The following is a 288,358-nucleotide window of genomic DNA, read 5'->3' as shown; positions in this document are numbered from 1 at the left end:
CTGCCCCCCACTAGCTGTTGACTTTGGACAAACACTCCATTTCCAATTTGAGGTTGAAATGAGATAATGCATGTAAAGTGTTTAGCACAGCACCTGGCATGTACAAAGATGATGAAGGGTTATGGTTTAACGGATGGTATTCTTCAGTCCCAGTTTTTCTTATTGTTTCAAGATCCTCTCCACCCATAAAACTCAGGCAGCTGTTATCATAGGTCTGCAGGAAGCGATGACACAGCGAAAAAAGAGAGCTAAAACAGTCCTTGCTTTTGAATTTTGAAAGCCTAGGAAGTCAGGGAAACAGAATGGACAAGTGTGTGCAGACAACAGAATAGCTTGAGGGGAGGGGCGGGGGGACAACCAAAATACTGGACTAGCAAGGCTTCCTGCCTCTTAAGACAAAAATAAAGCTTCCCAGAGCAGGAGGAAGGCGAGTCTGAAAGCAAGCAAGAGAAACGGAGAATAAGGGCCCTGGGCTGTGTCCCATGGTGTCTCTTTCCCTGTGGAGCCAGGAAGGGCAGTGGAACCTTAGACAGAATAGTAGGCTTTATCTGGCAGATATATCTGAGTTCCATAATGTTTCTCTGCACCAGAAAGGGCAGGAGAAAAATCATCCCAGGGGACCCAAAAGTGGCAGAAGTATGGAAGAGTTCGGGTTGCCATCTTAAGTGTTTACACGGACCGGCAGTTTTTATAAATGAGTGAATCCAGAGTGGATGCATAATTGGAAATCTGCAGTGAATCACATGCCCGGTCTAAAGCGGCAGCCGTGACACAGTTCCAAGATTGTTGCCATATTGGGACCAGTGCTCAGAGCCCTCAGCTTCAGATAGCTAGATCCTTATATGAAAACTCCTAAATTTTCAAAGACTGGCAACTAATTTTTTTGTAAAAAAAAATTTTGAAAATGTGCTATTTCTTTCTTAATTTTTTTTCCCCTTCCACTTGTATTGAGATACAATTGACAGGGACTTCCACGGTTGTCCAGGGGTTAAGACTTTGCCTTCTAATGTAAGGAGTGTGGAAGCTAAGATCCCACATGACTTGGGGCCAAAACATCAAAATATAAAGCAGAAGCAATACTGTAACAAATTCAATAAAGATTTTTAAAATGATCCACATCAAAAAAACAAAAAACTTTAAGAAAAGTTTTTAAAAAGATAAAACTGACATACATACAATTGACATACATTGCAATGGATAAGTTTAAGGTGTACAGCATAATGATTTGACTTACATAATCATGAAATGATGCCCACAATAAGTTTAGGGAACATCCATCATCTCATATAGACACAAGGAAACTAATTTAAAAAAAATACTATATGGGCCAAATCAAGCTGTGGACTACATATGAATCAGAAGATGTCAGGTAGGGGCTGGTCTCCCTGCCAGGTTTTCCCTGGGCCCAGCATGGGGTGGGAGCTGGGATGAGGAATGGCTCAGCGGGGATTTGCAGGGACCAATAGCCAGCAGCCAGTCTAGGTGGAAACCATTGGCCCCCATATGCTCCTAGAGTGGGGTGAGGGGGGCAGCGCTACACAAGGCTCTCAGAACCTAGAAGCAACCCCAGCAAAGAGGGGAGGTGAACATGTCTGCACCTGCAGAACATTTCTGCACCTGGATCCTAATTTATTGGATCATAAATTAGGCTGAGTCATGATAAAATAGTTACATTTCCTGCCAGCTTGAGTTTGTGGTCTGAGTCTCATCTCCTCTGGTGATTTGGATCAGCCAATCAGTGGTATAGATTGGTATAGAATTTAAAGACTCAAGAGACAGTTTTCTATAACAGGTTAACCTGGGGTATCCTCTAAGGCACATTAATAAAGTTTCCTTTATGTTCATTTGGGAAGGTCCCCTGGAGGAGGAAATGGCAACCCCCTCCAGTATTTTTGCCTAGAGAATCCATGGATAGAGGAGTCTGGTGGGCTATAGTCCATGAGGTCTCAGAAAGTCAGACACTACTGACCAACTAATACTAATACTATGCTGTGTATGGGTTTTGGGGTTGTTTTTTTTTTGAGAATTCTTTTATCCCTTATGTCTCTGTGTATTCATTTATTTTATTTATATATTATTTGGGTTAAAATCTTTATTTCAAAATAATTAGATTCACAGAAATTTTTTTTTTTAATATTTGTATTTAATTAATTATTTATTTACTTGTCTGCTCCGGGTCTCAGTTGTGGGATTTTTAGTTGCAACATGTGGGATCTAGTTCCCTGACCAGGGATTGATCCTGGAACCCCTGCTTTAGGAGCATGGAGTCTTAGCCACTGGACTGCCAGGGAAGTCCCAGGAAGTTTTGTTGTGGTTTTTTTCTGTACAGGAGGATCTTATGTGTTCTTCACCCAGATTTCCCCAGTGCTAACCTTTTGCATAATTATGGTATAATAGCACAGTCAGGAAGTTGACATTAGTACAATCCATGGAGCTTATTCAGATTTCATGTTTTACATGTATTTGTGTGTGTGTGTGATTCCATGCAGTTTTATCACACATGTAAATAAGTATGATCACATGTGATCAGTCAAGATCTAGAAGTCTTTCATCACCAGAAGCTCCTTTACACAACCATTCCCTCATCCTCTCCCCTCAGTTCAGTTCAGTTGCTCAGTCATGTCCGACTCTTTGCGACCTCATGGACTGCAGCATGCCAGGCTTCTCTGTCCATCAGCAACTCCCAGAGCTTGCTCAAATTCATGTCCATTGAGTTAGTGATGCCATCCAACCACCTCATCCTCTGTCATCCCCTCCTCCCCCTTCTCCACTCCCCTATCCCCTGCCAATGAGCTTCATCTGTAATTTAATTATTTTAAGAATATTATATCAATGAAATCATATACTAAGTAACCTTTTGAGACTGGCTCTTTCTACTCAGCATGATTCCTTCAGCTCTGTCCAAATTGTTGCATATATTGACAATTTGTTCATTTTGATTGCTGCATGGTATTCTGTGGTATGGCTATACTACAGTTTAACCATTCCCCTATTGAAAGACATTTAGATTGTCTCCAATTTGGGGTTACTATGGATCCTTAGTGAATATAAAGCTAGTTTAGGAACTGTCAGCCAGGGAAGCTGTGTTCTGAGTTTAGACAGAGTACAATGTTTTCTCTGGCCCCTTAGTCATAGAATTTTGCACAGGCTTTTTCATTGGAAGCCCTAGGAGGAAGGCAGGGCAGAGATTCATTCAATAGACACAATTTTCTTGAACACTTACTATGCACCATGCATCATTCTAGATATTGGAGTTACAGTAGTGAATGAAACCAGTTAAAACCCCTCTCCTTATTTATTATTCCCACTACACATAGATGAAAACTGTGATCTGTTCATGGTCACACAGGTAAGAAATGTCCCTACTGGACTTGAACCCAGGTCTTCTGGTTTCTGGGCCACTGATTTTCTGATTCTATTTCTCTGGCTATCATTATCAGACATCAATATCAGAGCAAAAAGCACATGCTGGAAATCTTGTATGTAACGTTCTAAGCAGCAGCCCTTAACTGGGGCTGACCGACCCGCAGGGACATTTGACGCTGGAGTCATGATCGGTTATCCCAGCGTGACAGAGGGCAGCCACTCACGTCTAGTGGGTAGGGTCTCAGGGAGGCAGTTAAACATCCTGCAGTGCCCAGCACAGTGCAGAACTCTGGGCTGAAGAGCCAGAAGAGTCACGGACAACGGTAACAGTCACCCGGGCAACAGTGTCATATCGAATTTCCACCCAAACAGACACAATTATGTACTTGGCAAGTATGGTTAGAGCAGGTTGGAGGCTGATGGGGGGAGGTCCTTATCAAGTAGCTTCAAAGAACCATCACCTCCACTATCTCAGTACTAGGAGGCTTTTCTGCAGGAAACGAGGGTGCAGTGAGAGCTGAAATGGTGGAAGACAGGGACGTCTAGGCGGGCTGCCTAAAAGAGGAAGCAGAAGGACTGCCCTGGTGGTCCAGTAGCTAAGACCCCACAGTCCTAATGCAGGGGCCCAGGTTTGATCCCTGGTCAGAGAACTAGACCTCGAATGCCACAACTAAGAGTTCACATGCCACAGTTAAAGATTCCATGCGCTGCAACTAAGACCCAGCGCAGCCAAATAAAGAAATTAATAAATACATATATATTTTTAATATAAATTTATTTATGTTAATTGGAGGCTAATTACTTTACAATATTGTATTGGTTTTGCCATACATTGACATGAATCCGCCACAGGTGTACATGTGTTCCCCATCCTGAACCCCCCTCCCGCCTCCCTCCTCATACCATCCCTCTGGGTCATCCCAGTGCACCAGCCCCGACCACGCTGTATCATGCATCAAACCTGGACTGGCGATTCATTTCACATATGATAATATATATGTTTCAATGCCATTCTCCCAAATCATCCCACCCTCGCCCTCTCCCACAGAGTCCAAAAGACTGTTCTATACATCTGTGTCTCTTTTGCTGTCTTGCATACAGGGTTATCATTACCATCTTTCTAAATTCCATATATATGTGTTAGTATAGTGTATTGGTGTTTTTCTTTCTGGCTTACTTCACTCTGAATAGTAGGCTCCAGTTTCATCCACCTCATTAGAACTGATTCAAATGGATTCTTTTTAACGGCTGAGTAATATTCCATTGTATACCACAGCTTTCTTATCCATTCATCTGCTGATGGACATCTAGGTTGCTTCCATGTCCTGGCTATCATAAACAGTGCTGCGATGAACACTGGGGTGCACGTATCTCTTTCAACTCTGGATTCCTCAGTGTGTATGCCCAGAAGTGGGATTGCTGGGTCATATGGCAGTTCTATTTCCAGTTTTTTAAGGAATCTCCACACTGTTCTCCATAGTGGCTGTACTAGTTTGCATTCCCACCAACAGTGTAAGAGTGTTCCCTTTTCTCCACACCCTCTCCAGCATTTATTGCTTGTAGACTTTTGGATAGCAGCCATTCTAACGGGCGTGAAATGGTACCTCATTGTGGTTTTGACTTGCATTTCTCTGATAATGAGTGACATTGAGCATCTTTTCATGTGTTTGTTATCCATCTGTATGTCTTCTTTGGAGAAATGTCTGTTTAGTTCTTTGGCCCATTTTTTGATTGGGTCGTTTATTAATTAAATACATATATTTTTTTAAAAAAGATGGACTTCCTTGATGGTCCAGTGGTTAAGAATCTGCCCTCCAATGCAGGGACACATGTTCGATCCCTGGTCTGGGGACATCCCACATGCTGCAGGGCAGCTAAGCCCTGCACCACAATGAAACCCGAGGACCTAGAGCCCATGCTCTTCAGTAAGAGAAACCACCACAATGAGAAGCCCTCGAACCCCAACTAGAGAGTACCCTCTACTCACTGAACTAGAGAAAGCCTGTGAGTAGCCATGAATACCCAGCACAGTCAAAAATAAATAAATAAAAAAGAGGATACAGAAGGGGCAGGAGTATTATTTCTCTGCTCCACACTCTGCCTCCTCTATGTCTCCTGAAGACCCTTGTTATCCTCCTTCATGTAGAAATATACAGAAGGGCAGAGCTGAACCAGACAGCCCTGTGAGGAACAGCAGCTCTCACGAAGGACCAGACCTGGGCAGGGGGCAGCGGCGATCTCATCTCTGGCACCTGCTGAGGTCGCCTTGTTTCTGTCTCTCAGAAGACAGTTGTTCCCTCCTAGGCCTGGAAGCGCTCTCTGGGCCCAGCTTCTCTCTCTTCTCTCTGCTTCTTCTGCCCTCTTGGGCACACTGGAGGCATAGGCAGGGCCTGGCAACCCCCTGCAAGGCTGTCTTGGCCCCTCTGCCAATCACTCCATGTGACCACCCCCCTGCTCCCTTGCCATGTAGGGTAAGCAGAGACATTCTCCCAGGTTTGCCCCCAACCCACACTCTCTCACCCAGATGGCACAGGGTCGCTGTTTCAGCCACCACTCACTTCTCTGGAGACCCAGATAGAGCTCTGTCCCTCTACCTGACCCCCCAACCCACGGACCCTTGACCTTATCTGGGCTGGGGGAAATGGCTCTGGGGTCTCTCAATCTCTAAACCTTTTGTTAATAACATAAACATTATACCCAGGGGCCTCTAGGACTTCTGTTTTGGAAACTCAAAAACTCAAAAACTTCACATTCTTGCAACTCAGACTCCTGACTCTCGAAATTCACAAGTGTTTCTGCTGAACTAAGCTTTTCCCAAAGTAAAAGGCACCAAGATCTGGAAAGAGCAAAAGGGAGAAAAACCAATGTCACTAAGCATTAGCCCACTGCAGCAGCCTGGGCGAGATGAATGGGCCACCAGGACCCTGGCAGGTGTGGAAGACTTGACTCTGCCCCTCCTGGGGTCCACCTCCTCTAGGGAAGCTGAATCTCTGTCCCCAGGTTCATCTTTCATCTTCTAAACCTGAATCAAGGAGTCCCTCAGGGTATCATAAACACCACTTACATGAGAGCCAGGGTGGAGAAGTAGGTGAGAGCATGGGCTCCAGGTATGTTGGGGTCATAGGCAGACCCCATCACTTACCAGCTGAATGAGCTTGATCAAGTCATTTAACTTCTCTGCATCTCAATTTCCTCATCTGTAAAATGGGGGAACTATAGCATCTTCCTTATGTAGTTATGAGGATGATTAAATGAGGCAGTTTCAAACTGGAAAAGGAATACATCAAGGCTGTATATTGTCACCCTTCCTATTTAACTTATATGCAGAGTATATCATGTGAAATGCTGGGCTGGATGAAGCACAAGCTGGAATCAAGATTGCCACGAGAAATATCAATAACCTCAGATATGCAGATGACACCACCCTTATGGCAGAAAATGAAGAGGAACTAAAGAGCCTCTTGATGAAAGTGAAAGAGGAGAGTGAAAAGCTGGCTTAAAACTCAACATTCAAAAAACAAAGATCATGGCATCTGGTCCCATCACTTCATGGCAAATAGATGGGGAAACAATGGAAACAGTGACAGACTTTATTTTCTTGGGCTCCAAAATCACTGCAGATGGTGACTGCAGCCATGAAATTAATAGACACTTGCTCCTTGGAAGAGAAGCCACGATAAACCTAGACAGCATATTAAAAAGCAGAGACATTACTTTCCCAAAAAATGTCCGTCTAGTCAAAGCTATGGTTTTACCAGTAGTCATGTATGGATGTGAGAGTTGGACCATAAAGAAAGCCGTGTGCTGAAGAATTTATGCCTTTGAACTATGGTTTGGAGAAGACTCTTGAAAGTCAATCATAAAGGAAATCAGTCCTGAATATTTGTTGGAAGGACTGATGCTGAAGCTGAAATTTCAATACTTTGGCACCTGATGCGAAGAGCTGACTCACTGGAAAAGACCCTGATGCTGGGAAAGATTGAAGGCAGGAGGAGAAGGGGACGACAGAGGATGAGATGGTTGGATGGCACCACCGACTTGATGGACATGAGTTTGAGCAAGCTCTGGGAGTTGGTGGTGGACAGGGAAGCCCAGCATGCTGCAGTCCATGGGGTTGCAAAGAGTCAGACACGATTGAGCAACTGAACTGAACTGAACTGAAATGAGACAGTACTTGCAAGTTGGGTAGAATAGTGCCTGGCATATAGTCAGTGTTCTGTGGCTGCTATTATTATTTACTTATCCTAGAGGTGAATGTTTTTCCTTGAAATCCAAGTCCCACAGGGCCCTTGTGTTTGCTGCTCATGGTTTCAAAGCAGTTAGTTAATAGGAATAGGATTAGGACATCTGTGCTTGGTCTCTGGCCCTCTTCCAGGCTGCTTGCAAAATCTTCAAAAGGATTCTCTTAGGGTCCTTTTGTTGTAAGAAACGGAAACTCATCGGACTAGTTTAAGCAAAAAGGAAACTTGGTGAAACAGGAATACTGCTCAGCCTTAAGAACTGGAAGGCCAGCAGGAATCCCAGAAGCATCTCTCTCCCTCTTTCTCTGCAGAGGGTTTTCCTGCTTTGGCAAGTGCCAGCCCAACACAGAGACCTTCCTGTACTGACGGTGGCTGCTATAGTGCCTGCTGGGGGTACCAACCACCACTGACTTCCTCCTGTTCGCAGAGTCTTCATTTGGTTCAGGCGTCTGCACCAGCCCCAACCGACTCCAGGTACATTCTGAACATCTGCTCCAGTCTGGAGGGTCCTCACTGTGATGGATTTAGGAGCGGGCATGTGACTCATCTGGGCTTCCCAAGTGGCACTAGTGGTAAAGAACCTGCCTGCCAAGGCAGGAGACTTAAGAGACAAGGGTTTGATCCCTGGGTTGGGAAGATCCCCTGGAGGAGGGCATGGCAGCTCACTCCAGTATACTTGCCTGGAGAATCCCATGAACAGAGGAGCCTGGTGGGCTACAGTCCACAGGGCCACAAAGAGTTGAACATAACTGAAGTGACTTAGCACACACGCACGCACGCATGTGACCCAGCTCCAGGAAGGGAGTGATCAAGGAAGTTTGCTGGGAGCTTCTGGGAAAGGTTTCATCATTGTTGGAAAGGGGACCCACCAGAAGAGAATGACAGAGCAGGGAGCCTGAGGCAGCATGAGTAACGAGGCTGAGCGCATCAGAAGGGCCCGCATGATGATGAAGTCCGTGTGTGTCCTTGTCAAGGAGCCTGGACTTAATGCCAACGGCAGAGGGGAACCAGTGCACCTCTCTGTGTTTCACACTGCTGACCCTTCAACAGGGAGAATGGATCCAAGGGGAGAGTTGGGAACAGGACCCCAGTTAGGAAGTAGCTGGATGAACTGACTGGTTATGAGATCTGGAGAAAGCTTTTCTGCAGGTGGGGGCACAGAAGAATACGGGGTGAAGAGGAAAAAGAATTGCTGGTTCTCTGTGTTCAGAGGTCACAAGAACCTGCACTCCAAGACATATCTTCAACAGCTCCATTCTGGGCCATCTGACCTGTCTACACAGACCTCATTAAATAGGTAACTCAGGGAGATGTGTATTTCTCAAACGAAAAAATTTCAGGAAGTGGGATGAAATGGTTTTAATTAAACAAACGGTCCAAGGATCCAATTTCACTTTGTACTATATGAGCACAATTCCTCACTACACAGACCTGATTCAGCCTTCAGAGAGGTTGGGCTGGTATGTCATAGATGATACATGCACACAAGACACATCCTTTCCTGGTGGGTGTGAGCCACTCTAGGCGAAGACCAGGTTACAAGGACCGACGTGTGATTTACTGCTGACTATGGTAAGAGTCACAAGGTGAAGACATTGCTTAGATTCTCAGAGTTTATAAATGAGTAAAAAGGTGAGGTGAGGGGGTCACGGTGGGGAAAGACCATGGCAAGAAAGAGAAGACACAGGGGCAGACTAAGGTGGGTGTGTTCTTGGCGAACCATACAGGCGGTTCCTGGACCCTCTATTTTTCTAAGTTTTATTATTAAATATGTTGTCACTGAAAAAGTAATAATTACCTCCCCATCACACACACACACACACACACACACACATACACAGGTACACACATATACCTCTCCTAAATTTCTAAGGATAATTATGTTTTGCTTTGGGTTGATCCCTCCTGAACACTTTTTATGCTTAATCAAATATATATGTCTCCATCTCTTTTATTTTTAAAAAAAGATTTATTTATTTATCTATTTTATTTTTTTACTGTGATGGGCCTTTGTTGCTGCACGCAGGCTTCCTCTAGTTGCAGCAGGTGGGAGCAAGCAGGGGCTACTCTTTGTTGCAGCATGTGGGCTCCTCATTGCGGTGGCTTCTCTTGTTGCAGAGCCCAGGCTCTAGGCATATGAGCTTCAGCACCTGCAGTATGCAGGCTCAGTAGCTGCGCACCTTGGGCTCTAGAGCAAGGGCTCAGGAATTGTGCTGCATCGGCTTAATTGCTCCGTGGTTTATGGAATCTTCCTGGACCAGGGACTGAACCGGTGTCCCTTGCATTGCAAAGCAGATTCTTAACCATTGGACTACCAGGGAAGCCCTCTCCATCTCTTTCAAAAGCCACTTGTGTGGCATCAAAATGCTTAGTCTCTTGCTTTTCTCAGTTAATGATACATCTTAGATATTCGTCTCTGTGAGATAACTCTAGCTCCTTCTCTCTTCATGACTGCATAGCATTCCAGTATGAGCCTGGGCTGTAATTAATTTAGCATATCTCCTTTTGGTGGCATTTAGGTTGGTAGCAATTTTTCATCATTATAAATAATCATGAATGAAAATCTTTGAACACACCTTCTTAAGCACACATGTGAGTTTTTCTACAAGATGATCGCTTCCTCTAGGTGGATTTTTCAGCTTACTTTATAACCGACTGAGATCTAGTCACCAATTAGAGATAGTCTAATACTTTAAATTGTTCATTTAGGCAGAGCAAGTCAAAATGAATGCCAGGAATGCTCAGAACAGTATGCAATCCTCCTAGAATCCAGACTTCCAGAGCTGAGCAGGCTAATGCCCCAAATGACTCATGTTCAGATGCCACTGGACCATTTATAAGGCACTTTCTCACATTTTGGTTCACCTGATCCTCATATTGGTCCTGAAAAATCTGGCATCACTCTGTTTATAGACAAAGAAACTGAGGCTCAGAGAGAATGAGATATTTGCCCAAGGTCACACAGCTCATAAGTGGCAGAGGATTCAGAAACCAGAGAGGTTTGATGTAATCCTGCCTTCTTTCTAAATCCATGATACAGGTTGTATCACGGTGCCTCGTATGAGAAGAGTTTTACAGTGAACAGTTAGCTGAAGAGATGCATGAAATAAGCATGGCTGAGTTTGCAGGATTATTAGATTCCACTGCTACTGTAATAAATAACCACAAACTTTATGGCATAGGACAACATGAGGTTCAGTTCAGTTCAGTTCAGTCACTCAGTCATGTTCAACTTTTTGTGACCCTATGGACTGCAGCATGCCAGGCTTCCCTGTCCATCACCAACTCCCAGAGCTCAAACTCATGTCCATTGAGTCAGTGATGTCATCTAACCATCTCATCCTCTGTTGTCCCCTTCTCCTCCTTTCCTAAATCTTTTCCAGCATCAGGGTCTTTTCCAATGAGTCAGCTCTTCCCATCAAGTAGCCAAAGTATTGGAATTTCAGCTTCAGCATCAGTCCTTCCAATGAATATTCAGGACGGATTTTCTTTGCAATTGACTGGTTTCATTTTCTTGCAGTCCAAGAGACTCTCAAGCATCTTCTCCAACACCACAGTTCAAAAGCATCAATTCTTCAGCATCCGGCTTTCTTTATGGTCCAACTCTCACATCCATACATGACTACTGCAAAAACCACAGCTTTGACTAGGCAGACCTTTGTTGGCAAAGTAATGTCTCTGCTTTTTAATATGCTGTCTAGGTTTGTCATAGCTTTAGTTCCAAGGAGCAAGCGTCTTTTAATTTCATGGCTACAATCACTATCTGCAGTGATTTTGGAGCCCAAGAAAATAAAGTCTGTCACTGTTTCCATTGTTTCTCCATCTATTTGCCATGAAGTGATGGGACCAAATGCCATGATCTTCGTTTTTTTAATGTTGAGTTTTAAGCCAGCTTTTTCACTCCTCTCTTCCACTTTTATCAATAGCCTCTTTAGTTCTTCTTCACTTTCTGCCATAAGGGTGATGTCATCTGCATAACTGAGGTTATTGATATTTCTCACGGCAATCTTGATACCAGCTTATGCTTCATCCAGCCCAGCGTTTCGCATGATGTACTCTGCACAGAAGTTAAATAAGCAGGGTGACAATATACAGCCCTGATGTACTCCTTTCCCAATTTGGAACTCGTCCATTTTTCCATGTCTGTTTCTCACTGTTGCTTCTTGACCTGCATACAGATTTCTCAGGAGGCAGGTAAGGTGGTCTGGTATTCCCATCTCTTTAAGAATTTTCCATAGTTTGTTGTGATCCACACAGTCAAAGGCTTTAGCATAGTCAATGAAGCAGATGTTTTTCTGGAACTTTCTTGCTTTTTCTATGATTCAACAGATGTTGGCAATTTGATCTCTGAACATGAGGTTATTATCTGACAGTTCCAGAGGTCAGAAGTCCAAAATTGGTCTCAGTAGGCTAAAATTTAGGTGTCAGCAGAGCTGTGCTTCTGCTTGGAGGTCTAGGGGAGAATCCATTCCTGGCCCTTCTCAGCTTCTAGAGACTTCCCACATGCCTTGGCTCATGGTCCCCTCCAGCAAGAGGGGGCATTGCATTACTCTGACCTATGCTTTCAGCGTCACATCTTCTCTGACCCTCTTGCCTCCCTTATAAGAAGCCTTGTGGACTTCCCTGGTGGTCCAGTGGTTAAGGAACCACCTATCAACTTAGGGGACATGGTTCAATCCCCGACTGGAGAAGATTCCACATGCTGCAGGTCAACTAAACTGGTGTGCCACAACCACTAAAGCCCACGTGCCCTAGAGCCCTTGCTCCATAACAAGAGAAACCACTGCAAGGAGAAGCCCGTGCATGACAACTAGAGAGTAGCCCCGGCTCACTGCAACTAGAGAAAGCCCAAGAGCAACAGTGATGACCCTTGTGATCTTGTGAGGTCCACCAGGATAATTCAGGACAGTCTCCCCATCTCGGGATCCTTAACTCAATCACATATGCGAGGTCTCTTTTGCCATGTAAGGTAACATATTCACAGTTCTGGAGATCAGGCTATAACATCTTTGGGCAGTCATTGCTCTGCCTACCACACAGGGCTCCTAGCATAGCGGTTAAGAGCAAATACATACCTTGGTTCAATTCTTGGCTCAACCACTTGCTAATGGATCCAAGTATGTAACTTTTCTGAGTCTTAGCCTCACCTGAAAAACAGGAGCAATAAAATTCTCCTTCTAAGGCTGTTGTAGGGATTGAATAACACAGTGCTTGTAGAGCACTTGAAACATAGGGCTCAGTATATGGTGCAACTGTCATCGTCCCCTCTGCCTATTATGGTAACAGTAACAGAAACTCCACCGTTTGAGATTTATTTTTCTGGCTCTTTCCCCAAAGGCATTTCTCAGGCCCTTGTCAGTTGACAGGGGGATCAGGTGGTGGTTACATTGTCAGGCTCCTCGGTGGGATACAGAGAACCTGGGAAGATTCAGAGACACTCACCACCTAGAGGGAAAAGGCTTGGAGGGGAGGATGGCAAGGAGAAATACACTTCCTTTGCCAGCTTCTGGGTTTTGCCTGTGGTTCAGCTTTGAGAATTTCTCCAGCCTCTCCCCAGATTAGCCAGGCTGAGCCTGACTAAAAGGAACACTCTGAAGATGATATTCTCAGATAAATGAGACCTGCCCAGTTGGGTGTGCAGCAGAGCAGGGCGGACCCAGAGTTGGATCCTGGCATGGAAAAGTACTGAGGCCCTTTGCCTCTGGGTAGAAGCTAGAGCAGCTGTCTGAAATGATCACCCCCAGCCCAGGCCTCTCCAAAGTTAATCTTGCAGAGTGAAATGAAAACCAGATCCCTGGTCTTATCTGAGGACTATGTGACTGTTTCTCATCACTTCTTTGGAGCCTGGAAGGTTCCCAAATTCATTGTCTAAACTTTGCAATGGACACACACAGCTTTCAAACAGGAACCTGTTGTACAGGTCCCTTCTCCACATATGTTCTCCCCATTTGCTAAAATAATATTATTTGGAGTCTTCAATCATCCAGTAAATATTTATTAAGCACCTGCAGGGAGTCAAGCAAAGACTGTTGGGAGCACAGCGGTCGCTGTCCTCAGAAGAGGAGACTGACTTGTAAAGAATTACATCACTATGCAGAGTGTGACAATCATGTCTTCTTCCTGAGTGACAGACTGGAGACACAGGGGAACTTGTCTTAGGGCCCAGAGCCTGATGGGTGATTTTTCTATAGTAGGGAGAGGAGAGGCTCTGGAGGGGACGAATTTGGGTCAAGTTCCCGATACTCCTCATTTGCCTAAAGTGTGACTTTGGGCAAATGACCTCATCCCCTTAAGCTTCAGCTTTCTGTTCTATAAAGTGAGCATAACCTATAACCATCTGCAGGGTTGTTTTAAGGATTAAATAAGATGGTGCAAGGGAAGCAGTTGGTAACTGGGTTCTTGGTCCACAGTAAGGAAATGAAGAATACCAGTTATTGATATACTCAGGGAGACTCATTACTGTTTCCCTAAATGCCTTTCCCTCCTCAAAATCACAAGAGAGCCCCAAACTGACCTCTTCATAGACACTAAGGTCCTATCGAACTATTATCATGCACGTTAAGACCTGGAGAAGGGAACTGTGACCCACTCCAGTGTTCTTGCCTGGAGAATCCCAGGGACGGAGGAGCCTGGTGGGCTACAGTCCCTGGGGTCGCAAAGAGTCGGACAGGACTAAAGGACTGACACACACACACATGCATGTGAAGAAGCAGCAATGGGAAAAAATACCCACGTGTAACCACTCTGTAGGTATACACACATGCAAATCTTGTGTACTTACGAAGCTGGCAGTTTGAAAGTGAACCTGATTGCAATTTCCACCAGGGTATCTGTTTTCCATCCTGGACAGGGCAGATTCCCAGTAGGAGGCGCCTTTTGTCCTCAGCTAGATTCTCTGACACCTGGCCTATCAGCTTTTCTCAGGATTTGAACTTCAAAGGGCTGGACACTCGGAGAAAGGGACCCTGACCTGACCTCTCTTGGAAAGCAAAACAATTTAAGATTGAAGGAGGAGGAAGACGGCTACCTGCGTGTTTAGAATCGGGCTGGGTCCCAGAAGCGCAGTTCTAGGCCAAACCTCCAGGTAGGGGGCAGAGGTGCCCTCCGAGCTGTGGTTCACCCCGCCCAGAACCAGGCCTCGGGCAGCAGCTCTGAAGATCTAAGCAGAGGCGGTCCACCCGCCTGCCACCTGGTCGGCAAGACACCAACCGGAGCTTCCATGCTCAAGTTCTCGGCAAAGCTGCAGACAAGACGCCAGCTGGGAAGGCACGAGCCAGGGCGCCCCCATCCCGGGCCCGGGCGCAGGCTCCTGGTGGGCTCCACCCCGACCAAGGCTTAAGTGTGCGACCCGGAGGGCGCTCAGGGGACCCGGGGTGGGGGGTGGGGGCAGGTCGAGGGCCTGAGATGACTCGCTTTTCAAAAACTCGCTTCCTCCTTTCCTACCTCCGCCCGTCAGTCACCTTGCAGGGCCCAGCCCTGGGAGGTGCGGGCGGGGCCCAGCGCCCAGACCCTGCCCGAGGGTGAAGAGGGACGGGCAGCCTCCCCAGGAGGGGGCGGAGGAAGAGGGGAGGCGGGGAGGCCGGCGCACCGGCTGGCCAGGTGAGCGCCCCACCTGGAAAGGCGCGGCGGGCGGGCCGGCGGAGCTGAACCTCTGCACTCGCACCGGGTCTGGTAGGGACTCTCTGGTCTCCTTAACACTTAAAACCCGGACTCCCGGACGACACGCCCTTCCCACCCGGCGCCACTTGAACTGTGCCCGGGGGGGCAGGCGCAGGCTGCTCTCTCCCCCACATCCCGGGTTAGCCAACTTCGTGGGTTCCAACTCCCCCGGCCCCCACTCCCCCAGCCGATCCGGGGAGTGGGTGTCTCCGCTTCGCAGCTGGGGCTCGGTGCCCTGGGGCTCCAGGTGGCCCGGAGGACCGAGGGGGAGGGTCGACTGGTGGGCGGTGCCTCCCGGGGCCGGAGGCCACTCGGGGCCGGCACCGCCCTCCGCCTCTCTCGGTCCCTCCCTCCCGCACGCCGCCGCTCGGGGGCCGCGCTTCCTGCGTCCCCATCCGAGTCCGAGAGCTGGCGGCGCGCTCTCCGCCACCGTGCTCCTTCGACCGAGCCTCCCCTGATCCCCCAGCCCCGGGATCGCGGCACCCTAAGCAGGCAGCCTAGGGAAGGGGGCCGGGGTCGTGGAGCCCCCAGCCCCCGGTCGCCCGACGGAGACCAAGCTGGAACCGCCGCCGCACCGGTGAGTCTGCGCCTTCCGCCCCGCCGCGCCGGGCGGAGGGACTGTTCCCCACGGGGCCCCAGAGGGAGTCGACGGCTGTGCGGGTCTGTCTGTAGGATCGTCTGAGAGCTTCCTGCCCCGGGTCTGCGGCGGAGGAACTCCGTACTCGCATCCTCTGGACCACCCAGCTCCCGGTCATCGCGCTGGGGCCAGCTGGCTTCGGCTGAGGAGACAGCCGGCCTCCGGGCTCCTGTTGGGGGGGACAGGTGCCATCCGCCTGTCAGTTCCGAACCCGTAGCCAAAGAGGCATCTTCCCCCGGTGCTTAGGGCAGAACTTCTCACTATGTCCCAGGAAACTACCATGGCGCTGCCCGAACGAGGCCCTTTCCCCCATCCCTTAATCCTTTTTGGAAATGGAGACTTTTAAGGGATTTAGGTTCGTGAGTGTGTGTGTTTTAGGTACTAGAGGCAAAGGGTGACGAATGGGGTGTGAGCAGAGTAGGTGTGACCGGGTTTCTTCATCTACAAATGGGGTGAGGTGGGGCATTCGTGCCTGCCGCAGAGCAAGTACTGCTCAGATTCAAATCACATCTCTGGTCTGCGCCCTGAAGGGAGCCCTGTGGCCCCGAACTCCGGGTCTGATTAACTTTCAGAAAGAAAGCTTTCCTAGCCGATGGATAGGATAGTCACTTTCAGAAAGAAAGCTTTCCTAGCCGAAGGACGAGGGTGCAGGAGACCTGCACGTCCCTGCGGTTTCCCGGTCCCGCCCGGGACTTTCCAGGCGGGTAGCGGCCCCGGGCACCTGTGCTGCGCCCAGAGACGCCTGTATGGTCCCGGGTCGGGTCCCTCCTGTCTTTGCCGGTGGTCCAGAAGCGCAGAACCGAGGCGTGGCCCGAGCGCGGTGGGCGGGACCGGAGCCAGCCTGCTGGGCCGCTGGAGAGGGATTGGCGTCTGATATTGCTGGCTTCTGGCTTTCGTTTTGAGCGGATCACTTGAAGATGGCTTTCCTAGTCGGCTCTGGGACCTGTGAAAGGCCTTCGCACTTTGCAGACGTCACACGGGGATCTTGACCTAGGTTGATGGGGCCAAATGGAGTTGGCAAGGAGCCCCTTTCCCTCCAAATGTGTCCCTCCCCAACTTGCCAGAAGTACCGCCCAGACCAGGAGGAAACACGGAAGACAGAAGAAGGGGAGGGGGCTGACTGTGATCTGTTCCTCTAGGTGTCCTGAACTGACAGTGTTTCAATGATTAGGGCTTCTTGAGCATGACAAAGGCCCAGGCCTGCCCCGAGGGTACAAGGTCAAGGGGCCTCAGAGGGCTACCCGTCTAGTGAATAGTAAATGGCAAGTGTATTAAAGAGGTAGCAATATAGTCAGACCCCACCATTTCCTGGCAGTGTGACCCACAGTGGGCTGTCACAGCCTCTGTGAGCCTCAGTTTCTTCACCTGTATAATGGGAATGATAACCTAGGGTGTGGGACATTCATGCCTAGCACATGGCAAGTACTGTGTAGGAAGCTGTGGTGCCAGGTTAGGGAGGAAGAGAGGAAAGAAAGAAACTCAGGGTGAGGCATGCCAGGAGATCCTGCTAAGATAAGAATGTTGGGATATTAAATAGTGAAGTGGAGTCTCCTGGAGGGACGGGGTAGGAAGGGTGTCTGGGCAGACGGAACAGCACAGGCAAAGGCATGGAGGTATGAAGGTGCATGGGATGTTCTGGGAGGTGCTCATGTCATGGCAGGTTTGTGGGAAGATGGGGGGAAGTAAAGGGAGTGGAGGATCTGGGATGAACTGGACTGGAGAGGCAGGGCCAGGTCATCACAGGTGGGACTTTGTTCAGTAGACATCTTGGAACCACAGATGTCGACTGCATGCCTGTGTGGGCCAAGCAGTGTCTGGGTGCTCAGCATACATCACTGGACAGGAAAGACAAAGAAAGATGCAAATTCCGTTCAAGTTCTTTAAGCAGAAGAGTGATTCCGCCCTGTTGATGCGTTCAGAAGATAAACCTAGCTGCATAGAAGTTAGGTGGGAGTTTGGAGAAGGTTGATAGGAGAGAGGAAGGAGGCTGGCCTGCAGGTTGGTTGGGGCAGAGAGGATGATAAAGGAGGCTGATATGGAGCCCCAGTCAGGAGGCAGAGATTAACATGTGCTCTTAACATGTGACCACTGGTCAAGGGTTAGATTTGTGGATGTACGGTGAGGCTCAGGCTGCCAGCCTGTCTCCTGCCAGAGTGAGGTGGTGGGATCTTGGCAGGGTCCAAGCCAGTCCAGCTGTGGCTTTCCAGCCCTCCACCTCCAGAAGTCATGGGGCCCAGGAGTTTCTGTGTGCAAGGAATGGCAACGCTGGAAGCAGAGCCAGCAGGCCATCTCCTGTTGACATTTACACTGGACAGCCTGCCCCTTTGGGGGGCTTCTGGGTCATGGTTCTGGTAAATGTTCTTCCCTTCTTCTATAGGGCTGGTAGTAAAGCCCTCTGAGCCCTGGGACTGGAGGAGATCGGAGCTCCAGGGCCTTTGACTCTGGGCTTCTCACTTGAGGCACTGAGAAGACTTTTCTCCCTCAGTGCTGGGGAAGTTCCCAAACTTCAGATGCCTCTGACTGGGGACGAGGTGAAGGGTCCGCTTCTGGCTACTGGCTTTTGCTTTCACTTTTGTCGTCCGCTCTGAATCTTAGAGGAGTTCTTTTTGCAGTTGACAGATGTAAGAGTATCCTTCTTCCGATTGTAAGTTTCCTTTCCTTGGAAGTGGACCACGCATGGTCTTTGACCTGCCACAGGAGGACCTAGGCATGTCCTCTCATTTGAGGAGAGGAGAAGGAACTCACCCAAGCGCACACAGCAAGTCAGCAGCGGAACCTGTTATCCCAGGAGATTGGCCACAGTCAGGTCAAAGGCTTGTTCCAGGCCCTGGGTTAGTCCAGCGAGGAGGTTGTCTCAACATCTGTCTCGCGCCTCCCCAGTTTGGACAGGTGGCCCTGTTTAGCCTTGTGGTGCTTTTTCCTCCCTCTGGATTGAGCATTTGGTGCACTGGCCGCCCTTGCTGGGAGCTCCGGCTCCACAAAGAAATGGGTCACTTGTTTGGCTTTGCCTACTCCGGGCCAGACTGCCCTACCCTTTGGAGACAACCCCAAGACACTGACCAGAGGCCATGCTCTGGGGCCAGGGGGCTTGCTAAGAACCTCGAGCTGATTCTCAACTCCTCCCTCCTCTCGGCCCCAAGCCCTGTGTCAGGACGCTAGGATGGGCCCTCGTTTCTACTCTGAGTCGTTTACTCAGCCTGAGCAGCCAAAAGTTCCCTTATTCTCTCTTGCCCTAGATTCATCAGGCTAAGCAACCTTTAAATCTGAGTGCTGGTTCCTTTAGCTCTTAGAATATTAGAGCCAAAAGGGACCTTAAAAATGGGGAAATTGAGGCCCAAGGAAGGGAAGGGACAGGCCTGAGATCAGAGCTAGGGCTAGAGCTCAAGTTTCCTGATTTTGCCTTGAATGATTTTAAGGATGTTTCTTGAAGGAAAAAAAAGAAAAGCAGAGCACACACCCTCTCCAAGAACCCCTCTCTCTGTATACTCCACACTGCCAGGAATTTAGAGGGACACCCCCAGTCACATGTCCAGAAGGAGTAAATGCTGAGCCCCCCCCCCCCCCAAACAAGGAATATATATATCTTGACATTTTCAGTACCTATCTCTTCAAACTGACATTCACGCCAGGGACTAAGCTAGTGATTAAACTTACTTGCTGCTCCCTGAACCATACTTTATCGTGTGCCCCTGGAGAGACAGACTCTTAAAGTTATTTTCGCCCCCAGATTACAAAGGAGGTACATGCTTATTGTAGAAAACTTGGAAGGAATATATCACGAGGTGCTGACACCCACTGTCCATACGATGGTGTCTTATTCAGACTTTTTTTTTTTAGCTTGCTTGCTCTATTTCATACTCTGGTTTTTCAACTCATAATCATAATGTGTACTTTCCTGTGACAACTTTTTCACACTGGTTCTAACCTGCCAGTCTCATGTGCTCCTACTATCTGATGGCTGGAGGTACTTAGGAGGCCAGAATTTTGAGTTGGCTCTGACAGAATACTCCAGGAGCCTGAATCCTGTGCACACATGCGTGCTCATTTGCTGAGTTGTGGCCAACTCTTTGCGACACTATGGACTGTAGCCTGCCAGATTCTTCTGTCCATGGGATCCTCTAGGCAAGAATACTGGAATAGGTTGCTATGCCTTCCTCCAGGGGATCTTCTCGACCCATGTCTCCTGCGTCGCCTGCTTTGTAGGCAGATTCTTTACCACTGAGCCCAAATTCTGTAACCCCATGCAAATTACTCACCACTGTAGGACTTCCAGGGGCCATTTCTCTGCATCACCGTGGGTGTTGGGGAAAGGGTCGTGTTTACCAGATCTAAAGCAAACATTGATTGTCAGCAACCTCTTAGAAATGGAGGATATCAGTTATCGGGGTGGGGTAGGGTGGATGTGATCCGCAGATTATAGGGGGGAGGGGGAGAGCTTTGTTTCTTCCGATCCTTGGCTGTGTTGGTTTTAACCTAGCCTGGTGCTCCCACCCTGTTGTCATCACGCCTCCCCCAGATCTCCCCAGGACGAGGCACCAGGGTGGCAAGTGCGGGTCCCTAGAAAAGTCAGTATTTGGTTTGCTCGTCTCCAAGCCCTGCGTCTTGGAGAGTAGGTGTTTCAGTGGCAAAGATGTGCAGAAAATGTGTTACTCAGGTGATAAGGTCAGGCACTCCACCCTGGGGACAGGATTTTCTGGCATCTCTCATCCTCTAATAGGATCACAGCTTTACTGCATGCCGGCTACATGCTCAGTTGCTCAGTCATATCTGACTCTTTGTGGCCCCATGGACTGTAGCCCACCAGGCTCCTCTGTTCATGGTATTTTCCAGGCAAGAATACTGGAATGGGTTGCCATTTCCTACTCCTCAGGATCTTACCAATCCAGGGATCAAACCTGCATCTCCTGCATTGACACTTTACCACTTAGCCACCTGGGAAGTCTAAGAGTTTTACTAATGCCAATACTAGAAGTGATCTCAATACTAAAGATCATCAATACTAGACGTGTTCTCAGAGGTTCCTTAGGCTGTGCTTACAGACTACAGGCAGCGACTTACTTGTGGGTTTGAAAATCAGTGAAACGGTTTTCCACTGGCTCTTTTGAAGTGAAATAGAAGAAAGTAAACTAGTAAGCAATGCATCTCCTGCCGTGAGAAGTATTCTTCAGTGAAACTTTCATCTCAATTATTTGTAGGCAGCTAGGCAGCAGGGTAAGAACCTTGGGCAGCAGTGCTCTGGTTCACTGGTTTTTATACTGTGATCCTGGAAAACTTGGGATTCCTTGGACGGATTCCCAGAAGCAACTCAGGGGTTTATGAGGGGCCAGCTGGAAAGAAACTCTGCTTGCAAATATTCCAGATGTCACTGTGCGAAAATCCCTTTAAAGAGATTCTGCAACTTTAAATAAGGAAAACTGCTGTTGGTCAAGCTGCCTTGATTCTTTTTTTTAAATTAATTAATTTATTTATTTTACTTTACAGTATTGTATTGGTTTTGCCATACATTGACTTGAATCCGTGTACATGTGTTCCCTATCCTGAACGCCCCTCCCACCTGCCTCCCCATCCCATCCCTCTGGGTCATCCCATGGCACCAGCCCCAAGCACCCTGTATCATACATCAAACCTGGACTGATTCTTAGAAGAAGAAACGGAGGCCAGAAAACAGAGTGGCCTTTGCGGGTGAGGTGGGCTCTCAGGCTCCCTTGACAAGGGTCTCCATGAGGTGCTGAAGTCAATACAAGTCAGACCTCCTGGCTGAAGACACAGGTTGGCCCTGCAGCCTGACTGTCCTCTGAGCCACACTGGTATGTTCACTAGGAACTCATGTTTATCATAAAGCCTGTAACTGTCAGGCCAATGGTCTAGCTTAAATTGTCACAGTGCACAAAACAGGCACTTGTTCAATACCAGCGTTTAAAACACATCACAGGGTTGGCTAGCTAGCATTACCAGACATAATTTGAGTAAACTCTGGGAGATTGTGAAAACAGGGAAGCCTAGCGTGTTGCAGTCCATGGGGTTGCAAAGAGTCAGACACAACTTAGTGACTGAACCAGGGTTCGTTAAGCCTTTTGGCATTTCTTTTTTTGATGTCCCCAGAGCTTCCCTAATGGGAACATCCTATAGGCAGTGGGCCCAAGGTCACTCAGCAAATCTTGGCAGAACCAGGATGAGAATTCACTGGGTGAGTGAGATCCTTTTTAAAGATCGTGATCCTTTTTAAAGGCGTGGGTCAACAGTGGCCTACTGTGGGGTCAGAGACACTGACTGTAGCAGTCCCAGGAGGCGTGGCTTGCTGGCATAAGTCCTTTTGGAGGAGCTCGCCATTATCCCACTCCAGTATTCTTGCCTGGGAAATCCCATGAACAGAGAAGCCTGGTGGACTATTGTCCATGGGGTGACAAAAGAGGACACAACTTAGTGACTAAACAACTTATGTGATGTATTGTTCTGGATGTCTGCAAAAGGTTCTGCTGTTTCTTCTATTCAAGACCTAGAACCACGTGGCTCTAATGCTTGGTGGATTTTATGTCTTTGCCACTTTTTCTTTTTCACAGCTGGTCTGAAAGAGACAGAGTTTACTTACCTTACTCTTGGTCCACATTTTCCCCATGCCCCGCTGGGCTTGTGTTGGTTAAGGTGTGGGCATGGTTTCTTAAAACTTGGGAATGGGGGGAATATGATAAAAAAAAAAAAAAAAAAAAAAAACCACTCACACCTTGACTCCAAATATTCAGCTTCATTATCTGCAGTGTGGTGGGGAGGGATATGTATGGGAGTTGTCCTTGGGTAATTGTTTTCAAACACTGACAGATGCAAATTCTACTATGTGGGGTGGAGAGGAAGTTGTCTTTGGCTGCCACCGGCTGTTATGTAAAGAAATGTTTTGTTAGTACTGTCAAAGTACTGAGAGTCATGTCAAAGCTATGGTTTTTCCAATAGTCATGTATGGATGTGAGAGTTGGAGTATAAAGAAAGCTGAGCACCATAGAATTGATGCTTTTGAACTGTGGTGTTGATGAAGACTCTTGAGAGTCCCTTGGACTGCAAGGAGATCCAACCAGTCCATCCTAAAGGAAATCAACTCTGAATATTCAATGGAATGACTGATGCTGAAACTGAAACTTCAATACTTTGGCCACCTGATGCAAAGAACTGACTCATTTGAAAAGACCCTGATGCTGGGAAAGATTAAAGGCAGGAGGAGAAGGGGATGACAGAGGATGAGATGGTTGGATGGCATCACCAACTCAATGAACATGAGTTTGAGTAAACTCCAGGAGTTAGTAATGGACAGGGAGACCTGGCGTGCTGCAGTCCATGGGGTCGCAAAGAGTTGGACACGACTTAGCAACTGAACTGAACTGAGTACTGTGTCTTGATCACAGAACTGGTGGAGAACTGAAGAGGCCAGCTCTGCCCCCATAGGTAGGCCAGTCTTCCCAGGAGTCACCATTACAATACAGCTGACCAGTGATGAGGAAACCCAAGAGCCTGAAGGAGGCAGTTTAACCCAAACTTGGAGAGTCAAGTAAGGATTTTCAGAAAGAGCTGAGTCTAAGCTGAAGCCTAGAGGGGGAACAGAAGGTTAGCTGCTATGCCTGGCGGAGGCACAGCCTGTGCAAAGGCCCAGTGGTATAAAACAGTTTAATTCACATGGGCTGGCACTAAATTCACATCTAGTGAATGGGGAGGGGTGGGGAAAACCATTTACTTGATTTCTTTCATTCAACCAGTATTCACTGAGTTCTCTCTATAGGCCACATGTTCAGGGTTTTGGGGTAAAGTGTTCCATAAGTGAGACTCACTTCCTGCTCTCCTGGAGCTTACACTTTATTGGGTGAGGGGAGGGGTCAGTAAGTTAGGAAACAGACAAATGAAATAAACCAATAATCATATCAGGCAGGGAACTAAAATCTTTGCCATTTCGCTACTGTCTGGTCTTCCCTCTTGGCTCAGATGGTAAAGAATTGTCTGCAATGAAGGAGACCTTGTTTTGATCCCTGGGTTGGGAAGATCCCCTGGAGAAGAAAATGGCTACCCACTCCAGTATTTTTGCCTGGAGAATCCCATGGACAGAGGAGCCTGGTGGGCTACCATCCATGGGATCATAGAGAGTGAGACAAGACTGAGCGACTAACACTTTCACTTTCACTTTACTGTCTGCAAGATGAAGTCTGGGCTAGGCCTCTTCGCTGTCAAAGCTCTGAAGACTCCACAGCCCCAGTGTTTTGGTCAGAAGGAACCAGGAACCACTCCCTAACTCACTTTCCTCCCCCACCTCCACCCATAGCCCAGACTTCAGTGGCTTTTCTTGCCTGGACTGCTCTCTGTCCCAATCAAAGCTAAAAGAAAAACTGGAGGGTGTGGGGCATTGTACATAACCGAAGTGCACATTTCAAAACTAAGAAATTAATGTTACTACTGACTAAATGACTTTATTTGGCTCTCACCAGTGCTCCCACTGTCTCATTTCTGTATCGGGATCTAGTCCAAGATACCACCTTGTACTCAGTTCTCACATCCCCTTCTTTTCTACTGATCTGTGACCATTTCTCAGTCTTTCCTTGAATTTCATGACCTTGAAAACTTTGAGGAGGCTGATCAGTGCTTTGTAGGATGTTCTTCACTTTGGATTTGCCTGATATCTTTTCATGATTAGACTGGGGTTTGAGGTTTGCAGAAAGATTACTGCAGAGATGAAGTGTTCTCATGACATCATGCCAGGATTTCCACAGTATCAGCATGACTTTTGGGGAATGTTAACCATGATCATTTGGTCAAAGTGATGCATACAAGATTTCTCCACTGTAAAGTTACTCAGGCCCCTTTTAGGAAAAGGCTTTTAAAGCATTGTAGTGAAAGGTCAAATTATAAAAGGAATTCTAGAAAGTGATTGATAGATTGGGCTCCTAAAATTAAAAAACTTTGATACAGCAAATATTAAGCTACAGCAATATTTGCAACACAACCAGACAAGAGGCTGTTTTCTGGACACAGACAGGATCTTTTCTATTTAGAAAGAAAAGAGTATGGGCTTCCCCGGTGGCTCAGCAGTAAAGCATCTGCCTGAAATGCAGGAGGTGCAGGTTCCATCCCTGGGTCAGAAAGATCCCCAGGAGTAGCAAATGGCAACCCACTCCAGTATTCTTGCCTGGAAAATTCCATGGACATAGGAGACTTGTGGGCCACCAGCCAATAGGTCTCAAAGAGTTGGACACGACTAAATGGCTGAGCACATCCCACGCAAGGAAAGGCTAAATGCCCTAGTCAAGAAATGGAATAAAGAAGAATTGCCATTGGCCCATAAGCACATAGGAGGAAAAAAGAGGAGGAATAAGAAAGAAACACATTCAACCTCATCATATTAAGAAAAGGCTGGGACTTGCCTAGTGGCCCAGTGGTTAAGAATCCACCTTCCAATACAGGGGACGCAGGTTCGATCCCTGGTTGAGGAACTAAACTCTCATATGCCACGGGACAACTAGGCCTGTGCACCACAGCTAGAGAAGCCCACTCACTGCAGCAAAGACCCAGCACAGCCAAAATTTTTTTAAAAAAGAAAGAAAATTGCTAACTAAAACAATGCTATCTTTCACATGTGAAATTTTACATGTTTTTAAAATTAAAAAAATTTAAACTAAAAAGGGAATGCTAATATGGGGAGGTGGTGCTTTCAGGAGCTGAGGGGGAAATATAAATTGGAGGACATTCTGAAAACGCATATCAAAGCTTGAAGAAGCATAGCAGTTTCAATACCAGGAATTTATCTAGAGGAAACATGATTGTATAAGAAGTTAGTGTCAACAGTTATTTTTTTATAATAGCAGTAAAATTAGAAACCAACTGTATGGCAGTAGACCCCTATAAATTAGGGGTCTGCCATGTACTGGAATAGTCCTCAACCACTAAAAATTACAGTTTAGAGGAATACTGATGATGTGCAAAAATTATTCATTATACATAAAAAAAAATTTTCAAGGTCACAAAAGCATATTGCATTAAGATCTCATCTTTGTAAAAGAAATAAGTCTATTTGCAAAGAACTCAGAGTCCAGCACCATCATAGATAGTATCAGTAGTTAACAGAATAACATCCATTACTCAATGGATGATTTTAATAGATTTATTCGTTTTTGTTTAATAAACAAGCAGTGTTTTATGACAAGAGAAAATATTTAACTTGTACACGTCTCATAGGGTTTTTGCAGATTCCCTGAGGGTCACTCCTAGGTAAAGTACTTTGTGAGCTGTAGAAAGTGAAAGTGAAAGTCGCTCGGTCATGCCTGACTCTTTGTGACCCAATGGACTATACAGTCCATGGAATTCTCCAGGCCAGAATGCTGGAGTGGGTAGCCTTTCCCTTCTCCAGGGGATCTTTCCAACCCAGGGATCAAACCTAGGTCTCCCACATTGTAGGCAAATTCTTTACCAGCTGAGCCACAAGGGGGATTTGCAAATATTAGCCCTTATTCCAGGTGATTCCTTTCCCATTTTTAACTTTGAGCATCTGGGTCTCCTTTCCTAGGCTTCAGTTCAGTTCAGTTCAGCCACTCAATCGTGTCTGACTGTTTGCGACCCCAGGGACTGCAGCATGCCAGGCTTCCCTGTCACCAACTCCCAGAGCTTGCTCAAACCCCTGTCCATCAAGTTGGTAATGCCATCCAACCATCTCCTCCTGCCTTCAATCTTTCCTAGCATCAGGGTCTTTTCCAGTGAGTCAGTTCTTCACATGAGGTGGCCAAAGTATTGAAGTTTCAGCTTCAGCATTAATCCTTTCAGTGAATATTCAGGACTGATTTCCTTTAGGATTTACTGGTTTGATTTCCTTGCGGCCCAAGGGACTCTCAAGCATCTTCTCCAACACCACAGTTCAAAAGTGTCAATTCTTCGGCACTCAGCTTTCTTTATAGTCCAACTCTCACATCCATACATGACTAAAGTCTCTCACTGTTTCCACTGTTTCCCCATCTATTTGCCTTGAAGCGATAGGACCAGATGCCATGATCTTTGTTTTTTGAATGTTGAGTTTTAAGCCAGCTTTTTCACTCTCCTCTTTCACTTTCATCAATAGCCTCTTTAGTTCTTCACTTTCTGCCATAAGTGTGGTGTCATCTCCGTATCTGAGGTTATTAAATATTTCTCCCGGCAATCTTGATTCCATCTTATGCTTCATCCAGCCCGGCATTTTGCATGATGTACTCTGTATATAAGTTAAATAAGCAGGGTGACAATATACAGCCTTGACGTACTCCTTTCCTGATTTGGAACCAGTCTGTTGTTCCATGTCCAGTTCTAACTGTTGCTTCTTGACCTCCATACAGATTTCTCAAGAGGCGGGTAAGGTGGTCTGGTATTCCCATCTCTTGAAGAATTTTCCAGTTTGTTGTGATCCGCACAGTCAAAGGCTTTGGCATAGTCAATAAAGCATAAGTAGATGTTTTTCTGGAACTCTCTTGCTTTTGCTATGATCCAACGGATGTTGGCAATTTGATCTCTGGTTCCTCTACCTTTTCTAAATCCAGCTTGAACATCTGGAAGTTCATGATTCACATACTGTTGGAGCTTGGCTTGGAGAATTTTGAGCATTACTTCGCTAGCGTGTGAGATGAGTGCAATTGTGCGGGAAGCTTAGGAAGCTGAGGTAGGAGTTAGGCAGGAACCACCACAGCTCACTCATCTGTGACTATGAAAGCTGTCTGTTCTAGGTTGAATGTCTGTGTTCCCCCCAAATTCACATGTTGAAGTCTTAACCCCCAATATGATGGTGTTAGAAAACAGGGCCTATGGGGGATGATTAGGTTTTGATTAGGTCATGAGTGAGACTGTCCTCCTGGGATTAGTGTCCTTATATGAAGAAAAAGAGAGAGATCTCCTGGAAAGGCCATATGAGGACACAGTGAGAAGGCTGCCATCCACAAGCCAGGAAGTGGGGCCTCAGCAGACATCAAATCTGCTGACACCTAATGAAATATTAATAGCACCCTCCTCTGCAATGTGGAACATTAATGACCAGGGTTGAATACCCAGTAGAAACAATTTGCCATCTCTCCTTGACTGATATTTTGCATATTCCCCCAACTGATGTGGATTCAACTCTGCCAGGAAGTAAGTTGACTTTTCCCTGCTGACCACCTCCCCCTTCCCTGTGTGTCACAGAAGAGGAAGTAACAATGGCTTATGTATATAGTTCCTAACTTAAATAACTTTTTACTAACTTTTTAATTAGCATTTAATTAGAAAATATTTTTATACATGATTAAAAAAAATTGAACAGTATAGAACCATAGCCAATGAAAAAATGTAAATCTCCCTCTCTTCCCAGACCCCGATCCCTTTTCCCAAAAAGAACCATGGTTCATAATTTCTTGAATATGGTTCCAGAAATTTTCTATGCATATAATGATGCTTGTAAAGGCAGTTTTTGGATATTCTCCTGGAAATCAAACAATAAAACATTATAATTGTCTGGATCACTTTGAAATTGTTGGGTAATGTTAGACTTGTAATAACTCACATCATGATCCTCAGAAGAGGTTTAAAGACTCAGTAACCACCTGAAATTTCCTGTCAGACCTTCCGTCTCTGCATTTTTTGTGGAAGGTCAGTAGCTTCGATAAGATTTTTTTTTAAAGGAGTCTATGTACCAAAATCAGGGAAGGAAATGGCAACCCACTCCAGTACTCTTGCCTGGAAAATCCCATGGATGGAGGAGCCTAGTAGGCTGCAGTCCATGGGCTTGTGAAGAGTCAGACACGACTGAGCGACTTCACTTTCACTTTTCACTTTCATGCATTGGAGAAGGAAATGGCAACCCACTCCAGTGTTCTTGCCTGGAGAATCCCAGGGACGGGGGAGCCTGGTGGGCTGCTGTCTATGGGGTCGCACAGAGTCGGACACGACTGACGCGACTTAGCAGCAGCAGCAGCAGCAGCATGTACCAAAATAGGGAGGTGGGGAGAAGCATGGCCAGTGGTATAAGAGAAACAACCTTTTACAGATAAACAGAAGATAATGGGGGACACAAGTTCTGAATTTATGCATCATTGGTGATTAACTTTGTGGTTGGAAGCTGATGGAGCCATAGGTTGAACAGGGAAGTGTGCCTGGCTGAGCCACCAGGGATGAAATTCTTGGAGTTCTCCAGCCCTGGGTGTTACTGCTAACTCATCGCATGTGGGGAAGTTAATGTCTGAGGCTTTAGAGCACTTGTATGCTCTTGCCTAGTTAGTCGGAACTGGAATGAAGTTGTCCAGTTACTGGGAAATCCTCACAGACAGGAGCAAGACAACTTGTTTCCTAACAGAGAGTTTCAGGCTGAAAAATAGTTCAAAATGAGTTTAGGGAAATTCCTGGGAGGCAGAGCCATATCCGGTGGGTCATGAAAGTCCCAAATGTTTGGGGAAATATCCTTCATGGGATCGATATCCTTGATGGAGTTTTGGGGGTGAGGGATGGTAGGGAAGGTAACCAAGTTTTACATTACCCCCATTTTGGGTTGGCAGTCTGGCTGGCCAGAAGGTCTGACCTTATAAGGTATTTCTAATATTAGTTTAAATGTTTGTAGCAATTGTGCCAGACACTCTTGCAAGCATTTTGCATATATTAACCCCTAACTCCTTGATCCTTGTAATAGTTCTACAACACGGGGAAACTGAGGTTGGAGTATGCCAGCTACTGTGCAAACAACCCCACATCTCACCAGCTTAAGAGAATTAGTAGGTCAGGACCTAATGTGTTGGGCGAGTGACTTAAGATCCACCGAGTCATTCAAGGCTGCCCAGGACTCCCCATCTTGCTGGGTTGCCACTTTGACAGTCTCAGCAGAAATGTCGCTGTTTCTGAGAGATCTTCCTACATCACTTTGCCTGAAGCACCATGTTCTTCCTTTACTGAGTGACTGAACTGAACTCAACTGAACCACAAAAGACAGAAAGTAGAGGTGAAAATGACGTCCTCAAGACATGTGTGTGTGGCCAGTTGTAGTTGGCTGAGACCAGTGCCTCCCATCAGTGGCTCAGAGGGGAGCTGCTTCCTGCTGGCTGTGGGGGAGGGGAATCAGCTGGATGTGGAAAGAGGCATAGCCTTCCTGGTTAGCTGCAGGGAGGGGAGGAAGCCAAGGCCCAGAGTCTCCGTGTGCAGAGGCTGGGAGACAGACCCACGTGACCTGAAGGCTGACATCAGGACTGTTTCTCTCCCTTGGATGTGTCCCTGACGTTGCTCTGATCTTGCTCTTGCTAGAGAGCAGGTTTTCAATTCATGCCGGTACCGCTGGTGCCTGGTACAGAGCCCTGCACCCAAGGCTCATTCATTCAGGAACACCAGGAGTAAGGTTGAGTAAGCATGGGGCAGTCCACACCCTCCCAGGAGCTTGGACTTTGTTCTGTAGGCTATGAGGGACTCCTTTGATGTTTTGACCTACACGATAGCTGGAGGACTGTGTGGCTGTGCTTATAGGCTGAGAAAGCCTTAGAGAAGCAGGTTTTTAGTCATTCTTGAAATCCACCAACCCTGAGAAATAGGAGGGGGAGCTGGGTGGGGCAGGAAGAATCACTGCAAAGAGAGACTTTGAGAAGAAAAAAGAAACAAGTTTGGAGACCAATGGAATGTGGAAGTAGGCAGCGGCTACAAACGCACTTGTCTGAAAGGATGAAGCAGCCGGCCTTGAGAGTGTCTGGCCAGAGGTGAGGCGGCAGGGAGTGGTGGGGATTGTGGCAAAGCACACGGCAGGCCCCTTGCATAGGAGACAGCTGCAACTCAGCACCAGCTGCCTGTTACATGTGAGAATCAGGCCCAGGGTTGCCAGGTTTTCAAGTTTTATGTATGAGATCACCATGGTTTCAATATTGACAGCTGCTCTATAATATATAAAATAAATAAAACTTCACGGGCCAAATAGGATATATCAGTAGGCCAGATACAGCCCCCCACCCCCACCCCCAGGGTTGCAGGTTTGAGACCTGGGTATGTGTGTGGGTTGGGAATGGGGTGAGGAGGGGAGAGAAGGCTCAAGGACACTGAGACTTCCAGGCCAAGTCACTGGGAGAATGATGGCCTTTCACACTGGAATTAGGAAGTCTGGCGGTGAAGTCTGTGGGGAAGGACTGAAACAGGAGGGAAGCAGGCAGGGTACAACCTTTGAAAGAATGATATAGGCTGAGGATGCAGCATAAACTGATTATAATTGAATGGGTCCATGATGGCAGAGAAGTCAACTCCTCAGGATACGCTCACTGAAACACATCAGTAAGCTAAATGACATACCCAGAGGCGCCATGACAGTTCTAAGACCAACCATCAAAGACCAAAAAGTGAACAGTGGCCCAATTCCTGGAAATCTCCACCCCCTTCCCCAAAACAGTTGGAATAATCCTTCCACTCATTAGCTTGTGAAATTACCCAGCCGATAGAAGCTAACTTACCTCATTTTGCAGCTGCATTCACTCTCTGGGACAGCCCTCACTCTTGTCCGTGAAGTGTGTTTCTCCCCGTGAAAAGGCAAAAAGATATGACACTGAAAGATGAGCCCCCCCAGGTTGGCAGGTATCCAATGTGCTACTGGGGAAGAGCAGAGAAATTCCAGAAGTGAAGAGGCTTGGCCAAAGCAGAAACGATGCCCAGTTGAAGATGTGTCTGGTGGTAAAAGTAAAGTCCAGAGCTGTAAAGAACAGTATTGCATAGGAATCTGGAATGTTAGGTCCATGAATCAGGGTAAATTGGATGTGGTCAAACAGGAGATGGCAAGAGTGAACATTGACATTTTAAGAATCAGTGAACTGAAATGGACGGGAACGGGCACATTGAATCCAGATGACCATTATATCTACTATTGTGAGCAAGAATCTCTTAGAAGGAATGGAGTAGCCTTCATAGTCAACAAAAGAGTCGAAAATGCAGTACTTGGGTGCAGTCTCAAAAACGACAGAATGATCTCATTTGTTTCCAAGGCAAACCATTCAACATCACAGTAATACAAGTCTATGCCGCAAGAAGCTGAAACTTAACAGTTCTATGAAGATCTACAAGACCTTATAGAACTAACACCAAATGAAGATGTCCTTTTCATCACAGGGGACTAGAATGCAAAAGTAGGAAGTCAAGAGATACCTGGAGTAATAGGCAAGTTTGACCTTGGAGAACAAAATGAAGCAAAGCGAACGCTAACAGAGTTCTGCCAGAGAATGCACTGGTCGTAGCAAACACCCTCTTCCAACAACAGGAGAGACGACTCTATATGTGGACATCACCAGATAGTCAATATCGAAATCAGATTGATTATATTCTCTGCAACCAAAGATGGAGAAGCTCTATGTAGTCAGGAAAAGCAAGACCAGGAGCTGACTATGGCTCAGATCATGAAAACCTTATTGCAAAATTCAGACTTAAAGTGAAGAAAATGGGCTTCCCTGGTAGCTCATCTGGTTAAGAATCCACCTGCAATGCAAGAGGCCCTGGTTCAGTTCCTGGGTCAGGAAGATCCCCTGGAGAAGGGATAGGCTACCCACTCCAGTATTCTTGGGCTTCCCTGGTAACTCAGATGGTAAAGAATTCACCTGCAATGTGGGAAACCTGGGTTCAGTCCCTGAGTCGGGAAGATCCCGGGAGGGGGGCATGGCAACCCACTCTAGTATTCTTGCTTAGAGAATCCCATGGACAGAGGAGCCTGGCAGGCTGTAGTCCATGGGGTCACAAAGAGTCGGACACGACTGAGTGACTAAGCACAGCACAGGGAAAACCACTTGGCCGTCCAGGTATGACCTAAGTCAAATCCCTTATGATTATACAGTGGAAGCGACAAATAGATTCAAGGGATTAGATCTGATAGAGTGCTTGAAGGATTATGAGAGTTTCATAACATTGTACAGGAGATGGTGACCGAAACCATCCCCAGGAAAAAGAAATGCAAGGCAAAACTGTTGTCTGAGGAGGCCTTACAAATAGCTGAGAAAAGAAGAGAAGCGAAAAGCAAAGGAAAAAGGGAAAGATATACCCAACTGAATGAGGAGTTCCAGAGAATAGCAAGGAGAAATAAGAAAGCCTTCTTAAGTGAACAATGCAGAGAAATAGAGGAAAACAACAGAATGGGAAGACTAGAAATCTCTTCAAGAGAATTAGAGACACCAAGGGAACATTTCATGCAAAGATGGCACAATAAAGGACAGAAACAATAAAGACCTAATAGAAGCAGAAGAGAATAAGAAGACGTGGCAAGAATACACAGAAGAACTGTACAAAAATGGTCTTAATGACCCAGATAACCATGATATTGTGGTCACTCACCTAGACCAAGACATTCTAGAGTGTGAAGTCAAGTGGGCCTTAGGGCACATTATTGTGAACAAAGCTATTGGAGGTGATGGAATTCCAGCTGAGCTATTTCAAATCCTAAAAGATGATGCTGTTAAAGTGTTGCACTCAATATACCAGCAAATTTGGAAAACCCAGCAGTGGCCACAGGACTGGAAAAGTCCAGTCTTATTCTAATCCCAAAGAAAGGCAATGCCAAAGAATGTTCAAGCTACTGCACAATTGCACTCATTTCACATGCTTGCAAAGTAATCCTCAACATCCTCCAAGCTAGGCTTCACTAGTACATGAATCAAGAACTTCCAGATGTTCAAGCTGGATTTAGAAAAGGCATAAGAACCAGAGATCAAACTGCCAACATCTGTTAGATCATAGGAAAAGCAAAAGAATTCCAGAAAAACTTCTACTTCTTTGACTACACTAAAACCTTTGTGTAGGTCACAACAAACTGTGGAAAATTCTTAAAGAGATGGGAATACCAGACCACCTGACCTGCCTCCTAAGAAATTGTATACAGAAAAAGAAAAAGAGACACAGAAGTACAGAACAGACTTTTGAACTCTGTGGGAGAAGGTGAGGGTGGGATGTTTTGAAAGAACAGCATGTATATTATCTATGGTGAAACAGATCACCAGCCCAGGTGGGATGCATGAGACAAGTGCTCGGGCCTGGTGCACTGGGAGGACCCAGAGGAGTCGGGTGGAGAGGGAGGTGGGAGGGGGGATCGGGATGGGGAATACGTGTAACTCTATGGCTGATTCGTGTCAATGTATGACAAAGCCCACTGAAATGTTGTGAAGTAATTAGCCTCCAACTAATAAAAAAAGAAAGAAAGAAAGAAAGAAATTGTATGCAGGTCAAGAAGCAACTGTTAGAACTGGACATGGAAAAATGGACTGGTTCAAAAATTGGGAAAGGAGTACGTCAAAGTTATGTATTGTCACCCTGCTTATTTAACTTACATGGAGAGTACATCATAAGAAATGCTGGGTGAATCACAACCTGGAATCAAGATTGCCAGGAGAAATATCAGTAACCTCAGATATGCAGATGATACCACTCTAATGGCCGAAAGTGAATAGGAACTAAAGAGCCTCTTGATGAAGGTGAAAAAGGAGAGTGAAAAAGCTGGTTTAAAACTCAACGTTCAGAAAGCTAAGGTCATGGCATCCGGTCCCATCACTTCATGGCAAATAGATGGGAAAACAATGGAAACAATGACAGACTTTATTTTCTTGAGCTCCAAAATTACTGTGGATGGTGACTGCTGCCATGAAATTAGAAGACACTTGCTCCTTGGAAGAAAAGCTATAACAAACCTAGACGCATATTAAAAAGCAGAGACATCACTTTGCCTACAAAGGTCTGTATAGTCAAAGTTATGGTTTTTCCAGTAGTCATGTATGGATATGAAATTTGGACCATAAAGAAGGCTGAGTGCCTCAGAATTGATACTTTGGAACTGTGGTGCTGGAGAAGACTCTTGAGAGTCCTTTGTACTGCAGGGAGATTAAATCGGTCAATCCTAAAGGAAATCAACCCTAGATATTCATTGGAAGGACTGATGCTGAAGCTCCAATACTTTGGCTACCTGATGCAAAGGACAAACTTACTGGAAAAGACCCTGATACTGGAAAAGATTGAAGGCAGGAGGTGAAGGGAATGACAGAGGATGAGATGATTGGATGACATCATAGACTCAGTGGACATGAGTTTGAGCAAACTCCGGGAGCTGGTGATGGACCAGGAATCCTGGCATGTTACAGTCATGGTGTCACAAAGAACTGGAGTTAGTGACTCCAGTGACTAAGAACACGGCTTAGTGACTGAACAACAGCAATAACACATCAGCAAGATAAATCACACACCCAGAGGCACCATTACAGTTCTAAGACCAAAAAGTGGGTGGTGGCCCAGTTCCTGGAAATCTTCACTCCTTGCCCCAAACAGCTGGAATAATCCTTCCACTCATTAGCCTATGAAATTACCCAGCACATAAAAGCTGACCCCACCACATTTTGAGGCTGCACTCACCCTCTGGGATGGCCTGCACTCTTGTCTGTGAAATGTGTTTCTCTCTAAATAAATCCACTTCTTACCTATCACTTTATCTCTCACTGAATACTTTCTGCAGTGAGACATCAAGAATTGAACTTCATTAGATACTGAAACCAGGTCTGTGATCTTAGTTGAAAGATCATGGGTTTTGGCTGGATTCGAGTCCTGGCCACATGGGTTCAAATACCAGTCTGAGGCCAACGTTTTCAAGATGATGGTGAAGTGCTGTGGATGTCAAATGACACAGGAGGACTCAGACTGGCAAAAGGAGTTTTTACATGGAAACAGCTGGATCACCCGGGTCATTGGTTAGAGACTGGAGGGAGGACCTGTGAGTGTGGTTATTTGGTGATGGGTATGGCAGTGATCTCTCTGGGACCTTCTATAAGAGGATCATTCTGTTTTGGATTTGGCAGAAGGTTTATTTATGATTTACACCCTGCTATGCGTTCATTGGAGGGACTGATGCTGAGGCTGAAACTCCAGTACTTTGGCCACCTCATGCGAAGAGTTGACTCATTGGAAAAGACCCTGATGCTGGGAGGGCTTGGGGGCAGGAGGAGAAGGGGATGACAGAGGATGAGATCGTTGGATGGCATCACCGACTCGATGGGCATGAGTTTGGGTAAACTCCGGGAGTTGGTGATGGTCAGGGAGGCCTGGCATGCTGCAGTTCATGGGGTCGCAGAGTCAGACACGACTGAGCGACTGAACTAAACTGAACTGAGAAGTCTAAGGGGGCTTCCTGGGTGGCTCAGTGGTAAAGAATCTGCTTCCCAATGCAGGAAATGTGAGTTTGATCCCTGGGTGGGGAAGATCCCCTGGAGAAGGAAATGGCAACTCACTCCAGTGTTCTTGCCTGGCAAATCCCATGGGCAGAGGAGCCTAGCCGGCTAGAGTCCGTGGGGTCGCAGAGTTAGATACGACTTAGCAACTAAACAACAACGAGGTGAACGTAAGAATGCTATGTTACAGCCTTTGAGACACAGATTCAAATCCTGGCTCAGCCCCTGGCTGTCCAGTACCTTGGGTGGAGCCTCTCCAGGGGCCCCCCTTTCCAGGATCTCCATCCCATGTGGTTGATAATATTGGCCTTGACAGGTTGGGAGGAGGTGTCCCCAGCTCCCTCCCCAGGTCCCCCTGCCCCACATAGAGTACTAAAATAGTTGTTTTCTGGCAACCCTCATTCCCCAGGACCCCGGCGTCCTCTCCTGGAACAAGGGGCTCGGATGGGGTGCACACAGGGTCCTTCCTGGTTCCCTTCATCCCGTCTGGGCCTCATGAATTTCCCCCTCCCCCAGTGGGGCTGCCCCCTCAGCCACCTAGAGCCGTGGCTCACCCTCAACATCCAGAAGAAACTCCTTTTACTGCTGGGGACTCAGCGCCCCCGGGAGGGGTCCTGAGGAACAGTGAGTGGCCTCCTCCTGGTTCAAGGTAGCTGCAGAACATCCTGAGGCTGTGGACACCGATTCCGAGTTAGTTTTGTGTGACAAGGGCCCTGTCTTCATGGAGCTTCTAGCCTCTGGCAGGATGGAAGCTGCCACAGGCTACTCAGGACTATCACCAGATGACAGTGTTTGTGGTAACATTTATTGAGTACTTATTGGGTTGGCCAAAAGGTTCATTTGCTTTTTTTTCTGGAAGATGGCTCTAGTAGTGTTTAGTTCTCTTTGACTTCATTTGAAACAATTCTGTTAGACTGCATTGTGACCACTCTCATATCAACGTGCATTAAAAAAAAAAAAAGCTTATCAAAACTGGTGAACATTTGCTTAGATGTTTTAATATTGAAAACGGAGGGGGGAGCAACATTTTTGGCATACTTTGCTTTATTATTTCAGAAAAGGTAAAAACAAAACTGAAAAGCAAAGGAAGTTTTTGTGCAATGTATGGAGGAGTTGCTGTGACGGACTGAACATGCCAAAAGTGGTTTGTGAAGTTTCATGTTGGCGATTTCTCACTAGGTGATGCTTCATGGTTGGGTAGACCAGATGAAGTTGACAGCGATCAAATCGAGACATTAATTGAAAACAATCAATGTTACACCACATAGGAAATAGCTGACATACTCAAAATATCCAAAGCAAGCCTTGAAAATCATTTGCACTGAGCTTAGTTATATTAATCAATTTGATGTTTGGGTTCCACATAAGTTAAGTAAAAAAACCCTTTTTGACCATATTTACGCATGCAGTTCTCTACTTATTAATAATGTACCAAAGATGTTCCATTTTTAAGACGAATTTTGACAGGCAATGAAAAGTGGATACTGTACAATAATGTGGAAAGGAAGAGATCGAGGGGCAAGTAATATGAACCCCCATCCACATCAAAGGTCGGTCTTCTTCCAGAGGAGGTGATCTTGTATGTAGGTGGGACTGGAAGGGAGTCCTCTATTATGAGCTCCTTCCAGGAAACCAAATGATTAACTCAAATAAGTACTGCTTCCAATTAGACCAACTGAAAGCAGAACTCAACGAAAAGCATCTGGAATCAGTCAACAGAAAACACATAATTCTCCACCATGTTTCTTTGATGACCAGGCAAACACTTACAGCTTGACTGGGAAGTTCTGATTCATCACACTGTAATTTCCCAGACATTGCACTTTCAGATTTCCATTCATTGTGGTCTTTACAAAATTCTCTTACTGGAAAAAAAATTTTAATTCCTTGGAAGACTGTAAAAGGCACCAGGAACAGTTCTTTGTTCAAAAAGAAAGTTTTAGAAAGATGGAATTGTGAAGTCGCCTGAAAAATGGCAGAAGGTAGTCAATACTTTTGAACTGTGGTATTGGAGAAGACTCTTGAAGGAGATCAAACCAGTAAGTCCTAAAGGAAATCAGTCCTGAATATTCATCGAAAGGACTGATGCTGAAGCTGAAGCTCCAATACTTTGGCCACCGGATATGAAGAACTGACTCATTGGAAAAGACCCTGATGCTGGGAAAGATTGAAGGCAGGAGGAGAAGGGAACAACAGAGGATGAGATGGTTGGATGGCATCACCCCCTTGATGGACATGAGCTTGAACAAGCTTCGGAATTTGGTGATGGACAGGGAAGCCTGGTGTGCTGCAGTCCATGGGGTTGCAAAGAGTTGGACATGACTGAGCAACTGAACTGAGTGGATACTGAAGTCCCACGACAATACACTAATGATTGTTCTCTTATGATGCCACTTCACAGATGAGTAAACTGAGACTCAGTTAAGTAGCTTGCTCCCCTTCCTTCTTGGGTTGCAGAAGCTGGGCCCCCCTGACTCTCAGGATACCTCAGTTTAGCTCTAGAGAGCTAACTAAGCACATGGCTTATTAGGAGCATTGTGGACAAAGTGGATTCAAGCTGAGATCCAGTGGAGGGAGAAAATACTTGAAAGGAACAGCCAGGTGCACAAGAGAGCCTTGTCTTCTGTGCCCACATTCTGTGCACTGGGGAGTATTTCTCAGCTGTCAGCAGTCACCCACTGCATCCCTGAACCCAAGATAAAGTCCTAGTGCTGCATCAGTACCGGGTGATGGTGGTAAATACCCTACACACTTGAGCTCATGACTTCCTCTGGCAGCTCCAGTAGACAGACACACTTTTATTATTCCCCTTTTATGACTTTGAGCTTCCCAGCTGGCTCAGACAGTAAAGAATCTGCCTGCAATGCAGGAGACCCGGGTTCAATCCCTGGGTCAGGAAGATCACCTGGAGAAGGAAATGGCAACCCATGCCAGTCTTCTTGCCTGGGAAATCCTATGAACAGAGGAGCCTGGCCAGCTACAGTCCAAAAAGTTGGACATGACTTAGCAACTAAACAGCAGCAACCACACGATGGACTTCTGAGTCAAAGAAAGGAACCAAGTGAACTACAGACACAGGCAACACTGCGGATGAACAAAAGAAGCAGACACACACTCTCTTGGTTCATTTATGTAAATTTCTAGTCCAGGCAGAACTAACCTATAGTGACAGAATGCAGATCAGTGATTACCTGGGCCAGGGGTTGACTGGAGGAAAGCGCACACAGGGAACTTTCTGGGAATGGCTTGTGTCTTAATCCCAGCGGTAGTTACAGGACAGATATTGTTAAAACTTATCAAACCGTACACTAAGACCTATGCCATCTACGAGATGCAAGTTACACCGTAAGTAATCAAGTAAGTGAGCAGATGTCTCCACCCCAGCCCTGGCAACTCAGAGTCAGCAGTCTTGGGTGGGGTCCAGGGGTACCTGCCACAGACAGCCTCAGCCCTGGGTGGGCACCCCAGACTCTCAATGCTAAAGTCTCTTCTGGCCAGGACAGTTGAGTCTTAGAAGATGTCGAGCATTTACTGTTGGTCTGTTTCTAAGCATAAACCCGACTCGGGTCAAAGTCTGGTCCTGGGGCTGGCTCCTGATAGTTGGCAAGACCGGCTCTAAGCCGTGCACAAAGCACCCTCAGTCGCCGGACTGATCCTGGCTGTGTGCCAGGCATCACAGGGTCTGCCGTGTGGGGGCAAGAGGGCGGGACTCCTGCACAGGGCTGCAGACATCTGCCTGGTGCTGGACATCAGGCAGAACTCGACAGGCCCTCTCTGGGTTCTGTCTCCCTGCCCGCCAGAAAAATCATGACTTTGACTGTGCGTTGAGGAGCTGTTGTGTTATACTGTTTTGTGTACTCGTTGAATTTTGTAAGAAGATGCTCTTAGGATGTTTCTTAGGTGCCTCAGCTCAGAGGCAGCCTGGCTTAGGTCCCCCATCTCCACAGTTAGCTATGTCTTTGTGCAAGTGACTTAACTCTCTCTGCTCCTCATCTGTGAAATGAAGAAGATGGCAATGCTTCACAGTGCCTTGAGCAGGGGAAGCATAGTGAATGTTGACTGTTAACAATGATTAATACCTAACTTAATGCTTATAATAACCTGTAGGTGCTATTCGTATGCCCGTTTTACAGAGCCAAAACTGAGGCTTAGAGAGGTCAAGTCAGTCTGCCATCAGACTTGTAAGGATCGGTGCAGAAGCACCCCCCTTCCCCATCCTGGAATGAGAATCCATCGCTGGTTAAACTAGAGATGTGTCCTCCTTCAGGAAGGCTGTGTGTACTGGTTCTGAAAGGGGGTTCACATCGTGGTTCGGAGGGCTGTAGAATGCTGGGCAAGCTGCTTAACCGCCTCAGTTTCCTCATCTCTAGAATGGGAGTGCTCATCCTGACCTTAGCAGGCTGCTGTGAGGATGAAATGAGTCAGCATGTGTGTGTCTCCCAGAAGGGCACCCTGCACGTGGTCAGCCCATCAGCCCGGTCAGCTTTATTTACCGCCACTGTGAGAGCACGCACGTCTCTGCAGGGCGGCCTGTGGCAACAGGAGGAGTCAAAAGCCACGTGCAGGGCATCTGAGGTTCTGTGGTTGAACCCTCTCGTGGACTCTCTCATTTTACATACTCAAAGCCTTGTTCCCAGCCTTGTCCCGTGGGTCCTAACCGTCATGTTTACCCCACTGGAAGAGATTCAGGGCTGACAGTCACCTTCATGTCTAAATGGGCGGTGACAGGCTTCTCGCCTCACTGACGCTGGTTCTCAGATTGGGGGATGGGGCGATAGCAGGTGCCGGACAGGGCTGAGCTCAAGGTGAACAGACAACCCTTTTGTTCATTGACTTTGTGGATTTTTTTTTTTTTGCCTGCATCTTGGGAACCACGGTGTGGGTTTCTCAAGCTGTTCTGTTTCCTTTGGGTTGAAAACAAAATAAAAGGCAGACCATCAAACCGGAACATCCTGATGCCTGCACGAGACTCCGAGAGGACTGGTTTATATTGAAAAATGTGTGACCCCACTAAGCCGAGAGCAGAGGGGCCACACAGCATGGTACATCTCTTCTGAATTCTAACCCCTGTGCTCTTCATGGCCTGAGGAGGAGCCAGTCTGCCTCTCAGAGCCTCAGTTTCCTCATCTATTAAGTGGGTACAGCTGTGGCACCACATCCTGGGGCTGCTGTGAGATCAGGCTGTCAAGGTCTTAGCACAGTGCCTAGCACACAGTACAGACTCAACAAGCATGAGCCAAAGGGATTATCGATTTGCCTGCCCCACTCTGGGTTGAACTGTTCAAGTTCTGGATATCTCACTAACTGGCTGTGTGATCTTGGGCTAATTACTTCACCTCTCTGAACTTCAGGTTCTTAGCAAAAGTGAGACCCCATGACACCTATGTAAAAGCTTGTCCTGAGGACTAAATTAAGGAAGATAACTCCTAAAGGCAGCCTGGCACTGTCCTCAGGATATTCAAGTGATTGTGCTGACCATGCAGTGCTGGGGGTACATGGCATTGACTTTTAGGGAGGTCGAACAAAGTCATAAGCATCCCCCAGTGATGCTGGGGTGCCTGGTCCAGCCTCAAGTGAGAAGGAACTGGGTTGGTGCTTCTTAGAGTGAGGGAGAGGCTAGGCACAAAGGGCCTGAGAAAAGCACTAATCTCCAGGGATGAACATCGGGTACTTACCAGGTGGTGGTGAGAGGTAAAGGAGTGCCAGACGACAGAGGGACGGAAATAGCAACCGTTCCTTAACTTGGGTGGCCACTGGGACTTCTGTGTTGGGCTTGTTTCTGGACTCATGTCTGGAAGTAAAATGTTTTATAGCAGCAGTCTTTGGGAACATATGGATAGACAGAACTTGCTTACATGGATTCTGAATACAAAGATGTCATTTATCCAAAAAGCACATGAAGGGATTAGGAGTCCCCAAAAGCAGAATTCTTTACTTTATAGAAGCACTCAAGGAAATTCTTCTCCATGTCAAGCGCCTCTCATGCATGTAAAATGTGGTTTGATTTATGAATAAGAGGGCAAGATTGTGCAGTGGTAGTGGGTATAGTCATGGGGTCAGATTTCCCAGGTGGAACCCCTACTCTGCCTATTACCACCCACGAGACCATGTGTCATATGCCTCTGTTTCCTCATCTGCAAGATGGGGATTATCATAAACAATACCTATTCCACCTCATAAGTTTCATGAGAAATAAATCAGATAACCCATGTGAAGAAAAGTTAATGCCACATACTAGGAGCACAATACTTGTGGCTATTATTAATTCCAAAAGTATTTACCGAGCATCTTCTATGTGCCTGGTGCTCTCTGCCCTGTGTCTGCCCTTGTGAAGCTTATTCTAGGATGTGGGATGTGGTTGGGGTGGGGCAAAAGTCAGGCAAAACAGAACCTAAACAAACAAGGTGAATTCAGGTTGCCATCACAGCTATTTCCCAAACCAGCAGGAAGCTAAGATGCAGGATCATGTAGGGCAACTACTTGCAAACATTCGACTTTGAACACCTCAGTGTGATAGCGATGTTAAAGTGACAGATGAGAAGGAGCCAGGGTTGAGGGGCAGAGTGGTTGGAACATGGGGTGGGGGCGAGGGGCAGACTGGAACAGCTCTTCACAGATGCAGCTTACATCACCTGTGGACATGCAGGTGCTGCTCCAGCGGGCCCAGGTGGACCTGAGGTTCAGCTTCGCTAACCAACCCCAGGGCTTCCAAGACCGCTGGTCCACGGACCACACTGTGGCCAGGACCGGAAGACAGAGGAAGCCAGGGTCCAGGTGGCAGAGCACCTGGAAGGCCTGTGGGGAGCTGGATTTTATTCCTGAAGACAGTAGGAAGGCAGGCAGGAGAGTGACATGGCCGAAGGACACTTCTGGAATCTCATCTTGGCTGCTGTGTGGAGAAGACTTGCTGGGGTCAGGGTGGCGGCAGGGAGACCCAGCAGGAGGTGATACAGTCCTGAGGTGACATCGGAAGAGGCAGGAAATAGGTTTATTTGAGCACTTTGGACGAGTAGATTGACAACACTTGAATGAATACAGATATTCATTCTATATTCAGTGTTGAATATAGATATCCTTAATAATCTTTTTTTCCTTAATAATCTTAATAAATATTCTTAATGTGTGCTTTATTTTAAAATATTTTCCATCAATAGTCTAGAGCAGTGGTTCTCAGCCAAGGGTGTTCTGCCACCCTCCCCCCACCCCTAATCCAAGGAACATTTGACAATGTCCCAGCTGGGATCAGGTGGTTTTCACAGGACTTCCTTGGCAGTCCAGCAGTTAAGACTCCCAAAGCAGGGGCCCGGGGTCCGATCCCTGGTCAAGGAACTAGATCCCTCAACTTAAAAGCCTGCATGCTGCAACTAAAGATCCCTCATGCCACAACTAAGACCTGGTGCAGCCAAGTAAATAAATAAAGATAAATATTCTTTTTAAAAAGATGCTCCTGGTATCTAGTGGGTGGAGACCAGAGATGCTGCTAAAAGGCCTACGATGCACAGGACAGCACCCCAGCAAAGAATTATTGGGCAGTTGGGCAAAGAATTATTGGATCCAACATGTCGATGGTGCTGAGGGGGGAAACCCTTATGTAGAGGCATAGAAAATCAGACGTGCACAGCCCCCTCCTCTCACCCCAGCCCCGCACCCCAAAGAGAACCACCGTTACCAGTTTGCTGCACAACTGCCCAGGCAGTATTCTGTGCATACACAGTACACAGATTTCCTGTAAATGGTCTCACCCCAGAAGGGATGCTAGGGAAATGCTTAGAACCCACGGGCACGGAGGAGGGCATCTGTTTGTTTTGCTAAATCTATTCTATTCTCACCTGCCAAAGGTCACACCAGCCAGGGGAGGGGTGGGGAAGTGACCGAAAGCCTTAGTCAGTCAGTCAGTTCAGTCGCTCAGTCATGTCCGACTCTTTGCGACCCCATGGACTGCAGCAAGCAGGCCTCCCTGTCCATCATCAACTCCCAGTTTACTCAAACTCATGTCCATTAAGTCAGTGATGCCATCCAACCATCTCATCCTCTGTCGTTCCCTTCTCCTGCCTTCAATCTTTCCCAGCATCAGGGTCTTTTCCAGTGAGTCAGTTCTTCACATAAAGTGGCCAAAGTATTGGAGTTTCAGCTTCAGCATCAGCCCTTCCAATGAATATTCAGGGTTGATTTTCTTTAGGATGGACTGGTTGGATCTCCTAGCTGTCCAAGGGACTCTCAAGTTTTCTCCAACACCACAGTTCAAAAGCATCAATTCTTTGGTGCTCAGACTTCTTTATAATCCAACTCTCACATCCATACATGACTACTGGAAAAGCTATAGCTTTGAATAGACGGACCTTTATTGGCAAAGTCATATCTCTGCTTTTTAATATGCTGTCTAAGTTGGTCATGGCTTTTCTTCCAAGGAGCAAGCATCTTTTAATTTCATGGCTGCAGTCACCATCTGCAGTCACCCAAAAAACTAAAGTCTGTCACTATTTCCTTTGTTTCCCCATCTATTTGCCATGAAGTGATGGGACCGGATGCCATGATCTTCATTTTCTGAATGCTGGGTGTTTTTTTTTTTTTCTTTTTTTTTTCATTTATTTTTATTAGTTGGAGGTTAATTACTTTACAATATTGTAGTGAGTTTTGTCATACAGTGACATGTTCATTGAAGCACTGAATGTTGAGTTTTAAGCCAACTTTTTCACTCTCCTCTTTCACTTTCATCAAGAGGCTCTTTAGTTCCTCTTCACTTTCTGCCATAAGGGTGGTGTCATCTACATATCTAAGGTTATTAATATTTTTCCTGGCAGTCTTGATTCCAGCTTGTGCTTCTTCCAGCCCAGCATTTCTCATGATGTACTCTGCATATAAGTTAAATAAGCAGGGTGACAATATACAGCCTTGACATACTCCTTTCCTGATTTGGAACCAGTCTGTTGTTCCATGTCCAGTTCTAACTGTTGCTTCTTGACCTCCATACAGATTTCTCAGGAGGCAGGTCAGGTGGTCTGGTATTCCCATCTCTTTCAGAATTTTCCACAGTTTGTTGTGATCAACACAGTCAAAGGCTTTGGCATAGTCAATAAAGCATAAGTAGATGTTTTTCTGGAACTCTCTTGCTTTTGCTGTGATTCAACGAATGTTGGCAATTTGATCTCTGGTTCCTCTGTCTTTTCTAAATCCAGCTTGAACATCTGGAAGTTCATGGTTCACATATTGTTGAAGCCTGGCTTGGAGAATTTTGAGCATTACTTTGCTAGTGTGTGAGATGAGTGCAATTGTGCAGTAGTTTGAGCATTCTTTGGCATTTCCTTTCTTTGGGATTGGAATGAAAACTAACCTTTTCCAGTCCTGTGGCCACTGCTGAGTTTTTCAAATTTGCTGGCATATTGAGTGTAGCACTTTCACAGCATCATCTTTTAGGATTTGAAATAGCTCAACTGGAATTCCTAAAGCCTTATGCCTCTATAAACTGTGATATTCTTTCTTTCCTCCAAAGAGAACTCTGAAAACTGCACATTGTAATGCAGGCAACCTCTCTAACTCACTCATGGGACTAACTCATGGAGCCCAGGATTTCAGCACAGGATGCAACGTTGAGATAATCTAGTCCCACCCAACCTCTTATTTCACAGATGGGAAAACTGAGACCCAGGACTTTTTGTAAATAGAAAAATCCTTTTATCAGTCTCTGCTTCATTTACTGGGACTTTTAATCTCAGACTTCCACTGTAATGCACAGTGACAACTTATGTTCCTGATTTTTTTTCGTGGACGTGTGCGTATGTGAGGTTGGTTACAGTGGCTGACAAAGGGGATGTAGTTTAGCAAAGTTGGAAAGCTAAGGACAATGTCCCCTTTGTGGATCACAGCCTTGTCATGGCAAAGGGGCTTGCGTAATTCAGTGAAGCTATGAGCCATGCTGTGGAGGGCCACCCAAGATGGATGGGTCATAGTGAAAAGTTCTGGCAAACAGATCAAACTAGTCAGTCCTAAAGGAAATCAACCCTGAATATTTTTTGGAAGAACTGATGCTGAAGCTGAAGCTTCAGTGGCTTTGACCTCCTGATGCAAAGAGCCGACTCGTTGGAAAGGACCCTAGTGCTGTGAAAGACTGAAGACAAAAGGAGAAGGGGGCAGCAAGGGATGAGATGGTTGGATGGCATCACCAACTCAATGGACATGAATTTGAGCAACTTCTGGAAGATAGTGAAGGACAGAGGAGCCTGGCATGCCACAGTCCATGGGGTCACAACGAGTTGGACACAAACTTAGTGACTGAACAACAACAGTGTATTAAATTTCCCTGAAATCAGAATTATTTTTGAGTGTGCCCTATACTCCAAGATTATCTCCTACCTTTTTTTTTTTTTTTGACTGTGCCATGTGACATGCAAGGTATTAGCTCCCCAACCAGGGTTCATACCCATGCCTCCCATTTCAGGAGTGTGGATTCTTTACTGCTGGATCACCAGGAAAGTCCCTCTCTGCTTTTAAAGGATGGCCATAGCAAAGGGGAGGAGTTTTTCTGTTCAGATTTGTTTGGTTTCAGTGCCCTTACGAGGTGGAAAAGAAAGGTTGCAACCCAATGACAGTCTTCTTGAAAGAGCAGGAGGGATTTTACCGGTCTGTGAACTCCCAAGGTCTAGGAAGTACTGGTTTAATCCCTTCACTGGCTGAATTGAGGGCAGGGCTTGCTGTCATTTTCCAACACCCACTGAGGAGCCTCATAACTTTGGGTAGGTCAGGTTTTAATGCAGTCTCAGGTATGGAGTGTTCCCCCCAGGGGTCATCCTCCCATCACCAAGCTCCTGTCCTTTACAAGGCTCCAAGGAGCCCCCAAGTAGAAAGTGTGATCACCGCCCATGCAGGACACCAAGTGAGGACCCCATAGAATCGGAGGTCAGTTCTGGCAGCAGTGAGGGTACCCACACCTGGAATCTAGCTGTGGTCTCCATCGGCCAGCCCTCTCCCCACCCCCATACCCAAAGGATTTGACCCCCTGCCTGGCCAACTCTTGGAAGAAAAGTGATGACACTTTTCTAATACACCTAGACAGTGTATTAAAAAACAGAGACATCACTTTGCTGACAAAGGTCCATATAGTCAAAGCTGTGATCTTTCCAGTAGTCATATGTGGCTGTGAGAAGTGAAGTGAATGTCACTCAGTTGTGTCCAGCTCTTTGTGATGCCATTAACTATACAGTCCATGAAATTCTCCAAGCCCAAATACTGGAGTGGGTAGCCTTTCCCTTCTCCAGGGGATCTTCCCAATCCAGGGATTGAACCCAGGTCTCCCGCATTGCAGGCGGATTCTTTACCAGCTGAGTTGTGAGGAAAGCCTGGATGTGAGAGTTGGACCATAAAGAAGGCTGAGCACCGAAGAATTGATGCTTTTGGAGTGTGGTGCTGGAGAGGACTCTTGAGTCCCTTGGACAGTAAGAAGGTCAAAGCAGTCAATCCTAAATGAAATTAACCTGAATATTCATTGGAAGGACTGTTGCTGAAGCTGATGGTCCAATACTTTGACCACTTGATGGGAAGAGCTGACTCACTGGAACAGACTCTGATGCTGGGAAAGATGGAAGGCAAAAGGAGAGGGGGCAGCAGAGAATGAGATGGTTGGATGGCATCATCGACTCAATGGGCATGAATTTGAGTAAACTCTGGGAGACAGTGGAGGACAGAGGGGTCTGACGTGCTGCAGTCCACTGAGTCACAGAGTCGGACATGAGTGAGCAACTGAACTGGCTACAGCAACTGGCTAGTGAGAGAGGTGGGAACCTTAGTGAGGAGGGGCCGCGTTAGGAGCACTCCCTGGGCATCCTCCTTACCTGTTTTCCCAGATCCCTCAGCTGGAGGAGAGCCTGAACTCTGAGCTAAGGGGTTTGGCTTAGACTCTTTGGCACTGGGGAGCCCCTGAAGCTTCTGAGCGGGTGAGAAACAGAATTAAAAAAAACTGTTTCCTGGAGCTCAAAATGGCAGCAGCCAATTCCAGGAATTTGACTGGAAGGCTGGGCTGGGACAGGAAGCCAGATGGGTGCAGGCAAATGTGAGGGCTGCCTCTGGAGTGGCAGCCGTGGGAACTGAAGAGGAGGAAGAAGAGGAGTGGGCGAACTCAGGCCTGGATGAGGGAGAGCCCCGGCCTGGATGAACAGGGTTTCCAGCGCTGATGGGGAGGATGGTGGCTTTGCCAGTGGGGGAGACCGCAGAGGTCACAGAGCCTGTCCCAGCCTCAGTAACATTATCTGCAGAGATCGGGTCATGGAGTCGGGTGGGAGGCGGGGAGACAGGTGTGCAGTGAAGGTGTGCCTGGAAACCACCCAGGCCACAGGGGAGCCGCAGACAGGTGCCCCAGGGAGCTGTGAGCAGGGCTTTGTCCTTAGGGCCATGGGGGTCCATGGAATGCTCTTGACAGCCAGTGATATGATCATATTTGCTTTGGGAACCAGCCCCCGAGGCCAATGGAGAGAGGGCAGGCTGGGTGGCAGGGGGGCAGTGCAGGAAGCCTCTGTGGCCAGTTGTCAGGTGAGGTGTGAGGTCGGCCTGAGCTAAGTGGGAGGTGATGGGCCCTCCTGGAACATGGCCACCCCCACCCCAGGACCCAGCTTGCTTTCTGTCCCCTTTGTGCACAGGCAACCAGTGCGGTGAATGGAGGGTGGCAGGCATGGGTCCCAGCAACCCCACTCTGGGGCTCTCTGTGACCGTGTCTATGCACACAAACCATGCCCTGGGCTGGCTGCTGCGACAGTTGCCGAGACAGCAGAGGCCTGGCCGTTTGACCAGAGAGGCAGCAGCTGCCTGATGGGAACATGAGGTCCAGCACCAGATCTAACTTTTCTTCCAAAGAACTTACCCCCACCCCCCACCTCCCAGCTCCCCATCCACCCCGCAGCCCCCAGCAGTCTCCCCTCCACTGGCCTGCCTCACTGGGGACCCGATCTTTATTTCTCCTGCCTCTCCTCTCTCGTCTTCCTCTTCCTGTGATTTCACGGTGTGTACGTCATTTTTTTGCTCACTTCTCTCTCCCTTTGGATTATTAATGCCTCTTTGTTCCTTCCTGTCTCCTTCCCCAATGTGTCAGCTCTCCTAGTTTTTCTTCTCTTTTGCCTCCTCTTGCTGCTGATGGCTATCTCAGTGCCCGGCACAGCGCCTGGCCCACAGGGCACAGATGGTGTCCCCTCGGGCATGGCGGCCTGTTCCCTGTCCCCACATGCCCTTCCAGTGCATTCCCTTCCTCCTTCCTTTTCTCCCGTGTGTTTATCCATTTGCACGATGGACCTTATAACCTTGACAGTGACATTTTCGAAGCGGGCTTGGTTTTCCTGCCCTCTATTTCCTGCTGACTACCTAGAGGCATTCCCAGCCCAGTGATTTATGACAGTATCTACCAGGTAGCATGTCCTACAGCCGTGTCCGGGGACAGACTTGTCAACTTTTCACCCCTGTGATGATGTCTTTCCTTGGTCACACCCAGAGTCACAGGACTCTCTTAGTGACTGACTCTGACAAGCATCATCAAGACATTCCAGCCGAGGAAACAGGCCCAGTAACCCTGGAGTCAGGCCTTGTCCCTCCCCCCAAGCTCCAGAACTCCCACTTGTGGCCTGACACTGCTATCTGAGGGGACATGGGTCGGGGATGTCCAAGAGGTGGGTGGCTCTGTCAGCACCAGCTTGCCTGGGAAAAAGGGAAGGTTGGGGCAACTGGCTAGTTTTATTTTTTTTAGTCATTATTTATTTAAAGAAATTTTTTTTATCAGGCAAAAAGGATGTGCATTGGTTCATGTAGCAGAAACATTGGTAGGGAGGTGTGAGGGCTCACCCTGGAAGGGCAGTGGAAACAGAAAAGGAGGAAGAGGAGTGGGTGGTACTCGGTCCTGGCTTCCCCAGCCCAGTGTGGTCCTTCCTCCAGACCTCCAGTGACCCTCTTCAGGAGTGACCAATGCAACAGGCTCTGGATCACTATTCGAAGGGTCCCTGTAGAGATTTCTGGAATAGCAATAGGCACCACTCATGTTACCTGTTTGGGATTTTCCTATTTGATATTGGAGTTTTATAAAGGCAGGGCATCCCTATGCAATGCCTTTCACTGGCTGGTTTCTCTAATATGCCTGTTGCCATGTCCCCACGAACCTGGACTACTGCTCAGTGTGTTGTGGATGTGCAGTTAGTGTTTGCAGAGTCAGTGACTGGAGGGGGACCGCAGGCCTTGCTCCTGCCCCTCAGGGCCCACCCCCACCAGGCAGCACCATCCCTCCATCCCTGCCCAGCTTTCAGAGCCACTCAGCTATCTTATCATCATTATAATTATTGGTGGTGGTGGTTACTTGTGACAGCGTCAATTCAGTTCAGTTGCTCATGTCCGACTCTTTGCAATCCCAGGGACTATAGCACACCAGGCTTCCCTGTCCATCACCAACTCCTGGAGCATGCTCAAACTCATGTCCATCGAGTCGGTGATGCCATTCAACCGTCTCATCCTCTGTCATCCCCTTCTCCTGCCCTCAATCTTTCCCAGCATCAGGGTCTTTTCCAATGCGCCAGTTCTTCACACCAGGTGGCCAAAGTATTGGAGCTTCAGCTTCAGCATCAATCCTTCCAATGAACATTCAGGACTGATTTCCTTTAGGACTGACTTGTTTGATCTCCTTGCAGTTCAAGGGACTCTCAAGAGTCTTCTCTAATACCACAGTTCAAAAGCATCAATTTTTCAATGCTAAGCTTTCTTTATGGTTCAACTCTCACATCCATGCATGACTACTGGAAAAACCATAGCTTTGACTAGATGGACCTTTGTCGGCAAAGTAATGTCTCTGTGACTGCATGGCCATTGTTATTGTTCAGCCTAGAAGTATCTCCCAATTCAGGGAGCAATCTTTTGGTTTGTTTTGTTTTGTTTTAAAAAAAAAAAAAACTCTTTATTTTCTATTGGAAAGGAAAGTGAAATCACTCAGTTGTGTCTGACTCTTTGTGACCCCATGGACCAGGCTCCTCAATCCATGGAATTTTCCAGGCAAGAGTACTGGAGTGGGTTGCCATTTCCTTCTCCAATTTTCTATTGGGGTGTAGCCAATTAACAACATTGTGATAGTTTTCAGTTCCTAGGAGACTTTAAAACCTGGGGAGGGGGAGGGGCTTCCCTGGTTGCTCAGTGGTAAAGAATCCGCCTGCCAAATGCAGGAGACACAAGTTCGATCCCTGATCCAGGAAGATCCCGCATGCCACTAAGCAACGAATCCCATGCACCACAACTATGGAGCCTGTGCCCTAGAGCTCTGGAGCCTCAACTACTGAGCCCACACACCACACCTACTGAAGCCCGTATACCCTAGAGCCCGTGCTCCACAGTAAAGAGAAGCCACTCCAATGAGAGGCCTGCACGCACTGCAACAAAGAGTAGCCCCTGCTCACAGCAACTAGAGAAAGCCTCCTCAGCCATGAAGACCCAGCGCAGCCAAAAAGAAATAAAAAGCCTGGGGGAGTGGGTGGCGGTAAGTGTAGGCTAGTAACAGGCTGGGGAAATTCAAATGTCATCCTTCTCTCTCTGCACCATGTCTTGACACTTACTGTATACGCAGCATACTTAACATGAATGAGACATTCACTCCTCAACCCTGTGAGGTTAATTCTGTCTGTTCTGATCACCTCTTTTTAGAAAGAGATGGCTTTCACCCTGACCCTTGCACTGATTATGCCTTGACCTCTCTGCAGAGTGGGGGAGGCAGCCCAGCCCTCACTGGGAGAAGACATTAGAAAGCATGAGCTATGTCGTGAAGGTACTAAGCTCTTGGCGAGGGGTAGTTCTTGTTTTGTCTCCCAACGTGCAAGAGGTGTCAAGGCCCCAAAGCAAGCCCCCTTCCCCAGGCTGTTTTTCTCCTTCCCCTCTCCTGCAGGCTGCCCTGTTTTAACCTCTATTCCAGTTTTATGATTAAACATCAGTGTCAATTATTTACAGTCTGTCCAGATGAGTATCAGGGTTGCAGGGGACTGAGTGACTCACACGGGGGGAGTTGGTTCTTATGGAGGGGAAATGAGAGGAAGGAAAACAAGAAATTCTACCTCCTGACCACAGAGGCTGAGGTTTGCCTAGGCAGGGCTTCCGGTGAACGGGGTATAGGGATGGGGTTCTCTGTTGGAATGTGGGGATTGAGAAACTGTGGGTGGTGGGGCATGCTAGCTCTGGAGTCAGATATAGCAAGTCTGAATCATTACTGTGCCATTCGCTGTGTGTCCTGGAGTAGGTACCTTAACTTCTCTGAACTTCAGTTTCTTCATCTCTGAAATGGGGGTTATTCTAGATACTTTCTCATTAGAGTTTGGGGGGGGGGGGAAGCAGGATAGTAAATAATAAATTAAAATGTAGTTATATTAAATAGCAATGATAAATTATCAATATTAATGTCAAATATTCTAAATTTTATAAATAAAATATTACATGAAATTAATTTGTGCTGTTGTTTAGTCACTAAGACATGTCTGACTCTTGCGACTCCATGGACTATAGCCTGCCAGGCTACTCTGTCCATGGGGATCTTCCTGACCCAGGATTCTCCTGCATTGCACGTTGATTCTTTTTTTTTTTTTTTTTTTCCGCTTCCCCCCGCACGTTGATTCTTTACCACTGAGCCACCAGGGAAGCCCAACCTGAAATTAATCATAATGGTAATAAATGCATGAAGAGCAGCCAGCACAGTGCCTGGCACTTGGCGCTTGTGTGTGTTGATTGCTCAGGCCTATCTGACTCTGAGTCCCAGGCTCCTCTGTCCATGGGATTTTCCAGGCAAGAATACTGAGAGAGTCAATTCCTAGGCAGATTGATAAATTCAGGGTCCCCAGGGAGGAGAAAGGGGTCTGGGACTCTGGAAGTGGAGATTGGGGGTCTGAAATTCTCAAGAAGGAGAAAAGGACAAACGTTTTTTCTCTCTGCATTCCTTAGTCTTAGTCAATTACACAACTCAGTTTAAACTCTGTGCTAGGGATTATACAACAACAGTGTATCCGGCTGGAAGACAGTTTCTCCTTCCTGGAAACCTTCAGGGAGTAAAGCTGATATTTTAGAATGTATATTATGGGAGTGGGTCTGGAGGATCTTTCTATTGTTATATTCTAATCTTGTTATCCTAAAATGTAAATTGCTGGAGTAGGTTTGGTAACATTTTCACAAACTTGAGACATTCTTTTGATTCACTATAATAACTAATTAAAAGGTATATAACTCCATTGCTAACACTAGCGAGGGGGTACTCTTTCTGCCCCCTTCTGATGTCTATGTCAGAAGCTTTCTCTATCCCTTTTATACTTTAATAAAACTCTATTGCACAAAAGCTCTGAGTGATCAAGCCTCGTCACTGGCCCTGGATTGAATTACTTTCTTCCGGAGGCCAAGAATCCCGGCATCTTTTCGTGGGTCAGCAACGACCTTTCAATCCTGCACTGGGTTACCATGCCCGCCTCCAGGGAATCTTCCAAACCCAGGGATTGAACCCAGGTCTCCCACATTGCGAGTGGATTCTTTACCATCTGAGCCACCAGGGAAACCCAAGAATAGTGGAATGGTAGCCTATCCCTTCTCCAGGGGATCTTCCCAACCTAGGAATCGAACCAGGGTCTTCTTCATTGCAGGCAGATTCTTTACCAACTGAGGTACTGGCACTTGGTAAGTGCTTAGGAAATATTCAAGGGTGTTGCGACAATTCCAAAATGTAACTGTTGGAGAAAGAATTGAGTGTGACAGGTTATTTCCTAAAAATCAGAAGCAGGCAGAGACAGGGCTGAAAATGGCAGCTCTGGCTAAAATGCTTCCAGTGGGAATCACTGGTGAAAAGTGGAGAGGAGAGGGTAGGGAGGGGGTTGGAAAGCTCAACTATGTTCCCAAAGGGCTCTTGGCAGAAGGTTTGGGAACCACTCCTATGGAGGCAACATTGCTGTAGCTAAAAAAGAAAATGTCCAGATATGGGCAGGATAAACTTTCTCAAGCTGTGTCCTAATCTCCAGAATCAGGGCCAGTCTGATAAAGGCCTGGGAACAGGGAGGGTTTGGATCTGCAGGATTCATCGACCCTCAGAGGTCTGTCTGTCTCCTCCACACACCTCTGTTTGGTTGTTAAAACCCCCTCATAGAAATACCACGTAAAATAAATATCTGCCTTGTTTTGGCCTCACAGTTTAGGCACTTTAGCTTTGAGCCACCAGGAGAGCCTGCTGATACAAGCCTGAGAGTGTTTGCCTTTTATCACACTTTCTGCCAAGCAGAGTTAGAAGAGGTGCTGACTTGGCTCATGAGCAGAATCGCGGGTTATCCTGTAAACCAGGTCAAAGAGTGCCAGGATGCCCAGCCTCCCTCCAACCCAGTCCCACAGGGAATGGGTGCAAAATTCACCAAGTGATTGGTTTGGTCAAGAGTAAGGAACTGTGCCTGATTAAACCAACTGTTAGGTAAGTAAACAGCCCCAGTGTTTGCAGGTGCCATAGAACACGAATGCTGCTTGTATTCATTTCCTGTGGCTGCTATAAGGAACTACCCCAAACCTGGGGACGGAAAACAACACAGATTTATTCTCTTGCTAAAGTCAGAGGGGCTAGTTGCTTCTAGGGGCTCAGGGGAGAATCCCAGTCCTTGTCTTTCCCACTGTAACAGCCCAGGGAGGGAGATCCCAGTGTGGTGGTGGCATCGGTAGTTCAGTTGCTAAGTCGTGTCCGACTCTTGCAACCCCATGGACTATAGCCTGCCAGGCTCCTCTGTCCAAGGGATTCTCCAGGCAAGAATACTGCAGTGGGTTGCCATTCCTTCTTCAGGGGATCTTCCTGACCCAGGGATCGAAACTGCATCTACTGCATTACAAGTGGATTCCTTACTTCTGAGCCAGAAGTAAGGCTTAGAGGAGGATGGATCTGTCCCTCCATCCTCTCAGGATGAGAGGAGTGAGAATTTACCTTTCTAGGTGATGATTCAGTAGCAGAGCTGAGATGCAGATGCATTCTTTGGCTCGGAGCCCACTCTGGGAATCCCACCACGTGGAGGGTGGAGCTGACCCTTGCAGTCGCCCTCCATAGTCCCAGATTTTAGAAGTTCTCCCCTCTGCCCTCCTCTACTATGTGCTGCAAAATGACTCTTGGGAAGGAAGAACCAAAGGACTCAAGCTGGTGCCCAAAACAGCCTGCTACACAAGGACAAACGGTGTGTCCAGACCGTGCCCAGGTTCACACGAGCCTGTCTGGCAGCCGGGGGTGGGGGGCAGTGAGGTGAGATGAGCTCCGTGCTTTAGTCTATCCCCCTAGTCCTCCCACCTTCCCAGACTCAGAGCTGCACCTTGGATGCCTGTGGTTCTGGTCCCCGAAAGGTCTGCCGTGACGTCTCACTTAACTTCCTCCTTGTGCCCAGAGGACAGTCTCAGTGGTGGGACCATAAACCCAGCCCTTAAGGGTAGCACTGCTGCCCTGCCTTACGTGGAGTTCAACAGCCTTGGCTGAAAGGCTGCTTTTCCATCACTACACAGATGAGGAAGATCTCAACAAGAAGCTGTGCTCAGGGCCATCACCTCTAAGCTGTGAGACCTGGGACAAGTTTCTCAACCTCTCTGTGCCTCAGTGTGTTCAGTGATGATGTGGACAAAGGTGGGGACCGCCTCATCTGGTCGTGGGGCAGGATAAATGAGCTCACTTGTGCAGAGCGCTTAGTGTGAGACTGGCATGCAATCAGTGTCCAGGAAGCAGCAGCAGATATTTTATAGTTGCTGATGGTGGTCAGGGAGGCCAGGTAGGGTGGTCAGTGCCTGTGTTCAGCCCTGCTTGCCAGAGCAGGAGGCCGTTGTTGGCTCATTCCCAGAGCCTGGAGAAAGAATCAGGCTCGCTTTGATGGTGACAAGAGCTCTCAGACTCCATCCTGGCAGGGAAACACATGGAGATGTCACATTTCCCGAGAAATATTGAGTGTGGCGGGAGCCCTGGAGATCAGGTCCCAGTGCCAGCCCTGTAAGTAGGATCACATTCCAGCTGCCTGCTTAGTTTCTCTAAGTTTCTTGAGAAACTTAGACAAAAACTTAGTTTCTTGACACCAAGTCAAGGTCCCGAAGAAAAGATACCCGGTTTGTTAACTTGCTCCTTCTGTTTATGGCTCCTGGAGTCTTCAGAATGAGTTAGTCTTCCTTGATTTCCTTCCTTAATTTCACCAACACTTAGTGGATTAGCAATGAGACTGAGGACATCAGACCTTATAAAAATCACTGATGTCTTATGTGGGGGAGGGGAAGCTGCCTCTTTTCAAGAAGTGGTGCATCCTGGGAGGTGTCTGCACCCCCTTATATATATCTACTCCATATATATGTGTGTGTATGTGTGTGTGTGTGTGTGTGTGTGTATATATATATATATATATATACATATATATGCTTAACTCATTCATGTCCAACTCTTTGTGACCCTATGAACTGTAGCCTGCCAAGTTCCTCCTCCATGGGATTCTCTGGGCAAGAATATGGGAGTGAGTAGCCATTCTCTTCCCTAAGAGATCTTCCTGACCCAGGGATCGAACTCCGGTCTCCTGCATTGCAGGTAGATTCTTTACCATCTGAGCCACCAGGAAAGCCCATCTCCTTCCCCATCTCTGTGCATTTTTCCAGACTCAGCCCTTCCCACAGGACACTTTACCTCCTCCTGTCCCTAGACTTTGCCCCAGTAAAGTTTACAGATGCCTCCAGGCCCTGCAGAACTGCTGCTTTATCCTCCTCCTTCCAGCCCCCTTCAAGGTGAATCGGTGACTCTTTCTGTAGGCTCTTTGGATATGCCCTGTTTTAGCAGTGCTGAGTAGTGATGAAAAGCATGGGCTTTAGAATCAGACATAATCTACTCCTACCTTGTACTAGCTGTGTGGCGTCTGACCAGTTATGTTCCCTCTCTGAACCTCACTGTCCTAAATGGAGCTAATAACTAACTATTAAATGATTGGGCACAGAAAGATCTCAACAGAGGGCCTGGCACAGAGTCGGCATTCAACACACGTTCCCTCTCACCTGATGCTGACTTCCCTTCTAAGAAGAAGAATAACCTGTCTTTCTGCTGGACTGTGAAAGTAGTCTCACCCATCTGTGTGTCCTCCAAAGCCCCCGGCGCACAGTAGGGACCCACGAGTTGTTGGGACTAGATTCTTTAAAAAGCCATTTTAAAAGAAATGCACACCTGTTACCCCTGATGCTTTGGTGATGAAGTATCTCCAGGGGTCAACTGTACATTGCCTATTTCTGGCCTATGTGTACCCCCTCCCTCCCTCCCCGGGAGTGGCCCACAGGGACTAGGCCTTGTGGGAACTGATGTGATACAAGGGGAAAGAAGTGGGCTTCAGAGTCAGATTTGATTGTGCATCTTGACTCTGCAGCTTACAGCTGTGTGACCCAGGGCAAAATGCTTAACCTCTCTGAGACTCAGAGGTCCTGGGGCTAATCCTCTTTGAAGGGCACCTCTGAGGCTTGGATGCCTTTAGAAAGGGTACCTGTCTCCTTCTTGAACTGTTCCTATTATTATCCTTATTCTGTCTCTCAATTCACTCAATACCCTTTCTTTTTCATTATCTTTTCAGCTCTCTCTGGCTCAGGCAGCCCTCCCCTCTCCTCTGCCTTTATGACTCATTTGCACAGTGCTCTTCATTTTTTCCCGAGTGCACAGTCTACAAGAACCTGTCCTAAAAGAACAGGAACCTGATACTCTTTGACCTTAGGGGAGATGGCCTGAAACTCACAGGAGGGACAGAGCCAGCGGCAGAGGTTGCTCAGAGCCTTTCTTCCAGCCCCCACCCCCTCCCTACGGCAGGGGACTGGAGCTTGGTGACAAAAGTGATTGTGAGCTGCAACTTGGCAGAAAGGGCTTCACTGAATTCTTTCTTTGTGACGGAAATGTAGCACAGCCTGGTCCCTGCGAATGGAGCCGGGGATCCCTTTCCCAATTATGCAGCTTGGCAGAGAGAGCTTGGGGCGCAGGGAGAATGGTCAAGGAGCCTCTTTGTCACGGGGGCTGGTTATGCTGCCAGACACCTCCGACTGCCGAGATCTCCTCCCCCTAAAGCCAACCGGGCGGGCTGGACACTTCTGGAACTATGCCTTCCGGGGCCTGAGAGCAGAGCTGAGAGGCCACATGAGGGTCTAGATCACAGCCTAGGTTTCTAAACTGTGTTCCAGAGAATTGCTGGGATTCAGTGGCAGAGGGTCAAGGGAAGGCTCGCCCATCAACACTTGGGACATTGTGCTGTTTCAGCCAGAGCAGTGCTGTTTTCTGTTGTTCAATTTTATTTAAATTGTTATCTTTATACTGTCTCTAGGACTTCTCTGGTGGCTCAGCTGGTAAAAAATGCAGCAGACCTCCTGCCATCAGGAGACCCGGGTTCAATCCCTAGGTCAGGAAAATTCCCTGGAGAAGGAAATGGCAACCCACTCCAGTATGCTTGCCTGGGAAAATCCCATGGATGCAGGAGTCTGGCAGGTCCAGGCTCACAAGAGTCAGACACGACTTAATAACTACACCACCACCACCTACTGTCTCTTTGTCTATATACTGAAAAGTGAAAGTGAAAGTCGCTCAGTCATGTCCGGCTCTTTGCGACCCCATGAACTATACATTCCATGGAATGCTCCAGGCCAGAATACTGGAGTGGGTAGCCTTTTCCTTCTCCAGGGAATCTTCCCAAACCAGGGATCAAACTCAGGTCTCCCACATTGCAATCAGATTCTTTACCAACTGAGCCACCAGGGAAGCCCGTGTCTGTATAGAAAGAGATTCTAAGTGTGGACTGGTGATAAGTATCCACCCCCCTCCACAACTCGGATCTCAGCCAGATGAGCACTCAGATGTCACAGCCATGGTGGGGCTCAGCCCTCTCATCCCCTCAACTCTCCAGGGAAATCCCTTTTTCTGGCTGTAGTTAGTTGACCAAGGACGTGTGTGGAATAAAGCCAGCAGATGCCCAACTTGGAGGAACAAGGCTCAGGGTGCTCACCTACCTGCTGGGAAGACCAGGGACCAGCTGAAACCTCAAACCCCACCAGGAAATACTGACAGAGTCACCGTCTTGGGTCAGAATGGAAGTCACATTTAACCTGGGTGACTTTCCCGTGTTGTTGGGAAATCATTTGCATAAGGACACAAGACTTGGATATCCTGAAAATTAGTTTTAATAATCCTGCCCCTTCGCTGCCAACCTTGGACTAGGCCTTTTCCCTAATGGATACAGGGCATCAGTTAAACTTTTTAACTTGCTAGGTAGTCATTCATTCATTCCACAATAGTTGTTAACCACCTGTTACAGTCTTGACACAAGATGCTGAGTGCTGGGTATACAGAAATGAACAAGGCGGATGGGACTTTGCTGTCAAGGCGTTTACACTCCAATGGGGAGACAAGGAGGCAATAGGAAAGCAAAGCGAGGCTGCTGTAGACTGAGGTGACATCATCCATCCATAGGAAGGAATGTCATAAGGACCAAAGCATGGGGCTTGAGAGTAGCTGGGTAAAGGAGGGGAGGGGACATTATTTACAGTGTGATCAAGGAAATCCTCGCTGAAGAGGTGGCATTTGAGCTAAGAGACAGAAGTGGTAAGGAAGTGGATAAACAAAAAAGGCAGGTAGATGGGAGGGAGGTTCAAGAGGGAGGAAACATATGTATACCTGTGGCTGATTCATGTTGATATATGGCAGAAACCAACACATTATTATAAAGCAAATATCTTGCAATAAAAACTTTTTTAAAAAGAGGTTTTTTTAAAAGGGGTGGGGGAGGAAGTTTATAAAAGGAAGACTAGAAAAATAAATAACATCATGCTCAAATCCAGAAAAAAAATACATCATGTTCAAATCCAGAAAATAAAAAAGCAAGAGACAGGTGGAAGAGTTGACTAGAAACAGACAGGAAGCCCCCTGAGAGCTGGTGAGTCAAGAGATAAGATATGAGAGAGGCAAGAGCACAGTCCAATCTGGAGGGATTTGAAGCCCACAGCAAAGGAGTTTGAATTTTATGCTAAGAATAATGGAACGATATCAACTCTTAGAATCTCCTACTGTAAAATATTCCAGCCAATCAAAAGAGTATATATAGGTGTACATATATGTGATATTTGATGAATAATTTAATGAATACCCAGGTACCCTTCACTATTCTTCCTTGACACCATTTCTCACTCTTCCAGGGAGATACCTGTTGTCCTCAATTTTAATTCATAATTTTGCCTTTCTTCCTAATAATTACAGAGATAAAGGAATACATTGCTTGGTTTTGAACTACATATAAATAGAATCATGCTATGTGTGTTCTTCTGCAATTTCCTTTCCTGTTCAACCTCACATGTTGTCGGAATGGTCCATGCTGGTGTGTGTAGCTGTGGTTTATTCCTTTTCTCTGTTGCATTGTACTCCACTGGACCATAACTGCATAGTCAGCTACTGTCAGGGTTTATTTTTTCTCCTGGGACATGACATTATTTGATTATCTAATGTTGAATCAACTATGCATTATTGGGATAAATCTTTTTGAAAAATGTGGTTGGATTCCATTTGCTGATATTTTGTTTAGGATTTTTGTTTCTGCGCTGGCAGATCAGCTTGACCTGTCGTTTTTCTATCCTGCCTTTTTGCTTTTGGGGTCAAGATTGCACATTCCCCATAAAGTGACCTGGGGAGTGTTTCTCCTTTTACTTGCCAGAGCACTTGTGTAAGATGGAGAAAACCATGGAAAGATTTCATCAGTGTGACTGCCATATCATCATCCTTTTGCAGCCCCACTCTTTGTTTCAGAGTCTTGGCTTCTTTTGATACAACTTTTCTTGCATGTGCCTTCTCCCCCAAAAGCAAAGAAAACATGTGCCTCCCCCATGAGTACCTCAACTTGACATGCTCACAGCCTACTTAGAAAGCTACATTTCTGGTTTTTTACAGATGGGTCCTTAACACAAGATTTTAGCATGAAGAGTTGTTGTCAGACCTGTCTCCCCAGCTAACCACAGGTAGGTGCCTCTCTCAACTGGTTCACAGCTTTCTTGAAAACCTAAATATAGGACCATTCATTCATCTCTTAGGGCTGCCTCGAACCTGAGCTGTGACAGATCCAATTCCTGGGTCCCGAGGTGAGTCTAGGCCAGCTGGGACCGCAGGCTGTTCACCAAGGCTGCTCTGTTTTAAGGACATCTTGGAAACTATGTGGCCCAAATCCTCTAAGCACAAAATTAGCTTCTTTCCATTATTTTTGAAAGGGAAAGAACACCATGCTAAATATAACGTGGATCAACAAGCTAGAAACAAGATAAATAGCCACCAGCTGCACATTGGGGAGCTGGGTCTCCACGCCCCCCGGTGAACCTTCGAGGTCTTGGTTTCCAGAGGGTGGGAGGAACCAGCAAACGATTTGAAGCTACCATTGGACACAAAACCCTGCCGCAAACCCAAAAAACAAATGCCTTCATTTTGTTTTCTTATTTGAAAAACAACACATTTCTGTGTTTTCCAGTTATTACCCTTCCAAGAAGAAAAAGAAAAGAAAAACCATTCTGATCCCAGCACCCAGAGAAAATAACTATAAACATTGTGGTGTTTTAAAATTTAATATAACACATTCAGTGGTGTCTCTCCCAACCTTTTATTCCCCACTATCGTTCTTTCTTTTCAGATGTTCTTTTTGTAATGCTCCCCCACCCTTCCACTCCATAAAGCTTTAATACCAGATAGGCTGAGTATCTATGTTCCATGGAGGACCACAAACTTTTGTAACAACTAAGATTATTTTACACCATCCCCAAGAGCTAATCCCCCCCCCCCAAAAAAAAGAGAATGCAGGCTTTAAATAATATTAAATAACAAATCTTCCTGTAAGAACTCACTGTGTGCTGGTCATATACTGTTCTGGGTACTTTATGTACATTTACTTGTTGACTTATCATAACTCTCCTATGAGGTTGAGTCCTAGAGAACTTTTATCTGCATCTTAACAGTTGTAGAAACTGAGGCACAGAGAGGTTAAGTCATTTGTCCAAGGTCACTCAGCTGGGAAGGTGCAGAGAGCCCAGGCAACCTGGTTCCACAGCTCACACTTAACCACCAAGCTGTGTTGCCTTAAGACAACACATGCTAACTGTAAAAAAATTCAAACTACAGAAATGGAGTGTGCCAGTCTTTTGTCTCTAAAAAAATACAGAAATAGAGTAAAAGTTACACTTCCTAGGCCCCCTTCATCCCCAGAAACAATCTTTGGCACAAGTTTGGAATGTGTCTCTCATCTGGGATTTTACATATATGTTTACATATATGAAAATATATTGCCTCTTTATTTTACCATAAGTAAAATCATTCAGCCTTTCCCCCTATATATTCATATGAATAATACATGCCCATGTATAGAGCTTTATAAAAATTAGGATCATACTGAACATATTCTTACTTGATTTTAAAATGTATCATTAGCTGCTTTGAGACCATAATTCAGTAAGTGCATATTTTATTTAACCAGATCCAGACTACTTGCTGTCTAAATAGTTTCTAGTTTTTCACTACTATCAAGTTATGATGAATATCCTTGCCCTGTACATAATTCTTAGAAGTTGGAATGACAGAGCCTGAGGGTACATTTTTGAAACTTTTGATCCCTAAACGCCAAAACTTGCCACCCAGAAAAACCCATCCCAATACCCTCACCCACAATGAGTGTTAGTGCCTGTTTTCAGACATTGACAACAGGCCAAAAATGTGTTCATTCTGACCTTGTCATCTCTGCCCGTGTCCCTCATCAGGGGCCTGTTTTACTCATGTGACAGCACAAGGCAGACCTTGAATTGAGAATGAATGAGAGCAAGGAGCCAGTTTGGGTAACGTGGCCACAACACTGCTTTAATAAACAGGTTGTCAGCCTCCCGGTTAAGAGGCCTGGCTGTCCAGCCCTGAGCAGGTGCTAAGTAAATAGTTTCTTCATCTCCCCTGCTTCCAGGACAAGGCTCAGGATGCACCTCTCTATCACTGAGACCCCCAGGTCTGACCTTTGTCTCCAATCCATTTGGCAGCACTAAGGCATTCCTCAGGCTGCGAAACCCCTCATCCTTCCCTTCACTGGTCGTGAGTGATGTGAGAAGCACACAGCCTTGTGTGTACAGTAGGCTGTTAGCAACTGGCCTCACTGCAAGTGTCTCCAACAAGATTCTTGTTCAGTGTTCTGCATGCACACACGTGCATGGTCATACACCAACACACGGACATGTGTGTGCATGTACGTAGGCACTTGTGTCCACCCATATAGTATAGCACATTCAGGAGGCAGACCCTAATGTGTGAAGTGGGGCTTCTTTCTCTCACGTGATTCTCCATATGTCCTCCAGTCTGAGTTAGGACCCCCGGCTACCTAGTGCCACAGTGCCTGTACTTTCTTCTCATTATTTTTTTAATTTTTTAAAATTTTATTACTTTATTTTATTTTTAGCTGTGAGTCTTCATTGGTTTTATTTTGTGGGTCTTCAATGCTGCAGGGACTTTAGTTGCAGGGCTACTCTAGTTAATGTGGCAGGCTTCTCACTGCAGTAGCTTCTCTTGTTGCAGAGCCAGGCTCTAGGGCACATGGGCTCAGTAGTTGTGACTCTTGGACTCTAGAGCATAGGCTCAGGACTTGTGGCCCACGGGCTTCGTTGCCCCATGACATGTGGGGTCTTCCTGGATCAGGGCTCGAACCCTGTCTCCAGCATTGGCAGGCAGATTCTTGACCATTGAGCCATCAGGGAAGGCCTTTTTAATATTTTTTAATGTGATAAAAGTCACATAAAACATACGGTTGTAACCATACTTAACTATGCAGTTCAGTGGCACTAAGTACTTTCACATTGTTGTGCAGTTCTCACCATCATCACCATCACCCATCTCCCGAACTTTTCATCTTCCGAAACTGAAACCCTGTCCCCATTAAACACTAAGTCCCCATTCCCCCTCCCCACCCCCACCCCTTGGCCCCTGGCATCTACCAATGTACTTTCTGACTCTATGAATTTGACTCTTGTGGCGCTAGTGGTAAAGAATCTGCCTGCCAATGCAAAGATGTAAGAAATATGGGTTTGATCCCCTGGAGGAGGGCATGGCAACCCACTCCAGTATTCTTGCCTGGAGAATCCCAACAGAGGAGCCTGATGGGCTACAGTCTATGTCCCAAAGAGTCAGACATGACTGAAACAACTTAGCACCCAATGTATACTGGAATGCCTTAAGATTAACTTAATATAGGTCCTAAAAACAGATTATGCCTTATTTTTTTCTCTTTCTTCCTACTTTATTGTATTCCCTGTGGACTGTTTTCCTGCTAGCCTGAAACCTCCCCACTAATCTTTAACTTGTTCATCAGTATTTCTCTAGTACTGAACACTGCTTAGCAGGTACATGTGAAATATTTGTTGAGTGGGAGAAAAAAAAAGAAGGAATGGACTTCAAGCCGATAGAGGATGTTATCCCAATTATTTTTAGAGTATTTTTGAACAAAGTGGCCAGTTTCAGATGGAGCCCAGTGCTTGATGAGAAAATATCTCGGCAGCATCAGATTTCACGTGGCCTGGTTAGCTGTCTTTTTGCAAGGAGCGGAAAGAATGTGGAATGGCAAATAGGACCCTGGCCATCTAAACAGCTGTAAAGTTATACTATTCTGCAAAGATTGCTGTAGCAGGGATAATGTATTGAGGAATAATTAGCCAGGAGCCTCACTCGCTGGTCCTCCAGCTCCCTGAAAGTGTTCTAATCTCAAACCTTCAAGTCACTGGCTTATCAGGCTTCCTCTCCCTGCCAGCAAATGGTTATGGACTCCCAGCTGGCTGATCCCATGAGCCAAAGGTCTCGGAGCTGCTTCACAGGAGAGGGTTTTTCATCCAGCTGGGCACAACAGCTAAGATAATGGATGTGCAGGTTTCTGCCCCTTTAAGAAAAGAAAAACTCAGAACTTCCCTGGCAGTGCAATGGTTAAGACGCCCTGCTCCGCATACAGGGGGCACAGATTCCATTCCTTGGTTGGGGAACTAAGATCCACATGCCACACATGCTGTGCCAGACAAAAATAAACAGAAAAGCACCCTTTAAGAGAGAAGAAAAAAAAAGAAGGTAAAACTCCATGTGGCTGAAAAGAAGCATGCCTTGCGGGACAGCTTCATCTGACTATTTCATTCATTTGATTCAGCAGGCATTGGGGGAGGGAGGGTGCTGCTATGTTCCAGAAGCAGAGTGAAAAAGATGTGGTGCCAGAAAGAAAGAGATTTGCCACAGAAGATGCTGGGGGCTTGCAGGAGACACAGAAGGGTAGCTGAGCAGGGTTGATCAGAGAAGGGCAGAAACGCTGGAGGGAGTTTGTGAAGGGGGACAAGGTGCAAGATGAGTGGGAGAGGCAGGGCCAGGTTGAGCATGCCACGAGCAGGATTCCAAGGAGCCTGGATTTTGTGCTGCCAACAATGGGAAGCCACTGAGGGTGGTGAACACATCACAGAAGGCCCCTTAGACTGGGTCCTATCATGACTGATGCCAGTCAGCCAGGCAATATTGACATGGCTCAGGCAGGCCATGGTTCACTCTCACCGTAGCTGGTGAGAGGGTAAGATTGTACTGCACTTTTTTCACAAAATATCTGGATGACCTGCAACTCTGACTTTTCTGGCCTCCTGCAGGGAAAGGTCTGGCTTCTCCTTTTCTGGTGGAGGAGGCAGATCACTGAAGGAGCAGGAGCACGTAAGACGTCTGGAATGCATCAGAGGCGAGCCCAGCCCGGACCGTGACTCAGTCCTGCCTCCCCCTACCCACCCCCCCCCCGCAACACCCCCCCCCGCCCCTATTCAGGAGCACAGCCACCGCATTCAGCAGACTGCCTTGAATCAGAAATGACTTTGCTCTCTCCTCTCTGTTTTCCTCGCAGGCCTCCCGGACACAGCCTTCCACACAGGATGCCTCACATTGGCTTGCAACCATCCCTCGAGAGTCCAGCCGCTGTTTTTTTAGTGTGGCACTAGGGCTTTCGTTCAGGGCGTTTTGTTGCGGCTGCTGCTTTTTATTTATTTATTTTCTCTCTTTGAACCTGGACTTTGCCCCACTCCTGCTGGCATGATGGCCCAGTCCAAAGCCAACGGCTCGCACTATGCGCTGACTGCCATCGGCCTGGGGATGCTGGTCCTTGGGGTCATCATGGCCATGTGGAACCTGGTCCCTGGGTTCAGCACTGCAGAAAAGCCGGCTGCTCAGGGGAACAAGACAGAGGTAGGAAGCGGCATACTTAAGAGCAAGACCTTCTCTGTGGCCTATGTGCTAGTCGGGGCCGGCGTGATGCTGCTCCTGCTCTCCATCTGCCTGAGCATCCGGGACAAGAGGAAGCAGCGGCAGGGCGAGGAGCTGGCACACATCCAGCACCCGGGGGTCGAACCACACGCCCACGAGGAGGACAGGTGAGGATGGCCAACCAGACCCAGATAGGGGATGGACACACACACCCACATGCATACCCACGGGCTCAAGGCTCAACGATGGTGAGAACATTTTAATCTAAGGGGCTGTCTCCCATGACCGCTTCTGTGAAACAGTTCATTGTTTTACAAATGACTTTATCTTTTGATCCCAGAGTTTTCCAAATAATACGGTTTGAATGGATGATTACAGTTGTGTCAAGATTTTGACACTCCCCGCCCCGCAGGGGACCTGCATGGCACCTGGGGTGGCCAGAGCCTCCCCACTGGAAGCTTGTCCATTTATCTAGTGCCCTGGATGTTTATGCTTTGAGTTGAAAGGTTGGGAAGCTAAGTTCTATTTGACCAAAAATGCTACGAACACATTTAAAAAGCAATTGCTAAATTGGGGGCATAAGATAAAAGTTGATACCCCAAGTATAAAAAGAGCACTACTGTGTATAAAATGGATAACTGATGAGAACCTACTGTATAGCATGGGGTGGGGTCGGGGGAAGGAGGTACAGTCTGTTTGTAGGACAGATATTAAGTTAACCTTAAAAACGCATTCCAATATACAGCAAATGCAGACAAATACTGTTTGATTCCACTTATACAAGGTACCTAGAATAGTACCTCACATTCATAGAATTAGAAAGTACATTGGTAGATGCCAGGGCCCAGAGGTTGGGGAGGTGGGGGATAGGGGTAGGGATGGGGAATGGAGACTTAGTGTTTAATGGGGAGAGTTTCAGTTTAGAGAGGTGGAAAATTGGGGAAATGGATGATGGTGAGACATGCACAACACTGTGAATGTACTAGTGCCACTGAAATATACAGTTAAAATATGGTTAAAATAGTATGCTTTATATTATGTGACTTTTATCACAATAAAAAAAAATTTTTTTAAAGGTCCCTTACAAATGAATCTTAATAAACACACCTTTGGAAAATGGACCAAGAACACAAACAAGCATTTCATCGACATTCAAATGATAGTTGTTCAGTCTCTTTAGTCTAGAAATACAAACAACCAACAAAAAGCATTGTAATTCTTTGCCTACCTACTGGCCAAGATAGACTGTCCTCCGGGTTAAAGATTTGTAAGGAAGTGAGTTGCTAATGAGGGGTTGATTGACATAACCTTACTGAAGGGGAATTCACTGTAACTGGCCGTTTTAAAGATGTGTGCACCTATGAATTCTCTTCCTAAGAGCTTATCTGTGAGACACAGTCACAAAAGTGCAAAGGGGTCTGTACTCATAGATTTATCAGAGCCCTGCTGAAAATAGCATAGACAGATGTGACAACTAAATATCCATCAGTCAAGCTAAATTATAACATGCCCATTCAGTAGACTTCTCTGCAGCCACTGCCAATCTATATTTGCTAATGTGGATCTGTATCTCTGAGAAAAGGAGGTTTATAACACAGCATGTTAAGGTCTTCATCACATCAGACATTGTGGCTATGGGACTAGAGAAGGATCTGGAAAGGTATATAGCAGAATGTTGTTATTGTTCAGGCACTAAGTCGTGTCCAACTCCTTGCAGCCGTGGACTGCAGCACACCAGGGTTCCCTGTCCTTCACTGTCTCCCAGAACTTGCTCAAACTCATGTCCATTGACTCAGTGATGTCACCAACCATCTCATCCTCTGTTGCCCCCTTCTCCTCCTGCCATCAATCTTTCCCAGCAATCAGGGTCTTTTCCAATGAGTCAGCTCTTCGCATCAGGTGGCCAAAGTATTAGAACTTCACCATCAGTTCTTCCAATGAATATTCAGGGCTGATTTCCTGTAGGATTAACTGGTTTGATCTCCTTGCTGTCCAGGGGACTCTCAAGAGTCTTCTCCAACACCACAACTCAAAAGCATAAATTCTTCGGTGCTCAGCCTTCTTTATGGTCCAACTCTCACATCCATACATGACTACTGGAAAGATCATAGCTTTGACTATATGGACCTTTGTTGGCAAAGTGATGTCTCTGCTTTTTAATATGCTGTCTAGGTTTGTCATAGCTTTTCTTTCAAGGAGCAAGCGTCTTTTAATTTTGTGACTACAGTCACCATCCACAGTGATTTTGGAGTCCAAGAAAATAAAATCTGTCACTGTTTCCACTTTTTCTCCATCTATTTGCCATGAAGTGATAGGACCAGATACTATGATCTTAGTTTTTTGAATGTTGAGTTTTAAACCAGTTTTTTTACTCTCCTCTTTCACCCTCATCAAGAGGTTGTTTGGTTCCTCTTCACTTTCTGCCATTAGGTATCATCTGCATATCTGAGGTTGTTGATATTTCTCCCAGCAATCTAGAAAGTTGTTTTTATTTTGGAAAAATTAAACAAATTTTCTGAAAGTAAAAGATAATCAGGCATATTCTAGAAAACTTGGGAAATACAAAAAAGAACAAAGGAAAACTAGTCACCCATCGTTAAAGGTATGACCAAGTCACTTGACCTCAATGTATCTGTTTTCCCATCCATAAAATGAAAAGTGTTAACCTCCCTGCCTTCTAGCCTCATATGTTAACAGCATGCCAGGTGGGCTATTCTGATGCCCAGATGGACGTCCTTTGACCATAGACAACATAAACATACATGAAACAGGTGCCAATTTGAAGCAAAGTGGTTGTTCCTGGATAGAGAAAGAATATCTGGAATATAAAATTTACATGTATCTCAAATTATTCTGTAATTTCCCATCCATAAAATGTGTATACCAATATTGGGTTGGCCGAAAAGTTCATTTGGATTTTCCATATTATCCAATGGAAAAAACCCAAATAAAGTTTTTGACCAACCCAACAGTACCTAACTCATAGTGTCTTTAGGAAGATGACATTAGTTTATACGTACTTAGAATAGTGTCTGGCTTGTAGCCAACAGGTGAAGTGATAGCTCTTCTTCCTCCTTAGATACACCTGTTTTTAACAAGGCTGGTATACCGGGTCCCAGCAGCAACATGTGGTCTGGGATCCATCTCTTTGTGATTGTAAGTGTCTCAAACACATGCTAACCCTCCCATGTCTGTGCTTGCTGTCTTGCAGCCAGGAGGAGGAGGAGGAGGCCTCCTCACGGTACTATGTCCCCAGCTACGAGGAAGTGATGAACGCAAACTACTCGGAAGCAAGGGACACGGACCAGAACCCCCGGATGAGCATCTCTCTCCCCTCCTACGAGTCCTTGACGGGGCTGGATGAGACGAGCCCCACCACAACCAGGGCCGACATGGAGACCAGCCCAGGGAACCCCCCCGACAGGCAGAACTCCAAGTTGTCCAAACGCCTGAAGCCGCTGAAAGTGAGAAGGATAAAATCCGAAAAGCTTCACCTCAAAGACTTTAGGATCAACCTGCCGGACAAAAATGTGCCTCCTCCCTCCATCGAGCCTTTGACACCCCCCCCACAGTACGATGAGGTCCAGGAGAAGGCCCCTGACGCACGGCCCCCCGACTGACTGAAACAGGAGGCGGATTCCCTCCTGTTTCTCGTCCTCTGCACCAACAGACCCTGAATGAAGCCACTTCAGCCACAGTTGAGAAGCGGAGGGGCCAGGTGTGTACTTAGCTATTTGGATGGGGCCAGGAGCTGAGGGCGTTCTAGGACTGGGGAGTGACTCTGCGGTCCCTAGGACCTCCGGTCACAGGTGCATCGGAAAGAGCTGCTGTCTCAGATCTTGTGAAGCTGTGACCCCATCCAGGGAAGCAGTGCCGGCATCTTCCCCTTTGTCCTTCCTTGACATTGAATTGCTGGGGACAATACTCCTCCTTCTACTTAGGAAAGGATACGTAGCAACTGGCTTAGATCATGGCTTTGTTTTGCTTCCACTAGAACTGTTTTGTTTCCAAAAGAAACTAAGTTATGCCTTCACTTTCTCCCTGGAGTCCTGCCCTGTGGGTAGGAAAGATGACCAGCTTTGCAGAAAGGACATGCCCATGTCATGAATTAAGCTGAACAAGAGGCTGGATGATTACATGGGGGTGAGACCCAGGTGGGGTTCTCAGAGCCCCTGATGCCATCAGTTGTTTTGAGGCCTCAAGACCTAAGGATGCATAAAATCCTAGTCTTATTGGTAGACTTTTACTAATCTCTCCTATGTATTGGCAAAAAAAAAAAAAAGGAAAGCCATCTGAGATGTTCTGTTCCTTCTAAAATGCCGTGCAACTGAGCTTTTTGTAATAAAATATTTTATATGTCGTACATTTGGTGCTAAATTACCTTAACAGCTCTTCCAACACTGACTTGCTTAGGGGGAAATCTCACCAATGAGAACAATACTAGCTAATATATCCTGAACACTTAGTATACGCCAAGTGCTGTGCTAAGCACTTCACATATTTATCCCTTTTCAACTGTACCCAAGCTGGGTATTGAACTTCCCAGGTGGTGCTAGTGTTAAAGAACCTGCCTACCAATGCAGGAGATGCAAGAGATTCTTCCATCTCTGGGTCGAGAAGATCTCCTGGAGTAGGAAATGGCAACCTGCTCCAATATTCTTGACTGGAAACTTTCATGGAAAGGGGAGCCTGGCAGGTTACAATCTATGGGGCCGAACACCACAGAGCACACACCCACACAAGTCAGGTATTCCTACTGTGGGTTAGTTCATGGAGAATCGGGTTAATTAAGGGGCCCCAGGTCACACCACTAATAAGTGGCAGAGCTGGGATTTGAACCTAGGCCCCCAGGGCCTGAGTTCTTCCACAATCTACTGTGCCACTCAGTGGAAAGTGCTCTTTCAGACTTTAAACGAGGACTTGTGTGTCCCAAGAACTGACAGTGTCCCTGTCAACCCACATGCCCAACAGAAAATTCTGGATATTTAGACAGCAGCTCTCTACCTGTCTAAATGTCCTATGACAGCTCCTCTCCTGAGAACTGACCCAGATGGGTTGTATGATCATGCAGGGTGCAGGTGTCCTCATAGAAAAGGCAGGGTGCCTACCTGTGGAGCCCAGGAGAGAAATTCAACAAACGAGAACATACAAGGGGACAGTGGACTGCTGAGGCTGGGCTAAACGAGGGGACATCTAGGGTCAGGGTCTTGACCGTGGAGTGGGAATCTGGGAAGTCAGATCTAAGTCCAAAGTTCCCTTTCTGGGAAGTGATTAAGTCCAGTGGTTAAGACTCCATGATTCCAACATCAGAGGCATGGGTTCAGTTCCTGGTTGGGGAAGTTCCACATGCTATGTGGCATGGCCAAAAAAAAAAAAACCAAAAACTGAAAATAAAACAACAAGTTCCCTTCCTGGTGTTGATGAGCCTGGAGCTGACTGCTAGGGGTCTGTGTGGCTAGGAGCATGGCTGGGAGAGCAAATTCTCAGGCCCTGAATGTTTTCCTAAAAGCTCCTGTGGGAGGGAGGGGGAGTAACCATTAGAAGGTCAGGCACCTTCTTATAACAGAATTGGCAGCAGTGCCGAAATCTCAACCTTTCATTTCCTCGTGTAAATCCATCTATAAACAGGGAGCTACAAGGGTCTGCTTGATGGCCTGGGATACCTAGAGGCCTGGCCTGGCCTGGTCCCAGTCCACCCCTGAGCCACCCAGGGCCTCTCCATGTATCTCTGGGCTGGACTTTCTCTTCATTTACTCCTAATGCTTCCCCCTGATTGGAGGACAAACAGGAGGAAAAAAGAAAAGGGAGGAGCAAGGTTCCAAATGAGCTGAGAAATGACCTTCTAGGGACTTCCCTGGTGGTCCAGTGATTAAGAATCCGCCTCCCAGTGGAGGGGACACAGGTTGAATCACCTAGTTGGGGAACTAAGATCCCACATGCCACAGTACAACTAAGCCCATGCATCACCACTACAGAGCCTGCATTCTAGAGTCCATGGTCTGCAACAAGAGAAACCCACGTGCCACAATGAAGATCTAGCACAAGCAAAATAAAAAAAGAAGTGACCTTCTACAAGGGCTCTTGATCTGGTCTCTGGTAGACATCTGTCAGGGGATCTGCCCAGCCTAGACCCTCCTCAGGAGAGAAAGACATTTGGGGCTTGTAGTAGGTTGATCTGTGGCCCCAAAGATCTCAGGCTCTAATCCCTAGGACCCAAGAACTTTGCCTTACAAGGTAAAGTTTTGCAGATGCAATGAAACTAAGGATTTTTGAGTTGAGCTTATCCTGGATTGTCCAAGTGAGTCCTAAACCCATCCAGAAGTATGCTTGGAGAGACAGGAGGAGATTATACACACAGGAAAGGAGGAGACAGTGGCCACAGAGGCAGAGACTGGAGTGACGCACCTACAAGTCAAGGGACACCCCCAGCCACCAGAGCTGGAAGAGACATGGAATCGTTCCTCCCTAGAGCACTCACAGGAGTTCAGTCCTCCTGAAACACCTTGATTTCAGCCCAGCTGATGCTGACTTGGGGCTTTCAGCCCCCAGAACCATTAAGAGAGTAAGTTTGTTGTTTTAGACCACAAAGCTCATGGGAATTCATTACATTGACTTTAGGAAACCAACAAGAGACTCAATCTTCAACTCATTGGAGACTAACCCTTGCTTTGATCTGAATGCTTCTGCACTGATCCTATAGGGCAGGAGTGCCTTAGAAATTGGGGGCTTCCCAGGTGGCGCACAGTGGTAAAGAATCTGCCTGCCAAAGCAGGAGAAACAAGAGATGTGGCTTTGATCCCAGGGTCGGGAAGAGTCCCCTGGAGAAGGAAATGGCAACCTATTCCAGTATTCTTGCCTGGAAAATTTCATGGGTAGAGGAACCTGATGGGCTACAGTCCATGAGGTTGAAAAAGAGTCGGACATGACTGAGTGCATGTGTACACACATACACACACACACACACACACACACACACACGCATGGAAATTTCATCAATGACCCTATTTGTTTTGTATGCTTGGAAACGATCAAGTAGAAAATTATCTTATGTTGCTCAGAGAATAGATCGTGGATATTTAGTAGGTAAACTATGGAGCATGGATGCACCTCTGTCTAAAAGCAAGGCAGATAGAATGTTAGCTGGGAATGTAGCAATAAGTTCTCTGCAATATTAAATTAAAACCAAAGCAGGAAGTCACTTTCACCTCAAAATTCCCCAGGGCACACTCATCCTGTTTGTTCACTGATTCAGACTTATCAGAGCTCTCTATCTTTTGACTATTAAAAAAAAAAAAAAAAAAGAGCTAAAAAGGTGAAAACCAGAAGAAAGACCCTGGCCCTTCCTTTTCTCTCCATTGTGTTTTTGTTCTTAAGGAAAATATAAGAAAGGCAGGGACTTCCCTCATGGTCCAATGACTAAGACACCATGCTCCCAATGCAGGGGACCCAGATTTGATTCCTGGTCAGGAATCTATTAATAGATCCCATATGCTGCAACTAAAAAAAAAAAAAAAAAAAAAAAAAAAACCCACATGTTGCAACTAAGAGCCGGTGCAGTCAAATAAATAATCTTTTATAAAAGAAGAAAGGCAGAGAAGCAGGTCAAGCAGGGAAAGTCAAGAAGCCACTCACCTGTCCTTGGACCCTAACTGGTCCCAGGGCTATGAAAGAGCAAAGAAAATTCCCCATTAGCACTCCCACCCCACCCAAAAGGAAGAATCTCAGCAGCCATGTCATTGTCCTGTGATTTCCAACCTCAAGTCACAGCTGGTAGGTATGTGTTCACCTGACCCAAGAGAACCAATCAGAAGCTGTGCTAGGCTAGGCTCATCTCTCCCAGGTCCTGGAATGGAGAGGCTGGCTGGGCGATCTGGTCTCAGGGATTAAGGGGCCACAAGTGAGTGAAGCAGGGCAAGTTGCTCAGCAGAGAGAGAAGCTGAGTGCTGAAAGAGGCAGAGGTGAAGAGGAGACTTCAGAGATGACTGTCTCTCAATGACTTTCTGGTGCTTGGTCCTGGTCCTTTGGTTAGCCCTGCTGTACGTCTGCTCCCGGGTTCCACAAAAGATGCTGTGTCATGCCAGTAAATTCCCCCTTTTAAGCTCTGATCCTAAATTTAGCCCAAGTCCTTGAAGGTGGGCACTGCCTTTGCATCATAGGCAGTACTGGTCTCACAGTGGACACTCCACTTGGTCTCGGTTCTGATTTTCACTCTTCTCAGACTGGTTACAGTTCTGATGAAGGGGAGCCACAAGCAGATGACAGAGGCAGAAGATCATGTTGAGACGTGACTGTAACTGCAGCCCAGAGCACTGCCTGGTGTTGTGTGTGTGTGTGTGCACAGCTAAGTCAGCTGGGTGCACCCACAAATACATATCGAGCTCCACAAATACCTTACGAGCCAGGTACCATTCTGGGCTCCGGGGATACAGCATGAAGCCCTGCTCTCCATGGGAAAGGTTCTCACCTGGACAGTGTTTCCCAAAGTGGGTCCCATGGCCTTGGGTGACAATGATCATGCTCACTTTGGACTGGCTACTTGCTCTGGGTATAATAAACTTGAAAACCACCAGGCAGCCAGGTGCATAGAGAACGCTGGTCTGCACGAAGAGACTCGTGAAAATGGTCCATAGAAAGAGAGATCAGCTGGTTGGCCTCTCCTGGGTTATCCTTTGTCTGACCTCATTCGCTGCCCTTTGGGTCTCTAGAATGCCCCAGGCTGCTTTCAGTAAAGTTCTATTTTTGCTGAAATGACTTGGAGTGGGGTTCTGCTGCTTGCTGCCAAATGCCCTGGTATACCTTAGTTCCTGGGCTTCCTGGGTGGCTCAGTGGTAAAGAATCTGCCTGTCAATGCAGGAGACACACGTTCAAACCCTAAGTGGGGAAGATCCCCTGGAGGAGGAAATGGAAACCCACTCCAGGATCCTTGCCTGGGAAATCCCATGGACAGAGGCGCCTAGAGGGCTACAGTCCATGGGGTCGCAAAGCATCAGACATGATTTAGCGACTGAATGACAATAAAGCCTTGGTTCTAGATGGACACGTGTGAGATGGCAAAGCCAAAATAAACCCGCAAGTGCAGAGCAAAATTGAAAATGCGACAGCTTTATCCCTGGAAATGGGTGGATCAATCAAACCACAGGCCACAAAGGACAGTACTCAAAGAGCCCTTCTGAGGATTAATGGTCTCATTCTTTGCCTTAAGGGCCCTGACGAGGCCCATTTAGCTCCTAGGACAAATCGCACTAAGTATTTAAGTGTAGATGTATGAAAGGACAGCCTCTGTTCTGTCTGCAAGCTCAGAGGGTGAGAGATGGGCTTTCGATCAGGGAGGATTTTGTTTTAATCCAAGCACTGCTGCTTCCTAGAAGGATGCATGCGTGCTAAGTTGCCTTAATCGTGTCCGACTCTGTGCGACCCTAGGACTGAGGCCCACCAGGCTCCTCACTCCAAGGGATTCTCCAGGCAAGAATACTGGAGTGGGTTACCATGTCCTCCTCCAGGGGATCTTCCCAACCTAGGGATCGAACCCACATATCTTAAGTCTCCTGCATTGGCAAGTGGGTTCTTTATCACTAGAAGGATGATCTTGGGCAAATAACTGGATCCCTCTGAGCCTTGATCTCTACACTAGCAAAATGGAGGTGACTCATTTTGAGACGGGTGCCAGAGAAACACACAGGTAAAGTGCCAAAGCTACAGCTGCACAGACGGTGGAAGCCATGTGGTGGCTGTGACTAGACCACTGTCCCCTGATGGAGAACTTGAAGATCCAAGCACTACTCCAAGCGTGAGCCTCACAATCATTTCTCTTTTTTTAGATTTTAATTTATTTAATTAAATAAGTATTAATAGGCTGCGCTGGGCCTTTGTGGCCGCGGGCAGGCTTTCTCTAGTTGTAATGAGTGGGGGCTACTCTCTAGCTGCAGTGGCTTCTTTTATTGCAGTGTGGGCTCTAGGGCTCTCGGGCTTCAGTAGTTGTGGCTCATGGGCTCAGTAGTTGTGGCGGATGGGCTTAGTTGCCCCACAGCATGTGGAGTCTTCCTGGACCAGGGATTGAACACTTGTCCCCTGCATTAGCAGACAGTCCTCACAATCATTTCCGAAAACAAGTCTGGGGAAAATTCACTAGGCGCCACCAATAGTTTGTAAGGAATCCTCGCAGAAAACCACCTCCAGGGAAACAGCTGCAAGGAAGCATAGGTAAGGCCAGTTGAGGAAGTCCTGGGGTCAGCCTTGCACAAGACTTGACTCTTCAAGGCACATGATGGCAACTCCCATTGCACAGAGAGGACAAATCAGTCCACTTTGTTTTCAGTCTAATGCTGAGTGGTCAGTGTATTCAGAACTGAGTGGCTGGTACTAAGAAAGTGAGCACAGCTCTAAGGATTTTAGCCACGCTCTTCCTGTTTGAGTCCCCAGCCATATTCCCCTGGATTGTAATGGGTAGAAGGGGAAAACATCCTTGATGAGCTGTGTCTGGGAATCCCCAAGTTAAGCAAAGTCTATTCATTCAACACATTTTTATGGAGAACCTACTATGTGCCACGTGCACATAGTAGGGATAATCTGCAAAAAAAAGCAAAAGTGGATCAAGTCCCGGCTGACACAGAGGCCATATTCTGGGTGGAGGGAGGACAGATAATAAACAAATAAATCAAAATATGATGTCATGGCAGAAAACTAGAAGGAAGTGAAGAAAAATGGGGTAGGAGAGACAGGATCACCAATCTGGGTCATCAGAAAAAGTGTCCGAGGGAAGTAACATTAAGGAAAAGTGGGGAGTGAGCCACATAAATATCTGGGTGCAGAGAATTCCAGAAAATCTCTCCTACACTTGTGCACATTATGACTCTCCAAGCAGATGCTGCAGCATCTTCCAAACCCAATTGGCCACTGAAACTTTTCTCCCCACAAAGCATCTTTCAGGGTTAGCTTTCACAGAACATCCTTCAAGGAACAGTGATTGAACCAAACCCAATATTCTCTAGGGGGAGAAACAGACCCAGAATAGACAAGGATTGGCCAAAGTCCTACAGCTCACTGATGAAGTTGTCCATCAACTTTCTCTCTGTGTGCATTCAGATCACAGATCACCAGCGAAGGCAAGCTACCAAGATGTCCCAGCACCTGACGGCAGCAGAGAGAACCAGGTTGATGGGTCCAGGATGGGTCCCTGTGCTTAGAACACCCAGCACAGACCTCCTCATGTCCACTTCCCAGTAGGGAAGCTTGTGCCTCTGATGGGAAGCCTGTGTCCCCTTGCTAGAGCCTCAAGGTGGAGTGGTGGATGCTCTCCAAAGTTCTTGCCACCTGTGAGGGTGGTAGTTCGCAAGACACAGTCAGATCATTCAGAGATACCTTTCACATTGAGCCAACAGGAGAAAGCCATTCCCCTATCTCTTTGCAGCAATGTAGTTGGTCTAGAAAATGATACCCTAGAGTACCTGAAGCTGGGATGGTACCTGACCATGAGCAGCAACACATCAGGCTCAGATCCTCCAATAATCGATAGAGGACAGAGGTACGGAAACCTGCTCTCTTTGGACACTGTGAAGCAAGCTAACCAAGAGAGGAAGGGAAAGACATAGAAATACAAATCTATGTATTGTGCAATACATAGATATAAATTTACCCAGAAAAGCCACCCGAGATAACACATATACACGCACACCAGGCACCTTTAAAACGTAGCCCTGGCAACAGAAGTTTCCTCGGGGCCAAGCCAGCTGACTGCTCTGTGTCTCGTCAGACCCCCTGGAACTCTGCAGGTTCCAGGAAGGCAGTTAGGTGGATGACTTGCTGATACAAGCTGACCCACTCCCAGATGCAACATGAGACAAAAGATTCTCAGCTCCCAGTGACACTGCTAAGGATTCAAGCCAATGCCAGAACTGAATGCTTTTACCTTAGATCAGTGGTTCTTTACCACTGGATTGATTTGCACCTCCCCTCCAGGGGGCATTTGGCAAATTCATGGCTGGAGCAGGGCTGCTGCTGCTGCTAAGTCGCATCAGTCGTGTCTGACTCTGACTGACATCTAGGAGAGCAGGGATTCTGCCATGTACTCACCAATGCACAGGCCAGTCCCCACAACAAAGAGCTGTTCTACCCCAAAGTCAACAGTGCCAAGGTTGAAAAACTCTGCTCTGGACAAAGGAAAATCCATCCTCCTGAGCAGTGAGGACTCGGGTCATAGAGCCTGGCTCCCCAATGTCAGTTACATCAAAAAGAAGCAGGAGGGACATCCTCGTGGTCCAGTGGCTAAGACTCAGTGCTCCCGAAGCGGAGGGCCTGAATTCCATTCCTAGTTGGGAAACTAGATCCCACATGCCACAGCTAAGACCTGGTACAACCAAATAAATGTGTGTGTATGTGTGTGTGTGTGTGTGCGCGCGCACTCAGACACTTCATTGTGTCCGGCTCTTTGGGACCCCGTGGACTGTGCCTGCCAGGCTCTGCTGCCCGTGGAATTTCCCAGGCAAGGATACTGAAGTGGGTTGCCATTTCCTGCTTCTGGGGATGTTTCCGATCCAAGGATGGAACCCATGTCTCCGGCACCTCCTGCATTGGTAGGTGGATTCTTTACGACTAGCACCACCTGGGAAGCCCCAAATAAATAAACAGATAAAATTTAAATATTTTTTAAAAGCAGGAAACAATCATGCTTGGAGATCAGCCTGAGGGTGGTACTTACCATTTTTAAGAACTTTAAAGAACTGTCACTTTTACAAAGATTGTTTTCTGATCCATGCCCAATGCAGACTATAAATTGAATGCTCCAGGGCATGATATAAACAAATACCTCTTCCCTTTCTCCTTTTCTCTATTCTCTAGTCCTAACTCTGTGCATTGAAACCTGGAATTTATTAACTGTAATATAAAAAATGTGAGAAAGAAAATAAAGTCAGTAGTAGTTACAAACTCAAGTCAACTTTGAGAAATTTTAGGTTATTTAAAAGCCTACTTAGAACTAATGGAAGGGTATGTAACAAAACAACTAGAATACAATTTGAACAATACAGCATGCATCTCAGAGATAAAGTGAAAGTCATTCAGTTGTGTCTGACTCCTTGAGACCCCATGGACTGTAGCCTGCCTGGCTCCTGTGTCCGTGGGATTCTCCAGGCCAGAATACTGGAATGGGTTGCCATGCCCTCCTCCAGGGGATCTGCCCAACCCAGGGATCAAGCCCAGGTCTCCCACACTGCAGGCAGATTCTTTACCATAAACTGGGCTCAATATTGTATACAATTTGGGAGGTGGGTGGGAACTTTAGATTCAAGAAAATGTTCTTAGTGTTTGTCTTCAAGATGTCTTATTTCAGAATGCATCCTTGACAATTGTGTCCAGTGAAGAAAAATCATCAGCATCTACTTTAATAAACCACAAAAGAGAGAAAAATAATATAATGTGATAGCAAGCTCTTTCTTTCACATTTTGGGTAAAACTTGACAAGCTGTGGATATATGTGTTGATAAAAGAAATTGTGTGAATACTTGATATGAACAAGTGAATAAATGTACCTGCATTATCTAAATGCTGCCTCTTTCAAAGTTGAACAACAATCACAAAAAAGACAAAAGCTGCAGTTTTTTGTTCCTGACAAATTGTCTGTTCTAAAAATCAGATTCAAAGTATGAGTCCATAAATTGACTTTCTGAACAGAAAAGGACACACTGTTCTAGCAGTTGCCAATGATAAATTCATTTTAGCACCAAATGGTTCCTTTTAAATCAGCACAAATACACCAGAGAAAAAGATATAGGAATATACATCTTACAGGAGATGCTATGAGCAGAAGAACACAATAATTTGAAAGGTAATGCTAAGTTTTTTGAAACTATCCACTCAATCAATTAAAATGGCAAATAGGAATTGAGACCCCACCCCACCCCCCAAAAAACTAACTGCTATTTAGGATAAAATTTGTTTTTAATGTTTATTTCCCAAGTTAAAAAAAAAAGTTTGAGACCTAAGATTTTTCCATTGGCCTGAAAGCAGTAAAAATCGTCCATTAATCTCCCTTAGGCCAATAATAGAAAGGTCTCAAGGGAGAAAATAGGAGCCAGAAATAAGACTGAAGGAGAAACAGTAAGGAAAAGCACATCAAATGACCAAATTCTATAGATAGGTTGTAAGCAGACTGGCCCATCGTCCTTCTGCGTGTATAGCTGAATGCTCAGATGTGTACACTTTTATATGTACTTTTTTTATTGAATAAACATAGCAATAAAAGAAATATGATTTTATCTCTATGGATTGCTTCAAGTCAGGGTTTCTCTACTTTGGCACTAATGACATTTGGGCTGGAGAGCTTCTATATGAAGGGGTGAGACTGTCCTATGCATGGCAGGCTGTTTAGCAGCGTCCCTGGCCTCTACCTAAGGATGTCAGTAGCCCTCCCAGGTGTGACGATCAAAAATATCTCTACACAATGTCAAAAGTCCCTTGGGAGGAAAAATATCCCTAATTGAGAACTACAGCTTTAAGTCTACTTGGGGAAAATGAAGTATGAAGAAGTAGAAAAAAAATAGTATCACTGCGTAATAATTTCCATGTTTGCAAAATAAGAAAGAGAGTAAAAGTTGCTCAGTCATGTCCAACTCTTTGCAACCCCATGGATCATATAGTCCATGGAATTCTCCAGGCCAGAATAGTGGGAAAGGCCAGAGTAGCCTTTCCCTTCTCCAGGTTATCTTCCCAACCCAGGGATCAAACCCAGATCTCCCACATTGCAGGTGGATTCTTTATCAACTGAGCCACCAGGTTGTAAAGGTTGTAAAAGATATTGGTAACTGCATTTAGTTACAAGACTGGAAGGGTTTCCCAGGTGGCACAGTAGTAAAGAATCCACCTGCCACTCCAGGAGACGAAAGAGATGTGGGTTTGATCCCTGGGTCGGGAAGATCCCCTAGAGAAGGAAACAGCTACCACTCCAGTATTCTGGCCTGGAAAATTCCATGGGCAGAGGAGCCTGGCCGGCTACAGTCCATGGGGTTGCAAAAGATCAGACATGACTGGATACACATGTGACTAAACTATAATGTTATATGTGGTGAAAATGCTATAAAATGGAGTTTTGAGTGGGAACGGTGCTAGAGCTTATTTTGTCCAAGTCCTTGTACCAGGAAGGAAAACCAAGACACAGAGTTGTTTGTCTAAAGAACACACCAATGCAATACAAACATAGGTGGTTACAATTCATTACCGTGTGGCTTCCACCTGGAAAAACAAAAAACACAGGAGCCAACCTGCATCAACCCATGAGGTAGCGTAGTGTGAGCCTCAAACCAAACAATGACTTCAGTGGATTGAAGCACATCAACACCTTTTTAAATCAAAGATTCCTAATGATGTTTTGAAAAACTCACTGGTCACTTTGGCAGTTGCTTCTTACTTTGCATATTGACACATAAAAGGAAAGAACCAATCTCTTAGCCTGCCTTTCCTGAACCAATCTTATTTTATGATAAATAAACAAATGGTTGATGAAGGACTTTAGCTAATAATTACCAAAGGAATAACAATCAGAAAAAAAATCACAAGTTTGTGACCTCAAAAGAAATAACAGATCCAAGGAATAATCCTCAAAGGATGCTAAAATTATTAGGTAAAACATTGATGAGCTCAAGTGCCCACTGATGGGTGAATGGATACACAAAATAGGATGTCTACACACCACGTAGAAACAGTGATATTAAATAAATGACCCAATCAAAAAATGGGCCAAAGAACTAAACAGACATTTCTCCAAAGAAGACATACAGATGGATAACAAACACATGAAAAGATGCTCAACATCACTCATTATTAGAGAAATGCAAATCAAAACCACAATGAGGTACCATTACACGCCAGTCAGGATGGCAGCAATAAATGCTGGAGAGGGTGTGGAGAAAAGGGAACCCTCTTACACTGTTGGTGGGAATGCAAACTAGTACAGTCACTATGGAAAACAGTGTGGAGATTTCTTAAAAAACTGGAAATAGAACTGCCATATGACCCAGCAATATCACTTCTGGGCATACACACTGAGGAATCCAGATCTGAAAGAGACACATGCACCCCAATGTTCATCGCAGCACTGTTTATAATAGCCAGGACATGGAAGCAACCTAGATGCCCATCAGCAGATGAATGGATAAGGAAGCTGTGGTACATATACACCATGGAATATTACTCAGCCGTTAAAAAGAATTCATTTGAATCAGTTCTAATGAGATGGATGAAACTGGAGCCCATTATACAGAGTGAAGTGAGCCAGAAAGATAAAGAACATTACAGTATACTAACACATATATACGGAATTTAGAAAGATGGTAACGATAACCCTATATGCAAAACAGAAAAAGAGACACAGAAGTACAGAACAGACTTTTGAACTCTGTGGGAGAAGGTGAGGGTGGGATGTTTCGAAAGAACAGCATGTATATTATCTAGGGTGAAACAGATCACCAGCCCAGGTGGGATGCATGAGACAAGTGCTCGGGCCTGGTGCACTGGGAGGACCCAGAGGAGTCGGGTGGAGAGGGAGGTGGGAGGGGGGATCGGGATGGGGAATACATGTAACTATATGGCTGATTCGTGTCAATGTATGACAAAACCCACTGAAAAAAAAATAATTAAAAAAATACTGTTTAATATTTCATTTAAAATAACATTAATAAACCAATTAAATGGTAATATCAATAATTTAATTTAAAAATAAAAGTTTTCAAATTAAAAAAAAAAAAAAGAAACAGTGATATTATTAAGCCTTAGGGAAAGGAAAAGTGAAGTCGCTCAGTCGTGTCCGACTCTTTGTGACCCCATGGACTGTAGCCTACCAGGCTCCTCAGTCCATGGAATTTTCCAGGCAAGAGTACTGGAGTGGGTCACCATTTCCTTCTCCAGGGGATCTTTCCAACCCAGGGATCAAACCCAGGTCTCCCGCATTGCAGACAGGCGCTTTACCGTCTGAGCCATCAGGGAAGCCCTAAGTCCATGGAATTCTCCAGGCTAGAATACCGGAGTGGGTAGCCTAGCCCTTCTCCAGGGGATCTTTCCAACCCAGGAATCAAACCGGGGTCTCCTGCATTGCAGGCGGATTCTTTACCAACTGAGCTATGACGGAAGACCCTATCAAGCCTTAAAAGGAAGGAAATTCTGACATGCTACAACATGAATGAAACTTGAGGACATTATGCTAAGTGAAATTAGCTAATGACAAAAAAAGGCAAATACCGTATGATTCGTCTTATATGAGGTACCTAGAGGAGTCAAATTCATAGAAATAGAAAATAGATGAATGGTTGCCAGGGGTTGGGTAAGGGGAAAACAGAGGGTTGTTGTTTAAAGGGTACAGAGTTTGGGTTTTACATGATGAAAAGGTTTTGGAGATTGGCTACACAACATGAATATCCTTAACCTCAGTGAGCTGTATACTTGTAAATGGTTAAGATGGTAAATGTTATATATTTATATTTCACAATAATTAAAAATAAATTTTTTTAAATTATTGGGGGAAGAAAAACTGATGGGAACTTTGTAATGGCTGGGTCAGTCTTAACCCAGCACCAACCCTTCAGTCTTGATATTGTTAAAAATGGGATGACCAGGTGCTTCCCTTGTCCAGGGGTTAAGACTTCACCTGCCAACACAGAGAGCACAGGTTCAATCCCTGGTTGAGGAGCTAAGATCCTACATTCCTCCTGGCCAAAAAACAAAAACATAAAACAGAAGCAACATTGCAACAAATTCAATAAAGACTGGTCCACACCAGTTAATAAAAATGGTCTACAGCAAAAAATTATAAAAAATAATAATAACGGGATGATCAGACGTGTGCTCACGGTGCGATGTAGGATCACACAGCACCACCTAAGAAGGCATCTGTCTGGACTTTGATCTAATCAGACTTCTAGATCTAACTATTAGTTAACAGGAAACAAGGGGAAAAGAAGAACAAGTTAATGGAAACCAAGAGGAAACGATCAGCCAAATCCAGGGTGTGAATGTTCTACAGAACAAAGGAACCAGTTTCTCCAACACATCAGTGGCTGGGGAACAAAAAGGTCAGGGACAGGGAGTTGCTGTTATAGATTAAAAGACATTTCAGAGACAAAACTGTGAGGCGAGCAGAAGTAACGGAACTTAGATTAGGAGTAGGCCTTCCTACTATCAGGTAGCTTTCGCTTAACAATGACCACTGTTTGCCAATTAGGACCAATTAGCTTTCACCGATGTTTGCCAATTAGGAAATTAGGAACGGGGCGGAAACACCCAGGAAAGTCCTGCCCGCCCGAAAGTATTGACCAATGAAATTGTTTTGCAAACGTGTAACCAATCGGCTTCTCACTCTATAAATTTGTGTAACAGCTTGGGCTCGAAGCTCTCTGACCCGCACTACTGCGTTGGTTGCGGCAGGGAGTCCTGACTCGAGTCAGTAATAAACTTCCCTTCCTGCGAGTTGCATTGTCTTGGAAGCCTTCTCTCTTCCCGCTCAGGGATTCGGACATAAGGCATAACAAAAACAACCAAATGTAACGTATGGATCCTGTCTGGATCCTGACTCTAACCAACAGTCAAAAAGATATCTCTGAGAGAATCAAGGAAATGTGAGCATGGACCAAATATTGGATGGTATTCAGGAATGATTACATTTTTAGCTGTGATACTGTTGAAGTGTGGATAATACAAAAGGAAAAAAAATCCCTCTTTTCTGTTAGGCAACCTCTATGGGTGATCAACCCTGAATATTCATTGAAAGGACTGTTGCTGAAGCTGAAGCTCTAATACTTTGGCCACCTGATGCAAAGAGCTGACTCGTTGGAAAAGACCCTGGTGCTGGGAAAGACTGAAGGCAGGAAAAGGAGGCTGCAGAAGATGAGATGGTTAGCTAGCATCACCGACTCAATGGACATGAATTTGAGCAAACTCTGGGAGATAGTGGAGGACAAAGGAGCCAGTCCACAGGCAAAGAAGCCTGGTGAGTCGCAGAGTCAGACACGACTTAGCAACTGAACAACAACAAATGGGTGAAATGACACAACTTGCTTAAAATTAATCTAGAAAAAAATTAAAAATGATGTACAACACAATTCATCTCAAACAGACTCAGTACTTTCTACATTCTAGAAGGTGATTGGGGAAAAAAAAAAACTTGTTCGATAGAAGGCTACAGAAGAGTTGCGTGGAAGAGGTTGAACCTGAAATGGTTCTTACCTTTTAGAAAAAAAAAAATCAAAAATGAAGAAAACAGAAATGAAAGAAGATTGGGAAAATGTTGAAGCTGGATAATGAATCCATGAAGTTAATTGCACTCTTCTCTAGTTTTGTATGTATTTCCAAAATCCCATGATAAAAAACAATTTTTATGCAGGCAATCTAAACGGAACAGACAGAGACACAAAACAAATAGAGTGAGCTCCAACCAACGCAGAAGAAAATGAAGAAGCCATGGCTTCCTGAGAAAAAAATGCCTCTACCAATTTGGGGGGTTAATAAGTGCGGGAGGGAGTGACCACCAGCCCCTTCCCTAGTGGTAGTGGGTAAGACTTCATGACTTCAGTGCATGGTTGGAAAATTAGGTCCAACATGATACAACTAAGACCCAGAGCAGTTAAATAAATATATATAAATAAAATATCTCTTTAAAAAAATAAGTGCAGGAAGCAGGAGATTAAGCTTGGGGCCTTTGCAAAGTGAGTTAGCCAAGTCTATGATTCCCATATTAAGTTGGCACCCTCAAAGATGCTACACACCCGGCAAGGGGAAGCTTAAAAAAAAATTTTTTTTCCTGAACTTTCAGAAAAGGGAGCCTATGAAAACCTGTCATTTTCAATGTGGCTCTGGAGGGGGAAATTAATAATGGCCACAATAATAATGGGCTTCCCTGGCAACTCAGTGGTAAAGAATCTGCCTGCCAAGGCAGGAGAGGAGGGTTCAATCCCTGGGTTGGGAAGATCCCCTGGAGAAAGAAATGGCAATTCACTCCAGTACTCTTGCCTGGGAAATCCCATGGACAGAGGAGCCTGGTGGGCTACAGTCCACGGGGTCACAAAAGATTCAGACGTGACTTAGTTACTAAACAACATAATGATGATTATCACCCCGAGGATTTGTAACCATGTGGTTGTGGGGCTCAAGTTCATATTCAGTGGGTTCAGTGAGAAAACTCCAAGTTGAGGAAATAAATATCAGTGGTCACAGGTTATTAGCATCCCCTGCAGCCAGTTGAACAACAAAAGTCTTCCTAGAGGAAAGCAACCAAGAATCAGATCCCTCAGGATTCCCACAGATTAAATTCAATCAAAAATGAAATCACAATCAAATTACTAAACATCTGAGAAACAGTAAAAGCTAGAGTAAGCAGTAACAACAAATGAGATTGAGACACCCCCCACCTCCACCCAAGGATTTCAAATGTCAGAATCATCAGAAAACAGATCCTACAATCATTATGTATTCAGTTCTTTTTTTAGAAGAAGGTTTTCTTTTTTTAATGAGTAAGGAATGAGATTATCAAAAATGGCCAGGCATTTGACTTCAGGACTTTTTGGAAGCACAGGAGAGCTATTTGACCCCCTGTAATTTTGGCACTTCTGTTCTGGTGGGGAAAATGGGTTTATGGAGTCAAATTATTATGGGGATAAACATTCAAGTGCTTCCAGAAGCCAGAGAGGAAATGTGAGCAGTGTATTGGGCAGGGAGAATATAGGCTGTATCTAATGAAGGCAGCCTCTCCTCAGCTCCAGTAGATTGTTGATCTGTATGCAAGGAAAGAATGGAGGTACTGCCAGAAGTTCTTATTTTCTCCAAAAAAGCAAAATACAGATGTCAATGATCTGAACATGTTGGCCACTGCAGTAGACATCTGAAACTTTTGTCACCTAATAACAATTCACCTCTCTTCTAAAATATTATGGTGTTATGATCCTTCTTTGGGGACCTACTTTCTCCAAGTCTCTGTCCAATCTCTCAGAGATGGTACTCACCTCTGGCTGCATGGATGGGCATGTAATTCAAACTCAGCCAGTCAGCACAGCAGTCTCCTAGGCCACACTAATCGGCTCAGGAGTGGGCTTATGACCCACTCGGAGAAAATGAGAAGCAGTGAGGCCTTTGGGGTAACCTTAGGAAAAGACACTCTCATCTTTCCCCATGGAATTCAAAGCTGAGAAGATGGAAGGGCTGGAGCTATGGCAGCCTTTCTGTAACTATTATACAGAGATTCTAAGGTTGGATCTACATGACTAAAAGCATTCTGGAGAACTAGAGAGAGACAGAGACCAAATGGTGAAATCATTTAGACTTGAGGCCAGAAGTTCCCTCTAGACTTTTCATTTATGGTAAACAGTGAATTTGCTTTCAAGTTGAAGCCAATTTGAATTGGTTTTTCTGTCACACCACAGAAAAAGGCTTATCTCTTCAGCAACCAATTAAAAGTCTTTTTAACATGCAGGAAAAGCGAAACAAATGCATCTGAGGGCTGATCTTCAGTTTGCAATCTCAGCCCCTGGCCACTCCCTCCTTCTGTACTACTGTACTTAGCTTCTCTTACTAGCCAGCTTCTAGTCTCTGTTCCTGCTGCTCCTTCCTTGTACCATAATCTTCTCTCCCTCCTCTACCTCCTGAATCCCACTCATCCTTCAAAACTCAGGTCAGGGCTTCCCTGGTGGTCCAGTGGTTAAGAATCCGCCCACCAGTGCATGGGACATGGGTTCAATCCCTGGTCTGGGAAGATTCTACATGCCAGGCAACGAAGTCAGAATGCCACAACTACTGAAACCCGAGCACCTAGAGCCCATGCTTCACAACAAGGGAAGCCACTGCAATGAGAAGCCTGCAAACCACAACTAAATAAAGCCCTCACACAGCAAAGAAGATCCAGTACAGCAGCAAAAAAATAAAAGAAAACACCTCAGGTCAAATCTTCCTTTTTTCTTAGAGCCTTTCCTGACACCCCACTCCATCCCCAAACCCCACCCCCCTAAATGCCTCCCCTTCCATCCCCAGGTCCCTCTGAGCCCCTGACAAGTACTCAGCCCTTCTGCTGAGGATCTGAATCACCCAGCAACATTCCTGTCTCCTCTGCCTCTTGACTGTGATCCAAATTTAGACCCAGAGTAGAAGGGATGATCTTTGAGGCTTAAATTTCATAAAACAATCAGTTCTTAGGAGAAGTCAGAAAACACGGTGAAAGATGAGGATTTACATGAGGGATTAGAAAGAAAAGAACAATTGTTCTGGGTAAAAGAGAGGGTCTGTGTGGAGTGTGGTGAGGAAGGAGGAAAAAATGGACATATTTAGACCAAATGAAATGATTCAGAGGAAACCTGAGAAGAAAAGTTTAGAGCAGCATGAAGTTGATCTGCTTGGAAAGAAAGATAAAGAGTGTGTGACGGGAATGACCCAAAACGACGACAAAATGCTCAAAATAGGCGCACTGTTCGCGTGAGAAAGGAATGCAGACAGCACCAAGCCGCTGAGGAACCTCTAGAAAACAAGAGAAGGTGACAGGGGATGAGGTCATCTCAAACCAGATAAACGGGGAGGCTTTCTGTTGATTGAGAGGCTTTCTCAAAAGGTAGGGCTCATGTTGGCTTGCCACTGCCAGGAAGTCAGGGCACTGAGGCCTTCTGGAATTTTCTGTTCAACAAACAGACACAGGGAGGGCTCCAGGAGGCCAGGCAGTTGCCAGTTTACCATAAACGGCTACTATGGGTCAAAGGTCAAAGCAAGCAGGGTGTCTGTCAGTTTACGAGTTGCCCCAGGCAAGCACTGTCTCCCTTCCTACTTTTAAGGACCGTGGGGCCTCTTACACAGTTCCCATGCCTCCTACCCGGGGACCAATCCTTTCTTCCTGTGATGAAATACCTAAGCTGATCAGCATCCAATTGCAGCGGCTCTTAACCTGTGTTGGGGAGAAATCTGGTTGAGGCTCTGGGCCCTCTTCCCAGAAAAAGACACACAGGCTCAGACACATCCAAGTTTACTCCCCGTTTACGCAGCTTAGACCCTCCCCGGGGTCTGTCTCTTGAATAACAGCTCCTAAACTCACTCATTTAATCAAGAAAGTATTTATTGAGTGCCAACGACATGCCAGGTACTTCTCTGGGCACCAGGGACACAGGGATCCTCGCCTCATGGAGAGGACCTTCCAGTTTATATTTGAGCCCTCAGATGATCAGAAAGTCTGGGGAAGCAGACGGGGCATTTGGTGATTCTGACATGGGGCCAGGATCAGGACCTGCCAACCCAAGGAGCCCCAGGTCAAAAGCCCTCTCTGGACAAAGAGCGAGGAGGTGTGTATTTAAAGCATGTACTCTTAACTGGGAAGCTCAGAGCCTGCTGAGGGAGCAGAGAGGGTACCAGCACTTTGCAAAAATGTTTGGCAGAATCTTGTAAAGTTGGACGTATGCTTGACCTAGAAATTCTACTCCCAAACATATATACCCAAGAGACACACCAGAAGATATACCCAGGGACTTCCCTGGTGGTCCAGGGATAAAGAATCTGACTTCCAATGCAGGGAACACAGCTTCGATCCCTGGTTGGAGAACTAAGATTCTACATCCCACAGGGCAACTAACTGCCTATGCTGCAACTAGAGCAGCCTTCATGATGCAACGAAGACCCAGCACAGCCTAAATAAATAAATAGCTTTTTTTTTTTAAAGCATATAAAACAGCCACCAAATATCCCTGGTGTTCACATCACTGTGTAATCCCTTCCCCTTGAGTGTGGGCAGGACCGTATCTTACTTTCAACGAACAGATGCTGCAAAGGTGACGGAGATGTCGTTTCTGTGATTGTGTTACATAAGATTGTAACTTCTACCTTGCCAGGAGACTCTCTGGATAGACTCTCACTTTCATTGATGAAGCAAGCCACCTTACGGAGAGGTCTATGTGGCAAGAAACAGCACAGGATCTCTGGCTAACAGCCAGCAAGGAGGTGAGGCTCTCAAACTAACAACTCTCACGGAACTGAATCCTGCCAACCATCACATGAACTGGAAAGTGGATCTGTCTCCATCTGAGCCTCAGATGAGAGGCTCAGGCCCACCCTGGCCACCTCTCTGATTGCAACCTGGCAGAGACCCTGAGCAGGGGACCCAGAGAAGCAGTGCCTGGATTCCTGATCCATAGAAACTGTGATATGGTGAGTATGCATTGTTTTGAGCCACTCAGTTTGCCATAATTTGTTGTGCGCAAACAGATAAACTACTAAAGTATAATGTGACTTCCCCAATCTGCCCGCAATGCAGGAGCCGCAGGAGACATGGGTTTGATCCCCGGGTCGGGAAGATTCCCTGGAGGAGGGCACAGCAACCCACTCCAGTATTCTTGCCTGGAGAATCCCTGGACAGAGGAGCCTGGCGGGCTATAGTCCATAGGGTCACAAAGAGTCAGACACGACTGAAGCGACTTAGCACGCATGCAGAGTGTAAGGCAATGCAGTCATGAGAATGAATGAATCACAACTATGTCACACAGCATGGTTGAATCTCACACCGTTGATTGAAAGAAAGCAGGCAGCAAATGGAATCTGTATGATCCCATTTACATGAAGTTCAAAAAGCAGCAGAACTAATCTTTGATATTGGAAGTCAGACTAGTGGGAAGATGACCAGAAGGGAGCACAGGGAGAGTTCTCAGGAGGGTGGATGCCGGGAGCCAACACACGAGACCCTACCCATGACAAGGCCATGAGGGAGAAAACCTGACGGGCAAGGTGGATCAGGTTTTCAGGGGTTTCGGAAAAAGTCAGCTCATGAGACCCTACCCCTAACAAGGCCGTAAGGGAGAAAACCTGACGGGCAAGGTGGATCAGGTTTTCAGGGGTTTCGAAAAGGCCAGCTCACGAGATCCCACCCACGACAAGGTCAGGAGGAGAAAGCCTAGCAGGCAAGGCAGATCAGGTTTTCAGAGATTTCGAAAAGCTGCCCCCGGCTCTCACCTTAAAGATGATATCTGTCTTTCTGATGCCTGCCTCAATGGACTACTCCCTAATTTCTCTGACACAGGCAGGAAGGCCTTCCCCGATCTCTTCCCAAATAAGAATCAATTTAGAACTTTAATCAATAAGTTTCCCAGGTGGTGGTATTTTATGAGGTGTGAAAGGAGTGTTTTTAATTTAAACTCCTTTGCTGGTAGTTTGTTAGCCAAATGCATTTATGCACTTGGTACTAATACGCATGATTGCTTATAATATCCTAATCATAAAATAGCATAAAAAACCTGATTATATAAAAGCCCTAATAGATATAGAGCCCTTTTAAGGGGTAAAGGAATCCTATTAGAAAACATAAGAAAAATTACTCTATAGGTGGTTATTGGGTTGTGATTTGCTTGCTGTGTTATGCTTGCTGTATTTTTGCCTTTAATGTGCTAAGGTTGTGTTATAATAACCATTGTTAATATAGTTAAAGATCTAGAGAAATAAGAACTTAGCCCTAGTGTGGTAACAATGAGATGGTTGTTAATTGTCAGGAGTGCTAGGCAGAAGCTGCCTCACCAAAGTCGCAGAGTCAGTCTGGGGTAAACTTCTTAGATAAACGCAACTGACAACTTCTGCAAAAGGATTAATTTTTGTGTTAACAAGGTTATACTTCTACTCTGTACTGTTGCCCTATGAGACTGTTACCTTTCAGTTAAGGTCACCATAGAAACAGAAAATAGGTTTACATTCACCTGACTTGCATAAAATGTTAATAGGCCCCCAGGTCAGAAGATAATGTACAAGACCCTCATAAACAAAGAAGTATGCAGAAAACACCCTGGTTTTGTGAAGGACAACCTGATGTAATGTTAAACTATCTTCTCCTTAGAAATGTACTAACTTAGGGTATAAAAGCTATGGTAAAAAATAAAGCATTGCCAGACTCTGCCAGACTCTCTGCACCCCCGTTTGGTCATTTCTCTCTCTTTCTCTCTCTCTCTCTCCCTCGCAGACTTGGCCCTATCAAGGCTAGTCTCACGTGTCTTCTCTCTCTCACTCGCTGACGCTGTTCATCCTGAGCGTACCCCCTGGATCCTGCTGGGGCTGGACCCCGGCAGGTGGAGATGTTCTGCTTCTTGATTTGGGTTCCAGTTAGGGTGGGTGCATACATTTTGTGAAAATTCTTCAAGTATGTACCTATGATTTGTGCACTTTTCAAGATGTATATTATTAAAAAAAAAAAAAAAGTTTATAAAAAAGAGAGTGTGCTGGAGTCAAACAGTCAGGGTTCAAATCCTGGACCCATCACTTACAAAATTTGTAACTGGGCAAATTATTTGACTTCTCTATGCCCGCTTCTGTAAAATGAGTTGGGCTAAAAATTAAATAAAACAGTGCATGGCATAGTGGCTGGTACCTAACAAGCCTCAATAAATCTTAGCTAGTTATGTTATCCTCATTCATAATGGTTCATTGTTAATCTCAAAAAAAAAAAAAAAAAGTAGTGGAGGTTTGTTTGCCCAGATGCCTGGAAGTCAAATTTATGGAGCTGTCCTGCAGGTACCACCCCACAGAGACCAGCTGGGTTCTCAGAATCCCTCTAGCAGTGCTCAGGGGAGGAGCTCAGCCTGCCTCTGACACCCACGCCCAGAAAGATCCCTGGGCAACAAGCAAGATGATACGGGGCTGTTCAGAGGTCAAGTTTGCTCTGGGTTGGGACTGAGACGATGCAAATCAAAGTTCTCACCAGGGGAGAGAACCTGTGCCCAGGCTTGAGATTGGACTGTCCTTCCATATCATCAAGAAAACAACAGAAAACAAACAAAAACAGACAATAATGCAAACATTCACAGAGGGAGTCTGTTGTATCAAGCACAGTTCAGGACTTCACACATATTAACCTATTGGCTCTTTATAGTCAATGCTGTTATTAATCTCCATTTTACAGGTGAAAGAAGTGAGGCAAAGAGAATAAAACACACAAAATCAGTCCCATCATAGATGGGGTCAGCATACTTCATCTGCAGTTTTCAAACAGAAGAGACAGACTGTCTCCCCTGGCGAAACTTTGATTTGCAAGAGAAATGAATGTCTCAGACCAGCCTTGCTTCTGAGAAAAAAAAAAACAAAAACAAGTGGGTGTTTTCTCATTTTCTGCCAGAAGCAGGGGGTTAGCACAGGTGCAGAGGGCCTCAGTTACTAGCTGTAGTTTTGTGTTATGAATTTATTTTTGTGAGTCTGTGGGTGTGTGTATATAAACCTGCATTTACTTAGCCCAGAAGGTCAGGTTATTAATGGACTGGGGAGCCTCTAGTGGCTCTTTGCTCTTCCATCTGTCACCCAACTCAACAGCTTAGCTACTTCCTGCTTTTCATGCTCCCTCTCTCTCTTCCTCTCCCTTTCCCCTGTTCCAGCTCTTTCCCTGGCTCTCTCTCACCCCTTAAAGGCTGGGCAACCTCCCTGCCTCTCCCAGCGTTCATTTCGTGTAGGAATGCAGGGGGCAAGCAGGCAAGTCTGGGGCAGGGGCACAGCTGGAGTGCTCTCCTCAGTCAAGGACGATCCAGGGGACTCCCCTGGTGGCGCAGTGGATAGGAATCTGCCTGCCAAGGCAAGGGACACGGGTTTGATCCCTGGTCCAGGAAGATTCCACATGCCACGGAACAGCTAAGCCTGGGCACCACAACCAAGGAAGCCTTCCTGCTTAGAGCCCACAGGCCACAACTACTGAGGCCCACGTGCCTAGAGACTGCACTCCACCATAAGAGAAGCCACCATAATGAGAAGCCCATGTACCACAACGAATAGTAGCCTCCACTCGCTGCAACAAGAGAAAGTCCAGGGCACTCAAAAATAAATGAATAATAATAATAATGACCATCCAGGGAAATTAACTGGGGCAGAAGGAGATTTTATGGGGCAGAGGTCCAGCAGGAAGGAAGCCGGGTGGGTAGCAGGAGCGCTCGCTAACAAGCCCCAGGAGCTCCCTCCTAGCCTCAGTCCCCCTTCCGTCAGCCTCAGGCACTGCCCAGCCTTCAGGACAAACAGGAGCCCAGCCTGCTCAGGGCTGAGGGAAAACAGGTGGTGAGCATGGGTGTCCTGTGGTGGTGACAGCTGTCACCTGTAAGTCCCCGGGGAAATAACTTCCCGTCACAGTCATCTCGATTCGAATCCTGCCAGATTTTCTGGCTGTGCCACATTGGGCACATACCTCCATGTCTCTTGAGCCTTACTTCCCTGTTAAACTGGGAGTCATTTGATAGAAGTAATACTCATCACGACATCTTTGAGTTCTTCTGTGCAGAGCTCACTGTTCTGGGTGTTTCACTCACGCCTACTGCACCAGGTTATGGTGAGGATTAAGTGAGATGATCCAAGAGAAGGATTGAGACATGCTCAGCAGGTGGAAATCCCCGAGTTAACATCACTCACTCCAGTATCATGAGGACAGCTGGCAACAACAGAACTGGGTCCCAAACCCAGGCCCTTCCGACCCCAGCGTTTCGATGTGCATGGAGATACAGTACAGCCTTGGTAGCCACCCAGAGCTCAGTAAGACTGATTGATTACAGGCATCAAGGAGCCCATAGAAACTAGAAATCTCTAATTTTTTTTTTCTTCAAGGTTTTTGGTTTTGATTTTTAGATCCAGGCCACGACAGTGAAAGCATCAAGTCCCAACCACTGGACCACCAGGGAATTCCTCAACGGCAATATTTTTAATACCCCATCATTGCAAAGTACAACTCTCACTCATCCCAGGATATGCTGATATAAAGCCACAAGTTAACTAGGGTGACTTATCCTCTGTTTTTGAAATTTAAATGGATGACAAGGAATTGGGTCCCAAGACATTCCCATACCCTTTGAGATGTGGCCACTTGTGGGGAAGGGTGTCCAATCAAGATTTGGCATTTTCTGCTCCCTGTTCTGAATGTCAGCTCTGTTCTTGGTTCAGTATTTCCTCACTGAGAGATGGACTAGTGGTAACATATGCTCTCCCAAGCCTATCAGGGGGCATGGGCTGCTCCAGCTCGAGGCCAGCCCGGGTGGGCTCCATAGGGTCTGGCTGGCAACTCTGCGCTCATGGTGATGATGCTAAAGATAAGCATGGAGATGGGAGTGGGGCTGGAGAGGGGTCCTGGCTGGAGAAGCCTAGGTCCTGGGTAAGGACAGTTCAGCTCCAGCAGCCCAAGAGGTTGCAGGCAAGACTGGGGCAGGTGGCAAAGGCTTCCCCTGTTCATTCATTCATTTAGGCACTGTTCTAGGTACTGGGGATTCAGCAGTGAACAAAACAGAAAAAAAAATCCCTGCCCTCATGGAGCTTAAATTGGGGTGGAGGGAGGAGTTGGGAGTGGGGAGATAGACAATAAATAAGATAAATAAACTAAATAAATGGCATGCTAGGTGATACATGGTAAGACAAAGGGAAGAGCAATACAGTGAAGTTTTTGTTTTGTTGTTCATGTTGACTTTTTTGGAGGTGGCGAGCCACAGAGCTTAGTTCCCTGACCAGAGGCTGAACCGGAGGCCCTGGCAGTAGAAGTGTGGAGTCCTAACCACTGGCTGTTGCTGTTTAGTTGATAAGTTGTATCCAACTCTTTGCAACTCCACAGACTGTGGCCTGCCAGGCTCCTCTGTCCATGGGAGTTCCCAGGCAAGAAGACTTGAGTGGATTGCCATTTCCTCCTCCAGGGGATCTTCCCAACCCAGGGATCAAAGGGTGTCTCTAATGTCTCCTGCATTGTCAGGCAGGTTAAGTAAATGCAAAGGCCCAGAAGCAGGAATGTTCCTGGGGAGTTGAACCTGACCCTCCCTGTTCCTTTGAAGTTTACCACTCAGGTCCTGGCCTTTGCAGTCACACCTCATACTTTTCCTAGAGTCTTTCTGGTTGAAGGGAACTAGAGAAGGCAGAAACTTCCAGGCTGACTGAGGGCCTGGAAGAAATTTCTAGGGACAGTTCTGGGAAGTAAAAGTGAAAGTGTTAGTCATTCAGTCATGTCTGACTCTTTGCGACCCCATGGACCACAGCTCACAAGGCTCCTCCGTCCATGGAATTTTCCAGGCAAGAATACTGGAGTGGGTTGTCATTCTCTTCTCCAGGGTATCTTCCCGACCCAGGGATAGAACCTGGGTCTCCTGCATTGCAGGCAGATTGTTTATTTTCTGAGCCTCCAGGGAAGCCCAGGTCTCTGCAACACAACTGTAGGGCTGAATAAATCCTGGGGTTTTGCCATGCTTTTAACTGATGCACAAGGAATTGGCAATAATCCATCAAATTCATTCCTGGACCATGCTCCAAACCTGCTTAATCAGAATCTCTGTGGTCTGTGCCAGGGAATCTGCATTTCTAAGAGTCCTCTAGGCATGTGTGAGCATCTTAACCGTATATTCCATCCCACACCAATCTCTGTGATTTCTCTCTCTTTTATCTTCTAATTGACAAGGATGGAGTCTGCCATCTTTCATCTTTTTTGTATAAATGTTCTTAGTTTCTCTGGGGGCAACTTGTCAGCCATTTCCTGCCAGGGAAATGGGGTGTTCTGTAGGTGGTCAGCAGGGCTGTTCTGCTCTCAAACAGAAGGGGTTGACCTGAAAAAGGTGAGAGGAGATGGGATTGGCATGTCTTCTCCACACACTCCATCCATCCCCACTCCCGACCCGGTCCTAGGCCCGTGGATGGGTAGATGGGGGGCTTCTTAAAGATCTGATCTGGGTCAACATTGGGGCCACCGTCTGACACTTGTAGAGCCTCAGGTGATGTTTATAGAAATAAAGAACAAATGAATGAATAAATGTCAGTTCTGCCAGGGAAGGACAGAACAGTAGGATTGTGGGCTTGTAAATAACCTCTTTCTAGCAAACTCCGGGAGATAGTGAAGGATAGGGAAGCCTGGCGTGCTGCTATCCATGGGGTTGCAGAGTCAGACAAGGCTGAGCGACTGAACAACAGTGGAAGAATCCTTCATCCTTTCAAAATTATTCCTTCCTCCCCACCCATCCCCCATGTCCACACCCACCCCCAGAAGTGGTGGTCTCCCCCACCTTACCCTATTCTTTTCTACTCTGCAACAGAGAGAACTAGATATTTGGGAGGCGCGGTACTAACCTCTAAACTTCTAGTTCTGCTCCATTACCCTGCCATGCCTGACCACCCCCTGCCATGCCTGACCACCCCCTCCCAACGCACCCAGCCTAGACCAAAGGAGAGTAGGAAGGATTACAGAGTCTGCTTCTTCCTCGATGAAAAACTTTGGGTTACCTCTGTGACCACCGAGACAATTTCCCCGTCCACGAAATGGGGCTGGGTACCCCTAGACCGCAGATCTGGGAAGGCTAGCGACACTGCAGCCGGCTGTGAATCACCGGATGCTCGCGGCGCAGCGCCCCTCGCAGGCCACGCCCCTCACCCCCGCGGCCGGCCCGGCGGCGTTGCCATGGCGACGCGCGTACACAGGCCGGGAGGGCACGCGGGCTGCGGGCCGCCGGCTGGAGACTCCGCGGGAGCGCGGCCGGGCGGCCTCGCCCGGATCGAGCCCGGCGCCTCCCAAGCAGGCCGGGCTCTTGGCGGAGGACGGGACGTGGGCTTCTTCCTCTGGCCAGGTGAGAGCGACACGTCAGGAGGCGGCGGGCGGAAACCCGGGCCGGAAGAGGCCAGCCCTGCTAGGTCAAGGGCTTGCGGTGCCCCACCCGAGGCCGAACTCCTGTCAGATCCAGGCTCAGGTCGCCAGGAGCACCCCAGACAAGCTATCCCAACACCAGCCCTTCCTTCCTAAATGCAGCCCCCCAGCCCCCACCCCGAGGTAGCCTGCGAGGAAACTTCAGGCCCCTGCTTGGCACCAGCTTTTGGATGTCCTGGGGGTACGCTGAAATTAAGAGAGGAACCCTTGTTTCCCCTGATTTATACACAATACCCACCCAATGGTCATAAACCCCGCTCCCCCCTTACCTCACCTCTCTTTAAGGAACTTCGAGGCCTTTTGTGGCCCTCAAAAGAAGTTTTGCTCCTATAGCCCAATTCTGAGCCACCCAGAGTGGTCAGGAGGAATGCAGATGATTTTAGCTCTTTTGCTCTTTATTGTAGTGGGTGCTCCATGGCCCTGAGTAAGAATGAATTCACAGAGCTAGACACATTCAGGTTACTTTCTGCAGTGTTTTCAGACAAAGAAATGATGCACAGGGCAAGATTAAGGTGGAGAAATCTTGTCCAGTCCAAAAGCTAGAGATAGAATTTAGATGCTCCAAGAAGTTATCTAGGATAGATGCTGAAAGGAAAAATGAAAGGTAGTTACTGTCAGAGATTCCTAGCCGCTGGCCACACCGGCTTGCTTGGAGGTGTCATTTTTATTTTCACTCAGTCAGCAAGTGTTGCCCAAGCACCTCTGTGTGCCAGGCACTGCTCTGGCACTGGAGATGATGCCCTGCACAGAGCAACTGCAAAGGGTGTGAGGTTTTACTCTGTTTGAAAGTTAGCCTGCCTGGCTTATAGGTACTGGCAGAAGACAAGACTCCTGGGCCAGAAACTAAGAACTTTCCCGCTCACAGCACAGCAGACACAACCGGCAGCCAGAGCTACTTGTGCACAGGGATGCCTGTTGCCCTGAAAGTCCCTCGGGGTGGTGAAGAACAGCCAGGGTGGCTGCTCTACATGCAGTGAGTCTGTGTCCCAGATAGGAAACTCCAGCAGGAAATCTCAGTCTTTGAAAGGGGCTGCCAGCAAAGCTGCCTGACTTTAGCCTCAGAAGGAGCTGTTGTCTTTATTATAAACATTACCTTTATCCTCCAGGCTGTTTGCCACATAAGCATCCTTGGAAGGATGGTGCAGAACAAAATCTTTCAGTGCCTTTGCTCTGAAGATGGGTATGAGCACAAGAAACCCATGAAGAATTGCTTCTTAACAAAATCAAGGGACTTCTGTGGCGGTCCGGTGGTTAATTCCACGCTCCCAATGCAGGGGGTAAGAGGGCTCAGCCCCTAGTCCAGAAACTGAGATCCCACATGCCACACAGTATGGCCCAAAATCCAAGGCGAAATCAACACAGTTCTGGTTTTCCAGGAATATATAGCTTAGCGAATGAAAGAGAAACAGACAGCAAACACAGCTAAATAAAGGAACAAGAAAAGGTCAGAGAATGATAAGTAAGAGGAAGGCAACCCAGCAGGGGAAAACTAACAGGGGAATAACATGGCTGAGGGCACCTTTAGCCACGGTGGTCAGGAGGTTGCCCCAAAGGGTGGCATCTGGGCAGAGAGAAGACATCAGCTTTGGGGTCGTCAGGGGTGACAGCTGACAAACAAATATATACATGATCCAAGTTTTACGTTTTAAATTAGTGGCCTGTCCTGTGGTTTTCCTACAACAGAGACATTTCTTGAAAGTTTACCTTTTAGATTAATTGCTAGATAACATGGTGCTCTGCCAGTGAAGATTAATAACTGAAGGCAATAGAGCATGGTTGTTTGGAAAGAGGAAATGTCTTTCCCCTGTGTTCATGACTGAACTTAATAAATTTTATTTCTCATTATATGGAAACATCAGTATTAGTGGGACATTCACAGGCCTCAGAGTTTACAGATATAAACTACCCGCTTATTTTTATTTCTCTTATCCCCAGGTAGGGTCTCATCTTCCTTTCAGCATATAGAATGCTGATTTTAAAGACTTTCTGTTGTTTCACATCCCAAGCATCAACAGATCGCGCAATTCCCCCACCCCACTCTGCCCCACCGGCAACACTGGTGATTTGTGCAGTGGTTATAGACTAAGGTCCAGAGTTGTCACACACTATTGTGTGACCCTAACCTCTCTGAGTCACAGTTTCCTCTTCTGTAAAGTGGGACAATACTGACACCTACCTTGCAGCGTTGTTCTGAGACTGAAAAGAGGCAATGTCTGTAAAAGGATAGCCCAGTGCCTCACACTTAGGGGTTCATCCTCACACTTGGTAGTGGATGAATGGTGGAGATGTTGATGGAAAGCAGAACCAGACCAGAGACCTGTTACAGTCACACACAGATGACTTTTGTTTTCATTTGTTTGTTTTTTGTTTTCATTTGTTTGTTTTTTGTTTTTTTTTTTTTTTTTTTATTCTGAGCTCAGATCAAGTATAGAAACCTTCATAGTTATATAAAGTTCTGCAGTAAAAACTTTTCATCATTACTCAGAACTGATCAGCCTTTCATACATGTACACCCACAACCAACTCTCACTTACCCACCAATAAGCCCCTTAATTATCCAGTCACCTTTACACACACACACCCAAACACACACACACACACACACACCCCTTAAATTGTTTTGCTTCTCAGAACTACAGAGATCATGCATCAGGTACACTGGGTGGTCTTCTGATGCTCAGATTTGGCTACTTTCATCACTGATCCACTTTAGTAAGAGCAGATCTCAGAGAATTGTTTTGTTTTTAATAGTAGGCTTTTTCCTTTTTCTTTTTAAAAAATCTTTACTTATTTGGCTGCACCCGGTCTTAGTTGTGGCACATGGGTTCTTCAATCCTCGCTGTGGCATTCAGGATCTTGGACAACCATGGAAGCCTCTAAATGACTTTTGTTTTTATCCACAGTACAACTACTTCATACTTCAGTGGCCTTTCAGGTGAAAAGAGACTTTCTTAACAAGGTGTTAAGATGGAGGATGTCACACTGTGTAGCCAGACATCTCTCAGATTGGAATTCAAGTATTGTGTCATGTGAATTATCATCAACATCTTGGAACCTGCCGAAGGCAGGAATACTGGAGTGGGTTGCCATGCCCTCCTCCAGGGGATCTTCCCAGCCCAGGGATCGAACCCAGGTCTCCCACATTGTAGGTGGATCCTTTACTGCCTGAGCAACCAGGGAACAACCTATACAACCAAAACACACGTACAGGACTTACTTTGAACTGTGTTGAAATACAAAATGAGTGGAAGGATACATGGTTAGATATGTGATAAAGTAAATATAGCAAAAGGTCAATTGTGGAATCTGGGTGGTGGTTATATAGGAGTTTACCATCTACTTCTTTCAACTTTTCTGTGTGTGTCACATTTTCATAATTAAAACACCAGGAAAACGTAGGTACAGAGTCCTGACTAAACTATAACCTTAATACTTTGTCTTTGGAAATCATTCTGTTTTTCTACCTAAATATATAACAAAATACAATGGCTTAAAAGAAAGTATCATCTAATGCCCATTTCCTTGATGATTTACTCTTCTGCACTTTAAAAAGCTCTTTAGAAGGTTGGGGTTCCTTGAGTCAAAGTTCATGAAACCCAAGATTAGTAATAGTAATAATCACAGTAGGAAAGAAGTGTGTTTAGCAAACACCATTTTAGATGCTTCACATGCATCACTGCATTCAATCTTCACAAAACCCTTTGGGATACAGAGTATTACTAGCCCCATTTTACAGATGAGAAAACTGAGGTTTACAGAGAGAATAAGTAATTCAACCAGAGTCACGGAACTAGTAAGTGGTAGGTCAGTAATTCTTAGTACTTGATTATGGCAAATATCTAACCTCAAACTAAGCTTAATGGGAGTTGGAGAGTGATTGTCAGTGGAATTCAGATTTGTTGTTGGGTTGTTTTTGCTATTCCTTGTTTGCGCTCTGAGTTACATAAAGGGTGTCCTCTGATAATCAGAACCAAGCTTATCTATGACAGATATCAGTGTTAAAGACAGTCTTAAAAATGTGAAGAATTGTAAGTATGATCATTGTTAAATTCATCTATCCACTCCTACCTCTGCTGATTTTCCTTTTGTGACATTATGGTATATTTCATTCATTCTAAATATGATATTGAATAATTAATGGACTTTTCCTAACCAGATTTGTTTCCGCAAACCTTTTCTAGGGAAAGCAGAGAGTATGAAAGCCTATCTAAAGAGCGCAGAAGGCTTTTTTGTCTTGAATAAAAGTACTACGATTGGAAGGCATGAAGACTCAGACCTTGTTTTAGAGGTAAGATCTCTTCCTGCCCGGTCCCCACCCCTCTCAACCCCTCATCTCTGCAGAAGCCCCATCCCCTGTGGACTCCGATCTCTTCTGAAGCACAGCCTCTGGCTAACAGCCACTGCCTTCCTCCATGTGCTTTGTTGTTTAGTCGCTCAGTCGTGTCCAACTCTTTTCGACCCCATGGACTGCAGCACGCCAGGCTTCCCTGTCCGTCATCATCTCCCATAGTTTGCCCAGGTTCACGTCCATTGAGTCCATGGTGCTGTCTAACCACCTCATCTTCGGTGTGCTACCAATAACCAGTTGTCAGATGTGCTGGAGCTCCTTGGCACACATGTTAAGAATGAGCAGGATGCAGAGTGAGATGCGCCTTCTGTCCTTTGATGACCGTGTCTGTTCTGCGATGTCCCACCCAGGATCCCCTCCCCCGCTGCCTGATGGGGCCGTTTGGAAGGTGGTGCTTGACCTTCACCTGCTCCAGGTCTGGCAGCCAGAGCCTCCTGAAGTGCCCAGCTTGACAAATAGCCTCTTGCCCTTTTCAGAGCTTCTGGAGACTGTTGTGGGTCCCTCGGAGCCCTCCCCCACCCCCACCTCCAAGTAGTAAATCAGGGTAAGCCTTGGGCATAGCCACAGTATCCTCTCATTTCATTTCATTCTCTATGTTAGCTGTGGCTTGGTCCACAGTCCCAGCTTGATGACAGCCAAAGAAGTTGGAAGAAAGTAAGGAGTTAGTCAAAACAGTGGCTTTGGGGGCACTCTCTGTCCCCCTTCTGATGTCTGTGTCGTAAGCTTTCTCCATCATTTTTCACTTTAATAAAACTCTGCTACACACACACACACACACACACACACACACACACACACACAAACAGTGGCTTTGAGCTTTTTAAAATATTGAAAAGGGCTAAAATATTGAAAGAGAAATGCAGTGGAATTTATGACTATAAAAGGCAGGTCTTTTTCAGACTTCACTGAACAGATTGTTAAAAGACTTTTCATTTTGAAATGACAGATTCACAAACAGTAGAGAGAGAATGGTATAAAGTGTGTATATAGTTCTGTCCCATTTTATCACATGTATGACTTTGTGTGTAGCCGCCAAGATATAGAACTGACTTCCCAGGTAGCTCAAGTGGTAAAAAATCTGCCTGCCAATGCAGGAGATGCAGGTTTGATCCCTGGGTTGGGAAGATCCCCTAGAGGAGGAAATGGTAACCTGCTCCATTATTATTGCCTGGAAAATCCCATGGACAGAGGAGCCTGGTGGGCTATAGTCTGTTGGGTTGTAACGAGTTGGACATGACTAAACAACTGAACACACACACACACCAAGGTATAGAATATTCCATCATCAAAGATCTCCCTTGTGATATTCTTCTTTTTTTAATGTATTTATTTACTTAGTTGCACTGGGTCTTAGCAGCATGTGAGATCTAGTTCCCTCACCAGGGGTTGAACCCAGGCCCCCTGCTTTGGCAGCTCGGAGTCTCACTACTGGACCACCAGGAAAGTCCCATGATATTCCTTTTATGTTCACAATACTTTCCCCCACCACCATCCCTAAGTCACAGCAACCACTAATCTGTTCTATATGTCTATAATTTTCATCATTTTGAGAATGTTACATAAATGGAATCTTAATGTCCATGACCTTTGCTATTGATTTTTTTTTTTACTCAATGTAATGATTTTGACATCGATCCAGGTTATGAGCTTGTTCTTTTATTGCTGAGTAATAGCCCATGTTATGGATGTACCACCTATGTTTAACCATTCACTTATTGAAGAACATTGTGATTCCATTAGGGGCTGTTATGAATAAATCTACTATGAACATTTGTGAACAGGTTTTTCTGTGAACATGTTTTATTTCCCTGAGATGAATGGTTAGGAGTATCATTGCATGGATCAACATATATATTAATATATATTCAACTTGTGGAAAAACTGCCAGAATCTTATCCAGGGTGGTTACACCATTTTTTAGTCCCACCAGCAGTGTATGAGACAGGGTTCTCTGTATCCCCACCAGCAGTTAGTATTAACACTGTTTTTTGTTTTAGCTGTTTTAGTTAAGTGTGTAATGGTATCTTATCATAGTCTTAATTTGCATTTCCCAAATCAATAGTGATGTTAAATGTCTTTCCGTGTACTTATTTGCCTTTTTCATACCCTCTTTGGTGAAATATCTCTTTATGTCTTTTAACTGTTTCTAATCCAATTGTTTTTTCACCATTAAGTTTTGAGAATTCTTTATGTATTTTAGGTATGAGTCCCTCATCAGATAGATGGTTTGCAAGTATTTTCTCCCATCCATAGCTTGTCTTTTCATTCTCTTAGCAGGATATTTCACAGAACAAAAATTTTAACTTTTGATGAAGTCCAGGTCATTATTTTTTTCTTTCCTAGATCATGCTCTTAGTATCATCTCTAAGAACATGCCACCAAGTCCTTGGTCCTGAGGATTTTCTCTTATATTTTCTTTGAAGTGCTTTATAGTTTTATGTTTAAATCTGTGAACTATTTTGAGTTCACTTTTGTTTATGATGTGAGATTTAGGTCAATGTTCACTTTTACTGCATGTGGATGTTGAGTTGTTCCAGAACCATTTGTTAAAAAGACTATCCTTTCTCTATTGAATTGCTTTTGCAAGTTTGTCAAAAATAATCTGGCCATACTTCTATGGGGGCTGTTTCTGAGTTCCCTAGTATGTTTCATGGATCTGTGAGGCAGTCCCTCTGCCTTTATGTCACAGCCTTAATTACTATCACTGTGTGAGTCTTAAATCAGGTAGAGTGACTCCTCCCACTTTATTTTTCTTTAAATTTTTTAACCTATTCTAGTTCCTTTGCCTTTTCATTTACATTTTAGTGTAAGCCGTCTGTATATACAAAATATCATGCTGTAATTTTGCTTGGAATTGCGTTTAGTCCTTCATTCAATGTGAGAATAATTGATATTCTACTACATTGTCTCTCAATTCATGAACATGGCATATTTCTTCATTGATTCAGGTGGTCTTTGATGTCTCCCGTGAGTGTTTTGTAATTTTTAGCATACAAGTTCTGTACGTGTTTTGTTAGATTTACACTTCAGGAATTCTCTCTCTCTCTTTTTTTTCTTTTGAGTGATTGTAAATGGTATATGGGCTTCCCAGGTGGTACTAGTGGCAAAGAACCCACCTGCCAACGCAGGAGACGCAAGACACTCGAGTTTGGTCCCTGGATCAGCAAAGATCCCCTGGAGGAGAGCACGGCAGCCCACTCTAGTGTTCTTGCCTGGAGAATCCCATGGACAGAGGAGTCTGGTGGGCTTCTGTCCATGGGGTTACAAAGAGGCAGACACGACTGAAGCGACCTAACGAACACACACACCCACACTCACACAATAGAATTGGTATTATATTTTTTATTTTGTTCATTTTTTATTTTTACATGTTCACTGACAGTATACGGAAATACAGTTGATCTTTGTATGCTCCTTAGTATCTTGCAACCTTAACTGAACTTTCTATATAAGGGCTTTTGTAGATTTCTTGGGATTTTATACATAAAATATGTCATCTACAGTAACATTAGTTTTATTTCTCCTTTCAGAAAAGGATATCTGAATGCCTTTCATTTCCTTTTCCTTGCTTTATTTCTCTGGTTAGCACTTCCAGGACTCTGTTGAATAAGAGTGGCATAAATCTTTTTTTATATTTGTTTATTTATTTGGCTGCATTGGGTCTTAGTTTCAGCATGCAGGATCTTTGTTTCATCATGCGGGATCTTCCGTTGCAATGCACGGACTCTCTAGTTGCAGCATGGGCTTAGTTGCTCCATAGCATGTGTGGTCTTAGTTCCCTGACCAGGGATTGAACCCATGTCCCCTACATGGCAAAGCAGACTCTTAGCCACTGAACCACCAGGACCCAGCATAAATCTTTATATTTGCTTGTTCCTGACCTTAGGGAAAGCATTCAGTCTTTCACAATTAAGTACGAGGTAAGCTGTAGGTTTTTTGTACATGTTCTTACTAAGTGAGCAAGTTCCTCTCTTTATTCCTAGTTTTCTGATTATGTTTATCATAAACTCAACAGATTTAAAACTAACTCCATGAACCTGCCCTTGAGATTCTTCTCCATGGTGTGATTTCCTTTCAAGGACCAGTATGCAAAGTTGGGGGGGTTGGAGGAAGAAAAAGAAGAATTGCAGTTTCTTCCTTATCATAACAAGGCATAGATTTAGGGTGGTTTTATTTCCTGTACTGGGCTTCCCCAGTGGCTCAGCAGTAAAGAATCCACCTGCAGTGTAGGAGATATGGGTTCAATCCCTGGGTCTGGAAGATCTCCTGGAAAAGGAAATGGTAACCCACTCCAGTATGCTTGTCTGGAAAATTTCATGGATAGAGGATCCTGGTAAGCTACAGTCCATAGGGTCACAAAAAAGTCAGACACAACTGAGTGACTGAGGACATAAGTACCTCCTGTCTGGTCAAAGTAGAGACAGGAGATCTCTGTTTTGAACCTGACTATGTCAAGAAAATTAGAGATACCAAGGGAGCATTTCATGCCAAGATGGATTCAATAAAGGACAGAAATGGTATGGACCTAACAGAAGCAGAAGATATTAAGAAGAGGTGGCAAGAATACACAGAAGAACTGTACAAAAAAGATCATGACCCAGATAATCACGATGGTGTGATCACTCACCTAGAGCCAGACATCCTGGAATGTGAAGTAGAGTGGGCCTTAGGAAGCATCACTACGATCAAAGCTAGTGGAGGCGATGGAATTCCAGTTGAGCTATTTCAAATTCTGAAAGATGATGCTGTTAAAGTGCTGCACTCAATATGCCAGCAAATTTGGAAAACTCAGCAGTGGCCACAGGAGTGGAAAAGGTCAGTTTTCATTCCAATCCCAAAGAAAGGCAATGCCAAAGAATGCTCAAACTACCGCACAGTTGCACTCATCTCACACGCTAGTAAAGTAATGCTCAAAATTCTCCAAACCAGGCTTCAGCAATATGCGAACCATGAACTTCCAGATGTTCAAGCTGGTTTTAGAAAAGGCAGAGGAACCAGAGATCAAGTTGCCAATATCTGCTGGATCATCAAAAAAGCAAGGGAGTTCCAGAAAAACATCTATTTCCAGTTTATTGACTATGCCAAAGCCTTCGACTGTGTGGATCACAATAAACTGTGGAAAATTCTGAAAGAGATGGGAATACCAGACCACCTGACCTGCCTCTTGAGAAACCTGTATGCAGGTCAGGAAGCAACAGTTAGAACTGGACATGGAACAACAGACTGGTTCCAAATAGGAAAAGGAGTACATCAAGGCTGTATATTGTCACCCTGCTTATTTAACTTATATGCAGAGTACATCATGAGAAATGCTGGGCTGGAAGAAGCACAAGCTGGAATCAAGATTGCTGGGAGAAATATCGATAACCTCAGATATGCAGATGACACCACCCTTATGGCAGAGAGTGAAGAGGAACTAAAAAGCCTCTTGATGAAAGTGAAAGAGGAGAGTGAAAAAGTTGGCTTAAAGCTCAACATTCAGAAAACTAAGGTCATGGCATCTGGTCCCATTACCTCATAGGAAATAGATGGGGAGACAGTGGGAACAGTGACAGACTGAATTTTTTTGGGCTCCAAAATCACTGCAGATGGTGATTGCAGCCATGAAATTAAATGACGCTTACTCCTTGGAAGGAAAGTTATGACCAACCTAGATAGAATATTAAAAAGCAGAGACATTACTTTGCCAACAAAGGTCCTTTTGGTCAAGGCTATGGTTTTTCCAATGGTCATGTATGGATGTGAGAGTTGGACTGTGAAGAAAGCTGAGGGCCGAAAAACTGATGCTTTTGAACTATGGTGTTGGAGAAGACTCTTGAGAGTCCCTTGGACTGCAAGGAGATCCAACCAGTCCATCCTAAAGGAGATCAGTCCTGGGTGTTTATTGGAAGGACTGATGCTGAAGCTGAAACTCCAATACTTTGGCCACCTCATGCGAAGAGTTGACTCACTGGAAAAGACCCTGATGCTGGGAGGGATTGGGGGCAGGAGGAGAAGGGGACGACAGAGGATGAGATGGCTGGATGGCATCACCGACTCAATGGGCATGAGTTTGACTAAACTCTGGGAGTTGGTGATGGACAGGGAGGCCTGGCATGCTGCAATTCATGGAGTCACAAAGAGTCAGACATGACTGAGCGACTGAACTGAACTGAAGCTGTCACTTATTTTTATACAATGAATGCAAATTAGTTTCTGTCCGGTTAGTAACTGTCCTCATTGGTTTCCTTTTCCAAACAGCTTGTTAATGTCAGTGGATCCTCATCTCAACCCTCTGAGGATTCTTCAGCTCTCTGAGGATTCTTCTCTTCTTCTGAGAAGAGTCTCTCAGTCTTATGAGACCAAAACAATGACCACTGTGTCTTTTACTGAGCACCACATGCCAACCTCTTTATGTGCATTTTTCACTTAATCCTAGCAACCATCCTGTGAGGTAAGAGGTTTACAGACAGGGAAAATGAGCTCAGAGTGGTTAGTCTGGTTGAAATCACTCAGCCACAAAGTAGCCTAATGAGATTCAAACCCAGGTCTGCCTATTCCAAAGCCTACACTTTAAAAAATTGCTAGTTTCCTCAAACGGACCACTCTGCTGTGGATGGATACTCTGGGAGGTTTTGGGCATGTGTGTTGGGCGGAAGGATATACAGGATATCTATAAACTTTTTTCTTAATTTTGCTGTAAGCCTAAAATTGCTCTTTAGAAAATAGTCTTTGAGAAAGAAAAGATGATAGACATTTGATCACATCTTCAAGCAGCTCACTCTCCATGCTCTTTAGGAGAAATAACTATATACTCACTGCTGAAACCTATCTGAAAAGGGCAAGTGTACATTACCAGTAATAAAAAGACCTATTGCATTACAAAAAAAATTACTAGAGTTTTTTAATATTACCAGTTCAGTTGCTCAGTTGTGTCCGACTCTTTGAGACCCCATGAATCACAGCATGCCAGGCCTCCCTGTCCATCAACAACTCCCGGAGTTTACTCAAAGTCATATCCATCGAGTCAGTGATGCCATCCAGCCATCTCATCCTCTGTCATCCCCTCCTCCTCCTGCCCCCAATCCCTCCCAGCATCAGGGTCTTTTCCAATGAGTCAACTCTTCGCATGAGGTGGCCAAAGTACTGGAGTTTCAGCTTCAGCATCAGTCCTTCCAATAAACACCCAGGACTGATCTCCTTTAGGATGGACTGGTTGGATCTCCTTGTAGTCCAAGGGACACTCAAGAGTCTTCTCCAATACCACAGTTCAAAAGCATCAATTTTCCGGCATTCAGCTTTCTTCACAGTCCAACTCTCACATCCATACATGACCACTGGAAAAAACCATGGCCTTGACCAGACAGACCTTTGTTGGCAAAGTAATGTCTCTGGTTTTTAATGTTCTATCTAGGTTGGTCATAACTTTCCTTCCAAGGGGTAAGTGTCTTTTAATTTCATGGCTGCAGTCACCATCTGCAGGGATTTTGGAACCCCCAAAAATAAAGTCTGTCACTGTTTCCACTGTCTCCCCATCTATTTCCCATGAGGTGATGAGACCGGATGCCATGATCTTAGTTTTCTGAATGTTGAGCTTTAAGCCAACTTCTTCACTCTCCTCATTCACTTTCATCAAGAGGCTTTTTAGTTCCTCTTCACTCTCTGCCATAAGGGTGGTGTCATCTGCATATCTGAGGTTATCGATATTTCTCCCAGCAATCTTGATTCCAGCTTGTGCTTCTTCCAGCCCAGCATTTCTCATGATGTACTCTGCATATAAGTTAAATAAGCAGGGTGACAATATACAGCCTTGATGTACTCCTTTTCCTATTTGGAACCAGTCTGTTGTTCCATGTCCAGTTCTAACTGTTGCTTCTTGACCTGCATACAGGTTTCTCAAGAGGCAGGTCAGGTGGTCTGGTATTCCCATCTCTTTCAGAATTTTCCACAGTTTATTGTGATCCACACAGTCGAAGGCTTTGGCATAGTCAATAAACTGGAAATAGATGTTTTTCTGGAACTCCCTTGCTTTTTCTATGATCCAGTGGATATTGGCATTTGATCTCTGGTTCCTCTGCCTTTTCTAAAACCAGCTTGAACATCTGGAAGTTCTCTGTTCACGTGTTGCTGAAGCCTGGCTTGGAGAATTTTGAGCATTACTTTACTAGCGTGTGAGATGAGTGCAATTGTGCGGTAGTTTGAGCATTCTTTTGGAGCTTACTGCTCCCCAAACTTAGTTTAAGAAATAAGTCACCACCAACAACAACAGTCAGGTTAATTTATGAAGGAATCAGTTGCATTTCCAAAAGCGTGAGCTCATTTTGGCTCCCTGGAGAGCAGATGATACGTGAAACGCCAAGCATTTGGGGGATAGAGTTCTGATGAGTGCTTCTATCTTCTCTTAGATAAATCACCTTCCCATGGTTTAAATAGGTTTGGGAGAGGAGAGTTGCTCTAAAGAGGGGTGTGGGGACATGGGTCCATTTGGAAGAATTGAAACCTGCAGACATGTCAGCATTTTCCAGTTTTATAAAACATGACAAGGTAAACATTGCCCCTCTGCTGACTTCATTAGGCCTTTCTGTTCAGAAGGATCACCCGTTTTTTAAAAATAAGTTTTTATTCATTTATTTGTTTATTTTTGGCTGTGCTGGGCCTTCATTTCTCTAGCTGTGGCGAGTGAGGTCTACTCTCTGTTGCGGTGCACAGGCTTCTCATTGCAGAGGCTTCTCTTGTTGCAGAGCACAGGCTCCAGGCACATGGGCTTCAGTAGTTGCAGCCTGTGGGCTCTAGTGTGAGGGCTCAGTAGTTGTGGCCCACAGGATTAGTTGCTTGCCAGCATATGGGATCTTCCAAGACCAGGGATTGAACCCATGTCCCCTGCATTGGGAGGCAGATTCTTATCCACTGTGCCATCAGGGAAGTTCCAGAAGGATCCAGAAGGATCACCTTTGATTAGCTGTGAGCCATCCTGAGGAATCATTCAGCAGTCAGTTTATTGTTTATGTTATTGATGCCACTAAAAGTCATTCTACTAAATAAGATTCAGGGATGTGACATGAAAGTCGTTCAGTCGTGTCCAGCTCTTTGCGACCCCATGGACTAGTCCATGGATTTGCCAGGCCAGAATACCGGAGTGGGTAGCCATTCCCTTCTCCAGGGTATCTTCCCAACCCAGGGATCAAACGCAAGTCTCCCGCATTGCAGGCAGATTCTTTACCAGCTGAACCACCAGGGAAGCCAAGATTCAGGGGTATGTATTAATAAAAACTCATCCTTCAGATTACCCAGAGGTTGCATCTAGCAAATAAAAAAGATTGTTTTATTTGTCTAGATCAATCCTAAAAAATAGGCAGTCATACTTCTAAAGAGTTCTCTTCATCAGCAAGGCTGAAATATTGTTTGGAGTGCTTGTTTTGTAATAGTTTGACATCGTTTACTTTTTCCGATAATGGGAAGTAGTTCCATGCTTCTTGTTTTTAAAAATTGGGAGGAAGCAAAGTATAAGGAAGAAAATAAAAGTCAGTTGTAATCATTTGGTTCAGGGAAAAATCAATATTGGTATCTGCAGGGTCTTACTGTCCAGATTTTTTCCCTTTATCCTGTAAGAAGTTTAATTCCCTAAAGGCAATAGGAAGGCTGTTTATTTATTTATTTATTTTATTTTTGGCGGTGCTAGGTCTTGGTTGCTGCACACGAGTTTTCTCTAGTTGCAGCGAGTGGAGGCTACTCTTCGTTGAGGTGCACAGGCTTCTTGCTGCAGTGGTTTCTCTTGTTGCCAAGCATAGGCTCTAGAGCACAGGTTCAGAAGTTGTGGCACACAGGCTTAGTTGCTCCAAAGCCTGTGGAATCTTCCCAGACCAGGGATCAATCCCATGTCCCCTGTATTGGCAGACGGAGTCTTAACCACTGGACGACTAGGGAAGCCCAGGAAGCCTGTTTATAGCCAGGCTAGTGAGAACTGTTCATAGTCAACAGTAAGAACTGTTATAATTCATTCATTCCACAATATTTACCCGGAGCCACAGCACCAAGGCAAGCCTAGGGATACAGTGATGGCGGGACTAGACATGGTCCCTGCAATCATGAAGTTGCCTGGAGAGAGGGACATAAGTCAGATGATCCCACAAAGTTGTGACTAATTCCATTCCAAAACTGGGGCTCTAAAGCAAAGGAATATGGCGGACAAAGAGGACTTGACAAAGGGAGAAGGGAATGGCATATGCAAAGGTCCTGGGGTAGACCCAAGGGACTGAGAGAAAACCAGGGCATCCAGGAGTCAGATTGGAAAGGAGGAGTTCTTGTGACAAGTAGGCCTCCTTCACATCACAGTAAGGGTTTTGACCTTTATCTGAAAAGCAGTGGAAGAAGATTTGAAGGACTGTAAGAGGGGTGGGGTGGGCTTCCTGGGTGTCGCTAGCAGTAAAGAACCTGCCTGCGAACGCAGGAGACAAAAGAGACATGAGTTTGATCCCTGGGTCAGGAAGATCCCCTGGAGGAGGAAATGACAACCCACTCCAGTATTCTTGCCTAGAGAATCCATGGACAGAGGAGTCTGGCAGGCTACGGTCCATATGGTAACGAAGAATCAGACGTGACTGAAGCGACTTAGCATACACATATACAAGCAAGGAGGAGACCTGCCAATGACCATCCTGGATGCCATCTGCACAGTTTCCCTTCCTCCTGTTTTACACACTCCAAAGCCTCAGCCTTGCTTATTTCGGAGTTAAACCTTTCAAATTATAATTTATATGATTTGATGTGCCTTGCGAGCTATAATTTTTTAGAGTTGGATGTGGCTATTACCTATAGTCTACTGAGAAAGGGGCTCATTTCTTCCAGAATAAAAAAACACCGCAAGCCAACAGTTGGATTTTCCATTGGTATAAAGTGAAAGTGTTAGTTGTTCAGTTGTGTCTGACTCTTTGCAACCCCATGGACTGCAGCCCGCCAGGCTCCTCTGTCCATGGAATTCTCCAGGCAGGAATTGCAGCAGGTTGCCATTTCCTTGTCCAGGGGATCCTCCCCACCCAGGAATCAAACCTGGGTCTCCTGCATTGCAAGCAGATTCTTTACCATCTGAGCCTCCATTTTGTGTAAGAGTATATAAACATTGTATATAAGAGTGCTTGTTAAACATGGGTTCCTAGATTTTCTGATCCAGTGGGTTTGGGGTAAGGCCCAGGAATCTTCATATTTATATGCTCCCCAGGTTCAGGTCAGAGTGGGGTCCCCTGGAATTGGTTCCAGGACCACACTTTGAGAACCACCAGTGTTCCCTTCCTGTCCCTTCTTGATTGGTGCTTCTTCCCTTCTGATGTTCTGGGAGCTCCTGCTTTTGTGTGTGTGTGTGTGTGTGTGTGTGTGTGTGTGTGTGTGTGTGTGTGTGTGTGTGTGTATTATTTCAATAAACTTTGTTTTGAGGAAGAGAGAAGCGAAGGTTAAACAGTGAAGGGCTGACTGTGTAAGGACTCCCCATTTAAGGGACTCCCCGAGTCCCATCCTGGGGAGGTTCCAGGATCCCCTCGAAGACTGAGGTATAGGACAGCCCAAGTCATTTCAAGGCTGAGGCTGGGAGGGTGGAGATGGAAGAGGAGAAAGGACAGAAATGCCCAGGGGATGAAATGCCGATGCCCGCACCTCTAACCCTCAGTGACCAACATCCTGGAACTGCTCCTTCTCACGGGTGGAGCGATCTGTCCAGCCTGTGTCAGCATTTCTCAGATGGGATCGGAGGCTTGCTGCTCCACACGACCAGGTGACCCTTGTCTCTTCCCCTGGCACCTGCCGGTTCTGGGCTGCCTCTTAGAAAAGAACCAGAGTCGACATCATACTCTTTTTTATTTGTTTATCTTCTTACAAGACAATTCCAGAAAAACATCTGCTTCTGCTTCATTGACTATGCTTAAGCCTTTGTGTGGATCACAACACACTGTGGAAAATTTTTAAAGAGATGGGAACACCAGACCACCTTACCTGCCTCCTGAGAAACCTGTATGCAGGTCAAGAAGCAACAGTTAGAACCAGACGTGGAACAATGGACTGGTTCCAAATTGAGAAAGAAGTACTTCAAGGCTGTATATTGTCACCCTGCTTATTTAACTTATATGCAGAGTACATAATGTGAAATGCTGGACTGGATGAAGCACAAGATGGAATCAAGATTTCAGGGAGAAATATCAATAACCTCAGATATGCAGATGACACTACCCTTATGGCAGAGAGCGAAACGGAAATAAAGAGCCTCTTGATGAAGGTGAAAAGGAGAGTGAAAAAGCTGGCTTAAAACCCAGCATTCAAAAAACAAAGATCATGGCATCTGGTCCCATCACTTCATGACAAATAGATGGGGAAACAATGGAAACGGTGAAAGACTTTATTTTCTTGGGCTCCAAAATCATTGCAGATGGTGACTGCAGCCGTGAATTTAAGACACTTGCTCTTTGGAAGAAAAGCTATGGCCAGCTAGACAGCATATTAAAAAGCAGAGACATTACTTTGCCAACAAATGTCCATGTAGTCAAAGCTATGGTTTTTCCAGTAGTCATGTATGGGTGTGAGGGTCGGACCATAAAGGGGGCCGAGCGCCGAAGAATTGATGCTTTTGAACTGTGATGTTGGAGAAGATTCTTGAGAGTCCCTTGGGCTGCAAGGAGATCCAACCAGTCCATCCTATAGGAAATCAGTCCTGAATATTCATTGGAAGGACTGATGCTGAAGCTGAAGCTTCAAAACGTTGGCCACCTGATGGAAAGAGCCGACTCATTAGAAAAGACCCTGATGCTGGGAAAGATTGAAGTCAGGAGGATAAGGGGACGACAGAGGATGAGATGATTGGATGGCATCACTGACTCGATGGACATGAGTTTGAGCAACTTCCGGGAGATGGTGAAAGATAGAGAGGTCTGGTGTGCTATACTCCCTGTGGTCGCAAAGAGTCAGACACGACTGAGCAACTGAACAACAAGCAAATTTACCCAAGCAATTTTTCTCTAAAAGAAATGTAAATTCATATCTGTACAAAGATTTCTGACATCATCATCTTGTTTATTATTCTCAAACAGAATTACTGGAATAGCCTTTTTATCTGCATTTCACAGATGGGAAGGTGTGTCTGCTGTGTCCAGGGACAGGTATGGCTGTAACTCAGACAAGCACGGCCACATTGCCCACCAGAGGTTCCCAGATGTGGTGTCCTGCCTGCAGTGGGCGTCCCTCTCTACTCCCTCCCCAGTATAGGGTGTTGTCCACCCATTGGATCTTCGGTGATCTACAGGGTGAAGTATAGTACCCATGTCATTTTTGCTCATACTTCTCTTATTCTGAGTAAACACCTGCACTTTGAGATATAAGGTGACAAGTGGACTCTGTGGGGAAATCCACGGAATGGAACAGATCTGAGGAGGGTACACTTGCCAGCTCCCCATCTGTACCCACCACCTGCCGTGTCATCCTACCTGGATTGCACTCCCATCCCACCCCTTTCCCCACCCCCACGCCATCCTACCCCTCCAGCCCGAGTGCTTTTAACTCTGAGGGGTTCACCTGTCTGATCTCACCAGTCCTCGGGGGATTTTTTTGTCCCCTGTTTGAGAACTGGCAGCTGATTTCATCGGTCAGTTCCCACCACAGCAGTTGATGGGGCTGCTTTTTCACTCGGAGGTGGAAGGCTTCCAAGAGGAAAAAGTTCAGAGGAAAGGACTAGATCATAATCTCATCCTTTTATTGTGATAAAATGCACATAACATAAAATCTGCCATCTTAACTACTTTTTTTTTTTTAACTACTTTTTTAAAGTGTACAGTTCAGTGGCATTAAACACGTTGGCATTGTTGTGCAACCCATCACTCCCATGCATCACCATAACTCATTTCATCTTGCAGAACTGAAACCCAGTCCCCATGAAACCACTCCCCATCCCCCTGCCTCCCAGCCCCCAGCAACCACCATTCTGCTTTCTGTCTCTAGGGACTTGAGCACTCTGGGTGCCTCACAGGAGTAGAATCATACAGTATTTGTCTTTCCATGACTGGCTTATTTCCATGACTGAGTGAAGGAGAGGGAAGCCTGGCATACTGCCGTCCATAGGGTCGTAAAGAGATGAGACTTAGCAACTGAAAAACAACTACAGTGACCTCAAGGTTCATCCATTCTGTCGCATGTATCCGAATTTCCTTCCTTTTTAAGGCTGACTTATAATTCATTGTGTGGATTTGCCACATTTTGTTTATTCATTTGTCTACCAGTGGACACTTGGGTTGTTTTTACCTTTTGGCTATTGCAAACAATGCTATGAACAGGGGTGTATAAATATTTCTTCACATCACTACTTTCAGTTCTTTGGGATATATACCCAAAAGTAGACTTGCTGGATCACATGATAATTTTATTTTTAGTTGTTTGAGGAACTGCCATGCTGTTTTCCATAGCAGCTGCACTAATTTATATCTTCACCGACAGTGCACAGGGGTTTTACCTTCCCAACATCCTTCCAACACCTGTTATTTCCTGTTGTTGTTTATAGTAACCATTCTGATGGATGTGTGGTGAAAGAAAGATCATAATCTTTTGAATAGCTTATAGAATACACAAAAGCTATAGCATATATTTATGGAGTGCTTACCAGGCTATGGTTTTTCCAGTGGTCATGTATGGATATGAGAGTTGGACTATGAAGAAAGCTAAATGCCGAAAAACTGATGCTTTTGAACTGTGGTGTTGGAGAAGACTCTTGAGAGTCCCTTGGACTGCAAGGAGATCCAACCAGTCCATCCTAAAGGAAATCAGTCCTGGGTGTTCATTGGAAGGACTGATGCTGAAGCTGAAACTCCAATACTTTGGCCACCTCATGCCAAGAGTTGACTCGTTGGAAAAGACCCTGATGCTGGGAGGGATTGGGGACAGGAGGAGAAGGGAACAACAGAGTATGAGATGGCTGGATGGCATCACCGACTGGATGGACATGGGTTTGGGTAAACTCCGGGAGCTGGTGATGGACAGGGAGACCTGGCGTGCTGCAATTCATGGGGTCATAAAGAGTCAAACACGACTGAGCGACTGAACTGAACTACCATATCTCTCATGACTTTATCTTTTATGTATGTTCTCTATATATTTATAGAATTATATCCTCTAAACAAATCTTATGTGGGTAAGAACTACTCTTATCATTATTATCCTCATTTGAAGACGTGGAAGTGGAACTCAGAAAAATTAAGGGGCTTGCCCAAATCACATAGCTAGGTGGGGGAGGTGGGGCTGAGTTTCAGACTGGGCTGACTCAAACTTCTAAAAATGAAACTAAAAAGCTTTTTTCCTGTAAATTTAGCTTTGGGAACATCTAATATCTAAGTATTGGAAATTCCTTGTAGGTTAACTGAGATGACAAGGTAATTGGCTAAGCTAGGGAGATTCCCACCCTGTGGAATCCAGGGTGGGGTTGTCAGTGAAACATACCTGTCTACAGTCTAGAGATCCTCATTCACTCCACAGGCTGGGTCTGTGTCCCACTCTTAGTGACCCTATGGACTGTAGCCTGCCAGGCTCCTCTGTCCATGGGATTTTTCAGGCAAGAATACTAGAGTGGGTTGCCATTTCCTGCTGCAGGGGATCTTCCTGACCCAGGGATCAAACCCACGTCTCTTGTGTCTCCTGGATTGGCAGGCAGATTCTTTACTACTAGTTCCTTTCCCAGGAAGAGGAGCATTGTGGCTGTTAAGTGAAGACTCAGCAAGATCCCCATCTCTTCTTTCCAAACTAGCCAGAGTAAGTTCTCTGCTTCCACTTGGATAAACTAGGATAGCCTCCCTATTTTAAGATTACTGATTACATCTGCATGGTCCCTTTTGCCACATAATGGATTATATTTCCAGAGATCAGGGCGTGGGCATTTTTGAGTGAAAGCTATGGTTTTTCCTGTAGTCATGTATGGATGTGAGCTTTGGACCATAAAGAAGGCTGAGCACTGGAGAATTGATGCTTTCAAACCATGGATTGAGAAGACTTGAGAGTCCCTTGGACTGCAAGGAGATCAAAACAGTCAATCCAAAAGGAAATTAACGCTGAATATTCATTGGAAGGATTGATGCTGAAGCTGAAGCTCCAGTACTTTGTCCACCTGATTCAAAGAACTGACTCATTGGAAAAGACCCTGATGCTGGGAAAGATTAAAGGTGAAGGAAGAGGATGGCAGAGAATGAGATGGTTAGATAGCAGCACTGACTCAATGGACATGGATTTGAGCAAACTCTGGGAGATACTGGAGGACAGAGGAGCCTGGTGTGAGAGTCAGACACGACTTAGTGACTGAACAACATCTTTGAGAAACCATTCTGCCCACCACATTAATACTCCCGCCTGCCTGGACCATTGCTATGAAACTGGTTTGACAGTTTTTGGGTCAACAACAGGGGCCATGGAGAAAGATGGCTGGATGAGCTGGAGAGTGATAATATGATTATCAAGAATGGAGGGGGCAGGATTGTTGAATGAGCACCTCAGCGTTCAGAAAGCCTCCCAGGCAGTTTGGGACCTGGGGATGAACCAGGGGTTGGAAATACACATCCAAGGGTCCAGGGGGTGGTGCAGCAGCCCCATCCCATAGAAACAGAGCAAGGAGGAAACAGACACAACCCTAGAATCCCAGGGAGCATCTGAGGGGAAAGGAGCCTGGCGTGGAGACCTGGAAGCAGTCACAGAGGTGGGGGAGCCAGGAAGCTGTTGCCAGGTCAGGGGTGTTAATAACAGGGACAGCTGACGGTTACTGAGGGCTTGCTCCGTGCCAGGCCCTGCTCTTTGCACTTTTGAGTGTATTAACTCATCCCATCCTTAGGAGGTAAGGGCTGTAGTCTGCCCCAGTGAGGTTGCTGGGGCACAGATAGGCTGAGGATCCTGCCTGAGGTCACAGAGGAAGGCTGAAGCGCTGGTACCAGACTCTGCGGAGCCTTGCTCATCCCCAGGGCTCTCCCTATGAGACCAGGAAGGAGGATCTAGCCGATGGGGAAGCAGAGAAGCTTCCTGTTTCATTCCACTCCCAGGCTCGCTGTCCTACCAGACTCTGGCCATTACCTCATATCCTTATTCTTTAGAAAACCCTGTTTTCCTACTATTTCTGCACTCCATCCCTTTCTGAGGCAGTGGGGGGCTGGGGTAAGGGGACAGACAGCACAGCCAAGAACCTAAAAGTTAAAAAGAAATAGATCAAACACATACACACACACATTAATTTCAAAAATGTCTTCCTGCTACTTTGAACACTTCATCAAGCAGTACCTTTTGTCAGTTCTGTGAAGCCTAGCTTATGAAACTCACTTTTGCAGCTCAAGGAGCAACAGCAGAGAAGCAAAGACCCATGCCCTGGGCTGCCCAGTTGGAGAGTAGCAGAGGTGGGGCTTGAACTCCAGGCTTTCCAACTTCAGAGCGCATCCTCCTGCTCACAATAGAGAACATTTTGCATTCGCTCTATGTTTTCTTCTTAAAACATATACATGCTTTTATTTGTATTATGTCACCAATAACTTATAAGACTGTACTAATGTGATCCTCATTTACAGATGAGGAAACTGAGGTATCACTTGCCCAAGGTCACCCTTGAAATGGGAGAGCTAAGAAATGGGAGAGCTGGACTTGAGCCCAGCTCTTAAAGCTGAATAATATTCCATTGCATGGATGGGTCACATTTTGCTTATCCAGTCATCAGTCGATGGGCACATGAGTTGCTTCCACCTTTGGCAATTGTGAATAGTTAGTGTTAGTCGCTCAGTCGTGTCCAACTCTTTGCGACCCCATGGACTGTAACCTCTCTCCATGGAATTCTCCAGGTCAGAATACTGGAGTGGGTTTGGCATTTTTCTCCAGGGGATCTTCCCAACCCAGGGACTGAACCCAGGTCTCCTGCATTGCAGGCAGATTCTTTACTGTCTGAGCCCCCAGCGAGGCCCAACTGTGAATCACGCTGCCATAAACATGAGTGTACAGATGTCTCTTCAAGTTCCTGATTTCAGTTCTTTTGGGTATATGCCCAGAAGTGGACTTGCTGGATCAGATGATAATTTTATACTAAATTTTTCAAGAAGCCACCATACTATTTTTCATATCAGCTGCACCATTTTACATTCTCAACAGTGCCTAAGTGTTCCACTTCCTCCACATCCTCGCCAACACGTGTCATTTTCTGTTGTTTGCTTGTTTTTGATAGTAGCCATCCAAGTGGTATAAGGTGATATCATGTTGTGGTTTTGATTTGCATTACCGTAATGATTAGTAATGTTGAGCATCTTTTCTGTTTGTTGGCCATTTGTGTATCTTCTTTGGAGGAATGTCTATTCCAGTTCTTTGCCATATCCGATCAGGTTATTTGGGGTGTTTTGTTGTTGAGTTATAGGCGTTCTCTATATATTCTTTTTAAAATATTTATGTTATTTCCTTGGCTCTGTCAGACCTTAGTTGTAGCACGTGGGATCTTTCGTTGCAGCACACGAGCTCTTCAGTGTGGGGTCTGGCCTTCTGTCTGGTTGTGATGCTTGGGCTCAGTAGTTATAGCATGCAAGTTTAGTTGCCCCATAGCATGTGGGATCTTAGTTCCCTGACCAGGGATCAAATCCATGTACCCTGCATTGGAAAATAGATTCTTAACCACTGGACCACCAGGGAATTCCCTGTATATTCTTGATGTGTGTGTGTGCTAAGTCTGTTCAGTCGAGTACAACTCTTTGAGACCCCATGGAGTGTAGCCCACCAGGCTCCTCTGTCCATGGGATTCTCCAGGCAAGAATACTGGAGTGGGTTACCATGCCCTCCTCTAGGGGATCTTCCTGATCCAGGGATCGGCCCTTGTCTTTTACAGCTCTCGCATTGGCAAGGGGATTCTTTACCACTAACGCCACCTGGGAAGCCTCATATTCCTGATATTAACCTTTTTCAGTTACGTGATTTGCAAGTATTTTCTCCCATTCTGTAGATGGCCTTTCACCCTGTTAATTGTGTCCTTTGATTCACAGAAGTTTTAAATTTTTATATAGTTGAACTTATCTATTTTATTCTTGTTTTGCCTATGCTTTTGGTACCATATCCAAAAAAGCATGATCAAATCCAATGTCATAAAGCTTTCCTCCTATGTTTTCCTCTAAAAGTTTTATAGTTTTAAGCTCTGTTTAAGTCTTTCATCCGGACTTCCCCAGTGGCTCAGTGGTAAAGAATCCTCCTGCAGTGCAGGAGACTCAGAAGATACGGGTTCAGTCCCTGAGTTGGGAAGATCCCCTGGAGGAGGAAATGACAACTGACTCCAGTATTCTTGCCTGGAAAAATCCCATGGACAAAGGAGCCTGGTGAGCTAGAGTCCATGAGGTCACAGAGAGTCGGACATGAGTGAGCAAGCACAGCAATTAAGTTTTGATCCACTTTGAGCTATTTTTTGTATACACTGTGAGGTAAGAGTCTAACTTAATTCTTTTGCAGTTTTTCCCAGCATCATTTATTGAAAATACTGTTCTTTCATCCACTGAATGATCTTAGCAGCCCTGTGGAAAATCATTTAACCATACATGCGAAGGTTTATTTCTGTGCTGTCTATCCTGTTCCATTTGTCTATATGCCTGACCTTATGTCAGTATCACATTGTTTCGATTAGTGTAGCTTTGCACCTATCAAAAGTAAGTTTTGAAATCAGTAAGTGTGAGACCTCCAACTTTTTCTTTTTCATGATCCTTTTGACAATTCAGTTCCACTGAGATTCCGTATGAATTTTAGGATGGATTTTTCTCTTTCTACAAAAATTGCTATTGGGATTTTGATAAGGATTGCATTGAATCTGTAGATCCTTCTGGGTAGTAATGGCATCTTAAGCAATATAAGTCTTTCAATCCATGACTACAGGGTGTCTCTCCATTTATTTGTCTCTTCTTTAATCTCTGCCAGCAACACTTTATAGTTTTCAGCGTATACAGCTTTTACCACCTTTGTTGAATTTATTCTAAAGTATTATTCTTTTTGATGCTATTTTAAATGAAATTATTTCCTCTTTTAATTTAACTTTAAAAAAATTTTTGACTGAGCTGTGCAGCAGGTGGAATCTTAGTCCCCGACCAGTGATCAAACTTGCGCGCCCTGCAGTGGAACTGCAGCATCTTAACCACTGGAATGCCAGGTCTCTGAAATTATTTAACTTCCTTCTCAGATTGTTCATTGTGAGTATATAGAAATACAACCAGTGTTTGTGTGTTGATTTTGTATCCTACCACTTTGCTACTGAATTTTGTTTATTAGTTCTAACAGGGTTGTTTTTTCATGGACGCTTTAGGATTTAGTGCATATAAGATAATGTCGTTTCTGAACAGAGATCATTTTACTTCTTCCTTTCCAATTTGGATTCCTTTACTCCTTTTCCTTGCTTATTTGGTCTGGCTAAGGCTTCCAGTAGTTTGTTGAATGGAAGTGGTAAAAGCAGGCATCTTGTTCTTGATTTTAGAGGGAAAGCTTTCAGTCTTTCACCTTTGCGTATGATGCTACCTGTGAACTTTTCATATTTGGCCTTTATTATGTTGAAGTAATTTCCTTCTATTTCCTTTTTGTGAGTGCTTTTATCAGGAAAGAGTGTTGCATTTTGTCACATGCTTTTTTACTTCGATTGAGATGATCACTTTTTTCCTTCTTTCTGTTAATATGATATATTACATGGGTTGATTTTCATATGTTGAACCATCACTTCTTCATTCCAGGAATAAATCCCATCTGGTCATAGTGTATGATCCTTTTAACATACTGTTGGCTTCAGTTTTCATATTTTGTTGAGGATCTTGGTATCAGTGTTCATAAGAAATATTGGTCTGTAGTTTTCTTGTAGTGTCTTTGGTTTTGGTATCAAGATAATGCTGTCCTCTTCACATTTTGAGTCTCAGCTTCTTCATCTCTAAATTGGAGATAATAATAGGATCCTTGTATTGGGCTTCCCTGGTGGCTCAGAGGTTAAAGCGTCTGCCTCTAATGTGGGAGATCCGGATTTGATCCCTGGGTCAGGAAGATACCCTGGAGAAGGAAATGGCAACCCACTCCAGTATTCTTGCCTAGAGAATCCCATGGACAGAGGAGCCTGGTAGGCTATAATCCGCGGGTCGCAAAGAGTCGGACACGACTGAGCAACTTCACTTCACTTCACTTCACTTCATAGGGCTATCATGCAGATTAAATGAAAGAATGCACACAACATGCTTCAGCAGGGCCCAATTCACAGGAAGCTCTCAATATATGTTAGATGATGATGATGATAATAATAAATAACAGTTTATCTCATAGTAGGACAGCTCAGCAAGATGGAACTTATACAGTCAGTCTGTGTCAGCAGCAGGACTTCTGTCCGATAGGAGCATTTAGCAATTTCCCAAGTAAAGGGAACAAGTGATATTATAGGGGAGAACTAGGGAGCTCTTTCCTTGCCTAACATGTGGTAGAGGCTCACACATTTTTGTGAAGTCATTTAAAACTTCCTGCTTGGTTTGATTTCTTAATAATGGCTTGTCAGCTTTTAGGGAACTGAAAGTAGTGAAGCCTGGGAAGAGAAAAGCAAAATGTAACACATAGGATTTCTCTTACTCATGGGTAATACTGAAGGTCCATAGGGCACAAAGATCAAGGGGGATGGTGGTGATGATGATATGGGTGGCATTTTCCAAAGAACTAATGTGTTTTCATGGTTTTTTAGTGCCTTATTTTTTTTTTTCATTTATTTTTATTAGTTGGAGGCTAATTACTTTACAATATTGTAGTGGGTTTTGTCATACATTGACATGAATCAGCCATGGATTTACATGTATTCCCCATCCCGATCCCCCCTCCCACCTCCCTCTCCACCCGCTCCCTCTGGGTCTTCCCAGTGCACCAGGCCCGAGCACTTGTCTCATGCATCCCACCTGGGCTGGTGATCTGTTTCACCCTAGATAATATACATGTTTCAATGCATTGAAGCATTGCCTTATTTTTTTCAAACAGTTTTAGGTTTATAGGAAATTGGTCGGATAATACAGAGAGTTCCCATATATCCCACCACACCCAACACACACAATTTCCCCTGTTATTAACATTTCGTATCAGTGCAGTATATTTGTTACAATTGACAAACCAATATTGATGTGTTATTGTTAACTAAGTCCATAGTTTACATTAAGATTCACTTTTTGTGCTGTACATTGTTTGGTTTTGACAAATGTGTGGTGACAAGTCTCCACCATTACAGTATCATAGAGAATAATTTCACTGCCCTAAAATCCCCTATTCTCCTCAAGCCCTTGGGCCCCTGGCAAGTACTGATCTTTTTACTGTCCCTATAATTTTTACTTTTTCCAGAATTTCATACAGTTGAAATCATATAATATGTAACCTTCTCAGACTAGGTTTTTTCTCTAAGCAATATGCATTTAAGATTCTTCCATGTATTTTTGTGATTTGATAACTCATTTATTTTTAATCATTAATATTTCATAGTATAGATGTACCATAATTTGTTTATTCATTTACCTTTTAAAGGATATCTTGGTTGCTTCCAATTTATGGCAATTACAAATAGAGATGTAATTACAAATTACAAATAAAGATGTAATGTATAAGCAATTAGAAATAAAGATGCTGAAAGCATGTATCCAAATAAGTGAGTCTTCGTGGATACAGAGAACAGACTTGTGGTTCCCAAGGGAGATGGGGTTGGAGGAGGGATGGAGTGGAAGGTTGGAGTTAGCAGATGTAAGCTATTAAATATAGAATATATAAACAACAAGGTCTTACCATATAGCACAGGAAACCATATCCAGCATCCTATAATAAACCATAATGGAAAAGAATATTTTAAAAACCTGTATGTATGTATATCTGAATCACTTTGCTGTAAAGCAGAAAGTAAATAACATTGTAAATCAATGTAAAATAAATAAATGAAATTAATGAGTCAATAAGAAAACAAACATCCCAACTTAAAACTGGGGACAAGATCTGAAGAGACACCTCACCAAAGAAGATATGCATGGACTTCCCTGGTGGTCTAGTGGCTAAGACCCTGGGCTCCCAATGTAGGGGTCTAGGTTCAATCCTTGGTGAAGAAACTAGATCCCGCATGCTGTACCAAGACCTGGTGCAGCTAAATAAATAAATATTTTTTAAAAGGATATACAGATGTAAAATAAGCATATGAAAAGATGTTAAATATCATATGTCATTAAGGAATTTCAAATAAACATGAAATATCTCTTCATTTATTTAAACTACTTTGATGTCTTTCCTCAACATTTTATAGTTTTCTTCATATAGCTCTTTTTTTCATATAGCAAAGTATTTTATTTGAATAAATAAATTTATACTTCGTGAATAAAATTTATACTTAGATTTATTCCTAAGTATTTCTTTCTCTTTTTTTGGTGCTAATGTTAAGCAGTATTGTGTTTTTAATTTCAAATTCCAGTTGTTCACTGTTGGTTTATAAGATACCAATTGACTTTTGCATATTAATCTTGTATCCTGAAACCTTACTATAATTGCTTATTAGTTCCAGGAGGGCTTATTTGTCAATTCTTTGGGATTTTCTGCATAAACAATCATGCAGTCTACAAAATGGGCAAAAGATCTGAACAGACACCTCACCAAAGAAGATTTTTTTTTCCTTCCCAATCGATAATGTTTTATTCTCTTTTCTTGTCTTATTGCGTTAGCTATGACATAAAATACAATGTGAAAATGAGTGGGGAAAGGGGACATCTTTGCCTTATTCTTGATTTTAATTGGAAAGTTTCTAGTTTCTCACCATTAAGTATGATGTGAGTTTTTAGGGTTTTTATTGATGTACTTTATCAGGTAGAGGTTGTTCCCCTTCATTCCTAATTTGCCAAGAGTTGTTGTGGTGGTTTGTTGGCTTATCATGTACACTGTGCTTAGTCGCTCAGTCATGTCCAACTCTTTGTGACCGCATGGCCTGTAACCATCCAGGCTTCTCTGTCCATGGGGATCCTCCAGGCAAGAATACTGGAGTGAGTTGCCATGCCCTCCTTCAGGGGATCTTCCCTACCCAGGGATCGAACCCAGGTCTCCTGCATTGCAGGCAGATTCTTTACCATCTGAGCCATGAGGGAACCCACCAGGTTTATTATGAATGGGTGTTAAATTTTGTCAAATGTTCTTTTTTCAATCTACTGATAAGGTAATGTGATTTCTCTTCTTTACATTATTGATGTGATAGATTACATTGATTTCCAAATCTTTGCATACCTGGAATAAATTCCACTTGATTGTGGTGTATAATACTTTTTATATGCTATTGGATTCAATTTGCTAATATTTTGTTGAGGATTTTGCATCTTTCTGGAAAGGAAGAGCTGGTCTGCAGTTTTCCTGTCTCGTAAAATCTTTATCTGATTTTGGTATTAGAGTAAGGTGACCTCACAGAATGAGTTAGGGAGTATTCCCTCATCTTTTTTCCAAAAGAGATTATAGAGAACTGATATCATTCTTCAGTTCAGTTCAGTAACTCAGTCGTGTCTGACTCTTTGCGACCCCATGGACTGTCACATGCCAGGCTTCCCTGTCCTTCACCAACTCCCAGAGCTTGCACAAACTCATGTCCATTGAATCAGTGATGCCATGCAACCATCTCATCCTCTATCAAACCCTTCTCTTCCTGCCTTCAATCTTTCCCAGCATCAGGATCTTTTCCAGTGAGTCAGTTCTTCGCATCAGGTAGCCAAAGTATTGGAGTTTCAGCTTCAGCATCAGTCCTTCCAATGAATATTCAGGATTGATTTCCTATAGGATTGACTAGTTGGATCTCCTTGCAGTCCAAGGGATTCTTAAGAGTCTTCTTCAACACCACAGTTCAAAAACATCAATTATTTGGTGCTCAGCTTTCTTTATGGTCCAAATTTCACATTCATACATGGCTACTGGAAATACCACAGCTTTGACTAGGTGGACCTTTGTTGGCAAAGTAATGTCTCTGCTTTTTAATATGCTGTCTAGGTTGGTCATAGCTTTTCTTCCAAGGAGCAAGCGTCTTAATTTCATGGCTGCAGTCACCATCTGCAGTGATTTGGGGTCCCAAGAAAATAAAGTTTGTCACTGTTTCTATTGTTTCCCCATCTATTTGCCATGAAGTGATGGGACCAGATGCCATGATCTTAGTTTTCTGAGTGTTGAGCTTTAAGCCAGCTTTTTCACTTTCCTCTTTCACTTTCATCAAGAGGCTCTTTAGTTCTTCACTTTCTGCCATAAGGGTGGTGTCATCTGCATATCTGAGGTTATTGATATTTCTCCTGACAATCTTGATTCCAGCTTGAGCTTCATCCAGCCTGGTATTTCACATGATGTACTCTGCATATAAGTTAAATAAAAAGGGTGACGATAAACAGCCTTGACGTACTCCTTTCCCAATATGGAACCAGTCTGTTCCATGCCCAGTTCTAAGTGTTGTTTCTTGACCTCCATACAGATTTCTCAGGAGGCAGGTCAGGTAGTCTGGTATTCCCGTCTCTTGAAGAATTTTTCACAGTTTGTTGTGATCCACACAAGCAAAAGCTTTGTTGTAGTCAATAAAGCAGAAGTAGATTTTTTGGGGGGAACTCTCATGCTTTTTCAATGATCCAACAGATGTTGGCAATTAGATATCTGATTCCTCTACCTTTTCTAAATCCAGCTTGAACATCTGGAAGTTCGTGGTTAAAGTACTGTTGAAGCCTGGCTTGGAGAATTTTGATGATTACTTTGCTAACATGTGAGATGAGTGCAATTGTGCTGTAGTTTGAACATTCTTTGGCATTGCCCTTCTTTGGGATTGGAATGAATATTGACCTTTTCCAGTCCTGGGCTACTGCCCAGTTTTCCAAATTTGCTGGCATGTTGAATGCAGCACTTTCACAGCATCATCTTTTAGGATTTGAAATAGCTCAACTGGAATTCCATCACCTCCACTAGCTTTGTTGGTAGTGATGCTTCCTAAAGCCCACTTCACTTCGTATTCCAGGATGTCTGGCTCTAGTCCAGTGATCACACCATCGTGGTTATCTGGGTCATGAAGATCTTTTTTTATATAGTCCTTCTGTGTATTTTTGCCACCTCTTCTTAATATCTTCTGCTTCTGTTAGGCCCATACCATTTCTATCCTTTATGGTGCCCATCTTTGCATGAAATGTTCCCTTAGTAACTCTAATTTTCTTGAAGAAATCTCTAGTCTTTCCCATTCTATTGTTTTCCTCTATTTCTTTGCATTGATCACTGAGGAAGGCTTTCTTATCTCTCTGTGCTATTCTTTGGAACTCGGCATTCAAATGGGTATATCTTTCCTTTTTTCATTTGCCTTTTGCTTCTCTTCTTTTCTCAGCTACTTGTAAGACCTCCTCAGACAATCATTTTGCCTTTCTGCATTTCTTTTTCTTGGGGATGGTCTTGATCCCTGCCTCCTGTACAATGTCATGAACCTCTGTCCATAGTTCTTCAGGCACTCTGTCTATCAGATCTAATCCCTTAAATCTATTTGTCACTTCTACTGTATAATCATAAATGATTTTATTTAGGTCATACCTGAATGGTCTAGTGGTTTTCCCTACTTTCTTCAATGTAAGTCTGAATTTGGCAATAAGGAGTTCATGATCTTTCCTTAATATTTGGAAAATTTACTAGTGAACCCACCCAGGTCTGGTACTTTCCATTTTGAAAGGTTATTCGTTACTGGTTCAAATTCTTTAATAGATATAAGTCTATTCAGGGTATTTTTTCTGTTTGTTTGAGTTTTGGCAGATTGTGTCTTTCAAGGAATTGATCCACTTCATTAAGTTATAAAATGTGTGGGCATAGAATTACTCATGCATTGCGTGCATGCTCAGTCATGTCCGACTCTTTGCAACCCTATGGACTGTAGTCTACCAGACTCCTCTGTCCATGGGATTTTTCCAGGCAATAATACTAAAGTGGTTTCCATTTCCTACTCCGGGATCTTCCTAACCCAGGGATGGAACCCGCATCTCTTGCGTCTCCTGCATTGGCAGGTGAATTCTTTACCACTGTACCACCTGGGAAGCCCCTCAGAATTCATAATATTCATTTTTTATCCCTTCAGGGATCATGGCTTCTCTTTCATTTCTGATTTTAGTAATTTGTATCTTCTCTCTTTTTTTCTTGATTATCCTGGTAGAGGTTTGTCCATTTTATTGATTTCTTTTTTTTTTTTAAAGAAAGCTCTTGATTTTGCTGACTTTTCTCTGTTATTTTCCTGTTTTGTTATTTCATTCATTGCTTTTTTTTTTCTGCTTGCAGTAGGCTTGTATCTGTCTTCTTTCTCTAGTTTTATAAGGTGGAAGCTTATATTACTGATTTTAGATCTTTCTTCTTTTCTAATATATGTGCGCAGTGCCATAAATTTCTCTCCAAGAGCTGCTTTCACTCCATCTTGCAAATATTCATAGGTTGTATTTGCATTTTCATTTAACTCAAGATAATTTGTTTTATTTCTTGTGAGACTTCCTCTTTGACCCATCTGTTGTTTTGAAATGTGTTGTTTAATCTCCAAATATTTGGGGATTTTCCATCTATCTTTCTGGTATTGGTTTCTAGTTTAATTCCAATGTGGTCTGAAAACAGTTCAGTTCAGTTCAATTCAGTCACTCAGTCATGTCTGACTCTTTGCCACCCCATGAACCACAGCATGCCAGGCCTCCCTGTCTATCACCAACTCCTGGAGTCCACCCAAACCCATGTCCCTCGAGTTGGTGATGCCATCCAACCATCTCATCTTCTGTCATCCCCTTCTCCTCCTGCCTTCAATCTTTCCCAGCATCAGAGTCTTTTCAAATGAGTCAGCTCTTCGCATCAGGTAGCCAAAGTATTGGAGTTTCAGCTTCAACATCAGTCCTTCCAATGAACACTCAGGACTGATCTCCTTTAGGATGGACTGGTTGGATCTCCTTGCAGTCCAAGGGACACTCAAGAGTCTTCTCCAACACCACAGTTCAAAAGCATCAATTCTTCAGCGCTCAGCTTTCTTCACAGTCCAACTCTCACATCCATACATGACCACTGGAAAAACCATAGCCTTGACTAGATGGACCTTTGTTAATTAGCAAAGTAATGTCTCTGCTTTTTAATATGCTATCTAGGTTGGTCATAACTTTCCTTCCCAGGAGTAAGCGTCTTTTAATTTCATGGCTGCAATCACCATCTGCAGTGATTTTGGAGCCCAGAAAAATAAAGTCAGCCACTGTTTTCATTGTTTCCCCATCTATTTGCCATGAAGTGATGGGACCTGATGCCATGATCTTAGTTTTCTGAATGTTGAGCTTTAAGCCAACTTTTTCACTCTCCTCTTTCACTTTCATCAAGAGGCTCTTTAGTTCTTCACTTTCTGCCATAAGGGTGGTGTCATCTGCATATCTGAGGTTATTGATATTTCTCCCAGCAATCTTGATTCCAGCTTGTACTTCTTCCAGCCCAGCATTTCTCATGAGGTACTCTGTATATAAGTTAAATAAGCAGGGTGACAATATACAGCCTTGATGTACTCCTTTTCCTATTTGAAACCAGTCTGTTGTTCCATGTCCAGCTCTAACTGTTGCTTCCTGACCTGCATACAGGTTTCTCAAGAGGCAGGTCAGGTGGTCTTGTGTGCACATACTTTGCATAATTTCTATTCTCTTTACATTTGTTGACGTATGTTTTGTGGCCCAGAATGTGGTCTGTTTGGTGAGTGTTCCACATGAGCTTGAGAAGGATGTGTGATTGGTTGTTGGATGAAATTGTGTGGCTGTCTGTTAAATCCAGATGATTGATAGTGCTGTTCAGATCAACTTTATTCTTACTAATTCTCTGCCGGCTGGGTCTGCGCATTACTGACAGAGGGATGCTGCAGTCTCTAGCTGTCATGATGGATTCGTCTGTTTCTTCCTGCAGTCCTTTCAGTTTTTGTCTCCCATATTTTGATGCTGTATTGTTGGGCACATGTAATGAAGGACTGTTACATCGTCTTAGAGAATCAACCCCATTATCATAATATAACACCTCTCTTTATCCCTGATAACCTTCCTTGCTCTAGTCGGTTCTATCTGAAATTAATGTAGCTACTCCTGCTTTCTTCTTGTGTTTCAGTATTTAAATGTCCAAGTGATTGGTAGGAATTTGCAAAGTGGGGAAGGGCACAGCCATTTGAATCAGGCAAACCTGGGTGCAAAGCCAGGCGAGTCAAGCTGGGTGACGTGGGCACACCTCATCATTCCGTGCCTCCATTTCCTCATCTAAAAAGTCAGAAACTGTCAGACCTACTGCATAGCACAAGGAACTATATTCAATATCTTGTACTAACCTGTAATGGAAAAGAATATGAAAAAGGATATATGTTATATGTGTGTGAGAGTGTGTGTGATGTAATCACTTTGCTACACACCAGAAACTAACACAACATTGTAAATCAACTATCTGTGCTATGCTCAGTTGCTCAGTCATGTCCAGCTCTTTGCAACCCCGTGGATGTAACCCTCCAGGCTCCTCTGTCCACGGGGATTCTCCAGGCAAGAATACTGGAGTGGACTGCCATACCCTCCTCCAGGGGCTCTTCTCAACCCAGGGATCGAACCCATGTCTCCCACACTGCAGGTGTACTCTTTGCCATCTGAGCCACCAGGGAAATGTTTAAATGAGGCAGTGCCCCTTGGGATTATTGTGAAGATGTGGGATGTATATATAATATAAGTGGGATGTTAGTATAGATTTCTAAGTCCAGGTACTCTTTATGAAAGTTGAGTGAGGCACTCTGAGGAGAATTAACTTAGAAAATAATTGCAAAGTCTCAGGCTGGAGTGGATGGTTCATAGGCAGTGTGCTGAAAAGACAGAAAACTTCACACATGCCCTGCAGCCCATAGTCCAGGGCACCCAGGCAGATGGGATGTGATATTTCCTCCTTGGTGCTGAGTTTTGCTCACTCTTCTTATTAAAGTGAAATTGCATAGGAGCCCTCTGCCCCCACTGCCAGTTCACTGTCTGAAATCCCTTTCTTTGGGGTGAAATGTGGTCACACCAGGGCCTCTACTGAAAACCAGATCATCTTCGGTTAGATAAATTCTGATTAGCTTTTAAGAAGCACTAGAAATAATCAATCACATGGGAAAACCAAGGCTTTTAAAAAGTAGTTATAAAACCTGTTGTGGAATTTTCCTGGTGGTCCCATGGTTAAGATTCTGATCTTCCAGTGCAGGGGGCGCAGCTTCGATCCCTGGTGGGGGAACTAGATCCCATATGCCATGCCCAAAATAAATAAATTAGTAGGATATAAATTAACAAAAAAGAAAAAGGTGAGAAAATAAAATTTCATAAATAGAAAGATTGTAAACATAGGAAAAAGACTGGAAGGATGTGAATTGCTGTGTTCAGACAGTGCTTGCCTCTGGGGGACAAGAGTCTAAGTGATTTTAATGTCTTCTTTATGTTTTTCTCTAGCTCTCATTTTCTGCATTGTTAAGAAAAATGTGTTCTTCTAAAACTGAATAGAACAAACAAATGAAAACAACAATCGTTATAAAACCTCCCCTTAACTTTAACACTTGCAGTAAGTAGTTGGGTCACTTGCCAACTGACCTTTCTGGTTTGTGTTGGGCCATTTCTGCTGTCTTGCCATTTGGGACAACCCAGAGTATACTCGCATGGGATCATAGAAATACAGACTGGCCAATTCCTGACAAGTTCACCCAAGTTCCCTCTTGCCTCTTCTGTGGTGCCTGACTCTCTGTTCAACAACTTGGGCACCTATTCTGGGTCTGGTGTCAGACAGAGCCCAAGGCCCTCTGTTCACTTGCTGTGTGGCCTTAGGCGAGTCACTTAACCTCTCTGAACTTCAGCATCCTCCTTAAAAGGAGGACTGCAGTGACCATCCAGTCAAATGAAGCCATTAGCACAGGAGGCACCCAGTGTCAGTAGCACCAGTAAGTACTAAGGCCTCCCTCCTTATTCCCGTTTTCCCGGCTCTGACTGTCCCCCCTCCTCCCGTTTCAGTCTGCAGACATCGACAACCATCACGCGCTCATCGAATATAATGAGGCTGAGGGCAGCTTTGTTCTCCAGGACTTCAATTCCCGCAGCGGCACCTTTGTCAATGAGTGCCACATTCAGAACGTGGCTGTGAAGCTCTTACCGGGAGACCTCCTGAGGTTCGGGACTGGAGGGCTGACCTACGAACTGGTCATCGAAAACCCAGCTTCGGTGAGTCCAGGCCCCTGCGGGGTGGGGGTTGGGGGGCAGAGGTACCTTCCGTGCAGCTCGGGGCTCAGATGCGGCCAAAGGTGGAGCTGGTCCAAAGCGCATCACTTTGCCCTCAGCTATACAACACACGCAGCCACAGGACTCAATTCTGCGAAGGTCAGACCCATCAGGTGGGTCCCAGGGAGGAGCGAGTCCCGGCGCCCTCTACTGGGAATTTCTCAGAATTACAGGCAAGAGTTGCCTAGCAACCAGCCCAGAAGTAGTGCATTTTCCTGAAAAGTGAAGCTTGCAAGCAGAGATGGAAAGCAGGTGTGTGCTTTTGAAGATGCAGAGATGGATGCTTCGTTTTTAGGCAGATCAGTGCTCTATAACTTCCTAGCTTTGAGACCTCGGCCAGGATTCTTTGCGTGCCTGCGCCTGGGTGTTATCAACAGTACAGGGCACTGAGAGAGTATAGAAAGGGTTATCAGCCTTGTTGGGAAGCCCAGAGGTCCCCAAGTGGCAGGAGGAAATAAACTGCAAGTGGCAGACGTTTTTTTCCTTCTCTTTACAAAATTAAAGCTCAGCATTCAAAAAACTAAGATCATGGCATCCAGTCCCATCACATCCTGGCAAACAGTTGGGGAAACAATGGAAACAGTGACAAACTTTATTTTCTTGGGCTCCAAAATCACTGCAGATGGTGACTGCAGCCATGAAATTAAAAGACACTTGCTCCTTGGAAGAAAAGCTATGACCAACCTAGACAGCATATTAAAAAGCAGAGACATTACTTTACCGATAAAGGTCCATCTAGTCAAAGCTATGGTTTTTCCAGTAGTCATGTATGGATGTGAGAGTTGGATCATAAAGAAGGCTGAGTACTGAAGAATTGATGCTTTTGAACTGTGGTGTTGGAGAAGACTCTTGAGAGTCCCTTGGACTGTAAGGAGATCAAACCAGTCAATCCTAAAGAAAATCAATCCTGAATATTCCTTGGAAGACTGCTGCTGAAGCTGAAACTGCAATATTTTGGCCACCTGATGCGAAGAACTGACTCATTGGAAAAGACCCTGATGCTGAGAAAGATTGAAGGCAGGAGGAGAAGGGGACGACAAAGGATAAAGATGGTTGGATGGCATAACTGACTCAATGAAAATGAGTTTGAGCAAGCTCCTGGAGATGGTGAAGGACAGGGAAGCCTGGCGTGCTGCAGACCATGGGATCACAAAGAGTCAGGCACAACTGAGCAACTGAACAACAATACAAAATTAAAGGAGGTTTCTTCTAATCCTGTGTTTCATGGTGACACCTGGTTCTGCCTGAACTTAACTTTTCTCAAACCTTGAACTAACCAATGTGTTTTTCTTATGGAAATGTTTTTCTTAAGCTATGTTAATGAAGCTATATATTTGCTTTGGAATCTGCCTTTCTTCAAGATTCATATCAATTGTTTGATGGCTGGAGATGACGCCCCTTGTTCCAATGCTATCTCAAAATGCATGTTATAGGAGAGGGGCCTGGTGCAACTCTCTCAGTCTTGAGCTGTTTCTTTTATCTGATTAGCTGTTTGCTAAGAGGTATAAAATGCTTTGCCAAAAACTAGTGAGGAGGCACTCTCTCTGTCCCCTTCTGATGTCTGTTTCAGAAGCTTTCTCTATCCCTTTTATACTTTTGTTTGTTTGTTTAATTTTAATTGGAGGCTAATTACTTGACAATATTGTGGTGATTTTTACCATACATTGATTCGAATTAGCCACGGGTGTACACGTACTCTGCTACACAAAAGCTCCAAGTGATCAAGTCTCGTCTCTGGTCCCAGATTGAATTCCTCTCCTCTGGAGACAGTGAATCCCCAGTGTAACTCACCGCTCACAACCATAACCTTTCAGTATCTATGTGTAAAAAGTCAAAATCATTGTCTGGTGGAAACAGACACTCCACACCTGGTAACTGTCCTCACACTTTAGATCAGAAATATTCCTGGATCAGGACCTAAAGGATAGTCCCCGGGTTAATCAGAACATAACCCCAAACTCGTCCATCAGAGCTCAGTAGGGAGACAGGATGGAGGGTGGTTAGCAACACAGGGCTGGGTCAGAACCCCAGCTCTGCCACCGGCCCTCTCAGTGTGCTCTTGCAGAAGCCACTGGACCCCTCAGAACCTCCATTTCCTCACCGACCAATGGGGCCACTGGCAGGCTTGTCTCAAGGACTGAAAGAGATGGTTATAACTGTAAAACCCCAGCCCAGTGCCCGGTCCTTGTGAGCACACAGTTAACACCTGTTGTGCGTGTCCCAGAGAGACAGTGTGTTCATCTCACTCCCGCCACCAAGAGTGCTGCGTGGACTGTGACCCCCTGGGTGTAAAATCCTTTCTGGGACGAGACTAGATATAAATAAACAAAGCTTAGAGACTCTGGGCAGAATCCTGGGTGTGGGTCCCACAGGCAGCCTAAATACGCACTCTGAGATCAGCAGCATCCCTCGGGCTTCCGGGGCAGTGACGCCACATCCATCACGTTCGGCTTTGCAGATCTGGGGCAGTTTTCTTCTACGGCTGCTCAGCCTCCTTTTCCTCCTTGGACCAGCATTAAAGGGCGCTCTCTGGTGAGATACACCAGGGTCCTCTGGCCACCCTGAGGAAGGGCTTCTGACCCTGATGTGTTAACCCAATCAAGGATCCTCTACACAGGCTCTAGGGATCCCCCTCGTCAGAACCATGTGGGGAGCAGACCCACAGTGCAGATCTGAGGCTCAACCCAGGCCTGAGGGCTCATACTTAGGGTTCCCAGATAAAATACAGGATGCCCAGTTAAATCTGAATTTCAGATAAACGCTAGATAATTATTTTATACATGTGTGTCCCAGATATTGCAAGGAACCACTTATGGTAAAAGAAGTTATCTGGTGTTTGTCTGAAACTCAGATTTGACTGGTACCCTACATTTTATTTATGTATTTATTCATTTATGCAAAATCTGGCAACCATACACATCCTCCCTGGGAGTGGGGCCTGGGAATATGTATTCACTCAAGCTCACCCCCCAACAGTAGGGAAACCCAAATTTAGAATCGTTTGTATGGAGCACTTATAGAGTTGTTTAGGGGTCAAAGAAAAAGGGATTACAGACCCCCAGGTTTGAACATCCAAGTTTGTGAAGTTTGAGTCAATGTTTCCCTAACATGTCTGATTACAAGAATTTTTCAGGAATGCTCAGTAAAATTACAGGTTCCCAGGCACCCTCCCTGGGAAGTTCTGACTTTCTGGCTTGCCTGTAGTGGGAGGAAGCGGGAGAGGGGGAGAAGGAGGCAGCAAATGATATCTGCATTTTTTTCTCTTTTTTTCCATACCAAGATATTTATTGAAATATCATTTATAGGGGCATAAAATTTGAAGCCTAAGTCTTCATCAAAAGGGGGCATTGTTTAATAAATCATAAGGAGTTTGTTTATATAGGGAATTCTGTGCTGCCTTTTAAAAACACAGCTTTATTGAGATATAATTAGCATACAATAAACTGCACATTTAAATCTGTACTTGGATGGGCTTTGACATATGTGTACACCTATGAAAAATCACCACAATCAAGACAGTGAACAAATCCTTCATCCCCCAAGGCTTCCTCTGGATCAGCATGTGTGTGTTTGCTTGCTTGCTCTTAATAGCCTTGTGTGTGCATGCTCAATCTCTGTGTTATCTGACTCTTTGCAACCCCATGGACTGTAGCCCACCAGATTCCTCTGTCCATGGGATTCTCCAGGCAAGAATATTGGAGTGGGCTGCCGTTTCCTCCTCTGGCTTAACAGCATCCAATCTCATTGAAGTACAATTTACATAACATAAATTTCACCCACTTTAAGTGTCCAGTTCAATTTTAGTACCTTTACATGTGCAACCATCACCACAACCTGCTTTCAGAACATTTTCATCCTTTTCTATCACCCCAAATGTCGGGAAACCTTGGAGGCACTTCATTTTTTAGTTTGCTTTTTAATTTTCAAAATTGTGGTAAAATACACTTACTATGTTCACCTTTTTAAAGAGTACAGTCCAGTAGCATTGAATATATTCATACTGTTGTGCAGCCATCACCACCATCCGACTCCAGAACTCTTTTCATCTTCCCAAACTGAAACTGTACACCCATCAAATAAAAACTCCCTCGTCCTTCCTCCCATCCCACCAGTCTTTCTGTGTCTATGAATTTGACTATTCTAGGTACCTCCTATAGGTAGAATCTTACATTATCTTTCCTCTTGTAACCATCTTATTTCACTTAGTGTGATGTCCTCAAGGTTCATTCCGGCTGAATAATGTTTCATGGTACGTATTCAACACATTTTGTTTGTTCTTTTGTCCATCCATGGCCATTTGCTTCCACCTTTTGGCCATTTCAAGTAAGACTGTTATGAACATGGGTGTACAGATATGGAAGGGGGACTTTATTTTATGAGGTGCTTGTTATATAAGCATGGGAAACAGTGATGACAATCTCTGACCTTGAGTAGATGAGAAGGAAGAAGATGCTTTGTAAGAAGAGAAACCAGTACGGCAGCAGGAGGAATCACTGACGTGGACAGCACTGTGCTAAGCTTATTTCACTGTGCTTTCCCTTATTTCATGCTCACAGCAACCCATGGCTTGGGTTCTCTCATGATCCCCATTTTACAGACAAGGAATCCAAACCTGAGACAGGTTAAGTAATTTCCCCAGGGTCATACAACTATTCAGCACGAATCAAACACTATCCCACTTGCAGATAAAGGAAGGGAGAAAACTGTTTAGTCTGTTGCTGGCTGGAACAGTAGCCTCAATTGGTTTTCACAAAGAGCAAAGCATACTTTCACTCAATTATACATGAATTTTTTTCAGTTCTCATTTCTACACTCACTTGTGCCCTTCTTCATTCCTCCAGTGACTGCCTGCACAGGTGTTTCCCTGACTGTGCCCAGGTGACTTTGCAGGACTCTCCCCCCATCTCATCTTCTTAAAAATGCTTTCTGCTGGTGAGTCCCCAGGTTGAGAAGCTTGCATCCTCTAAGCTGTTACTCGTGGAGGGGTCCTTTGCAAGGCCTACCTGAGGGCGGCCTATGGACTGATAAACATTTTCCTATGAATTCCTCTTGCTGATAACTCAGACCTGTGAACTGTTTAAAAGAAGAGAAAGAAAGAGGGGGAAATGGGAAAGGTATTGAAGAGCATCTCTCATCAAGTATTTTGAGATACAGAACTTGCCTCGTGGTCCAGTGGTTAAGAATCTGCCTGCCAATGCAGGGGACATGGGTTTGATCCCTGGTCTGGGAGGATTCCACCTGGTGAGCGACAGCTAAGCTTGCGTGCCACAACCATTGAGCCCACGAGCCACAGTTGCTGAAGCCTGGGCGCACTAGAGACCACGCTCTGCAGCAAGAGAAGCCACTGCAATGAGAAGCCCCACGCACCGCAGCTAGAGAAAGCCCGTGCACAGCAATAAAGACCCAGCACAGCCAAATATAAATAAATAAAATTTTGAAAATATTTTAAGGTCTAGTTTTTCTAAGAAATTCTTTGAAGTCATCTTGCCTCCTGGATGTTCTTGTTTCCCACTGACTGGCGGGTCCCAGGTGAGGGTGCTGTGTTTACTCCCAGGGTAGAGTTTCCCAGGAGGACCGCCCTGATCACCCAGGTTAAGTGTGACAGGAACTGTTCTTTTCCTGACAAAGAGCTCCCAAATGAGAACATTTATTTCAGGCTCTGTGGTGACCGTGACCAAGAGAGAGGACTGTGGCAGCATTTCCTTGGGGGGTGGAGGTGGGGGTGGGTTGGGTTAGGAGTCCAGATGTGTTTGCAGCTGTCACGGGGTGAGGGCACATGCCCCAAGGCCAGGCTGACTCCAGAGCAATCCCAGCCCTGCTCTTGTACTGGCATTTACACTGGACACACCCAAGTCATTTCTCTCAAAGCCTTGGTCCCCATATCTGTAATACAGTTCCTACCACACGGAGCAACTGTGGTATTAAGCGGGCAATGTATGTAAATTGTTGAGTCCAGCGTCTGGTACCCGATAAACACATGAAAATCTTCCGTTTTATTTGTTTATTGGCTGCACTGCACGGCAGGTATGTAAGATCCTATTATTAATAATAGTTCCCTGACCAGGGATCAAACTCACATCCCCTGCATTAGAAGCATGGAGTCTTAACCACTGGACCGCCAGGGAAGTCCCCACCCTCAACTTTAGTTAGAATCAAGCAAACCAGCATGGAGCAGCCAAGATGCTTCCTTTGTAAGTGTTCCTTTGGACAGGAAACCTCCCAAGCCCTCCCCCGACCAGCAGACAGATATATTTGCAGATAAAGTATCCATAGAATGACATGGAAGATGGAAAAATATAGAGAAAATCTCGTTTGACAAAGTGCATCGGCATCCAGCATGTGCCTAGGACCAGGCTCTGTAAATCATAGCTCTTTCATGGAAGTATTACTGCACAGTCACCATTCACAGTACAGTCCATGTAGATGGCGCCCCCTGGGGTTGTGCAGGACGTAACCTGCAGGGCCGTTTGCCATGCCCTGAAGCACCCGTTGATTCATGTACAGTCTCAGTCCCAGGCGTGGGGAGTTGAAGTCACGAAGTCAGGCGTGCCTGCCGTACCGTGTGTTTTGTTGACAGTTGCCTTTCTTTGTGCTTTCTGAACTCTGGGGAAGGAGGTATAGAAACAAGCTGTTCTAGTCACAGTGACGGCGTTCTCATAAAGCAACTGAGTAAGGAAACCCTCATCACCCAAATGTAGAAATCGTGTCTTTCTCTGTTCTGAACTATGGCAAAACTGATAGAAATAGCGAGAATGAAAAAGGAAGCGAGGTGCCCCAAATAATGTGTCGAGTTGTTCCGTGAAGGTGGTGTTGGCTCATTGGCAGGAGCTCCCACCCCATCATTGCCCGTGACTGGCCTTCCCTCTATCCTGTCCTGCGTGTCCCCAGGCCAACTAGACTCTCCCATGTGGCTCCTGGGTACTGTCTTCTGTCCCCGCAATGGCATGACGTCATGTCTAGCGGGAAGAGCGCCCTCTGTCGGCCATTATTCCTCGCTGCTTTCATGAGGAAGCTGCAAAATAAGATCAAAAGCAAAGGCTTTGGGGTTTGATGGACCCAAGTTCAAATGCTAACTGCAACTGACTTTACCTTTCTGAGCTTCTATTTTTAATTTCTGCCAAGGAGCTGCTCGTTAATCACAGATCCCCTTTCGCCCTTAAGTTTTTTTTGTAGAGGTCCCTGGGACCACCCCTATCATTGTATAAGCTGAGGCCCGAGGAGTTTCAATGACTTCCCCAAAGTTAGGTATCAGTCATATAGATCCAGAGCCAGGATTAAAAGCTAGCTCTCCTGAGTCCCTTGGAGGCTTTTTCTAATAGCATGAAGCATCACGGTGCCATGTGAGCCCAGGCAGCTCCTCCACTGCCGGCTGGTTAAGGAAGGTCTCACAATTCCCCAGTTCAACCTGCAATTTCACATGCTTGACAAGGAATGATTCATCATGTGGGTAAAAGCGAAACCCACTGATAATAGAAGAAAATGCATTTCCAGTTATGGGCTTCCTTGTTTGGCTTCACTAATTTTTCACCAGGGTTATTGGGCTATTGCTGCTACATCCTGCATATGTGCTCAGTCATGTCCGCCTCTTTTGCAACCCCATGGACTTTAGCCAGCCAGGGTCCTCTGTCCATAGGATTTTTCAGGCAAGAATACTGGAGCAGGTTGCCATTTCCTCCTCCAGGGGATCTTCCCGACCCAGGGATCGATCCCTCATTTCCTCGTCTCTCCTGGACAAATTAAGTTGCCCTCTTTCTTTTTCGATGATGATGATGATTCCTGATGGCAAATGTTTGATGCTCGTTTATTATAGACCAGGAGGTGCTCCAAGCATTTCATGTGCTCTGTCTCACCTGCTTCTCACCAGACTAAGAAATAGCTGTTCTCATCCCTATTTTACAGACGAGACACACAAATAGCAGACTCGTCAGGGTTACGCAGATGGTAAGGAGCAGAGCGGGAAGCTGGACCAGATTCTGTTTCATGACAGATCCCAAGCTCTTTAACCAGAGGTTGGCAAACTATGGCCCAGGGCCAAATGGAACACAAGTACCCCCTTTATTTCTGTATTGCCTGTGTTGTCTGCTATAACTGCAGGGTAAACTGGAAAGACCATATGGCACAGAGTTGGAAATATTTACTGTCTGGCTCTACAGAAAATGTTTACTAGCCTCTGTATGTAACACTATGCTGTATGGTCTCTTTTATTTTACTTGGTTTCTGTACGGTCTCTTTTACTGGTTTCTGAAAGAAGAACTAAAAATAGATGGAGAGCTGGAGAGAAGGAACTCAGTCAGATTAAACCCCACTGTGTGCTAGCAACTGTGCTCACTAATTGCTTACTTAGTTTGCTGAGGAATAACAAAAAAAAAAAAAAAAAATAGGTGAGCTGAAAAAATAGATTTTGAGCAATCTTTTCATTACCTCTTTAAAAAAAATAACTGGAATATGTGGTTCTAAATATACACACACAGGACTTCCCTGGTGGTCCAGTGGTTAAGAATCTGCCTTCCAATGCAGGGAACACAGGTTCGATCCCTGGTCCAGGAAGATCCCACATGCCTCAGGGTGACTAAGCCCATGCACCACAGCTACTGAAGCCTGTGCACCTAGAGCCCATGCTCTGCAACTAGAGAAGCCACTACAAGGAAAAGCCTATGATCTGCAACTGGAGAGTAGCCCCCACTTGCTGCAACTGGAGAAAGCCTGCTTGCAGCAATTAAACCTGTGCACCACAACTATTGAAGCCCATCTGCTCTAGGGCCCGTGCTCTGCAACAGCAGAAGCCACTGCAGCAGCAGAAGCCACCACAATGAGAAGCCCACTCACTGCAACTAGAGAAAGCCCATGTGCAGCAACAAAGACCCAGCATAGCCATAAATGAATAAATACAAATAAATATACATCCACATATATATGTATTTGCATATATAGTAATAGTATAATTACATTGACATATATCTGATAAATATACTAGATATTAGTATATTATATATAACAGATGCATATTGTAAGTTTTACCTGTTTCTTCAACTGGAAAGTTTTCTTTCAAAACTGTGGAATGTTGGGAATTCCCTGGTGGTCCAGTGGGTAGGACTCGGCACTTTCACTCTGGTGGCCTGGGTTCAATGCCTGGTCTGGGAACTAAGATCCCGAAAGCCAAGTAGTGAAGTCAGAAATAAATAAACCAATAAAACTGTGGAATGTCTTCCCTAGGTAATTTCTGAAGAAGAAATTTGGGGTTTATAGTCTGAAGCCTGCTGTAGCTGAAGAGCTATATATTTGTTCAAAGTTTCTCTAGGCAGCGCTTTACTACTTGTCTTATTATTGATTCCTTGGTCTTAAATCATTCTTCTCCGAGGCTGCTCCTTTACTTTTATAGGTTTAAATTTGGTGCATGATTACAGACTGGTGGGATTTTATTTGAAAATGACAAACACCTTATCACAGCTTTCATTCTGAGTACCATAGAGTCTCGCCATAGGGCACATAGTGACGCTTATGCCAAAGTCTCAATAAGCATATTGTCCAGAAAATTTTACTGGTTTCAAGTGTCATAAAACTAACTTAAACTAGCCTAGGGGGGAAAAATAGCTCATGTAACTGAAAAGGCCAGAAGCCGCAGCTTCAGGCCCAGGTGTCCAAGCCATGGTCAGGAATCTGACTCTGCTCTGTCAGCTTCACAGTCTCTGGCAGACTCTTGCCAGCTCACCTGCAGGAACGTGGCCACCATCAGCACCATCACGCTCCAGGCTGGCAGCTCCAGAGAAAGAGCCAGCATCTTCCTCAGCGTGGCTTGGATCCTGACTAGAGTCCAGCCTTGAGGAAGATGTGGCTTTGCTGTACCTGGGGTTGAGGAGCTGGTGGTAGGGGGAATGACCAGAGAGCATGGTCCCATTCAGAACAAAACCTCTTGCTAGTCAAGCTTTGTCATCGCCAACCTGACCTCATAGAATTTCATCTACACCGTGTTCCTACAGGTCCGGTGGGGACCTGCTGATGGGATGAGAAATCCTGAGACCACCATGTGTTTCACATCAAAGGCGACTTCCCATGGCCAGTAAAGTGGAGGGCAGGGGGCTGCAGATGGTCTCGGGCACAGGGTCCTCAGCAAAAACTCAAACAGGAGGACTCTTGAGGACTGTGTCATCCCCAGATGTCTATGGATGACCTTGGGGGGTGGAGTGGAGACAGGAGTGCAAGAGCACCCTGGAGAGACAGGACCCAGACTCAGCCAGGAATCTGGGGATCAGCGTGGCTGCCTCCTGGCTCCTCTGGCAGAGCACACCCTGGTTTACCAAACTTGAACCATACTGCTGCTTCTCTTCCCTTTACTTAGTCAATGGTCATTCACTCTTGTATTCAGTCTCTCAGTTGGGCAAGACTGAATTGAAGTAGGTCAAGTCTAGGGGTAGTGAAAGCTATTTGCAAGCACCCAGCTGTTTTCTGGTTAAATTCCATTTCGCATTTTATGAACCAACCAGGAAGCTAATTAGAACTTGAAAGAAAGAACTGTAAGATTGAAGATTTACCAAAAACTGGATAAATTAGATGGACCAGGTCTCCTTTAACCCCAAAATCCAAATGAACAACTTTTATGAACAGCTCAAGTGTGTTAAGTGTTAGTCGCTCAGTCGTGGCCCGACTCTTTGCGACCCCATGAACTGCAGCCCACCAGGTTCCTGTGTCCATGAGATTTCCCAGGCAAGGATACTGGAGTGGGTTGCCATTTCCTTCTCCAGGGGATCTTCTTGACCCAGAGTTCGAAGCCAGGTCTCCTACACTGCAGGCAGATTCTTTACTGACTGAGCTACAAGGGGAACCTAATTCTTTTTGGTTTTTGGCTGCACTGAGTGTTCATTGCAACACACAGGCTTTCTCTAGTTGCAGCGAGCAGGAACTACCCTTTGTTGCAGTGCTTGGGCTTCTCATTGTGGTGGGTTCTCTTGTTGCGGAGCACGGGCTCAGGAGTTGTGGCCCACAGGCTTAGTTTCTCTGAGGCATGTGGAATCTTCCCAGAGCACGTGGGATCTTCCTGGATCAGGGATCGAACCTATATCCCCTACACTGGCAGACAGATTCAACCACTGGACCCCCAGGGAAGTCCCGGGACCTCTTTTAAGTTCCAAAACCTAAAAGTAACATACAACTTGGTGGTTCTGTGTTCTGAATGTATCATCTTGATTTCTCACATTGAAAATCCTGGACATAATTTACCTTTTTCTAGGAGACATAGAATTACTACCCCACTTTGAGTTATGGTGACATCCTGGGAGCTGTTGAGGTAAAAGCCATTTGTTGTTGTTGTTCAGTTGCCCAGTCATGTCCAGCTTTTTTCGACCCCATGGGCTGCAGCACACCAGGCCTCCCTTTCCCTCACCATCTCCCAGAGTTTGCCCAAGTTCATGTTCCTTGCATTGGTGATGCCATCCAGTCATCTCAGCCTCTGACGCACTCTTCTCCTTCTGCCCTCAATCTTTCCCAGCATGAGGGACTTTTCCAATGAGTTGCATCAGATGACCAAAATCCTGGAGCTTCAGCTTCTGCATCAGAAAAAAGCCATCTGCCCAGCACCAAATAGCCCCTTCCCGAGCTTCTGAGATCTAGTGACTGTGTTCTATAGTCTCCATCCTGTCGTTTGAGATCCATGGCTCCTCCATGCTGTGGTCAGTGTGTCTCCCCCCTCTGCCCTGTCACCCCCACCCCCAGGCCCTTCCAGACTGTGGGAATTAAGCTCAACATCTACATGTGTTAGAGTCTTCTGTGAGGAAGATGGTCTCTTCTCCCTGCTTTATGTATTTACTCACTCACATATCTATATCAGCATGGACTTAGTATATTTTACACTCTGGGTCATAATCCTTTCTTTTTTTATTTTTATTTTGCCTGCACTAGGTCCTCATTGCAGCATGAGGGTTTCTCCTGTGGCTGTGCATGGACTTAGTTGCCCCATGGCATGTGGGATCTTAGTTTCCCGATCAGGGATTGAACCTGTGTCCTCTGCATTGGAAGGCGGATTCTTAACCACTGAACCAGCAGGAATGTCCCTCATTATCTGTTTTGTTGCTCAAATTCTTCTAGCCTCGGCCTCTGGGAGCTCTTTCAGGCTGGTTGCCGTGCCCTTAAGCATCTCCCCATACTTTTGCTCTGGGCACTTCTTTACTGTCTGCTATTACGAGATTCTCCAGGCTTAGCAGGTATTCCCCACTCCCCCCTCCCAGCCCCAGAATCAAAGACCTTTTTACTTACACTACTTTTGCCAACTGTTCAGCTCAGTCGGCGGTGAACACCTACCGTGAGTGGCAGGCACTCTGCTGAGTGCCTGGCACAGACAGTGACTGGCTAGTAAATGTTTAACAACCAGCTCTCTGAAAAATGTAAAGGATGCACATGTATAGCATAAGATTTAATGATATCAAGAATGTGTAACACCTTCTTTCCAAATAACGAGAAATACAGTACTCTTTCCTGTAAATTCCACACAGCCAGCTGAACCTCACAGAATGCTTTCATTGACTTTTGTTGAATTCTTGTATCCATAGCCAATTTCTTGTTGTAACTGATGAATGAGAGAGCTCCCAACCTGAGCACTGGTGGATATTTGGGGGTATTTTGGATATATTTGCATTTATGAGTAATGCAAGTAAAAAAGAAAGACATTGGAACTTCCCACATTCATCAGTGACCTGACTTTTTTTTTCTGCATCAGAGAATAGTTTTCAAGTACTAAAGGAATGTTCCCTCAATTTTTTGTGCTACCTATTACGTAATGGCTGAGGCACAGCATGCCTTTTTATCATCTGCACTGTTAAGATTTCCCCCGTTACCTTCTTAAGTCTAGGCAATCAGCAAAACAAACAAAAAAAATCAAGCTCTATGTAAACCACTATTATTAAACCTATTTATAAAAGTTTTGGGCTTCCCAGGTGGCGGTAGTGGTAAATAAACTTCCTGCCAGTGCAGGAGACATAAGAGATATAAATTCGATCGCTGGGTCGGGATGATCCCCTGGAGGAGGGCATGGCAACCCACTCCAGTGTTCTTGCATGGAAAAATCCCATGGACAGAAGAGCCCGACAGGCTCCAGTCATGGGATTGCAAAGAGTCAGACACGACTGAGCGTCTGAGCACATACACATAGGTTACTTACCGTAATTTTGAAAATAAAAAACAACTTCTCTCTCTCCCTGTCTGAGCTCCACTCCTGCATGCTGACTGCCAGACGCTGGTGTCCAGCCAAGTGTTCCAGGGTCTCCTTGGCTCTGATTGGCTCGCTTGCCCCACCAGTGCACCAATCAGTGCGCCAAGGAGTGTGATTGGCAGATGGCTGAGCCCCACCCACAGCAATGGACTGAGCCTGGGAGAGAGGTTCCTGAAATTTCCAAAGGGCCGAGTGGGTTCTGGCCTGTTCTCACTTGAGGCATGAGATATGACCACTCCTTTTAGCACCTTGGCAGTTAGTGGGCAGGGAGGCACATCTGCCTTAGCATCCCAGCATGAAAGGAAAGTCTTCCACCACTACTGTGGTCTCTAGATTTGTTTTCTAGCTAGCAGAGCTGAAACATACTTGAATTTACCCCTTCCCACCTTCAGCCCATTCATTCGATAAAACTTTATTAAACCAATGGGAAAAAATGATAGGAATGATTGAGGTGAGACAGCCCCAGAGGGGAGGAAGGGAGAGGATGGACAGAGAAGTCAGCACAGGAAGAAGCAGGGCATCTCAGCTTCTGAAAGGAGAGAAGAGAGCTTAGGCAGAGACAGAGGTGCCCACAGTGGAGAGAAATTTTAATCTACATGTAAGGTAGCGGAGTTCTGGAACACCACCAAGTCCATTCCTGAAACAGGTTTCAGTAGGGCCCAGAGGCTGGCTGCTAGTCGCTCAGTCTCGTCAGCTCTGTGACCCCGTGGACTGTAACTTGCCACCCTCCTCTGTCCTTGGAATTCTCCAGGCAAGAATACTGGAGTGGGTAGTCATTCCCTTCTCCAGGGTATCTTCCCAACCCAGTGATGGAGCCCGAATCTTCCACATTGCAGACCGAGTCTTTACCTTCTGAGCCACCAAGGAAGCCCAGGGCCAGTGTCGTTATAAATGCTGGAGCAGGGACTTCCTGGTGGTCCAGTGGTTAAGGATTTACCTTGCAATGCAGGGGACTGGGGTTTGATCCCTGGTCAGGGAACTAAGATTCCACATGCTGCGGGGCAACTAAGCCTGAGTGCCACACCTAGAGAGCCCACGCGCCACAACTAAAGGGTCCGCTCGCAACAACAACAAAAGATCTCGCATGATGCAACTAAGGCCTGATGCAGCACCCCCAAAAATTTCTGGGCCCGGTGTCCCCAGGCAATTGGAGTTTAATTTCCTCAAACACTGCTCTCACTGACTCCAAAAAAAGCCTTTGGGGGAATTCACCGGATTCTTGACTTGGCTGGGAAAAGCTGTAGCTAAAAGACTGGTTTGGGAGCCCAAGCGAGTGGAGAAACTTCCTCTTGAACACAGTCCAGCTGGAGTTATAGGAAGTTCTGTCTGCCAGTGCTCCCATTTCGGAAGCCTTCTGTCCTGTTTCTCATTATGTGTCCCTGTCTGGGGAAAGAGACACGTGATCCCACACAGGCAGCGAACCTTTAAACTTAGCTTCTTACTTGAAAAGTGTGTTGTTTTTTCCTTCCAAGAGTCTAGGGGGAGGGGTGGGGATGGGTGATAAGAAAGGAGAGAGAAACAGAGAGGGAAAGAGCTCATCAAACTCCAATCCCACCACCCCCTCCACCATCGCCTGAGCTTGGTCAGCTTCTTAACCCAGCAGTCCCCCAACCTTTTGGTCACCAGGGACCAGTTCCATAGAAGACAGTTTTACCATGGACTCAGGTGGCAGGAGGGTGGGCTGGGGGATGGTTTCAGGATTTCTGAAGTGTGTTACATTTATTGTGCACTTTATTTCTATTATTATTACATCAGTCCCACCTCAGATCATCAGGCATTAGATCCTGGAGGTCGGGGACCCCTGGCTTAACCTCTCCAAGCCTCATTTGTAAACCGGGCACAAAGAGATCTCCTCCCCCTATCGTGAGGAAGATGAGTAAAGTACAATAAATGGTAGCACTCCCGATGTCATGTCTTAACCACTAGGCAAGGGGAGAAACTGCCATGACAGCATCAAGCCAAGACAAAGCCAGGTGTCAGCACCTCTCTCAGCGTTTGCTTCTCCCGGTTTAGATAGATCTTGATGTGCTCTCTGTTGAAAGTAGCTATAAACATCTGCTGGGGTCCCTCGATAGATATTTATGGAGTATCTGCCAAGAATAGGGTGTGGTGAGTGTTGAGGATCACAGGCTAATGAGCCAGCCGGGGTGCCTGCCACCCCATAGCTCTTGGCTTTGGGGGGCAGATGCAGTAGGAATGCCAGAAAGACACGCAGTGTGGATGTAAAGAAAGCAGGCCATGGGGTCCTGGAGAGCTGGGCTTGAATCTCGGAGATTTGTTAATTCATTCTTTCAACCAGTACTTTTTAAAACAATATTTATTTATGGTTGCACTGAGTCTTCATTGCTGCCCACGGGCTTTCTCTAGTTATGGTGCGTGGGGGCTACTCATTGCAGTGGCTTCTCTTGTTGCAGGGCATGGACTCTAGACACACAGGCTTCATTAGTTGTGGTTCGAGAGCTCTAGAGCATGGGCTCAGTAGTTGTGGAGCACGGACTTCGTTGCCTTGAAGCATGTGGGATCTTCCCGGACCAGGGATTGAACCCGTATCCCCTGCATTGGCAAGCAGATTCTTAATGGCTGGGCCACTAGGGAAGTCCCTACTCTGTACGTACCAAGGGTTTATTCCAGGTGCTGAAGATACAGTGTTGAGCAAGATGGACAAAACGCTCTTATGTCTTAGAGATGGCATTCTACCAGCTCAGCCGCTCACTACCAAATCTATGATCTTGGGAAGGTCACTAGGTCTTACTCAGCCTCAGGCTCATCACAGGATGTTAGGTGTATTAAGTGAGGTAATGGATGCAAATCTCTTGGCAGGGTGCTTGGCATGAAGGCTGTACCCAACAGATGGTGGTGCAGTGACGTGCAGTGTGATCCATGTGGGGATCACCATCCCAGATTTGAGGAGAGTCTGGGAAGGCTTCCTGGAGGAAGTGCCTTATATGATGAAACCTAGGACAGCAGTCACGTCTCTGGGACAGAAGGGTGGAGACCACCCCAGCTGCTCGTAACCTCCCCTGACCCTCTTGTCTGCCTCTGCAGGTCTCCTTCCCATGGGCAGCGGGCCCAGCACCTTGGCCCAGGCCACAGCCATCTCGGGCCACCCAGCAGCCGAACCAGTCACCCTCGCCACCGCAGGTCCCCTTCCACCCGGGCATCCGGCCAGTGCCAGTGCAGAGGAGCTGGTCCCAGGGCTTCCCCAGGCCCACCATGGTCCCGCCTGCCTCTCACAAGCGGCCCACGAGTGCCAGCGGGAAGATGTTCTCCTTCATGGTGGACGGCGCTGCCCACGGGGTTCCCATCATCAAACAAGGTACTCAGGGGCGCTTCCGTGGTGGCTTCGGGGATGGGCTCATGGCCAGGAGGATGGGTCTCAGTCTTTGCTTAATTTCTCCGAGTGCAAGATTATCAATTGTAAAAAAAACAATTGGGATAAACAGAAAACAGTGAAAGATCTCATACTTACCATCTGGACTGCACCCTGTTGACTTTTTGGTACAAATCCCTCCAGATTTTGTACCCATCCACACATATCAGTCAGTACCTCTGCAATGAATGTGTGTGTACGTGTGTGTGTACATATACATGAATATATATATGAATGTGTATCAGAATCTATATTTATATACTTTGACAGAAATATGGATAACTGAAATCCCTCTTGCCTTCAGAGGTTTTAAATATTTTATTACCATCTTGCAAGTTAGAGGAGACAGAGGCTTACGGAGAAAATTACTTCTCTAGAGGTAATACATTCAATCTAATCTCACCTGATGTTTTTTGGTGAAATTTAAGGCTGTTTATCTCGAGGACTGTCACTCGCAGCCTGGTCACTTTGGGGACACAAAGCCATCACGGATTCATTTCCCCCTCCTCCGCCCCAGAAGGCTTCATGGCATTTCGGGAGGAGGCTTCCTGTCTGTCATCATCCTCTCAGCCTTGCCAGCCTCATTGGCAGAGTAGATAGGTCTACGTAGCCCCTGGCATGATTCCCAGATTTCCTGTGTGGCCGCTGTCAAGAAGGTCCCATTCTCTGTCCTCTGGGTCCCAGCCCTAGACCCCTCTGAGTCCCCAGATCTCTCAACGGCTCCACACACTCCCCTGGTCTCCGTCAGGACCACTCACCTAGTCACCTCACTCAGCCATTCAAGTAATAGTTATTAGGCTACTCTGAAGGTAGTGAGTTATCTCAATTGATTGTTCACAGTCAGTTACAGGTCAGATCAGTTCAGTTGCTCAGTTGTATCTCACTCTTTTCGACCCCATGGACTGTAGCACGCCAGGCCTCCCTGTCCATCACCAACTCCCAGAGCTTGCTCAAACTCACGTGCATCAAGTCTGTGATGCCATCCAACCATCTCATCCTCTGTCGTCCCCTTCTCCTCCTCCCTTCAGTCTTTCCCAGCATCAGGGTCTTTTCCAGTGAGTCAGTTCTTTGCATCAGGTGGCCATAAGTATTGAGGTTTCAGCTTCAGCATCTGTCCTTCCAATGAATATTCAGGACTGATTTCCTTTAGGATTGACTAGTTTGATCTCCTTGCTGTGCAAGGGACTCTCAAGAGTCTTCTCCAACACCATGGTTCAAAAACATCAATTCTTTATCACTGAGCTTTATTTATAGTCCAACTCTCACATCCATACTTGACTGCTGGAAAAACCATAGCTTTGACTATATGCACTTTTGCCAGCAAAGTAATGTCTCTACTTTTTAATATACTGTCTAGGTTGGTCACAGCTTTTCTTCCAAGGAGCAAGCGTATTTTAATTTCACGGCTGAACTCACCATCTGCAGTGATTTTGGAGCCCAAGAAAATAAAGTCTCTCATGTTTTCATTGTTTCCCAAATGGAAACATTGGGACCAAATGCCATGATTTTAGTTTTTTGAATGTTGAGTTTTAAGCCAACCTTTTCACTCTCCTCTTTCCCTTTCATCAAGAGGCTCTTTAGTTCTTCACTTTCTGCCATAAGAGTGGTATCATCTGCATATTTGAGGTTATTGATGTTTCTCCTGACAATCTTGATTCCAGCTTGTGCTGCATCCAGCCCAGCATTTCACATGATGTACTCTGAATATAGGGCTTCCCTTGTGGCTCAACTTGTAAAGAATCTGCCTGCAATGTGAGAGACTTGGGTTTGATCTCTGGTTGGGAAGATCCTGGTTGGGAACTATACAAAAAAGATCTTCACAACCCAGATAATCACAATGGTGTGATCACTCACCTAGAGCCAGACATCCTGGAAAGTGAAGTCAAGTGGGCCTTAGGAAGCATCACTACAAACAAAGCTAGTGGAGGTGATGGAATTCCAGTTGATTTATTTCAAATCCTAAAATATGATGCTGTGAAAGTGTGGCACTCAACATGCCAGCAAATTTGGAAAACTCAGCAGTGGCTGGAAAAAGTCAGTTTTTATTCCAATCCCAAAGGAAGGCAATGCCAAAGAATGTTCGAACTATCACACAATTGCACTTTTCTCACCCGGTAGCAAAGTAATGCTCAAAATTCTCCAAGCCAGGCTTTAACAGTACATGAACAAAGAACTTGCAGATGTTCAAACTGGACTTAGAAAAGGCAGAGGAACCAGAGATCAAATTGTCAACATCTGTTGGATCATCGAACAAGTGAAAGAGTTCCAGAAAAACATCTACTTCTGCTTTATTGACTGCCAAAGCCTTTGACTATGTGTCACAACAAACTGTGGAAAACTCTTAAAGAGACGGGAATACCAGACCATCTTACCTGCCTCCTGAGAAATCTGTACGCAGGTCAAGAAGCAGCAGTTAGAAACGGACATGGAACAATGGACAGGTTCTAAGTTGGGAAAGGAGTACATCAAGGCTGTATATTGTCACCCTGCTTATTTAACTTACATGCAGAGTGAAAGTGAAAGTCGCTCAGTCATGTCTGACTCTTTGGGACCCCATAGACTATACAGTCCATGGAATTCTCTAGGCCAGAGTACTGGAGTGGGTAGCTTTTCCCTTCTCCAGGGGATCTTCCCAGTTCAGTTCATTTCAGTTCAGTCTCTCAGTCATGTCTGACTCTTTGTGACCCCATGAACTGCAGCACGCCGAGCCTCCCTGTCCATCACCAACTCCTGGAGTTTACTCAAACTCATGTTCATTGAGTCAGTCATGCCATCCAACCATCTCATCCTCTATCATCCCCTTCTCCTGCCTTCAATATTTACCAGCATCAGGATCTTTTCAAATGAGTCAGTTCTTTGCATTAGGTGGTCAAAGTCAGTTCTTTGCATCAGGCGGCCAAAGTCAGTTCTTTGCATCAGGCTTGACTGGGGCTGGAGGATCCACTTCTAAGATAGCATGCTCACATAGCTGTGAGCAGGAGGCCTCATTTCCTCACCATGGGGTTCTCCCCAGAGAGTGGCTCCAGTGTTCTCATGAACATCAGTCTGCAACTGGCTCCTCCTGAACAAGTGATCCAGGAGAGCAAGGTGGAAATTGCAACATCTCCTGTGACCAAGCCTCAGTAGTCACTCTGTCATTGCTGCAGTGTCTTATTGGTTACATAAGGCATCCCTCTCCAGGATGGGAGAAGACTGCACAGGGCTGAAGACTTGGATACTTAGTTGCAGCTGCATAGTTCTAGAGTCTGCTTCCTGCCTGCAGAAGCTTGTGGGTCCAAAAGCTTCTTTTACATCTGTCAGTCTGTCGGTCTGCGTTGCCAGTGCTTCTTATTCGGTCTGCGTTGCCAGTGCTTCTTATTTGGGTTCATCCTATTAGGTGAAACCCATGTTGTTGTTTAGTCGCTCAACTGTGTTCAACTCTTTGCAACCCCATGGACTGCAGCATGCCAGGCTTCCCTGTCCTTCACCACCTCTTGGAGCTTGCTCAAACTCCTGTCCATTGAGTTGGTGAGGCCATCCAATCATCTCATCCTCTGTTGTCACCTTCTCCTCCTGCCTTCTATTTTTTCCAGCATCTGGGTCTTTTCCAATCGGCTCTTCCCATCAGGTGGCCAAAGTATTGGAGCTTCAGCATCAGTCCTTCCAATGAAAATTCAGGGTTGATTTCCTTTAGCATTAACTGGTTTAATCTCTTTGCAGTCCAAGGGACTCTCAAGAATCTTCTCCAACACCACAGTTCAAAAACATCAGTTCTTCAGTGGTCAGGCTTCTTTATGGTCCAACTCTCACATCCATACTTGACTACTGGAAAAACTATAACTTTGACTAGATGGGCCTTTGTCAGCAAAGTAATGTCTCTGCTTTTTAATACATTATCTAGGTTTGTCATGGCTTTTCTTCCAAGGAGCAAGTGTCTTTTAATTTCATGGCTGCAGTCACCATCTGCAGTGATTTTGGAACCCAAGAAAATAGTGTCTCTCACTGTTTCCATTGTTTCCCCATCTATTTGCCATGAAGTGATGGAACCAGATGCCACAATCTTCGTTTTTTGAATGTTGAGTTTTAAGCCAGCATTTTCACTCTCCTCTTTCACTTTCATCAAGAGGCTCTTTAGTTCCTCTTTGCTTTCTGCCATTAGGGTGGTGTCATCTGCATATCTGAGGTTATTGATATTTCTCCCAGCAATCTTGATTCCAGCTTGTGCTTCATCCAGCCCTGCATTTCCCATGATGTACTCTGCATATAAGTTAAAAAAGCAGGTTGACAATGGCCTAAATCCATGCTCACAGGTTTTTTTTGACACAAGCCCTTCCACCTTGGGCTTCTGCCAAGATTGCCCAAGCTTCTTAGAAGCCCAGTGCCTAGACCAAACGTCCTCTGGGACACTACCCTGAGTCTGTGTTCTTAACACAGGATTTTTACAGTCACTTCAGTTTCTTCTTTAGATTGTGTTTTCTTGAGAGCACCCTTGATTTGATCTTTACCCAGAGTCTGTTTCTTACGTGTCATTTGCCCACCTGCACAGGCAGGGAATGTTCAAGCCCAGAGCACTGAGTCCTGATTGAACAGCCCTTTCTTTAACTGTCTCTGCCCCTCACATGGGCTTCCCAGGTGGTAAAGAAACCACCTGCCAGTGCAGGCAGTGCAAGAGATACGGGTTCAATCCCTGGGTCAGGAAGATCCCCTGGAGTAGGAATGCAACCCCCTCCAGTATTTCTTGCCTGGAAAATTCCATGGACAGAGGAGCCTGGAGAGCTACACTCCCTGGGGCTGCAAAGAGACATGACTGAGTGACTGAACACCCCTTCACATTTCACTGTAAATAAGTAGTGAGAAGTAGCCAGGTGCGCCTTCCACAACTCTTGCCTGGAGCTCTCTTTAACTTGATCAGTCAGCTCGTCAGGAACATTTTCTCTTCCCACATGATGACAAGCAGTGTGCTATTAAAACTTCTGCCACCACCTAACAAGGATCCCTTGACCCCAGTAACATTTTCCTCACTTTCCTGGAAATCTCCCCTCACTGCCTCCTCCTAACAAACCTTTGAGCTCCTACTAACAAACCTTCTAACAGGCCTTCTCTAAGGCTCTTGGCAAAAGTCCTCCAGCTTCTGGCAACTGTTCCACCCCAAACCACTCCACCATTTAGGGATTTTGTTAAATTTTGCACCAATCCTGCTGCCAAAAATCAGTATTCACTACTCATTGCATCATGACAAGTTATGCCAGGATGTAAGGGTCTAAAACAACAGTCAGGGGTGTCCCTGACGGCTCAGTGGTGAAGAATCCTCCTGCTAAAGGAGGAGACACAGTTCTGTCCGTGGTCTGGAAAGATCCCTCATGCCACAGAACAGCTAAGCTCGTGCACCACGACTATTGAGCCTGTGCTCTAGAGTCCACAAGCCGAAACTACTGAAGCCCAAAAGCCCTAGAGCTTGTGATCTGCAACAAGAGAAGCCACTGCAGTGAGAAGCCCACACACCACAGCTAAAGAGTAGCCCCCACTCCCTGCAACTAGAGAAAGCCCAAGCACAGCAATCAAGACCCAGCACAACCAAATAAATAAATATTTTTAAAATAAAACAGCAGTAAGCATTTACTATCTCACAGTTTCTCTGAGTCAGGAATTTGGGACTGGCTGAGCTGGGTGATTTTGACTTAGGATTTCTCATGAGGTTGCTATCATGGTCTCAGCTAGGGCTGTGGTCATCAGGAGGCCCTCCTGGGGCTGAAGGACCCATCTCTGTGATGGTTCCCTCCACGGCTTTTAGTAGGAGGCCTCAGTTCTTCACCAGGTGGACCTGTCCATAGGCTGCTTGAGTGTCCTTGTGACACAACTGCTGACTCCTCCAGACAAGTGGTCTTGGACAGTAAGGCAGAAGCCATAATGTCTTTTATGACCTAGTCTCAGGCCAACATAGGTCTGTATAGTTAAAGTTAGTTATGGTTTGTATAGCTTGACTGTATACAGATGTGAGAGTTGGACCACAAAGAAGGCTGAGCGCCAAAGAATTAATGCTTTTGAACTGTGGTACTGGAGAAGACTTTTGAGAGTCCCTTGGACAGCAAGGAGATCATACCAGTCAATCCTAAAGGAAATCAACCCTGAATATTCATTGGAAGAACTGATGTTGGAAAGGATTGAGAACAAGAGGAGAAGGGGGCAACAGAGGATGAGATGGTTGGATGGCATCATTGATTCAATGAACATGAGTTTGAACAAACTTTGGGAGATAGTGATGGACAGGGAAGCCTGGCATGCTGCAGTCCATGGGGTCGCAAAGAGTCAGACACAACTGATCAACTAAACAACAACTGTAATCAGTGGATTTTGCCATCAGTTTTTCCAATGCCGTGTTGAAACTGGGGCTTCTCTAAGGGATGTACTCTCCCCTGGAGAAGTGAAGGAAGAATCCTATGGCTTAGAGGCCTTCACATCTTCCTGGGGCTCTATCCCCTCAGCCTCCCAGCCAGATCTCATCTGTTTCCATACATTCACCCTGACTTCCCTGACACTCCGTCCTCTGAGAAGGGCTTTCAACTTCCCATGTGATGGAGAGCTCCTTCCTGTCTGGGCCTCTCTACTCCACTCTTTGGAGCCCTCTATGCTCCAGTCCTCCAGGCTGTTTTCTATAAAACATCTATTTTTGAGGGTTCTGGAAAAAACCCGTCCCCTCTTAACGAAGCTGGGGTTTTCAAATAAAATTGGTGTACTGTTAGACTGTTGCCTTGCTATAGATTTGAAAAATCCTAATGAAAACCCAAAGCCAAGGACTTATTTATCGTAGGCCAGGTCAGGGTTTCTCCGTCTCGGCACGGTGACATTTGGGACTGGATAACTCCTTGTTGTGGGATCTGTCCTGTTCACTTTAGAACATTTAGCAACATCCCTGGCTCCTTCCCACTTGATACCAGCAGCAACCCCACCCCCCTGACCCTCCAACTGTGATACTCAGAAATTTCTTCAGTCTTTGCCAGAAGTCAAAACATCATTGTGCTTGAAGGCTAAATCACCCCCATTCTAACTTAATAGTCATCCTTCCTTTCCCACAAGGCAATAAAACCTCAGCTCCAAAACCACCAAATCTTAATGGCAAGAGCTCATGGGAGGTGGAGAATTACTGAGAACAGAAAATACATTGGGTGAATTTTTTTTTTTAATTTTATTTTATTTTATTAGTTGGAGGCCAATTACTTCAACAGAGTGAAATAAGCCAGAAAGATAAAGAACATTACAGCATACTAACACATATATATGGGATTTAGAAAGATGGGTGAATTTTTTAAAATAGCATCTGATTTATATATATTTTTTTCTCCCAGTAGTGGGATCCTGTGAACCTAACATTGGTAACCTGCTTTTTGAAATTCAATAATATATCATAAATGTCTTCCCACTTCAGTAAATTTACTGCGTAGAGGTTAGGAGACGTTGGGCTCAGAATCCAACAAACCTGGGCTCATACCCACTTTCCAGCTGTGTGTCCTTGAGTAGGTGACTTGGCATCTCTGTACCTCATACCACTCACTTAGGAAATGGAAACAGGAATGTTGTTGTTCAGTCACTAAGCTGTGTCTGACCCTTTGCGACCCCATGGACTGTATCACGCCAGGCTTCCGTGTCCTTCACTAGAGATGGAAATAGTAATGCCTATCTCTCCAGGTTGTCATGAAGACAAAATCAGATCCTGCCTGTAAGTGCCAAGCACAGTACTTGATGCATACTGAGCACTCAATAAATGTTAAAATTTTTAAAAATTAAATGATCATCTACCCACGATTGTCATTTAACTTTTATTTACAATTTACCGTGTGTAGCAACGTCTTGAAGACACAGTTAACATATGTAACTTTAGTCTGTATTTTCCACATCTGCTATAGATGTGTTATCATACTTTCATAATTTAAAAAAAATTTTTTCAAAAGAAATGACAAAAAAATAAGACACAGTTAAGGTGCACACTTGCTGCCCCTTTGTGGACTGATGATTATTGGATGAGCACCAGGACAAGCCAGCTTCCCTTGTGGCTCAGCTTTTAAAGAATCTGCCTGCAATGAGGGAGACCTGGGTTCAATTGCTGAGTTGGGAAGATCCCCTGGAGAAGGGAAAGGCTACCCACTCCAGTATCCTGGCCTGGAGAATTCCATGGACGTATAGTCCATGGAGTCGCAAAGAGTCAGGCATGACTGAGTGACTTTCACACACACCAGGACAGGCAGTGGGTTGTTAAAATACTGAAGTAACTCCTCTGCTGTTTAGCAAATAGCTCCTGCTGGAAACTTCTTAAAGTGCCTCTGTCCCCACCTCTGCCATCCCACCCAATCCCCCAGCCCTCCTGGCCCTCCCCACGAGGATCTCCACAGGATCCAGCAGGCAGAAGGGTCTGTTTTGAACTGAGTTAAACCGGTTTGGTCAGACGTGGCCCTTAGGTCCTTTTTGATAAATAATATGAATAGGAACAAGGGAAACAGGAAGAGCTCTGAAGATAGCTCAGTCCCACAGTTGTGCACGACTCTGTGACCCCGTGGACTGTAGCCTGCTAGGCCTCTCTGTCCATAGAATTTTCCAGGCAAGAATACTGAGTGGGTTGCCATTTCCTGCTCCAGTGTTGATAAATAATAGTAGCCTGTAAAGATATTTGGGGCAGGTGAGGGGAAGCTGCCCCAGCGCCTCCCAGCCTGGGTGTAAGGAAAGCGAGTCTCAGAGCACGTTCTGCCCCACAAAGACTTTGAGTGACCACATCTTCTGCAGCAGAGGGATCCCGTCGTTCAGCCTCTTTTATAGGTTTGATGATGTCCCCCTCCGACCATCAACTCACAGGGCCTCAGAGCATCTGGAGTCACCCCTAGAGACAGCAGCAGATGCCAGAGCTTTAAGCCGAGACTGGACACTCGCCCCATTAGGGTCAGACTCCAGGGCCTGTCCCATGGCACAGGCCAGGCAATCCCTTCCTCCACTGGACCCCTGGGAGCTGGTTTCTAGCGTTCAGCATGCCAAGTAACAGGCCACGCTGTTACCAGTAAGAACACATTTCTGACCTTCGGGAGGCACAGCTTCCTCTGGTCTATGGCCTGTCTAATGCAGTGCTGCCTGGCCACACCAGGACTGAGGACCGCAGATTCGGGATCTGACCGCCTCTAGCCTGAAAGTTAAATGACCTGGATGCATATAGCCCCAAGCGCACTATGCTGAATATTTAGAAACTGATCTGCAGGCCTGTGACAGTCCTTGATGCATGAAAGGGCCCAGAATTTGGCTGCACGTTATCATCAAACCTGTACCAGGAGAGGATTTTTTTTTTTTTTAAATAGGCTGTGTCCACTGGAGGTTCTAGGATCCACAGACGTGTTTAAAAGCTTGGTAGGGTGGGAATCATTGACTCTGAAGTGCATAAATAAAAAATGCAGAAGCCAAATGAATAAATGATGGAATAAATGGCCACAAACGCGTCGGTGCATGCTTCATTCATCATTCATGTTAACACCCATTAAAGTTTCACCGCCTTTGAAAACAATTGGATCAGTTTCTCACTTCACAAGAAGATAAGACTGTGCAGTGACTGCCCAGATACCAGAGAGTCCGTTGGAAATTTAAAATACACTACTTGGAGCCAAGTGGTTTCACAAGCAGAATTATGGAAATCTTTACAAAAGTTTCTACCCCCCCCCAAAAAAAAAATTTATTCATTCTTGATGTGAATTGTGATATGTCTGATATGATTCAGAGTGAGATCCCCAAACATAATGCCACATCCCCCAAAAGTCATGTAAACAGCCCTTGTAATAATGGGATTAATAAGAAAACACTCAGGAAAGCTTGCATGTCTATCAAGTGGGTCCTAGTTAATACATCAGGTACAGTTGTATAGTGGAGCACAATGCTATCATTAAAAAGAACCTAGGACAGGGACTTCCCTGGTGGTCCAGTGGTTAGGGACCTGCCTCCCAATGCAGCAGATGGGGGTTTGATCCCTGATCAGGGAACTAAGCTCCCACGTGGCGAGGGGCAGCTAAGCCTGCACACCACAACTAGTGAGCCCCCGTGCGCTGGAGCCCACTCACCACAACTGGAGAGAAGCCCGCTCACCCACATGTAAGACCCAACTCAGCCAAAAAGAAATAAATATTTTTAAGAATTCATTTGAATCAGTTCTAATGAGATGGATGAAACTGGAGCCCATTATACAGAGTGAAGTAAGTCAGAAAGATAAAGAACATTACAGTATACTAACACATATATACGGAATTTAGATAGATGGTGGCGATAACCCTATATGCAAAACAGAAAAAGAGACACAGAAATACAGAACAGACTTTTGAACTCTGGGGGAGAACGTGAGGGTGGGATGTTTTGAAAGAACAGCATGTATATTATCTATGGTGAAACGGACCACCAGCCCAGGTGGGCTACATGAGTCAGGTGCTCAGGCCTGGTGCACTGGGAGGACCCTGAGGAGTCGGGTGGGGAGGGAGGTGGGAGGGGGGATCGGGATGGGGAATACATGTAACTATATGGCTGATTCATGTCAATGTATGACAAAACCCACTGAAATGTTGTAAAGTGATTGGCCTCCAACTAATAAAATAATATTAAAAAAAAAAAAAAAAAAAAAAAAAAGAAATAAATATTTTTAAAAAGAACCAAGTACAACTACAAATGCTGATTTTTTTAATTTTTTTTTTATTGTTAGGTGAAAAGTAAGCTGGAGAAAAATCTCTGTTATGTAAATCCATTTTTGTTTTTGTTTGTTGGCCGTGGGATCTTAGTTCCCCAACCAGGGATTGAACCCGAGCCCTTGGCAGGGAAAGCAGAGTCCTAACCACTGGACAGCCAGGGAATTCCCCCATTTTTGTTTTTTGTTAAAAATAGGACTAGGGACTTGCCGGTGGTCCAGTGTTAAGACTTCACCTTCCAATGCAGGGGGTATGGGTTTGATCCCTGATAGGGGAGTTAAGATCCCATGTGACTCATGGCCAAAAAACTGAAGCACAAAACAGAAGCAATATTATAATGAGTTCAATAAAGACTTAAAAAGGAAAAAAGGTCAACCTCAAAAAAAAAAATCTTAAATAAGAGATGTGATTGCAATTTAAAAAATAGCTGGACTTCCGTGGTGTCATAGTAGATAAGAATCTGCCTGCCAGTGCAGGAGACACGGGTTCAGTCCCTGGTCTGCAGAGATTCCACATGCCATGGAGCCACCAAGCCCATGGGCCACAACTACTGATCCCACCTGCTGCAGCTACTGAACCTGCGCTCCCTAGAGCCCGTGCTCTGCAACAGGAGAAACCACTGCAATGAGAAGTCCACGCACCACAACTAGAGAGTAGCTCCCACTCACTGCAGTAGAGAAAAGTCCAATAAATAAATTAAGAAATAAGCAGAGGGCCAGATTTGGCCGTAGGGTCATAGTTTGCCCACCCCTGCTCTACATCATTATTTTATTTACTCTCCAAAGAGCCCTTTATAATAGAGACTATTAGCATCCCTACATTATATATGTAGCTGAGAGAGATTAAATTACCTGCACAGGTCCTCAGCTCTTGGGCGGCATAGAAATAAGTCTGAAAAGGGCTTCGTCAAAGTGCATCAGCACAGCTAACCCTGGGGAAGAGGAGGAGGCGGCTCTTCCCCTTACCAGCATTGCTGTGATGATGTCATTGCGTGAGTTTCATAAGTGTGAAGATTAATCTGAAGATATCCTCTAAGCTTTTGGGGAAACTTACAATCTCCTCTGCATTCTCTGTCGCCCGTGTGTGTTAGTGTGGACCAACGCCGTGAATCTGTCAGAACAAGCAGTGGCCGAGGAAATGCCCGGGGCAGGATCCGCCAGGGAGATGTTTGTGGATCACGACTTGGCCCAGCAGGAGAAGGTGAGGGATTTCGGGGAGGTCTGAGCTACAGCAACAAGAGGGACCCACGGAGGGATTGCCACTGCCTCTTGCTCTTTGTGGCTCTAGAAGTGCATTTTTTTTCTTTTTTCTTTTTCTTTTTTAACTACTTCCAAGAAATCACCTCTTGCTCCCAAGACATTCGGCCAAAAGTTTGATTACCGCTCATTTTATCCCAAATAGCATCTACCACTGAGCACCTCCAGTGTGCTGGGCCAGGTCCTGTGCACTTCACATTTCCTTGACTTGTTAATCCTTATCATCTTCAGGATAGATTTTATCTCCCTCACTTTGCAGATGAGGAAACTGAAGCTCAGAGAGGTTAAGTAACTTGTTTAAGGTTGCCCAGGGTAAGGAGCAGTGTTAGGATTCAAACCTAGGTCTTTTTAACTTCCCAGCGGGTACTTCTAACACACACACATAGTAATCACTTGGTCAGCTTCGAGTGATGGAACAGTGATGATGGGTAAATACATTTCTGGCAGGAAGAAGTGAACACTGAAGTCAGGGAGACCCAAGCAAAGAAAGAAACTCATTAAAGAATTAGGGAGGCTCAAAGAAGGACAAGAGGTGAACTCAAACCATCCTGGGAAGGACCCAGGTCGATTTCTTCCCTCTTAGACATGACCTGAAAATAATTCTAAAAGAAGCAGTCTTCAGTATCTCACTTTCCTCAAGGCCAGGGCCTGGGCCTGCAGCAATTCTCAGAGTCTCTGAGGAGCAGAACCACCTGGGGTCTTTGTCAGACATGGGATCCAAACTTCAGGAGGTTGGGGGTTCTGACAAAGGTGTCCTGAGAAAAGACTCTAAGAATTGTTGCAGGGAGGTGAGAAGCCAGGCTCGGATTCTGTATTTCTTGATGTGTAACAAGCCACCCCAAAAGTGTAGGGGCTTAAAACAGCAACTCATTATTCCCCAGAATCTCCAGATTGATCTGGAAGTTTCCTTTGCTCCTGTCCGCTGACCTCACTCACTAGACTGCAGTCAGCCCATGACCTGGCCCAGCTGGTGGTCTCTCTGATGGCCCCCTTCCCAGGACTGGAGCCTCAGCCAGGATGCCTGGACTGGTGCCCCCCTTTTCTGCACAGTGTTCTCAGGGTTCCCAGGGGGCTGGAACACAAGCTTACAGCCTGTAAGAACTTGCCTGGGCGTCATGCAGCCACACTTCCACTACCTTCTGCTGGTTAAAGAAGTCCCAGAGCCAGCCTAGGCTTAGAGAGTGGGGAAATAGGCTAGATGGCAAAGCTGCAAAGTGTTTGTAGCCGTTTTTCAACCTGCCTCCATTTTTAAATTGGAAATATAGTGCAACCACAGTTATAATTTTTTTCTATTTATAAGCCATTTATGCCCTGACTTGCCAGGACTCCTTCAGGTGACGATAAAGAAATTAGCTTGGTGGAGGGGGAAGCATTTATTGGCTCCTCTTATTGGAATATTTAAAGGGTTTCTAGCTTCAGGTATGGCTAGATCCAGGAGCTTGAATCTTGTCATCAGAACACTTCCTACCACCAATCTCTCCCCTCTATTTCCCTCAGAGTCTGGCTTTCTGCATAAGGCCAATTTTGTGTGTTGGAAAAGGCAAACTCAGGCAAACAAGCCTCTAAATGTAAGGTCTGTGGTCCAAAAGGAGGCAAGAGATTCTCACCCTCTGTAACTGATGTGTGAAATCTTTGAGAAAACTGATTGACCAGCTTGGGTCACATGCACCAGGCTCCCTCCAGGAAGGGCATTGGGGGCTGAGGGGTGGCACTCACCAGGAAGACAGAACCCACAGCAGTCCACCGCCCTCTGTAAACTTATATTTCAGCACCAACACAGGGCCTGGTATATAGTGGCTGCCCAATGAGTGTTTGTTGCATGAAAAATAAATAAGCTCCTGGCTGATCATAACAGGATGAAAGAGGGGGAAACTGCCCAGGAGCAGGGAATCTGTTTGGTGCACTCTCTTGAAATTTTGCCACCAGCATTTACAAGGACTCAAAAGAAGACCCTTGGCAGCAGCTGGCAATGTCAGACAAGCTTCCTTCTGACTAAGATCCTGTCCTTCCCCAGGTCATAGAGCTGGAAGGTCTTGAGGCCAACTGGGCAAGCTCCCGTGGGAATAAGCCAGCCTGGAAATTGCCTGTTTACCTCTTTTTGTGTCTGCCTTTGAAAAGGTATCTGGCGAATTCTTTTTTTTTTTTTTTTTTTTTTTCCAGTTTTCTTGACATTTTGTTGATAACTGCTGGTGAAAAGCTTGGAGGATTTTTTTTTCCACTTTTGGAAAACCTAACAAATTCTTTTGTTAGAACTTTTTCTTTGGAGAGATGGAAAATAGGGTTAATTATACCTGTGGGTGAAGTCTGCCAGCTATGTTGTTTTTCCAGCCCAAAGTTTACACCAGCTCAAACAAATAATCAGCATTCCCGTCTCATTTACTTCCCAGATTCAGTGACCTGGAAAAAAAAATTCTTACATGAATTGCCAGAGAGGCAGGAACCACTAGAAGAGAGGAAAGGGAAAATAAATATTTCAGAATGTATTAAATGTTTTAAGTTAAAAAAAAATAGCCCTCGTTATACGTAGAATGTGATTGAATAGAATGTTGTTTTCCTAGTTACCTTTCCTAGGTCCCCAGTGTGCTAGGCTGAATATTGTAAATAAAAAATTATAAACTTTCCAGCAACAGAAGTTCCCAAGTGGGATGGTTATTCTTAACATGAAAGGATAATTCTCAGGGAAAGGAAAGTTTCAGTACCTGCAAGCTATAGACATCCATTCATGTGTGTGCAGGCTAAGTCACTCAGTCGTGTTCGACTCTTTGCAACCCCATGGACTGTAGCCCACCAGGCTCCTCTGTCCATGGGATTCTCCAGGCAAGAATACTAGAGTGGGTTGCCATGCCCTCCTCCAGGGGATCTTCTCGACCTAGGGGTCAAATCCACATCTCTTAAATCTCCTGCATTGGCAGGCAAGTACCACCTGAGAAGCCCAGACATCCATGACAGATACCTATAGACAAGTACATCATTTCAACCAAATTCTTGACGCTATGAGGTTTTCTCAAATGACAGAGATAGCCTTGAGAATCTGCTTTGTTCTTCCCTGCCTGCCCTCACCTTCCCAGAGAATGATACCGTATTTTTCCTATATTTTTTTTCAATGGGCCCAGCCTTACACCCAGACCCACACCCACTAAACTTCCCATCTGGCCTCCACCCAGGATGAAATAATTCTGCTGCTGGGAAAAGAAGTCAGCCGTCTCTCGGATTTCGAACTTGAATCCAAATACAAAGATGCTGTGATCGTGAACCTTCAGAACGAAGTGGCTCACCTGAGCCAGAAGCTGTCGGAAACAGCCGCCTCCAGGCAGAATGAGAGGGTGGTCCCGCCCAAGCTTCAGGTTCTGGAGGAAGACGATGATGCCCAACAGAGAGAAATCCAGAACTTGAAAAGCCAGGTAGAGGGGAGGAGGGGCATGGGACAGATTAGCAGGCTGGGATTGGCATACACACACTCTTAATTGTCCTCGTTTAGTTGCTAAGTCATGTCCGATTCTTATGTGACCCCATGAACAGTAGCCCACCAGGCTCCTCTGTCCATGAGATTTCCCAGGCAAGAATACTGGGGTGGGTTGCCGTTTCCTTCTCCAGGGGCATCTTCCCAACCCAGGGATCGAAACTGCAGCTCCTGCCTTGGCAGGCGGATTCTTTACCACTGAGTCACCAGGAAAGCCCCACACTCTTAATACTATGTATAAAATAGATGACTCATGAGAACCTACTGTATTGCACAGGGAACCCTACTCAATGCTCTGTGGTGAGATAAATGGGAAGGAAGTCGAAAAAAGAAGGGATATATGTATATATGTAACTGATTCACTTTTTTTTAACTGATTCACTGGACAGCAGAAACTAACACAACATTCTAAAGCAGCTATGCTTTAATGACAGTTAATTAAAAAAAGAAAAACCAGGCAGGGCTCAAAGACAAGGGGTCAGAGCCTTAGGGTGGTGACTCAGGGATGGCTCTCAGGTGGAGCCCCAGGGAGCACCAAGGATATCCACCTGGATTGTTGGAAACGGGCGGTCAGCACAGATGGTGGGGAAGAGCACAGATCCAGGGAGGAGAGACGTGGCAGGTTCCTAGCCTGCCTAACACAATATTATTAATACCTTTGATTAAATGCCTTCTTCAGTCGTGTCTGACTCTGTGCAACCCTATGGACTATAGCCTGCCAGGCTCCTCTGTCCATGGGATTCTTCAGGCAAGGATACCGAAGTGGGTTGCCATGCCCTCTTCCAGGAGATCTTCCTGACCCAAGGATGGAACCCTGGTCTCTTACATCTCCTGCCTTGGCAAGCAGGTTCTTCACCACTAGCACCACCTGGGAAGCCCCTAACTACACGATTCTACAGATGAGGAGACTGAGGCAGGCTTGGAGATACCTAGGAACTTGTTACAGCTTGCACAGCAAATGAGAGGTGGCTGTGTGGCTTGAGCTCCCCTCTGCCACTTTGCATTTCCACCCAGCTTTATGGCTTTAGTGACCACCTCTCATGCTCACCTGGCCCCATCCAGAAAGGACTGGAGATGGGGAGAAGGAACCTCCCAGTGTTCCAAACGCCAAGGCCTTTATCAAACCCTGAAGGCAGCTGCTGCTTCATTTATGGAGAATTTCACCCAAAACTCTCCACGCAGGATGCCTGGATTTATGATCAAGGTCCTTTCTTTTGATCCAGAAAAAAAATTTTTTTTTTAAGTAATGACTTTAAAATCAGCCATTGATCTTGTACATAAATTATATCTCAACATATGTGAAAGTAGCTCAGTTGTGTCTGACTCTTTGCAACCCCACGGACTATATAGCCCGTGGAACTCTCCAGGCCAGAATACTGGAGTGAGTAGCCATTCTCTTCTTCGGGGGATCTGCCCAACCCAGGAATCAAACTGGGGTCTCCTGCATTGCAGGTGGATTCTTTACCAGCTGAGCCACCAGGGAAGCCCATATATCAACATAGTTGATAAAAGAAAAGAATTGGCCACTGATGAATTTTGGCCTCAGTGCATAAATCTGCTTAAAACCATAGCCACGTCTGGGGCCTCGGTTCCCTGATTCTTTGTTTACTGCCTTCCCCTTCTGTAACGGATTCTAGGTGCACAGTTTCAGTCCTAGAAACGGTGCCCTAGAAAGGACACAGGTTGTATGGGGAACCTAGGAGATTCTATCAGGAGACTGTCAGCTCCATGAAGGCAAAGGTTGGTCCTGGCAACCTTCCAAAACTCTGATGGGTCTGTGTCTGTTTGTTCTTTATCCGTCCATCTGTTCATTCAGATCAGTATTTGCTGGGGCCAACCCTGTGTCATGCTGTCTTCCAGGTTCTGTGAATTCACCACAAATAAGGAAGACATGATCCCTCCCCCTGTTTTGTTCTAGTGAGGGGGACAGAATAAACCAGGAAACAGGATATATGTTCTAGTATTTCAGTGAAGCGGTGACTCTTTTGAACCTACTTTTGAAAAAAACACTGGAAGCGGCAAGTCCTGCAGGAACCCCTACTGCAAACAGCTGCCTTAACGTGTAACTGACTCCCTGAGGAGCATCTTCTCTTGAGCTGAACCCAGTTTTGCTGAAATATCCTTTTCAGTTATCCTCCCATTTCAGAACTTTCCTGAGCTAATGTCACAGGTACATGAACAAGGCTGAATTATTCTCATATATCTTTTTTTTGCTTCAGTTGAAACATATTTGACACATAGTATTATAGAATTGCCACGTATCTTTGAATATCAGTCACAATTTGAGTATTATTTAAAGTGGCTGATGCTCTCTGGGGGAAAAAATTTTTTTTTTTTACAAAGGAATTGTCTAGAAATAATTACACTGATTCATCATCCTGTTACCTCCTCCACTTCTGGAGCTTTACTTATAACTGAAGGAGAATATTTTGTAACAAGACATCTATGAACCAGAGGCTGCCCTGGTTTGAACTCAAATCGAGTTCCATCCACTCATGTTTTAGCTTCTTCAATATTCTACTGCCTGCAGAACATTCAGCCAGAAGCAGAAGCCGCATGGCTGGTTGATTTATTGTTCTGATTACTATATGCATTCTCCTTGGTCTCTGAAAGCATGTACATAATGACTTGCTCTCAAAGATCTTCGATCCCCTAGAAATATCGCTAGAACATTCTTACCTGCATGTGTTCTTATACGCCTGTGCTAATTAGAAACCAAATTAGTATCTTGAAACAGTCACTTCTCCTAGCACTATTAATTTTCTTATGATTCTGGGCCCATTTTATTACATAGCATAACAGACATTAAACATCTTGGAATTTATGCCAATTACAGACAACATGGATATTTGTTTTGGTAGTAAAAGTAACAAAGAGGTTTGAAACACTCTTTTTTTTTTTTTGGCTCAGCTGCGTCTTTGTTGTGCATGCAGGCTTTCTCTAGTTGTGGTGCACAGGCTCTTAGTTCCTCGACCAGGGATCAAACCCACATCCCCTACATTGGACCTTGAACTCTCAACCACTGGACCACCAGGGAAGTCCCTTGAAGACTCTTGAGTTTTTCAGCAATCCAAAATCCTAAAACTCTGACACTTAGAATGAAATATTTTAAATCTGTCAAAAACACTGGAGTCTTTAGAGGGGAACGTATGTTCTCCCTTCTGGAAGTTTGCCTCTGTGTGTTCTTCCTTATGCAAATGAACCCATTAAGCTGAGAAGAGCTAGAAACAGTTTGCTTAAGTGTTCCAAGTACCTTTTATGGGAAAGTTATATTCCACCACCACCACCACCACCACCACCACCACCACCCACCCTCTTTCATCTCTTCAGTAAGAGATGAAAGAATTTTTTTCACTCCAAGTCTAAAGCACAAACATGCAAAAGTATAGCCTTGGGGAGGCTGGTGGGCAGAGTGGCCTGTGTCCCTCACCACCACTACCCATAGAGAGTGGTCATGTATAGATGTGAGACTTGGACCATAAAGAAAGTGAGCACTGAAGAATTGATGCTTTAGAAACGTGGTATGGAGAAGACTCTGAAAGTCCCTTGGACAGCAAGGAGATCCAACCAGTCAATCCTAAAGGAAATCAACCCTGAATATTCATTGGAAGGACTGATGCTAAAGCTGAAGCTCCAGTACTCTGGCCACTTGATGCAAAGAGCCAACTCATTGGAAAAGACCCTGATGCTGGGAAAGATTGAGGGCAAAAGGAGAAGGGGGCAACAGAGGATGAAATGGTTAGATAGCATCACTGACTTGATGGACATGAATTTGAGCAAACTCCGGGAGATGGTGGAGGACAGAAGAGTCTGGCATGCTGCAGTCCATGGGATTGCAAAGAGTCGGACACGACCGAGCAGCTGAACTAAATAGCCTTGGAGAGATTGGACGCCAGAGTGGCCTGTGCCCCCGCCCCTACCCACCTTCTAGCGTAGACCTGTCTCAATAATGTCTCAGGTGCCCCAGGGGAAAAGTATCTGTAACCCCCGTAAATGTCATAGACTCTCAACTATGATGGTGCATGAAACGAGAAAGAGAACTTGTGAGACCTTGACACTTCCATTAATTCTGAGTAAGATGACAAGATTTTCAGGCACAGAAACCAGGACCAAAGGCTGTGAGCGCCACCTGGCGGCAAGGTCACCACACCGTTGCCCAAATACCTGGGAATACCCACCCCTTCCCCCCAATCTTTTCTTTTTAAATGTGAAGCCTGCAGCCTGATCTGACAGTAAACAAGGAAATTCTTGTATTTTATCTTCTTTTAAGATTATTTTTATTTACGATATTGTGTCTCAGTTTACTCTTATAGCAGTTGTTTTTAATTTAATACATGTTTTTAAGTTTAAAAAGCAAGGGGCTTCTAAGAAAAATGCTAAGAAATTATAGTGGGACCAGGAAAGAGATATGGCAAAAATAGTGAAAGTGGTATTTGAATGACTGAAGTTTAAGAACTCTCTTAGGGTGGGGTTGCCAGATAAAATAAGGACACCCAATTAAATTTGAATATTAGAATGTCTTTTTTAGCATATGTTCCACATACTGCATGGGACACACACGAAAATGTTATCTGTCATCTTATTTTAAATGGGCATCCTTTTTTTCTCCCCTAAATCTGGCAACCTTACCTTAGGAAAACAAAGAAATTATGTCCTGCTCCTTGTTGCTTCTATTTTGATCTATCAAAACAAGCTAGCCCTCATCCTGTCTAGGGACTTTGTGGCATTTCTGCCCCAATAAACATGTCCCTGTGGGAGAACTGAGTCCTGACGTCTGAAAAATCAAAGCAGCGAAGGCCCACAGCGCACCCTGGGAGGGAAAAGGCCTGGCCACTCAGACCAAGCAGTCAGGAGTCAGATGAAGAGGGAGGGTGTTCTGGCTCACCTCCCTTCCCCAGCCTCTCGGGTACCTGCTCTGCGGAGGCCAAGATGCGGCAGCTACTTTCCAGCCCTTACCAGGGCTGCTTTCCAAGGAGATCCTTCCAGGGCCCCTGCCCTGCGTGTGGATCCCTGGAGAGGGGCTGGCCCTCAAGTAGGTTCTCAGCCAGGGACTTCCAGAGTTCTCGCAGCAGCCAGCCCATGGTCATCCCACCCATGATTCCTGTATTTCCTCCTAATAATAACCACAGCAGTGTTAAAGTGAGCCTGAGCAAGACTTACAAATGCACACAAAATTCCAACTCCTTTCCCCAGAGACAGACAAGGGAAGCTGAAGCTAAAACATGCCACGGGTAGCCAGCTGAGAGGACCGTGACACCTCATCCCTCTATGCTGTGTGCCAGGCATGATCTGAGTACTTGCACGCATGACTAATTTGTTAAGATACTTCTAACAGGGATTTCCTGGTGGTCTAGTGGTTAAGACTCCGAGCTCCTGAAGCAGAGGGCATGGGTTTGATCCCTGGTTGGGGAACGAAGATCCGACATGCTGAAAAGCAGGGCCTAGGGAAAAGCAATACTTCTAACAATCCTATCAGGCTGGGACTACCATCACGCCATGTACAGACTGAAGATAGAATATGGTGTATTCCTGTGTTCATACGGCCCATAACAGGTGGAAACAGAACTTGCAGCCTACAGTCTGGCTCCCAAGTCCACGCTGTCCTTTACAGCCTCCAGCTTTTCATGCTGCTTCCTAGGGCCACCTGGAAAGGTGGAAATGGGCCACTAGAGGCTCGGTTTGAATCCTGCTCCACCTCTGACCAGCCCCGTGATACTGAGCAGGGGACTTTACCTCTCCAAGCCTCAGTCTGCTCCCTTGCAAGTGGGAAGACTGATGGGAACAGCAAGCTTCAGTAATGCTATGAGGAGTATCCATGTAACATGTGCAAACGAGTTTTGTAAACTCTGGAGTGTTGTATGAGGTATAAGCTATTTGCTGTTCTCATTAAAGGAAATTCATTGTATAACTTGTTCCCATCTTTTGGGGGCTTCCCAGGTGGTGCAGTGGTAGAGAGTCTGCCTGCTAATGCACGGGACACAGGAGACATGAGTTTGATCCCTGAGTTGGGAAGAACCCCTGGAATAGGAAATGGCAACCCACTCCAGTGTTCTTTCCTGGGAAATCCAGTGGACAGAGGAGCCCGGTGGGCGACAGTCCCTGGGGTTACAGAAGAGTCGGATGTGACTGAGCACGCACAACACCCTCCTGTCTCTTGAATTTTCCTCTGCATACAGTCAGTGCTGGATGATTCGGCACCAACTGCTAGCCTGTTTATGGCTAAAAGTCTACAGATGGTGATCTCAGAGAGGCAACAGTGAGCGGTGACTTGAAGCGAGATCTTAGTTCCCTGCTCAGGAACTGAACCTGGGTAGCCGGGGTAAAAACCAGGACTCCTAGCCACAGGACCATCAACAGCTAGAGGCTAGAAGCAGAGCTTCCCTGGCTCTTGCTCCTGTTGAAAAATGCATTTCTTGTGGAGGCAAAAACTATTAAAAAAAAAAAAAAGAAACAGGTACAAAGTTTATTGTTACGGACACAACACAACAACTGGAAGAGCACACAGAGAAACTGTTTAGTTAAGACAGAGATGCACACCCGGAGAGAAGGCATGGGCATCCCTTCAGTGAGGAGGAGCCCAGGACAGAGGTGGTTACATCCTGTATATAGGGCAATTCTTTCAAGTCTTTGTTGTTGTTGTTCAGTGGCTCAGTCTTGTGGAGCTTGTTCAAACCCATGTCCATCGAGTCGGTGATGCCATCCAACGTCTCATCCTCTGTCATCCCCTTCTCCTCCTGCCGTCAATCTTTCCCAGCATCAGGGTCTTCTCTAGTGAGTCGGCTCTTTGCATTAGGTGGCCACCAATCCGGTGGATCTTTGTTTACCTTTGCCAATTATCTAGCTTCTTTTTCCACACCAGACCTACCCTAGGATCCTCCCCAACATGTGTGCACAGCTTTTTCCCAAGATAGATTCCAGCCCAGCAGCCAGTGAGGGATGGGGCTTGACATCACATATTATGGGATGGTGACCCCTCCTTTGTTATCCCCAAGGAGCCTTTCTGCACATGTGCAGCGACTCCCTTGCCCCAAGGATCGGAAATATGTGACCTCTTGGTCTTGTACTCAAACAAGGTTTTGCCCCTGTCTGTCCCTGACACAACTGATGTGTCCACAGGAGACAAAGTCCAGTCATTTACCCTGTTCCTGTCATTATTTCCATCTCAAAGTGCAAACAGGAGGCTGGTTGTAAATGACTAACCTGGAGCCCACCTACCTCCTGTCTTGGGAAATGTAAACAGAAGGCTGGTTGTAAGTATCCAGCCTGAAGCCCATCTGCCTCCTGCCTCAGTCACAGGAAGGGATCCAGAGCAGGGGCACCTGAGCCCCTGGGTGACCACAAAGGTAAGGTTTGTGTCTTGATGATGTAGGACACGGTGGTCACTGAAGGAATAGGCACCCTCCCATCTCTCCCACTAGTTATAACTGAAAAGCTTGGTTTCCCCAACACCCCGACCCAAGATCAACCTGACTCTTTTTGTCCAGCCTTGGAGAAGTACTGGCGTGTCCGCAAAGCTGGCCGGCCCCCCTCTGACTGTGTGTTGCCTCTTCCCACAGATCAGTGCCCTGCAACAAGGCTACAGCCAGGTGCTGTGCCAAACCCTGTCTGAGAGGAACCTGGAAATCACGTCCCTGAAGAACCAGGGTGAGAACTTAAGGAGGGATAACGCCATCACATCAGGTAAGGTCCTTCTGGATTTGCTCCTGAGAACTGCCTCTCTCCCCCTGCAGACATCACCAATCTATCACTGCACTTGCCTCTCTCCCCCTGCAGACATCACCAATCTATCACTGTACTTGCCTCTCTCCCCCTGCAGACATCACCAATCTATCACTGCACCTGCCTCCATCCCCCTGCAGACATCCCCAATCTACCACAGCACCTGTGCCCGTGACCTGGGTGCAGCCTCAGGGATCTCAGCAACCCACCTGGCCACCAATGTCAGCGAGTTAGAATTCTCCTTCAGTGAAGATTTCTTGCCACCCTCTTCCTAGGGCAGGGCCTGATAAATATTGGAGAGAATGTTGTCTTGACCAGGCTTCCCTGGTGGCTGGCTCAGTGGTAAAGAATCCATCTGCCAGTACAGGAGATGTAGGAGACCCAGGTTCAGTCTTTCTGGGAAGGTCCTCTGATAGCAACTGCCCAAGCATTTTTGCCTGGACAATTCCATGGGCAGAGGAGCCTGGCAGGCTGCAGTCCATGGGGGTCGCAAAGAATTGGACACGACCGAGCGACTGAGCACACACACATGTATATTTTGTCTCTGAGGTCTCCTGAGCACCGGCCCCACCAGGGAGAACATAGAACAGTGTGACTTGGATGACTCCACAAGCCAGCCTGCTTAAGGGCAAACTAGAACATGGACAAAATGGGGTCACCACTTTGAGTACACATCATCTCACCGATTTTCACCCAAGTGCACTTGGGCCCAAGTGAAACATTTTCTAACTGACCAACAGAGGTGGTTCCCTGATAAGGGGCTTGGATGGGGGGAGGGGCAGCCCACGCATAGCTGTGGCCGAGCCTGGACTCCCTGGATTCCTTCATTCCTTCAGCGTGCTGACTGAGCACCTACTAGGGTGCTCAGATTCTTGACGTCTTGTCACAGAGAGAATTCAGTGAGAGACAAAGTGATAGGTAAGTGGATTTGTTTAGAGAGAAACACACTCCACAGGCAGAGAGTATGGGCCATCTCAGAAGGTGAGCGGCCCTGAAATATGAGGTGGCTGATTTTTATGGGCCGGGTAATTTCATAGGCTGCTGAATGGGAGGATTATTCCAAGTATTTCGGGGAAGGGGCAGTGATTTCCAGAAATTGGGCCACTGTCCACTTTTTGACCTTCTCTGACTGACTGACCTCAGAACTGTGTTGGTACTGGTGGGTGTGTTGTTGTCAGTCACCAAGTTGTATCCGACTCTTCAAAACCCCGTGGACTGCAGCACGCGAGGCTTCCCTGTCCTTCACCATCTCCTGGAGTTTGCCCAAGTTCATGTCCATCAAATGGGTGATACCATCCAACCACCTCATCCTCTGTTGCTGATGGGTGTGTCACATAGTTATTGCATTGCAATCAGCATATAATGAGGCTCCAAGTCCACTGGAAGTTGGATCTTCTGCCAGCTTGAACCTAGTTGGTTCTAACCAGCTTATGTCACATCCTCAAGGGCCCTGTCATTCTTTTAGAGATTGTGCTCTTCCCCCTTCCCTCCTGTTTCAGATGGGCAACGACAAACCAAGAGCAAGTGAGGCTGTGCGGGGTGAACATAGGACTGAGGCTGGATGGGGTCAAGGGGTCTGGGTTTTATACTAAGGGTGATGGGAAGTCAGTGGGGTTTTTAATGCCCCTGAAAATAACCTGAAGAGGACCACTCACAGAAAGAGGGGAGGGAGAGGAGCAGGTGACAGGGAGGAGGAATGAGCCTGGGAGTAGCATGTCACTCCCAAAGTCCCCGGCATGTAGCAGGAAACATGCCCACAGCTGTAAAAGCCAAGCACATTATCAAGTCACATATGAACCACTCTCCATATATGAATTTGTGCTTTTCCCCGGCCTCACTGTGCAACTTACCACTCTCACTTCCATCCCCTCCCAGCCACAGGTCCCTGCTTATGCTCCTCCCTAACTTGGAATGTCCTCAGATATTTGCTGAGCACCTCCTCCAGGTTTGGTATGGTCTGGGAACCAGGAATGTAAGGATGAACTCACTGGTCCTTGCCCTCTCTCCATGTGTCTGCCAATCAAACCTCATGCAAGCATCAAAGCCTGTCCTTTATCCCACTTTCTCCAGTCAGGGAGTCAGACAGACCTGGGTTGGGACAACGCTTGGGATGAGCTGAACTCACACCAAGTATGGAAGCCCCAGAGGGATTTCCAAGTAACTTAACTGTGTCCTATGGGCGAAGTACATTTTTAAAATGAAATTCTGGATCATTTCATTTTTTATTTCATATTTGTTATTGTTGTTTAGTCACTAAGTCATGTCCCACTGTTTGTGATCCCATGGACTGCAGCACGCCATGCCTCACTATCTCCTGGAGATTGCCCAAGTTCATGTCCATTGAGTCAGTGATGCCATCCAACCATCTTATCCTCTGCTGCCCCCTTCTTTTGCCTTTAATCTTTCCCAGCATTAGGGTCTTTTCCAATGAATTGGCTGTTCATTTAAGGCGGCCAACTTCAGTTTAGTTCAGTTCAGTCGCTCACGTGTGTCCAACTCTTTGCAACCCCATGGCCTGCAGAACACCAGGCCTCCCTGACCAAAGTATTGTATAAATATTTTTGGTCATGCCTCATGGCATGCAAGATCTTAGTTCCCTAACCAGGGATGAAATCTCTGCTTCCTGCATTGGAAGCATGGAGCCTTAACCAGTGGACCACCAGGGAATTCCTCATATACCTGCTTGACTGACACCTAGCAATAAAATTAGGCCTAATGTTCTTCCAAGAAAGAACTGTATGAGATAATCCAGTACCACTGTATTTAGGCACCTTTCTTCCCACTTTGGGCTTCCCTGGTGGCTCAGCTGGTAAAGAATCCGCCTGCAATGCAGGAGACCTGGGTTCGATCCCTGGGTTGAGAAGATCCCCTGGAGAAGAGAACGGCTACACACTCCAGTATTCTGGCCTGGAGAATTCCATGAACTATACAGTCCACGGGGTCACAAAGAGTCGGACACGACTGAGCAACTTTCACTTTCACTTCCCACTTTTCTCCAAAGTGATAATTCAATAACAGAGTAGTTATCTATTGCTATATAGCAAGTTATCCCAAAATGTAATGGATAAAACAACAGCTGATATTTATTATCTCACCCAGTTTCTACAGTACAGGAATTTGGGATGGGGAGGTGTGTAACTTAATTCTCTTGAACTGCAGTCAAGGTGTCATCCGGGGCATCAGTCATGATATCGAAAGCCTTACCGGAAGCAGGAGGAACCCCTTTCAGAGTCGCTGCCCATGTGGCTGTTGGCTGGAGGCTTCAGCCTCTCATCACACATACTTCTCCTGAGGGCTGCTTGAGTGTCTTCACAACACGGGGGGTGGCTTCCCCCAGAGTGAGTGGTGCAAGAGAGCAAAGAGGAAGCCGCAGTGTCTTTTATGACCCAGCCTGGGAGGTCACATTGCATCATTTCCACAGCATCACGTGGCTTACCCATATCAGCCCCATTCAAGGTGGGAGGGGCCACACAAGAGCATGCATTCCAGGAGGCAGGGATCATGGGGGCCATGTTGGAAACTGACTATTGTGAAAAATAGTGAGTGCCATGTAGGGAGATGACAGGATGACATGGTTGGTTGGCATCACCGACTCAATGGATGTGAGTTTGAGCAATCTCCAGGAGATGGTGGAGGTCAAAGAAGCCTGGCATGCTGCAGTCCATGGGGTCGCAAAGAGTCAAGACATAATTTAGCGACTGAACAACAACAAATATAAGTTAGTCACTTTATGTTCTTAGGACAGACCATCTCACTTGACCCTTACAATAACTGTGCAGGACATGCAGTGAGAGGTGAAATAACTTGTCCAAGACCACCAAGCTAATAAGGGGTAAGGACAGGGCCAAACTCATGTTAAGTGTGAAGCTAGCCGCCCCACAAGAGTGTCCAGCAGTCCACTCTGCTGCAAGTCCGCCTCCTGGGCTCTGGAGAAGAGTTCCTGGACTTCACCTGTGCTGGGCCTTTGTTCCCCAAGCCCTGGGCATGGCCTCTCCTCTCGGCGCTGCCCAGCCTTGCCCACCAGGGGCCCCCAAAGGCTTCTCCTCCCACTGGTGCTTGCTGACTGCTCCTCATTCTCCCTGAAGCCTCAAACCACGTTCCATGGTCTCTGGTCTCATTCCTGTTCTTGCTCTGGGATTCTTGGCAACAACCTCCGCAGTTCTAGGAATGCTGGCCCTGGGCTTGGAGGTTCTTGTCCGAAACTTGGCTAACAGTCGTGGTGATGCCAGGAATCCTTCCTGCCCTTTTCACCTGTGAGTTTTTGTTTTTGTTTTGCAGAGATGGTGTCATCTTTGCAAAAGGATATGTTAGCAAAGGATGAGCAAGTTCAACAACTAAAACAGGAGGTGAATCAACTAAAAAGTGAGAACAAAGAAAAGGATCACCAGCTCGAAGCCCTCAGCTCCAGAGTGAGTGTCGGGTCATCACAAATTGTAGCTTCAAAAAGCAGACACACACACACACACACACACACAGCAGACACAGTACAGTCACGTGTCTGCAGTGAAGTCAACTTCTCTGCAGCTTTTAAAGTACAGTATGTGGCTCAGAATAAGCATGATATATATTCAAATGCAGCAAACATTTTCTAACCCCTATGATAAATAAACCCCAGGAACAAACACACTCATTAGCATATGTTGCTATTGCACAGCTTAATATAAAACAGAGTAAAATCTCTCTGTGAGCAGGGACAACCCACAGGGCTCCATCACGGTCCCAGCACCACTGGTTCTCATAATTGCCTTCAAATCAGAACATTTGAAGATCCAGATGCAAACACACAAACTCTCATTTCTTCCCTAGACTTGGTAGGCAAGTGAAGAGTTTTTTAAATGGAACTTTATTTGCAAATCTTGCCTTCCATGCCAGCTTTAGAATCCTGACTCTATAGGATAAGATTTCTCAGTATTTGTATGGTGCATCTGTTTCTGCCAGTCAAGGTAAAACCTCATAGCTTTCACCTCAGGTTGTAACTCAGAGATTCCCAGTGTGTTAGCCAGGGCTGCACAGGTGTGGGGTGGAAACATCCTGAGGTTCCAAGGAAAAGGCACAATACGTAGTACCTGGTGCTTAGTACTATACCGAATATGGAACTGGCAAAAGGCATGAGCTTTGGGGTCAGAAAGACCTGGGTCCAATCCCAGAGCTTTCTCTTACTGTAACTTATTTGGCCTTTATTTCCCCATCTGTGAAATGGGAATGACAAAATCATCTTCCAAGACATGGGAGCCTGGTTTTAGCAGTGCACCTCTGCCTCTGCCTCAGTCAGCTGCCTGGCCAATGCCTCTGCCTTTATTTCTGCCAAGCAGAGTGCCCTCCTAGGCATGTGCACTCGCTGTTTTAGGTGAGAGGACTGTGTGTGTGTGTGTGTGTGTGTGTGTGTGTGTGTGTGTGTGTGTGTGTTGGGGATGGGGAGGGGTTGCAGAGCTGGTGCTTAGTAGAAGGGGTATGCAGAGACAGCCCCTGCTTGGTTCTTCCACCTCCCACAGTACATTTGTTTGATTATGTCCCTGTTTCCCCTTCCTTATTGACATTGGAGTGCGGTGACTTTTCCTCTGGGTTCTTCCAGTCTTATTTCTATATATTACCTAGAAATCAATCAGTCAGTTATTTTACAGTGGATTTACACTATGCATATTTTTAAAAATCATAAACACAATGACTTCCCCATGCTAATAAATCAGTGCTCTTATCATTGGTCTTAAAAGCCACACACTTTCTCCTGGATGTACATGGTGTTATAAAGTGATCTCCTGTTATAAACAACACTTGTTTTTTTTTCCCCACTGTTACTGACAGTTCTATGGAGAACATCCTTGAAGCTACAGATTCCCTGATTTCTCTAATCATTGCCCTTAGGGTACATGTCTAAAGTGGGAATTTCTGGGTCAAAAGAAGGCACATCCATCCTTATGCTTTTAGTGTCTGTTGCCAAAATGCCCTCAGAAAAGGCAGCTCTGTTTACCCCTTTGTGACCAACAGGGCAGCTATGTCTTTGAGATGGAACCTGCACAAAAGCAGTAAGATTGACCCAAACTCACTGGCCCCCCTCACCACTCTCGATGGTTACTAGGTGAAAACAGCTCAATTCCTCCACCCTAAGCACCCAGACTTTGCAAGTCTGGACTCTCCCTGTGGTGCAGTTTGCTGACTTTTGAAGGGCAGTTTAGACTCTTTATTTGTCAGAACTCACAAGAGGGCTGAACCAGGAACAACCACAGGATCCCAGTGCTTCCGTCACACAGACGGTCTGGCCTCTCAGAATGCAGGGTATGATTGAGTTAAACAACAGAAGACAATCTTGGGCATGCACATAGAGACTTAGGGCCCCCAGTCAAGCCCACATGACCTTGTTATTTTTCTCCCCAGTGCTCAGTGCTGAAAGAAGAGTTAAAGAAGGAAGATGCCCAGAAGGAGAACATGGAAGCCCAAGAGAAAGAATTAAAACTCTACAAAACCGTGTGTTGAAACTCCTCATCCTTGGGTGTCCACAGAAAGCCTAGACTTTGACCTTCAGGGCTTTGGAGGGGTTCCTTGGCCCCTTAGCTAGTACAAACTCTGGGGCTTTATGGGTGTCTGTTTGTTAATGTAATTAACAAAATTCTTTGATTTGCTTGCCTCAAAGAGATGGGTAGAAAACCTTGGAAAACATATTCTCCTAGTATTTTGTGGACAGTTGACTCTAGGCCCCTCATCAGGTTTCCCCTGGAGCTGGGCTAGAGTTTGCCTGGAGACCAGGACAGAAGGTGGCCAGGTGGCCACTAGATGCTGCTAGAAATTCACCATGGTTCGTACCACTGAACTTGTGATACCCAAGTTTTCATGATCTGCTGTCACAAGTTTTATCACAGCCATGGGCACTGTTGTTGACGTGAAATGCCTCCTTAAGTATCATTACTTAAATACTGATGCATTCAATTTTACATCAGTTCATAAAAACAAAATAAAAAGCAGACATATCATTGGCTTTGTATGGAAGGTGAATATAAAAATTAGTACAATGAAAAGATGAGCACTAAATGTGAATGTTCACCCTCTGCGCCAGTCGAATCCTCAAGAACATCACCAAGCATATATTTTCCATCTGTCGAGGCCATTTTCTCCTCTCAGGGGCACTGCTATTCTCTGTCTCAAATGGGAACAAAAAGAAAAAGCTCATTGTTCTTTTCTTCCAAGCTTTGCCCATGGTGTCTTTCAAATAACCCCTATTTAGACTGAACTCAAAATATATTCCAAGGAAAGAGAATATAATGAGTGAATGTGTCCCTTGTACTGTTTAATCCAGAATCCATGCTGATCTCCAAAAGAAAATCAAATTTTCCCTCACCCTGCACTTTCAATGCATCTGTTGAAAAAAACCCTACTTTGCTTTAAAGATGTAGAAGCATCTCCCAAGGGAAAGAATTAAACTGATCTTAGACTAGGTTTCCACCTTAACGAACCGGGTGAGGTGAGTTCCGAAGTTGACTTTGCTGTTGTTGAAACTTTCTCAGCAAATCCACGACATGGAGAAAGAAGTGAGAAAACTCAGGGAGGAGCTGAAGAGGAGCAGTACAGAGCAGAGCCTGATCTCCAAGACGCTTCGGGAAAAGAGCAAGGTATGGCAGGGATGGGTCGCCATGGCAACCGCTCCGGGCTGGGTCTGCCAGACTCCAAAGTTCCCGTGTGTAACCAAGACCCACTGCCTTCAATCATGAAATTACCCAGGAAAGAATTGATCCATTAAATCAAGTTTGTCAATGATGTTGTTCCAACTTAAATACTCTTATTGATTTGTGTGTGTGTGTCTTTGTGTTCCATCAGTCATTGGGAACTTTTTTTTTTTCCTAAATCTCATCATGATTGTAGATTTGTGTTTCTTCTTTTAATATTGACAAGTTTTGCTTTATATATTGTGAGGTTGTGTTACTATGTGCATATAAATTTAGAATTCAAATACTTCCAGTAGAGCAAGACTTTTGATCATCATAAAATGTCCCTTTTCATCTCTAGTAGGGTTTTCCCCTTAACATCTTCTTTGTCATTTAGCGCCATCACTGGCTTGCTGTTGGTTAGAGTTTCCATAGCATATGTTTTTCATACTTTCTCTGTTAATTTTTAAAATTTTATTTATTTATTTATTTTTTGCTGTGCTGGGTCTTCATTACCACACACAGGCTTTCTCTAGATTTGGTGAGCAGGGACTACTCTCAAGTTGCAGTGCACCAGCTTCTCATTTCAGTGGCTTCTTATTGTGGAGCATGGGCTTTGGGGTGCAAGGGCTCAGTAGCTGTGGCTCATGGGCTTAGTTGCCCCGTGGCATGTGGAATCTCCCGGGACCAGGGATCAAACCCATGTCCTCTGCTTTGGCAGATGGATTCATAACCCCTGGACCACCAGGAAGTCCTCTCTGTCAATTTTTAAGTTTTAGACATATAGCTTCCAAATAGCATATCATTTTTACAAAATCCAGTTTGACAGTCTTTTAGTCCGTTTATGTTACATAATTACTGATACATTGGGATTTAAATCTACTCTTCCTCAGGGCCAGTTGTACTATCTGTACTATATTGCTTTTTCTCTCCTTTCTTGCCTCCTTTTGAGTTGATGGTTTTCTATCATTCCACCTTCCCCCTCTATTAGCTTGGAAACATTTTACTTTTTTACTATCCTTTTAATAATAGTAAGACAATAGCATTTTATCCTTGCCTCACAATGATCTCATATTAATTAAGTTTTTCACTCTTCTATTGCTTTCTTAGTGGTCATCCTAAAGATTACAATGTGCATTCTTTTTTAATTAATGTATTTCTTTGGCTGTGCTGGGTTTTAGCTGTGGATTGTCATTGTGGCATGTTTGATCTTCAGTTGCAGCATGCAAACTCTTCAGTTGTGGCATGTGGAATCTAGTTTCCCGACCAGGAATTGAACCCAGTCCCCTGGCATTAGAAGTGCAGAGTCTTAGCCACTGGACCTCCACAGAAGTGCTTACAATGTGCATTCTTAACTTACCAAGATGTAGTATTAGTTGATAATTATGCCCTTCTCCTTGACAATGCAGTGAATTTAGAACACCCTGACTTCACTTAACCCCTCCAGATTTGTAAGTCATTGTTGCCATTTTCTAAACTCCTCTCTATAGTTATTCATAAAACCCCCAAAAATATTATTGGTGTTTTTATATAGTCAATATCATATGCACACGTTACTCTTACTGTTGCTTGTCTTTTCTGCATCTCTGATCATCCATCTGCATTCATTTTTCTTGTCTCTGAAGAATACCCTTTAGTGTTTTCTTTCACTGTAGCTCTGTTGATGACAGTCTCAGATGTGTTTGTGTGTCTATCTTGAAATGTATATTTAACCTTCATTCTTAAAACACATTTGATTGCCTATTGAATTCTGCAATGGCAGTTCTTTTCTTTCAGCACATTAGAAATAGCATTAGGCATGTCACTGCTGTCTTTTGGCTCCTGCTATTTCTATTTAGAAGCCATCTGTAAGTTTTATTATTGCACCTTTGCAAAACCTGTCTTTTTCTCTGGCTGCTTTTAAGATTTTCTCTTCCCTAGATTTCCAGCAGGTTTATTATGATTTATCTAGATGTAGATTCGTTTTCATTTGCCTTGTTCAGAGCTCATCGGGGCTTCTTGAATCCCTGGCTTGGTGTTCTGCACTAGTTCTGGCACTCAGGCTCTACTGCCCACAGGCAGTGGGGCGCTACCAGGGCTTCCGAACAGGGAACCAATATGTGACATTCGCAGCTAATAATGGTGAAAATGATAACTGCAGTTTCTCATGGACTGGGCATTACCACCAAACATTTCATCTGTTTTCCCTCTTCACAACAGCGCCATGATCTAGAGATCATCCTCCCTGTTTTACAGATGAGAAAGTCAAGACCCCTTGTTAACTAGCAGTGTAACTAGCCCAGTCGCATAGTTTTGGCTGACTCCAGGTGGGTCTGACTCCAGCCACCATTGTGTAGCCAACAGCCATGTGCTGCTGTTTACACTGATATTAATTAAAATTAAATACACTTTGAAATTCCTTTCCTCGGTCACACCAGCCCCTGTTTGGAGCACTGGATCACCAGATGCGGTTCGTGGCTGCCGTATTAGATGATACAGGTTCAGAGCATCTGTGTCGTTGTAGGAAGTTCTGTAGGCCGGAGCTGCCCTACAGCCGGCTAACCCTCGCAGTACCTTTAAGGTTGTTCTGCAAGGCGCTGAACTAGAGGCGAGGAGGCCAGTTGGCACAGCCCAGCATGTCACGTGAGAGGGATGGGAGAACAGGCGTGGAGAGCACCAGGTGTGACGGAGGGAGCAGGGCGGCGCCTGAAGTTGCCTGAGGAGTGGGAATGGGGGGCTATTCGTGGAGAACACAGGTAAGGGCAGAGTCCAGGATTGGACTTGGCTTCTGCAGTGTATGAAAATGCTGCTGAAATACAAGTCAGAGTATGCTTAGACCTGGGAGAAAACTAAGGCCCAGAGAGGTGGCTTTCCAAGGTAACTGAGCTGGGTAGTCGCTTTACCTCTACACCACTCTACTCAGAGCAAAGCTCCAAAGAATTCTGGGTCTTTCATTACATCTCTGTGATCCCCCTTGTCAGATCCCTAATCAACGTGGCCCACGGGATTTGTCTCAGCACAAAGTCTTTCCATTTATTTACAAGAGTTTGCCTGGTTTCTTGCTGATGCCAGAGCCCTGGGCTCAGCAGGTGTATCCCTGAAATGATGAGGTGTGTCTCTGAAATGAGCAGCTGCAAAGCCTCCACTGGCCAGCAGAGGGTAGCATCAAGCACTCCCAAGTACCTCAATTTGCCCCGTTAACCCAAGCAAGGGAGGATTAAACAAGCAAGCTTCTGCACTTCAAACGCCTTCTTTTGCAGGCTGCAATTCTTAATAGACATTACTTAGCAAGCCTCTAGAGAGCTTTCCACCTGTGGGTGTGCTCAAAGTGGTAATGACAAATAGTTATGATGATAAACCCAATAATAACGCTGACCAAGGACCCATCATGGGATCTTAGAAGGAGGCTACATAGCAGACATCCCCATTCACCTTTTAAAAAATATATTTATTTATTTGGTTGCACTGGATCTTAATTGTTGCACGTGGGATCTCCTATCTTCATTGTGGCATGTGGGATCTAGTTCCCTGACCAGGGATCAAACCTGCGTGCCCTCCATTAAGAGCGAGGAGACAGCCACTGGACCACCAGGAAATTCCACACCCACCTTTTATAGGTCACATCAATATTTACCCCACCCACAGGCCTGTAAGCCCTATTCCAAATATTTTGAATCCCCACAGTAACTCTATGCTGCAGTACAGGTACCATCATCCCCATTTGACAGATGAGAACACTGAGTCACAGAACAGTGAAATCACTTTCCCAGGGTCACACATCTTGCTAGGGTCCAAGCTGGGACTGGAGTCTGTGGTAGGACATAGTTGAGCCCAGGGTGCAGAACTCAGCCCCTTCCCTTAAGGGGTATCTCCCTGTGAGTTTATCTCCACACTGTGTATGCCCATGACCCCTGCCACAGGGCCGCAGCTGTCCCTATCCCTTGAGGATTCCCCCACTGCCATTAGCACCGCCCACCCCCCCCAGAAGAGTTCCCCCAAGAGGGCATGATGATCACATTAGCAGCAAGCCCATGCTTTCATCATCCTTTCAGGTTGAAGAGAAACTTCAGGAGGATTCCAGAAGGAAATTGCTTCAGCTGCAAGAAATGGGGAACAGAGAAAACCTCATTAAAGCCAATTTGGAAAGGGCAGTAGGTCAGGTAGGCGTGCTGCCAAGCCCCTTCACAGCCCACCACTCTCCATGGAGCCCTGCACTCAAGCAGCCAGTGGGGATGAGTGAGGAGGAGGACAGCCTGGTTTAATTTCACCCACTTATCCCCAGGGGCAGGGCTCTGTGTGGCTCCTGAGTCCCAGTGGATGTCACTAAAAAGGCTTTTCCTGCTGGGAAGCTGCCCACACTGGTGTTTGCCATCACCTGAGACCCTGACCAAGCAGTCAGTCCCAGGTCAAGGCCCACCCCGGTAAACCAGCGATGTGGGTCCCTCTTGGGGAGGGTTTGAGCCTCTCAACCCTCAGTGGTGTTTCTAGTACTTTCTTCTTCACATTTTTTTGTCTTGACATTTACAGCAGTCTTTCTTCCTCTGGGCCTCCAAACAGACGCTCTAGTCAGTATCCACAGGGGAATGCCACTTTTCTGTTTTTGTTTGGTTTGGTTTGGTTTGGTTTAGTTTGGTTTGGTTTGGTGAAGCCACATGGCTTGCAGGATCTTAGTTCCCCAGCCAGTGAACAAACCCGTGCCCCCTACAGTGGAAGCGCAGACTCTTAACCCCTGAACCACTAGGGAAGTCCCTCCACTTTTCTTAATGAAGTAGTAATAATATGCAGGTCAAGAAGCAATAGTTAGACCTGGACATGGAACAACAGACTGGTTCCAAATCGGGAAAGGAGTACATCAAGGCCGTATATTGTCACCCTGCTTATTTAACTTATATGCAGAGTACGTCATGAGAAATGCTGGGCTGGAGGAAGCACAAGCAGGAATCAAGATTGCTGGGAGAAATATCAATAACCTCAGATATGCAAATGACACCACCCTTATGGCAGAAATCAAAGAACTAAAGAGCGTCTTGAGGAAAGTGAAAAAGTTGGCTTAAAAGTCAACATTAAGAAAACAAAGATCATGGCATCAGGTCCTATCACTTCATGCCAGATAGATGGGGAAACAATGGAAAAAGTGACAGACTTTGTTTTGGGGGGCTCCAAAACCACTGTGGATGGTGACTGTAACCACGAAATTAAAAGATGCTTGCTCCTTGAAAGAAAAGCTATGACCAACCTAGACAGCATGTTAAAAAGCAGAGACATTACTTTGCCAACAAAGGTCCATCTTGTCAAAGTTGTGGTTTTTCCAGTAGTCACGTATGGATGTGAGAATTAGACTATAAAGAAAGCTGAGCGCCAAAGAATTGATGCTTTTTAACTGTGGTGTTGAAGACTCTTGAGAGTCCCTTGGACTGCAAGGAGATCCAACCAGTCCATCCTAAAGGAAATCAGTCCTGAATATTCATTGGAAGGACTGATGCTGAAGCTGAAGCTCTGATACTTTGGCCACCTCATGCAAAGAACTGACTCATTTGAAAAGACCCTGATGCTGAGAAAGATTGAAGGCAGGAGGAGAAAGGGATGCCAGAGGATGAGATGGTTGGATGGCATCATTGACTGGATGGACATGAGTTTGAGTAAGCTCCGGGAGTTAGTGATGGACAGGAAAGCCTGTTGCAGTCCATGAGGTCGCAAAGAGCCGGACACGACTGAGCAACTGAACTGAACTGTATAATAGAATTAATAATAGAACCCAGATTATCACAGCTCATGTCAAATGGAGATGGGTGGGGTAGGGAGCAGGCTCTGACTCAGCAGACCTGGGGGTGCCATATCCCAGGGCTCTGACCCCAGATGGCCCAGCAGCCCGTCCTCTTACACGTGGCGCAGACATGATGGCCAGAACATGCAAACAAGGCCTCACAGAAAGCTAAGGGAGGGCAGACGAGATCCCAGGATGGGGCCCTGCCCCTATGGAAGGTGGCCCACTCAGAGCAGCCCACCTTGGACCCCTCCACAAGGCACCCCTCTCCTGGCAAACACGGCTCCAGGAGGACAAGAACATTTTGCATGTATGAGTGTGTTTGTGCTTTTCTTTTTCTGGGAGGATGAGTCCTCCTCATCACTCATTGGATTCTCAGAAGGGTCTGTAAACTACCCAGAAAGGTTAAGAACCACGGTCCTTAAAGGAGCGCTCCAGCCCACCCAGCCCAGCTCCCGACGCCCTTCCATGTGGTGGCGTCCAAGCCTGAACCAGCAGTGTGACCGGGCTTCGTCATCCATGCTGAACTCCAGAGGCACCCACGGGGCAAATGATGATGATAGTGCCTCTTAGCAGGTTTTAAGGCCTCTTCAACAAACATCCACACCATCACCCCCGGTGTCCTGTCTCCTGCAGGAAGGGGCAGTGCCCACACAAGAGATGGGGACAGTAGATGTTAATGACTTTGCAGGCATGCCCGCCTAACCCAGCCGATGCGCGTGGGCAGCTCACATACGTCTTGGGCCCTCAGAAGAGCCCTTAGCGGGGGAGACAGCCCACCACTCTGGGCTTCCCTTGGTGCACCTGGGCTACCCCTCCGCCTGCCAGCGCTCTGCACCCCCGGGACACACCCGCTTTGAGGGCATGATCTGTGCTGCTTGCCAAGAGCCTGGTCATGCCTCCAGCCAGAGCTCATTCGGGAAGACCCTGAGAGACACAGAGATTCCTCCAGGACTCAACAGAGTAAGGATGAGGCCTGTCTGTGCTGCCCTGGCCTTCATGTCACCCCTTGTCCACAGCCTGCTCCCTGCCTGAGGTCATGCCCTTCCCCAGGCAAGTGACTCCAGGACTGACTCCCGTTGTCCAGCAGGACCTGCCCCTCCGCTCAGAGCAGTCCCATAGGGAGCCTCTGGTGGTGATGGGCGCCATCACCCATGGGGCCCTGCCTACATAACCTCTTCCTCAGGCAAGTTAGGACCCTCCCCTTGGTCATGAAACCAACAGACGGCCCAGAATCCCTCAGATCACCAGCTGGCTCCCAGCAAGCCAACTGCAGAGCTGTCTTTAGGAGAGTCATAATTCCTCTCCTTGGCTTTTCAGAACTTCCTGGTATACAGCAAACTCCTGTGTCTTGGGACCCGTTGACATTCGCATTGATTCCCCAGCCATTACGGTCCTTCAGGGCTCTATTTTAGAGTCTTTCATGACCACATTTTGCCCGTGAACCAAAAACCCAAGCCAAGGGCAGTCATGTTGGTAAACTTCCAGAGAGGGTTGGGCTTGTTTGCCTCTCATGAACCTGGGACACCTTGAACTTGTCATTCTAGAAGCCCTGATTCTAACGTAACTGTGCTCTTTCATCAACCGTAATCTGAAGACACCAGCACCAGGAAAGCAGTCAATAAAAGCTGGCTGAACTGAAGGCGAGGACTTTGAATACCTGCCAAGTCAGTTGTTTCTGTTACAAGCATTCAATGAACATTTATTGAGTGCCTGCTGGGTGCCCGGCTCCAGGGACCTGGAGGGGAATACAGCAGGCGTCATCTTCAGGACACGAGGCTTAAGGCGCAAAATGGCAGCAAACTGCTTCTCCTTCTCTCCCCGGGTACCCTGGCTGATTACACAGTTTACTCGGGCTGACAGCCTCAATATTTATCTCACAGCCTGGTGCCAGCGTACCAATTACGGAAGAGTGCTCCCGGCCCCAGACTTCCCACTGGATAATTGGCAGTGAGTGGCTCTTCTGAGGGCCCAAGACGTATGTGAGCTGCCCACGCGCATCGGCTGGGTTAGGCGGGCATGCCTGCAAAGTCATTAACATCTACTGTCCCCCTCTCTTGTGTGGGCACTGCCCCTTCCGGTGAGAAGTGAAGGTGTTAATAACCTGTTTGCATGCGCACTTAGTCACTTGGTCGTGACCAACTCTTTGCAACCCCATGGAATGTAGCCTGCAGGCTCCTCCATCCATGCAATTTTTCAGGCAAGAATACTAGATTGGGTTGCCATTTCTTACTCCAAGGTATCTTCCCGACCCAGGAGTCGTACCCACATCTCTTGTGTCTCCTGCATTGGCAGGCAGATTCTTTACCACCAGGACCACCTGGGAAGCCCCAGCCATAGTGACCATTAATGGTGTGCAGAGCCTCCTAACCAATTTCTCCCAAACGCAGCAGTGGAAGTGCCTCCTCGAGCCTTGCGGCTGCAGCTGCACCACTCATTCCATCACCTTCCCTTTCTTTGTGCTGCAGCTGGAGCATTTCAGAAGTCAGGTCATCAAGGCCACCTACGGACGAGCGAAGCCGTTCCAGGACAAGCCCGTCTCCGATCAGCAGGTTTGTCCCTCTTCCCCGCTTTCTTCCTCGGGGACCTGGGACTCCAGACACTGGGAGCATATGTTTCTGTTTTTTATTGGTGGCGCATATTTTTCACACTGTTGCTACACCATGAAGATTTGTTTTGATATTCTGGGATTTCCTGGCTTTTAGAGTAAAAGCCAGTTAAAGTGTTGAAGCCTTGAAGTGTTTCTGTGAAAATCAAATGGAACCACCCAGGCCTGTGTCTGGTCTCCAGGCCTGCGTGGTCCACCTCCGTTAGTCCCACGTGGAAAGAGCCTTGCCGTAGAGCAGGCGTCCTGGCTCGTCCCTCCTGAAGAGGGCAGCCAGCAGCAAGGATGTGCCTCTGGCTGTAAGGACTGAGTTGTTATTCTTCTGTTTGTCCCCTCCAACCCTGTGTCAGCACGCGAGTGAAAAATTTACACCATGGACTGCTCTCGGATAACCCAGCCTTCTCTTTCGGGCCCCAGAGCATCAGGCTCAGTGTGATGAATCACTCCCAGAGTTCCGAACAATCTAGAACACACGCAGGGCCACATGACAAGCCTTTGGCTCTTAAAAATCATCTCTGATCCTGGGAAACATGCCCCGGTGACAGAGCCGACATTCCCTCCAGAGCCATCACCCAAACGTGCCAGGATCTCCCTCCCCAACCCTGCAGAGATGGGAGCTCAAGCCCATGCCCTCCCCCCACCCAGGGCCCCTTCCCCCAGAACCACCCTGCAATGTCAATCTTTTTTTTTTTTTTCTTTTTCCCATTAGTTAATAGAGAAGATCACCCAGGTCACTGAGGACAACATCAACTTTCAGCAGAAAAAGTGGACCCTGCAGAAGGAGACCCAGCTCGGCCTCTGCCGACAGGAAGAGGTCACAGACAGCATTGAGAAACTGAAGAAGGCCTTAGACAGTTGCCAGGTGCCCTCCTCCGCTTCTCACCCGTGTCCCCCATGGCTCACGTTGTGCTCCTTGTTCAGAACATCGTCCGGCTCTGCTTTCTGCCCACCTTCTCTCTTGCTGGAGAAATCTGTTTGAGGTAGAAAACAAAGGACCTCAAAATCTGCCTCCCAGGTGAACTTGGTGTGGCCAAGAAAAAGCTGCCCAACGCTCCCCTTTGAGAGGCCTCTGGACCTCAGGGGAAGAAATGTGGCTGTTCAGTCACTCAGTCGTGTCTGACTCTTTGCGACCCCGTGGACTGCAGCATGCCAGACTTCCCTGTCCTTCACCATCTCCTGGAGTTTGTTCAAACTCTTGTCTGTTAAGTCAGTGATGCCATCCAACCATCTCATCCTCTGTCGCCCCCTTCTCCTCTTGCCCTCAAAATAGCCCCGGGTTATTTCCAGAGAAACCAAGAAAACATCCTGCTCTTCATTTGCGTTTTTCTTTTTTGTCCCAGCAATGGAAAGGCTGCTCTTACCCTAGTTGCCTTTGACTCTGGAGGAGACAAGACTGGTTCAGACCGACCACCACCCCCCCACCTCCCAGCCCCCACCCGGGGAACCAGCTTTATCAGAGCAGGCAGCTGCTTCTGCTTTCTCTGGAAATAAGCAGCTGCTATTTGGGGACTCTGTGTGAATGTTGGCTTGTCAGCACTTTTTCAAGTCAGGAAATCGGACTTTCTGACCAGCTTGTGTGTTGATCTCAGCAGGAATTTTGTAGCCAAATTTGGTTCTCATTTCAGCCAAATCGTCCTTGGCAATTTGGCTTTGGAATTGCCTGTACCTAAACATGGGATCTCTTCCTTTTTCTGGGTTCTTTTTTATTTCTTTTTACTTATTTTGTTTATTGGCTGCACCAGATATTATTTGCAGCATGTGGGACCTTCAATCTTCATTGCTGCATATGAGATTTTTTAATTGTGGCATGTGGGATCTAGTTCCCTGGCCAGGGATCAAACCCGAACCCACTGTATTGGGAACACGGAGTCTTCACCACTGAACCACCACAGAAGTCCCTTTTTTTGCTTTTTATGTTATATTGGGGTGTAGCCGATTATATCTTGGGCTTCCCTTGTGGCTCAGCGCATAAAGAATCTGCCTGCAATGCGGGAGACCTGGGTTCGATCCCTGAGTTGGGATAATTCGCTGGAGAAGGGAAAAGCTACCCACTCCAGTATTCTGGTCTGGAGAATTCCATGGACTGTATAGTCCATGGGGTCGCAAAGAGTCGGACACGGCTGAGCGACTTTCACTTTCACTTTCATAGCCAATTAACACACCATGTTGTGCTAGTTTCAGGTGAACGGCCAAGGGACTCAGCCATCCATATACATGCGTCCATTCTCCCCTGAACTCCCCTCCCATCCAGGCTGCCACATAACTTTGAGGGAGTTCCATGTGCTGTACGGTAGACACTTGTTGGTTATCCATTTTAAATATAGCCGTGTGTACATGTCCATCCCCAACTCCCTAACTATCCCTTCCCTCCATGAGGAATTGCTGTCCCCACAGCAACCATAAATTCATTCTCTAAGTCTGTAAACACGGGGTCTCTTTGACCATCAAAAGTCCCAATTAAAGTGCACACAAAATAAAACTGCCCCCTCGTCCCACCCACCCCCTAAAAGGCAACTAGAAGTGGGCCATCCCAGGGCACTTCCCGCTTCAAGAACACATCAAGAACACTGCTCTCTGTGGGTCACGATGGTCGGGTGCTATTTCTGGCAACGGTGTCCTGGCTCCTCACGACCTCCTCTCTTTCCAGGCTTGTATGAAGATGTCGTGCTGTAGCAACGACCTGAGGAAGGAGGTCAGCTTCCTGCAGCGCCTGCAGGTGAGCCCACCTGTCTCGGGGCTCCAGAAGGTGTCACTGGACATCCTGCGCCTGTCGCTGTCCTGGCTGGAGGAAACAGAGCACCTCCTCCAAGACGTGGGCATCCAGTTCTCCAGCTCCAACAAAGGTAACGGCAGCCCTCTTCTCCTGTAGTTGCATGACTGAAATGTCACGTCAAATCTGATCGCGACGGGACATCTGTTGAGGGAGGCTTCTTGCTGGGTGTGCGGCCAAGCGTTCCCTTCTCCAGACTTAACTTCGCTTCACCACTTGAGAAGTGATGTTCCAGGAAAAGAGTATACACAAGTGAGACATGACTGCTGGAGAAAAATGAGATGTGACAGAGGCAATAGGAAGAAGCAAAATTATGCCAAATCTTCTCTCTTAGAAGTTACCGCATATATATAAAAATACACTGTTTTTAGAGCAGTTTTGGTTTCACAGAAAAATTGAGAGGATGATATGGAGATTTCCGAGGTACCCTCCATTGCCATTCATGCACAGCCCCCCCCGTTATCAACATCAGCACCAGAGAGGTACAGCTGTTGCAGCTGATGAACCTCCATGGAAACATCATAATCACCCAAAGCCTATGGTTTACATTGGAAAGAAAAGTGCAAGTTGCTCAGTCATGTCTGACTCTTTGTGACCGCATGGACTATACAGTCCATGGAATTTTTCAGGCCAGCATACTGGAGTGGGTAGCCTTTCCCTTCTCCAGAGGATCTTCCCAACCCAGGGATTGAACCTAGGTCTCCCACATTCGGGGGGATTCTTTACCAGTTGAGCCACAAGGGAAAACCAAGAATACTGGAGTGGATAGCCTATTCCTTCTCCAATGAATCTTCCCCACTCAGGAATCGAACCAGGGTCTCTGTGTTGCATGTGGATTCTTTACCAACTGAGCTATCAGGGAAGCTATCGGGTTTACTTTGGGGTTCACTCTTTTTCATTTTAATTTTACTGGAGTGTAGTTGATCTGCAGTGTTGTGTAGGGTTTACTCTTGTTGTACATTCTATGGATTTGGGCTTGGACAAATGTGTGATAACATGTAGCTACCATGGTAATATCATACGGAATAGTCTCATTGCCCTGAAAATCCTCTGTGCTTCCTACCCGACCCCCAGTCCCTGGTAACTACAGATCTTTTTTACTGTCACCATGGTTTTTTGCCTTTTCTAAAATATCCTATAGTTGGAATCATACACCTTTTCAGATTAGTTTCTTTTACTTAATAATATGCATTTAAGTTTCCTCTAAGTTTTTTCATGGCTTGACAGCTCTTTTTTTAGTGCCAAATAGTATTCCATTGCTTCCCAAGTAGCGCAGTGTAAAGAACCCTCCTGCCAATGCAGGAGATGCAGGAAACAAGGGTTTGATCCTAGGGTCAGGAAGATCCCCTGGAGTAGGAAATGGCAACCCACTCCACTGCAATATTCTTACCTGGAAAATTCCATAGACAGAGGAGCCAGGCAGGCTACAGTCCAAGAGGCTGGCTGAGTGACTAAGCCCTGAGCAGCGTTCCATTATCCACTCACCGACTGAAGGACATCCTGGTTGTTTCCAAGTTTGGACAATTATGAATAAAGCTGCCATAAGCATCCACGTACGGGTTTGTGTGTGGGCGTGTTTTCAGCTCCTTTGAGTAAATACCAAGGGTGTAGTTGCTGGATCAGTGTGGTTAGAGTACGTTTAGTTTTTAATGAAAGCACAAAGCTCTCTTCCAAAGTGACTGTATTTTGCATTCCCACCAACAATGAGTGAGAGTTCCTGTGGCCTCACATCCTTGACAGTATTTGATATTGTCAACACTCACATTCGTTGTATAACTTCCAAGGCATTTTCCCATGGAAAGAGCTGTGTGAGTCTAGGCAAGTTATTCCCCTCTCTGTGCCTCAGTTTCCTTATCTGTAAAATGGGGATAATAGGGTGTACTCACACCATAGGATTCTTGTGAGGATTAAAATGCATTAATATGTCTAAAGTATTTAAAAATAGTACCTATCATAGAATAGGCTCTACCTGTAAATGTTAATTGATTTATTAATTTTACAAAGAAATAATGTCATACCCAGTTTTCTTTAGTTTTGTTCCTCACAGTACATCATGAACATCCTTCCATGTCAATACACACATCATCACTCACTGATGATGAGGAATCCCACTATGTAGGATGTGCCATAATTTATTTAGCCAATCCTCTATCTTGGGCATTTAAGTTGTTTCCAATTTTTCACATATAGAAATGATGCTGACATAAATATTGTTAACCTTATCTTTATCATCTGAGATGTGGAAAGATATGAACCACTTTCACTCAGCAAAGATTTATTGCAGGTCTACTAGATACCAGGCACCATACCAGGCGGAGATATAATGGGGTCAAAAACAGGTAGAATCTAGATCTTGGCTATAAAACTCCTCCTTCTTTACTGTGAGTCTGAACTCTTTCATAATAAAATATTGCTGAGACAACAGGCTCTATCCCAGCCCTTGTAAATTTTATGGTCTCAGGAAAGGATAGGCTCTTCAGTTCAGTCACTCGGTCATGTCCAACTCTTTGCAACACCATGGACTGCAGTACGCCAGGCTTCCCTGTCCATCACCGAATCTCGGAGCTTACTCAAACTCATGTCCATCCAGTCAGTGATGCCATCCAACCATTTCATCCTCTGCTGTCCCCTTCTCCTCCCACCTTCAACCTTTCCCAGCATCAGGGTCTTCTCAAATGAGTCAGTTCTTTGCATCAGGTGGCCAAAGTATTGGAGCTTCAGCTTCAGCATCAGTCCTTCCAATGAATATTCAGGACTGATTTCCTAAAGGAAATCCCTATCCAACTATCCAACTGATAGGAAATTTCCTAAAGGACATCCCTATCCAACTATCCAGCTGATAGGAAATCAGTTGGTTGGATCTCCTTGCAGTCCAAGGGACTTTCAAGAGTCTTCTCCAAAACCATAATTGAAAAGCATCAATTCTTCGGCACTCAGCTTTCTTTATGGTCCAACTCTCACATCCATACATGACCATTGGAAAAACCATAGTTTGCCAACATTTGTTGGCAAAGTCATGTCTCTGCTTTGGAATATGCTATCCAGGTTCGTCATAGCTTTTGTTCCAAGGAGCAAACGTCCTTTAATTTCACGGTTGCAGTCATCATCTGCAGTGATTTTGGAGCCCAAGAAAATAAAGTTTGTCACTGTTTCCATTGTTTCCCCATCTATTTGCCATGAAGTGATGGGACAAGATGCCATGATCTTAGTTTTCTGAATATTGAGCTTTAAGCCAGCTTTTTCACTCTTCTCTTTCACTTTCATCAAGAGGCCCTGTAGTTCTTCTTCGCTTTCTGCCATAGGATGATGTCATCTGCATATATGAGGTTATTGATATTTCTCCCAGCAATCTTGATTCCAGCTTGAGCTTCATACAGCCTGGCATTTCACATGATGTACTCTGCATATAAGTTAAATAAGCAGAGTGACAATATACAGCCTTAACTCCTTTCCTGATTTAGAACCAGTCTGTTGTTCCATATATAGTTCTAACAGTTTCTTCTTGACCTCCATACAGATTTCTCAGAAGGCAGGTAAGGTGGCCTGGTATTCCCATCTCTTGAAGAATTTTCCACAGTTTGTTATGATCCACACAGTCAAAGGCTTTGGTATAGTCAATAAAGCAGAAGTAGATGTGTTTCTGGAACTCTCTCGCTTTTTTGATGATCCAGTGGATGTTGGCAATTTGATCTCTGATTCCTCTGCCTTTTCTAAATCTAGCTTGAATATCTGGAAGTTTATGGTTCACGTACTGTTGAAGCCTGGCTTGGAGAATTTTGAGCATTACTTAACTAGCGTGTGAGATGAGTGCAATTATGCCATAGTTTGAACATTCTTTGGCATTGCCCTTCTTTGGGGTTGGATTGAAAACTGACCTTTTCCAGTCCTGTGGCCACTGCGGAGTTTTCCAAATTTGCTAGCGTGTTGAGTGCAACACTTTCACAGCATCATCTTTTAGGATTTGAAATAGCTCTACTGGAATTCCATCACCTCCATTAGCTTTGTTCATAGTGATGCCTCCTAAGGCCGAATTGACTTCACTTTCCAGGATGTCTGGCTCTGATGTCCAGTGATCACACCATCGTGATTATCTGAATCATAAAGATCTTTTTTTGTATAGTTCTGTGTATTCTTGCCACCTCTTCTTAATATCTTTTGCTTCTGTTAGGTCCATACCATTTCTATCCTTTATTGTCCCCATCTTTGCATGAAATATTCCCTTAGTATCTCTAATTTTCTTGACAAGATCTCTAGTCTTTCCCATTCTATTGTTTTCCTCTATTTCTTTGCATTGATCACTGAGGAAGGCTTTCTTATCTCTCTGTGCTATTTATTCTTTGGAACTTGGCATTCAAATGGGTATATCTTTCCTTTTTTCATTTGCCTTTCACTCCTCTTCTTTTCTCAACTGTTTGTAAGCCCTCCTCATGCAACCATTTGCCTTTCTGCATTTCTTTTTCTTGGGGATAGTCTTGATCCCTGCCTCCTGTACAATGTCATGAACCTCTGTCCATAGTTCTTCAGGCACTCTGTCTATCAGATCTAATCCCTTGAATCTATTTTTCACTCTCACTGTATAATTGTAAGGGATTTGCTTTAGGTCATACCTGAATGGTCTAGTGGTTTTCCCTACTTTCTTCAATTTAAGTCTGAATTTGGCAACAAGGATTTCATGATCTGAGCCACAGTCAGCTCCCAGTCTTTTTTTTGCTGACCATATAGAGCTTCTTCATCTTTGGCTGCAAAGGATATAACCAATCTGATTTCAGTACTGATCATCTGGTGATTTCCATGTGTAAAGTCTTCTCTTGTGTTGTTAGAAGAGGGTGTTTGCTATGACCAGTGTGTTCTCTTGGCAAAATTCTGTTAGCCTTTACCCTGCTTCATTTTGTACTCCGAGGCCAAATTTGCCTGTTACTCCAGGTGTCTCTTTACTTCCTACTTTCGCATTCCAGTTCCCTATAATGAATAGGACATCTTTTTGGGTGTTAGTTCTAGAAGGTCTTGTAGGTCTTCATAGAACCCATTCAGTTTCAGCTTCTTCAGCATTACTGGTCAGGGCATAGACTTGGATTACTGTGATAGTGAATGATTTGCCTTGGAAATGAACAGAGATCATTCTGTCGTTTTTGAGATTGCACCCAAGAATTGCATTTCAAACTCTTGTTGACTACAAGGGCTACTCCATTTATTCTAAGGGATTCTTCCCACAGTACTAGATATAATAGTCATCTGAGTTAAATTCACCCATTCTGGTCCATTTTAGTTCACTGATTCCTAAAATGTCGGTGTTCACTCTTGCCATCTCCTGTTTGACCACTTCTAATTTACCCTGATTCATGGACCTAACATTCCAGGTTCCTACTCAGTATTCTTTACAGCATCAGACTTGACTTCCATCACCAGTCACATCCACAACTGGGTGTTGTTTTTTCTTTGGCTCCATCTCTTCATTCTTTCTGGAATTGTTTCTCCACTCTTCTCCATTAGCATATTGGGCACCTATCGACCTAGGGATTTCATCTTTCAGTATCCTATCTTTTTGCCTTTTCATAGTGTTCATGGAGTTCTCAAGGCAAGAGTACTGAAGTGGTTTGCCATTCCCTTCTCCAGTGGGCCATGTTTTGTCAGAACTCTCCACCGTGACCTGTCTGTCTTGGGTGGCCCTACACGGCATGGCTCATAGTTTCACTGAGTTAGACAAGGCTGTGGTCCATATGATCAGTTTGATTATTTTTTATAATTGTGATTTTCATTCTATCTGCCCTCTGATGGATAAGGATAAGAGGCTTATGGAAACTTCCTGATGGGAGAGACAGACTGAGGGGGAAACCTGGTCTTGTTCTGATGGGTGGGGCCATGCTCAGTAAATCTTTAATCCAATTTTCTCTTGATGGGTGGGGCTGTGTCCCCTCCCTGTTGTTTGACCTGTGTCAAACTATGGTGGAGGTGATGAAGATAATGGTTATTTCCTTGAAAGGTCCCGAGCATGCACTGCTGCACTCAATGCCCCCAACCCTGCCACAGGTCACCGCCGACCTATGCCTCTGCCGCGGAGACTCCTGGACACTCACGGGCAAGTCTAGGTCAGTCTCTTATGGAATCACAGCTCCTTTCTCCTGAGTCCTGGTGCGCACAAGATTTTGTTTGTGCTCTCCAAGAGTCTGTTTCCCCAGTCCTGTGTAAGTCTGGCGGCGCCTATGGTGGGGTTAATGGTGACTTCCTCCAAGAGGGCTTACAACATACCCAGGTCTGCTGCACCCAGAGCCCCAACCCCTGCGGCAGGCCACTGCTGACCCGTACCCCTTCAGGAGACACTCAAATAGTCAAAGGCAGGTCTGGTTCAGTCTCTATGGGGTCTCCTGGTGCACGCAAGGTTGTGTTTGAGCCCTCCAAGCATCTCTGGAAGGTATGGGGTTTGATTCTAAACATGATTTCACCCCTCCTACCTTCTTGCTGCGCTTCTCCTTTGCACTTGGATGTGGGGTATCTTTTTTTGGTGGGATCCAACATTCTCCTGTCGATGGTTATTCGGCAGTGAGTTTTAATGTTGGAGTTCTTGCAGGAGAAGATGAGCACATCTTGTGATAGGCTAGGATGGGCAGTTACCAAAAAGTCACTCACGTGTAAAACTTTAATGGGGACAATTGCTTTGAAGGAGAAGTGCAGGGCTCTGACCTGGACAGGGAGGGCAGGGCCTCTGCAGGATGCATGGGAGTTATTTGCCAAACAGGGGATGGCGGGGGCATTCTAGGTGAAGATAGCAGCATGGTGGTATCACAGGAAACAAGGAGAACACACGCAAGGGCTAAAAAATGGAGGCAGGAGTGGGGCAGGGAAGGACCAATGAGGGAGGTCACTGGGGGCTGTACCATGGAGGGCCCAGGGGCTTTCAGGTCCCTGGTAGGAAGCTCTGCTTTGGCCTTGGAGCAGAGAGAAGTCCATAAAAGGTTTTAAGTAAGGAACTGATGGAACCGGCTTGCATTTGGACACAGTCATCTCAGCTATGAATGGAAACTGTCCAGGAACGTGGCCAGCACAGAACCCTGGAGTGCAGCTAGAAGGCTGTCATAAGACACGATGGTGTCCCTTGCTATGGCAGAGAAAGGGGATGGAGAAAGAGAAAAGATTCCAGGGGCCTTTAAGAGATGAATGGAATTAGATGGAATTAGACATGGTTAGAAAAGAGGAAGGGGCTTCCCTGGTGGCTCAGTGGTAAAGAATCCACCTGCCAATGCAAGAGACCTGGGTTCAATCCCTGGGCTGGAAAGAACCCCTGGAGAAGGAAATGGCAACCCATTCCAGTATTCTTGCCTGGGAAATCCCGTGGACAGAGGAGCCTGGTGGACTATAGTCCACAGGGCTACAAAAGAATTGGACACAACTGAGTGACTAAACAACAACAACAACAAGAGAAACCACAGAGAGAAGCGGGGGTTGCAGATCTCCACGCTTCTGGCTTGTGTACAAGTACAGATGTGGTTCCTTCACTAAACTCCACAGTAAGGAATGCAACATGAGGACCAGATTTGAGGGGGAAGATAGTGAGAGTTGCCTGGAGACATCCCAGATGAGCTGCCAAGGATGCAGCTGTCACCCTGGATATCTAGCCTGGAAATGAATGTCAGTGGTGTGGCCCAGAACCCAGAAGAACACGTGCCACACGGTGGGCACTTGGTCACTGTGTGGGATGGATGGTGATTAAAGCCATGGGTATGAATGGTATCACTGAGGAAGAAAGTATCAAATGAGAAGGGAGAACCCAGGGCCACACCTGGGGGACTCCAACGTTTTGAAGATTGTGGATCCTTCTTGCCAAACCACCCCCCAGGGAGACTGCACGAATTTGACATTTCTTACATGAATGAATGTGAATAAGGGAGTGATATTCAACTCCAGTGATTAGACAACCCCAGCCAGGATATCTCTAAGGCAATCCGGAAGGGGGTATAAATTTCTTTTAAACATTTTTGAAAAGAAAATCAAGATTAACTTCTCTGTAAATGTCTGCCCTTCACAGACCACATAGAGAAGAGGCAGGGACTGGATTCCTCCCAACAACCCAGCACCTCTGCAACCCCACTATTACTATTGCTGTAATCATGGCAGAGTCTTAATGTATGTAAAACCAGGTGAGACGTGGCCCACAGTTCTAGCTGCTCTTCAAAATGGAACTGAAACGGGGAAAGACCATGATCTCTAACCTAGTGACAGTGGACCAAGCAAGGCACGCACTGTCCCCTCCCCACTCGCAGGAGTCATTATAGCTTCTGTCTCTAAATCTCATCATGAAAGTGAAAGGGCTTCCCTGGTGGTTCAGATGATAAAGAATCTGCTTGCAATGTGGGAGATGTGGGTTTGATCCCTGGGTCAGGAAGATTCTCCCTGAAGGAGAAATGCAATCTGCTCCAGTATTCCTGCTGGAAGAATTCACTGGACAGAGGAGACTGGCAGGCTACAATCTATGGGGTCACAAAGAATTGGACATGACTGACTGGATTACCATAAAGGAACATGGGTTGTAAAGTTAAGCCATCAGAAAGCTTGAGAAAGACTCTTGTCAGGCAACGTTTCTCAGGCCCCCTGTCTTTTTCTCTGGAGTTCACAGAGTCAGGAGAGTTGAGCAATATCAAACAGGTCTCTGCAGAACCCCTCCTGCACTGATACACATTATAGATCTATCAGGATGGGATAAGACTGCGGTGTTCCCAAAATGCATTTCTCCTTCTTGCTACCCTTACCCCGAACTAACAACGCTTGGAATAATGTTCTATGGAACACCTGTTGGGGAGACACAGACTGTGTTCTCTGATTACAACTGTTCGTACTTGGTTCTAAGAAATCAAAGAAGGTTGAAGGGTAATATCGAGAGGCCAGTGACTATGGCCCATTCTTCATTCATTCAGTAGAAGAGGAAGCTAATGGTTAAAGGCTTTTTGTCTTCCAGCCCTAACAATATTCTCTCAAAGCATCAAATGTTGCAAAGAACCAGATGAGCTAGAGTATTTCTTATATTCTCTGGATTAGGTACTACTTGTCCTTAGTTCCTAGAGCCATCTACACAGGGGTGATGGTGATGGTTCAGATGATAATGGTAAGCATCATGAGGGTGATGGTGATGATGGCGACAATGATGAAGGTGAAGGTGATGGTGGTGATGACTGTGATGGTCATGGCGGTGAGAATAATGAGTAGAAGATGGTGAGGATGGTGATAGTGACAATGGTGGCCATCATTCATTATTGAGCCCTTGCATTCTAGATGCTGTTGTAGGTATTTTCCATACCTAACCTCAGTTCATGTTCACAACAACTCAGTAAAGCACGTCCAACTCAGTAAAGCATGTAAAATCCTCATTTTAAAAATGCAGAAACTGACTCAAAACCTTTTATGAGTATTTCACTGTGATAAGGTGATTTGAGGTACTGAGGCCAGAAGGGGATCTTCAGTCATTCATCACCAACCACAAACACTCCTAAGAGCCTTCTGTGTTTACAGTTCCTTAACAAAAAGGATAGGAACCATGGTTTGTTTCACTCCTCCTGGGTACTTGTCACTGTGTTAGTTGTTTTACATGTACCTCGTACTGTTATCTTCTGACAACCCGATGAGCTAGGTACTATTGTTGTCTTTATTTTTCAGGCCAGGAAACTGAGTACCAATAACATTAAGAAACGTGCTCAGTCACACAGCTGGTACATGGCAGGGTCAGGGCCCAAACTGAGGTCATTGTGATTCTAATGGCTGTTTTTTTTTTTCTGTGACCCCACATGACCTCTAAAGATCCAGAGAGATACCAGCTACATACCCAGTTCCTAGAGGACAGGTTCTGTCATTAACTTGAGTGGAGACAAAGTTGAGAGTTTCATCCCCTGGGATGAAAAACATCTGATGCCTGCCTGATCACACTGCTGGCCTTCCCCCAGGTTTGCATTACAGTGAAGATTCTGGGTTCGGGCTTTGGAGACCAGCTGCCAAGGTTTGACTCTCAAGTGTTCACTGCCTAGTTGTGTGGGCAAGTTGCTGGGCTTCTGTGTGCCTCTGTTTACTGGTTATAAAATGGGGGACAGATCTCACCCAGTAGTTGTGAGGACTGAATGATGTGGTACCCAAACCACAGAGGCACACATGAGCCTTAGTCAGTGGTGGCTGCCATCAGCATCACTGTTGATGTGATGTGAACTAAATGTGGGTGGCAGTCAGATGGGTATGTGCCCAGGTAGTGCTGCTTGATTCACTCACACCAAGGTGACTCTGCCTGTGACCCTGCCCCATCTACATCTGACAGCAAGTCAGGTTTTCTTAGCTGTGAGCCTTCTGTCCTCTTCCCGGGCCTCCTTCCGAGAGTCATGGCGATGGGTGTGTGTGCCAGCTGCCGAGTGGTAAAGCTGGCACTCCACCCAGATCCCTCCGACCTAAAAGCCCCTGCTCTTAACCACCATACTGCCTGCCTTTTAAAATATTGTCCTAGGAGATAAAATGCATGTAATAACAAGCTCAGTTTGTAAAATCTTGGAGTAAGTCCCTCAGAGAAATCCAGGTTGAGTAATGTAGGGGGAAACCACCTGAAGTATTGTTGGGTGATGTCATGAGCAGCCCAGAAGGTGGGATCACTACTAAAGATCTGATTGGTTAGATATTACCTCACACCTGTCAGAATACCCATCATCAAAAAGAAAACAAATGACGGATGTTGGCAAGGATGTGGAGAAAAGGAAACCATCGCACACTGTTGGCGGGAGTGTTAATTGGTGTGGCCACTAATGGAAAACAGTTTGAAGGTTTCTCAGAAAACTAAAAATAAAACTATCATGGACTGGCAGCCTACAAGGCTCCTCTGTCCATGGGATTTTCCAGGCAAGAGTACTGGAGTGGGGTGCTATTACCTTCTCCGAAAACTATCATAGGAGCCAGCAATTCTGCTCCTGGATATTTATCCCCTCAAAATAAAAACACTAATCTGAAAAGCTACATGACCCCAATGTTCATAGAGCGTTATTTACAATAGCCAAGATATGGAAGCAACATAAGTTCCCATGGATAAAGAAGATGAAGTAAGGAGTTCCCTGGCAGCCCAGTGGATAGGACTCTGTGCTTTCACTGCTATGTCCTGGGTTCAATCCCTGGTCAGGAACTAAGATCCTACAAGCTGCATGGCATAGCCAAAGGGAAAAAAAAAGATGTGGTATGTATATATGTGTATATACACACACACACATACACATACACAATGGCTTACTACTCAGCCATGAAAAAGAATGAAATTTTACCTTTTGCAACAACATGGATGGACTTGGAGGGTATTATGCTTAGCGAAATAAGTCAGATAGAAAAAGACAAATACTGTATAATGTCACTTACATGTGGAATCTAAAAAATAAAACTAGTGACTGTAACAAAGAAGAAACAGACTCAGAGATATAGAGAACAAACTAGTAGTTACCAGTGGGGAGAGAGAAGGGGGAGGAAAAGACAGGGATAGACGATTAAAACGTATAAACTACTATGTATAAAATATAAACCACAAGGATACATTGTACAACACAGAGAATATAGCCAACATTTTTATAATAACTGTAAATGGAATATAATCTTTAAAAGTTGTGAACCACTATGTTGTATACCTGAAACATATAATACCGTACATCAACCATACCTTAATTTTTTTTAAGTCCATGATCTAAAAAAAAATTCTGATTGGTGAAGGATTTGCTGCCTGGTCCCACTGGGAAGACAGGAAACACTAAGTCCTTTGGGAAGATAGGAAACATTAAGGAGGATCTTCAATTTCATTCCCTGGTGGTTTCTCAGCTTCTTTTGATAAGGGAAAGAAAGGACTTTTTACATTTTTCTTTGCAAGCTCAGTTGATTGTATCTATTTCTGCAAGACTTTGTTACAAAGACTTCTCTCAATACACAGAAAATCACTCTTCCTTAGATATCCAAGATAAGCAGTATTTTTAAGTGAAAAAAAAAAACAGATTGTCATAGAATATACATAGTGTTCTTCCCCCCCCCCCCACCCTTTTTTTTCCAAGTGTCATTTTCTGACCACAAGAGAAATTTGGAGAAAAAAACAAAAGTGTTGAAAGTCTTATCCCAGTATGATGGGACTGCATGAGCCTTGACTTTCACTCAGTCTTTTAACAGCTATTTATTGCAGACCTACTGTGTGCAGGCCACTGAGGATATAGCGGCGGGGGTGGGGGCCCAATTTTCACTTTATGGGTTTCAGCCCTGTTTGGATTTGTGTAATAGGCAAGTGTGACTTTTGTGCTATTGTTGTTCAGTCGCTTAGTCATGTCCGACTCTTTGCAACCCCACAGACAGCAGCACATCAGGCTGGCTCCTCTGTCCTCCCTAACTTCTGTAACCAGAAATATAACAAAGAATTGCTTCTTCCCAAAGAGGAAAACCCCTCTTCTACAGCCCAAGCGAGCCTCACCCATCTCTGCCACCTTGGTATCCTTCTTATCACACACCCTTCACATCAGCCATCTCAGCCCTTCACTGTCCAGCCTCTAGTCTCTTAAAAGAGAATGACAATTAAAAATAAATAATTTTTTTTAAAAAAGAGACAGCAACAGACCTAAGTCTGAATTCTGATCCTACCACTCACCAGGTCCACAGCTTAACCTGGCTGAGTGTCTGTGTCGCGCCTAGAAATGCAAGCAAATTTCCTTGTTGGGTTGTTTGTAATGATTAGAAAATATCATGTGTCAAACTCCTGGTATGGTCCCTGGCACACAGCAAGCACTTAATACTGACACTAGCTATTATTATATTGCTATTCTTACTCTTCCAAGCTGGAAATTCTCAGAGGTGGCCTTGTCGCAGGTCAAGGGCCCAGATAGGAACCTGTTCAGTTCCCCTCCGTCTCCCTCCACATTCATCTTTCCTCCCCTTCCCTCTGTCTTCCCCTACTGTGTTCTCTTCCAGGCATACTTCCTCCCTCCCTGCATCTCCCCTTCTCTCTCCCTCCCAGGCCATCCTGCGTGCAAAGTCTTGAATCACGACCTCCTCCTTCAGCATCTCCAGCCTTTCTCTGCATCTCGCTCCTTTGTCATCAAACATGCCCTTCAAGCTGGTGCATCTTCAGGATCACAGCTTCTTTAACTCCTTTTCTACAACTCATACTTCTGTCCCACCAAGACCTTAAAGTGCATTACACCCTCTGTCCTCACCACTAACTTCTGACTCTGTCTTTGAAGGCCCACCTTCCTCCTCCAGCTCTGTTCTCTCTGTCCTACCCACCCCAGCCCCTGCCAGTTCTCTTTCTCAAAACCTTCTCATCTTTGATCACCACAACTGGGGTGAGGGATGCTCCTGGAAGCCAGAGGCCAGAGGCCAGGATGCTGCTCAAGATTCTTACACTCCCCAGGACAGCCCCCCAACAGAGGATTGTCCGGCCCAACATGTCAGCTGTTGGTCAGTCACTTAAGTCGTGTCCTACTTTTTGCGACCCCATGATCTGCAGCATACCAGGTTTCTCTGTCCTTCACTGGCTCCCTGAGTTTGCTCAAATTCATGTCCATTGAGCAATGATGCCATCCAGTCATCTCATCCTCTGTCACCCCCTTCTCCTCCTGCCCTCAGTCTTTTCAAATGAGTCAACTCCTTGCATCAAGTGGCCAAAGTCTTGGAGCTTCAGCTTCAGCATCAGTCCTTCCAGTGAATATTCAGGGTTGACTTCCTTTAAGATTGACTGGTTTAATCTCCTTACAATCCATGGTACTTTCAAGAGTCATCTCCAGCATCACAGTTGGAAAGCATCAGTTCTTCGGTACTCAGCCTTCTGTATGGTCCAGCTCTCACATCCGTACATGACTACTGGAAAAACCATAGCTTCGAGTATATGGACCTTTGTCAGCAAAGTGATGTCTCTGCTTTTTAATACGCTGTGTAGGTTGGTCATAGCTTTTCTTCCAAGGAGTAAGTGTCTTTTAATTTGTCAGTAGTGCTATAGTTAAGAAACTCTACTGGCTCCTTCCTCTCTAATTAATCTGTTATTTTTCTGGGGAAAAAAAAGCAGTTCATTAAGCCAATACACTGCTCCATCAGCAGATGAAATAGCAGTGACTCAGACCCTGGATTCCGACTGCCCTGAGGCCAAGCCCTGGTTAGGTTGTTTGCCAGCATCCAGCAGCCACATGTCTCAGAGCCCCCCCTGCCTAATCTGTAAAGTGGGGTAATGGTCAGACGATACAGTGGGGTGATCACTGATTGCTTAGCAGAGAGCTGGGAACACAGGCCACACTCAAGAATTTAAGTCAGGTTTACAGTCTTTAGGCTACTGTCCTAGGCTGGCCACAAATTGACCTCAGCCTCCATCCCAACTCTTCCCTCTACTCCTCCCCTCCCCATCATCCACTCCACCCCAACTAACCTCGATCCTCTTCCAGAACATGCTCTGCATTCCCCACCCCTCACCCTTACTCCTCCCTTCACCCCCGATTTTAGTTTCCTGTGACTGTCATGGACTTCCCAGGTGGCACTAGTGGTAAAGAACCTACCTGCCAGTGCAGGAGATAAAAGAGAGACAGGTCCAATCCCTGGGTCGAGAAGATCCCCTGGAGGAGGGCATGGCAACCCACCCCAGTATTCTTACCTGGAGAATTCCATGGACAGAGGATCTGGCAGGCTATGGTCCATTGAGTCGCAGAGTTGGACACAACTGAAGTGACTTAGCATGCATGCACACGTGGCTGTCACAACAAATTATCACAAGCTCTGTGGCTTATATTAACACAACTCATATTTTTTCTTTTACAGCTCTGGGGCCTAAAGTCCAAAATTAGTTTCACTAAGCTAAAGTCAAGGGGCCAGTCTCTTCCAGAGGGTGTAGGGAAAAAAATCTGATTCCTCACCTTTTCCAGTCTTTACTCCTTTATCCCTTGCATTCCGTGGCTCATGGCCCCTTCCTCTATCTCCAAAGCCAGCAAGGGAGTATCTTCAGCTCTCTCTCTGCTTCTGTCATATCACCTTCTCCTCTGTCTGTAGTCAAACTCCCTCTGTCCACTTCTTGCAAGAAAAGTGCCTATATTGAACCCACACAGACAATCCAGGATAAGCCCCCCATCTCAAGATCCTCAACTTCCTCAAATCCGCAAAGCTCTATCTGCCCTGTCAGGTAATGCCCATGGGCTCTCAGGATTAGGACCTGGAAATCTTTGGGGGTGTGTGAGGGGGCATCACTTTTTTTATGATTAAATAACTTTATTTATGATGCTTCAGATTTTGTAAATGCCTATATGTAAATAACTGTATAGCAACCAAAGTCCCACAAATTCTAGCCAAGGCACAACCACTGATCAAGACCTTTTGAAAAATCAAAAAGAAATAAAATGTCGGACAAGAAGCTTTCTTCTCCCAACAGAGAATTTAATAAATGAACGTACTTCTCTGACCTTTTAAGGTTCACACTGGGAAAATGTAAACTTTCATTTAAGGGCATCCCCAACCAACTGACTGCTTGATCAACCTATATTTGGAAAAATAAACCCCATAGTTAAAAAATATCTATCAAATGTTCTTCATACCCAGAACATAATAAAACCTTGACACCCAGAATGAAAAACCTCTCCGTTTCTGTACCAGACCACAGATTAGTCTACCCATCAGCCTATAATCAAGTTCCTCTGAATTTCACCATCAACTCACTGTGATGTCGTTAAGAAACTACATGCTAATATCCTTTTATTCTTGCGGGGCACCATTCATCCCCATCTTCCATTCTGAAATGTTCTCCCCTCCAACTCTGAATACATGCCAGTGCCCACGCCCAGTGGATCCTCAGCTGAGCAGTAATCACTCTGGGTAAATGATTGCTCCTCCTCTGGGACCCTCACACTTCCCCACTCCTTCCGCGGTCACTTCCACACAACCCGAGGTCACTGCCTGTTTCCTGTCAGGCACTTGGACCTGTTCTCTCAGACTGAACCTAAGTCCCTTGAGGAATGCTTCACGTCACCCCCCTAGCTCAGCTCACAGTTTTGTACACAGTGGACACTTAGTCAACAAGGGTTCTGTGGCTGGTTTTTATTGTCCACCTCCAAAAAGAAAGTTGGATTTGAGCCCGACTGAAGCTGATCAGCCATTTAAAAAAACACGATGGATGGAAACTTGTGTTACCTTGATGAGAGAGTAGCATTGCCCTCATCCTCCTGTCGGCAAGCCCTGTGAAGACATTATTCAGAAAACAAAGAAGGTGAATTGACTTGATATTTACCTTCTTCTTGCTTCTCTTTTAAAGGATTGTCTTTGTATCTGAAATACCTTCTGGAACATTATAAAAAAATTACAAGCCGGACCCAGGAACTTCAGGTAATCTTTGAGCTCCAAAAGTTCATTTCAGCTCCTCGTTGAAATTTTCATGGCACTGAGCATCTTAACTCTGTTGTTCCTCTATTAGGTAGTCAGCGCACATCCTCCAAAAGGTGATATGATATCTCCATTTGCACTCCAAGTGATTCAGATGGGGTGGCTGAGATCTCCCAGGAGGGCAAGGAGACTTGTTTTCCTCTGTCCAAACCCAGACAATTTTAGATCTTAAAATTTGACATTTTAGATCTTAAAAATTGTATTTATTAAATGCAGTGGAAGAAGTACCACAGTACAGAGAGCAGACGTACCAAAAGTTACATAATGTCAACATTTTAGAGGCAAAATAATCCTTAGGGATTGTATTGCTCTGATAGCTATTGTCATGTTAATACTGTATAATAAACAATATCAGTATTCCACAATTACTGTCCACTGCTCACATGTCTGGGGCCAGTTGCAAGGTGAATCCACTGGTCTTGGATGGACTTACTCACATGCCTGGGTGTTGGCTGGCTCTTGACTGATCTAGGCTGGCCTCAACTGGAGCAGCTGTGGTCTGTTCCACGTGTCTCTGATACTCTAGCAGGCTGGCCTGAGCATGTTCTCATGGCACTAATAGAGGAAGCAGAGATCAGGAAGAGAAATCAGGCCCTTGTGTTATGTCTGCCAACATCCCATTGGCCAGAGCAAGTCACATGGCTGAGTTCGGTGTCAGGGGGCAGGATATGGGCAGGCCCTACAAGTTACATAACCAAAGGTGTGAATAGAGGAAGGGTGAAACGGTGGGACCACCTCAACAATCAACCACAAAGACCATCTATTTTTCTGTAAAAGGCCAGAATATTCTGTAAAGGGCCTATAAATATTTCAGGACATATAGTCTCTGTCACACCTATCTGACTCTGCTACTACAGAGCAAAGACAACCATAGACAATTGTGTAAATGAATGGGTGTGGCAAGCATGCTCTGTTCCAATAAAACTTTATTTATAAAAATAGACAGTGGTCCAGATTTGGCCTGCAGACAGTAGTTTGCCAACCCCGATCTAGTCCATTCTCCTTATTTTACAGATATGGACAATGACGTTCAGAGGCTTAGGTGACTATCTCAATGTCACCCAGTTGCTGGAAGAATCAACACAAAAGTACAGGCCTTCTGGCCCTAGCTCACTGCTTTTTCTCTTACACTTAGCAAATAATAACGAATAAGTCTAACTACCATTTACTGAACACCTCCTATGTGCTAAGCACTGTGGTAAAAGCTTTCCAACATTATCCCATTTAGTCCTGATAACACTAAGAGGTATATATTCATATTAACTTCTAAATGAAAAAGCATCTAGAAAGAACTATGGCTGAGAGTCTGTCTAGGTCTAGAGTCTGAACTCTTACCTATGATGCTCTGCTGCTTCCCTACTCGTTACTAGGCTAAGCATAGTTTTTCTGCATTTTTCAGCAAGTTTTGGAAACTTTTGTCCCTCGTGCAAAGGTAGTGGAAATGACTCCTGCATTATTCCTGAACAGGACTAATCAGCTACAATCTCCCTTCTTCTCCCTTCAGATCAAGATCAGCAGCTCTCAGGAAACTCAGCAGTCTTTGATGCAAGAAAAGCTGCGGGAGCACCTGGCAGAGAAGGAGAAGCTAAGCGAGGAAAGGCTACAGCAGGAGGAGAAGCTGAAAGCTCGAGTCAAGTGGCTGACGGAAGAGAAGGCGGTAAGGAGGTCCCCGTCCTTCCCTTTCATGCTGGAGAAGGAGAGATGAGCTTTCCCATAAAAAACTGAGGGCGCGCGTGTAGAGGAGAAACTTCAGCAGCGATCTTGATGGATGCCATGGAACTAAATTAATTTAAGAGGGTGAATGGAGACTTCTCTGATAGTTCAGTGGCTATGGCCCCACGCTCTCAATGCAGAGGACCTGGGTTCGATCCCTGATCAGGGAGACACATCCTACAAGCCCCAACTGAAGATCCTACATGCCACAATGAAAATCGAAGATCCTATGTGCTGCAACTAAGACCCGGTGCTATCAAATAAATAGGCATGTTTTTTAAAAAATAAATAAATAAAAAGGGTGAATAGTGTTGGAGGAATTAATATGAAGCTTGGGTCTTAAAACTCAGAGCAAGATCAACTTGAGTAGGCACAGTTATTGAAATTTCTAGAAACAAAACTTCATTGGTTTATACACTGCAGCTGATTTTACAGATCTGAGGCATTACTACAAGTCCTGGTTTATGACCGACAGAGTATTTCTAAGTATGTGCAAGACCAGCCAGTGTTATTTCAGTGTTTTGCTTTCTCTTTATACAGATCAAGGGAATAAAATGGCCAAAATTGCTACTTACTTTTCTAGAAAATGACCAATTAGAGGATGCTACCAGCAGTGCCTCTCAACTCAGAGGTGCCTGTGAATCACCTGGGGATGTTGTGAAAAGGCAGATTCTGACTCAGCCCGTCTGGGGTGGAACCTGGGACTTTGCGTTTCTAACAAGCTCCCAGCTGGTGCTGATGGGACAGCTCTGCAGACACATGTTCAAACGACACAGTCTCAGACGAAGGTTTTACCCAAGTTGGCAGATAAGAACCACCTGGAAGCTGGTTGAAAATACAGATTCTTGGGCCCTACCCCCGCCCCACTGAATCAGAATCTCAGGAGAAGGCCAGAAACTGCAGTTAATGGGCCAATTCTCCTCGTCCTTGAGTTCACTGTGTTTTTTAAAAAATATTTATTTATATGTTTGGCTGTGTCACTTCTTAGTTGCAACATGTAGGCTCTTCATTGCTTCTTGCAGGATCTTTCGCTGCAGCAAATGGACTCTCTAGATGTGATGCACGGGCTCCAGTAGTTGTGACTTGTGGGCTTAGTTGCTCCCCAGCATGCGGGATCTTAATTCCCGGACCAGGGTTCGAACCCATGTCCCCTGCATTGCAAGGAGGATTCTTAACCACTGGACCACCAGGGAAGTGCCGAGTTGGCCATTTTTGATATTCAGGGACCCACCATGAATTTAACTTCCTCAGTCACCATCACCCTGGATCCCTGGTTCATGACTTTGGCTTCACTTCTGTCATTCAAGAGATTAAAAAAATGCTAAGGCCTTGCACTCCTCCCCCTCTGCCCACCCCCCAAATTCTGATCTAGCTGGGGTGAGGGTGCAGCTCAGGCCCTGGGATTGGTAAGCTCTCCCTGGTGGTTCCCATGTGCAGCCACCGCAGAGAGCATCTCCCACCCACCTCAAAACAGTGGGACCAGATCCACTGAACCCCAACTCTCCCCCAGCACCTCCTTTCTTCCACCAAAAAGGACCAGAACTGCCAGTTCCTCCATCTCCACCAGGAGCAGCTTGGTGACTTCCTGCTGGGACCCTCCTTCTCTGTCAGACGCCCCCACTCTCCAGACCTCTCCAAGAGGCAGAGACTTCTGCCGGTTTCATCTCGTCCTCTAATTCATGCCCTACTGCTACTTCTCCTCTTTGCCTCTTTCTCTGCCTTTTGTGAAATAAAAGATTAAAAAGGAAGAACAACCTGACCAAAATCACCTGTGAGCCCCATACAGGTACTATAAACAACGGCCTTAAATCAAGACAGGTCCCTTCAGAAGGGCAATTAGATATAGAAGAAGAAAAAAACAAAAAAGTGCCATTCTATAGAGAAGGAAATAAAACCAGAAAGAAACTAAAAATCTTCAAAACCTTCACAGAACTCTCCACCTGTTTCCTCTCTCTTCTTTGTTTAATTTCTCCCTTCCCAAATGTCTTATTTTAGTTTTAATTTTGGTTTGACTGTTTTCCACTGTGAATGTACAGTATTATAACCCCAGCCTGTTCACCACCACCTTGGGCACTAGCCTGGACCCTCCAGATGCCCCTTTGTAACATTGATTCCAACAGACACAGGGTTTCAAGGTCTGACATCAACCCCCCTTTAATCACACCAAACTTCGGAGGGCACACCACCCCTTGCAGAGGGGAACACAAAGCCAGGGACCCACAGACAGTACAGCTGCTCATGTCCACTACTGTCCCATTGAGGGTCATTCTTCCCCAGACACTTAACACTGATTGGCTTGACCCCAGGGACTCATACAAAAGTACCACCACAGGCTTGAGTGGTAGGTGCCCCGATTTTAAATAAACATGGCTTTGTCACCCCCCACCCTTTCTAAAGATATGTGTGTCAAAATTAATTAATTAAGCTCCTCCTCACAAATCCTGACTTGTCTTAGGACTCTGCTTCAATGGTAAGAAATTCTAGGTTCCGTTATAGAGCTTCTGTGGTGGCTCAGACATTAAAGAATCTGCCTGCAATGCAGGAGACCAGGGTTCGATCCCTGGGTCAGAAAGAAGCCTTGGAGAAGGGAATGGCTACCCACTCCAGTATTCTTGCCTGGAGAATTCCATGGACAGAGGAGCCTGGCTACAGTACATGGGGTTGCAAAGAGTCAGACATGACTGAGTGGCTAACTTACGAAGCTATCGTTCTTTTTTTATGATTATTATGATCTGTTAACAACATCGCCCTGAGTTACGCACACACTGATGGTTTAGATCAGGGGTCAGCAAACTTTTCCCATGAAGAGCCACACAGTATCTATTTTCAGTTGTGCGGGTCGTGTCTTTGTCCTGATTTCTCAGTTCTGTGGTTGCAGTGCCAAGGCAACCCACAATGAGCATGGTGGCGTTCCAATAAAACTTTATTTACAAAAAAAAGCAGACAGTGGGCCACATTTGGCCCACATGCCATAGCTTGCCAACTACTGGTTCTAGAATCAAAGGGACCAGGGTTCAATTTCCCATTGATGCGATTTATTGGTAAACTGAACAGATTCCTAATCTCTCTAAGCCTATTTCCTCCTTCAACAAAGTGGATATGACAGAAGAAATGATTGATCTTTACTAGTGAATGATGATCATGTTCCAAGCATTTCATGTTCATCATCTCTTCTGCCCCTCCTATCAACCCAAGGCAGGAAGCACTCTTACTGTCCCATTGTACAGATGGGGAAATTGAGGTTTCTAAAGCTTCTCACTTGCCCAAGACTATACCCCTAGGAAGGATCAGCCACAGGCTCGAATCTGACCCTATCAACTCCAGACCCCGTGCTCTTAGACCCTAGAAATACTGTCCACAGTTTTCCATGGGTTTGTTGTGAGATGTGAAAGAGTTAATCTGTGAAGTGCCTGGCCCGGAGTCCAGATTCCTACCATGGTAACTATGTCTATTAAACAACAGTCATGACTTTCAGGCTTTGGAGGAAAGCATTACTCAAGAGAAAAACAGAGCGAAAGAAGCATTAGAAGAAGAACGGAAGAGAGCCCAAGAACTGGAGAACCGCTTAACCCGCCAGAAGAAGGTATGAGCTCAGGGAGGCAGAGCCGGCTTGAGCCCAGGTCGAGGTCAGGCAGCCAGAACGGACTCACCTGGGACACTCATCTGGGCCTGCCCACCCCAGCTGCTAGGCTCTCAGCTGCTCACAGTCTCCCCATGGGGATGCTGTGAGTAGTAAAGAGTCCACCTGCCCATGCAGTGCCTAGCAGAATCCAGATTCCTGCTGTTGTAATTATGTCTGTTAAATGCCAGTCATTGGTTTTCAGGCTTTGGAGGAGACCATTTCTCAGGAAAAAAGCCGAGCAAAGGAAGCATTAGAAGAAGAACAGAGCAAAGTCCAAGAGCTGGAAAACCGCTTAACCCACCAGAAGGAGGTATGCAGCTCGGGGAAATAGGTGACTCAAACCCAAACCCAGCTTGAGGGCCACGTGGGAGTAAGGTTCAAACCGCAGCTGATGGGAAGTCAAGCATGGCGGAGTTTCCTAGAGGGATTTGTCCATGGGGGAGCTCAGTTACTTTGGGAAGAAGCAGGGGGGACTCTAGGAGAAGACCCTAGAGTTGTAACCTTGCACTTATAATTTTACACAAAAATTGTAAATGTCATAAAATACAGTCTTAGGGGACACGTCGGGATTGGTAACATGAGTGTTTTCTGCATGGAGACTACATCCTGAATCCTAAAAATGGAGGAATTTCAGAATCCTGGGACTTTAGGGCTATGTGAATCCTCCAACATCCTAAAATGCCCACCCTTCATCTCTATCACCAAGAAATTTTCTACAGCCCAGGGAAGCCCATCCCAGTGTTGATGCCTTGGGCTGGCAGAAAATTCTTCCTTTAGATTGAGTTGACTGAGATTCTCTCTCAGAAAGGGTTTCAACCCTCCACCCACCACTCTGGGCTCCTGCAAGACCCGTCTGCTTTCTCTTCCACAGAATAACCTTTTAGGTGTATAAGAATAGAGGCACCGGCTCCTCTCCAGACACAAATGCCCTTCACAGGCCTGGAGCCTGGCCTTGGTCCCCTCCTCTGAGCTGCTTTAACCTGTGACAGATTAGCAGCTCACTGGCTGAAAAGGGCCCATGGTTGTGTTATACTTGGTCCTAAAGTGTTTTATCTTGAATTCATAAAATTTACTAACAAATCCAGATTCCCATCCTCTCTTGAAAAGTCGGGAAATCTGGCCCTCCTTTCCACTTGCAACAGAAATGGAGAGCCGAACCAAGTAGCAGGTGTTTGCCACAGTCCCCACCATTCCCTATTGCATTCAACACAACTCATTTCATTTCAGGTAACTGTTGAGCCCCTACAGGTGTCTGGGTTTGCAGCCCATCATCTGTTTTCTTCCTAAACTGTTTGTAACCAAAACTGAACACAGTTCTCCAGCATGCAGTGACCTACAGCAGGACTGTCCTCTCCCTAGTCAAAGATGTATTTCTGCTGATGTGTCCAAACTAGCTTTGGGGAAAGCCCTATTACATTGTTCACTTGAATGTACTTACCTTTGGTCACCCTCAGATCCTTGGGTCATTTTTATTAGATGGTCTCTTTTGTGCTTCAATCCGTGGACAGTGTAAAGGGGTGAAGAGTGAAGCTTTGCATCCAGATGAGACATGGGTTCAGATTCCGGCTGGGCTACTTGCTGGCTCAGTACCTACCTTCTTTAAAGGATGGCTGTGAGATAATGGTGTGATCTTGTACAGTGAAGTGTTTGACCCAGAATCATCACTCAATGAATGGTGGCTATTAATACCATCACTGCACTTCCAGTGCAGTTTAGGCACTTACTGTACTAACCCTCCACCACATCCCTACCTCTCAGAGTGAAATCCTTGCCCACCCCCCAGGAAGGGAGAAGTGAGGAGCCTGGTGAGCAGAGCTCATGCAGTTTGATCCTATCCAGGGAGGGGAGGTGTTTACATGTTGGGTTTCACTCAGGTCTCCGGTACAGATGTGCTCTGCAGGCCTGTGTAAACAGTGTCAGTGCCTGGTCCTGAGTTATTTCTCCAGGCGTGATGAGGAAGAGGAGGGTCTCCCAAGGGCTCGCTGGGGTGAAATGTCACTGAGAGGTCATCTGCACAGGGATGGGGAAGCCCCTTGAACTGAGTGATCTTGAGGTCATGGGGCACTTCAGAAGGGAAATTTAAGAATAGGTAGACAGCCCCAAAGCAATAGGAGTTGTGGCCGGGTCACCCACACCTTGGACAACATCAGCCCACTCCTCCCAGCAGGACCTCTTTGTGACTTCTTATTGGGAAATAAGAGATCAGAATCCCAGACATGGGCTTTGATCAACCTCAGATGGTTATGTGGTTTTTCTTTCCATTAGACCTTCCTCCACACTGTCAGGGGTTTCCCAGGTGGCACTAATGATAAAGACCCCGCCTGCCAATGCAGGAGACACAAGAGACACGGATTCCATCCCTGGTCGGGAAGATGCCCTGGAGGAGGCCATGGCAACCCACTCCAGTATTCTTGCCTGGAGAATCCCATGGACAGAGGAGCCTGGCAGGCTGCGGTCTATGGGGCCACAAAGAGTCAGGCACAACTAAACGTATTGCACGCATACATGCACCACACTGTCAGATGAATCTCTAAGAACAACAGAATCACTAAGTCACAAGGCTGGTTTGGGGGAAACTTTAAAGGTTAATTCCCATGACCTGCCCAGGAGTGTGGGAGCAAAGTGTCCAAGGGGGACAGAACTTTGGCATGAGTTGTGCAAGGACAGCCTTCCCTGTGTGCCCAGCTCGGCTGCATAGCAAAGTCCTGAGTGTCGATGTGAGATCAGATGCAATGGGGCAGCAAAGTGTCTTACCCCTAAACCCGCCTCAAACTTCAAAATAAACGTGGAGCTCCCATGATGTTACTGTTCTTCTGCTTCACTGAGGGCTGGTATTAGAACCACTGAGTGTTGGAGTTTTTTAAACTGCTTTCCACTGAAAAAAATATACAAAAGTATATACTATTTCGTCCATATTATCGATTGAATATTGTTGCAGGCTAATCTAGGACCCTAACCACCAGCTGTAATGGAAACCATGTTCCAACGTCCAGACATCTGACAGCCAAGCTGGTGTTTAAAATACAACCCATTCCAGGGACTCCCCTGGTAGTCCAGTGATTAAGATTTTGTCTTCCAATGCCAGAAACCATGTTCCAACGTCCAGACATCTGACAGCCAAGCTGGTGTTTAAAATACAACCCATTCCAGGGACTCCCCTGGTAGTCCAGTGATTAAGATTTTGTCTTCCAATGCCAGAGGGGTGGGTTTGACCTCTGGTTGGGGAGCTAAGATCCTACATGCCTTGCAGCCAAAAAACCAAAACATAAAACAGAAGCAATATTGCAACAAATTCAATAAAGACTTTTAAGTTTGGTGCATATAAAAAAGTAATAATAATAATAACCTATTTGAGAGTTGAGGTGCCCTTTCTTGCAGTGACTAGAAACAGGGGCTTTGCCGGCAGCTTCTATCCTTCTGCAATTTGCATAAACCACTTAACTGAACGGCTCATCAGCAAGTTGCTTCCTGGATAAAAAAAAAATCCCTGATTATGGGCACTAAATACTAACCACAGCCCTCCCATCCTCTCAAAGCTTCCCTTGTGAGGTTGGTCCCCTTCCCTTCCAGAAATTGGTATGTGTGGCTCATTAATTCAATACACTGCCCTCCTCTAGACACCTGATTCTATTTCAGAGATTTTTTTCAATAATGGGAAATTCCATTATTAATGAGATTCTTCTTCTTATCAGAGAGGCTGCCTGGCACGATGATAAGAACTCAGACTCTGTAATAAGGCAAGCTTGGTCGCCTTTCCTCACTGGCTCCTTGCCGGGGCCTCTGCACACAAACAATATGCAGGGCTCAGTCCTGCCCTCTCCACTAACAAGCTGCAGGACCCCTGGGCCCTCAGTAACTTTCCCCTCTTTCGTTTCCTCACCTATAACATGGGGACACAACTTCTCTATCGATGAGGATGCTATGAGAATAAACTGGGTGAGGAGCACTGGCCTTGGACCCTGGCACATAAGACCAGCCCCCAACATTTGAGCTATTGTTGTTATTATTGGTATCATGCTTACTAGCAATTTCCCCCGCTAAATGTGCAGGCAACCAAAAAGACCGGTCATTGATTTTCAGGTTTTGGAGAGCAGCATGGCCCATGAGAAAAGAAAAGCAAAGGAAGCCTTAGAGACAGAAAAGAGGAAAGTGCAAGATCTGGAGAACCACTTAACACAGCAGAAGGAGGTATGGGGAGCAGAGAGAGGAAGTGGGTGGTGGCAGCCGAAAGCCCTTGGAAGCAGCTTCAGGACCAGATGCGAGACTGTGTTTTGGAACCCGGATTAGAGCAGGTGGTAAAGCAGGCTGATGGGGAGCAGTGCCTCTGATCAGAGTGGCCAATGTCACATCACAGGACTCACCAGCTGTATGACCCTAAGGCAGACCACCTCACCTCCTGGACCAGTTTCATCATCCATAACCTGGGGAGGCTAACTACCCCTGCATCATGAGATTAAACCAGTTAGTGTTCATCAGGGCTTCCAAAGTGGCGATAAAGACGCAGATTCAGTCCTTGGATTGGAAACATCCCCTGGAGGAGGCCATGGCAATCCACTCCAGTATTCTTGCCTGGAGAATCCCTTGGACAGAGGAGGCTGATGGGCTACAGTCCACGGGATCACAAAGAGTCAGACATGACTGAAATGCCTTAGCGCACACAGCACAGTGTATATTAAGTACTTAGACCTGCCCTCACCCACAGAGGACCATCTCCATAAGCCCTGCTGGTCAACTGCCTGGGGAGGAGAGATGCCCTCCAGGGGAGACCCCTTGTTGGAGTCTGGGTCAGTCCTTCAGCCAGCATCCTCTTCCTTCATCACTGAAAGGTATTTAAGAGGCAACCGAGAGTGGGCACAGCAGAACACCACCCTCCTGGCTCCAGCCTCCTAGTTTCAGAGACTCCCAAGTAGACCTTCCCTGGGCTGATGGTCAGGTGTAGAGACAGACGTTGCAGAGGAAGATGGAGTAGACAGGTACATAACCAGCTCACACGGCAGTCACATCAAATAAGTGCCAGGGGTCAGTGCGTTCTGGAACAAATGAGAAGTACACCCTGGAGGAGAGTGACATGGGAGGGGGGAGGGGAGTCCAAGCTCCAGGCGGGGGCAGAGCTGGTGACATCCACCCCTACAAGCCTGGGAACTGGGCTCACCAGCCTCACCTGCCTGGAGCCACCATGAAGGCAGACCCCCAAGGCCGAGAGAAGGGATGAATGCCCGAGTCGCACCCTGAAAGTCAAACAGGGGCTCTGTGTACCTGCCGTGTGCCAGGCCCTACTGGGTGTCAGGGATACTGCAGAGCCCTAGACAGGCCACGGCCATGCCCTCGTGGGCCCTCCGCTCCAGGACGGAGGGCAGACAGCCTTGTAAACAAACGCTCAGGTGACCCCAGAGCCACAGGCTGTACAAAACCAGCATGAGTTAGAGAGTGGCCCACAGGCAGGGAGGGCCTCTCGTATTTGGTGACATTGAGTGAGACCTGGAGGGCAGAGGAACACTACAGGGACATCTGAGGGAAGAGAATGCCCCAGGTCAGGGGCCCCAAGTGCAAAGGAGGGCGCCTGACTTAGCCAGGAGGGTGGGGGCAGAGCGGGAAGAATGAAATCCCACTGGAACAAGATGGAAACCAAAGGGGAGGGATCAGGGCGGGAAAGCCAGAGGGAGCAGAGTCGGGGGCAGAGTGAGGCGTAGCAGGAGAGCTGTGTGCCAAACAAGTGGATTCCAGTTCCAGCTGCAGCTCTGCCCTAACATGTTGTGTGACCCTGGGCAAGCCCCTCTCTGTGCCCTCATCTGTAATGTGGGCGCAGTGACAAGAGGTTTGCTGCGAGGAGTCCGTGCATTCATTGTGAAACACCTGCCCGGGTGAGCTCAGAGTCCAGATTGAGTGGGGAGGATGGTGTGCGTGGCGGGGTATGGGGGCGGGACAGTCAAGCAGAGACCTTGGCAGGGAAGTGAGGTCAGAGTCCACACAGGGTGAGGGAGCACCGACAACGAGCAAGCAAGTTAAGGGGTAGAACCCAGACTGTGGTCAGTGGCATCCCCCAGGCTTCCCTTATACAGGTGGGCTAAGGGTGGAGTTTTATAGCGTGCGTCCCTGCTGAGCAGGGTGGCAGACTCTGTGCCAGCCTACGTATGAACACACAGACGCATCTCCTGCCTGCAGGTCAGGTGGGGCTTCAATCAGGAGGACAGCTCAGGCAAGATCCAGACACCAGGTGGCAGAATGGCTGGGGCGGGGCACTGGCGTCTGAACTGGCCCCCGGTGGTGCGACCTTGGCCCATTACTCATCCTCGCACTGCCTCATTTACAGCCTCCATGTCCTCACCTGCAAAATGGAAGGCAGATGCCACCGGGGGGCGGGGGTTGCATTCAGTACGCGGTGCAGGCACTCCTGTGCAGCGTTTACAGAGCAGGCAGCCTCGTCATTATCATTTTCATTTGTAATTTTCCAAGCAGCACAAAATAAGGAAGCACGCCCTCCCACACAGCATGCAGTGGCCTCTTACATCAGGCGGGACGCAGCCTGGCAGGGTGGGGGCTGGACAGTCTCAGGCAGACTTGGCAGTGGGAAAATGCCAAGCCCATGCAGGGAGGAGAGTCAGAGCCCAGGTGCAGCGGCGAGGCCTGTGTGCAGCGCAAGGCAGTGGGGATGGGGGCCAAGGGCATGATGCTGGAACCACGGGGTTGTTGGGAAGATCGTCTTTTCTCCAGGACCACCCATCCCCAGAGCATAACAGTTTTCAATAGTTTTCCCTTTTTACCCAACAATGCACATTCACTAAAGAAAATTTAGAAGATCCAGACCACTGAAAAGAAGAAAATATAAATGACCATAATCTCAGTTCCCCCAAAATAGCCATTATTTACATTCTGGTACATTTCTTTCCAGTCTTTTGTTTAGGCATAGATAAATAATTTATTTCATTAAAATGTTCTTGTGAACATTATATTTATGTGGGCGGCATCACTGCAAGAGTTTCAACAGCTGCAAATAGTTTCTTGACCCCACTCTGGCTGTGTCCCTCCTGGAGCTTGTGTAGGTGAGGTTGGGTTCCAACCCCTTCCCCATCTAAGGATCTGTGGGGTAAATGTTCTCTGCAGCAAACTGTCTAGGACTTCGGTTTTTAGACCCAAGCCTTCTTAGGTTAGAGAGAGACCGCAAGTTTCCTTTGAAGCCACAGACACATCAGGCCTACCAGGACAGGAGGCATCCCCCCACCCCCACCCCTGCCCTTGGCCTCACTTTTCCCACCTCCCAAGAAGCAGGTACCAACAGGGGACCGACCACATTGGTGCCATCATCTGTCCGTTTAGTAGCTTAGTCAGAGGCTCAGCATCAAACGCTTTGACCTGAGCACTCACCAGCCTGTCACTTCCTGCACACCAGCCCAGAAACCCTGAATGACGAATAACTCTCTCTGTCGGGGACATAGCTAACTAACCACGACTTGACTTCCGGTTCTCATGTCTGTCTCCAGCGGGCATCCTGTTCCTTGAGCTCTAGCTCTCCAGCCCTGACTCACGGGTGTCAACTATTACTAATGCTAGCTTTCTCCTTGGCTGTCACTTCCCTTCCTTTCTCGCGCACGCACCCTCAAAACACTTGTTGACTTCCAGATTTCCGAGAGCAGCATCGCCTACGAGAAAAACAAAGCAAAGGAGGCCATAGAGAAGGAAAAGAAAAAGGTCCAAGATCTGGAGAACCGCATAACCAAGCAGAAGGAGGTATGCCTCTCTAAGAGGAAAGAGGAGCAGGCGTGACTGAGTGCCGGGCTCTGGGGGCAGGCGGTCTGGTTCAAATCCCACCCCTGCCGCCATCTGGCTGTGGGACGTTAGACAACAGTTAGCACCTCTGTGCCTTTCTCTCCCCACTTATGACATACTGACGATCCTATAGATCACACTCGTGGAGTTGGGAGACTTGATGTCTAGCACACAGACAAGCACTTGACACTCAGTGAATGCTGCGTGTGTTGGCTGCTTTTATTATTATTGTCATTACTACTGGCTCACAGCCACAAAGTGGAGGGGCAGAGTCTGAACCCAGGACCGTCTGACGCCAGGACCCCCTCATCCTCACCGCTCCTCTCTCTGTCCTTAAGCTTGCTGTGGGTTCAGCTGCCTGGGGTCAATGTCCGACCACCTTGGTGCTGTTTCTCCACCAGAACCTGTCACCTTCGCTATCAGCACCTTCATCATCAAACCACGTTTACGACTCTCACTGGGAATAGGAGACACAGCAGAAGCTGACGTTGTTACCCAGGACCTTGTCTTAGGCATCTCCAAGCTGGAGGACTGAATTCCACCCTCCTAGGTCCCAGCAGTACAAAGGGCACACACACGCACACACACAGATACAGGTCAATATCTCAAAAGTCACGGCAAGTGATAAACAGACAGCCTGACAATAGTGAGTTAGATTCAAATACAGGCAAATACAATTTCAAAGGATTGTCGAGACCAGATGGGACCTAACAAGTCTTTAAGTCTGTTCACATCAATCTCGGATCATTTTCTTTGAAGAACGTTTCCCTAACATTAATATACACAGAGTCACTGTGGGGGATAGTGTAATTTTAAGTGCCCAATCCCTGGACTTTAGCCCAAGAGATTCTCATTCACTCTCTATAGAGTGGACTCAGGAATCTGTACTTTTAACAGCAGTCCAAGCGGTGCTGGTGCTCTTGGAATGACGCTGCTCAAGGTGCCAGTAAACCATGTCTGGATTACCTATCTGTATGGGCTTCCCAGGTGGCATAGTGGTAAAGAATCTGCCTGCAATGCAAGAGACACGTGTTCAATCCCTGGGTTGGGAAGATCCCCTGGAAGAGGGCACAGCAACCCATTCCAGTATTCTTGCCTGGAAAATTCCATGGACAGAGGAGACTGGCAGGGCTACAGTCCATGGGGTCGCAAAGAGTCGGACACAACTGAGCACGCACGTGCACGCATGCACACCTTAGCACCACTTTAAGAGGGGCCTTGACCAACTGGAGCGTGTCCAGAGGATGAGCTGCGTGAAATGATGTGAGAGTTGTCAGCTCTGGGCTGATGCACATGTGCAGGACTCCTTGTGGGCAGGTGGACGCTGCCCAAAAGAGAGCCCAAGAGGGGCCATCTCTCCATGCAGACTTGTTTCCCCAATGATTCTCATGGTTCGTCCATAAAATACTTCAGTTAGGGGTAGGAGAAAAGGAGGAATTAGAATTTTAAAGTAGATTATTTGGGGCAGAAAATGGATTAGGAATGAGATTAATGCATACAAAAAAAAAGTGTGTATCACAAAATCAATGAATGGGTCACAGTTTTTATTAGCACAGTGAAAGCGAACACCCAGTGGCTGTGTAGTTCACTAGACAAAATGAACCAAGGGCTTCTGGAAATTAGACCATTCTGGGTACTCAACCCAGAGAACATCTGTCCTCAGGATCATGACAGAGGGGACTCTGTAAAGCAACCAACAGTGTCCTCAACAACAGCCTTAGAGAAAACAACAGTGACACCAGAGGGCAAGATCTTGTGACAACCTGGCAGGCAGGCTGATGGCATCACATCAGGTGCTAAGAAATGGGACTCCACCCCAGGGACTGCCCATTCACCAGGATAGACCAAGGAAGTTCAAGGTCAAAGACCCAGTCAGACATAGAGGGGCTTATTTGCATGCTGTTTTACTTGCACACACAGGAGAGCATTTGAAACACTGATTTCATATCTACAGGTGAAAACAGGATTTGTATGAGAGAAACAGGAGAGAGGGGAGAAAAATAAATTCAGACCTGCTGGAACCCTGAACTTGAGTAAGTTGCTGAGTAGCTGGCAAGGAGCAGAGATGCCAGGCAGCGTGTTCTGCCCTGAGGCAACTTCATGGCCCATCAGATAAACCATCTCAGTTCTTTGTGGATTCCGTGGGGACAGCTGGAGTGCTTCTGCTTTGTGCTGTGCCTGCCGCTGACCCCCAGGAAGCGCCTCCTCCAGCCAGGTCCACACACTGTCTGCACTGGGACTTCTCAACAGTAACGACCACATCATGACCCCAAATAAGAACAGACAGAGTTCAGTGGCGGTACGGAGAGAATGAAGCTTCTCCCAGGCGAGGCTCACAGGCATCACATGATGAGAACCATGCTCTGTTTTGTTTCAAAAAAAAAAAATCAGTTATAAAAGGAGCACCTGGAATCTCCCTGGCGGTCCAGTGGTTAAGACTCCACGCTTCCGACTCAGGGTGTGTGGGTTCAGCCCCTGGTGGAGGAACTAAGATCCCACATATTGTGTGGCACAGCCAAAAAATTAATAATAAATTAAAAAAAAGAAAAGGAGTAACTGTTTGCTCTAGAAATTTTAAGAAGTATGGAAAAATCATTCACGAGTTCACCAAACAGAGTTACCAGTAATGAAATTATTTTATTTTTTCTTTTGGCCCCGCTATGCGGTGTGTGAGATGGTACTTCCCTGACCAGAAATTGAACCCACACTCCCTGCATTGAAAGCACAGATTCTTAACCGCTGGACCACCAAAGAAGTCCACTAGTGACATTTTGATGTGATTCCTTCCAGACCAGCTTTGGTCTGGACACTATGACAGACATGGACAAATATCGATTTGTTACAAAGTTATTTACACTGTTACACTGTGCGTGCTGCATTTTGACTTAATATATTACAAGTATGTCCACATATCATTGAACTTTCTTCTACAACACGCCAGTAAAGGATGACTTGGGTTTGCACTGTGTTGGGTGAACCTTGCTTCATTTACCCTTGGGCACGGGGGTGTCTCTCACTTTTCAGTGGAGTGAAAAATGCTTGGCTGAGCAGCTGTGTGTCAGGGGCTTTGTGCATGTGTGGGGCTATGTCCTTAGGATACATCTCCAAAAGTGGAATCAGTGGGTCACAGGATATGAACATTTTTAGGCTCGTGAAACAGGTTCCCAAGTGACCCTCTCCGAAAGGTCATACCAGTTTTCACTGCCACCAACAGAGTCTGGGAATGCCTAGCACTGCACCTCGAGAATATGTTTTGCGCTGCGCTGTGCTTAGTCACTCAGTCGTTTCCAACTCTTTTCCACCCTATGGACTGTAGCCCACCAGGCTCCTCTGTCCACGGAGATTCTCCAGGCAAGAATACTGGAGTAGGTTGCCACGTCCTTCTCCAGAGGATCTGTCCAACTAAGGGATCGAACCCAGGTCTCCCACATTGCAGGCAGATTCTTTACCATCTGAGCTACTAGGAAAGCCTGAATACGTTTCAGGTAGGATTAATGTTCATGAATAGGTTACATGCAGTATGGTTCCGACTATGTGTCATTCTGGAAAAGGTGAAACTAGGGCAATAATAAAAAGATCAAGGATTGGTAAGGGGTGGGAGGATGATGAATAGATGGAGCACATAGGGGTTTTAGGACAGGAAAACTATTCTGTGTGATTCCATAATGGTGGATACATGTTATCATACATTTGTCCAGATCCATAGAGTGTACACCACCGAGTTGAAGCCTTATGTAAACTATGAACTTTAGGTACTAATGATGTGTCCATGTAGGTTCATCAGTTATCACAAATGAGATGATCCGATGAGGGATGTTGATGGTAGGAGAGGCTGTGCCTCTGGCGGGGGTGGGAGTTAAAGGAAAACTTTCTGAATTTTCTGCTCAGTTTTACTGTGAACCTAAAACTGCTCTAAAAAGTGAAGTCAAATAAATAGATGAAGTCCATCCAGCCCCAGCACAGTGCCTGTCACAAAGCCCACTTTCTGCACTGTTTGAGGAGGGACTCAAGAAAGAGAGTAGAATTTTGACAAAGATGGAAAGAATGGGTCCGAGGAGAAGGTAGAAGATGTTGGGGACACAGCGACTGGAGTCTAACCTTTCCAGGGTCCCCAGGGGAGGTCATCCCAGGGCCTAAGTCGCAGAGTAAGTTGGAGAAATGTCCTGAACACAGGTCCTATGACTAGGGGGTGAAGAACTCGGCACATTTATCCTGGAAGACAGATTTAGGGAGAGACATGACAGCCTTCTCAAATATTTAAAGGGCTGTCTCATAAGAGAGAAATAAAACTTGTTCAATGAGCTCCAGGTGACAGAACTGAACTCAGGGGCCAGAAATCCCAAGGAGATAGATCTCAGCTGAATTTGAGTTCTGCAATAATTGGAACCCTGCAGAGAAAGCATGGACTTTGGACTTTAAAAGGATCAACAGAACAATAACAGAACAGAGGTCCCCTCCTGTCTGAAAACAGGGGAAGGGGGAGGCTGGGGTAAATATTTACACCTGAATTTCTGTTCATTTGATGTTTGCTGTTTGTCTAGGAAATGGATTTAAAAATGCAAAAAGAAGACATTTTAAATAATAAGTTAAATGATGCACTGGCCATGCTAGAAAAGGCTCAGAAAACAAAGACGGCTGAAAGTCTGAAAGCAGAGAACCTCACCATGAAATTGAATGAAACACTAGCTGAACTGGAAACTGCAAAGACGAAAATGGTAAGTCAGTGCCTTCCGGGGACGGGAGAATTTTCCCTGCAATGCGAGATCACGATGCCATGTGTGGTTTAGACCCGGGGTTCTCAGCCTCCATACTGTTGATGTGCTGGGGGGGCAACTCTCACGGGATGTGGGGGGGCTGTACTGTGCATTACAGGATGTGCAGCAGCACCCACTGAGCTCCACCCAGAAGATGCCAGTGGCACCCGACCCCCCGCTGTGACAACCAAAAATGTCTTCTGACTTTGCCAAATCTCCCCCAGTGTGGGGGGAGGTGGGGGGAACCACCCCCGTTGAGAAGCATTAATTTAGTATGAAAGGTAGACAGAAGCTATGACACCCTCTCTCCGGGGCCGTCTAAGATGATGTAATTCAGGCTACTCCCAGGAGCACACTGAGCAGCCCTGGAATTTAGGGGCCAGTGATGATTCCATAGAATTTAAGACAGAATTTTTCAATTTTAGCTTGACATTCAAGGCCCTTCACCATCAGGGCTCAATATTGCAATGACCTGTCATTCACACGTTTAACCGACAGGTGTGTGGACAAGGATGTAATGAGGACTGACCTGGCGGAAGTACCACAGAGGGAAGACGAGAGGGGCTGGGCTTGGAGACAGCAGCTCAGGGGCGTGGCCGTTCCCAAGGTCCTGAATCACAGGACCTGGACACTCGGGGTAGCAGAGGAGTGGGAAAAAGGAGTTGCTATGGAGGGAGTTACCAGAGAAATGGCAGGACTTGTTAACTGATGGACAGGACAGGAGTGCCGAGGAGAGGGAGGAGCCAAGGAGGCGGGCCGGCTTCCAGTCAGGGCGCCATGGAGCCGGGCAGTGATGGCACATGGAGTTGCTGTAAAGATAGAGGTTGGGCTTGGGGACGGGGGCAGGTCTCTTGTGGGAGAGGGACTGTCTCCTGGAGAAGATAAAGCATTCAGACTGAACCGAGGGTAGGGATATCAAAGTTCAAAAGTTGCCCAAACTTCTGGTGGCACGTTAGATTTGGGGCAGGAAGTGAGACATGAAGACTAAAGTTGGAGGAGAGCCTCCTCGGAGTGATGGTTGAAGGAGGGGGCGTGTGTGAGCATCTGGGGCAGAGAATTTCTGCATCTGGAGGAGATAAGAGGCCCATCGTGTTAACAGGGAATGGAGAGCGAGAGAATGACATCATCCTGAGAGCAGGAGAATGATGTCATCCAGGTGGCAGGAGAATGACCTCATCCCGAGAGCAGAGGAAGGGGTAGGGGAGTGGAAGGGGAGCAAGGATGAGGCACTGAGACTCAGGTGTGCGGAGCGGCTGCAAGCAGGGAGGGTGGTTATGGGAAGGGGTGTGACTCACCATCAGGAGGCCACTGGTAACTTTTATTTTTAAGAAATACAGATTTATTCACTTTTTTCTTATAAAGTTGTTCACTCATTAACTCAACCAGTACTTATTGAGCATCTGGGTCTAGATGCTGTGGGCATATTGGTAGGTAAAGGGTAAGTTTCTGCCCTCATGGAGCTTCCATTCTAGTGGGAGCAAGAAATAAAGACATGAGATGGTTCACATGGCAATAAGCACCTCGGGGAAAATAAAACAGGATGATGTCTCCTTTAGATAGGCAGTCCAGGAAGGCCTCTCAGAGGAGGTGACATTGGTGCTGCAGCCCCTCACACATGGAATCAGCCTCATGAGGAGCTGGGGGAGGAGTGTATGGGCAGAGGGAATAGCACGTGCAAAGATCCTGGGGCAGGCAGAGCTCAGTGCCAGTGCGTGCAGAGGGCCCATGTTGTTCCTGTTCTCCATCATCTTACCCAGCTCCCAAGATCACATGAACCATGTCTGTTTCCCCAGATCATGATGGAGGAGCGGATGCAGCTGCAACAGCACACAGTAATGGCCCTGCAAGAGGAGCAAAAATCACAGAAGCACGAATTTGAAAAACAAATCATGGAATACAAGGAACAAATCAAGCAGCACTCCCAGACGATCGTGAGCCTCGAGGAAAGACTCCAGAAAGTGACCGAACACCACAGAAAGATAGAAGGAGAGATCGCCACACTGAAGGACAATGACCCAGGTCGGTTCAAAGAGACGCCGAGGGAACCTTAGTGTTCAGGGTGGGTTCTGATGACCCTGTGGGTCCCTCCAGGCTGATGGACAAGAAAAAGTCTGCGTCTCATTGAAAAAGCCCCTCTATTGTCTGGAGGCCCCTGTCCTTGTCACATTGCAAGGTTAGGTGCCCTCCAGGCCCAGGTTCAGCAGACGTAACACGATGAACAGAGACAGGCTTTGTGCCGAGCCAGTCAGCCAGGGAGCAGCACAGGCTGCCGGGGCTGTGAGGGGTGTCAGAACCCACGACGGGAATCGTCCTTGCCCCGTGGAAGCATCCCCGGCAGGGGCCTTTCAAGGCGTCTCTCTGCCATCAGCAGTTTGCGGCGCTGTCTAATGCTCTTTCACAACCAACTGGGGTTTATCTCTTTAAAAACAAAAGCCTGAAGAAAGAACTCCGAGTTGTGAGCATTTATTTGCCCTGAATGACCAGGGGTGACAGATAAAACTAAAGACAGTGAACTCTTGGAGAACAGTTCTGGAAGTAGAGGCCTCGACCTAGGGTTTCTCATCCTGAGTGTTAACGTTGCCACGTGGGCTAGATCGGCTTCCCTGGTGGCTCAGCAGTAAGGAATCCGCCTGCCAATGCAGGAGATGTGGGTTCGATCCCTGAATCGGGAAGATCCGCTGCAGAAGGACCTGGCAACCCACTCCAGTATTCTTGCCTGGGAAATCCCATGGACAGAGGAGCCTGGAGGGCTACAGTCCATGGGGCTGCAAAGAGTGGGACACAACTGAGTGACTGAGCACGCACATGGGCTAGAGCGCTCTTTGTTGGGGACTTTCCTATGCACTTAGGGTGTTGAGCAGCGTCCCTGGCCTCTACCCACTGCATGCCCACACCCCACTCCAGTGTAACAACCAAAAATGTCTCCAGACATGGCTACATGTCCCCTTAGGGGTAAACTCCCTCCTGGTTGAGAACCACGGTCCTAGTCTCAAGCCAGCTGACAAGCTGTCAGGGCTCACCTCATGGATACATTCATTCAGCACACTTAGCTTAGCAGCTCTTGTGTCCTGAGCTCATTCTAGACACTGGAGGTTCAGCTGTGGACCACCATGCAGCATCCCTACAGTTTGCCAGGTCACTGCCCTGCCAGAGGACCCAGCATGAACAGGGCACCACGGCAAGAGCAGGGGACAGGACTCGGCTCCCAGTCCAGGTCCAGGTCAGAGGGAGGGTGTTCCAGCTGGGACGCTTCTTTGCCACCCCAGACTTAGATCCGTGCCTGCCATCAAGCAGATGCTCCACAAGCATCTGTTGAACAAATAAACGAGCGAGTGAACTGAGGATGGGGGTGGTGGCAGATACCAGAAGGCAGTGGGCTGAGGAGTAACTGGGAGGTGAGCACAGCGGAGGGCAGGAAATGGGGCAGGAGGTGCGACCCAGGGAGGGGTTAAGGCTCTACATCTCACCCCTTAGCTGGGTGGTTACCAGCAGGTCCCACCAGTGCCATGCTCACTTCCTCAGCTGTCAGTGGTATCAGTGGGTGTTAATCGCTTCAGTTGTGTCCGACTGTTTATGACTCTATGGATTGTAGCCTGCCAGGCTCCTCTGTCCATGGGATTCTCCAGGCAAGAATACTGGAGCGGCTTGTCATGCCCTCCTCCAGGGAATCTTCCCGACCCAGGGATCAAACCCATGTCTCCTGCATTGGCAGGCGAATTCTTTATCACTGAGCCACCTGGGAAGCCCCAGTGGCATCTGTTATCCCTGCCTTAGAGAGTGCGTACATGTTCAGTCAGTAAGTTACTGACTTTTGAGACCCATGGACTGTAGCCCACCAGGCTCCTCTGTACATGAGATTTCCCAGGCAAGAATGCTGGAGTGGGTTGCCATTTCCTCCTCCAGGGGATCTTCCTGACTCAGGGATCAAACCCATGTCTCCTGCCTTGGCAGGCGGATTCTTTACCACTGAGCTAGCTGGGAAGTACCACCACTTCAGAGAGTAGCTGAAAAGATGTCATGAGCTCATGCACAGGGGAAGGGCAGCCTGTGATACAGAACTCATGGTGGTTCTCACTAGGTGGAGAGGGCTGGGGGTGGAGGGAAGGATTGTCAGCTGAGAAGGTTTACTCTGTTGATAAGCAAAGGGGAAGGAAAATATCCCTTGCCTGAGGACTGTGATGACCCTCACGTGTCCCTCTGATTCAGCCCAGGAGGGGGACGCACAGCCGGACCCCGCAGCAGCACCTCTAGGGGAGAGCAGCTCCAAAGATGCAATGTGCGACCACCTGATGTGAGTACTGGACGGGACCCTTGCTTCTGGTCACATTGTCAGAATCTGACAAGAGTTGAGTCTGTGCAGTCCTTGCTGCTGGTTGAGTTTCTCAGTACCTTTAGTAAGTCAGGCTGGTGTCATGGAAAGATCTGGGTAGATCTAAATTCAAATCCTAAACTCAACACTCTCCAGGTATGTAGCCCCAGGCCAGTCACATCCCCTCCTGTGCCTCAGCGACCCCCCCTACCCCCCCTAACCCGCCCCCCCCCCCCCCCCCCCCCGCTTGTGAGATAAGGAGGCACATGAATGCCAGCTAATGCTACTACTTAGCTATTTTCCCCAAAGACCTGCCCGAGGCAAGCCTATTTTTGGGTTTCAAAACAGTGGAAACCACTTGGTGGAGTGGGGTCCCGGAGAGGGTTAAAAGTTAAGAGATTAGACTAAACAACCTTGAAGATCCCTCCCAGCCCAAAGGTCCATACCTGGAGCCTCAAAGAAGTGAAGTGATATCACTCAGTTGTGTCCAACTCTGTGTGACCCCATGGACTGCAGCCCACCAGGCTCCTCTGTCCATGGAATTCTTCAAGAAAGAATACTGGAGTGGGTAGCCATTCCCTTCTCCAGGAGATCTTCCCAACCCTCGAAGAGCTGACAATTTCCAGAGAAACAAAACCCATGGATGGGAAAGATCCTGAAAGACACCACCAAGCATCATACAAATCAGAAGGCGGTAACATGATGCAGAGAAAGGATTCAGAAAGTTTCTCAAAGAAGGCAAGCCACCAGCCTGAGCCCTGCCCCAGATACCAATTACCAAAGTCTAATGTCACACAGGTTTTACCCCAAGAAGGCAATGATACTCAGACTCTCAAGCTCGATGTTCTGAAAAGTTTGTCTTCTCCTATAAAGTTCGTGTCTCCTCCTAAACTCTGTAAAGAAAACAGTAGCCATGACCTGGAGAAGAATCAGCATCAAGTTATTCTCTGGTTCACTTCCTTAACGATGGACACACTTGACACAGAGTCTCATCCTCAAGTTGGAAGAGTCATGGCCAAGGAGATTAGATAGACAGACAGACATGTATGTGTATGCATGTGATCCATTCCAGTGATCACCAATCTTTTTTATTTCGATTTTCACATGCAGCCTGCAAGTATTTTGCTTTATTCCATAATAAGCACACACACTGCCTTCAAAAGTCTATATAAGAGGAGGCTATACTTCAAAAGACTGTGAATACAAATGAAGTGACACTAATACCTGCCCAGAGACTCAATCGTGTCTGACTCTTTGTGACCCCATGGACTATAGTCCATGGAATTCTCCAGGCCAGAATACTGGAGTGGGTAGCCTTTCCCTTCTCCAGGGGATCTTCCAACCCAGAGGTTGAACCCAGGTCTTGCAGGTGGATTCTTACCAGCTGAGCCGCAAGGGAAGCCCAAGAATACTGGAGTGCATAGCCTATCCCTTCTCCAGCAGATCTTCGCAACCCAGGAATCGAACCAGGGACTCCTGCATCACAGGCAGATCCAACCAGTCCATCCTAAAGGAAATCAGTCCTGAATATTCATTGGAAGGACTGATGCTGAAGCTGAAACTCCAGTACTTTGGTCACTGGATGCAAAGAACTGATTCATTTGAAAAGACCCTGATGCTGGCAGAGATTGAAGGCAGGAGGAGAAGGGGATGACAGAGGATGAGACGGTTGGATGGCATCACCAATTCGATGGACATGAGTTTCAGTAAACTCCGGGAGTTGGTGACGGACAGGGAAGCCTGGCGTGCTGCAGTCCATGGGGTCGCAAAGAGTCAGACGTGACTGAGTGACTGAACTGAACTTAACTGAGACTCAATCTCTAAACCCCCTTTACTGTGTTTCCTTCTGCCCCAACACACACGTGCACATACACACACCACACACACAATATGCTTCTCTCGGGGCTGGGCTGTCTCACACCTGCTCATGAGGCCCTCAAGGTGCCTCTCCCACCATCACCCTGGGCCCCTCCCATGAAACATCACCTCCCAGTCAGCCACCCTGATCACTGTGATACCAAAGACACACCCTCTGGGGTGTGGGACCAAGGACCTGCCCTCATCCACTCTCCCTGTGTCCCCCTCTTAGTTCTCTGGGCCCCCAGAGCCCATACATCCCCAAAGGGTCACTTGAACACCACCCATTCATGTGGCCCCTCTTCTCTCCATCAGGAATTAAAAGAAGCTGATGAGAGCACAGAAGCCATACTGTCCTCTTCTCTCTTTTTTTCCTCATGCTCGAAGAATCCCTGAACCCACACACACAAAAATAGTCTTTCCTCTTCTTTGCACCAAAGATCGAAAGTCCGTGAGAACATTGGTTCCTGCTGGCAGATGGTTGAGCAGGAAGAGGTGTCCTTTTGATATTAGTTGTATTTCAGCCTCAGAGCAAACCCAGCCAGGATCCTTTGTTCTGTCTCCATGTATTTCTTTATAACGAAGGTGCATCAAAACGGATTCTTGTTCTGAGAGCTTTTCAAGAGTGGGCTTGCTGAGGGTGGCATCATCCCCAAATTGGACCATCACTGATGGAGGATCACATTGCTTTTCCCCTTCCAGGCACTGGAGCATCACCACAGAGATGGAGCTGAACTGACTTGGTCTGTTTTGTGTGTATGTGAATTTCAGAGAGGATTTATTGACTGCTCAGAAGGAGATCCTGTCTCAGCAGGAGATCATCATGAGGTTAAGGAAGAACCTGACTGAAGCTCATAACCGAATGTCAGACCTGAGAGGTTTGTGCAATTGCCCGTGTCTCTCAATTTCCCAACCCACTTTGAGAAAGGAAAGAAATGGGTCTTCGGGTTGGAAAGCTGGGCATTTAAACCCCGCCTCAACCTGCTGTCCTGGGCCATCACAGCACTTGTGACTCAGGATCAGCAAAGGCTGCGGGTACTGAACTGATTCCATTTGATGTGGGATCACCGGGAGCATTCTCACATGGCTCCACACCTCTGAGTAGAAATGCAGCTTTCTTTTTCGGGGAGGATCTCTGTTGGCCACAGAGGATTTGTCTGTAGGAGCAAAGGCTTGGAGGTCATTCGTGGGTCCCCTCGCTTGGCAGGCCAGCCAGCACAAGTCCTAGTGCCCACCAGCTTATGGACCCCAGTAAGTGTACCCTGGGTCTCTGCTGCCTCTGATGCAAAAACACCTGCCACACATCTGCCTGTTGGGGCTCCTCCTGTCCCTCATGTCGACATCAGGACCCACCTAGAGTAGGGGCAAGGTAGCTCTGAGGTCTCTTCTCTTCTGGATGGGCACAAGTCTGGCTGAATATTCCTCCTTGGCTCCTCTTTTTCCCAGACTTATTTCTGCCTCCCTTCTTCTTGCTTATTAGAGCTGCCTCCTCTTTCCCACCCCTAACTTCCACTTAGCCAAAGGGCAGGAATCGGGAGGTATAACTAGGTTTGGGAGGGGGTGGAGGGAGGGTGAAGAACAGTCCTTTTACCTGGTCCCCATCTCAAGCCCTGTGCATCCCAGACCTTCAGTTGTGTTTATTCCCTGTGTCTGGGCCAATTGATGTCCCCAGGACTTTAATAGCAGGATTTTTCAAAGAGGGATTTTCCCCTTCCAAGATATGAGAATTTGTGGCAGAAAGGCCGCAATGTCCAGTTCTAGAATCGAGAGGCATTGGACCCAGTTCTGGATCTGCTATTTATTAGATGGGTGACTTTAAACAAGTCCCTTGACCTCTGTGAACCTCGGTTTCTGCACCTGTGATGTGGGGCTGTTACTAGGAACTGCCTCGTAAGGTTGCTCTGAAGATCCAAGACAATGTAGAGGTCTTAGTTTGGATTTTCCCAGAAAGCAGACCCCGAGACCAGAATTCCACTGCAGGTGGTTTACTTGAGAGATGATCCAAGAGAAAACAGCCGTGGAAGGGAAGTGAGACGGGCAAGGGAAGAAAGCAGATAAAGAATTGCTGTGCTGTCAGCAGGCACAGTGGGGGACAGAGCTTAATTCTGCCAGGGAGCGGAGATGCTGGGGAGAAATGTGGTCACAGCCCTCCAAATGCCCCCTGGACGGGGAGAGGGCTGGGCTGTGTGCTCCAGCCTGTCTCCACCAGGCCTCGGTTGGAGGCTGTTGCCTCTGGCAGACACGTGAGCAGAACTGTCTCCAGAGGACTCAGAAGCCTCAGGCAAACAGATGCAGAAGCAGGCTGCTGAAGGTGCCCTAAAATGCCACAGGCACACAGGCCCTGACAGCTGGGGCCAGGCGGGCGCCACACAGGCTGCCTCGCAGCGCCGGCGCTCATCGAAAGGTGATGCTGGTGGGCGGTTTCGTTGTTTTCTTTTCTTTTTTTTTGCAAGCAGACCTCCTGGCTGTTACTGAAGCCCCCTGAAAATTCCTGGAGGGTGAACTGCCTCGTGGTTCTTGGAGGTCTGGCAGATCTGCTATGACCCTCCAGGAGACCCAAGGCAGGAGACCCCACCCCCAACAGCTTGCTTGTACCACCCACCCAGGGGAACTGAACGAAAAGCAGAAGATAGAACTGGAGCGGAACGTGGCGCTGGTCCAGCAACAAAGCAGTGAGCTGAGCGTGCTCAAGGACAAGATGGTACAGATGACCAGCCTGGTAGAGAAGAAGGACAAGGAGCTAGAGGTCCTCAAGCAGGCGCTCAGGTGGGTGGGAAGGCCTGCACAGCGGGTGTGGGGAGCCCAGGCATACCCAAGTACCCAGGGAGCCTGGCATAGAGAGAGGAAGGGCTCAGTCAATGATGGTTAAAGAGTTGAATGAATGAGTAGATGAATGAATGAATGACATATGCTTCATTGCTTCACAACCTCATCATTTAAAACTTTCCTCAGTTCTGAGCATCTCAGAGATACCTGCCCAATATTTCAGAGAAGTCTCAATTTAAATGCAGCTTCCTCCAGGAAATCCTACATGACTCACCCTCACCAAACAGCATGTCACCTGATCTAACACTTCTCACACGGCCAGGCTGCTCCCACCTGTTGAATTGTCTGCCTTCCCCATGAGGGTCCCTTGTCTGCTACTGACCTTGCCTGCTACTGACTCCCCACCATTCACACAATGCCTGGCATGTAAAGGAACTTGATAAATATTGACTGAACAGAAGTGTAAGCTGGAGGTGTCAGAGGTCAGCTTAAACTAAATATAGTGCTGTTGTTCTGCGGGTTTGTCTATGAAACATATGTGAGTTTGCATTTTCATCCATAATTTATCCATAGTTTATCCATATTTTGACATAAGATTAATGTTTTCCCCAAGAAAGTTTGAATAAAATTGATGTCTCATGTATACCCCATAGCTTCATTTGCTTCATGGTTCATGGCCAAGGTGGATTCACATCATGGTTAAGAGAACAGGCTCCAGGCTTGGGCTGCCTGGATTCAAAGCCAGGTGCCCTCATCTATAAGCTCCATGACCACAGGGAAGTTGCCGTGTATCTCTTTCCTGGTCTGTAAAACGGTGCAAGGAGAGTCCCTAGCTCATGGGACTGTTATGAGAAATAGAAGGGTTGACATATACCAGGTGTTAGAAATAGCAGACCGGCGCTACATGGCCCCATAAATGCCACAGCAGATGTCCTGCAGACCCAGTGCAGGAGACAGGAGTGGAGAGGTGCCTGCCTCCCTGGTCACTAGCCAGCAAGCTCAATTATCCGGAAACCCTCGGGCAGGAGCTTGAAGGCTCCAAGATTTCGGTTCCCCGTAAACATGGAGTCCCTTTCCCACTTCTGCTTGTGAGTACAAAGGTAATTTGTGGTTTCCAAACTTTGTGCGGCCACCCACCCTCCTGCTCAGTGACTCATCTTCTCTGCCCCCAGGGCCTCCCAAGAGAAACAGAAACTCCAGCTGCGCAAGGAGAAGGAACAGAAGCCCAGGAACACAACCAAGATGTGTGACATTTCGGTGCAGATAGAACCAGTCCACACCGATACTTTCTTGAGCAGCCAAGAGGTGAGCACCTGCCCCGTCCCCGAGGGCATCTAGAAAGATAAGCAAAGAAAGAGCCTGATGGAGGCTTTCTTTGCTTTTGAAAACATCTTCATTCTAAGTCCCAAAAGCATGACTTGCTTATGTGAAATGTATAAAGTTATCATCAGCTGGGCACATGTACCGTCAGCCCTCTTCCTCACAGGAACCACCACACCCTCACACAGTCAGCAGTTGAAGTTCAGACTTGGAGCTCGTCTGCCTGGGTTCCAATCCTGACCCCTCCACTCAGAAACCCTACAACCTGGTACCACTTCCCTCATCTGGAAAGTGGGCATAATGCCAACCACCCCATCATGGGATTGTTGAGAAACAAATTTAACTTACACACACAAACATGTGCAAGCTTACATATACATATATTTATTTGATAGATTTTTTTTTCAAAATATAGTCTCAAACCATATTTATTCTGCAACTTATTTCTTTTTTCCCCACATAATACTATTTCATGGGCATATTTTTCAAGTAAATGTACGTGAAGATCTACCTCATTCTTTTGTTTGTCCCAAGCTGGCAATTGTATTTTGGGGGCAAATATACCAAATGATTTGGAAATTTTCATCTCCAAGGCCCAGCGTGTGGGCTGGGGCGACAGTGGTGGGCACATGGGACGGCACCCCTCCTCCTGCTGTCAGCGGGGATGCCCACCCCCCACCCTAAGGCAGCAGCTGCTGCCACTATCACAGTTCTGACAACTGTGACTCCCTGGCCCTCTGCTAGGGACTTGCAGGGCCATTTCCACTGAATTCCATCACGTCCGTTTTATCCAGCCAGTCGCCTGTTGATGGACATTTGTTTCTGCTCCCACACGTTGCTGTAGTTAAGATCCTTGTGAAAGTGAAAGCGTTAGTTGCTCAGTCGTGTCCAACTCTTTGCGACTCCATGGAATGTAGCCCACCAGGCTCCTCTGTGCGTGGGATTCTCCAGGCAAGAATATTGGAGTGGGTTGCCACGCCCTTCTCCAGGGGATCTTCCGGACCCAGGGATCACACCCAGGTCTCCTGCATTGCAGGCAGATTCTTTACTGTCCGAGCCACTAGGGAAGCCCTTTGTAAGTATGTGAAACAGATTCCTAGCTGTGATTCTGAGATGTCCAAGGGACATCCTAAATTAGGCCTGAAAGGGCCAAAAGGGACATCCTATATTAGGCCTGAAAGGGCTCAAATGCCAGGCCATTTATGCTCCGTGACTGACCTGGTGATCTCTGCCCGGAGGCCTTCGCACGCCTGGAAGTCCCAGCCAGGCAGCGCGCAAGGCTCACGTCATCGATGGAGAACCGTGCCTCAGCCCGTGGTCCTGGACGGTGGCTCCCATCTGTCCCTGTGGCGGGCGGTGGTGCTCCCTGTGGCCTGTCGTTGGCTGACCGTGGGCACGGCACTTCCTCGAGGCCCCGGGTTTCCTGGAGTCCAGGGATCTCCTTTCTCCCTTCGCTTTATGAAACTAGAGACCAGGATGTTTCAGTAATGCGCTTTGGACTTTCTCTTGGAAACAGGGCCAAATGTGTCAGCTTGCCTGCCTGCTTCCTCAAAGATGCTTTTCCCCTGCCAAACAGCAGGGAGCCAGGGCCGCACGCAGCGTGAAGGAGAGGACTCAGGGGCCCCGCCGGCTGGCCCTGGCTCCCGTCACCATCCAGAGACCTTTCTAGCAGCAGCGTCTCCTCCTTACTAGGGCAGCCCAGCCATGGGGCTGCAGCTGGTTCTGCAGCTGTGAGCGCCCGGGGCCAGAAGCAGGTCTCATTCCTGTTGAAATCCAAGCTCTAAGTGCAGGACCTGGCCTGTGTTCGTTCACACGTTCAGCAACTATTGGGCACCTGCTGCATGCCAGACCCTGTGCTGGGTGCACAGCAGGATGCTCACGGTTCTTGCCCACACAAGACCCCCTCTGACACTCCTGTGTTTGCTGAGAAGGATTGTTGACCAGAGGCCCTGTGTCAGTTTCTATGATGACGTCGTATTAGAGGAGGATGGGGGAGGGAGGCTGCAAGATGAAAGGAAAAAAGGCTTTTTTTCTTTCTCACAACAGCCTTCCACACTCAATCTACTTCCTGCTTTCTAAACCAGAGTGGGTCAGAGGGCTTAAGAGTTGTATGAGAAAGAATCTCCATCTTCTCTAAATAAACAAATTCCCAGAAGGGCCATGAGTAAGGGTCACGTCGGGCCCAGCCGAGCTCTCCAGGCAGAGGAAATGCTGTCACCGAGCCTGGCGGCTGCCCCACCCCCAAAACCAGCCACCACCTCCTCTCCACCCTCCAGCACGTGTGCACATGCACAGCATTCCTGGTGTTCACTCCCAGGGCAAACATATGCCCTCAAAGAGAGGGAGGCTGGTGTAGAAACAGCCCCGGAAGTGGACCAGCCGAGCAGGCTGAAAGCCGGCTGGAGCCAGAATCAGGGTCTACTGAGGCCCTACTAAGTGCAGCACCCCCTTCTCTCAGGGCTGAACCTTGGTCCCAGCAGGAACACTGGGGCAGGCCCCTCCTGGCTCCATATTTACGGAGCCCCTACTGTGCTCAGGCACAGGGCTGAGCTTTGGGAATAGCTCGGCCTACATGGGAGACAAACTCTGTTCTCACAGGGCCCGTGCATGCGTGCATGCTCAGTTATATCCCACTCTTTGCAACCCCATAGTCTGTAGCCTTGCCAGGCTCCTCTGTCCAGGGATTCTCCAGGCAAGAATACTGGAGTGGGTTGCCATGCCCTCCTCCAGGGGATCTTTCCAACCCAGGGAATCGAATCCACACCTCTCACACCTCCTGCACTGGCAGGCGGGTTCTTTACCACTGGCACCACCTGAGAAGCACCTCCTCACAGGGTCCACATTCTGAAAAAGGAAAGAGGCGATAAACAAGGCAACGTCTAACAAAATGTCCAGCGAGGGTGAGCCCTCCAAGGAGGGGTACGGCAGGACTGGGGTGCAGTAGCGTAGGGAAGGGGGTTCTTTGGGACAAGGCAGTAAGGAGGCCTCTGCAGGAGGAGATGGGGAGCAGAGCCTGAATGAAATGAAGGAATGAGTGGTGGGGGCCTAGAAGGGAGAAGAGACCCGAGGGAGGACCTGCTAGGTCCCTCTAGACCAGCCAAGAGCCCATCCATCCAATTCCCCCTAGCAAATATGAGACCACCATCCTTACTACCAGCTAAGCACTGAAAAACGTCACTCCAGGACTTACCTGGCAGTCCAGTGGTTAAGACTCCATGCATTCACTGCAGGGAGCATGAGTTTGATCCCTGGTCAGAGAAGAGACTAGACCAAAAAAAGAACCAAAAAATCCCCCCTTCAGGAGTGAATTTGATGTGATTGTTCAAAGATGAGAATAGAATGACAAGTGGAAACCCAAACTTAGAAGAATATTAGAAAAAAGAAAGAATGAATGAAAGAAAACATGGTGAGGAAACATAGAGGGGATCTCTTGTTTATAGTGATGCTAGGTAAGTAGGAAAGTTGGAAATCTTCCTAGATGTGACTTTGTATTTGGAATGAAACATTTAAATTCCTTCTCTGCTGAAGCCCCTTAATGATATTTTCCAGGGTACTAAGTGACAGGGTTTCTGCTAATCCATGAATTGTTCATGTTTCTTCAAATATAAGAGAGAGATTCCGATCCCTAATAAAGTCACTGTCCGCACCATTCTGGCCGCAGGAGCAGTCCTTCAGTGATCTAGGGGCCAAGTGCAAAGGGTCCCGACACGAGGAGGTCATTCAGCGTCAGAAAAAGGCCTTATCTGAGCTTCGTGCACGAATTAAAGAACTTGAGAAGGCCGGCTCCTCAAGTAAGTTCCCTCCTTCCTAGTGGCCCCTTCTGTGCTGAGCCATGGGCCTCAGACTTGAGGGTTCCCTGTGGGGGCTGACCAGGATCATTGTCTTCTATTCTTATCGTTTCATAAGTGAAAAAATGTAGTTTTTTTAAAAAAAGAAGAAGAGTTGGAGGCAGGGGGGGAGATGGGCAAACATAATCTCAAAGTCAAGAGTAGGCCTTGATACTAAATAAACAGGATTTCATGAAAAACTCATAGCATTGTCCTTTTTCTTATTTCACTGTGGCCCAATGGAAACTTTTGCATAGACTGATGGTGTTCAAGGATCAGCCTTGGGGAACTTCCTAGATAAATACCCTGTTTAGAGGGAATGGGGCTCTCAAGAAACAGAGCTTGTTGCTGGGTGGAGCACTGAGCCAGGCCCTATAAGCCTGGGTTCAAGTTCATCCTCCTGCCTGTGGCCAAGGTTCACCCTTGGTGCCTCAGCTGTGTGAGGCTGCAGCCTCATATTAGCTGTGTGACCTTGGACAAGTCATTTCACCTCTCTGGGCCTCAGATTGTGGGGGTTAGTACTGGCCCATGGTAAGCATCCAGTTAACAGCAGCTGTGATTGGTTTTTTTTACATCCAGTGACTTCTTCCTGAACCTCTCTTTTGAATCTAAATTATTTCTTTTTTCAGATCATAAGGACCACATGGATGAATCATTTCTAGACTTAAAGACTCTTGGGATGGAAAAAAACATCCAGAAAATATTGGATGTAAAACCTGATTTGCCAACTTTCTCAGAAGTAGAGATCCGAATGGTAATATGCCTCTGCAGTGACTGACGTGTGGTGAGGGTGGGCCTGAGGGCAGATCTGTCCAGGTGCCCTGGCATCACTGGTTCAGAGTCAGATCCTCCCTGTTAGCCTCGAATCTGTTATCAACTGGTCAGTGCCTAGCAGTGGTCCAGTGTTTGAACAGCAAAGGGGCTTTCAAATGTGCATAGCAGGATGTATCATCACACTGATGTTGTCCAGGTCAATCTCTGGGCCCTCCTTTTCATATCATATGTTATATTCTGCAGAAAATATTCAACAAGCTATATAACCTTACGCCATGAGTTTGCCTAAAATTTGCTTCTTTCTGTAAACTCAAAAACCCGAACACAGAAAAGGTAGCAGAAGGGAGCCATGATGATTAAGAAGACACGAAAGTTCTAGAATCAGAGACCTGCCTGTGTCCTAATCCCAGCTCTGCAAACCAAGTGACCTTGGCGGGCTCTTAACCTTTCTGGGACTCCATTTCCCAGTTGTAAAATGATGATGGAAAAATTAAAGGAGATAATTATGTAAAGTGCTTATCCCAGTGCCTAGCTCATAGTGAGCACTTAATAGATGATACTTGTGATTATTATTAAATAGTATTTAAATGGTATTCTTCAAGAAAGCCTTCCTTCCTTAAGGGGCTTAGTTCGATTTGCCCTGATTTGCAGAAGTAATTTGATTGTTAGATGGAAGGTGTTTGATTGGGCATTTGATTGACACATGACAGTGGACAGCTCAGGTTAACATTAATCAGAGAACCTGCTGGGCATGGTTTGCTGCCACAGCTGGATCCAAACCATCCTTGGGCTGTTGGAAGAAATAATTCAAATCATTCAGTCTCATTTTTCTAGACATTTGCTAGACATGTGAATCTTCAGAAATGTGTTGCTTTGAGACTTCCCTGGCAGTCCAGTGGTTAAGACTTTGCCTTCCAATGCAGGGGGTGCAGTGTTTGCTTCTTTTTTGGGGAGCTAGGATCCCACATGCCTCGGGGCTAAAAAAAAAACCCATAAAAACAGAAGCAATATTATAACAAATTCAATAAAGACTTTTAAAAAATGATCCACATCAAAAAAAAAAAAGATCCACATCAAAACAATATTTAAAAAAAAGAATGAAAGAAAGAAAGATGTTGGCTTTCCTGCTAAGAGCAAACCCTCCTCTAAGAGTGGAAAGGGAGGGACCATCTCCAGGTGGGAAGCTCAACTGGATCCCATATCCTGATCCTGCTTCCAAGATTTGCCTTCTCCCTGGCAACAATCCCTCATCCACCACTGACACCACAGAACAGGAAACCTCCAAGGCTGGCAATAATTAAAAGGAGAGAAGGAGCAGGAGAAAGAATAGCTGAGCAAAGGCAACAGTACTCCTGTTTTTCTGACGCTTATCTTCTCAGCCTCGGTGCTACTGATTTTTTGAGCCAGGTAACTCTTTGCTTGGGGGACTATCCTGTGTGTCACTGGGTGTTTGGCAGCATCCTTGTCCTCCACCCACTGGACGTCAGGAGCAGTCATGACGACCACCAGTGTGTCCAGGCATTGCTAAATGTCCCTGATCAAGGGAGAGTGGACAGGGTCATCCCCGGTTGAGAACCACTGGTCTAGAGAGCAGACATACAGTTTTCCAAAGAACGGGACTAATGATGTGTCATTTCAAGAAGAGTTACGCTCTTAAGGGATAAGAACAGAGCTGTAAGAAAGCAGTTCACAGAGGAATCAGACTGGAATAAAAAACAGCTAGAAGGGGGCGACAGAGAGTGAGATGGCTGGAGGGCAGCATCAAATCAATGGACATGAATCTGGGCAAACTTCAGGAGACAGTGAAGGACAGGCAAGCCTGGAGTGCTGTAGTCCATGAGGTTGCAGAGTTAGACATGACTTAGTGACTGAGCAACAACAACTATCAAGTTATTCTTTAGTAACTTTCCGGTTCTTTGGTTATTCTTTGGGTTATTCTTCTGGATGTAGAAAATCATGATGGAATACCAAGAGAGAGTTTTTATTTCTTTTTTTATTTCAGCCTCAAAATGGCCTTTCCAGCTCAGGGTCCGTCATGGCCACTGATAAATTAGGGAAAACAGATGCAGCTGAGGCTCTGGATCTCAGTGAAAGGCTGGTAGGTACACCCAGCATCAGTCCCCCTCCTGTCCAAACCTGCAACCCCCTCAGGCAGTGTTAACCACCAGACAGCCTAACTAAACATCAACCCTACGTAGATATTTAGTCGTTATTACAGCTCTGCGAGACCCATTTACTATCCCAGCATGGGTTGGAAATTGCAGAGTTGAATTCCTTGAAAAACTGGGTAGCAAGAATAAATGTTTCTATCTGTTGTCATTTCCCCCCTGGTTCTCAAAAAGGCATAGCGTAAATGGATGCGGGGAACATGAAAGTCGGATTAAAAGCCCCAATTGTACTCCTTTCCAAAGCATGTGTTCTCTGTGATTGCAGAAAATGAATGAAACAGAATTAGACACTTGCCTCCTTATTAAAGGGCTTCCCAGGTGGCTCAGTGGTAAAGAATCCGCCTGCCAGTGCAGGAGATGCAGGTTTGATCTCTGGGTTGGGAAGATCCCCTGGAGGAGGGCATGACAACCCACTCCAGTATTCTTGCCTGGGAAATTGCATGGACAGAGGAGCCTGGCGGGCTACAGTCCATGGGATCGCAGAGAATCAGACATGACCGAGTGACTGAGCATGCACACACACTCCTTATTAAAGCAGCCGCCAGCAGAGGTGGGCCAAGCCTCTTACCTGTGAAACGCTTTCTCGTAGTACATGGATATGAGCAAAACACTCGGGAGTCTGATGAACATCAAAGATATGTCAGGTCACGTGTCTATGAAACACCTCTCCCCCAAAGAGAGGGAGAGAGTCAACCAGCTTCGACAAAGAGACCTCAATATGGTGTTCGATAAGATCACCCAACTCAAGAACCGGCTGGAGAGAAAAGAGGAGCTTTTGAGAGGATACGAGAAAGACATTGAGCAGCTCAGGTAGGGCCCATGTCCCCGCAGAAAGGCCCAGACCTCCGTTCTCCAGGCTAAACCTCAGAGCAGCAGCAGACCTCTGGACCAAGACAGGAGGACAGAGGTCTGGGTGTAGGGTGTGCAGGGGAGGCGAGATCATGACTCAGGGTCTGATGGAGCAGTTAAAGTGCCCTATACTCTCTTAAGGGGTAAGGTGCACCTTTTATGAATGTATCTGATATTTCACCATGTTTGTGCTTTTCATAATTCCATCTTATTTTCAGTAGTATCAGTTCCCTGACCCTCCCTGAGAAATTGGGAGGGGCTGGTAATATAACCTGTGTCAGCTTCATGCCATACTTACACAGCCCATGAGCTGTTTATTCTGCCCTCTAGTCCCCAAACTTCATCATTCTCTCCCACTTGTAATGAAACCGCTAAGTTAGGAGTACACAGAAGTATCTTGAGAATCTCCCAGGCAGGGGCATTGCTGGTAAGTGAGAAAGATGAGGGGAAAAGAGACTTTGTCTCTCCCGTGTGCTCAGGCAGAGCAAAGTGTCGGTTCAGATGTACCAGTCACAGGTGGCCAAGTTGGAAGACGACATCTACAAAGAGACCGAAGAGAAGGCGCTGCTCAAGGAGGCCCTGGAGCGCATGGAGCAGCAGTTGCATCAGGAGAAGAGGGTCAACAGGGCGATCAGGCAGCAGAAGGTGAGTGGTGCCTGCTTGGAGCAGTCTCTGAGGCTGCCCCTCAGCCCCCTTTAGAAATGGCCAGCTGAGGTCCCAGCGGGATCTAGGCAGTGCAAGATGCATTTACTGATGCAAAGGAAAGGGGCAGAATAGCTTTAGCATCAGACAGACCTAAGTTTAGACTGTAGCTCTTCCATTTACTGTGTGACTTCAGGCAGGTTTCTTAGCCACTCTGAGACTCAGAGTCTAGCTTGTCTGTATTTTCTTTCTTTTTAATTTAATTTTTAATTTTGTATTGGAGTAGAGCTGATTTACAATTTTGTGTTAGTTTCAGGTGCAGAGCAAAGTGATTCAGTTTACATATACATGTATCCATTCTTTTTCAGATTCTTTTTCCAGATAGGTTATTATAGAATATTGAGCGGCATTCCCTGTGCTATACAGTAGGTCTTTGTTGATTATCTGTTTTATATATGGTAGTGTGTATGTGGTAACTCCAAATACCTAATTCATCCCCCCTCCACCTTTTCCCTTTGTTAACCATAAGTTTGTTTTCAAACTGTGAGTCTGTTTCTGTTTTATAAATAAGCTCACTTGTATCAGTTTTTTAGACTCCACATATAAGTGGTATCATATGATACTTGCCTTTCTCATCTGCCTTACTTCACTTAGTATGATACTCTCTAGGTCCATCTATGTTGCTGCAAATGGCATTATTTCACTCTTTTTATGGCTGAGTAACATTCCATTGTATATATGTACCACATCTTCTTTATCCATTCCTCTGTCAGTGGACATTTAGGCTGCTTCCATGTCTTGACTGCTATAAGCAGTGCTCTCTGAGACTCATAGTCTAGCTTGTCTGTGTTTTTTTTAACTTTTAATAATTCATGTATGTTATCTTGTTCTTTCTATTCAGATAACTATTTTTCTGCCAGTTTTATTGAGATGTAATTGACACTTGTATTGAGTTTAAGGTATACAGCATAATGATTTGACTTCCAAGCCACATGACATAATTGCCACAATAAGCTTAGCAAACGTCCTGAGTTTTTTAAAGTGGTGTCTATTGTTCTTACTTTCATTGTTCTGCCAGGTGCAAGGGATACACAGATGAATAAGTTCTCTGAGAATAAAGATTTTTCAATTTGCTATTCTGAGTACCCAGAGAACAGTAGACACCAAATAAATATTTGGTACATGGATGGATGGATGGACAGGTGGATGGATGGATGGATGGGTGGGTGGGTGGATGGAAGGACAGGTGGATGGATGGATGGATGAACACTAGATCAATGGATCAGTAGGTGTTCAGGTAGATGGATGGTCAGGTGAATAGAGATAGATGAATGTCCTTGAAGGACATATTTTTCAGTGCAAAACATACAGGTAAAGAGCTGATTTCAGTCTGACTTAGTGGGGTAAGGGCTCTGTTCAGATCCAGAGAAGGGTACTTGGCTCAGTCTAGAGCATTCAGGGAGTGTTTTCCAAGTGCTGATGTTTGTTATGAATTGCAAAGAGGAGTTGGAGTTTGTCCACCAAAGAGATGGACAGGTGTGCATTCGAGGCTGTGGGAGCCACAGAGGAAAGGCATGAGGAGGAGGGTTTGCTTCCTGGCGTGAACTTGGTGAGAGCATTGACTTGAGAGACCAAGACTGAGACTCAGGCTGGTGATCCAGCTAAAAGAGGCCACCTCCTCCCCTCATCCTGCTGTCTCATCTGTCACATGGCACAAGACTCAGTGGGTCCTGGGGTCAAATCCCCCTGCTTACTGTGTGATCTTGTGCAAATCAGTCCCCCTCTCTGAGCCTCACTTTCCTCATCAGTGAATGGGAGATACGAGCACCTGCCTTGCAGGATTGTTGTGAGGATTGAATACAACACAGGTAACCCTTCCTATCCAAGCTCTCACTGTCTGAACTCAGGACCAAACGGTTTCCAATGCCCAGGTACACCTGTCCAGGCTCTGAAGCATGCAGCTCAGGGCCTGGGACTTGGCAGGTGGATGCGGCTGTCTTCCCTGTGGCCAGCTGACTGCACAGGTGGTCTCTGAAGTGAGTGCTGCCCCAGACCCAGTAGAGTCTGCTGCCAAAATCCCCACACACATTGAGACAGGCATGGGCAGCACCTGAAAACCAGCTCCAGAAGCTCGCTGTAACCCTGTGCCTGCACAGCAGTCAGTAGTGGGGTCTCTGGTCTTCTTGGCAGTTAACACCCATGACCGTCCACTCCTGTTGGCAGCAGCATGTCACTAGCCCCACTGGACACTGGCACTGCTACTGCTAAATAGATCAGACACTCCCTGGTCCTTCACTCTCACCTAAGGTCGAGCAGATCTCCAGGAAGGCATCAAGCAAACAGGGGAAAATCACCATAGCCCCCATCTCTTCATGATGTCTGCAGGCATTGGGCTCCACTCATGCTATGCAGCCATGATCAGGGTTATTAATGCCTCTGGTAGCCCTGCCTGGTTGTCATGATGATCCCCATTTTACAGATGAGGAAACTGAGGCTCAAAGAATTAAAAAAGAGATTTGTCCAAGTTCATAGAGTAGCTGGTAGTTCACAGAGTCTTTAGTCGCTCAGTCATGTCTGACTGTTTGCAGCCCCATGAACTGCAGCCTGCCAGGCTCCTCGGCCCATGGGATTTCCTAGGCAAAAATACTGGAGTAGATTACCATTTCCTTCTCCAGGGGATCTTCCTGACTCAGGGATGGAACCCAGGTCTCCTGCATTGCAGACAGATTCTTTACTGTCTGAGCTACCAAGGAAGTCCCAAGTAGAGCCTTTACCCAGCCCCATATCTCTCTTGTCCTAGGTCATGCATTCTTTGCTGATCTGGCTCTCAGTCGCCTCCTCATACCTATTAGTCTTTCTAACTTGGAGCTGTGTATTTTTGCACGCATGCTTGTGTGTGTGCCTGTGAGTATGTGCTGTGTGTTTGTGTGTATTTGTGTGTGAGTGTGTTGCCTACATGAGCTCTAAGGAAGCCAGGCCTTAGAAGGTCATAGAAGGATGTCCTTCTCAACCAAGAGTTCCTTGCAGAAGGCTGCCCCCCATTCTGCAAACTTTCCAGGCAGGAGGTTTCCAGACAGCAGGCTCTCTGGCTTATAGCCCCCAAAATGAAAGTGGCTGTCCTGCTCTGAGGGAGCCCGGATGTGATGTTTCTAGGGCTCACCCTTCTGAATTAAACATCACAGACCTCAGTCTGCGTGTGTTATGGGGCTGCCTCAGGCAGAGGACAGTTTCCTTTCACACCAAGCAATGCCAGGGAGAGCTGGGCCACTGACAGAGTTCTGACTTTCCCTTTGATGTGCCCTCTGGAGAGCTCACCCCTCCCTGAGGCATCCCCCGACCCCCAGAGCTTGGCAGGCGAGGCCCCAAAACAGAGACACCAGACCACAGAATGGGACAGCAAAGGACCCAAAAAAGGCCATTGTCATGTACTGAAAACCTGAGGATTTACATAATTAGGCTTCACATGCATTATTCATGGGCTGCCTCATTCATACACAATGCAGGGGACGTGCCAGCCTGTTTGGCATTAGACATCCTTCAGCAGAGAAGGGTCTGAAATGGCCAAGCTGAAGCTGTGTCAGGGTCCCCAGAAGAGCTAGAGCTGGGAGCTTTCAAATTTGTGAAATTCACAATTGGAGGAAAGATGTACATGAACAACAACCACAATCATGGCATCGCCAATGATATCATTTACTGAGCACTTTAAGTATCATTTACTTTATTATTTACCAAGGGGCAGGCACCTGCATCACACAGTACAGGCTTCATCTCTCCCATCAACCCCACAAGGGAAGCTGGTGAGCATCAGCCCACTCGAGAGAGGGGAGGGCTGAGTTGACAGAGGGTACCACTCCCTGGCTGCTCAGCTGCAGAAACAGGATTCCCTCCCAGCTGCTGCCCTCTCCAGCCCACCTTCACTTTCCCACACCCCTTCCTTCTGCGTCTCCCTTACCCGGGTGCCTGCCTCATATGTCTCTCACCATTGTTCCCGGAGTATTCACTCCAGGACTCGGGTTTGCATTTGAGGCTTCTTATTACTATGTCATCAGAAATCCCTGTTTGTCAGGAAGAAAAAATAATAAACTTTACAGTTTTGCTGGATTCTAAAGGGCACATGTATACATTCATCTTGGCATCAGTTCCTTCCAGGGAGTATGTCTTCATTGTTTTTAAGTGGAAATTAACATAAAATAGAATTCCTCTTTCATAAGTTTTACACTTAGTATTTTCACAAGGAGCCTTAATTTTTAGCCTCCTGTACAAAACTTTGAAGCTGTTCACCCTGTTCATTGAGCTCGTGGGGTTGAGGCACTGAGAGATGAAATTAACACATCGGAAGCTTCAGCATCCACCCCCAAAAATGCAGTTTGTCATCTTAAATGTTTGACCATCTCTTCACTAAGCAGCACCTTCCAGAATCAAAAGTTGTATTTCCACACTAATACCTCTGGCTGTGAACATGAGACTTGACATGAAAGGCTAGCTAGGCATTCACAGAGAACCCGGTGGTCATCACCAGGGGCTCTGGGAGGCCCTGAGTCTGTGGCTCTCTCCACGTGGCAGAGAGAAGGGACCCTGGCCCAGGCCGAGCTCACGCTAATCCGCGTCCAAGTCACTCGAGAAGGCCGCATTGTCTCAGAGTTCAGAGGCCAGAGGCGGAGTCTAACAAACAGCAGTCCAGCCCCGCCCCTGCCCCTAGTGACCCTTGAGCAGGTGGCTTGACCTCTGTATCTCAGGCTCCTCAACCAAAGCAACCAAAGATGGTAACAAGAGGCTCGCTCAGTGGGGCAGCGGGAGGGTTAAATGGCAAAATGCCCACAGTGCCTGGCACACGGCAAGCCCCGTTTCCAAGGGGGAAGAATAGACAGCCCGTGGATGGGTGGGGATTCCTGCATTTCTTTCAGGGAGCTTCCTGCCAGCTGACGCCCTCCCTGGCCCTCCCAAAGCCGGCAGCTCTTCTGTGACGCTCTTTTCTCCTCCGTGAATACCACTCGGGTCACAGCCAAGAAAGGACCCAGATACCTTTTGTGAATGGGCTAATGCTGGGGTTTTTCAATAGGAAAAATTTAAATGCATAGAAGTGGCCATTTGAAAAGCACGCAAACCCTTTTTACTTAGGGCTTGAAGTCTAAGAAAGGCTGAAGAGCACCGGCTGCTTCTGGCAGAAACCCGTTCAGCTCGCCTGCCAATCAAATCTCCACCAATGAAGTCCTGACTAGGGGGCGTGGCCACCGCTTTGCCTGTGGCCTCAGCCCAGCGGAGCGAGCGTGTGTGATTAAGTCGCTCAGTCGGGTCCTACTCTTTGCGACCCCGTGGACTGTTAGCCCGTCAAGCTCCTCCGCCCATGGGATTATCCTGGCAAGAATACTGGAGTGGATTGCATTTTTTCCTCCAGGGGAATCTTCCTGACCCAGGGATCGAACCAGTGGTTCCTGCATTGGCAGGCAGATTCTTTACCACTGCGCCTCCTGGGAAGCCCCCTCAGCCAGGCAGGAGCCCCCTGAAGTTCCTTCTGCTTAATTAGCTCACGTCCCTTCTTTTTAAGATGAGAATAAAAATGGCACCTAACTCAATAGCCTTGGATGAAATGGGAGGTGGCATACAAAACAAAACCCTTAGTACATGGGACCACATAGGATACATGCTCACGTGCCATCATGGTTATCCTCACTCTTCTATTTAACTCACTATTTTCCAGGATTTCCTTGGGCCCGGGTATTCTCAAGATCCTGGTTTCTTCAGCACCACTTGTGTGTTTTTAGCCAACAGGTAGAAATTGGTAGATGTTGTGTAGGAGGAGCGTGCGATGGGAGGGGCTTGTGGATGGTGCTCTCCTGCCCACAGTGATGAAGTAGGGCAATGTGGCTAGGCTGGTGCAGCATACAGATAGAAGATGGCTAAAGAAAAAGACCCTCACCTGCTCCCTTCTTCTGCCCACCAATCCCAGTGAATCCCAGCGTCTCCTAGCAACCTCAGAGGTGTGTCCCCAAATGGAACAGGTGGGGACACACTGAACACTGTCTTGCTCCCCTGATATTTTCACTTAGGAACGTTTAGAGGACCTCGAACAGAGAAATGCCAAAGAGTCAGCAGCTTGCAACTGTTCCTTCAAAGAGAAAGAGAGGCAGGTACAGAGACCCTTTCTGATCTTGCAGCCAGACACGAAGTAGATACCTTATTTTCAAAGGGAAAGAGCTTGTGGGGTGTAAATGCCAGCGTGGGCAGCCCAAAAAACATTCCACCCTCCTCCACTCCCTTCCCCTCCCCTACCCCAGCCCCTGCCCCTGCCCCTTCTCCTGCCTGCAACCTGCACAAGGGACCTGAGAGACCCAGGATCTGGAAGTGAGAGAAGGCAGAAGGGCAGTGCAACCATCCTGGGTGCTAAATGATTTGGGGACATAGAGACAAAACCATAAGAAAAGAAGAAGGTAGGAGTGAGAAATCCCAGAAACCTCTGCCCTAAGAATGGAGTACAGTAGATGGAAGAAGGCGGGGGTGGTACAAAATGAAGCAAGAAATAAGGATGAAGGTGCCTGTTACAACACCCCCTCACCTGCCAAAGGGGAGCCCCATTCAGCAGTGGGCTTTCTGGCAGCGGATGGGAAATGGAAAACCCAGCATGGCCCAGAGTTTACTGTGTCCATGAGATATGAGTGTGATCCTCAGAAGTGATCCTAGAACATAGATTGTTCTGGATTCTCCTCCAGAGAGGACGTTGTGTGCTGTAATGTACAACACCCCTGAGAATAGCAGTGCAGTGCTAGCTGGGTCATGGCTGTGCACAGCTCTTGAGAAAGACTGATGACATCATATCCCAGTGAGTCCAGTAAAAGCGTGTGCACATGGGCCAGGCTCTGCCCTTCAGTGCCCAGCCATCCACTGATTGGACTTAACCAAAAAAGATATTTCAGAGCAGTGTTCAAACTGGGGTTCCCTGGAGCCCTTGGGTGCCGTGGGAAGGGTATGACTCTCAACACACACACACCTCTCCCACCAGAGAAGCTCTCCATTATCTATTTTATACCCCAAGTTCCTCTTGGAATTTTGCTTGGATAAAAGGCTTAGGGGAAAAAAGGTAGGGGTGGGATGGGAAGGAAGGAGGTTGTTGGTTTAATACCACTGCTTTATAATATCTGGAAATTTGGATGGTGACTGCCTTAACTGAGTTTGTGATAAATATTGAGTAGCTGCAGGCTCAAGGCCTTCTCCATGAAAAATGCCTGGAGGACAACTATCTGTTCGATATGGGTGCATAAACCTTCATGGACAATCCTCTGAGGGGAGAGTTAGCGTCCTTCAGGGAGAATGGAAGAGACTTACTAGTACCTATGACCTGTCCCAAAAGATGGCCTTACTTCCTCCATGAATTTTATGAATGTCCAGTAGCATTGCCAGATTTGGGGTGGGGTGGGGCAGAAACAGCATGCTCAGGACGTGTTAAATTTTAATTGCAGATAACAACGAACAGTTATTAAGTATAAATATGTCCTAAATATTGCACGGGGGCATACTCATAGTAAAAAGTATTTTGGTTTCATTCTGAAATTCAAATTGAACTGAGAATCCTGTATTTTATCTGACAACCCCTCCAACACTTACTGAGCACCAACTAGACACCAGGCGGGGAGGTTCTGAAGCAGGTGTTGCAAGATGGCAGCCCACAGACATATTTCATTTGACTCATGGGATTTTTTTTGGGTACATTTCAAAGTAGGGCAGTTTAACAGAATACTCCAGATTTCCAGCTTCTCTGGGAAACTTGCAAGATCTGGGGACGCTAGGCCCACAATCCCACAAGTCACCATCACAAGCCTCCATCTTCCAGGCCCCTGAGGCTCTGGGCTCGTGGACTTGTTGCCACCCCTCCCCTGGCTCACCTCACCCACTTCCTTTACTTCCCTGGCCCCTATAGGAATCAGATCTCTGGCCCCAGTTGATGCCTAGGGCTCTCTGAGAAAGTCCCCTCCTGACACCCCTACACGTTCACCTGCAGGATGTCGGTCTGCAAGGGACACCCCAGTTCCCTCTCCCTTTGGTGTCTCCAGTGTCTTGGGGATGCTCTTTCGTTGAAAAACTGTCCCTGAGGTGCGGACTCTTGAGCAAATCAGGGCAGCAATAGTAATCAAACCCCAGGGGAGTGGCAAGCTCCAGATTCTCGGTGATGGCTTCCCAACAGGCCCCCAAAGTCCCTGCCAGGGAGGTTAACCTCTGGGGTTTTTGTCATGCCTAGGCCATTGGGTGGAAACTGCTGGACATGCACAGCCTCTTCTAGTGACCTGGAAGGCTGTGCTTCCACCTAAAGCAGATCTGTCCTTCAAGGAGAATATAGCATCCTTCATAGCCTTCTTGGTTGACCCACCTCCTTCTCTACTGGAATCTGGGACAGAGATCTCTAAGAGGTTCAGCAAGACAGTGTAACATTGCCCCCAAAGCCACAGCGCATTCTACAGACACACACCCCCCCCCATCCTTACCCACTCCCTCTTCTGCAGACTCTCATCCTCACATCCTCACCTAGGAAGGCTCAACATTTCATCCAAATGGGTAGCATCCAAAAGTTGAGAAAAATCTGTTGTTCTTTGATGCAAAAGACAAAGCAGAACATAAGCTAAAATTTGTCAATATTCTTTCTGTGTTAAAGAGACGAATGTTTGTAGAGGCGGTGAAGAACAAGATGCAGAACTCAAATTTCCAGGTGAGCCAGGAGAGGAGAGAAGAGAGAAAACCATAGAACATCAGCAGGAAGCCCAGTTGACAGTAACACTGTGTCTGTTGTGTCCTGAGCATTTAGCATGCGCCATGCACACACAGCTAAGCACTGGACTTGCAGTATCTCATTTAAGCCTCACAACAACCCTATGGGGGGTAGGTTTTGTTATTATACCCAATTCTCAGATGAGGTGTCTGAGGCTTAGAGACTATTTATCCAGAGCCACACTGCTAAGTAGGAGACATCTGACACCCAGGTGAGAGTGCTGGCTTTTCTTCCTTGAGGTTATAAACTTCCAGGTAATAAACCTGATAACACTTCCAATGGTATTTCTCTTGAATTTTACAGGAGCAGCCTCTAAAATTCTTTTAAAAGTTGAGAATTAAGACTTTGAAATCTTGAGCATGTTGAAACATTGCCATTGACAAATCAGCCCTGGAACTGGAATTAAGCCAATCCACGTTCCCACTTTGCAGAAAGTAGAGGCGAGCTCTCAGGAAGCTTGAAAACTGAACACATTTTGGTTGAATAAGAGAGAAGAGACATATTCAAGTTTGATAAAAGGCCACAGTCATTCTGAAGCAACCAAATTATCATGGGTAGAAGAAACAAAGATATTCTAGGTGAGGGATATATTTGGAAAATGGAAGCTTCTTCTCAACCAGCATCCTTGTTCTAAGGCCAGAAGATGGTTACTGTCCCAGAGCAGTACATTAAAATGACAGAGAGCATCCTGGGGGCCCCTATGGATCTGAGACCTTTGCCACCCTGCCAAGTGGAAATTTTAGGAAGTTTGGCACTTATTCATTCACATATACAACTGAAGCGGAGGAGGAAGAAAGAGCCCTAGGCTAGGTTTTGTCTGAGGACCACCTGGGGATGTAAAATGACAGAGGGGATATTGACATGGGCCCCAGATGTTGTGGGAACAGTGTGCTTCTCTGAGATACGAGACCCCCTGGCATCTCACGCTGTCTGTGACTTTAACAGAATAGGGGCAAATGGTGCTTTGGTTGAGAGCAAAGAGCCAGCTTCCCATTTTCCTTGCACTCCAGCTCCAGCTTAGAAGTTGGTGTCTGAGAACTCCTTGGTACAGAAAGGTTTCCTCCAGGTTCCCTGCCAAGTGTAGCTTGGGCGACTCCTTCCTCCAGAGTGGACCTGGAGTCCTTCAGGGGATGGAGTCCCCAGGACCGCATTGATAGAGATGGGACGTGTAAAGTTTTCTCTCTCAGTCTCACATAAGAGACTCCCAGAGTGTCTCAGCCTTTCTCATAACAGAGTCTCCATCTCTAGTACACTTCAGAACTAGCACATTCTTCCTTTTTAAGATCCTATGGGATTCATATCGATTTTATTTTTCCTCTGCAGCTAACAGTCTTCTATAATTGTCAATCATATGCTAAAGGGGAAAATCTTCTAGTTAATGAATTGAATACCTAGTCTAGGCCACATACTGTGCTAGGAACTGGGGACAGACAAATGAACAAAGAAATACGATCCCAGCCTTCATTTATTCAACGAATATTTGTTGAGAGGCCTGCGATATGGCAGGTAATGTTCAGGTGTTAGGATTCAATCCCATTCTCAGTGGCAGCAATATCACCCCCGAGAGGGCATAACTCTACTTTTTTAATGTATAAAGCACAGAAATACATACAGTGCTATCTGTAATAATCAAATTTCATGGAGGTAAGAACTTCCCAGGTGGCTCGGCGGTGAAGAATCTGCCTGCAATGCAGGAGATGCGGATTTGATCCCTGGGCTGGGGAGACCCCTGTAGAAGGAAATGGCAACCCACTCCAATGTTCTTGCCTGGGAAATCCCATGGACAGAGGAGCCTGGTGGGCTACATTCCATGGAATCTCAAAAGAGCTGGACACGACTTAGCGGCTAAACAACAAAAGCGATTAGGAAAAAAATGTCTAAGAAGTCTCTTTAAGGAAAACGATGATAGTGAAAAAAAGAGTGAGAAATGCCGAGTTAGATCAATGAAGACATATGTAAAACTCCTAGTCTTTCATGGCTTTTCATTCTGGGGCAAATAAAAAAACAAATATTGGGTTGGATGAAAAGTTAATTCGGGTTTTACCATTAAAATGTTATGGGAAAACCCAGATGAACTTTTTGACCAACCCAGTACTTTCTGTTGTTCCTGAGCTCAGGAACACTTTCCACAGGGACCTCTCCATCCCCCTCCCCAGTCCAAGGACCAGGAGAGGCCTCCCTGAAGTAGGGATGTTGAAAACCAAGACCTGAGGTGGTGCGGGAATGAACTGGGATCTTTGTGCCCAGATCTGCCACTTCAGTATGCCCTGAGTTAATTCCCAGTTAATTTCCAAATTTCCAATTTAAATGTCCTTGAATGACAGGCTCCTATCCTGGTCTTGTTCTTCTAAGGGTGAGCAGGGAATGTGATTCCAAACATGCAGGATGAACGCCTGTTGCTGCCTGAGGTCCCTGGCTCGGGACAAACCCAGCCAGGCTCTCCCCACCCCTCGGGCCCACACTTGAATTTTCACATTTCCCATTCCTCACCCCTTCCTTTTCCCAGTTCAGCCATCCCTTCTGCCTTTTGCTGTCCCCGACCTCATCACTCAAAAAAGTGGCCCAAAGCTTGCTCTCTGGTGCTTCCCACCCCAAGCTCATGGCAGACCTGGTACTTGGGGGAACCTGGGACTAAGGAATCTTCATTTTTAACAAACACCCAGGCTCTTGCTCCAACAGCCAACCCCACACCAGGTCAGGGCACTGGCCCTAGGGACCCATCCAATTTTATTGAAAATCAAACTAAAAGGGATACAAAGTAAAACTGGTTTAGAGGCAAAAGATTTTCAACATTTGCTGCCTGTTTTCCTTTTATCTGGGCATTCCCGCCAATATTTACTCTGTGGGCTACTGTAGAGATGTTAGCCCATCTCACCCTGAAATGTTTTCCTGCAATGATTTTGAAAGCAATCTCAAAGTACATTTCAAGGTTCCTGGCAGCCACCCGCACAGGTCAGGCACAGAACGTGATTTTTAAGCCTGTCTTAAAGTGAAAAAGAGTTACAGAGATGGTCCTTCCATTTAAATACACTCAGAACCTCCTCTCAACCCCCAAGGAAGACAGGACATTCTGGTCCCTATCTGACAGATGAGGAGACCAAGGATCATGCTTTCAGAGGCAGAGCTGAAACTTGACTACCTGTAGGCCTTCTTTCCCCAGGGGCATGAGTTGGAGTCAAAAACTTGCAGGAAATAGGGCTGGTGATGTGAAGCCTGTTGGAAAGAAACTTGCAAGTTACAATCATATCTACAGGATAAACAGAACCATGTAAGAGAGAGATTCTTGGGTTTCAATGAATAGAAACCTATTCAGAAAGAGGGAGGGGGCTGTTATAAGGATGTAAGAGTGAGTGCCTCATAAATACTGAGAGCTGAGAGAGACCCTGGCCTCAAAAGAGAACTGGTAGGCCATCATCTCCCAAGCATCATCTCTCTTACACACAAACACACACAGAGAGCTCATATCACCTCTCTGTGTCTAAATCTCCCCTGATCTCTTCTATCGCTGGTCATGTGATAAAAAGGGATGACCTCACAGTCCCCCAGTTCAAAGAACCAGCTCAGGTAGTAAGTAACATCATAGAGGCCATAATCCTAAATCCTGGGAGTGACCATCTGAAAAGCCGAGCCGGTGCCAAAGTGCCCGATCAGCTAAGACCAGGGACAGAGTCATACTCATGACTCCCCCCAAGCCAGGGGCAGTGCTTAGAATAGGGTTAGACAAACTCCCCTTGAATATCCTGCATTTTCTCCCCCTAAGACGTTAGAGACAAGACATTCAGTTTAGTAACAGCTTTTCAAGGGAAAGTCTATCCCAATGAATGTGCCCATGGTCAGAAACTCCTGGTTTCAAAAAAAAAAAAAAAAGAAAATATAAGAAGAGAAAGCGTTATCTGTATATCTGGAAGGGAGTACACTGGAATGTCAATAAGGTTACCTGTGAGTAGTGTGAGAATGGTGGATTATTTTAGCTTCTTTTTGCACACATCTATGTCTGTATATAATTTCTTTTTTACAAATACTTTATTTTGAGCAAAAAAACCCATTTGAATGGTATATTTGGGGATCTCCTTAAACTTGTCAAGTTTGTGCATTTGTTGCTCTTGTTGAAGGTTGGAGCCAGAAAAGCCATTGCAAAGATGGACCAAGAAAGAGAGATGCTAAAGAGAGAGATGTCCAGCAAGTCCAGCCAGAGCCTTCTGTTTTCTAAGCCTGGTGGAAGGAACTAGAAATATCATCCCGCCGGGTCTCACGAGATCCTCCTCTCTGAGTCAGAGAGAATCTTCTGCACCAAATCACAAAGACACTTTTTTAAGACTTAAAAGATTGTTACCCTGTGTGTTGCTTCCTAGACTGATATTTTGCACAGAGCAATTTTTCGGAGTGTGTGGGGAGAGGGGCTCTTTTCACAGCTATCTACGAATATAAACGCACTCAGGCATGTGAAGAATTAGTTCGAAATTCTGACTCCTAGGCCTAGTAGATAAACTTACGTGTCTGGGTTGTGACATACCCAAATGTCACACCTCCACGGAGCTCCAAGAAACCCACAGTTGAGAAAACCCAGAAATGTTACTGGGGCCACAGGACAGAAAGGTAACCTCAGGGACTCCTGGGGCCACGGTATAGTGCATTTATATATGAATTTCTTATAATAAATGTGAACACCAACCTGTTTTTATCGCTTCCATAACAATGAGTCACATGTATATGGCACTCTGCAGTTTTCAAAACCCTTCTCATCTAATCTTCCTCCAAGCCCTGGGAGGTAAATAATATTATATTCCCCATTTTACAAATGAGGAAGCTGAGGTCCAGAGAGGTTAAATGGTCCATCTAAAGTCACACAGCTAGGAAATTCAAGGGTTGGGTCTGGAACCCAGGTATTTAACTCCCGTCTCACACTGCCCATCCTGTCACAGCAGGATAAGCCCAGTAGTTCAAGTCACAGGCCATCAGGACAGGCCAACTACCCAATCACCAAAAGGCACACACTGCCCAGGTGGACACACTCTTTTTCCATGGTATTTGGAGAGACTTTCATTTTTGCCCTCTCTGCAGCCACCTGTCCTCTCCCTGCCTTTCTTACACAGCCAAGACCACCAAATAAAATGGGAGGAACAGCAGAAGTCATGAATATCACTAATTTTTTTAATTTTAAAAAGCCACAATAAAAATATTTTTGTATTTTAAAACCAAATGCATTCTTTATACTGATTAAAACTAGAAGAAAATAGGAAAAATTATTTGTGTGATATTCCACTAAAGGTACATCTTACACAGTGAGAAGGTACATCTTACACATGACCTTAAAAATAATCTTGAAGGGAATTCCCTGGTGATCCAGTGGTTAAGGCTCCATGCTTTCAAGGCAGGGGTTACAGGTTCAATCCCTGATCAGGGAACTAAGATCCCACATGCCTCATGGTAGTGCAGCAAAAAAATAAAATAAAATAATTTTTTAAAAGAAGTTTTAAATTATTTTTAAAAAATAATAATAGTAATCTTGAAAACCCCAGTTTTTCATAAAGATATGATATTACTTACACTTCACCATATCCCCAAAATCCAAAAAGCAGTCTCCACCACCAGAAAAGATCACTGGGTTAGACAGTAGTTAAGAAGCTGGCTAATGTTTGGAAGCCAAATTGTGTGTGGGGGAAGAAATACTTAATTTGGTTGAACATGAATATTTGAATTTGCAGAAGTCAAATGTGATGCCTCTGTGACTCCACTGTATTTTAGGTGTATTTTAGGTCTCTCAAAGGACATGTTAATTTTATCATATCAACTTTGCAACCCACGATGGTGATTTCCTTTCTTCACTCCTTGAACTAGATGGTTCTTTGGGTATCACCTTAGCCACATACCCCTTTCTGTGAGAATGCACACTGCCCCCCCAATCAGGCTTGCCCTCGCTAATGCTGCTCTCTTGGCCACAGCTGGTTGGTTGAGCAGTAGATAGTCTACCCAAGCCAGACCAATCAGGTTTCACTTCTAATCCAAGCTGGGCCAATCAGCACCTCCACCCTTGGTATTGGAAGTAGGGCATAGGATCACCACACAGGTCATTAGTGGTATGGAGATGAGGTCTTGATGCAGTTCCCAGCTAGTGTGCCCATTTCTTCCACTGTGTTTGGAGAAGCAAAGCCAGTCTGAAATGAGACAGCCGTGATAGGTAAACAACAAGTGGAGACAAGAAACCAAGAGCACCAGAGAGACAGTGCAGGGGACACCACAAGCCCCTTAGTCACCACCCCCCTCTCCTGGATAAGCTGAAGGTTAAACACCTTCATTTCCCAGCTTCCCTTGCAGCTAGACTCAGCCATGTTGCCCAGTTCTGGCCAATGACATGCAAGTGAAGGTCCTGGGCAGGGCTTCCCATCTGGAATTAAAGGCAAGACTTTGCTAGGAGAAAGATTCTTCTCTTTGTCCCTTTGTCTTGTCTGCTTTTTCTCTCCTGAAGCTCAGACTTGGAGCTGGAGCAGCCATGCTGGGAATCACCAGGAAACAAGCAAGAGGCCAAAGCCCACCTCGAGGACAATGGAGTGGAAAGATATGAAAAGCCTGGGTGGGAGCCTGGTAACATCACTGTGCTGTACACCACAGTGTACAGAACAGCCTACCTCTGTACATCCTGTTGTGTGAATAAATAAATCCCTCTCTAAGTCACTGTAGTCAGGTGTACCTGTGTGTGCTATGGAGCAAACCACTTAAAACTTCCCAATGTTAGTCACTCAGTCACGTCTGACTCTTTGTGACCGCCAGTCTCCTCTGGCCATGGCATTCTCCAGGCAAGAACACTAGAATGGGCTTCCATTCCCTTCTCCAGGGGATCTTCCCGACCCAGAGATTAAACCTGGGTCTCCTGCACTGCAGGCAGATTCTTTACCATCTGAGCAACTTGCTGACTTACAATGGCGCACATTATTTCTCATGATTTCATGGGTCAAGCAGGACACACGTACTGGTCTGGGCTGGCCTGGCTGGAGCTGGATGACTCTGGATGCCTCGTGTACATGCCTGGTCATTGACAGGCAAGTGGGTGAGGACAGTGGTTCTCAATCAGGGGCGATTTTGTCACCCAGGGAATATTGGGCAATATCTGGACACAACTTTGGTTGTTTAACTGGCATGGGGGGGGGTGCAACTATCTAGGGCAGTATTCCCCAACCTCTGGGTCTAATGCCTGATGATCTGAGGTAGGGAAGATGTAATAAAAATAGAAATAAAGTGTACAATAAATATAATGCACTTGAAATCATCCTGAAAACATCCCTCTGCCTCAGTCCATGGAATCTTCCATGAAACTTGTCCCTGGTGCCAGAAAAGGTGAGGACCGCTGATCTGGGGGTAGAGGCCAGGGATGCTGCTTAGCATCTCACAGTGCACAGAACCGCTCCCCACAACAAAGACTTATTTGATTCGAAATGTTAACAGTACTGAGAATGAGAAACCCTGGTCTAGAAAGGCATCAGCTGGGATTTCTGTCTCTGCCTGGTGTGATCTCTCATTGCCCAGCAGGTCAGACCAAGCCACAGGTTCCCAAGAGCTGCAGGAGAGACCAAGGCCCAAAGCACACTTTTCAAGTCTCCACCTGCCTTGTGTTTGCTAATATGTCATCAGACAAAGCAAACTGCACACCAGGGTTCATCTGGGAGAGGCTGCACATTTTCACCTACCCACGTCAAGGCTTCTGTTATTTAAAAGCTGAAAGCATTCCAACTGACACAAAAAGTTACCCTAATTCCCGATGACTTTCTGGTTCCTGGTTTCTTTCCTGGGAAAGACCAGTTCTAGGGCCTGCCCTTGGGTTCCACTAGGACAGTGTAACGCTCCAGGGTTTCTGGTCGCAAACAACAGAAACGTCCTGTGGCTAACTTGTTTAAGAGAGGGAGCTTATCGAAAGGCGACAAGGTAGGTTAGAGAACCACAGGGTGAGCAAAGCTGAGACGTCAGGACCATCAGGAGAAAAGTCAGGACTGTCAGGAACCAACTCTTCTTTCCCATAGATGTCCTCTTTTTTTTGCTTCAGCTGGTTTGAGTTTCTGTTATTGCAAACAAAATGGCCTCTATTAAAACACTCTTGGGACTTCCCTGGTGGTCCAGTTGTTAGGTCATCACCTTGCAATGTGGAGGGTGCCAGTTCCATCCTTGTTCAGGGAGCTAGGATCCCACATGCCTTGCGGCTGAAAAACCAAAATGTAAAACAGAAACAATATTGTAATACATTCAATGAAGACTTTTTTTAAAAGACACTCTGGTACATGGCCCCACTGGTAGCTCTGAGAAGCTCCCAGTGACCTTTCCCCTGGGGTTGTTCCAAGGGACAACAAGGGACAGGTGGCTTCACCCTCCTCCCAGATCTCCCAATCTTCTGGTCCTTCCGAGAGGCTAAATCAAACAATTTCCTCCCACCCTTGCCAATGGCCATCCATTTGGATTCGTGACTTTGCAGATAAGGTGCCCTTCTCGAGCAACTTGGCACAGCCAACCACGCCTGCTGTTGTGGAAACCAGAGTCATGAAGTGTCTGCGGGAAAAAACAGCTTCTGCCAGATCTGCATTCCCAAGTGTGTTCCTGGTAAATGGAGAGGTTCCTAATTTTCTAGGGTCTTAAGAATGAAAGCAATACACCGAGGATGATGAGAGGAAACCCAACACATGCTCACACTGATGCGCTCCTCTTTTCCGTACTAAGGTTCCTAAAGCCTCTTTTCTGTACTGAGGTTAGGGCGCCCAGTGAGGGTAGACTATTTCAGCTTATCAGCTTGGCCTCATTTCCATCAAGATGCACTGCTTGCATTCATCTACTCAGTGTCCCGAGTTATTTTGGGCCCATTCATGACCTTATGTCCCTGCTTTTGTTTTTAAACATTTTTCTTTGTCCATCTGTTCCCTAGGAATCCATCACAATGCCTCCTTCCTGCAGTGGGAAGCATTAGCAGATTCCTTGTTTTGACTTTACTCTCATAATGCTTTCATTCCTAAGACCCTAAGAAATTGGAGGCAGAAATTTTATCTTCTGGCTCACCGTGGTCTAATCATCAGAGGTACTCTATTCGGATCAATCACTTTTATGGTTAAACAATCAGCCTTCATTCATTCAGGCAACAAATGCTGGGTACCTACTATGAGCCTGATGCAAAGAACTGACTCATTGGAAAAGACTCTGATTCTGGGAAGGAATGAAGGCAGGAGAGAAGAAGGGGATGGCAGAGGATGAGATGGTTGGATGGCATCGCCGACTCGATGGACACGAGTTTTAGCAAGCTCCGGGAGTTGGTGATGGACAGGAAAGCCTGGTGTGCTGCAGTCCATGGGGTCACAAAGAGTCGGACACGACTGAGTGACTGAACTGACTGAGTGTGCACCAGGCACTAATGATACTGTGCTAGATCTCGTAGCCTGCACCTCTGCTCCCCTGTCTTCACCATCTGACCCGCTGCTCACCTGAGGAGTGGAATCGATCATTTAGTGGGTGTGTTGCCTGGGAGAGCTCACCTGTAACATTCCCATCCTCTTTTTTGGCTTTCTATGAGATTCCTGCTGGGCCTTCTCTAGAGAGAGCTGCACACAACAGTTACCCTTTTCTGGAAGTTTCTTTGTGCCTTTCAACAATTGAATTTTAATAGCTAATAATTGCAAACTTGTTAGAGCATCCTTGCCAGCCATCAGATCCTGCGCTAAGCACAGCCCAGACATTATCACTTTCAGTCCTCACTGTGTATATCACTCCTATTTCACATGTGAAAACAATAAGAAATAAGTTACTTGCCCAAGAGAAAAAGCCTCAGAGCTCAGACTTCACACTCAACTGCCCCAATGCAGCGCTTTCCTCAGTGAAGTCTAGGAACCAGCTTGTTATCTACTGGTCAATGAAGATTGGGTTGGCAAACTTTTTCTATAAAGGGCCATTTCCCTTTGTGAATGGGGTCAATGTCATGACTACTCAACTCTGCCTTTGTAGCATGATAACTGAACAAATGAGCATGGCTGTGTCCCAATAAAAACTTTATTTATAAAGATAGTCAGGAGGCCAGATGTGCCAGACCCATGTTAGACACTTACCCAGACTAGATTGTTAACATCTGCATGGCTATTGCCTGCCACATAACTACCAGGAAGCCAGTTTATCAACATCTCCATCACTGAGAGCATCTGGAGCTTCTACTATGAACCATGCACTTCACTAAACACTTCACATAAATTTTCTCATTTAATCCTCTCAAGTACTCCGGGAGGAGAGATCCATTGCCATTTATAGACAATGCAACTGAGGCCTCTAGAAAGGTAAAACAGGCTGCCCTAAATCACCCCAAAGGGATTTCCAGATCCAGATCCTAACCATGATGCAACACTGCCTTTCACCATCACAGCCCTGCATCTGAACAATAGGAAGCTTCACAGGTGAATCAGGAGAACTGCCTTCCACTGAACCAAGCTTGAAGAAAATAAGACTTCATGACAAATCCCTTCCTCTCGGCATCCTGGCTTACTCGCCCCTTCTCAGAGTCCCCTAATTTCTTTAGTTACTACCTGAGTTCAGGTGTCCCTGGCCTGGGCACCGTGCTCTCTCTTCCAACCAACTTTGCCTGCCTCGGCTTTGTGCTAATTTGACAACCTGCTTTCCAGTTTCCCAAATCCTCATGTTCCCCTGCAGCGGCCACATGCACTGTTTACCCCTACTCTCCTTTTATTCCTTCCAGCTTGTCTGCTGAGCGGAGAGCTCTAAATGACCTCTGGGCCTTATCGATGCCCAAGGACCAGCAGGTCACAGGGCTGCAATCCCTATCTGATGCTGCTGATGCTGTCCTCAGAGGAGCAGGGGACAGATACTTGAGAGGTTTGTTGTCCAGGAGATCCTGTTAACTTTGTGTTGAGTCATGTGGGTGCACAGAAGTGTCACTTTACTCTTTCTTAGCGGTGACCTTGAGACCTGAAAACCAGCCACCGGATGCTCAGGAGGGGACACAGGAGAAAACACCCAGTCCATCCTGAGCCCTCAGGCAGAGCAGGCCATCATGCATTCAGTCAACCTTGATTTCTCCAACCTGACCTTGGGCCAGGCACCATGCTGGCACTGAGGAGCCGAAGCTGAACCAGACAGACAGGTCCCTTCCCCCAGGAAACTGTGCTGGGGCAGGGTGGGGTGGGAGGTGTCGGATAGTTTACGAACAGCGTCATTGTGGGTGGTTATAAATACTGAGTCCCAGCCAGAGGCTTGTTAGCTGGAACAGTCATAGCCGTTGTCAGTCCCCCAGCGTGGGTCCAACAGTTCTCACTCTTCAAACTGGCTAGTCCCACTCTCCCCACCCCCATTCCCACTCTTGCACATGGCCGGGAGAATTCCAGGACCAGAGCCTGGTGCGCAACACACTTAATAAATAGGTCTTGATTGCCTGGATGGAGATGCACACTGTTTTCATAGAATAGTATGAAAATCGAAATCAGCTGCCCATATTATTGCCATCTTTGGCAAAGGTCCAGGAAGGCCCTGTAGATGCAACACTGCTGGGTTTTAAGCCACAAGATACACACACACACACACACACTCACTCTCTCTCTCTCTCTTTCTCTCTCTCTGAGCATTTAAGACAGGGCTAAGACTTAAGCTGTGTCCAAGTTGTTAAACTTGGACACAGAACTGCCTGGGGTTTAACAGAAGCAGAAATCACGCTCAGCCTTCTTCTCCCAGCCTGTCCATTTGGGCATATGCAACTGATTAGAAAGACCATCTTGATTTTCAAGTAGATTCAACACATCCAAGATAACCACAGAAAGAGAGCTTGTGAGAGAGAGAGGTTGGCTTCTAATGACCAGCAACCACCTGCAGGCCTTGGCCCCATCACACCCTTTCCCACCTGCCCCGCTCTGCGGTCCTGTGAGCGCCTCCTGACGCAGCTCGCCCGCTGCCCGCTATGCATGGCTTCCAGACTTGGCAGGAGGTGAGAAAGCCTCTGAGACCAACCAGGCTGTGACCTCATTTTTTGCTGTCACTCCTCCAATCGCTCCAAATGGGTATCTGGGCTGTCCCTCAACTTTGACCTCTGTGCACCTTTCTCCATCCATCATAGGTTTGCTGGTGACCATGGAGGGTTTGTGATGATGAATGAGTAAACCGGTGTTTATAAAGTGCCAAGTAAGTGAGTACTGTAGTTTATGAACTGACTCTATCTCCTCCGGTCTCCCTAATCCTTTCTTGTTTTCCAAGCATCTCAGGCTGGAGGGACCACCCAGTCCTATCCAGCTCTGGAATGCCCCTCAAAGTTCTCTACATCTGCCCCCATCACCCGAGAGCTCTTCCCAACTCCTCCCTGTGTCTCCCTCCTGTTTTTCAAAGGGCTGTTGTTTTTCTTAATATTGCTTTACCCCTCCCCAAAAGACAGTTACACAAGTAGATGTGGGAGGAAGCTAAAAAACATAAGTCAACGATGACTAAGTCTGCCTAGCTCCCTCATCGCTGGAATATTGTCAGAATCGGCTCTCTCTCACCCCTGCCTCTGTAAAAATCCTTTGCCGAGGGTGTGATTTTTTCCTGAAGATCATTCTTTCCACATGACCAAATGTTGTCATGCATAACTAGTCCAGAGCATTTCTTTCTGCCCAAATCCATTCTTGGGGCACAGCACTCAGGGTCACTCAGAAGTGATTTTTCCCTAATGGACAGGCAGCTGGGTGGTTCCTGGAAGTTTCACTAGCAATCAGGGATGATCAGTTATCCCAGAGTTTTCTTCCCCCCACTACTTCTCTGGTTTCTGAATAAGTGCTTTTCCTGAAGTCCAATGACCTCAGAAGGAAAGAGTTCAAATAAAATCCAGCATGCATCTCCAGCTTTGGAGCAGACAACAAGGCCTCTGAAATGAGACAGACACCAAGCAGCCTGAGCTCCTGCTCCACAGTCCCAGAGCCTCAGACCCCTCAACCCCTGAACACTAGTGACAGAATCAGCCCAAGAGGTGTTAAAAGGGCTCGCCCATTGGGCAGCACTTCCTGAGCTCTGTCTGAGCATAAGAGCCACAAGGTCTGGTGTTCTGCTCCTCTTTTACATGATGCAATAGGTAATGAACAGGAATTCCCCCAACTGTGCATCACGGAGCCCGCCCTGCCTCCAGAGGGTTGTGTTCACACAAGCCAAATGGGCAATTGACCAGAGCATTTAATACTTAAGAGTCTGTGTGAATAATCCAAACCAAAATCCCAGGTTTTTTACATACATGTAAATTGTTCTTCACAAAAGCAAACCCTAACCTAATCCTTCACTGCTAAAAAGTTGGCTCCCAGAAACAAAACATTTCATAATAAAGGCAGCCCTATTTCATGCAGACCCATTATGAATCATAGGTTGGGGCAAATTGAGGTCTATCAGATTTTAAGTAATTAACTGCCTAAAAAGGAAAGCTTAGAATTTGCAAACCCAAGCATTTGCAGGCATAATTTTTAAAGTTTCGATCTATACCATGTCCCCAGGTTTTTGCATTCAATAAAAACCCAACTATTTTGCCTCTGATGAGTCCTTGAAGAAAACACATGGGAGGTACAGAAACTTAGCTCTTAAAAGTAGCTGGACCAAATTGCCCAAGACCAGCAGAAACTTAATTCCAAACTTAAAGAAGAACAAAATCACATCATTTAAGCTGAATATCTTTATTGAACTCAGAAACAGTCCAACACATTTCTCAAAAATAAGTTGATGAAAATTTCATATTTTCTGAACCCTGAAGAGTTTTTTTCTCAATTTTATTCTTTTTAAAATGCCTTTTAAATTAATTATCAGTTCAGTTCAGTCTCTCAGTTGTGTCTGACTCTTTGTGACCCCATGAACTGCAGCACGCCAGGCCTCTCTTTCCATCACCAGCTCCCGGAGTTTACTCAAACTCATGTCCATCAAGTCAGTGATGCCTTCCAACCACCTCATCCTCTGTCATTCCCTTCTCCTCCCATCTTCAATCTTTCCTAGCATCAGGGTCTTTTCCAATGAGTTAGTTCTTTGCATCAGGTGGCCAGAGTATTGGAGTTTCAGCTTCAGCATCAGTCCTTCCAATGAATATTCAGGACTAATTTCCTTTAGGATTGACTGGTTGGATCTCCTTGCAGTCCAAGGGACTCTCAAGAGTCTTCTCCAACACCACAGTTCAAAAGCATCAGCTCTTCAGCACCCAGCTTTCTTTATAGTCCAACTCTCACAGCCATACATGACTAGTGGAAAAACCATAGCTTTGACTAGATGGTCCTTTGTTGGCAAAGTAACATCTGTGCTTTTTAATATGCTGTCTAGGTTGGTCATAGCTTTTCTTCCAATGAGCAAGTGTCTTTTAATTTCTTGGCTGCAGTCACCATCTACAGTGATTTTGGAGCCCAAAAAAATTAATTCTAGCAATATCCTTTTTTTTTTTAAGGAAAGCATTTTTTTTCTTTTAAGTCATTGAATTTGTTTCAACACTGCCTCTGTTTTCTGTTTTGGTTTTTTGACCCGGAGGCATGTGGGGTCTTAGCTCCCTGATCAGGAATGAACCCATACATTGGAAGTGCAGAGTCTTAACCCCTGGAACGCCAGGGGAGTCCCAGCAATATTCTTAAACTGTGGGAAATCGACAGATATCAATTGAGGATCTGTTCTGTGGGAATCAGTCTGTAACAGCTCGCTGGTTTTACATTCTCAAGGGCTGTTTCCAGAGCACTGGTTTTTTTAAGGCCATAAGCCCATCCCTTCTCTGGGGGAAGCTGTTTCTGCAGAGTCTTGAGAATGATCCTAACATTTTAGAGAATAAGCGCAAAGCATAGTAGTGATTCTCAAACTTCATGTAGCCAAACGCCCCTGGGTGTCTGTTAAAATGTAGATTTCTGGGTCCCACTCCAGAGATCAGTTTTGTTTTTCTGGATTGGAGCCTGGAAATTGGTATTATCAACCAGCCCCTCTCCTCCCCTGCAGGAGTCCCGATGCTGGAAGTTTTAAGGTGACAGACCAGACCACAGAGAGAAATTCTCTGTCTGGCCTCTTCCTGACACCCCTTGAGTCTTGGGAGAGGACACCTCTTCTCTGAGGTCCCCACTGAAATGGCAACATCAAGATCTCCCTGCCAGCTCCCCTGAAATAAAGTCACAGACGACTGCGTGGCCCGGGAGCTATTCTGCCAAGTCATTCATGTTATGTGCTGACCCGCGGGGAGAAGACCAGGCCCTTCTCCCTTGCTCTCGCCCCCTGTCTCCGAGGACCTCTCAAGACTGAGGCCCAACGCCATCTCCCTCGCAGCTGCTGGTCCATCCCTTTCCAAAAGATGCGGCGGCTGCATCTGCGGGTACATCTACACAGGGTATCCTGCACACCGAGTCCACCTTCTTCATTAGCCCCGCAGCCCTCACGGGGAGCGCCAGTGTGTAACATCGAGTGGTCTCCATAGCAACCGACAGGGTGTCACGCCGACACGAGATTACGACCTCACGGCGTGGGGATTCCAGAGAAGGGGTTGGGGACGGCGCCCCCCTGAGTCCCAGACCCACGCCCAAACTGCAGGGAAGGACCCCCCACTTGCTTCCCGCCTCGATCGCCTGACCCCTCCCGCTCCGTTGGCACAGTGAGGACGGAGAGCGGGGATGGGTTTCCACGGCGTCCCCCAACCTGACTGGGGGGGGGGGGGGGTATGGTGGCGGGCCCGGCGCCCCCGGCACACTCGAGCCTCTGCGAGCGAGCTGGAGCAGGCGCGGGCTGCGCTGGGCCAGGATCGGGGGCGGGAGCGGGCGGGCCCCGCGAGGGGCGTAAGTCCCACCTTCGGGGGCGGTGCCTGGCGGTGGGGAGTGTCAGGAAGAGGAAGAGCTCGGCCAGAGGCGGTGCGGGCGCGCGACGAGCAGACGCCGGGCCGAGGCGAGCGCCGCGCGGGCCACCATGGCCACGGACGAGCTGGCCAGCAAGCTGAGCCGGCGGCTGCAGATGGAGGGCGAGGGCGGCGGCGAGGCCCCGGAGCAGCCCGGGCTGAACGGGGCGGCGGCGGCGGCGGCGGGAGCGCCCGACGAGACGGCCGAGGCGCTGGGCAGCGCGGACGAAGAGCTGAGCGCCAAGCTGCTGCGGCGCGCCGACCTCAACCAGGGCATCGGCGAGCCCCAGTCACCCAGCCGCCGCGTCTTCAACCCCTACACTGAGTTCAAGGAGTTCTCCAGGAAGCAGATCAAGGACATGGAGAAGATGTTCAAGGAGTGAGTGCCCACCCGACCCTGTCCCCCACCCACCCCGCGAGCCGGCCTCGGCTCCTGAGCCCCCGAACCCCGGACCCCGCGCGGTCCCGTGACCCGTGCGGCCAGCCGAGCTCCCCGATCCCCGACACATCAGAGGCGAGGACCCCAGATCCCTTCCAGATAGTCACGAGGCTCCGGGACCTCCTCCCCACCACGCTTATGGGTCTGGGGACCCGCGGCCCCTGGCACGCGACCCCTTCTCACGGTGACGCTGCCCCCGGTACCCGACCCGCACGCACACGGAGTAGGGAACCTCGCGGCTCCTTCTAGAGAAGCGCGAGCCCCCATCGCTACCATTCGCGTGGGTCTGGAGAGCTCGGATCTCTGGCCTAGGACCCCTGTCTTGTTAGTGATGCTTCTCCACACCCGCGCACTGAGACTGGGGACCCCGTGGCCTCTGTGTCCTCCTCCTCAGCTACTTGAATTCCCAACCAACCCCCACCCCAAACACGGGTCAGAAACACCCACCCCACCCTCCAGCGCCTCAACAAAGGTGACCGTTCCTTTCACTGGCTGGGGCTCTTTCATTTTTTCCGCTTATCTCACATCCCCCTCAACGTGGGTTCTGGGCCGAGACCCCTCCCCCACTTTCCCTGCACTTATTCAACATCTACCAGCAAACTGGGTCAAAGACCCTTCAGCCCCTCTCACCTCTACTCCCATCCACTCCTTTAGCCAGGCCCCCAACCCTTGACCCTCAGGTGATCTCCCCAGGGAGGGACCCCTTCCTCCCTGCCCCCTACTCCGCTGGTCTGTACAAACCCCACCACCAATCGTCCGGTCAGGACTGTCCCCTCCTCCCTCTCCAGACTGCGGCTCCCTCCTCTTGCCCTCACCACCCTGAAGCTTTGCAGTCACTGGCCCCTGCTTTCTGTCAGAAGGCCCCATCTCTCCTTTCCCCTCTTCCCCCACTGCGTGCACCCTGCCCTCCCTGCAGAGGGTCACCTCCTATCTGACTTGGCTAGTGGCTCTCACCTCAGCCCTTCCTCCATCCCTTTTTCCACACCCCATGCCCTCAGCAGGTTGGACAGGTACTTTGAGGCCTCTGGACTTACCCCTCCTCCAACAAAAAAAACTTTAAATCTCTTAAATGACTGGAGAGAAAAACTTCCTGATCCCCTTTGGGTCCACCCCTGGGTTCACCCTCTTGGGACTGAGATGGTCAGATGCACTGCCCCCCAGCAGTGTGGGGGTTGGGGTAGGGGTGGGGGCTGTGAGGGTGCTCAACCCCCCTCCCTTTGATACTCTTCCCCACCCACCTCCTGTTGCCCATGGCCCCTGCCCCTGGAGGGGAAAACAGCCCTGGGGGTGTGATCTGGAATAGGTCTGGAAATGGATCCAAAAAGGTAGACCTGTCCTGAGGTCAAGTCTTAGGTGAGGAAGTCAGGAGGTCTGGCAGCCACCTTGGCTGGGGCAGGAGGTGGGGGCAGGCTGGGGCAGTGTGACCCAGCGGCAAGCAGGAAGCCCAGGGTGTTTTGCAACCCCCCAGTTTGAGAAAGGCTCTTTCCCACTTCTCACTGCTTGCTGCGGCTGCTGCTTCTGCATTTGACCCCCACTGTAGGGAAGAGGTTTTTTGGTTCTCAGACCTGGATGGCTGGGAACCCCATACTTTTTTCCGAGGGTCAGCCTGGGGCAGAACTGAGTCGTTAACCCCACCCCAGGCCTCTGCACGGACACCCCTGGTCCCTGAGGAGCCTGCTCCTTTGCCTGCAGGGTGTTGGTTTAGGAGATCTTCTCAAGTTTTATCATGATCGAAGACTGGCCTTATCAGAAGGGCAGGAGTTCCAGGATTCCAGACCCAATAGAGGGCAACTTCCTTGTAGACTCTGCCGCCCCCCTCCTCCCACCCCCACACAGGGAAGTACAGGAGAGATTATTCAGCTGCTTGATCCCTGTATTCACACTGCCCAGGGACTAAGGAGCTCCTCCATTCCTCCCAGCACCCCATGACAGAACTGTCATCACCACTGTGGCGCAGTTGGGCAGTCTGGGCACAGAGAAGTGAAGTAATTTGCCAAGAACACACAGCTAGAAAATGATGGAGTCAGGCTCTAAACCCAGGCCTGTGACTCCAGAATTCATGTTCTTCCCTCCTGGGTTTCCCATCACAGATGTCTGCCTCCAAATGAGAAAGATCACCCAGCACCCCCTTCCATATTCATGGCTGATTTTCCCCCACATGGACCCACCACCTCCTTCTCTTGGGCTTCCATGACATCCCTTCTACCCCCACGAAAAATAAAAAGAAGGAACAGTTTGGAGAACCCAGACACACCAAATGAGCAGGGACTTGGGATTGCTTCCCTGTGCCTCATACAGTAAAGAATCTGCCTGCAATGCAGGAGACCTGGGTTTGATCCCTGCATCGGGAAGATCCCTGGGAGAAGGGCCTGGCAACCCACTCCAATATTCTTGCCTGGAGAATCCCATAAACAGAGGGGCCTGGTGGGCTACAGTCAATGGGGTCACAAAGAGTTGGGCATGACTGAGCGACTAACACTTTCACTAAATGGGAAGCTGCAGCTTGGTTAGAAGGAGCACATGGCTTGGGGAGTGGTCTTGAACCTGCGTTTGCAGAACAAGCTGACTTTTTTACGGAGGCTGTTTTTGGTATGAGTTTGACGAGGGATACTTTGGTGAAAATTGAGCGGAGCTGAACCCCTGGATCCCCCTCTTAGCACCACTGCTGCTTGATGGGGTGCTGTTTGGCAGGGATGGAGTCGGGGAGGGGGGCAGGAAGGGGCCAGGGAGCTGGACTTCTAGGGAAGGAAGTGCAGCCCGCCGGGGGCCCTGGCGAGGAGGGAAGGCAGCAGATTTTGTATTCAAGGAAACAAGGCTTCACTGTGCCAGCCAGCCCAGCCCAGCCGAGTACCGGCTGTGAACAGCCAACAGACAGGCTCTCATGGAAGACAAAACCCCCGTTCTGCTTCTGCCATCCAAGAGGGGCTGCAGCCTCCTGGGTCCAAGCAGGGCTGGAGGATCACAGCCAGGGCTTTGCCGAGAGACTTCCACCCTGATCTGCAGCCCCCATGGCAGAGGGGAGGGGAGCCCAGGCCTCCTAGAAAACTGTCCCCTAAATCAGAGTGCAAGAGATGGGAGAGAGCAGAGGGAACTGGGAGCTGGACTTGCCTTGGAGGTCAGGAGCTAGGAAGCGGGGCTTTGCTATTGAATGACCTAGTATGCCTGCCCTTCCCCTGGCCTCAGTCTTCCCATCTGTAAAAGGAGCACAGTGACAGATGATTCTCAAAGATGATTCAGCAGTGACCTCCTTATGTCTGAGCAATCCTGAGCTGTCTGGATGACAGAACTGCCTTCTGGGGTCTTCCAGTTCATCCATTCAGTAGTCATCAGCAGATTCTTCCTCGGGGTGGAGATGGAGGGAGAAGAAAGGGGGCAGAGGGAAGATGGACAGGCTCTCTACTATCACTGACCTTACACTCCCGGTAGTTTCCATTTGGGAGAGACCTTGGGGGGTCGTCATCAACCCTTCTCCCCATTTTACAGAAGAGAAAACTGAGGCCCAGGAAGGTGTAGTGACTTTCATGGGGAGATTTTCAATGACTGAACCAAAGCATCCTTATCTATACAATGGGGACAATGGTCCCTGCTTCTCAGGGAGGGGCTGCAGGCAAGTGATGCACTCAGAGCTCTGGCATAGTGCCAGGCACCTGGAGGCACCTCGACTCTCAATCCTCCCTCCCCTTGCTGCCTCATGTTGCTCCCATCACCTTTAATTCCACCCTCTCCCATCCTCTGTCTGCTCATTCATTTAGGGTCCTGCCTGGGTCGGGAAGACCTCCCTGGAGAAGGAAAGGGCAACCCACTCCAGTATTCTTGCCTGGAGAATTCCATGGACAGAGGAGCCTGACAGGCTACAGTCCACAGGGTCTAGGGTAGCAAACAGTCAGACTGAGACCTCCAGGCAAAGGCCAGGGGTGTGGCCCCAGAGAGCCTCAAGGCCGCCACCTCTGGGCTGGCAACAGCCTGGGGCTGTTGCCTGGGGCTCTGTGGAGTTTTGTAAGCTGAGACCTGCCAGAGAGGCAGGCAGCCATGTAATTCTGAACCTGCTGTGGAATCTGAGGAAGATGCCCTAGTTCCCTGCCTGGCCCAGCCTCGTCCCCAGCCACTTCGTCTCATGACCCCTTGCGTCAGAACAGTCGGTGCCCCTCTCTTCTCCCCACCCTGCCCTCCCCTCCACCTGCTCCACCTTCCTGGTGTCTCCTCAGGCTTTTGCAGCTCACAGCACCACCCCGCGCCCCCCGTCCCGCCCCCCAGCACAGCCCCCTCGTCCTTTCTGGGAGACCGTCTGGTGCAGTGGTTAAGCGCTGGGCCTTTGGAGTGTGCTACCCTGGGTTGGAATCCCAGCTGTGGGCCCTGGGGCAAGACACCTAAACCCTTCTGAGCCTCACTTCCTCACCCTAGAACAGGGAGAACAATAGCCCCCACCTCCCACGGTTATTATAAAGTGTTTAACCCTGGGCTTGGCACAGAATAAGTCCTCACCAAGTTCCTGTCACTACCATCCCCAGCCCTGGCAGTGGTGGCTGGCGCAGAGATGGCTCCAAAAAGCCACTGGCTGCCTCCACTTACCCCCCACGGAGCTGCCCAGCCTGCCAGGCTGGCAACAGCCCTCTTGCTTTGGGCCCGAGTGACGGGCCTCGGCATGAGAACCTTCTTTCCCTCCTGCGGAACAGAAGCTTTGATTGACAGCTACATATGGCTCTGGTAAATAACAAAAATGGGGACTCAAATTCATTATCACTTAATTACGTGGAAGGCAGGTGGCAGGGAAAAGGGAAGAGCACCCAGCAGCCCGGGGATGACACAAAACTAGGACTCTAGTTGGCTCCGTGTGCCGTTGCCCAGCAGGTGGGTACTCCAAAGTTTCTCCGAGTCTATTTCCCCTGGAAAGTCCTGAGGATTAAGTTGAGAAAGTCCAGGGGAACTCCCTGCTGGTCCAGTGGTTAGGACTCTGCACATTCACTGCCAAGGGCCCAGGTCAGTCCCTGGCCCGGGAACCAAGATCCCAGAAGCTACATAGTGTGGCCAAAAGAAAAAACCTCCTGAACCTTTGTAAAGAGTCCACCATCATGTCTGGCTGGTGGGTTATTAAAAATATAGGTGACATTTTTGAAAAATGTAGGGTTCACACCTTTGATCATATTTTGTTAAGTTTCTGTATGCAAGTTCCAGAGAATTAAGGGGAAAATAAGATCTCTGCCCTCAAGAAGCTTACAGTGTCATGAAGAGCAATGGCATAGAGGGGTCTTTGCGAGTGAGAGAGGATGGGCCCCCAGGGCTGGAAATGTCAGGTTCCATTTCTTTGTCTCTACAAAGAGTACTGAAAGTTCTCTTGAAGGATGCTATGATGACAGCCCTCCATAGCCAGCCCCCTGCCTCCACACCCTCTCCTTGTTAAATGGAGCCACCAGGCCCATGGGACCCAGTGTATTATTTCAGGAACTGAATTAAATCCTCAGACCAGCCCAGTAAGGTGGGTGCTGTCCTTCTCCCCAGGGTTAAAACCAGGTCTGCCTACAGGGAGCTCCCAAGACCAAGTGAGGGCTGTGTTTATGGGTGGGGGACGGGGAGAGGGAACCCTCTGGGGGTTCAGAGGTTGGGTCCTGCCCCTACAGCAGCCAGGAGCCCGACTTTCTGGGGAGAAGCCCCACCCCTGGGGAGGGAGGGTTTTCTGGCCTCAGGCCTGTCCTCTGCTCTCCTACTTCCCTTCTGATTCTGAGTCATCTCTCCTCTCCCAACCCCCGGGGACCTTTGGTTCCCTTTTGGTTTGCGCCTTCCTGCCTTCTGTCTGTGCCTCTGGGTTCAGCTCTAGCAGACCAGGCCTTGCTGCCTGGGGCCCTTTCTGCAAAGCCAACCCCACGCCCTCCAGCTGCTGAGGTCCCTCTGTCTGCACAGCAGTCTTCTCTTTGACTGATTTCCGCTTTTTTAGGACTCTAGGGAAGTGAGGGTTCTAGGCCAGAAAGGTGCAGCCAGACAGAGCCAGGCCTGGGGACTCCTGAGCTGTGTGGAGAGAGAGGACCACTGGGGCCGCTCCATTCCAGGAATTTTGCCTCTTGTTTAATCCTTTCTCAGCATCCTATAAGACGGTCTTCACCCATTTCACAGATAAGAAGACTGAGTCTCAGGTTTCTGTGACTGAGGAGCAGAGACAGGATTTGAACTTGATCCTTCTGACTCCAAGTCCTTTGCTCCCATGGGACCCTATTAGGAGCATATCCTCATCAGCTGGTTAGAAATACAGACACTCAGGCTCCACCCCAGGCCTACTGGATCAGAGTCTGCATTTTAGCAAGACTCACCAGGTATCCACTTTAATGTTTAAGAAGCACTGGGCCACCCCATAGCCATCTCCCTGCCCCGTTCCTGAGTCTAGGGAGTGAGGCAATAACAAGAGGGAAGCTTAAGTAATAAACACTGGGTTATATTAGACATTTGGTATATGTCCTTTGCAATCACTGTTATAATAATAATTATTATTAAGAGTAGGCTGTGGGGAGACCCACTGCCATTGCTACCAGTGGAGGGAGCTGCCCTCCCAGGGTAGGGCTCAGTGAGAGATGCTTAAACCCGAGTTTAGGATGTCCTAAGCCCTGACAGCCCCCAGCAGGTTGCCATCAGCCGGGGCTGGGGCGGTGGGGGGGGGTACCCACTTGATCCTTGGACTCACTGGGAAGCCATAGGGGAAGCATCAGCCCCACCCTGGCCACACACTCACCCATACACGCTCATACACCCTCTCCTTCACTGACACAGGGCAACAGATCGAGTGTCAGACTCTAAAGATAGGGCTGGAGGAAGTGGTGAGTGACTGGGCTTTCCCCACCTGAGTCAGGCAGCCTGGGGGTGGGGAGTGTAGGAACGGATGGGCACTGCTGAACTGTTGTCCCCGAGCCTCTGGGTGTCTACCTGTACCAGGGGGTGGGCCGGGCCAACCCAGCTGTAACAAGTAGCAAGGCCAGAATTTCCCTGGTGTCTAGAACTTTCCTACCTTCCCATTTCAGGACAAAGAGTAGAGGCCTAGGTGCCACTGAGGCCTCCCCAGACAGGGTGGGGGAAGACCAGTTCTTTGAATACTGGGGCCAAAGTCAGGTGGGCCTGGGGGCTCAGTGGTCCATAAACACCACTGTCTCCAGCTGTCTGTCCTCCTGGCAACCCCCATGGGCAGAGGGACCACCCACAAAGGCCTGGGATGGGATGGGAACCAGAAGGGAGAGAATTGGGGTCCCCTATGCTCCCAAACCCCAACTGTTGCCCCCTGCCCCTGTGCAGTGGCTCTGATGGCTCCTCACTCTGCCATCAGACAGTACAGACAGCTTGGAGGGTCATATTAGAAAGAGCAACTTTCTAATAGAGAGTTCCAAAGCCAAAATGGGTTGTTTTAGTGAAGCAGTGAGCTTCCCATCCTCAGAGGTATTCAAGCAGGAAAGCTGCATTAGGGGATCTGACCCTCTTGAATGGCTAAATTAGGTGGCCTCCAGTATCCCTCCCAACCTGAGTTTCTTTGGTACAGGGTCTATAGGCATCCGAACACAGCACAGCAGTTAAAAGCACATGTTTTTCCTCAGGTCAGGGTTCTGATCGTCAAGTATGTCCTTATTAACTGTGATCTTGGTCAAGTCACTTCCTCCCTGAGTCTCAATCTGCTGTCTGTAGTATGGGGATGCTTACGCCTGCTTCACCAAGTTCCTGAGAGGATCTGACACAAAGCCCTTGGGATAGTGCCTGCCACTAGTAAGTGCTCAGCCAGGAGCCACTAATGATAATATTGTTATGAAATCGGGGCAGGCCCTGCACACTATCAGAGCCAGCCGCTGCTCAGCCCCGAAACTCCAGGTTATCAGAACCAGAGGAGGAGGAGCAATCCGCCAAGAGGGCCCTGCAGCCCCAAAGGGCAAAGTCTGCCCGGGTGGTGGCCGCTGCTCCATTTTCAAGGACAGATGGGAGGGGATTTTGTCACCAGCATCCGGGGCGGCAGCAGCTGAGCCCTCCCTGTTGAGAACTGTTCAGGGGGAGGGGGGTAGGAATGTGGGCACAGTGCCAGGTGCAGCAGCCTCCCTCCAGTGCTGGAGAAAAGTGCTGAGCTCCCAGCCCAGGAGCTTTGTTGTCAGTCCCTCCGGATGGAATTGGTCCTCCCAGGCAGGTCCCAAGCCTCTCCTCGCAGCCCAGCCTCCCCCAGCCCTGCAGGCTTGAGAATTCAGGACCTCTCATGGGACCAAGAAGATGGAAGCAGGCAGGTAGGGAGGGAGGAAAGTTTACAGCTTTTGGAAACTTGCTGATCTCTAACTGTGTGACCCTGGACTGCTTGCTACCCACTCTGGGCCCCAGTTTCCCTACATGACATGAAGCGGGTAGACCAGGCATCCAGACGGATCTTGTGTACAGAGTCTTTGCCTGGATCCTCTGAGCTACCTGTAGCCTCAGCTCCAGCTCAGGGCAAGGGCTGTTGGAAGAGAGGGTCTCCCCAGCCAGGGATATGCCTGTTTCCCAGCATTCTACTAACACCATTCCCTCCTGGGTTGCCAGGCATCCTCCTGCTGGTGGCACAGTGACTGTCTCCCTCTTTCTCACTTCCCTCTCTGTCAGAGGAGGAACAGGAGGATCACCCAGGACTGGGGCTTCTCTCTCTCTCTGCCCAGTGAGAGAGCAAAAGATTATATTTCTCCACCTCCCCAAGTGGCAGGGTGTCTGAATCCAGCCTAATGGGGGTTGGAGATGGAAGTAGTTGGACCTTCAGGGGAGATGCTTGTGGGACCCCTCATTCATCTTGTTCACCCCCTACCTCCAGGCCACTCTACAGCAAGCATTTCTTCCCAGCCATACACCTTCAGGAGTGGGGAAGAAATCGTATTTTTTACCACTGTTATTATCACTGTTTTTATATTATGTGTACAAAGTACTTAACTAGTATCTGGCACATTAAGAGTTCTCAGTGGAGCTATTATAATCAAATTAGCAGGTTTTAGGCACATATTACGTACTAGGTGTTTTATAACCTTGTATGCGTACATGTGTGAGCTCTGTTGTTCACTCAGTCGTGTTCAACTCTTTGTGACCCCATGGACTGCAGCATGCCACGCTTCCCCTTCGCTGTCCTTTACCATCTCCCAGAGCTTGCTCAAATTCATGTCCATTGAGTTGGTGACGCCGTCCAACCATCTCGTCCTCTGTCGTCCCCTTCTCCTGCCTTCCATCTTTCCCAGCATCAGGGTCTTTTCTAACGAATCGGATCTTCGCATCAGGTGGCCAAAGTATTGGAGCTTCAGCTTCAGTATGGGCTTAGTCATGTCCAACTCTTTGTGACACCGTGGACAGTAGCCCAGCAGGCTCCTCTGTCCATGGGATTTTCAGATAAGAATACTGGAGTGGGTTGCCATTTCCTATTCCAGGGGATTTTCCCAACCCAGGGATTGAACCCACATCTCTTGCATTGGCAGGCAAGTTCCTTACTAACTGCAACACCTGGAAAGCCCATTTTATATATCCATAATCTCCTTTACTCTCAAACCCTAACGATAGATGTTAATAATAATAATTCAGCAGTGGTACTGTAATTAATGTGTATTAATTAAGTACCTATTGTGGGCCAGCCTCTGTGCTCAGAATCTATGTGGATCCTCTGTTAACCCTTGCCTTGAGCCTGAGATGGTTCTGATCTCCACGGTGTAAATGGAGAAATTGAGGCGCCTGGGGTCATGTGACTTGAGCAGGGTCACCTGGCCCACAGATGGCAGAGCTGGGGTTTGGACTCGGGTCAGTTTCAGCAGAGGTTCTGTGAGCACAAACCTCTAGGGTTTACCTAGGAAGAATCTAACTGATCCAATGACCCAGAGCCCGCCCACATCAGAGCCCAGGGCACGTGGTGGATGTCCACTCCCTGGACGGCAGGGGGTGGGGGGGGTTCCAGTGTTGCCACCTCTGGGGCCCCAACTCCCACCCCAGCACCTGCTTCTCCCTACTCCCTGTCACCTCCCCTTGGTGACTGACTCTCCGGCACTGCAGCCAGCACTGTCCCCCTGGGGGCGGGAGCCCAGACCCGGTAATTGATTGATGCTTGATTGACGCAGACAGCGGTTCAGGCCGCGGTTTGAGCTGTAGCCCAGACAGGCCTGGGAGCTGCCAGAGACCAAGATTCAGAGCCCTCGTTTCTGTCCAAGTGTGGACACTTTATCTGCACTTCCTCTGAAACTGAGCCACCCTGGCTGCGGGAGAAACACTTGAGCAGTAAATAACGCTGAGACTCAGGAAGGCGAGTGGGGCGGTGGAGAGAGTCAAGTGTGGGAAACGCAGGGATGGGGGACTGAACCCCTGGCCAGTGCCCAGACCTTTATAGTCCCTGTTCCCTAATCAGTCACGTGGGGCCGTAACTGACCTCCCAGGATTGCTGAGCGTAGAGGCTGTAGAGAGAAACTGCCTGGCACATAGTAGGAGCTTCATAAAGGTAACCAAGTCTCATGGTAGTGCTGGTAGCTGCCATTTCTGGAGCCAGCGCTGTGCTAAGTGTTTGTCACATATGAACCCCTTCAGTCCCCGCAGTGACCCTACGAAAGGGTCACCATCATACCAGGGGTTCTTGGCCTCGGCGGGAGGCTCAGTGGCCCAGTCTCCTAGAAGCCAGGCCGTCTGCTCCAGCCCTGACATGTCATCGCCGAACGTCACTGGAGCCCAAGTTCAGAAAGAGGCCGGGGCTTTGTTTTCCTTGGGGACACTGAGGAGGGGTGTCCGCATGACTGACCGTAGACAGACTGACTCCTCTGTCGTGGGGCTGCTCTCCTCCTGGGCCGCCCCAGGGCTGCTCCAGTTCCCTTCACTAAGGCTCAAGGAGCAGCCACCCCGCCTGCTACCAAATGGCAGACAGACTCCAAAGATGGAAGATGAGGAGTTCCACTGTGCCCTCCACAGGGCCCCTCCAGCTCTAAGTGGAGTCTGGACCATGGGATCACTGACCTTCCTGACCTTCTCAAGTCCCACAGTCCTCCCCTGCATCCTCTCGTTATCTGCTTCCACCTGGGCTGTGGCCACTGCCCACGCTGTAGCCGCCTCTCTCCATGGTGGGGGATGAGGCCTCAGGACCCCATGTTCCCTGCAGGCTTCCCAGAGACCTGTCTTCCCTGTGCTGCGTCACTTCCAACCACTGACTCACTTGCTCGTGAACTATTTATACCCCTCGCACACATGCTCCGCTCAGCGCTCCTCTGTTCTGCTGGCAGCCCCAGGACGTGTGCAGGGGGGCTGGGCCCAGCACATGTGCAGGTCTGTGAGCCCTCCAGACGTGGGACAGAAGCCCAGCCCCAGCTCACTTCACCTCTCTGAGCCTTCGTGTTAAATGAAGGAGATTAAGTAACATGAAGTAGGTAAATTTCCCGGCACAAAGAGAAGATTTCAAAAGTTGGTTGCTGTCAGATTTGTCCATAGTTGTGTGACGTATAACTGGAGATGGGGGAAAGGAGTTGGGAAGCCCTTGAAGAGGGGACAGAAATGAGATGAGTGTTTACGTGGGAACTCCAAGTCTGCAGAAAGTGTCTGTCATATTACTGTCCCCAGCTCTGTCACCCAGCCATCTTGAGGCCTTGAGGACTGCATGAAGGTCTTTAGGCTCAGGAGGCCCACTTGGCCAGCACTGAGATGACCCTCCCCCACCCACCAGGAGTCAATCAGGGTGGTTGCTTGGTTGGCCTGATAAGAGGGCCTGGCTGGGCTTCGGGAACAGCGCCCACATCCGCCTGGCTGTGTGCTCCCAGCACCCCAGCACCTCCCCCGCCAGGGGACGGGCCGGAGTGCAGCTCTGACCCAAGCTCTTACCACAAGGAAGCCGGTCGAGCGAGCTGTTTAGACTCTGCCCATCACCCTGTCTGTCTCTCTGCCAGGCCATGGGTGGTAGGAAAAAGAGACCCGAAATGTGCGGGGCAGAGGCACAGTCATCACCTAATCATTGTTCAGGCCTTTCCAGCCACCGCTGTACCCTCCTGCAGGCACCCTGTACAAGTTGTTCTCTGAACACACCCCAGGCCACATTTCCAGAAAACTCAAAGCTTTCTTTGAGGGCTCCTGTGAGCCCTGGCCCCTACCCTTAGACATGTACCTTCTGCCTCCCTCCTGAGTGGGGACGGGGAGAGGGGGAGATATGGAGCCAAGATGCCCTCAAGGACCTGTGGAGGTGCCAAAGGATGGTCAGTGCATTCTTCCATCAGGCCCACCCTCCCAGTTCGTACCCCGTATGATACTGTGAATCTTCCTACCTGTTTGTAATGTCTCACTCAGTAGATAGGGGCTGTGGTTTCAGCTTCCCTGTGTAGCAGGTTTGGCCAAAAGTTGGCATTGTTCGAGATGTAGGAGGCTGCCAGGCCACGTGGTGAGCTGCCCATCATCGGAGGTAACCAAGGAGTTGCTGGGCCACAAATCAGGCTTAGCTGAGGTCCTCGCTAGGAGGTGACTTTTGAGCCCCTAGGGTTCTTGCACTCTGGCTTATCACCTCTCTGGCTGGTGAGGTATGAGGTGTCAGGATGTCCTTAGGCCTCTCTTTGCACCCACAGGTACGATGCCGGCCGGGATGGTTTCATCGACCTGATGGAGCTAAAGCTCATGATGGAGAAACTTGGAGCCCCCCAGACCCACCTGGGCCTGAAAAACATGATCAAGGAGGTGGATGAGGACTTTGACAGCAAGCTCAGCTTCCGGGAGGTGAGTGTCCTACTCCCTATGGGGGGGCAACACTGTCAGGGGCTTGGTGGTCGGGAGAAACTGACCCCTGCTTTGTCATTGAGCTACTTGTCCTTGAACAGCCACTGTTGAATGGCTTATTGTTGGCTGAATGAGGTTTCAGCAAATCATAGAGCAGGTCCCCAGGGAGATTCTGAGATGCCTAAGTGAGAAGAAGGTCCATCCATTCCTTCATGTAGTGAGCACTTATTTTATTTATTGATTGATTTAATTTTATTCATGTCTGTGTTGGGTCTTCATTGCTGCGTGAGCTTTTCTCTACTAGCCGAGAGCAAGGGCTACTCTCTGGTTGCGGTGCTCAGGCTTTTCGTTGCAGTGGCTGCTCCTGTTGCAGAGCATGGGCTCTAGGTGCACGAGCTTTGGTAGTTGTAGCACACAGACTCAGTAGTTGCAGCTCATGGGCTCTAGAGCGCATACGCAGTAGTTGTGGCCCACAGACTTGATTTGCCCCACTGCATGGGGAATCTTCCTAGACCAGGGATCGAATCCATGTCCCCTGCTTTGGCAGGCAGACTCCCCATCCACTGTACTATCAGGGAAGTCCTGTATCCCTGACCCCATGTGGGCTCTGGGAGTACAGAGAAAGACCCTGTGCTCCAGGGGTCCTGGCGTGCAGAGGGGGAGATGCACAGAGAGTGAAACAATAGGATGCTGTGACTGAGGAGAAGAAGGGGCAGATGGAGGAGGGACTTGCACTGCAGGTCCAAGAGGAGCAGGTGCTGGGCCAGGTGACTTCACACTCCAGCTCTCACTCAGCCTCACTCTGAGATGGGAGCCATGAGCGAACCTGTTTGCTGGAGGAGGAAACTGAGGCTCCAAGCCAGATAGCAATGGCGCTGGCCCCCCGGGGCAGCACAGGGTTAAATGCCAGCTGTGGCCTCTGGAGAGTCGACGTTCAGGTGGGCCCTGGAGAGCTAGCAGGAAGCAAAAAGGAGGCAAGGCAAGAGAAGAGTGGCCCAGGGAGGAAGGTGCGGGCAGCACACAGTGGTGGTATGGACTCAGGACCTGGGTTCAAGTCCTTCCTCCATCACTTTCTGGTGCTGAGCCTTCCTCTTTCTGTAAAAGGGGCACAATCATGTACCTTCAGGGCTCAGTAAATGGGATTTAAAGTGGACTGGTTTGGAGAAAACAGTGGAGACAAAGGTAAGAGGTAAGTTGAGACTTATGATGGGAGCTGAGCGCGGGCAGAGCAGCCTGCAGGAGCCGTGATCTTGGGGTGGACAGGAGATAGGTCACCTAGCCTCCCATTCTACAGATGGGCAACCGAGGCCCAGAGAGAGAGGGGCCCAGCAACCTGTTCAGGAATACAGAGCATGGAGAGTGGAGAACGCAGGCCTCTGGCTCCCAGGCCCGCGAGCACCTCTCTTCCCAGGGAAGCCTGTAGCAGGTCCAGGGGTGGGCAGGTTCTGGCCCCTCCCACTCTCTCCCTGATGACATCAGTGTTCTGTTCTCCCCGCCACAGTTCCTCCTGATTTTCCGCAAGGCAGCAGCCGGGGAGCTGCAGGAGGACAGCGGGCTGCACGTGCTGGCCCGCCTCTCTGAGATCGACGTGTCCACCGAGGGTGTCAAGGGGGCCAAGAGCTTCTTTGAGGCCAAGGTAAGGAATGGGGGGCTGTAGGGTGCCCTGACCCCACTTAAGGATGTGGGTGGCTGGGATCTACCAGGATCCTGAGTTAGCAGAAGGATCAGCATGTCCCCTTCCTGTCCCTGCTGCGGCCGCAGACAGGAGATGGGGAGCTGACGCCTATCAGGGTCCATGTTGTTCCTGGCTTCTGTCCCCTCCCATCCTGCTTGCGATCCTTTCCAGCTTCCCCTTTCTCTCCCCCAGGGATGGGTCAGGGGTGTATATTCTTGAAGAGGGAACAAGGACCACTTTGAGATGCCCCTACCCTGGCACACAGAGCCACTACCCACAAAGGACTGGGCTTTAAAAGGTGGGATCAAGAGACAGCAGAGCAGGCCCAGAAAGACAGCACTGGTTCCCAGTGCCTCTCAGAGACACTGGCCCTGCCAGCCCCAGCCTGGAGAGAGTGTGATGGGCCCCAGAGGCCAACCCCAGGCATGGCACAGGTTCAGGTGGAGGGGACAAGTATGGTTCCTGGATCCTGTCTTGCCAGGGCTCTGGGGCTCCTGCCTGTTCTTGCTTCTCCCCATCTTCATGTTAGCTAAGAACATTCCTTCTAAAGGCCTCCTCGCACCTCCTTCTGGGCTTCTAGAATTGATGGGATGTTTCTGGGTTCAGTTGGGCTTCCCAGGACGGGAACAGGATAAGAATAGCTACATCAGAAGCTCCCATTTACAGGACCCACACTCTGCAACAGCCACTGAATGTATCTTATCTCTTTTAATCCTCTCCCCATATCTATGAGGTCAGACTTATTAATCACCAGGCTCTAAATATGGGCTTCCCTGGTAGCTCAGTTGGTAAAGAGTCTGCCTGCAGTGCAGGAGACCCAGGTTCAACCCCTGGATGGGAAAAATTCCCTGGAGGAGAAAATGGCAACCCACTTCAGTATTCTTGCCTGGGAAATGCCATGGACAGAGAAGCCTGGCAGGCTACAGTCTATGGAGTCACGAGTCAGACACGACTTGGTGACTAAATCACTACCAGGCTCTAAATGGAAGAACTGAGGCTCAGAGAGGTGACTGAAGTGCCTAGGCGAGGGTCTGGATGGTGGGAGGCAGCGCATTGGTTGGGGTGGGATGGGGGCACAGCAGAACTAGAAGAGACCCCAGAGAGACCTCCTCTGGTCCTGACCACCTGACTCCCACCTGACCCCATCCCAGGTCCAGGCCATGAACGTGTCCAGCCGCTTCGAGGAGGAGATCAAGGCAGAGCAGGAGGAGAGGAAGAAGCAGGCGGAGGAGATGAAGCAGCGGAAAGCGGCCTTCAAGGAGCTGCAGTCCACCTTCAAGTAGTGAGACTGCGCCCCACCACGTGGCCCCGGCCCTGGCACCCGGTCTGGCCGGCGAGGGTGGCAAGGGTGGGCACACTGGAGGCCCAGCTTGATCCTCAGCTCTGCCCGAAGGGACCATGCTAAAAAAGCTACAGATGTCTGTGAACGAGCCGGTCGAGGGGGTCTCCCAGAGCGGCCTGGCCTCTCCCCGCTCCCTCTGCTGTTCCTGAGGCCGCGACACCAGCTGCCCGGCCAGTCCTGCTCCTTTGCCTCCTGGCTGCCCGCTGCCTGCCCCAGCCGTGCCTGCCCCCGGCTCTAGGGCGCACCCTGCTGGGGGGCTGCCCTCCATACACACTCCTCTCCTCCCTGCGCCTCCCCCTTTCCACCTCCTCCCCACCCCAGAGGCCACCTGCCCTTCACCTGCAGGCTGCACCGCCCCCGCGGCCCTGGGGCCCCTCCCTAGACTGGGGGAGCGACAGATGGCAAGAATCGCAGACCCAGAGAGCTGATCGGTGGCACCCGGCTCCCCACCCCCAGCACCTGTTCCTGCAGCCCTGCCTCCTCTTTCTGCTGGAATCAAGGGGGGCGCTGCTATCCTGGCCAAGGGACCCAAGGCCCTGGCCCACCGGCCCCACCCCTGCCCCCCAGCTGACATGGAAACCCCAGCCCTCTGGGCCCCAGCCAGGCAGGGTGAGGGGGCAGCTCTGCCAATCTACCTCACGGGCCCACACTCTGCCGGCCATGCCATGGATCATGGGCCGGGAAGGCTCTGGGGGCAGAAACACCACTCCCTGGTTCCCGCACCCCCACCCCATACCGGCCCACAGCAGCCAGAGGGTCCCTGGAGAAGAGGGGGCAGGGGGGAGGGCTTGGCCCCTTCATGGGGAAGGAAACCAGCACGCCTCCGTTCTCCAGGAGGTGTCCAAGAAGTGCTTTAAGTGGTTTGCACGGACCAGGTGGTGGGGAGCAGGGGGCCTGGCTGGGCTCTTTCACGCCATCCTTCCCCGAATGACGTTCACCGCCTTGGCACCAGCGACGGGAACCTGTCCCGTCACACCCACCCCCTGAGGGTGCACGGGGCCCCCAGCCCCCCCCGCCCCGTGCCCCTCCCCAGATGGGCTGTGGCCAAGCCTGTGCCACCAGCCCGGCCCTGCGTGGCTCCCCATGTGCGCGCTCACATGTGTGCGTGTCCGTGTGTGTGCGTGTCCGTGTCCGTTGCTGTGTCGTGAAGCTGTGCCCGTCCTCCAGTCCAAACAAGTGAATGGCTGCCGAGGCCACAGTTATGCAACTTTCCGTGTATGTCGTGACAGCGTCACTGCTTTTTAAACTCGATAATTCTTTATTTTAGTAAGATGCCCCAAGAGTCCACACAACTCCTGTTGGCCTTGCAGAGGTTTTATTTTTTTGGCCTTAGAATCTGCAGGAATTAGGAGGTACTGGCCCCCGCGCAGCAGCCTTGGCCCTGGATTGCGTTTGCCTTAGCGGATATGTTTATACAGATGAATATAAAAAGTTCTTTTTCTTTGGGCTTATTGCTTTTTTTTTCCTCTCCTCCCATCTCACCAAAAAAGAAAAAAAGCTACTTCTTCATTCGGTGGTACGATTATTTTTTTTAACTAAATAAGATAAAATTCTATATTCTTATGTGTGTGTGGTTCTTGTTGGGGTGGGAGAAGGGAGGGGCTGGGAAAGGAGTGGACAGGGCAAGGTCACCAGGGTGCGGAGACAGCATTTGCTCAGGTGGCTCCCATGTCAGAAGCCAGGGAGAAGAGGGGACTCAGGCCTTCTTCCTAAGGGGAGAAGTTGAGTTTGATGCTCACACAGGCTGTCACCAGGGACTCGTCTAAGCTCTTTTTTAAAAGGAAAAAATTGTCTACTTATTTATTTGGCTGAGCTAGGTCTTAGTGGCCACACTTGGAATCTTTACTTGTGGAATGCAAGTGCTTAGTTGCATCATGTGGGGTTTATTTCCCTGACCAGGGATCAAAACCCGAGACTCCTGTATTGGATGCATGGAGTCTTAGCCACCAGACTGCCAGATAAGTCAGTGTATCAGTTCATTTAATCCTCACAGTCAGCCCATGGGCGTGGGGGGGCACGGTCTTGGTTTTCAAGAGACACAGGCAAATGGGGCAGCTCCAGTTCATTGAGTCCACAGCCCACGTCCCTACCCATCTAGCCACCTGCCTGCCAGGTTCACTCGAGGACATGCACCAGGAGTGTCACCGAGGCCACAGGGGTTCTGGACTGATGCACCAGGGAGCCCCGCCAAGACGCCCTCACACTCAGAGACACTCCAAGCCTCCGTTACAGACTGGGGTGGTGGGGTGGTGAGGAACAAGCTGGGGTTCCCCCTATAAGAGGACTTTGAACAGATTAGGCTCCCCCTGGGTCTCAGTCTCCCCATCTGGTCAATGTGAGGGTGGGCTAAGGTCTCAAGGTCTTCCCTTTGGGTGTCCCCCTTTCCCAGGTACAATCTGGTGTGGGGGGCGGCGGGCAGGATTTGAGATGATGCTGTACATCGCTGCCCCCAGGTGGACGTAGGTGGTACTACAGCAGCCGAATGCCCAACGCCTCTGGCTTCCTGCTTGGAGAAGGCTTCATCCTTGAAGTGTTATTTCCTGAGAAAAGCCACCCCACGCGCCACCAGTGGCCCGAGATGCCGTTAGCACTGCATGTTGGGTGAAGCATTGTCTTCAATTGAAGACAATGTCCAGCTGGCCCGGTGATGGACGTGGACCTCAAGCCCTCGTGATGTGAGATACATGGGCCGCCAGTCCCACGCCAGGCCCTCCACCATCAGATGCAGCTGGGAGGGGCCCTAGACTCGGCCACCGTGAGAACCCACTCTCCCAGCCCAGGCAGGGGGCACAGGAGGAATAAGGATTCCTAAAGGGATTACAGGGCCAAGAGTGGGGAAGGGAGGTGGCTCCTTAAACCCCAACCGTGTCCTGGCCTCTCAGTAAGCCTCCCCACCACCAAGTCCCAGCCCCCAGCACCAAACACCGAATCCCTCACTCAGCTCCCCAGCTCCCTACTTTCACCCGGTTTTGAGGAGAAATGCTGCCAGCCCCAGGCCTGCC

The 288,358-nt window shown here is 46.9% G+C and overlaps 3 protein-coding genes and 2 non-coding genes across 6 annotated transcripts; 3 read left to right on the top strand and 2 right to left on the bottom strand.

The window, feature by feature from the left end:
- Positions 1-15,447: 15,447 nt before the first annotated feature.
- On the top strand, positions 15,448-70,647 carry TMEM51 (transmembrane protein 51). 2 transcript variants are annotated; one of them, XM_065936896.1, is made up of 4 exons: positions 15,448-15,843; positions 60,961-61,028; positions 65,936-66,458; positions 69,503-70,647. In XM_065936896.1, exons 3-4 carry the CDS (start codon positions 66,121-66,123, stop codon positions 69,909-69,911), a joined length of 747 nt encoding a protein of 248 aa, XP_065792968.1. In that variant the 5' UTR covers positions 15,448-15,843; positions 60,961-61,028; positions 65,936-66,120; the 3' UTR covers positions 69,912-70,647. The 2 variants fall into 2 exon arrangements, with proteins under 2 accessions (XP_065792968.1, XP_065792969.1); XM_065936897.1 differs by lacking the exon at positions 60,961-61,028.
- Positions 70,648-97,708: 27,061 nt separating this feature from the next.
- On the top strand, positions 97,709-268,792 carry FHAD1 (forkhead associated phosphopeptide binding domain 1). Its single transcript, XM_065937152.1, has 34 exons — positions 97,709-97,814; positions 102,073-102,179; positions 133,220-133,426; positions 149,727-149,997; positions 161,815-161,924; positions 165,145-165,381; positions 172,997-173,120; positions 177,438-177,568; positions 179,532-179,621; positions 180,656-180,760; positions 184,825-184,932; positions 189,005-189,088; positions 189,851-190,003; positions 191,789-191,984; positions 208,164-208,234; positions 209,796-209,948; positions 213,480-213,587; positions 213,829-213,936; positions 217,707-217,814; positions 221,244-221,351; positions 225,932-226,105; positions 227,938-228,163; positions 230,351-230,435; positions 233,082-233,188; positions 234,917-235,076; positions 236,249-236,381; positions 240,058-240,187; positions 240,853-240,977; positions 243,000-243,095; positions 243,755-243,975; positions 244,494-244,659; positions 250,704-250,784; positions 253,298-253,351; positions 268,664-268,792. The coding sequence occupies exons 2-34, from the start codon at positions 102,087-102,089 to the stop codon at positions 268,790-268,792; spliced, it is 4,452 nt and encodes a 1,483-aa protein (XP_065793224.1). The 5' UTR covers positions 97,709-97,814; positions 102,073-102,086.
- On the bottom strand, positions 100,303-100,374 carry LOC136170145 (small nucleolar RNA U2-30). The gene has a single exon (XR_010663587.1). It is a non-coding gene; the product is annotated as a small nucleolar RNA U2-30 (small nucleolar RNA).
- LOC136170147 (small nucleolar RNA U2-19) lies at positions 100,517-100,596 on the bottom strand. The gene has a single exon (XR_010663589.1). It is a non-coding gene; the product is annotated as a small nucleolar RNA U2-19 (small nucleolar RNA).
- A 421-nt stretch (positions 268,793-269,213) lies between the features above and the next one.
- EFHD2 (EF-hand domain family member D2) lies at positions 269,214-286,919 on the top strand. Its single transcript, XM_065936044.1, has 4 exons — positions 269,214-269,601; positions 282,192-282,339; positions 283,841-283,975; positions 285,166-286,919. The coding sequence occupies exons 1-4, from the start codon at positions 269,294-269,296 to the stop codon at positions 285,295-285,297; spliced, it is 723 nt and encodes a 240-aa protein (XP_065792116.1). The 5' UTR covers positions 269,214-269,293; the 3' UTR covers positions 285,298-286,919.
- Positions 286,920-288,358: the final 1,439 nt, after the last annotated feature.

Source organism: Muntiacus reevesi, chromosome 5 (assembly GCF_963930625.1).
Source record: "Muntiacus reevesi chromosome 5, mMunRee1.1, whole genome shotgun sequence".
Taxonomy (NCBI): Eukaryota; Metazoa; Chordata; class Mammalia; order Artiodactyla; family Cervidae; genus Muntiacus; species Muntiacus reevesi.
This window is presented reverse-complemented; position numbering and strand designations above follow the sequence as displayed.

What these genes read in the sequence shown, in the direction of transcription:
- TMEM51 (XM_065936897.1), top strand. Translation starts at nt 66,121, where the DNA reads ATGATGGCCCAGTCCAAAGCCAACGGCTCGCACTATGCGCTGACTGCC. An exon ending in CACGCCCACGAGGAGGACAG is followed by an intron (nt 66,459 to 69,502) that starts GTGAGGATGGCC and finishes GCTGTCTTGCAG; the next exon opens with CCAGGAGGAGGAGGAGGAGG.
- FHAD1 (XM_065937152.1), top strand. Translation starts at nt 102,087, where the DNA reads ATGAAAGCCTATCTAAAGAGCGCAGAAGGCTTTTTTGTCTTGAATAAA. An exon ending in CTTTCTTGAGCAGCCAAGAG is followed by an intron (nt 236,382 to 240,057) that starts GTGAGCACCTGC and finishes TTCTGGCCGCAG; the next exon opens with GAGCAGTCCTTCAGTGATCT. An exon ending in CAGAAGTAGAGATCCGAATG is followed by an intron (nt 240,978 to 242,999) that starts GTAATATGCCTC and finishes TTTTTATTTCAG; the next exon opens with CCTCAAAATGGCCTTTCCAG.
- EFHD2 (XM_065936044.1), top strand. Translation starts at nt 269,294, where the DNA reads ATGGCCACGGACGAGCTGGCCAGCAAGCTGAGCCGGCGGCTGCAGATG. An exon ending in GCAAGCTCAGCTTCCGGGAG is followed by an intron (nt 282,340 to 283,840) that starts GTGAGTGTCCTA and finishes TCCCCGCCACAG; the next exon opens with TTCCTCCTGATTTTCCGCAA. An exon ending in AGAGCTTCTTTGAGGCCAAG is followed by an intron (nt 283,976 to 285,165) that starts GTAAGGAATGGG and finishes ACCCCATCCCAG; the next exon opens with GTCCAGGCCATGAACGTGTC.